Source organism: Budorcas taxicolor, chromosome 2 (assembly GCF_023091745.1).
Source record: "Budorcas taxicolor isolate Tak-1 chromosome 2, Takin1.1, whole genome shotgun sequence".
NCBI lineage: Eukaryota > Metazoa > Chordata > Mammalia > Artiodactyla > Bovidae > Budorcas > Budorcas taxicolor.
This window is the reverse complement of record NC_068911.1, coordinates 156466347-156707756: the sequence shown is the minus strand read 5'-3', so window position 1 is coordinate 156707756 and position 241410 is coordinate 156466347. Positions and strand designations below refer to the sequence as shown.

The following is a 241410-nucleotide window of genomic DNA, read 5'->3' as shown; positions in this document are numbered from 1 at the left end:
TCCAAGGATCTCTCAAGAGTCTTCTCCAACACCACAGTTCAAAAGCATCAATTCTTTGGCGCTCAGCTTTCTTCACAGTCCAACTCTCACATCCATACATGACCACTGGAAAAACCATACCCTTGACTAGACAGACTTGTTGGCAAGGTAATATCTATGCTTTTCAATATGCTATCTAGGTTGGTCATAACTTTACTTCCAAGGAGTAAGCGTCTTTTAATTTCATGGCTGCCGTCACCATCTGCAGTGATTTTGGAGCCCAGAAAAATAAAAGTCTGACACTGTTCCCACTGTTTCCCCATCTATTTCCCATGAAGTGATGGGACCAGATGCCATGATCTTAGTTTTCTGAATGTTGAGCTTTAATATATCTGTATATCCTCTGTTTTTCATTTGATCCTCTCAACTTACTCATCTTTAGCCCTTCCTCCTGTTGACCTAAAACATGTAGAATGCCAGGCATTTCTTCAGCAAAGATGGGTTTATTCAGGATAGGCAGAGAATTACAATTTGGGATATGCAACAATGGTGAGAGGAGTACTATCTACCCCCATGGCAAGAGAAGGAAATGCTTTTACAGAGGAGAACAGGAAGTTGAGAAGCTGTGATAAAAAGGGTTTCATGTCTTCCCACTGGCTGAGTCCTTGCCAGGAAAGAAAATTATTTTTCCTTGTTGGGCTCACGTCTTCACAGGTGTGAGAGCTCCCTCTTCTGGTCTCCAGTTTCTATTGCAGTTTCTATTCTTTTTTTTTAGATTTTATTCTTTATTATTATTATTATTATTATTTTACTTTACAATATTGTATTGGTTTTGCCTTACACTGACGTGAATCCGCCACGGGTGTACATGTGTTCCCCATCCTGAACCCCCCTCCCACCTCCCTCCCCATCCCATCCCTCTCGGTCATCCCAGTGCACCAGCCCCAAGCATCCTGTATCATGCATTGAACCTGGACTGGCGATTCGTTTCACATATGATAATATACATGTTTCAATGACATTCTCCCAAATCATCCCACCCTCGCCCTCTCCCACAGAGTCCAAAAGACTGTTCTATACATCTGTGTCTCTTTTGCTGTCTCGAATACAGGGTTATCATTACCATCTTTCTAAATTCCATGTATATGCGTTAGTATACTGTGTTGTTTTTCTTTCTGGCTTGCTTCACTCTGTGTAATAGGCTCCAGTTTAACTTTTTTATACTCATCAGTCAATACCCAGTTTTGCTCCTGGCTTACCCTTGTGCTTGTGCTTAGCTGCTTGGTCATATCTGACTCTTGTGACCCCATGGACTATAGGCCCTCCAGGCACCTCTGTCCATGGAGATTCTTCAGGCAAGAATACTGGAGTGGGTTGCCATGCCCTTGTCCGGGGGATCTTCCCAGCCCAGGGAGCTGACGTGTAAACAGGGAGGGCACCATGCTCCTTGAAAACTCCTTTCCCTTGCCCTTCCCTCAGCCCTTGCCCTATTGGTCTCTTCTATCCAGCTGTTTATAATTCCTGGATTTAGGGGGAAAGTTGATTGAATTATTTTTCTAAAATTCAGCTTTTATCTTTTGATACACTTAGTGGGTCTGAAGGCCTTGCCTTCAAAATGATAACATTTATGAAAACTTTGAAGGAAACTAGAATAAATTTAAAATATGGAGATTGCCACAAATATGACAGACCTGGGGTAAAAGATTATATTTGCTGTGCTGCTGTGATTTATAATAAAAAATATATATACAATATTTGTTCCTCATCCCAGCTTCTGGCACCAAACTCCCAAAACCCTTGGAATGTCTTAAATGAGGAGCTCAATAAAGGTGTCTTTTGTTATGTTAATATGTTAAGGTAACTGCAGCTCCCAAGGGTGGGGAATACCAACCATGTAATTCGGGGGCCCCATCCCCCAGCCTCTGGGGCTAGGGGGCTGGCTAGAGGTTCTATCAGTCTGATGGCCAATGATTTCACCAGTCATGCTTATGAAACCAGGTAGCTCAGCGGTAAAGACTCTGTCTGCCAGTGCAGGAGATGCGAGTTCAATCCCTGGGTCAGGAAGATGCCCTGGAGAAGGAAATGGCAGCCCACTCCAGCATTCTTGCCTGGGAAATCCCCTGGACAGAGGAGCCTGGTGGGCTCCAGTCCATGGGGTTGCCAAAAGTCAGACCCGAGTTAGCAACTAAACAGCAGCAGGTTATGACATGAAGTCTCTGTGAAAACCCAAGATGACGGCTTGCAGAGCTCCTGGATTGGTGAACTCAACAGTTGAGATACAGGGAGGGCACCATGCTCCTTGAAAACTCCTTGCCCTTGCCCTTCCCTCAGCCCTTGCCCTATTGGTCTCTTCTATCCAGCTGTCCCTGAGTTATGTCCTCTTATAAGAAACCAGTAATTTAGTAAATGAAATATTCCTCTGCATTCCGGGAGCTGCTCTGGCAAATTTATTGAACCCAAGGAGGGGTCATGGAAACCTCTCATTTATAGCCAGTGGGTCAAAGGCACAGATAACAACCTGGGCTTGCAATTGGCATGTCAAGTGGAGCAGTCTTATGAGCTCTTAATCTGTGGAATCTGATGCTCTCTTCAGGTGGGTAGTGTTGGAATTGAGTTGAATTGTAGGACCCGCAGCTGGTGTGGGGAAAACCCCCGCACAAGCTGGAATTGGGTGTCAGAATCTTTATTTGCTATGTGGATATTTCAGCAAACAATTCTTATGTGGATTAGATGTCACATTGAAGTTGGACAGGAGATTGGCTGCGATTTCCCTAAGGTCACAAAATGGTAAACTTACAGAAAAGCGGAGATCAGCAACCAGGAAACTCACTCCTTGGACACTTAATGAGATGGGGATTTCAATTCACCTGACACACGAGGGGGAAAAAGAGTGGGCACGGACCCAAGCCAGTTGAAAGCGCCGTATTGTCACCCTTTGAGTCTTCGTCCTGAAAAGGAAATGATGACAGATGACCTGAAAAAAAGTGCCAATCATCAGAGAACTTTACAAAAAGACACAAAGGAGTGGCTTTTGTCCCTGTAGCTCTTTGTTTTTCCGAAAATTAAAAGCTGAAGGACACCTGAGCTCCACACTAAAGGACCTAAAAAACTGAAGGAGGAAGGCTGGAGTTTGCTGGGAACAGGACAAGTAGATGTGATTGGTGGTGACTCCGTGGGAGAGGTGAGGTTTTTTGTAAACTGAAGGCCAATTGCTATGTCCTTGACATCCTGTGATGCAGAAAGACACTGTGTCCTACCAAGAGTCCACTTTGGACGGCCAAAGTGTGGACAACACCACTGGCTAAGCTCCATTTCTTTCAAGATTCCCCAACTGCACCTCTGACACTCACTGAAATCTTGAAGAAAAAAGGAGGCAGTTGTGATTTAAAGGAGGAATTTGCTAAATGAGAAACCACTACTCTACACAATACCAGGTACATCCTTGCTTGCAGATTAAATTACTGTATATGAGGTAGCAAAATGTAAACAAGTTTTTTAACTTCTTTATGCTGTACCTCTTTCATCTAAAGTTTGTAATCCCAGGTCTTCCCTGGTGGTCCATTGGTTAAGACTTTGTCTTCTAACGCAGGAGGTGCATTCCCTGATTGAGGAACTAAGACCCCATACGCCTTCTGGCGAAAAAAACAAAACATAATTATTGTAACAAGTTCAATAAAGAGTTTAAAGTGGTCCACATTAGAAAAAAGGTTTAATAAAAAATAACAAAAAACTTTAAATAAAGTTTATAATCTCAGCTGCAGAAGGTAAAGAGAAGACTGGAGGCCATCGTGCTTGTCCCTTGTAGACAAAAAGCAATCCCAGGATCAAAACCTGAGGGGCAGGTTGTCAGGAGCCCCACCTAATGGTGATCGTTGTTGTTAGTCTGAGGGTTGTGTTGTTTTGACTGCATTTGCCTCATTAACTGTATCGTCTGCTGATAAATATCTCTTACTGACATGTCTTGCTGTAGAAACGCTGATACCAATAGTTTATGTAAAGGAAGTGTCATCAGAAAGTCAGGTAGACCTTCCTCGTCTGACTAGAAATGTCCTTCTCCAGCTAACAATGTCCTCATTTCTCTTCTGCAAAACTCGTTAAAATAAAGTCACAGGTTCACTGTGCAATTTTACCGCACAACAGATAGGTTAAAAAGGTGTTCTATGAATAACCAAATAATGGGTTCCTCCTCAATTGAAGGGGAATAAACTAACGTATTCCATTTTCTCCGTCTCAGAAAATTTTCTTAAAACCCTTACTCTTTGGTCGTTAGTGAGAACTAACAGGCAGCCAGGTAATTGAACAACAGCCAATGAAGCCTGAGTGGGACGCACAGCTACCACTACTGCCAAGAAAGCTTGCTTCTTTCAGGAGCGTGTGCTTGCGGCCATGATTTTTGACTGCATGCATTTTTTTCTTGGAGAAATTGTCCTCAGTCTGCAAGATTCAGTTCAGTCTAGCAATCAGTCTTGGTATCCCAGAAAGAACTGCGGCTTGCAAATGCTCTGAGGAACAACAGAAGTTGTGAACCATGGCTCTAGGGTCTAGCGACCATGCTGGAGGGCTTCACCAACAGAGACGACTCAGGGATCTGCTGAAGGGAGGAGAAAAGGTGGGCTTAAAGATGCAGAGGTGCGCAGCATGCTGCCTGCTGGGCATGCTCAAGGGGCTGCTGCAGCTGGGGAAAGCTGTGAGCTGGACCCCACCTTTCCCCACCCCCATGAGAAGGATGGCCACATCTGGTTTTATTAAGTATCAAGATAGACAGTGTCTCTTGCCTCTGCAGTGCATTTTCTTTCATCAAAAAAAGAGGAGGAAAGAATAACAAGAAGGGGCCAAAAAAAGAAAAGAAAAAAAAAAGGTATTTTCGACATATTAACTATGACAGCCCTTAAATTTTCACTCTTCTAGAAAAGATAAAAAGAGCTCCAAACATTGGCTCTTTCATCAGAAGTGAATTGCTCATACATGAAATTCTTAACCTTACATCTCTGAGGGGAGAAAAGGCGAGCTCACAGGAGAGAGCTGTAGGTCTAGAAAAGTCATATTTCACTACAATTCTATGTAATCAATCTTTCCTGTTTGGGGAGAAAAGACTTTCCCATAATGTTACTTTGCATGCTACTAATACTTCACTGAGAAGTAGGGTTAGAGCACCATCTTGTGGCCAAAATCCCTAAAATGCTGAACACTAAAAAAATAGTCTCGTTTGTTTCATTCCTAACTAGGATAATAGTTTGGGGGGAGTTTTTTTGCTTTTTTAAAAAATTAAACTGTAGTTGATTTACAATGTTGTGTTAATTTCTGTTGTATAGCAAAGTGACTCAGTTATACATATACATACATTCCTTTCATATTCTTTTCCATTTTGGTTTATCCCAGTATATTGAGTATAGTTTGCAACAGTAGGACCTTGTTTATCGATTCGATATGTAATACAGAAGTTCCAGTCCATTCCTCTCCCATCCCCACTGGCAACCACAAGTTTGTTCTCTTTATCTGTGAGTTTTTTCTGTTTCATAATTACGTTCATTTGTGCCATATTTTGGATTCCACGTGTAAGTGATACCATATGGTATTTTTTTCTGACTTACTTCACTTCCTATAATGTATAGTTGCAAGGATATCTTTTACTAATATTTCACTTCCTTAAAACCATGATACTTTTGAGAATAATATGCCCTATTTTATATATGCACATAATAACATAACATGGACTACAGTAAAAAAGAGTAAGGCTTAGATAATTGAGTCTATAGACATCAATATTACACTTTTGGATAAGGAACTTTTCTGGGGCTGTGGAAACTGGAGGATGGGAGTGTCAGTTTCAAAGTAAATGAGTTCAACATCTTTCTTCTCCAGTACCAAGGTTGAGTCAGTGCTTTCATATGCCACCAACTTCCCACGGTTATAACAACTGTCTTCTCAACATGGTCTAAACATCAGTCAAAAAGGGGTCCTGGAATGGTCACTGAATGCTCTTGGGTACAGTCCTTTGGCAACACCCTCATACCCACATGGTCCTCTTGCCCGCACATCAAACTTCTGTAATACTTACTCTCATATAGCAAATTAAGTAGTCGTTCAAGTTGGTCCCAAGTCTCAAGCTGTTTCATGTGGAAGTGCGAGAGTGTATAAATTGTCTTCTATGTTCTACTTCACGGTATTTTAATTGGTGCTTTTTAAAGGTATCGGCTTCTCTGGTGTTTCAGATGGTAAAGAATCTGCCTGCAATGAAGGAGACCCAGGTTCAATCCCTGGGTTGGATGATCCCTTGGAGAAGCGATTGGCTACCCACTCCCAGTATTCTTGCCTGGAGAATTCCACGGACAGAGGAGCCTGGCAGGCTACAGTCCACGGGGTTGCAGAGTCAGACACGACTGAGCAACTAACACCACACTACAAAGTAGTTTTTATGAGCTAGAGAGCTGGACGTGTTCCACGTGTAACCCTAAAAGCATTCAAGGATCAGAAGTGTGAAAAACCTAAGGGTGAAGATAGTTCCCCTCCAAACTTGTAGAGTACAGTCCTGCAAACTGCCCTGAGCAGGAGAAATATATCCATAGAACTTGCAGAGAAGGGAAGGATTACTCAGTTTGCAACTGAGTTCTCCAAAGACTTTTGGAAAAAAATATTGAACTAAAATAAAATTAGAACATTGCTCTAGCACATGCTGGATGAGAAGTGGTCGGAAGACACTTACCATCTTTTGCTTCCCAGAAACTTTTTATATAGTATCTCTTTCCTCCTATGTTGTCAATGAGATGCTTGATGTGTTTACTTGTGGATGATACATTTAAGGGTAGCATTTCACTATTGGCTTTGGTCCTCCTTCCCTGTGCTGAATTATTAGGAGTTGGGAGTTACTCCCAAAAGAAAGGTGAGAGTTTACACTTAACCTAACCAATCCAGCCAACTAGGTAATTCGCAAACTCCTCTTCAAAAGCGTTCTCTGCGTTAGCTGTCATAGCTGTTAAGTCTTTTTTTACCTTGTTTAGTTGCCAAGTCGCATCCAACTCTTTGCGACCCCTAACGTCCACTGGGCTCCTCCATCCCTGGGGTTTTCCAGGCAAGAATACTGCAGTGGGTTGCCGTTTCCTTCTCCAGTAAGACCTCCTAGATGATATTAAGTCCACTTTGAAACTGCTTGCTTGAGACTGGTTAGGAGTTTCAAAGATTCTTCATCTTCCTTTACAAAAAGATTTCATGGCAAAAAGTGTTACCAGTTTAAACATTTTACCTCTTTTTTCTATTCTCAACTCCCACTTTTCTTAACTTCTGGGGAGTGACTGTTGGCAGACTGAAACTGAAAATTATTAGTTGCCAAAAAGTTGAAAAGAAATAAAGGGAATTTGCAGTAGGAGGACTACTAAATTGAACACAAAGGATTAAAGAATCAGAAAGACACACTCTTAAGATGTGTCTTCTACTGAATTAAATGTGTTACAATATTTAAGAGCTGTGCTTGGGACATGGTTGCTATGATTATGGAATACTAAATTGATAAATACATACTTTATTTTTCCATTGTTTTAATCTTTTATTTTAAAAGCATAAAATGTATATCCCTGCCACTCATTTTATAGAAATTAAATAGCTATGAAATTAACTTGCATACAGAATTTTAAACCAAGGCTTCTCTCACCATGGACCACAGGCTCTAAGAACACAGGCTCGGTAGTTGCCATCTAAGTTATCGTAAATGCCTGACTGTTATAATCAGCACCTTACATTTCTTACATAACTCTTATAACTATTTTAGCTAAAACTATACTAGAGAGACAGGGTTCACTATCTGGGTATATCAAATTAAGCTACAATGAAATACATGAAGAATAACTTTTTTAATTGGCATTACAGCAACTTCATGTAAAACATACATTCAAATTATGATACCTTAAAGTCAGAAGGAAATAAAGTACACTTAACTGTACAAGTTAAATACAATAATAAGGTCAAGAATTTGAGTTAAAATTTCTCAGGAAAATACCAAAAGATCAAAAGATTTTTGACAGAACAAAAATGAATAAAAAGAAAATAAAAGAAGTGACCTGATAAACACTTGTTCAATTTAAGGAACTCAGTATGAGGAACAAGACATATTTCTTTACAATTTAAAAAATGTCCAGCTTAGATCATCTTTTGACATTCGTTCGTCTTGCTGTTTTGCTCACAAGTTTCAGGCTGCACGTCTCTGGCTGGCTAGCTGGCGGCGATGGTCTTTTCTGCTCTCACAGGCTCTTTGGGCCTAGAGTAGTCCCAGGGCTGGCGATTCTCAGTGAACCCGTAGAGTTTCCTAAGTGCCACTCGAGCAGCTTCTTCTTCTGCAACCAGTACTGTCTCCCCAGGGCCTTCTGCAATCAGCTTCTTATCACTAGGTAAAAAACCCAACAATAGCCTGAAATTACATAGTGCATCATAAAACAAAGCACACAGATCAGGTTTCCCTGGTCTAATTTTGGCAGCAATATTCACCAAAACTATCAGAAATACTGTGCCTTTTCTTTTCTTTCTACCAGCAGTGTATGAACTGCTGATGAAGGATGCGTTTAAGGCTTGCCAATCTGACAAGCAAGAGCATCTCATTTTGCTTTGCACTTCAATTAAAACTAACGATGAAACATCTTACAACACCATCAATTTTCTCCTTTGCAATGTCTTCCACTGCTTGTATACCTCCGAAGTCCTACATCATATAAAATTAGAAAAATATTTACCTAAACCTTAAAAGTCAAGTGTAAATATTCACAGTTTACACTTAACACTTCTATCCACCGGAAATCAACCTGAGGCAGGTCGACTGTTATGAAAAAACCTAAAAGTTCTCAGCATGGACTGACTTATTTTGATGGACAACATTCAGTTTCTTTTCAGTTCTAGGCTCAATTGAAACTGTTACAAGTGTGGACTGGGGTTAAATCTCTATTATAAGTCAAATTGTTTTAGGAAATATTTAGATTAGCAGGATACTCCATGAGATTTCTATAGTAAAAGGTTGGTTAACAAAAGCTACTATTAGCAAACCACAGATTATCTACCTTCCCCTAAGGATGACCAGCAGGAAAGGAAGTAGTTAGTGACTAGATCACCAAGGGAATGAGGTTTTCAAAAAATCCTTTAATGCAATTAGAGGTTTATTAAAGAATTGTGAAAAATCAGTTTTCAAGACTTCTGATGAATATTATGAAGATTAAAATTTTACTAACCAGTATAAGCCAACAAAATACACAGGCAAAGCTGTGGTGCTTCCAGACTGCCTAGTGAGTCTAGATTCAGGAACTGAAATATTCCTTTTCTTCAGTTCTTGTACCAGTAGCCCCATGGGATTTATTATCTTCCACATCTCAAAGAGTTCTTTTCCCGTCATTTGAGTAATTAAGAAGTCCTGCATATAAAAACATAATTTATACATTAAAAAAAATTAGTATAAGGAAAATAAGAACCATAATTCAAAGTTCACTTTTAACAGAAATTTTAAAATTTAACACGATTAAGAGATATATGAGCTAGTATGTATTGGGTTGACCAAAAAAGTTCATTTGGGCTTTTCCATAAGATGTGACAGAATAACCTAAAGAAACTTTTTGGGCAACTCAATATAAAATAAAGTACAAGGGTATGTAGTACAGCAGAGGGAATATGCTCCTCAAGGTTTCTTCCTGGAATGACCTTCTTGAGGCAAATGTCACTTCTGTAAAACTTCCCTAACCCTGCTGGAATTAGTAGTCGCCTCCCCTGAGCTCCCTCTACACCTTACAATACGTGAGGGCACTGTCCACATTCCACTCTCTCTGCCTAGGAGCTGTGAGCAAAGACTGGATCCTATTAAACTCTGGTTCCAGTGTTTGGCACAGTGCCTGGCACACAGGAAACAATAAATATTAGGTGAGCAAATGAATGAAGAAAGACCATTCAAACCAGTCAGTTCCACTATGGAGAGTGGCTGTGCTCACACTGTACCACCAACACAGTTAGTTCTACTATGGGAGATGTCACAGTTCTCGACTGAGAAGGAAGATATTTGAATTATCTATCTCTATGAGGATCTATAATTGGAATTGTCAGCAGAAGCACTAAAATATGGTAAACAAGTATTTCCAAAACAGTCTCACGACTACCCTGTGAAAATTTCAAAATGGTGACCAAAAATTGTTTAGATAGTTCTAAGACTCTACATAAGCTATAGAGATTGGGAGAGAATGGACATCAAGGGAGGACTTTGTTAGAATTTATTTATAAAAAAATATTTAATTGCAGGGGAAAGAGGGGGCAGGCGACGCTTTCCTTTTCACCTCAGGCCTGCTGCTGCTGCTGCTGCTAAGTCACTTTAGTCGTGTCTGACTCTGTGCGACCCCATAGACGGCAGCCCACCAGGTTCTGCCGTCCTTGGGATTCTCCAGACAAGAACACTGGAGTGGGTTGCCATTTCCTTCTCCAAGGCATGAAAGTGAAAAGTGAATGAAATCACTCAGTCGCGACCCCATGGACTGCAGCCCACCAGGCTCCTCCGTCCATGGGATTTTCCAGGCAAGAGTACTGGAGTGGGGTGCCACTGCCTTCTCCTAGAGGGCTTCAAAGGGTCCCCTGGCCTCTGAATGAGGCAATGGACGTTCACTCAACTGGCAGTCAACAAACACTCCCGCTTAAGGCAACAGTGTGGCAGAAGCTACCTGCAGTAATGGGGCCAAAGTCCGCACCTGATGTCAGGGGTATAAAAATCCTTAAGACCTGAGGTGAGATTCACAGCAGGGATGTCATTTTGAAAGGAACCCTATCCAGAAAACTAGAAGCTGACAGCCAACAGCCACATGAAGATACATGGTTGTAAGGCTCCAGCTGGGAACAAAATGCTCACTAGTGTCTATTTTAAACAGTGAGCAGACTCAGAAAGCACTAAACCAGCTTTTGGCCATCAAGTCAAGTAAACACCTTCTGCTTTCCTTTCCTACTATTTCCCTCAGCTCCATCTCCAGAGGTGTCAGTTAAAAACCTGCTTCCATAAGACAGACAGACATAAGTCCTGGCTGGGAAGTTGGAAGGGAGACCTTAACTCTGAATGAAGTCTGATTGCTGGTTAAGGTAAGTATCCTTCTTGATCAAAATGATCAGATCAACTTAGTGTCAATACTAAATTACACAGATTCCAACAATAAGGGAAACTGGTTTAAAACATCTAATTTCAAAGGTCTGAATCAAGACTCTTTTTTTGTGACTTGCAGTGATTGCCTGGACTATCCATTATGTAAGAAAGACCAAAACTCATGTTCTCATCCAAAAGCAAAGAATAAAGCTTCTCCCAATTGACAACTTCTAAAAGGACAGTGGAGTTAAATCAAACCAATTACTTAAGTATTTTAATTACTTAAGTAATTCAGTACTTTAAGTACTTAAGTACTTTAAAATACTTAAGTATTTTAATTACTGGCTAACAAGGAATTTGGTGCACATAATGAAAGTTGCTCAGTTGTGTCTGACTGTTTGCAACCCCATGCACTGTATCCTGCCAGGTTCCTCTGTCCATGAGATTTTTCAGCCAAGAATACTGGAGTGGGTAGCCATGCTGATCCAGGGATTGAACCTGGGTCTCCTGCATTGCAGAGGGATTCTTTACTGTCTGAGCCACCAGCAAAAGCCCATAACAGGGACTCAGGAATAGAAGACTGTATCACCCGGAAGAGCAGAACAGCAGCTGGTACTTAAGCAAGGAGCTGCCAAGCCACACTAGGCCCTCCAGCAGTGTCCTTTGGACTCATTCACTCACTAAACATCTGAGCCTCTACTGTGCAGGCACTACCCTTGTCCCTTAGGATGTAAAGCTAAAAACATGGCTTGCAGTCCTGCCATGAGGTAAACACTAAATTTAATATTTAATTCACCTCTAATTATTTAAGAATATTTAAGATACTATCATAAAAATAATTAAGATACTGTCATAAAAAGCTTTTCTTTAGAAAAGGCAGAGGAACCAGAGATCAAATTGCCAACATCTGTTGGATCATTGAAAAAGCAAGGGAGTTCCAGAAAAACATCTACTTCTGCTTTATTGACTATGCCAAAGCCTTTGATTGTGTGGATCACAAGAAACTGGAAAATCCTTAAGGAGATGGGAATATCAGACCACCTGACCTGCCTCCTGAGAAATCTGTATGCAGGTAAGGAAGAAACAATTAGAACTGGACATGGAACAACAGACTGATTCCAAATAGGAAAAGGAGTATGTCAAGGCTGTATATTGTCACCCTGCTTATTTAATTTACATGCAGAGTACATCATTTGAAATGCTGGGCTGGATGAAGTACAAGCCAGAATCAAGATTGCAGGGAGAAATATCAATAACCTCAGATATGCAGATGACACCACCCTAATGCCAGAAAGCGAAGACGAACTAAAGAGCCTCTTGATGAAAGTGAAAGAGCAGAGTGAAAAAGTTGGCCTGAGGCTCAACATACAGAAAACTAGGATCATGGCATCTGGTTCCATCACTTCATGGCGAAGATGGGGAGACAGTGCAAACAGTGACAGACTATTTTTTTGGACTCCAAAATCACTGCAGATGGTGACTGCTGCCATGAAATTAAAAGATGCTTGCTCCTTGGAAGAAAAGATATGACCAACCTAGACAGCATATTAAAAAACAGTAATTTGCCAACAAAGGTCCATCTAGTTAAGGCTATGGTTTTTCTAGTAGTCATGTATGGATATGAGAGGTGGACTATAAAGAAAGCTGAGGACTGAAGAAGGATGCTTTTGAACTGTCGTGTTGGAGAAGACTCTTGAAGGTCCCTTGGACTGCAAGGAGATCCAACCAGTCCATCCTAGGAAATCAATCCTGAATATTCATTGGAAGGACTGAATGCTGAAGCTGAAACTCCAATACTTTGGCCACCTGATGCCAAGAACTGACTCCTTGGAAAAGACCTGATGCTGGGAAAAACTGAAGGCAGGAGGAGAACGGGATGACAGAGGATGAGATGGCTGGATGGCATCACCATCTCAATGGACATGAGTTTGAGTAAACTCCAGGAGTTGGTGATGGATAGGGAGGCCTGGCATGCTGCAGTCCATGGAGTCGCAAAGAGTCGGACACAACTGAGTGACTGAACTGAACTGATAAAAAGCTTTAGGTCTTTCTCAGTTTGGATCAGGAGAAAAATTCACATGTAACCTGCCAAGGTCATAGTGCAAAGAAGTAAAGTACAAAAAGAAATTTTTCTTTCTACCTCAAGCATGTTCCAGCACGTGCAGCTAACAATCACCTACCCTGATGAAGAGTGCAGTCCTCTCGGGTCCACTGCTCCGTAGCAGGGCTCCGATCACTGCAAAGAAGGTCTGCCGTAACACAGCTGGGGGGACAGGGAAGTCCGCACTCAATGTCAACTGCTCCACTGCCAAGTTTCTAGCCACGTGACACACAACTTCCTCACCAGTGAGATAGTCAACCAGACTTTTAACGCCTTCAGTGGGCAAGTCTGGGAAAGCGGCCGCAAAAAATTGCGTGAGGCATGTCTGTGAAAAAGATGTCCCTTGTTCAGATAGTTCTTGATTATCTTTGAGGTTCAGAAGAACAGCTTCCTTCTCTATTCCAAGTTTTTGGCGTTTGGCCTCCTCGCTTTTAATATAGCAGCTATTAACAAATGCAGTTTTGAGAAGATCTAATGAAAAAGTTTCCTGTAACCGAGGGCCAAATGCTTGTATTTCAGCATGGTAATCCCAATTGGGCTTCTCCGAACTGAAAATGTAAAACACAAGACAGTAAGAGATAATAAAGAGAACAAGATGTTGCTGTGATGCAAACATTTCTCATTGTGATACAATTTTAGTTAATTATATAAAGAAAATTTTAAAAGACTGAGCTTAATTCCAGAATCTGATTTTCTAAAAATTAAAACTTAAGTCAGATGATTACTTGTGGTCCTTTGCTGGATTAACTGTCCCTCTGAGTCAACTGCCACATCAAAGCAGTTCATCAACAGAGACTAAGACCTTATCCTCACTTTTAGGTTCTACTGTTATAACCATGGAACTATGCTTTATACTCACACATGAAACAGAAATTATAATTTCATATGTTCTAGTCATAAACACTAAGTATGTTATATTTATCTTGTATTTTATTGTTTTAAGATTTGGAAGCATTCATTGAAAATTAGCAATAAAATCTAGTATCAATTGCTAATTTTCAATGAATGCTTCCAAATCTTAAAACAATAAAATACAATATTGTAAGTAGGTTAAAACTTCACAATCATTCTCTATATCGACTAAAAGGTCTTTTAAAAACTAAAGACAATAAACCAAAAGTAAAACCCTCAAGTAAAAAAGGGCTGCAAAGCATAAAGATCTGGGTTGTAAGTCATTAAGATATATATAATCTATATAATATATAAAGTTTCTAACAACTATAAAAGCCTAAAATGACTAACCTCACTATAACCAAATGTAGATTAAGAAGGAACACTATTTTACTATTGTTTTTAGGAAAAAACTTAATATTCTGTGTTGAAAAAATATAGAACTATGAACATATATGTTCCTACCAAGTGTATAAACTACATCGGCTTTTTGGGGGGAAGGGCAATATTAAAATAGCTATCGATTTTCATACTAAATTTCCAAAGGAGCAATAACTTCAAAGCTATTCGGTGTTACATCGGTTGTAACAGCAACAGTAACTCAAACACCCGTCAAACGGAGCCATCAAAGAGCGAGGTGCATCTATTCGCACCACCACGACACAGGTCAAAGAAACATTATTAAAAAAAAAAAAATGCAAAACCTCACGTATAAGGGGATCTTTTCTGGAGTTATATGAAGATCTGAGGGTCTTCCTGCCAGACTTTCCTCTAGCAGAACAAGATTAATTATGGCAAAAACCTAAAGCCAAGCTGTTTTCCTTTTCCTCTGGACAGTGGACTTGTCATTGTGTACTTTTTTCCTTGCCCTATATTGCAATACTGTTTTGTGCTTTCCTCCCTCTTGTCCGTACCCAAGGAATTCTGAGGCAGCAATACAAAGCAGGGGCTAAAACACGCAAGCCCGGTATAGGTTACCCTCCAGCTGGCCTTATTTCTCACAAGTCTCAGTCTGCTGCTGCTGCTGCTAAGTCGCTTCAGTCGTGTCCGACTCTGTGCAACCCCACTGACGGCAGCCCACCGGGCTCCCCCATCCCTGGGATTCTCTAGGCAAAAATACTGGAGTGGGTTGCCATTTCCTTCTCCAATGCATGAAAGTGAAAAGTCAAAGTGAAGTCGCTCAGTCGTGTCCGACTGTTAGCGACCCCGTGGACTGCAGCCTACCAGGCTCCTCCGTCCATGAGATTTTCCAAGCAAGAGTACTGGAGTGGGGTGCCACTGCCTTCTCCTACAGGATTCCAAATGGGAGTTCCAAGAGCGTCGGGGGCAGCCATGCGCCCAGCTCCTCAGCAGTAATGCATGCCCTTTGCCTCCGCCACGCGTCCACGACCCGTGGGAGTCTCTATCGCACAACTAGGGTCAAGCCAGGAGTAAACGAGCGATGAGCATCCCTACCCGCCACCCGGCCGAAGCCGCGGGGGAGCGCTCCCCGGCTCCAGGACCGCCACCCCTATCCTCTTCCCCCGGTGGCTCCTACCGGCGCACCGGCGGCGGCGGGCACCGGAGCAGGCGCCACCGCTCTAACTCCTTCTGGAACCGGAAAGCGGCGCGGAATCCCTTCTTCACTCCCCGAACCGGCGGAGCGAGAGTGGGGCCGGCCGTGGCCAGGAGGCAATGGGGACCTCGCAGCAGCAGCTTCGTCAGGCCGGATGCCATTGCACCGGAGAAAGCAATGGAGGGCGGAAAAAGGAGAGCCGGAGCAGTGTCGCAGTAACACAGTTCCCCCGGAAACCAGGAGAGGCGGCGGCTGAGCCAGCGCCCGGTGGGTGGGGGCCAGTAGGGGTGTTTCAGGGGGCATGCGCAAAAGTTGGTTTTTGTTTTGTTTCGTTTTGTTTTGTTTATTTCCTTCAGTTAAGTCCAGTGGCTCAGTGGTGTCTGGCTCTTTGCCATCCAACCATCTCATCCTCTGTCGTCCTCTTCTCCTGCCTTCAGTCTTTCCCAGCATCAGGGTCTTTTCCAATGAGTCAGTTCTTTGCATCAGGTGGCCAAAGTATTGGAGCTTCAGTTTCAGCATCAGTAGTTCCAGTGAATATTCAGGGTTGATTTTTTTTGCAGGATTGACTAGTTGAATCTCCTTGCTGTCCAAGGGACTCTCAAGACTCTTCCAACACCACAGTTCAAAAGCATCAGTTCTTCAACGTTCAGTCTTCTTTCTGGTCCAACTCTCACATCCATACATGACTACTGAAAAAACTATAGCTTTGACTAGACGGACCTTTGTCGGCAAATTAACGTCTCTGCTTTTTAATATGTTGTCTAGTTGGTCATAGCTTTTCTTCCAAGGAGCAAGCGTCTTTTCACTTAATGGGTGTAGTCACTATCCACGGTGATTTTGGAGCCCAAGAAAAAGAAAATCTGCCCCTGTTTTCATTTTTTCCCCATCTGTTTGCCATGAAGTGATGGGACAGGATGCCATGATCTGTTATTTTAATGTTGAGGTTTTTTTTTTTTTTTTTTAATATGGAATGCTTCACGAATTTGCATATCATCCTTGTGCAGGGGCCGTGCTAACCTCTGTATCGTTCCAGTTTTAGCATGTGTGCTGACGCGAGCTGGAATGTTGAGTTTTAAGTGGTTTTTTTGCTCTCCTCTTTCAGTTTCATCAAGAGGTTCTTTAGTTCCTCTTCGCTTCCTGGCATTAGGGTGGTGTCATCTGCGTATCTGAGGTTATTGATATTTCTTCCCGCAATCTTGATTCTAGCTTGTGCTTCATCCAGCTTGGCATTTCAAATGATGTACTCTCCGTGGAAGTTAAATAAGCAGGGTGACAATATCCAGCCTTGACGTACTCCTTTCTCAATTTGGAACCAGACCGTTGTTCCATGTCCAGTTCTAACTGTTGCTTGTTGACGTGCGTACAGATTTCTCAGGAGGCAAGTCAGGTGGTCTGGTATTCCCATCTCTTTAAGAATTTTCCAAAGTTTTTTGTGATCCACACAGTCAAAGGCTTTAGTGTTATCAGTGAAGCAGAAGTAGATGTTTTTCTGGAATTCTCTTGCTTTTTCAATGATCCAACAGATGTTGGCACTTTGATCTCTGGTAATTTGACCTTTTTTTTTCCGACTTGGGCATTAATTACTCTTGGGTGTACAGAGCTTCGTGGGCTTTGGGATCCAGAAATTTCTGGAAGAAGTTGCTTCATCTTGTCAGTTGCTCTTGTTCCTTCTGTCCTAATTAAAGTAAGACAAGCTGTTTCATGTTTAAAGAAAACACTTAAATTCTCAAAAAGAAAATATTTCTTATCAAGGCGTAGTCTTAAAGAGTTCAAGACCATGAATCTAGCAGCTGTTTATAGACAAATATTTACCTGGCATGTCTCCAGAATCCTTCCTTTTAGGAGCCCTAGACTAAGAGATTATTGAATCCAAAATAAACATTTTTATTTAAAAACAATCTAAGTACAAACTGTTTTACAGCAAAAGGAGGAGGAGGATGGGAAAAATAGGTCAAAATGGGAACAGTGGATTTATGTCATTTTTTTTTCTTTATCTTTCACTCTTTAGCAATATCATCATATCGCTTTCTTTGTTGTTCAGTCACTCAATCGGATCCAACTCTTTGCCCCCTTATGGACTGCAGCACATCAGGCTTCCCAGTCCTTCACCATCTCCTGGAGTTTGCTAAAATCATGTCCATCGAGTAGGAAATGCCATCCAACCATCTCATCCTCTGTCGTCCCCTTCTCCTCCTGCCTTCGATCTTTCCCAGCATCAGGGTCTTTTTCAGTGAGTCGGTTCTTTACATAAGGTGGCCAAAGTATTGAAGCTTCAGTTTCAGCATCAGTCCTTCCAATGAATATTGCTTTCTTACCAAACTGTTAATTTATTTTTTAAACTTAATATTAAGTCACGAAAGAAGACTGTCTGAATCCTCAAGTTTTGAACTGCCTACAAAACATGTAGATATTGAAAGAGCACCTCTTTCTGTGATCTCTCTACTTGTTAATGGCATCCCCCATAGTCACCCAGGTTGGACTGCTATGTCTTCAGTTGTTCCTATTTCCATAAATACCCTCTTTTGTCCAGGTGGCAAGTCTTCTTTCAGTTTATTTCCATAGGAGCTACCTGATGGCTAGCCTACCGCTCTCCCAGGTTATTGTAGTCAGCCTCTACTGTAATTAATCTTCTTCTTTCCTTTCTTCCTGGACACATCTCACCTACATTCACCTCCCTGAAAACTGGTTCATAACAATGTACAGGAGGTGGTGACCAAAACCATCCCAAAGCATGCTATGACTTATCTCAAGAATCTCTAGTGTTAGGGTCTGGCAAAGATTCTCCTTGACCAAACTTCAGTCTGGCTTCTCTAAGCCCTCTTCTCAACAAGGCTTCCACCTCAGACTCCAGTCTGCCCTGTTGACAGGCCTGCATCACAGTTTTAGCAATAAAGTTAAGTCAGTTTAGAGAGGCTCCTCCAACCCAATGTCTGACAATCCTTGATATCGTATCAAATTCATAAACCTTACTATCTTCCAGTTATGTCTGATCACCCTTGCCTGCCTTTTGTAAGAATTTTGTCAACTTAGTTTAGGCAGAATCGCTTAGTACCCCTAATGTTTCCTCCTAGTACTTTTCTAGCCACTGACCTCTACCTTCTCCTTGGTTTTAAATCCCCACTTCAGTTCAGTTCAGTGTCTCAGTTATATCCAACTCTTTGCGACCCCATGGACTGCAGCAGGGCAGGTTTCCCTGTCCATCACCAATGCCTGGAGCTTGCTCAAAGTCATGTCCATTGCATCGGTGATGCCATCCAAGTATCTCAGCCTCTGTTCTCTTCTCTTCCTGCCTTCAACCTTTCCCAGCATCAGGGTCTTTTCCAAAGAGTCAGTTCTTCGCATCAGGTGGCCAAAGTATTGGAGCTTCAGCAGCAGTCCTTCCAATGTATATTCAGGACTGATTTCCTTTAGGATTGACTGGTTTGAACTCTTTGCAGTCCAAGGGACCCTCAAGAGTCTTATCCAACACCATAGTTCAAAAATCGCCACTTGTCCGTGCTGTATTGGAAACTGAGTCCAGTTCTATGCTCGTGTCTCTTTCCCCCTATTTTTAGGGGAATAGTTCCTAAATAGTTCCTAAATAGAATGTATTAACTACTGTACAGCTCTTTTTCTTTGACAGGTCATACAACTCAGTTCAGAGCTCTTAGCTTAACCTATCAAGAAGAAGAATCTGAATGGTTCATTCCCGTTTGTAAAAGGGTCATGTATGGATGTGAGAGTTGGACAGTGAAGAAAGCTGAGCGCCAAAGAATTGATGCTTTTGAACTGTGGTGTTGGAGAAGACTCTTGAGAGTCCCTTGGACTGCAAGATCAAACCAGTCAATCCTAAAGGAAATCAATCATGAATATTCATTGGAAAGACTGATGCTGAAGCTGAAGCTCCAATACTTTGGCCAGCTGATGCGAAGAGCTGCTGCGTTGGAAAAGACCCTGATGTTGAGAAAGATTGAAGGCAGGAGGAGAAGGGGATGACAAAGGATGAGATGGTTGGATGGCATCACCGACTGGATACATGAGTTTGAGCAATCTCCGGGAGTTGGTGATGGACAGGGAAGGCTGGCGTGTTGCAGTCCATGGGGTCGCAAAAGAGTCGTACAAGACTGAGCGACTGAACTGACTGAACCCAAAAAAGATTTTAGGATCGTGCTTGGTATATAGTCGCCACTCAATGAGTGCCTTTCAAAGATTCTAAATTGCATTCTTATTTTTCGCACTTTAACATGTTTGGAATGGAGGTGTGGTCCAAACAAAGGCTTCTTAGAATGAATACAGTATAGTATTGTTATTTTCGATAGGTTCTAGGTTAAGGGACAATTCTTCTTCACCGCCAACTGCTCAATCCATTCCTGGATCCATGAGTTTCCTTTTCGAACTTGGTAACCTCTCCCACTTCTCACGCGAACCCTTTACAGGCCTCTCCTGGCTACGTAATTTTTTAGCTGCGTGGCTTCCTCAGCCAATACGGTAAGCGGCGGAAGCACTCGAGAGCTTACGGCGGCGCGGCACCCACGCGGCCTAAGGAGCCGGAGCGAAACCCAACTGGTCCCCGCCCGCCCGCAGTCAGCTGATGGGCCGACCGTCGCGGAGACCGCCGCCGCCGCTCGAACATGGCGGCCGAGATTCACTCCAGGCCGCAGAGCAGCCGCCCGGTGCTGCTGAGCAAGATCGAGGGGCACCAGGACGCCGTCACGGCCGCACTGCTTATCCCCAAGGAGGACGGAGTGATCACGGCCAGCGAGGACAGGTAGTGCCGGCGGCTGGTGCGCGGCGGGGCCGGGGCGCGACGAGGGCGGCCCGGATTCCACCGGCGCCCGGGCGTGGGGCCGTGGGGGTCGCCAGCCTTGGCTCTCTCCGCGTGGGGGCGTCCACGGTTCCCGGGTCCCGCGGCCCGTCCTCCCCTGCCAGCCCGTCTTGGTCGCCGGGACCCCCTCCCTCGAGTTCCCGCCTGTGGGGTCCTCCAGTCTCGACCCGCCGCCGCGCCTCTCTGGTCCCAGACCCCAGTACGTGCTTCGCACCTCACCTGTCCCAACCCCCGGCCACTGCGCTCCCCCAGCCCGAGACCCTCGTCCCCGCCGCGCCCCTCCGGTCCGAGACCCCCCACGGTATGCTCTTCGAGCCCGGGACCCCCGCCCCCCTCAACTCTGCTTTGCCCAGAGCTGGAAGCGTCCTCTCCGCGGTCCGTTCCAAGCCGCCTTCTCTGGGAGCCAGGACTGGCCTCCGGTTCCCGCGGGACCGGGTGCCAGGGAACCCTTTCTTTCAACAAAACTCCCGGGCCTTCAGCACTCTTCTGCCCTACGCTGGGGTTTACACCTCTCTTTGGCGCTCACCACGTCTCCAGATCAGTTACTTTTCCACAGCTGTTAGAACCACCTGAATTGTTATTTACAAAACAATGTTTGTTTGTTTTTCTCTAAAAGTGACTCACTTAAGAAAAGACTAAGAATAATAAAAATACTTTTATTTTTAAAGAAATTTGATATTTCCACTGTTAATGGAAAACCAGTTATCCCTTGCCATAAAAAATTGATGTCGAAAATGTTCATCTCTGTGCACCTAAAGTCAGCTCTTGTCTTGTTAACAGGGCGTCTTACCCATCATACTTTGGGAAACACTGATCAGATGCGATTTTCTCATTCGCCCCAAGAGGAAACTGAGGTTCGTGGAAAGAAAGGCACAGAGATACTGGTGACGCCAGAAATGCACCCCAAGATTCCCCAGTCCAGCTCTCTGGTCTTTCCAGGGTTTTGTGATTGGTTGGGAGAAAGATTATTTGTGTTGTAACTTTAGCGTTTTGTAAACCCTTTAAAGTTTCAAAGGTTAGTGGCTCTACTGTGGGAATTTGGAGGAAAAGAGTGATGTTTTTGAGAGAAACTTTCCTTGCTGCAGTGAGTGTTCTTAAACGGTGGTATTGCAAAAGTGGAAAGTCTGAAAGAAGGAAGGTTCTGCTGTTTTGTTAAAGTGGGAGGCACAGTACAGCCTTTTGTCGTCTAGTTTTTGAAGTCGGTAGTTTTGAGGGCCTGTTACCATTGAGAAGAGGAAACCCGAAACCCCCAGCGCTTATTTGACCTTTGTGTTTTGCTTTTGAGTGAGTTTGTTGTGAGCAAGCAATTTAGAGTAACTGACCGCCAACGAGGTGGAGAGTGATTGGTTAAACCTGGATGTGGGTGTGTCACCAGGAAGGAGTGGGAGACAGCGGGGTGCCTGAGCCACGGGGAGAAATTGTTCTTGTTCAGTTGCTAAGTCTCATGTCCTTCTCAGGGAGAAGAGGGAACTGTTTAAAAAAAAAGACAAAAGACAGAATAATGATATTTGCATGATATGAACATAGATGGAGACATCAGTTTATAAAAGTTAGCTGTCTTTGTTTAGTAAAATATTTTAGTCATGACTCATGTGTGTTGGGTAAGTTGCTGAGTATTTGCGATTACTGGCCAGGAGCAGTGTTGATCAGTGTTTTATGGAAAGTGATTACTTAGCTGCTCTGGGACTGAAGTGTTCCGGGAGACACTTTCATGGGGGCACAGCAGGGTCCTGGCAGAGGACTGTATCAGGTAGGGGGTTGGGGCCTTGGGTTTCTAATTTGTGTTTCAGGCCCATGGAACTTTCTGGGAGGCACGACACTCGTTGAAGCAGGCTCTACACTTTAAGAGATTTATGAAAGCATATGGCTGTGAGGTTTTTTTGTTGTTGGATATGGTGGTTTGTTTTCACATTGTCATAAGTCTGTGTCATATTCTTCAGTCGTTTGTTTATTCACTCATTTATAGATTTAGAAATAATCTCCTTATTGAGTGCCAGGCTCTAGACAGAACAAGGAGCAAAAGTCACAGCACTTGCCCTTATATAACTTCTGATTCATGATTTTATGGCCCCCGCCCGACCTGATAGAACCAGCCGGGAAATAGAACACTGACCACCGTTTATCATCAAACAAGCATTTATTGGGCACTTACTGTGTGCCAGGCCTGTCTTAAATCTGTGGGTAGAAAACACGGACGCTGAAATTGATGTTCCCAAAGGGCTGGATGGTGTGTTGAAGAGATGGCCCTGTGCTCTCCCACTCCCTGGGTGCTGGGGAGATACAGGGGACGGAGGGTCCTTGGGTGACCGCTGGGTTTCAAGAACAGCCTCCTGGAAGAGATATCACTAGTGGAAGGAGTGGTCTCTGTGACCCTGGTCCAGGCAGAGGGAAATCGCAGGAGGGAATCGCAGGCGGTACAGAACCATGGTTATTTCTAGATGCCCAGAGCAGAAAGTGTACTGAGAGCTGGAAGGCCCAGTGTCCAGTTATAGAAGGATCTTCCTTGTGTGCCACTGGTAAGATTTGGACTTCAGTTTGCGAGCAGTGGGAGACCATCAAAGAGTTTAAAGCAAGCAAATGATACCGTCAGAATGTGTACTTGAAATCTTTCTTTATTTCAAAATATTTATGCATTTACTTGGCACGAGGGGATCTTAGTTGCATCGTGTGTGTGTTTGGTCAGTCTGCCATGTCCGAGCCTTTGTGATCCCATGGACTGTAGCTGCCTGGCCCCTTTGTCCCTGGGATTGTCCAGGTAAGAACATTAGAGTGGGTTATTTTCTCCTCCAAGGAATCTTCCCGACCTAGGGATCTAACCTGCATCTCTTGCTTCTCCTGCATTGGCAGGCGGATTCTTTACCACTGCACCACCTGGAAAGCCCCTGTGAGTTCTTTTTAGTTGCGGCATGTGGGATCTAGCTCCCTGACCGGGGATCCAACCCAGGCCCACTGTATTGGGAGTGTGGCATCTTAGCCACTGGACCACCAGGGAAGTCCCCCAGAATTTGTACTTTAAAAATAGCAATAGTTAACCTTTTAAAAGTCCCCTCCCTCTTTCAGTAGAGAATTGGACCAGTGTATGTGACTGTATCCAGTCCTCACATCTCCCCGTGAGATGGTTTCAATCACTTTCTCTTATCGACAGTTCCAAAATTCAAGGTATTGTAAAAGTCAGAGGTGTTTTTGTTTGTTTTTGTGAGTTAGGCCTGAAAACTCATTGGTGCTAAAACTTGACCTCCATAGATGAGAGTGTTTGTAATCTTTATTTATCCCATGTGGCATGAATATTCATTTGTTTTACTGCAGAGAGATCAATGCATTTTATTGTGGGTCCAGCTGGGAGTTTTATGGAACACGTAGTGTAGGTGTCCTATTGTAACGGACATTTGGCCATTTAGAAAACTGAGGTGTGAGGGGCACTGAAGTAACTATTAATTCCCAGGGTCACATTGCCAGTAAATGATGGGAATGAGATTTGAACCCAGGTCTGACTCTGAGGCCCTAGTTCTTTCTGCCGTGCACCTAGTCCTACACGTTTGGAGAACCTGAGTTGAGGCAGTGTCAGTGGTTGACGACTCCGGCAACAAGTATAAAATGCTGGGATTCTGCCTTTTGCCCTCCCCCCCGCCCCCTGGGGGAGGGTGCTCCTGGAATCTAGTGGGTAGAGGATGTTGAACATCCTGTAACACACAGGGCAGTCCCTCATGAAAAGGATTGTCCAGCTCCAAATGTCATTAATGCCGAGTTGGAGAAACCCTCGTCTAGGCTTAATGTACTTGTTTGTCTCATTTACCTAGATAGTGGTTCTCAGAGCTTGCATGTGCATCAGGGTCACATGGAGAGGGATCTTGTTAAAGCACAAACATCCTGGTTCAGTAAGTCTGGGCCTGGGCCCCAGAGTTTGCCTTTCTGTCAAGTTCCCAGTGATGTCCATGCTGATGCTGCTGGTCACACTTGGAGGGCCATTGTTTTACGCAAAAGAGAATTATTCATCGTGCTTGTCTGTGGAGAGGCACTGGGAAAGAATACTGTTTATACCTTGTCCTCTTTTTCTTTTTTGTCAGTTTATGGGATGTATTTGCCTGGAGCCATTTACATATACCCATCTTTTTCCTAGTAAAACTGAACTATATCTGGCAGTGCTAAGTACAGAGAATTCCCCCAAGGAGTAATAAACTAATATGGAGGATTCAGCTTAATTCCGTGGGACCTGGAGTCACTGCTAATGGTTTGGGCAGCAAGTTTAGGGGTCTGATCAGAAACCTTCAGGGATTACTGTGCCCTGAAGGGTTAACAGAGAATGGTGCTGCTCTTTCACATGCATTCACTTGTATTTTGTTGGGGCTTTCCAGGTGGCTCAGTGATAAAAGAATCTGCCTGCCAGTGCAGAACATGTGGGTTCAATCCCTGGGTCGGGAAGATCCCCTGAGGAGGAAATGACAGAGGAGCTCGGTGAGCTACAGTCCGTGGGGTGGAACGAGTTGGACACATCTGAATGACTAAGCACACACACACACAAATTCCTTTGTTTAAGCTTCATTCTTCATGAAACCTTAGTATTTTTAAATTTTAGTTTTCAGTTGCACGTTGGAACTAGAATATCTGAGCATGCAGCGTAGAAAAACGATACACTGGTAAAGGAAAAAAAAAGATATTCTTGAGTCAGTGGAGTATGACTGTCTTTCTAGTCAGGAAACTGTAAAAATAAAAGTAATAACCTCAGTGTTACATTTCAGAATTTAACTGTAGCAGTCATTTTCCTGGTCGGAGAAACAGAAAATGAGACTGTACTTTCAGGACAGAACTGAAATGTTGTGAGGCAACAGGAAATGATTCCCTGGACACGTTTGCTTTCTGAACTTCTTTGAGTTGCACCAAAAATTTAGACAGTTGGTTGAAAAGGATAGATAGCATTTTTTTAAAGGTAAAATCTTACTAAAAGTCTTACCAGTAAGTTAAGGCTATGGGCTAGCTATCTTCAGTTTTGAAAAACAGAGTTTGGAGAGATGCCTGCTGAAACTACTGTTTCAGGGGCCTAAAGGTCAAGGTTGATTTCTGCAAGAAATTGTTTTGTCTGGCCTAAGTCAAACAAAGAGATTGCGTATATTTTCAGATATTTTAGGATGTTGCACTTAAGCTGGTAAGCAGTAGAGATCACAGAAGACTAACTTTTAAAATATTTTTGGTAGCATTTTCCTTTTTTCCTCCCCCCCAATAAACATTTCCCCCCTAGTAAACATTAGCTGTTTATTTTTTTGTTTTCTTTTAGACATTTCTAAGCATATTAAGACGGTGTGAAGGAAAGCTGTATATTTAGTAGCTGTTACACAGAAACAATGCTAAATAAACAAGCAACTTGATTTTTAAGTGTTATCCTTGGGAGGAAACCTGGTGTAGCTGGAAGTTTTCAGTTTATACAGAAAACCAGAATGTTAACTGCTGTATTTTTGTTGTCTTGCAGTGCCTAAAAATAGACTTTCATTTGTGTTACAAAATAAAGTGAAGAAGTGAGATGTCAGAAGCCTGGGTAGGAAAGCATCTATTGCTGTGTCGTTAGGAGTGGATTTTCATTGTTAAGATCATTTTCTTTTATAGCATAGTTTAGAATAGATTCTGAATCTTGAATGCCTGAGTTTGAATCCTAGCCATATGACCTTGGGCAGGTTACTTTTGTCTCCCAGTGTTGTAGTTTTGTCATCTGTAAAATGGAGATAATAAAGGCTCCAGCCTCCTAATTGTGGGAATTAGATGAATTCACATGTAAAGCACTTTGAATGGTACCTGGCACAGAGAAGGCACTTCATGTGTGTTGGCTATTATTATTTTCATTCCCACTTACTTTGCACTTAATTGCTGTAATCTCATCAGAAGCTAAGCATGTCTTTGCTTACTGTGACTTCTGAGTACACATGTGCGTGCATGCTCACTTGTGTCTGACTCTCTGCTCCACTGTCCATGGGTTTCTCTAGGCAAGAATCCTCCAGTGGGTTGCCGTTTCCTGCTCCAGGGTATCTTCCTGACCCAAGGACCAAAGCCGCATCTCTGGAGTCTCCTGCATTGCAGGTGTATTCTTTACCACTGAGCCACATAGGAAGCCCCTGGTATATGTGTGTGTGTGTAAATAAAGTGAAATTTTTCCTGCCTGAATAGAATAGTTTCAGAGCAATAGATGCTTTCCTGCCCAGGCTTCCGACTTCTCACTTCTTCACTTTATTTTGTAACACAAATGAAAGAGTCTATTTTTAGGCACTGCGAGACAACAAAAATACAGCAGTTAACATTCTGGTTTTGTGTCTAAACTGAGAACTTCCACTTTGGGGGTCCCTTACAGACCTTATAACTGTCTTTGAGTCATGCCTTTTCAGCATTTCCATATTTGGTCGCTTACAAGTCATTTCAGTCACACGTTTTCACTTATAAAAGTCCTTGCCCTGCTTGCTGTGTAAGGGAGCCCCCTAACCACTGCCAGGTTCCTTGATTCATGAGGAGGACTGCCACTGTGTGGTCATCCTCACGGCCACGATGTATTTCAGTGGGAGGACAGGAAACAAAACGGGATGAAGGGAAAGGTGTGGGGTGAAGTCCAGAGGAAACCAGGCGTGAGCTTCCAGGAGTCCTGGCCCGGTACAGACTCTCAGATGTCCCACTCCCCCAGCCAGGAGCTATCCCACACGTGTGAAATACTCACACTGGCTACCTCCAAGCTGGTTAGAGGCTCAGGCTACCCAGGCTGTCACTGGGGGATGTTCCTGAAGGCAGCCTCTGCCTCACACGTGCCGAAATCCCAGACTCCCAGAAGGAAAGCAGGAGGTCAGTGGTCTCTCAAATGGTAGTTTGGTTTTTGTTTTATTTTTTTCCCATATTTATTTATTTGGCTGTGCCGGCCTTAGTTGCGGCATGCAAACTCTTGGTTGTGGGATGTGACATCTAGTTCCCTGACCAGGGATCAAACCCAGGCCCTCTGCATCGGGAGCTCAGAATCTTAACCCCTGGACCCCCAGGGAAGTTGCTCAAACGTTAGTTTGAGAAAATCCTCAGTAAATAAATCTGGAAGAAGCATGGACCAGAATTGCAAAACAGCCTCACTCTCTCCAACTGTTTTTCTTTTAAGTTCGTTTGCCCTTGTATTTCAAGACTTCAAGGCTGTGAAGAGTTTGAAACTTTTTTTTTAATTTGGAAGTTAATGTTTCATGGACCCTACCTGGACTGACTCTATCCTCTCCTCCTGCTCCTCAGAGGTTGTAATAGCTTTTACCCTCACACGGGCTCACAGGGTAAAATAGCTTTTACCCTTCTGGGTGGCACAGAGGTCACAGAAGATAATTTTGAGGCTGGCAGTGGAAACATAGCAACAGGAATGGTTCCTCAAGTCAGAAAGAAAACAGCTTCCCAGGTGGAAGACCCAGCCCCCCGGCTTGTAGAGCCATTATTCTAATTTAGGGGCTGGCGAAGGTGCACGTGTCCTTTGCCCCTGGGTAAAAGTCTGCCGGTGACAGAATCAGCAGTCTGACGGTCCCCATCGTCATGGACAGGATTCCTTCCCTAGACTGTAGAAGGGGATGGAAATTTAAATTTTCTAAGCCAATCTGATTTTCCTTTATTCAAAAAAGGCTAGTTTCCCTGCCTTTCAGTTTAGTAAATTCAGTAAAAATCTAGTGTTTTCCCCCTTTGTTATTCAAAGAGGAAGGCTGCTTTCTGCCATAGTAATAAATAGGGCAGAGTTCAAGAGGCTTGGCTGGAAGGAAACTGCTGTTTAAAGCAGATAGTACCATTAGGGCTTCCCTGGTGGCTGATTGTTGAGGAATCCAGCTGACAATACTGGAGACGTGAGTTGGATCCCTGGGTAGGGAAGATCTCTTGGAGGAGGAAATGGCAACCCATTCCAGTATTCTTGCCTGGGAAATCCTGTGGACAGAGGAGCCTAGTGGGCTACAGTCTGTAGGGTCACAAAAGAGTCAGACACAACTGAAGCCACTGAAACAACATTGTAACATATCCCTTCCTCCTTTCCCTTTTAGGCCAACATCTTAGTGTTGTATCAGTAGAAATTGCTCGGGCTATCAGAATTATGCATTTTTATCCGTAGCCCTGGAGATACTGTCAGACTAGGAAAACACGTCGTTTGACATAGGTAACACAAATGTTTGGTCATTTACCAAGGTATAAAATAGCATCAGCAATCCTAAGAGCGACTGGAAAATCAGATTTCCCCAAACTTACTATTTTTTCCAAGTTTAAAAGAAATCAGGCTTGGGGCTTAATTTGTAACACATGCTATATTCTGTATTCTTTTAAGCCAATTCAATGAATAAGCCCTGTATATCAGTTTACAATTTAAAGACGATTAAATTGCTTTAATTTAGCTATTTGGGGATGATTAGAGTGTTTCTTGGAGAGCTTTTTGAAAGAGCTGGTTTTAGAAATGCTGGTGTATCAGGCAAGGTAGAATTTGGCCTTGGGATTTTATAGAAACACCTATGTGCTATTTGAATCTCTTTATCAAAGTATGGGCATGATTTTCAAAGTAATCATACCAGAAAATAATATGTACTGAACCCAAATATATGTTCTCATTGGGCGATAGGTTTGAAAATGGTATTAATCGTGACTTGCACAAGGTGCCTCTGGGTTTGAGAGCCAGTGCTTTTCAGGAGGAAAATTATGCTTTAATCTGTCTTTTCTCTACTGTGTTATAGCATATGTAAATGAGATTTTATAAACTTGGTGATTTCCTAAAGTATGTTTTTAACTCGCTTTTGATCAGTTCTTTGACAGAGTGAAATCAAGGGGCTAGAAAAGATCAAAGGAACCTTTGTTCCTCATCAGGAGTATCTGTGAGCAGGTCACAGATTCATCTCCCTGGAATAGATGCTTCTTTCTTAAACCTGTTGATTTTAGTCTGGTTTTTATGTATCTACTGTAGTAAAGGAACATATAGAATTAGTCTTGACAGGATGAAAAATATTGAGTAATATTTAATTAAGAGTAATATGTTCATTTGTGCTTTTGCATAACTTCAATTTCTTGGAAATCAAGTTAGCATCTGAGCAAAGTGAGGATCCTAGAGCTCAGTTAAAAGTAAAGGTGGACTTAATGTGTTTACTGCTGCTGCTAAGTCACTTCAGTCGTGTCCCCATATACGGCAGCCCACCAGGCTCTGCCGTCCCTGGGATTCTCCAGGCAAGAACACCGGAGTGAATTGCCGTTTCCATACTCTGAAATTCTTGGCACTTGGTCAATGCCAAATGCTGTTTTTATTTCCATTTTTAAGGTCAGAGTCCTAATTATTCTTAAAGATGTGCTACTTGGAACAGGCGGCATTGTATCAGTTAGCTATTGCTGTGTTGCAGGCCATCGTGAAATTCAGAGGCTTAAAGCAAGAACTGTCATCATTGCTCATGAGCCTCTGAATCCCCTAGACAGTCCACCTGCTCACAGCCAGGCTTGCTTATACACGTGTTGGCCCTGCTTATTTCAGCCAGTCTCTTTCACAGGGCTTGCTGGCCACAGACTGGTAGAGGATGGCGTCACCTGACACTTGGAGCTCTCTTCCTTGTGGTCCATCCTCTAGCGGGTTAACCCCTCTTCTTCATGTAGCCTTTACTCAGGCCCAGTACAGAGCCGGCACTGCATTGCTGCAGCCACGTTCTTTGGGCCAAAGCAAGTCACAGGGCAGCCCATCTCCAAGGTTGGAGAAATAGTTTCCACCTCTTGTTGGGAAGAACTGCAAAGTCACATTGTAAAGCGCACACAAGCAGGGAGGGATAAGAATTGGGCTCCTTCTTGCAATTTACCACCCCAAGCACATAAATATCTTATTGGATACTATAGTTGATCTTAAGGTACTGAGAAATTTTGTTAGAATCACTGTTCCTGTTTAGCGCAGAAGTTGGTTTTTTTTTTTTTTTTTAACCAAGTGAGAGTTTTGAGGTTGAACCTAGACTTTTCCACATTCTGCATTTATTTGGATAAAAAAGGAGTTTAATGCTTCCTGTTCTCTTACTGTTGAGGAGTCAGTGCTTTGGAGGATAAAATGTAGAGTTTTCTGAATGCCCTTTAGAAAATTGTTCTGAGTATTAATTGCCATATGAAGCATCTTTACTTTGAATTATTTACTTTGGTATTGTCTTGAAATGTGAATTTTCATTACCTTCTGGCAGAATGAGTAGACAAGAGTCAGAAAATCTGCCAGTGCTGCTGATGGCTTGTTTGATTTGTAGGGCTTTCTCCCTCCTGGCTTCTGCTTCCCTAAGTATAAAACAGACGTCTTGGCTGGCATATTTGTCAGGAGGATGTGGCCAGCATGTACTCAACAGACCACAACTTTTCTAGACTCCCAATGCAGTAGCAGGCAGAAGGTGTTGTCTGTGCCACTGGAGTTCTTCACTGTGAACTTTTAAGAGTTGAGCACGTTTCTGCAGTTGTTCTTATTGTTGTTCAGTCGTCCAGTGGTGTCCGACTCTGTGTGACCCATGGACTGCAGCATGCCCGGCTTCCCTGTCCTTCACCATATCCCAGAGTTTGCTCAAACTCATGTCCATTGAGTCGGTGATGCCATCCAACCATCTCGTCCTCTGTGGTCCCCTTCTACTCCTTTCAGTCTTTGCCAGCATCAGAGTCTTTTCCAGTGAGTTAGCTCTTCGCATCAGGTGACCAAAGAATTGTAGCTTCAACTTCAGCATCAGTCCTTCCAATGAATATTCAGGGCTGATCTCCTTTAGGATGGGCTGGTTGGATCTCCTCGCAGTCCAAGGGACTCTCAAGAGTCTTCTCCAACACCACAGTTCAAAAGCATCAATTCTTCAGTGCTCAGTTTTCTTTATAGTCCAACTCTCATATCCATATGTGACTACTGGAAAAACCATAGCTTTGACTAGATGGACCTTTATTGGCAGAGTCATGTCTCTGCTATTTAATATACTCTCTAGGTTTGTCATAGCTTTTCTTCCAAGGAGCAAGCATCTTTTAATTTCATGGCTGCAGTCACCATCTGCAGTGATTTTGGAGCCCAGGAAAATAAAGTCTGTCACTGTTTCCACTGTGTCCCCATCTATTTGCCACGAAGTGAGGGGATTGGATGCCATGATCTTTTAGTTTTTTGAATGTTGAATTTTAAGCCAGCTTTTTCACTCTTCTCTTTTGCTTTCATCAAGAGGCTCTTGAGTTCTTCTTCACTTTCTGCCATAAGAGTGGTGTCATCTGCATATCTGAAGATATTAATATTTTTCCTGGCAATCTTGATTCCAGCTTGTGCTTCATCCAGCCTGGCATTTCGCATGATGTACTCTGCATATAAGTTAAACAAACAGGGTGACCGTATACAGCCTTGACATACTCCTTTCCCAATTTAGAACCAGTCCATTGTTCCATGTCCGGTTCTAACTGTGGCTTCTTGACCTGCATACAGATTTCTCAGGAGGCGGTTAAGGTGGTCTGGTATTCCCACCTCTTTGAGAGTTTTCCACAGTTTGTTGTGATCCACACAGTCAAAAGCTTTAGCATTGTCAGTGAAGCAGAAGTAGATGTTTTTCTGGAATTCTCTTGCTTTTGCTATGGTCCAACAGAAGCTGGAAATTTGTTCTCTGGTTTCTCTGCCTTTTCTAAATCCAGCTTGAACATCTGGAGGTTCTTGGTTCATGTACTATTGAAGCCTAGCTTGGAGAATTTTGAGCATTACTTTGCTGGCGTGTGAGATGAGTGCAATTGTGCAGTAGTTTGAACATTCTTTGGTGTTGTTTTTCTTTGGGATTGGAATGAAAACTGACCTTTTACAGTCCTGTGACCACTGCTGAGTTTTCCAAATTTGCTGGCATATTGAGTGCAACAGCATCATCTTTTACGACTTGAAATAGCTCAGCTGGAATTCCATCACCTTCACTAGCTTTGTTTGTAGTGATGCTTCATAAGGTCCACTTGACTTCAGATCCAGGATGTCTAGTTCCAGGTGAGTGATCACACCACCGTGGCTGTCTGGTTCATTAAGATATTTTTTGTATAGTTCTTCTGTGTATTCTTGTCACCTTTTCTTAATATCTTCTACCTCTGTTAGGCCCATACTGTTTCTGTCCTTTATTGTGCCCATCTTTGCATGAAATGTTCCCTTGTTATCTATAATTTTCTTGAAGAGATAGATCTCTAGTCTTTCCCATTCTATTGTTTTCCTCTGTTTCTTTGCACTGATCACTGAGGAAGGCTTTCTTACCTCTCTTTGCTATTCTTTGGAACTCTGCATTCAGATAGGTGTATCTTTCCTTTTCTCCTTTGCCTTTAGCTTTTCTTCTTTTCTCATTTATTTGTAAGGCCTCCTCATACAACCATTTTGCCTTTTTCTATTTTTTTTTCTTGGGGATGGTCACTGCCTTCTGTACAATGTCATGAACCTCCATGACAGGCACTCTGTGGGATCTCAACCCTTGAATCTATTTGTCACTTCTACTGTATAATCCTAAGGAATTTGATTTATGTCATTCCTGAATGGTTTAGTGGTTTTCCCTACTTCCTTCAGTTTAAGTCTGAATTTGGCAATAAGGAGTTCATGATCTGAGCCACAGTCAGCTCCCAGTCTTGTTTTTGCTGACTGTATAGAGCTTCTCCATCTTTGACTGCAAAGAATATAATCAGTCTGATTTCGGTATTGACCATCTGGTGATGTCCATGTGTAAAGTCGTCTCTTGTGTTGTTGGAGGAGAGTGTTTGCTATGACCAGTGCATTCTCTTGGCAAAACTGGATTAGCCTTTGTCCTGCTTAATTTTGTACTCCAAGGCCAAACTTGCCTGTTACTCTAGATATCTCTTGACTTCCTACTTTTGCATTCCAATCCCCTATGATGAAAGGGACATCTTTTTTTTTGATGTTTGTTCTAGAAGGTCTTGTAGGTCATTGTAGAATAGTTCAACTTCAGCTTCTTCGGCCTTAGTGGTTGGGGCATAGACTTGGATTACTGTGATATTGAATGCACAGAGGCACGGTTTACTGTCTTGTATTTTTCAGGCCAGTGAGTCCCTGCCTTTGGTGCCTTCTCTTTCCTGCCTTTCTGCCCCAGACTTCTCTTCTCAGACTTCTCAGCTCTGCCCCTGTTCAGAGATCCCAGGGAGTAACTGTTGCTCTCAAGGCCCCATCCACCCAACACCTCTCACCCTTGTGTCCTCACCCCTCTGTGCTGACTTCCATGGATACATCAGCTGGACTCCGACGGGCCACAGAGCCTCTTAGAGTCTGCCACACTGAAAAGAAAGTGGTTGCGTCCTGTTTGGAACTGCTTCTGATTCCCAGGCGGCTCAGTGGTAATCCTCCTGCCAGTGTAAGAGCTGCAGAAGATGCAGATTTGGTCCCTGGGTTGGGAAGATCCCCTGGAGGAGGAAATGGCTGCCCACTCCAGAATTCTTGCCTGGAGAATCCCATGGACAGAGCCTGGCGGGCCACAGTCCATGGGTTCACAGACAGTGACCACAGACACAGCTGAGCGAGTGAGCACGCGTGCACTGATTGTAGTGCCTGCAGCTGCCCAGAGCTTCCAGCTGATCCTGTTTCACTCCTCACCCTCTCTTGCTCTCAGTGGTGACAATTTGTTAAGCATACTTCCAGCGAGTGGACGGTTTTTACATTTAGAATTTGAGATAGCCACAGTTGAAAAATCAGACAAAATAAGTCCTATGTACCTCAAGGCTTATGAAAGTGTTAGTTGCTCAGCTGTTTCTGACTCTGTGCAACCCCATGGACTGTAGCCCACCAGGCTCCTCTGTCCATGGGATTCTCCAGGCAAAAATACTGGAGTGGGTTGCCATTTCCTTCTCCAGGGAATCGTCCTGACCCAGGGATCGAACCCAGGCATCCTCCAAGTAGATTCTTTGCCATCTGAGCCACCAGGGAGGCCCCAAGGCTTATGACGAAGTGTTTAATAGTTGGCGGCCCTGCTGAGCCTCCTGCTTCTCAGCTGCTTCACATCTTTTCTCTAGGGACCACCCCCCATCTTGCCCTCCTCAGAAGCCAAAATCCTAGTCTACCTCAAAGGCGTGTTCTCTTTCTGCCCCTCATCAGCCTTCTTGCCCTCTCTGCTCAGCCTGACTCAGCGTGGCTGTGGAATTTAGTCCCATCATCTTTTATTACGCTTAAAAAAATAAACATTTCTTCATGCTTCCGTGGTCATCATAACTCATTTTAGTGACTATATAGGCTATTGAATTAATGTCATTAACCTGTTTGATTATATGGCATTTTCCTTTTAAGTTTTACTCCTTTGAATAAGGCTCATATGAACTTTTAAAAATACATAGTTCTTTTCTTTTCATCTGTTAAAAAATTTCTGCAGAATCAGTTGCCAAGCCTGGAATTCCTAAATCAGTTTATTGTTTTTATCATCATCATCATTACTGTTATTATTACTAGGTAGGTAATATGCTTCTCACTAAATGGAACAGGATTCTTACCACAGAAGTAGTTCTAATGTACTGTGCTGACAAAAAATCATGAGAACCCTGGAAATGGGACGTTATTGTTGTTCTCAGTTATTCCTTGCTTAGCCCTGCTCAGCAGTTTCAGTCTGAATTACTTAAAATAAAGAAATATAATCCAGCTTTGGCATTTTCATTTTCCCAGAAATTAAATGAATGTAGATCCACTGGGGTGAACAGCAAGACAAATAAGATGATGATTTGATGTGGATACAGTGGGGCTATAGTCTTACAAAGAGACCTCTCTGTTTTCTTTCCATGAAAAACTCTGCAGCCCTACGTGAGTTCGTGCTTCTCGGACTAGGAGGGCAAAGGAGACTGATGGTAGAGCCCTCCACAGGATCAGCAGGAGTGTAAGGAAGTTTAAAAAGCACTTATGTAGTCTGTGGAAAAAATGACACATTTCCTTTCTAAGTACCTTTTGGAAAAGTTTCAGGCTATTGTTTTTAAAATAACCTAAACATAGAGCTTGGCAAAATGAACACGTTTCTAAATTTTTTTTTTTTTTTCCTGCATTGACACAGTTTTAGACTATCAAAGAAAATCCCCCTACTAGAAAAATGGGTAGAAGAAGCAGCAAGCAAAACATAAAATGAATTTAGGTGAATGGGTGTAAGTTGTCAAAACAGTGAAGGAAAAGGAAGCTGTTTTATCTTAGTGCAGAGCATGGCTTCCCTAGTGGCTCAGATGATAAAGAATCTGCCCACAATGCGGGAGGCCCAGGTTTGATCCCTGGAGAAGGAAATGGCAGCCCACTCTAGTATTCTTGCCTGGAAAATCCCATGGACAGTGGAGCCTGGCGGGCTACAGCCTGTGGGGTTGCAAAGAGTTGGACACGACTGATCGAGTAACACAGAGAGCATGGTTTAGACATTCATGAAGGTAGTTTTTGTAAAAATAAAGCCACCTGGTCTTGATACTTTGATACGGTTTATTGATATCATTCAGGAATTTTTAATAGTTTGTGCCTATAAAATGTTGCTAAACTGTGTTGTTGTGAATAGTGTGCGACCCCAGAGACGTCAGCCCACCAGGCTCCTCCGTCTCTGGGATTCTCTGGGATTCCAGGCAAGAACACTGGAGTGGGTTGCCACTTCCTTCTCCAATGCAGGAAAGTAAACATGAAGCCGCTCAGTTGTGTCCGACTCTCAGTGGACAATTGTTTCCAGTTTGCTTAATAGTAAATTTTTTTAGTCTGTGAAATTTGTTGATTTTTAAAAACAAAACAGCGCAACTTAAGCCTATTTTAATAATCGTTTTTTAAACCAATGAGACATCCTAAATACAAAACAAATTTCTGTATTACTTAATAGAAGTTATACAACTTTGCTTAATACATAGTTTCTTGAGAGTGCTGGAGGAGTTGAACTTAATATTGTTTAGATTTTATCTCAGAAGTGGGAGATTTTAATTTGTTACCCAAGGAAGTAAAGGAGTATGCCTCGAAAAAGAGAAAGAAGGAATTCTAGATAGAACATGTGAATACAGAAGTAGAGCCAGCTATCAAGGTCAGCTGCCTGATTTGAAACCTGATTCACAAGCAAGGATGGTCTTCTCTCAGCCTGAATGTGATAAACAATTTTTTCAGGTGAAACACCCCCAACAAATAGTAGAAGTCTTGCCAATTTTCTAGCGTGTCCTCTTGAGCTGGGTGCAGACCACATCGTAGTACTGATGTTTGTCCTCCAAAGGAAATACTACTGTGTTTCAAACTTCCTGGGCTCTAGGTAGGTCCCATTTTGACCTCGGGCCAGTTTGTCATTCTGAAGCTTCATGAAGTTAAAGCGTGATTTTTTCAGGTTAGATGATTGAATGGAAGAGGCAGGTGACTTTAAGGTTTTCTGCTCACAGCAGCTTCTCTGCTGTCTGAAATCATTCTTCTTTCAAGATGACACAGGGAAGAGCACGTCCCCTGAGGCCTCCACTGAACTACTGACGCGTTTGTGACTACAACTTTTGGGGTTGATTTTGGGGGTTTTAGAATATGTCCGCTTTCTGATCCTTAGACCCTTAAAACCACACAGATAGGGAGCTTGTTAACCGCTTTGAGTGAAGGAAGGTGCTGCCCGACACCCTCGTCTTTAGGTGCCTTGGCCTTTACTGTCCTGTTTGCAAGTGGAGTAGAATTCTTGAACAGGCCTTAATATAACTTTTAGAAATATTTACTTATTTATTTGGCTGCACTGGATCTTAGTTGTGGCCTGCAGGATCTTTAGTTGAGGCCTGTGAACTCTTAGCTGAGGTGTGTGAATTCTTCAGTTATGGCACATGGGATCTAGTTCCCCAACCAGAGATCGAACCCCAGGCCCCTTGCATTGGGAGCATGGAGTCATAGCCACCAGACCAGCAGGGAAGTCCCTCCTTGAGCAGATTTAATGCTTAGAGGAGAGTTGGCCTGTAACTTCTGTTTCATCCCCTGTGTTGAACATACATAATGGAATGTATCCATAAGCATTCTGTACTAAGTAACAAAATACTGTCAACAAAATGTGATATTGTGTTAGTAGTTCGTGTTAGTAGTTCAGGCCTAAGGATCATCATTATAAGTTTCTATTGATGATTTTAGGTGAGGGAAAGTGAAAGTCGCTCAGTTGTGTCTGACTCTTTGAGACCGCGTGCACTATATAGTCCATGGAATTCTCCAGGCAAGAATACTGGAGTGGGTAGCCTTTCCCTTCTCCAGGGGATCTTTGCAACCCAGATATCCAACCCAAGTATCCTGCATTGCGGGCAGATTCTTTACCAGCTGAGCCACCAAGGAAGCCCTTAGGTGTGGAAGGCCATGCCAATGCTACTCATCCTGCATTGTGCTGCCCAGGGGGACTACTGCCTGGAGAGAAAAGTCCTTGGCAGGGAGGTGCGGGATGAGGGCTTCGGGTGCAACCTGAGCTCGGTATTTTGGGTACCTGAGGATGACAGCTTGTTAGGATGCAGGGTCTGGGTGTGGGAATCACAAGCATGTCAGTTGAACCCCGGATTTGAGACCACCACTGGTGGTCTCTAAGCCCAGGGGCAATGGGTTGTGTGGCTCCTTGGGATTGTCGCCAGTAGTTGACATACCTGAGGTGTTCTGGAGGGTGGAGCCCACCACGTAACGTGGGAGGAGGCTGCACTGAGGCATGAGTGGTGAGGGTTGGATGTTGGTGGACGTGCCAAGAACAGAGGCAAGGTCCAGTGTCTTAGGCTGGAATTACTTCTTAAAAAATAAGCAGAAACCTGCAACACTATCACATCTAAAGAACAGTGTCTTTTAATATCAGATATCTAGTCAGTGTTCTTATTTGCAGCTGTTTCATGATAATATTGGAGAAGGCAATGGCACCCCACTCCAGGACTCTTGACTGGAAAATCCCATGGACCGAGGGGCCTGGTGGGCTGCAGTCCATGGGGTCGCGAAGAGTCGGACACGACTGAGCGACTTCATTTTCACTTTTCACTTTCATGCCTTGGAGAAGGAAATGGTAACCCATTCCAGTGTTCTTGCCTGGAGAATCCCAGGGACGGGGGAGCCTGGTGGGCTGCTGTCTATGGGGTCGCATAGAGTCAGACACGACTGAAGCGACTTAGTAGCAGCAGAAGCATGATAATATAGGCATGTATAGGTAACAGTTTGACCAAATGAGGGTCTAATAAGTCTCCACATGGTGACTACTTGATGTGTCTGTTACACCTCTGTAGTGGTAGGCTGGTCCTCCATCTCTGTGTTTCCCCCCTTTCAAATTATGTGTTGAAGAAACTAGGTCATTTGTCTACAGAGTTTCCTGCAGTCTTGCTTTTTTGCTGAGTAAACCCCAGTGGTGGTGGTTATTGTGTTCCTTTGCATTTCCTATAGACTGATAGTTGGATCTAGAGGTTTGACCAGATGTATTGTAAAATAAAGTTGGTATCATACTGCACTTATCAATTTTATATAGGGCCTTTTACTTTACATTATATCATGAACATTTTCCCATGCCGTATTTTTTTCTATTTCATAACTTCATTTAAATGGTTTCCAACTAGAAAGATCTATTCCATCAGTTCAGTTCAGTTGCTCAGTCCTGTCCGACTCTTTGCAACCCCACGGACTGCAGCATGCCAGGCTTCCCTGTCCATCACCAACTCCCGGAGTTTGCTCAAACTCATGTCCATCGAGTCAGTGATGCCATCCAACCATCACATCCTCTGTCATCCCCTTCTCTTCCTATTCTGTTCCTTCTGTTCATGGAAATGTCTTAACCTCTGAGATCTGTGGAAGAAGAAAACTAGATAACGGTGAACAGTAACCAGGAACCCACAAATAGTAACAGAGCGGTTTAAACATTACTTCAAAAAGTGTCGAATTTTGATTTAAGATGTTGAACTACAAACAGTAAAAAGTATAGGTCTGTTTACACATGCTTTAGTGTGATCTGTGTCTCGCTTTCCCTTTTAATTTTGGATGTGAACTTGAACTTCCTAGAACTTCTATCACAGTATAGGTACTCATGGAGGAGTCTGCCTGATTCTCGCTTTGTGAACCGTGTGACGTAGGAGCTCATTTGATGTCGCTTGAACAAAGAAACTGCGTGTCACCATGTCTTCATGGTTCCCATGCAGACGTGGTATATTAGTACCTGCTTGATTGCAAACGACGAAAGTCACTTGGGTTCGCTGAAGCTGCTGAGGGTGATTGTGGTGAGGATGCTGGGGCGTCTGCCTCACAGAACCCTCAGAACCCAGGAGGGGACTCAAGAGCAGCTGGCGTGAGGCCCCTCCACCTGAACTGTCTCCAGCTTTTCTTCATAGGTCAGCTTCATTCTTCCCCCTTTATTAACGTATAGAATTCTCCAGTCCCAACTGCAAAACGTGTGGCCAGAAACAGTCATTTCAACTCCCGGAGAGGTATGAGTCTCTTTCTCTCTCCTGGTTTCTGATTTCCCAGGGAAGGAACTGACTAATCTCTTCTCTGGTCTGACCAGTGGTGATCAGAGGTGGGATAATATAGAGGAAAATCCTGGATTCAACTTGGTCAAGATTCTGTTGTGACCACTCCACCGTGGCTGGAAGATGGGACGTGTTGTACGAATGGCAGTTCATACACTCGGGCCTGTCTCCAGGTCACATAAAATAGCATGATGCCCGCTGTGCTGCTCAGTCATCTTATTTATTTGGATGAATGAGGGTCAACATCTAGTCTGTCTTTATTACAGTCTAATCATTTACAGTAATAAATAAGCTGGGCAGATTCTGACACATGCATACACCCACATCACCACCTCTCTACAGCCTGACACGGCCCCAGGAAGTTCCCTTGTATCCCTTTGCTGTGTTCTGTCCTTTCTCAACCCCGGAAGCAGCCACTGTTGCAATTTTTATCCTCAGAGACCAGTCTTCCTTGTCTGGAACTTCAAACAGAATGGAAACAGAGCGTGTCAGCACTTAGCCTTAATGTGTGCTAGCTCAAGGTTGTAAGCAGTAATTCAGTGCTGGCCGTGAGCCAGAATCTCGTTGCTGCTGGAAATACAAGAGTGGCTGTGACCGAGCTGACAGTGAGGGACAAGAGAGAGCTAGGACTCCGGGCGAAGGCAGAGCATGGCTGTGCTGGGCAAGGCGGCCAGTGGCCCGCTCTGAAGGGGAGAGGCCTGGAGCTTCCAGGAGGCTTGGTGGAGTGCAGGAGAGGCATTCCTTACTGTTTTTCTGAGGGGATGAGCCAGAATAGTAAACCTGGGCTCTTTTGGTCCTGTATCCTCCGCCTGCCTCTGGGCAGGACTCCCTCATCTCCCGCGTGTGCTCTGGTGAAAGGAGAGGCCCAGCGACTGGTGTGGAAGGGTTTCCTCCCAAGGCCGAGATGGCTGGGAACTCTCGGTGAGTGAGCAGTGGCAACGGGCTCCACTCTGTATGCAGGCCTCTCCCAGTTCTCCAGAAACGTTTTCTTTCATTGACCTCAGCTACTCTCCTCATTTGGGTGGGATGGCCAAGGCACCGAGCTTGCACTTGGTTGCCAAGAGTCAGTAGTCCTCAGCGTTGTTTGTATATCGCTGTATAATAAGCACTTTCTGTGTTACTGATATTATTTAGAATCCTGACTCCTAGTTCTTGCGTAACTTACCATGTGTAGACATAACTGTAGGTAGCTATTGGGTTGGCCAAAAAGTTCATTTGTTTCTAAGTAAAAATGAAAGACATATTTTTCATTTTCACCAAGAAATTTATTGAACAGTGTAGTCAGTTAACCAAATGAACTTTTTGGCCTGGCTGCAGGGAAGCCTGGGTTTGCTCTAGTCCATGGGGTCACAAAGAGTCAGACATGACTGAGCGACTGAATAGCAGCAATAAATGTATAGAGCATGTGTGTGTGTAGATATGTACATGCTAGTATAATACACCATGTACTGTATGTGTGTGTGTGTACATGTACATGCTAGTATAATACACCATGTACTCTGTATGTGTGTGTGTCTGTAGACATGTACCTACTAGTATAATACACCATGTACTCTGTATGTGTGTGTATGTATACATGTACATACTAGTATAATACACCATGTACTCTATATGTGTGTATGTGTGTACATGTACATGCTCGTATAATACACCATGTACTCTATATGTGTGTACATGTACATTCTAGTATAATACACCATGTACTCTATGTGTGTGTGAATGTGTAGACATGTTCAGTTCAGTCGCTCAGTCGTGTCCGACTCTTTGTGACCCCATGAATCACAGCACGCCAGGCCTCCCCGTCCATCACCATCTCCTGGAGTTCACTCAGACTCATGTCCATCGAGTCTGTGATGCCATACAGCCATCTCATCCTTGGTCGTCCCCTTCTCCTCCTGCCCCCAATCCCTCCCACCATCAGAGTCTTTTCCAGTGAGTCAACTCTTCACATAAAGTGGCCAAAGTACTGGAGCTTCAGCTTTAGCATCATTCCTTCCAAAGAAATCCCAGGGCTGATCTCCTTCAGAATGGACTGGTTGGATCTCCTTGCAGTCCAAGGGACTCTCAAGAGTCTTCTCCAACACCACAGTTCAAAAGCATCAATTCTTTTGTGCTCAGCTTTCTTCATAGTCCAACTCTCACATCCATACATGACCACAGGAGAAACCATAGCCTTGACTAGACGGACCTTAGTCGGCAAAGTAATGTCTCTGCTTTTGAATATACTATCTAGATTGGTCATAACTTTTCTTCCAAGGAGTAAGTGTCTTTTAATTTCATGTCTGCAGTCACCATCTGCAGTGATTTTGGAGCCCCAAAAAATAAAGTCTGACTATGTTTCCCCATCTATTTCCCATGAAGTGATGGGACCAGATGCCATGATCTTCATTTTCTGAATGTTGAGCTTTTAAGTCAACTTTTTCGCTCTCCCCTTTCACTTTCCAAGAGGCTTTTTAGCTCCTCTTCACTTTCTGCCATAAGGGTGATGTCATCTGCATATCTGAGGTTATTGATATTTCTCCCGGCAATCTTGATTCCAGCTTGTGTTTCTTCCAGTCCAGCATTTCTCATGATGTACTCTGCATATAAGTTACATGTGTAGACATGTACGTACTAGTATAATACACCATGTACTCTGTGTGTGTGTATACATGTACATACTAGTATAATACACCATGTACTCTGTGTGTGTGTGTGTGTGTGTAATTTGTCCAACTGATACATGTTATAAGGTCAATGGGAAATAGTATTGAAAATAAATTTACTTGGGTGGCAAAGCGGATAAATTCATTAAAGACTACTCATTCTTTTCTTTTCTCTACAGGACTATCCGAGTATGGCTGAAAAGAGACAGCGGTCAGTACTGGCCCAGCATTTACCACACAATGGCCTGTGAGTAGCTGCACTGTTCCACCCAAGAAAAATGTCTTTGATGATTTAAATTTCAAAATGAGCTTGTTGTTACCTAATACCTACAGCATTCTGTGTTAAAATGCAGGAAAACTCCCCTTCTCTTGCATAAAGGAAGCTGAGTCAACTGGTTTAACTGAATCAACTTGAACAAAACTTGGGAAAAAAAAATAGGAAGAGGAAAGCTGCCCACCTCCCCCATTTTCCTTTGTCTTCATTTTGCCAACTTAACATTACTATTTTCTACTTGGTAAAGCTGATACTGACACTAAAACAGGATTCTGAACACTCCTTTGCCTCATGCCTGGGCTTTTATGCTACTTTTTCGTAAACTCTGGGTACCATTGAGAAACTTGGTCCAAGGCACGACACATCCTAAATGGAGATTTTTTTTTCCCGATAGTCAAACATGTTCTAAAAATAAACCCCAAATACAAAGCTTTTGTATTGAGATTTTAGAAGAGCCCTGAGATGTAGTGACATAAAATTGCAGTTAAATCCTGCCCTTCCTGCCGATCTAAGCGTTGCCTCCTTCTCTCCCACTTCTCCATCCTTTCTTGAAAAAAAGATGTGGCACCACCCAGGTCCAAGCTGGAATCAAGTCCTGCTGCCCCGGTGGCCACATGGAAGGCATCATAGCTGCTTATTTCCCGGTGGTTTCAGTCCTTAATGAGGAGATTTTCCTCGGTTAAGGTTTCAATGTTCAGAAGCCCTCCCCTGGGAAAAGACGCACGGTTCTGGGGCAGGCTTGATGGTCTGTTACTGAAGACCATTACGAAGTTCTCTAAAGAAGAGTGCTTGCTAGGGCCAAACTCTGTGGACACCGCAGCTCCGTGAAGAGTTACTGCAGGGGCTGTGGGGTGTATTACAAACGCAGAGTAGCCAGTTATTCAGCAGATTCTATTCCGTCAACTTGAGTCACCCTTCCAAGCACTGCCTGTCTTGCTAGCACGTTCTCATTTATTGCAGGGTAGCTGCAGGATTTCGATCCTATAAACATTTCCACAAAGGATTAGTAGTTTATCAGGATTTTCCTTTGTCCTACCTTTCACTAACAGCTTGGGCAGGCCGGTCACCTTCTCTGTCTTGATAACCGTTCAGTGAGAACAAGGTAGGCTTTTTGGAATACTGGTATAAAGCTAACTATTATAAAAGGACCCTTTTATATAATTATAAAATAGTTATAAAAAACTGTTACAAAAAGTAAAATTTCATTGTATGTATCTAGCCTAAGACTACCTGAAACCCTAATCGTGGTCTATTGTGCAGGCAGTAGTATCTTCTGTCCTGTGTCCACATTTATTTGTGAATGGGTCACCTTTGTTACTCAGTGTAGAACATGAAGTGGCCATTGTCTCAGTAAATGTCCTTACAGGCCCATTTAATAAATTTACTTTGGGATTTTGGGGAAGTGGGGCAAAGGTAGATGGAGCACCCTCATCCTCTGAGCCTACCTTTTACTCAACCAGAAAAAAAAAAGGCTTCTCTTAGATGAGTAACTCCTTACTTCCAGTGGTCCAGTGATGGGTCCGTAGCTGGAAATAGCCGCAGCAGCCCGGGGACCTCTACCAGTGCTGGGAGATGGTTTGCCATCCTTGTGGATGGTCTTATTAATGCTGTTGGCTATGACTCCTTCCTCCTCCCCCTTCCCTTACACTTCAGATTTTGCCCACAGCTCAGTCTTCCTTGAGACCTCAGCTGTGGAGTTCATGCTCTTTAGAACAAGGAGAGTCTAAGATGGATTTTTGTACTAATGCCCAGTATTTAGTACAGTGACCCCTTGGCTTGCATTTCCCCCAAATACTTAGTTCACTTTGTAACTGATTTCTCTCCTGGGACACCAGAACCTAGCAGCAGCAGCACACACTCTCTTCCTTGGCTTTTGAGTCTTGAGCACATGGCTTTGCTTTCTCCATTGCCATCCCTTGCTATCTTGGCTTAACTGTATCCTCCGGAAGTAGCTCCCAGAACTCTGTGGCTGGAAGGATCAGGAAAAAACAGGACAGAAAAGGCACAGCATCTGTGCCGTGGGTGACTGACACCTGCATGTTTGTATACATGCATGCAGCCTTTTGCTTCCAGATGGCTGGTTATTACCTTCAGCTAGAGCATTGTCTGCTGATGAAACTGCAGGAACACTGCCAGAAGAAAACACAATGAATGAATGTTGAGAAATTTGCTTGTCTGTTTTAGGGTGACTTTTAAAATTAAATTCAAAACACAAGAATAAAAGTGCTTTTAAAAACTACTGCAGATTCACCAGTTGACATTTTAGTGGTCATCCATGGATTTAAACTGTTCTCCATGATGAAACAGAGGAGATCAGTAAGCAAAACCTTAGAATATTGCTGTACGTGGACCAATTATGAATCATAACAATACCTCACGTAACAAAAATAACTTTCAGGATCTGCTTCAGCTGAAGAAAAATGTAACTGTCAGTTTCTATTTCCATTATGGGCTGCTGCTCAGATGCTCAGTCATGTCCAAGTCTTTGCAACCCCATGGATCATGGACTGTAGCCTGCCCGGTTCTTCTGTCTGTGGGACTCTCCAGGCAAGAATACTGGAGTGGGTTGCTGTTTCCTCCTCCAGTAGGTCTTCCCGACCCAGAGATCAAGCCTGTGTCTCTTATGTCTCCTACTTTGGCAGGTGGGTTCTTTACCACCAGCACCACCTGGAAAGCCCATCTACTATGAGTCCCGTGCATTTTTCTTGGTACTATTTTACCAAATCATCACAATAGGTGTTATAAGAAAGATGGTATTTTCATCATTTAGTAGACAAGGAAACTGAGGCCAGAGGTTGGAATTCCAGTCCATGTGCATCCAGCTCCAGAACTGGGCTGCTCACCACAGTATGGGGTGAGTCCACAGACTTCTACAAAGGACCAGACATAAATATTAGACTTTGTGGGCCAGACAGTCTCTGTGGCAACTTCTCAACTCTGCCATTGCAGAATCAAAAGCAGTCATAAAGAATACATAGATGAATGAGCCTGGCTGTATTCCAGAAAACCCTTCATTTTTAAAACTAGAGTTTAAAGCAAACGATTTTGTACTGCAATGACCTTTTTAAAAGGTTGCTGATTTGAAAGATGATTTGTGTTTTCCTTGTTTATAAAACTATGTTAACATTCACATTAAAAAAAAAGATTATCTTAAAAAAAAAGTTTATCTCACTAGAAGCTTCCCTTCTAGGAAAAAAGTCAGAGCATTTTTATATACTAAACAAATAAACCAGGAAGGCTTGCCTTTTTTTTTTAATGTGAAAAGTCTCTAACCGTATAAAATTACTCAGCACATTGTAACTTTTACACAAAGGAGAGGTTTTACATATTCATGGGCAGTTTGTTATAGGAGTGAGCATAGAAAGAATTAAAAAGAAGCTTAAAACTAGAATATTAAGATTTAGTAACAACTGAAAAGCAAGCAAAAATGATGACAGTGAATCTATAAAGTTGTCAAAGGGATTTGATTTGTTGAAGGTAATTTTGTGTGTGATTGTTAAAGAGCATTTTGTGTGACAATAGCATCTGCCTTTGGGCTTCCCCAGTGGCTCAGTGGTTAAGAACCTGCCTGCCAATGCAGGAGAAGCGGGTTTCATCCCTGGGTCGGGAGAAGGAAATGGCAACTCACTCCAGTATTCTTGCCTGGGAAATCCCATGGACAAAGGAGCCTGGTGGGCTACAATCCAGGAGGGTTGCAAGAATTGGACACGACTTAGTGACTAAAACAAACGAACATGTATCTTTGTGGTTATAATCCTTAAACATGATCATTCTTTGTAGTTTCAAACATCAATATGGTGGATAAGGGTGTGCAAACTTGTAGTCTATTCTAATTGTTAGCTGTGTAGACAATTTTAGTATCTACATTTCAATGAGATAGTTCTTGGAATGCAACTGAAATAGTCTTTTTCTATAGTCTGATCATGCAGCTAACTATGTTTCTGCCTTTGAGTACAATCCAGCATTTCTTCCAGTCTTCTTCCTTTGGTGGAGAATATCTGCCATGGTAGTTCAGTTCAGTTCAGTTCAGTTGCTCAGTCGTGTCTGACTTTTTGCAACCGCATGAATAGCAGCACGCCAGGCCTCCCTATCCATCACCATCTCCCGGAGTTCACTCAGACTCACGTCCATCGAGTCCGTGATGCCATCCAGCCATCTCATCCTCTGTCGTCCCCTTCTCCTCCTGCCCCCAATCCCTCCCAGCATCAAAGTATTTTCCAATGAGTCAACTCTTCTCATGAGGTGGCCAAAGTACTGGAGTTTCAGCTTTAGCATCATTCCTTCCAAAGAAATCCCAGGGCTGATCTCCTTCAGAATGGACTGGTTGGATCTCCTTGCAGTCCAAGGGACTCTCAAGAGGCTTCTCCAACACCACAGTTCAAAAGCATCAATTCTTTGGTGCTCAGCCTTCTTCACAGTCCAACTCACATCCATACATGACCACAGGAAAAACCATAGCCTTGACTAGACAGACCTTAGTCGGCAAAGTAATATCTCTGCTTTTGAATATGCTATCTAGGTTGGTCATAACTTTTCTTCCAAGGAGTAAGCATCTTTTAATTTCATGTCTGCAGTCACCATCTGCAGTGATTTTGGAGCCCCCCAAAATAAAGTCTGACTATGTTTCCCCATCTATTTCCCATGAAGTGATGGGACCGGATGCCATGATCTTCGTTTTCTGAATGTTGAGCTTTAAGCCAACTTTTTCACTCTCTTCTTTCACTTTCATCAAGAGGCTTTTTAGTTCCTCTTCACTTTCTGCCATAAGGGTGGTGTCATCTGCATATCTGAGGTGGTTGATATTTCTTCTGGCAATCTTGATTCCAGCTTGTGTTTCTTCCAGTCCAGCGTTTCTCATGATGTACTCTGCATATAAGTTAAATAAGCAGGGTGACAATATACAGCTTTGACGTACTCCTTTTCCTATTTGGAACCAGTCTGTTGTTCCATGTCCAGTTCTAACTGTTGCTTCCCGACCTGTATACAGGTTTCTCAAGAAGCAGGTCAGGTGGTCTGGTATTCCCATCTCTCTCAGAATTTTCCACAGTTTGTTGTGATCCCACAGTCTAAGGCTTTGGCATAGTCAATAAAGCAGAAATAGATGTTTTTCTGGAACTCTCTTGCTTTTTCCATGATCCTGTGGATGTCGGCAATTTGATCTCTGGTTCCTCTGCCTTTTCTAAAACCAGCTTGAACATGAGGAAGTTCACGGTTCATGTATTGCTGAAGCCTGGCTTGGAGAATTTTGAGCATTACTTTACTAGCATGTGAGATGAGTGCAATTGTGTGGTAGTTTGAGCATTCTTTGGCATTGCCTTTCTTTGGTAGTTAGAGAACTTTAAAACTGTTTTCAAGTGGTAACTTCATTTATAGGATTTTTCTCTTTTACTTTTTTATTAGATGTTTTATTTCAAAGTAAGGTCAAGTTTGTTTGTTTGTTTCCTGGCATTCATTTCTTTCCGTGGTCAATTAAAATTCTTAAGGCTGAAGTGTACCCAAATATTTCTTTTTCCAAGTGTTCCATTTTCTAAATCACTTTAATTTTGATTTTTAGCAGGAGGAAGTGATTTATTAGAGTTTCTCCTTTCTGAAACTCATTCTCTGGCCCACACTTTCTGGAAAAAGTTTAGGTTGAACCTGGGAGGTCGTGTCTATGGGAAGAGTCAGGCTGTCTCAGTCACATGGCATTGCTTTGGACAAAGAAACAAACTGGGATTGTATGAGTCACTGCAAAACAGAACTTTTTTTGACCATTGGGGAAAAACAACAGCAACAAATAATCCCAAAGCAGCCTCCCCAGTTTGCTCACATGCCTTGGAATGGGAATTGTGGTACTGGACACTTCTCTTTCCACAGATGCCCACTACTGTTTTGCCTGTGATGGGGAAGGGAGGAGGGGCAGGATGACCCACAGAGTTTGGGTGGCAGACAGCTTCTCTAAACACTGGTCCCCACACCTTTCCAGAAACAGGTAGAAATTTCAATCAGATGAAACTTCATGCTGACTCGCTTCACCCAAAGTCATAGAAGTAACTTGGAAGGTTATTAAAGTTAAAATTCGAAACTAAAACAGCAGAAAGAAATTTAAAAACATTTTAAAAAATGAAACATCTTTGCCCTCTTTTTTTTTTTAGCCTAAGTTGTATAGCTCTTTTTAATAATGTACCTTGAACGATGACTTAACGTGCTTAACTCTGCTCGTAACATGATCTTTGTCTTTCTGGCAGCTCCCTGCTCTGCTATGGCTTACCATCATGATAGTAGACGGATATTTGTGGGCCAGGATAATGGAGCTGTGATGGTAGGTAGCTTCCAGAATGTATTCATTGTATTGACCTCCCCATGTTCACCATTGGACAGTTTAAATAAAGTTAACAAAGAATGCCCAGTTGTTTGGCATTAGGAAATGTTTCATTCAGTACAGATGGTAGACCCAAAAATGGATTAATTCTAGAATTAACTAGCATTAATTAATAAATTAATAAACTCCAGATTTTCCTTGACTTATGATGAGGCTTTGTCCTGATAAACCCATTGTAAGTTGAAAACTATCGTAAGTTTAAAATATACTTAATCTACTGAATTAATTGCTTAATCTACTGAATTAATTAATCTACACCTAATCTACTGAATATCATAGCTTAGCCTCACCCACCTTAAACGTGCTCAGAACACTACCGTTGGATGAAGTCATCTAACACAAAGCCTATTTTATACTAAAGTATTGAATATCTCATGTAATTTATTGAATACTGTACTGAAAGTGAAAAACAGAATGGTTGTATGAGTCCAGAATGGTTGTAAGTGTGTCGATTGTTCACTGTCAGGACGCTGAGGAGGGGCTGTGGCTGCCCTTGTCCAGCATCACGAGAGAGGATCATACGGCTTATCACCCATCTGGGAAAAGATCAACATTCAAAAGTCAAAGTACAGTTTCTACTGAATGTGTATTGCTTTTACACCATTGTAAAACTGAAAAATCATAAGTTGAGCCATCCTAAGTCAGGGACCAGCTATAGCTCCATGGAGCTCTGATGATTGATGGCTGATTCTCAGGCTAACCCACAATGCACAGCCTTTGTACAGGAAACATGAGTCCCGTGGCAGCCCCAGTCCCTGAGCCCATGAAGAAGGAGACTGGGGCAAGGAGGACGTGGGGGAGATCATGCACGCACGTGCGTGCGTGCGTGTGTGTGTGTGTGACGGAGGAGGGAGGAGAAGAACAAGATCAGGGACTAGTCATTCAGCCAACACCTCGTGTAACTCTTTGAGGCAGTGCTTCTCAAACCATCTTTGGTGAAGGACCAGATATTTAAATTTTCAATTTATTAGAGATTGGTGTTTTTGGAAGTCTAATTGTATGTGTGTGTGTGTGTATATATTTCATTAAGATGTAATTCATATACCATAAAATTCACCAAAGCGTGCAATTCAGTGGTTTTATAGTATAGTCACAAGATTGAAAGTGAAAGTGTAGTCACTCCGCCTGCCGGGCTCCTCTGTTCATGGGATAACCCAGGCAAGAATACTGGAGTGGACTGCCATTCCCTTCTCCAGGGGATCTTCCCGACCCAGGGATTGAACTTGGATCTCCTTCATTACAGTCACATTCTTTCCTGTCAGAGCCAAGGTGTGTATGCATATATTTAATTGAGATATGCTTCATATACCATAAAATTCACCAGCTGAATATGTGCGGTTCAGTGGTTTTATAGTATAGTTTCAAGATCATACAACCGTTAATAGTCTAGATTATTTTTATCAGTGCCTCCCACCCCCCAAAATAAATCCCATAACCTTTAGGAGTCACTCTGCATTGTTCCTTCCTTCAGTTCCTAGCAGTCAGTAATATACTTTCTGAGTTCATTCTAAACATTTTATGTAAATAGAATCATAAAATGTATAACTTTATATTTGGCTTCTCTCACTCAGCATCATATTTTCAAGGTTCATCTACGTTGTAGCTTGAATTAATACTTCAGTCCTTTTTGTGGTGGAATAATATTCTGTTGTATGCCACACTTTGTTTACCCATTCGTTAGTTGATAGATAGTTGGATTATTTCTACCTTTTGGCTACTATGAATAATGTTGCTATGAACAGTCACATAAAAGTTTGTGTGTGAACCTGAGTTTTCCATTTTATTGGGTATACACATCTAGGAATGGAATTGTGGGTCATATGGTAACTCTGTATTTAATTTTTTACAGAACTGCCAAACTGTTTTCCAAAGTTACTATACCATTTTATATTCCTACCAGCAATCTATGAAGGTTCTAAATTTTTACATATTTACCAACGCTTATTATTTTCTGATTTTGTTGATTTCCTAGTCAGTGTGAAGTGGTATCTAGCTTATCTAGTTTGTTGGCATATCATTGTTGATAGCAGCCTTTTTTAGTCCTTTTTGTTTCTGTAAGATTAATAGTCCCCTTTTCATTCCTGAGTTTAGTAGTTTGAGTCATTTCTCTCTTTTTTTTCCACCAGTCTAGCTACATGTTTGTCAGTTTTGTTAGTTTTTTTCAAAGAACCAGTTTTCACTGATTCTCTGTTGATTTGTTTTCTATTATTTTTCTAGTCTCTGATAATGTGCATCAGCTCTTATTTTTTCTTTGGATTGCTTTGAGTTTAGTTTGCTTGATTACTATTTTGGATATTACATTATTGAGTGAGAAAATTTGGGAGGATCCCTGGTGGCTCAGATGGTAATCTGCCTGCAATACAGGAGACCCAGGTCTGATCCCTGGGTCGGGAAGATCCCCTGAAGAAGGGACTGGCAACCCACCCCAGTATTTTTGCCTGGAGAATTCTGTGGACAGAGGCTGTAGTCCATGGGGTCGCAAAGAGTCTAGCACGACTGGATGACTTTCACTTTTAACTTTATCCGCGTGAATGTCATGACGATATTAAATTGCTGGAAAGTTTTCTGAACACTTATTCCCTAATTTTCTGGTACTTTAATCAGGGCCAGTGGTCCACAGACCTCATTTTGAGTAGCACTGCTTTACAGAACTGGGAATGGTGACAGTAAAGTAAGATTTAGCTCGTGGGTTCCATCACGTGTAAAGTGAAGAACGCACACAGAGCAGTGAGAGCGCAGGCCGGCGCCCGCACCCACCTGGCCCGAGAGAGTGGCCTGGCCAGCCTGTAACTGCTAAGCCCTAGCGGGTGGCGGGGAGTTAACCAGGAGAGGAGGAGGAGGACTTGCAGACACAGAGGGCTGTGCCAGCGAAGACAGAGGTTTTCGAGGTCAGAGTGCGTGCAGAGAACAAGAATGAAGCGGCCTGGCAGCATGAACCACGTAAGACTGAAGAGGGGGCTGGAGCAGGTCAGAGAGCCGTGTGTTCAGGTTTTACTCAGCACTGGGTGTCCTGCAGAATGCTAACTAAGAAGGAAGTAGACATGGTCCCTGCTCCCAGGGCTCTTTAGGACCTGTAAGGACAGGTAATACAAAAGTAAGCATCGCGTTGCAGGTTGTGTTGAGCACTGTGGAGAAATGAATGGGAGTGGGAAGGAGAGCGTCCAGAGAGGTGTGTGGCCCCGCCCCCAGCAGACAGGATCTGCAGGAAGGAGGGCTTCTCCAAGGCTGTGACGTCCAGCCGAGGCCTGAAGGGCAGGCAGGAGACAGCCAGGCAGAGCAGGTTTTCCAGGAGCGAAGGTATGTGTGGAGGCACGAGGCAGGAGGTCTCTGTGTGTCTGAGGACTTGGAGGACATCCTCTTGGCTGGTTGGTGCTGAGTGACAGGGCAGCACTAGGGCTGATGGGACCCGGTGGGCTGAGGGCAGGTCATTCAAGGCCTTGTGGGTCCAGGTGAAGTTTTCAGTTTTGTAAACCTTTGGGAAGCTCTTCCAGGGTTTTCAGCAGAAAAAGGGGGTCATTTAATTTACAAAGATCCCCGTGGCTGCTCAGTGGAGCACGGAATGGAGGGCAACAAGAGTGGAGGTGGGAGGGAATTCCTGGTGGTCCAGTGGTTAGTATTCGGCCTTTTCATTGCTGAGGGCCCAGGTTCTTCCTTCTCTGGTCAGGGAGTTAAGATCCGGCAAAGCCATGCAGTGCAGCCAAAAAAAAAAACACACATGCTCTAACACCATATATAAAAATAAACTCAAAATGGACCAAAGACCTAAATATAAGTATAAGGCCAGACACTATAAAACTCTTAGAGGAAAATATAGGCAGAACATTCTTTGACACAAATTGCATTCAATATCTTCTGTGATCCACCTCCTAGAGTAAAGAAAATAAAAACAAAAATAAACACATGGGACCTAATTAAACTTAAAAGATTCTTAAGGCAAAGGAAACCATAAAACAAAAAGACAGCCCACAGAATGGGAGAAAATATTTGCAAATGAAGTGACTGACATGGGATTAATCTCCAAAATATACAAACACCTCATGCAACTCTATGTTGAAAAAAAAAAACCCAATCAGAAAATGGCCAGAAGATCTAAATAGATATTACTGCAAAGAAGACATACAGATGGCCAAGAGGCACATGAAAAGATGATCAACATCGAGAGAAATACATATCAAAACTACAATGAGATATCACCTCACAATGGCCATCATCAAAAAATCTATAAACAATAAATGCTGAAAGGGTATGGAGAAAAGGAAACCCTCCTACAGTGATAATGAGAATATAAATTTGTACAACCATTAATGGAAAACAGTATGGCAGTTCCTTAAAAAACTAAAAATAGAACTACCATGAGATCTAGCAATCCCACTCCGGGCAAATATCCAGAGAAAACTCTAATCTGAAAAGATAGATACACCCCAGTGTTCATTGCAGCACTGTTTACAATAGAAGCGACCTAACTGTCCATCGAAAGATGAATGGATAAAGAAGATGGAACATTACTCAGCCACAAAAAGAATGAAATAATGCCATTTGCAGCAACATGGATGGACCTAGAGACTATCATACTAAGTAAAGTAAACAGATGGAGAAAGACAGATGTATGATGGCGCTTACCTGTGCGTGGTAAAACATGGTACAGATGAATCCATTTACAAGACAGAAATAGAGTCACAGATGTGGAAAACAGTGTTGTTAGCAGAGGGGGAAGTAGAGGGGAGAAATAAATTGAGACATTGGGATTGATCATATACACACTTTTATATATAAAATAGGTAAATAATAATAGACTGAATAGCACAGGGAACTCTACTCGATACTCTGTAATGCCCTAAAATGGAAAGGAATCTAAAAAGAGTGGATTGTGTATGTGTGCCTGTTCGGCTCCGTTGTACAGCGCAGACTAATACATATTGTAAATCAATTATACGGCCACAAAAATTTTAAAAATGAAGGCGGAAATATCAGTTGTTGTCGCCGTCTGGGTGAGAAGGTTGTGGCAGTGATGATGGACAGAAGCAGATGTCTTGAGCTGCAGCTATGACAGGTTGGGTGCAGGGGTGGGGAGAGGAGCAAGTCAGGTGACGGCCGGGTTTTTGGTTTGAGTGTCTGGTGGATGGTGCCATCATTTATTGAGAAGAGATGGCTTAGGGGTGTGTGGGGAGAGGGCATTTAGAACAAAAGGACAGTGAGGAATCAGTGCTAACAGTTAAGATACGGGGAGACACCATTCATGGGTGATGCGAAATGGGCCAAGGGGTGGGAGGACCAGCCAGGACAGTGGTTGTGGTAGCTGGAGGGGCAGTAAGTTTCAGGTGGGGAAGAGAGAGGATGAGATCAAGACAGATCTCATCTTGGGGATGGCAGTTAGCAGCTGGTGGTTGCAGGGAGAGCCGTTTCCATGCAGTGGGGTGTTGCCCTGGGGTGCAGTGTGTTGAAGGGTGACTGGGGTGAGGAGCTAGAAAGCCTGAGTGTCGAGTGTGGGCTGATCTATAGAGAAGGTTTTGGCTGGAATGGGGCGGGGGGCGGGGGGCAAAGAAGTTTTAGCATTGTTAAGAGGGTTTTGTGTTCACTTGTTTGCTTTTTAAATTAGAAGAAGTCTTGAGTGTGTTTACCAGCCAGGAAGGAAGGAGCTAGGCTCTCTGCATAAGTTCACTGGACAGTAGACAGGTGGTGAGAACAGAGGGCGGGGTGCGGGATCTGCATGGTTGGGGTTGATGCTCACCAGTTTTTGGCTGCTGTAAATCCATTGTGTGATAATAAATGCCAGTGGTCTCGTTTTTCTCCCTCTGAAGATTTTTATCGGAATATGGTGATGTGCATACACATAATAAGAGGCCAGGAGTGCAGGCCTCAAATAGCATCTCCAGGAATGGCAGTGGCCATGGATTTATATCTCTAGGGACCCTTCTTGTGGCTCCTGGTTCAAGGGTACTCTACCGCCATTATAGTGAAGTCACTGATACGAAACTCTTAAACAGCTCTTCGGTGGAAAGGGGTGATTAAGTCCAGTTTAGCATTAGTTAGTATTGAACTGTTGATTTCCCATCAGAGATTGTGGTGGTGGTTTAGCCGCTGAGTTGTGTCTGACTCTTGTGACCCCATGGACTGTAGCCTGCCAGTCTCCTCTGTCCATGGGATTCTTCAGGCAAGAATACTGGAGTGGGTTGTCATTTCTTTCTCCAGGGGATCTTCCCGACCCAGGAATTGAACCTGGATCTCCTACCTTGTGGGCGTATTCTTTACTGACTGAGCTATGAGTCCCAACAGAGATTAGTATATATAAAATGCCGATACATTTTTGTACTTTGTAGAACCAAGATGAAGGACAAGAAATCAGTATTCCTTTGTGGGATTTTTTTCATCCTGAACAATCAACAATTCATAATGTCCATGTTATCTAGACAGTTAAGAGCTTACCAATTTAGCACTGATCAATAGAATTTTTAAGTAGTGCATTTTCTTTAGAGTTTTATCTTAATCCTATGCCTGAGGCTCATTTTTTTCATTAAAAAGCACATACTTTTAATTTTTTCCTAGTTATAAAGTATTACACAGTCCATAAAAACTTTGGAAGATAAAAAAGGAAAACCATCACAATCTTTAAATTTCTTTTCTTTGTGTATGTTTGTGTGTTAAATATATGTAATATGCCCCTTCTATTGCTTCAGATACCCAATGCCTTATTTTCACTGGTGCTGAGAACTCTGTTAGTAATGGGTCTTTGTATATCACTTTACTTGGATATATCATCTTGAGAAACTTAGTGACACCAAGAGAGCAAAATTAACAGGATGCCTCCTTTGCAATTAGAGGGGAAGGAAATGTAGAGCACTCGTTTGTAGAGTAGGAATTAGACCAAAATTCTGTGGTGGTCAGCAGCACTTTCGTTACTTGTCTGGTTCCAAAATAAATAGTGTTGCAAGGACAGGACCAAGAAGCAATTCTCTACTGTTCTTATGGCTGGTGATGGCCAATTTTAGATTTTACATCCTTTTGGAAGATAAGTTCCCATTGTTTTTAAAACTATAACTGTTCTCTTATTGCCTGTTTTTACTTTTAGGAATTCCACGTTTCTGAAGATTTTAATAAAATGAACTTTATCAAGACCTACCCAGGTAATTATAATACACACACTCATTTGCACACATACACACGTACATACACAAAAATAAACTAGAACACTATGTCCTATGATCAAAATTAGGTTTTCACATTAACTTTTTAAAACGTTGGTTACCCCAGTTACATGAGAGGCTGTTATCTCTTCAGAGTTATTTACACATCCTTTTCCTGCTTATTAACATTTGAAATGTTGTATACTGTTCCACTGGGTGCACGTGTCAGATTTAGTTTAACCATTCCTCTATTTTTGAAAATGTGTACTGCTCCCATTTTTTGATAACACATACTAAGATATATGAAGGTATGTACATAGGTATGTGTGTTTACATATATCTCTGTGTATTTTATATATATGTGTGTGTAAAAGTAATTTCATATATATATGTGTGTGTGTGTCCTTGATGGTTACTGACTCAGATCCTGTAACTCTTATTTCTTTAAGACAGATTACTAAAAGTACAATAACTGGGTCAAACATTAAAACTTTTTTTTAATACTCTAGATTTATTTTGCAAAACTCTTTCCAGCAATAGTGTAAATATTTTAATGAGTAGTGATTGAAAGTGCCTGTTCATTAAGTCTTCATTGCTCTTTTTAAATGCTTATTGCCAGTTTGATAGTCAAAATAGTTCTGTTTTAAAATTATTTAAACTTTATTTGATATTGGCCATTTGTTATGTTTTATGAATGTCTACATGACTACACCTGCATTCCCAGGGGGGTTGTAGTGTTTTTCTGGTTAATTTATAAGAAGCAGTCCCTCTGTTTTTCTGAAGCAGTCTGTACAGCTGAGAGTAAGGTCAGATGTGTTTCTGTCTAGCTTCTGACTTCATTCATCAGACTGGGCATTTATTAAACACCAGCTGTATGCAAGACCCTGCTCCACGTAGACAGGTCACTGCCCTGGTATGGCTTAAAATTGACCTGGAGATAGAAATATTCCAGAAGTTAGGTAATAGAATACTTCCTCATTCTCAGTTACTACTCTGGAATGTGGAACTTTACAAATGCTTTATCTTAGAAATAATGAAAAGTTAATTTCAGAAAATTTCAGTTGCCCTTTTCACAATGCCAGCGTTTTCTAAAGAGTCAAAGCACTAAAGGTACAGACAATAAAAACAAACCAGTTAAGAAAAGACGACTGCTTTCCATGAAACTCATTGATAGTTGTTTGAGGTTTTTTAAAATCTGTCCTCTGATATATTATTTGAATCCCTCTTGAGCATTATTCTTTTAAGGATCTGTAGCTTCTGATGGTCTCCTCCCTTGCAGGGAGGCAGAGGGCAGGGCCTCGGAAAGCCTGCCCATTAGATCATGGGTTGGGAGTCGGGCAGATTCTCTGCCGCCTGTTCAGAGTGCAGGCTCTCCAGGGTGGGCCTGTCCAGCCTGTGAGTCTGCAGCTGACCGGATGGAGAAGGGGAGCCCCAGTTCCCACCCACTGAGACTGGATTGCCCAGGTCGTGTTTCCTCTCTGTTCCCACAGCTCATCAGAACCGGGTGACAGCGATCATCTTCAGCCTGGCCACCGAGTGGGTGATCAGCACGGGCCACGACAAGTGTGTCAGTTGGATGTGCACCCGCAGCGGGAACATGCTCGGGAGGCACTTCTTCTCTTCCTGGGCCTCGTGTCTGCAGTATCCTTCCTGGTCTCAGGACTTAGCTCTGTATCTGATCCTCAACTGCTAATTGAGATCTAAAGGCTGAATGATTCCTACATATTTCACATAAAATTGAAGAATTTCTGTCTCTCCTTTCTTGGGTATAAAATTGGTTTATTAGGACTTGGTGGTTAAGACTTGGCCTCCCAATGCAGAGGATGTGGGTTCGATCGCTAGTCGAGGAACTAAAATCCCGCATGCCTCTTGGCCAAAAAGCCAAAACAGAAAACAGAAAAACTATGGTAACACATTCAGTAAGGACTTTAAAAGTGGTCCACATTAAAACAAACAAACGAAATTCTTTTAAAAATGGTTTATTAAAAGTAATAAATGAATTGCTGTTCTCTGCTGGGGTGTGCTATAGGTGTTTTAATACAGAAATCTCAGAAAATCTAAACCTTGTTAATACAGACCCCTCCCTTCACTCCTTTGCTTTTGGAAGTGAAAGAAGAGACTTTTTGTTGTGTAAAGAGGGAAAAAAAGGAATGAATCTTCTAGTAGTGGGTTATTTGCAGACCTGGCAAGAGAATACAAGAGTTTGCGACCCTGGAATTCATAAAAGGGCTACAAGGAGTTTTTTAGTTATCTTGTGTGTGTTTGAAGAGGGTTCATAATCTTTATATGACTCTCGAAGGTGCCTCTGGATCCCTCAAATGTTAAGAAATTGCCGCTCTGAAATTCTGCTGCTCTATTGGATTTGTTTCCTGTAGAGCGTGCTCTTGCATCAGGCTGCCTGTGGTAGCTGTGTATCTTAGTGCTGGCAAGGTAAAGGCTGTCAGCCACAGGCAAATGCCCCATGGTAATTTCTCTTTCCGTTTTGGACATCTGGTGTAGTGAAATTCTTTCTTCCATTGAGAGCCTTTATAAAAATGTTTGCTACAAATGAACGTATAGCCCGAGATACTTAAAATAGTACCATACACTTTAGAATCAAACAAGGGAAGACTACTCAGATATGTCATGTACCATATAGGCTTTCTGTTAATGTGTTTCGTATGGATTGATAGAAAATAGCACAGAATTGCGTCATTGTGGCCCAGCCTGTGGTCTTCCTTTTGATCCATGTTTTGGAATTAAAACAGTAATTATCTTGTGTTTAGATACCTGATTTGCCACAAACTGCTATGGCCATAGAGTAACTGAGTGTTAATGACAAGTTGTTACCAATAGTTAATCTATTTTTAAATTTTAAATTTACTACTGCCCCAAATGACTGCCTTTTGGATGGCTAAACTCTTCACAGCAATTTAAAGTAAACCATCCTCTTCACTTGAATCTAGGCCCCCCCAAAAGATGAGTTCACATCGTTTCCTCTCAGTTTTACATTATTTCCAGAGATAATTTCATAAAAGGCATTTTTCTTCCAGTTCTTTTTGACTGTTTTCATTATTAGCTTACATTTTAAAACTTTACTAAGATTACTTATTTTTATGTCTTTCTCTCTCTCTCTCAGTTCTTTTATCTTTTTTGTTGCTAATTCCTAGGATATCAGTTGAAATAATAACAGGTACCCAGTGAATGCTTATTGAATGAATGAATATTAATTTTCCTGATAATTCTAGCTTAAAGCATTTTTTCTTTGATGTTTCCATGCTGTATGATTTTCAGTGAAGTGTTTCTTTTCTCATAGTTTTAGGTTTGTGCTTACCCTTTACAGAATGTGCATTTTCTGCTTTGTAACTTTGAGATGGATTGTGTTATACGTCCTTGACTGCTTCTCCACAGATATGACTTTGATACTCAGTATGCGTTTGTTGGTGATTACTCTGGACAGATCACCCTGCTGAAACTTGAACAGAGCACCTGTTCAGTTATTACCACCCTTAAAGGACATGAAGGTAGGCTGTGTGATCACCGCTGTTTTTCACCTAATGTGTGTGCATCCGTGCATGCTCAGTTGCTTCAGTCATGTCCAACTCTTTGCAGCCCTGTGGACTGTAGCCCTCCAGGCTCCTCTGTCCATGGGGATTCACCAGGCAAGAATACTGGAGTGTGTTGCCATGCCCTCCTCCAGGGGATCTTCTTGATGCCGGGATCGAACCCGAGTCTCCTGTCTCCTGCATTGGGAGGTGGTTTCTTTACCACCAGCATCACCTGGGAAGCCCTTTTCACCTAATATGGGCATCCAAATCTAGTTCTGGGCTCTGTGGTTTCATGAATGATTAGCTCCCTAAGATCTTATCAGGTTTCAGTTTGACTGGCCAGATATGGAACTTCAGTCCCAGAAGATCTTATGAAAACTAAGTGAAGGCAAGGTATGGGGTTAGGTTTCATGATCCCTTCTAGATTTGTAATACTGGTATGACATTACTTTCTGTTCTGTTCCCCTTTTTTAATTAGTTTCAGAAGACCTTTTTAAAATTTTGTATAAATGGTAAGACTTTTGGAAGAAGATTGTTATTACTATTTTAAATTTGTCGCTTTCTGGGACACCAGACAAGACACAGTAGGTCAGTTAGTACAATTGGAAGTGTATGAGCTGGTTCTGTCTTTATTTGGGAAACATCCACTGGGGAGGGACTGAGGGAAAAGAAAGACTGGGTGGAATTCTGTTATTTCTGTAGCATAGTGAGTTGGCAGGGCTTCGCTGAAAGGTTTTAAAGCTCAGTTTACTGTATTTCATAACAGATTAGAAGCTTTGAGACCATCTGGTTCAGATTGAAGAAGTAGGAGTTTGTTGAAGGAATTAATGATGGATTGATTTATGAAAATAGTGTTTTTAAGTATAGCAAGTTTAAATGTCTTCTGTAGGTAATTTATTTAGATAAATCTGAGTCTGTGACCTTGTAGAGGAAAAGGGGAAAGGAAGGACAGTAAGTTTGAGTGGATAAATCTAAAGGCAGGAAAACACAGGCCCTCAGAAACCACTTTCTGTTTATGACTCATGGTCTCATGATTCCAGGCTCTTAAGTGTTCTCTGGGTTGCTCAGGACAGAATGAGTTCTGATAACTACTCAGCAGGGTTCATGTCGAAAGAGCTGGCTTGTCTGCTGTTAGGCTTTAGCTGAAAAACATGGGTCATAGGATCAAACAAGGCTAGGGTTTCTGCAGAATTGATCCCTGAAGCCAGTTTTGCACGGTACTTCTTTTTTCACTTTGGTTAAGCTTCTGTGAGAAACAAGTCTCTTGTGGTTTGCTTGTGAATATGGCTTTACCAGTTTTCTGTACACCCACCAAAAATACTGTTAGCTTGTGTGACTGGTTTCATAAGTTAATTAATTTTTCTAGGCAAGCAGCAGCTAATGGAACAGTGAAGAGATCTGTTGAAAGAGAAATCTGTAGAAGGAAAGATTTTTCCCAAGGGTATCAAATTTAGTAAGTTTAGTCAATATAGAATGTGAAACGTAGGATTTGGATTTTTACCTACATTCGCTGGCATAATCATGTGGTACAATTTCACTTTTTTTTTCCTTCCTCTAAGATGCTTAATTTCCTTAAGCAGAGGCATCTTGGAATAGGACACCCACAAGGTCCCAGAGACCTGGAATAATCTAGACTTTTAACTTAGAAAATCCCTGAAACCTTCACTGCCTTTGCTCTTTAGATACTGGTAGCTATTTTTATTTTTTTCCCTTCAAAAGCTTTTTCTGAACTAACCCTCATGTACAGCTATTTTATAGTTTTTTGGTATAGAGGAGGGAAATCTTCTTTTAAACACCTTTGTGTTGAGAGTAGTTTGATGTGCAACTACCGAAAATCCTCGTCTTGTAGCTTGGGGAGGGGCTGTGCTGTGCCTCCTCCGTGACTCATGATAAAGTGTCAGATGCCCTTTTATGCCACCAAGATCCATGTTTACATCCAGACTCAGCCGGTCCTGGTTCCGTCTTCTGTTGTCGGTTGTGTGTGTGCTGGTGGAGAGTCCCAGCTAACCTCCCTCTCTCACCCCTAGGGAGCATCGCCTGCCTCTGGTGGGACCCTATTCAACGGCTACTCTTCTCAGGAGCGTCCGACAACAGCGTCATCATGTGGGACATCGGGGGAAGGAAGGGCCGCACGCTCCTGCTCCAGGGCCACCAGTGCGTGACTGGAGGGGTGGAATCCGAGCTGGGGCGAGGCCGGGGGAGGCATGAGTACTCTGAGACCACTGTCTCCAAATGGCATCCTTTCAGCTGTCCAGGTGGTCAGGCTTTCTCCCACCTTTCTCTGCCAAGGTGTCACCCTAGTGAAATGTCTGCTTCAGGCAGACGTGGGTTAGAGACCACGGGTGGGAACTTTGACCTTGGATGATGGCTTGCGGTACAACACTTAAGCCGGTCTCATTAGCGGATTTCATTAAAGAATAATACCTGGATTGACCCAGTCCCGCTTCACCTAAGCTATGGCATTTAATGCTCAGGTTTTTGCCATCTAGTCTTGAAGAGGAACCCTTTCCTCCTCATTGGGTAGGCTTGTCTGTTGCTTGGCTACGAGCAGAGTCAAGTTGAAAAGCAGCCAAGGAGAGGAGAGCTTCTCCCCACAAATCTACAAGTCAGGAGGTTGTTTCCTAGGGTGTCCAGAGGAGGAGGCAGACAAGCATGCAGGAGCAGGGCAGATTCCCTTACCCCGTCAGTGTGTGTCTACGCGCGCGTGCACGTGTGTGCACCAGTAATCTCCATCGTGTTCAGTTGCTTGTTGTTATGGATTATGTAAGTAAGGGAGTTACACCTCCCTTAAGAGGTGAACACCTCTTGAGTTCTGAACACCTACTTGTTCAGAAACAATCTTGTGCACCTGGAAAGAAATTACAGTGGTTGGTCCAGAAAACTGTGGTCACCATCTCCTCTCTGACCTGCAGTTCTTAATGACAGATTTGAAAGTAGTAGCGTTTATTTCATAGTAACTGTTAATTCTGTATAATACATTATAGAATGCCTGGTAACGTATATACAGGGATCCAGATGACCATACCAAATAGTGATAAAATGCCAGTTGCTGATTCCAGCAAGGGGAGACACTGGAGCCTGCATGAAGACAGTGCGTGTGTTTCCCAGCTTGAGGCAGTGACTTCTGTGTGTTTGCAGTGACAGAGTGCAGGCTCTGTGTTACCTGCAGCTCACGAGGCAGCTGGTCTCCTGTTCCTCAGATGGTGGAATTGCAGTGTGGAACATGGACGTCAGCAGAGAGGAGGTAAGAGAGAGCAAGGCAGGGCTGACCCAGGGAGGCCCACAGCCTGCCTCTCGGTTTTCCACCCTTTGGTTGGAGATGCAGGCAGTCCCAGCTCCTCCCTGCTGCACCTACTGGTTGCTGTCTAACGCGGTCCTGTATGTCACTGTCACTGTGACCTCCACTCACTGGAGAGTTTCCACCGGGACAAGCAGTACACACGCTTGGAGCATTTAGGCTGATTTTCGCAGAGAAGTGCATGGAGAGGGTGCTGGAGACAGTCCAGCTCGTCCAGGGAATGGACGCAGGCAGGTGCTTCAAGGTGGTGCTCCACATCTTGGGGTGGGATCCCCAAGACACTCACCAGGGACATAGCTCATCTGGGAAAATATTTCCCCATTCTCTGCTTTTATTTTCCATGAGTTCTGTCCCACTGAGTCCGTGTCACTATAGTGTTCTTTTCCGGAGACCTGAGTTTAAGTGCCTTAATTGCCTTATCTCCGTTCCTTCTTCCATCAAGTGAAATAATTGAATAAGACGACTTCTAAGCTCTCTTCCAGTTATTTAGACAGACACTATAAACAATAATGCTGCAGTGAACATTTTTGACCTTGTCATTGTGTGATTGTTCAGTTATTTATTTCAGACAAAATTCTGAAAATAGACCCTTCGGGTCAAGGGTATGTACAGTCTTAAGGCTCTTTATAGATGTTGTCAGATGATTTCCAGGCAGGATTTCCATTCTCATCTTTATCAGCATAGGTATTATTTGTCTTTTCCAAGTAACATCTACCACCTGTGGTGTAGAGAGTGGTGTTGATTCCGAAGATTTTTTTGTGAGGGGGTTAGGGACTTACGGTTTAACCTCAGAAGCATTTACTGATTAGCTAAATGGTAGCCCTAAAGTCTGGAAACTTAGGCACATATACCTCGTAAATGATATTGTATTGTGGTGCATGTGGGCTTCCCAGGTGGCTTAGTGGTAAAGAATCTACCTGCCAATGCAGGAGACACAGGTTTGATCCCTGGGTCAGGAAGATCCCTTGGAGAAGGAAGTGGCACCCCACTCCAGTATTCTTGCCTGGAAAATCCCATGGACAGAGGAGCCTGGAGGGCTACAGTCTATGGGGTTGCACAGTTGAGCAGCTAATCAAAAACAACTCATACTCTGATATCACACGATGTGTTCCAAGTGCTGTCCTTTATACAGCGTGTAGGTCAGCTTGCTGCCCACTGCAGTGGATGCCAGGCGTGACTGCAGCATTCCCCACAAGCCCTGCACATGCTGCTTTGTGTCGCCTCTGATTACTTGTGAGTCTGATTCTCCCTGAATACAGTTGTATCTTTAGTATACCCTCGGGGACATAATCAGAGGGGTTCCGTCTATTAAAAAAAACAGCGACATTACTTTATAGGACATTACACTTCCAGACTTTATAATTACTGTGCTCTATGCGTAAAGATTCTTGCCTGCCAGAAACTTGCAATCTAGTGAAGGAAATAGATTCCCCTATAAATAATAAAATTTCATTCGTAATCTGGAGAAGTACTGATTGCTAGTTTTTTAGTGACCTTGTAAGACAAGTCAAATAGAGGAAATATTGATGGCATGTCTGCTGGTTAATTTCTCTTTGAATTTTCTAAAAAGCTTTTTGGTAAACTTGTTATGAAACATATGTAAAATTGACTCAGTATTGCAGAATGTGTAATACTGCCTTTGCAAAGGTTTATCTGAACTGAGCTATGTATTTGTCGTCTCCTAGTTTCATGCAACATCAGCAGCTAGTGTACTGCGCTGTTTCAGTCGCTCAGTTGTGTCCGAATCTTTGCAACCCCATGCACTGCAGTGCGCTAGGCCCTGTCTCCTAGCCTTGTTGCTCTTCAGTCTAATTCTGAGAGAGCAGGAACTCAGAGGGAGGATGGGGAGAGGATGTGTTCCCTGAGTCAGGAGGGAGGAGACCATCGGGGCCTGATGCTACTAGTGGCTCTTGTAAGGGTTTATTTACTTGGATTTCAATCCACTGTTCTCATCCTTGCTAAGTCCTTTAGAAGTGGAAAGTAGAAGCATGGTTCTTACTTCCAAGGTTATATGAGTGTGAGGTTATTTGTATCTCTAGGGAAAGAAGAGAGTCCCATCTTCTCTTTGGGGGTCACTCATTCAAGGTGCTTCCTGTGTGTGTGGGGGGGGGACTCTTTTCCTCTGAATCGCTTACAGACAGTTATCCCAAATCATGTGCACACTGGCTGGTAACACTGTCTCAGTGGTTGGCACTGTTGGTGGGAAAGAAAATTATGTCAAAATGATGCAATATTTTAGTACGACTTTTTGGTTTGGTGGTTGTTTTGTTTTTACCAACTGAGTAAATAATAAGTGCAAAAGTAAGCAGCCTCTGGTACATGAGATTCTGACCTTGCATTAGGGTTTTCTACAATTTGTAGGACTTCCTTGGGCACCAGCCAAGAGGATTAACCCCAGATTCTCTAGCCCCACAGTCCTTGCTGGGAATTTCTTTCTGAGTCACCTGGAAACACTGACTGGGGCATCTCCAACCCACAGTGGCTGTTGGCCACCACACAGGCAGGTTGGAAGCAGACAATCCCTGCCCGATTGTAATCAAAGGGACTCCTTTTTGGAAGGAGGCAAAAGACATAAATGAGCAAGTAGCCATATTAAATCCACATGAAGAAATTGTATTTGGAGCTAGCTGATTATAGAATGGAAAGTATTTTGTACATTAGTACAAAACAGATTATCAGTGCCCTGGGGTTCTTGTTAGTTACATCATCTTTGTCCAGGTTAGGCAGGTGGAACAAGATTTAGAAAAGAGAGTGCAACAGTCAGAATACTTGAATAATGTTCTCTTTTGCTCTTCTCAGCACAAAAGAAAACTTTTTCTCCTTAGAGAATGAGCATTCAGTAGGATGGTTCATGAGAGCTTATACCATAACCCTTAATCCTATTAAAAGAAACAAAGTTACAGTTATTTCTTATATTAAAATATGTTCCAAGAAGTCTATTTATTTATGAGTTTGTTTTTTTGTCCATTATCTGATTATTTTAAGCATATTTTTTCTTTCCTTGTGTCCCTGTCCCTTCCAGCTCAGCAAAATGATATTCTTCCCTAACCCTTAGACAGAATTATGCTCCCTGAGGGCAGGAATTCAGTCCCATTGGTTGTCATATTCCAGAAACATGTTTGGAGACCCTGTTGAAATGAAGAGGACCATGTCCAGAGGCTGTGTAGAGTACAGTGGACAAGCGCAAAGATGTGGGCCAGAGTCCGGCATCTCCCGGGAGCTCCGCCCATTGACCAGCCGTGGACAATCCACCTCAGTCTCTGAGCCACAGTTTCTTTGCCTGTAAAACTGAGAGAATGTTGTTCTGCATCTCCTAGGGTTGTGTTGAGAATGAAGCAAAATAAACCCTTTGGCACACTGGTGAAGTTATATGGCACTTGCTGTATACCAGGCACTGTGCAAAGCACTGCAAATATCAACGCATTTAATGCTCACAGCCTTACCCATTGTGTACTCATACTTGAATATCGCTGCCATGAAGACATTTTTGCACTGCTCCACATATGGGTGGTGTTGCAGGAGTTACACTGGCCTGTGTCACAAACTAAGACTAGACAGTGGCCCTGCTTTCCTTCCACTGCAATTAAACGTTCCCATGGTGTTGGCAGCAGGCACCATTGTGTCACGGGTTTTCCTTGAGGGGCGTTGTTCACAGGCAGGGTTCTCAAACCCCCTCCTCTCTTCCCTGATCACAGAAACGAGCAGTTCTGCATCGGGTAGTACCTTGTCATGTGGGTATGCATTTCCTCTTCACTCTTTCTGTCCTCCCTTCCCACTTCCACATTGCCCCAGCCAATTACAGAAGGCTCTTCTGTCTTAGCCTGCTTCATTCTGTTTGTGGGTCCCTTCTCCACCCCCACTCCAGGAAGAAAGACTTTTGTAATGGCTGTTTTATGTAGAAATACTCGTAATGCCATATCTAAAATAAGAAATAGGAAAGCCAAAGGTTTTGATGCAATAGGAAACAAAGAATTAGGGGCACTCACTCTTTAAACCACCTTATTGAATCTGTAAAGCTGACCATCTTCACTGAAGGTTTTTTAAGAGTCAGTGTAGTTTGATTTCTCTGGTTCTCCCATCATTGTCTCCTCTTATCAGATAAATTTTTCTTGAGTGTTAACTTTCACAATCAGGAAAAGATTATTCCTTACTTCATGATCTTTGGTATAATTTTAGAGTATTTTCTATTTTTATTGCATATATATGATGCCAAGTGATTGAGATCAAATATGCAAGGACAACTCTTAAGAGTTCATAATGCAAATTGAAGTCCTCCCTCCTGTCTGTAGGTTGAACAATCTAAAATTAAACAATCTTGAAAACATTGCAAAAATGGCAAAGATTACTCAAAACACAAACATAATATTGAATGACTATGGAAACAGTTAATACATAGAGAAGTTAAAACAAAAAAAAGAGAACCCCAGTGAGGTCTAGAACTGTTGTATTAATTTCTGAAAACTTGGTATAAATAAGCAGATGCTTTGATGTTGGGTCTGACTTTCTCTTCCCCCAGGCTCCTCAGTGGTTGGAAAGTGATTCTTGTCAGAAATGTGAGCAGCCCTTTTTCTGGAATATTAAGCAGATGTGGGACACGAAGACACTGGGGTTGAGACAGGTAAGTAGCTGGCATCTAGTTGTCACTGTGTTAATCACATGTTTTGTTATTTATATGATTAGTCTAACATTTTATTTGGAATTGCACTTTTCCCTATGAATGCTGTTAATTCCTACATTTGTGATATCACCATCATTGTGTAACAAATATGAGCAGATCTTTCCTGGGGTAATAGTGAGACTTAACTTTCCCAAAGTATGCCATCGCTCATCCTGCACTGGAAAAGCAGAGATGTCCAGAAAACCCCCAAAGCCTATTTGTAAAGGGATGAAAGAGCTCTGAGTTTAGGGCTGTTATTTGTTAAAGTTAGTATTTGTACCAGCCCAGCACAGTCAGAATGAACTTGGCCTCTAAGCCTTAAACTTTCACTAACAGACAAAAAGTAACAGATTAGCCCTCACTGGAATATTCTGACAGTAAGAATTTTAGCTTGTTCCATGTGAGTGTACGTGGAGCATTTCTGTTAAGCATGTTTCAAGTATGTACTGTTTTTTAATTTTGTAAATTAATTGAAGAAACATGTTCCAGATAGCCTATAGATTTCAAGGAAGCTCTTACCCTTAGGTATTCATGTAATACTAAAGTTCTACAAAAAGCATAGTTCTACAGCAGGCTTGAAGGTAGCCACTCACTCAGACTGAATGTGAATTTGTGCAGGTAAGTAAAAGTGGAATGCCAATTTTAATTGCTTTTCTTATGGGTTTTACCCTCTCTTAGGAATTGGTGGAAAGTTTGTGTATGTCAATAAACTTTTACTTATGAAGGTACTCTCCAGCAAGGTCAGATACAAGACTGCCAGTGTAGGAATTATTTTATCACTCGTGACATTCTAATGCTTAGAAACTGCAGCAATATTCTGTCTTTAGCCTCGTTCTCACAACACATGGCACACATGGCTGGTAGTAACTGGTGGGTGAAGTAGTCCGTACTTCAAAGGAAACATGGAGAATTAATTTTAATCTTGAGTTAACAGCTAATAGCAGAGCATGGAAAGGTATGGGTCACAAAATTTTAGTGGTTTAAAAATATATATACATCAAAAATACTGATATAGCTGGACTATTCTGGAATGTTCTTGAAGCTCATTTTCAGAATCATAATTTGAAAGAGTAAAAGAGCAAAACATGATTATGGATGTTTGTTTCTTAATGAGGGCAAATTACATTTAAAACTTTACTTCCATTTAAAACTTTTATTTGTCATAGAATTGTTTTTTCTTCCCAATGTCTCTAGCTATTTGGGTTCCTACATAAGCTTGAACTTGGTTTTAATGTCATTTTTTGTCATCTAAGCCAAAAATATGAATGAATAAAAATCAGTATTTCACCAATAACAAAGCAAGGATATTTGGAAATCTTTGAAAGTGTTGAAATCGCCTGCCTTTGGTGTGTTAATTGATACATTGAATTAGAGGTGATTATAATTCATGGAGAAGGGAATGGCAAACCACTCTAGCATCTTGCTTGGAGAATGCTATGGACAGAGGAGCCTGGCAGCCAATAGTCCATGGGGTCACAAAGAGTCAGACACGACTGAAGTGGCTTTGCAGTATCATTCAAGGCACATCATCCTCAATCCTATTCCCCCGCTCCGAAGGGAAACCATGTACCTTAAAACAAGAGGTTAACTCCCCCTTTCCCTCCTTCCTTCCGGAAGCATCACTGCCGGAAGTGTGGGCAGGCTGTCTGTGGCAAGTGCAGCAGCAAGCGCTCCAGCTACCCCGTCATGGGCTTCGAGTTCCAGGTCCGAGTCTGCGATTCCTGCTACGACTCCATCAAGGACGAGGAGTGAGTGTTCGCTTGTCTCTGTCTTACTGTGTGTTCATCTGCAGCGGGAGAGCCTGGGGAATGACGTGGATACACAGTCGACCCTTGCACAACAGTTAGGGTCCTGTCCTCCATGCAGTGGAAAATCTGGGTACAACTTAGAGTTGGGTGTAGCTGGGTATACCTTAGACCCTCTGGGTCTGACAGGGTATAAAAATCTGGATATAACTTAGACCTTCCTATCCACAGGTCTGCAGATCATTTAGCACTGTGATATTTACTAGTAAAAATAATCTGGATATAAGTGGACCAGTATAGTTTGAATCTGTGTTGTTCAGGGATCCACTGTATTGATCTTTTGTCTCTTGTAAACAGTTTCCAAGGAGAGGATTCTGCCCTGGCTTTGTGACTTAAGCCTCTCCCAAACACTTTGAGGAATGATTCTGCTCAGACCAGTCAGGCCATGAGTGGCCAGCCCTGAGCCTCCGAGCCACCAAGAGTGCTATGAGGGTCAAGGTTGTGTGCAAACTGGTGGGTGACTGAGCAGGCGCTCTACAGAGGCACCCCAGCTTCGACCTGTGCTCACATTCACGGATGATTTATTAGTGGAAAAACCCTGGAGACTCACATTCTCTCCCACATAAAGTCTAACCTGATGATCTGTGCTTAGATAACTGTGTACAAGACACACCTGTCCCCCATTCAGTCCTGAATCAGATCCATGAAGGCAGGACCAGCATTTTCTTTTGCTCCTTTTTTTAAAAAATGTATTTTATTGAAATGCAGTTGAGTTATTTTGGTGTGTTAATTTCAGCTATGCATGCTAAGTCACGAAGTCCTGTCTGGCTCTTTGTGACCCCATGGATCATAGCCCTCCAGTCTCCTCTGTCCATGGGATTTTCTAGGCAAGAATATTGGAGTGGGGTGCCATTTCCTTCTCCGCTTCTGCTCCTTTTTGAATCATCTTTGAAAGCAGTAGCCAGGCACACCTTGGTGGATGCCCAAGTAGGAAGGCTGGTGTGGCACCACCGCTGCTCTTGGTCAGTGAGCTGGTGATGTGGCTAGAGTGTGGGCTTCAGAGTAGAGTGAGGGTCAGCACCCCAGGGCAGCGCTGCCTCTCCTGCCTGGATTAGCGGGGAGCCTGTAGCCTGTGATCTTGTGCAGTGTAGTTCCTCTTTGTTAAAGGTTCTCGTTCTGATGTCTAGGAATGTACAAGCCTGTCCACTAAAAGAAAATCAAATATTTTGGGAATTTTGGAAAATCCTTTATAAAACTGCTTGTGGGACTCCCCTGGAGGTCCAGTGGTTAGACCTCTGTTCTCACCACCGAGGGTGCACGTTCAGTCCCTGGTTGAGTAACCAAGATCCCTGAGGTCGTACGGCACAACCAAAAACAAACAGAAAGACCAAAAACCCCCCCAGAAAACCAGTCCTGCAACTTAGGCTTTCTGTCATCCTTTAATTATAGTTGGTTTTCCAAACCATAGCCACATTTCGGGGAGCAAATTTTGACACTGTTACCGTAAATATTTCCTTTATGTTGCTAAGACGACTCATCCCTCAGCTCTAGAAACTGCCGGGTGAGTTTAAATGGCCTCTCTTCTCTCTGTTAGTCGGACATCTCTAGCAACCTTCCACGAAGGAAAACATAACATCTCCCACATGTCCATGGATGTTGCTAGGGGCCTGATGGTGACCTGCGGGACCGACCGTGTGGTGAAGGTAAGCTGCCTAATGGTCCCAGTTAGCACCTCCGTGCAGACTGCTCCACTGACATGCTGTGAGTGTATAAGACAGTTATGATGGACAAGCTCGCCTTCCTTTTGGATGAACTCCCCATGGCCAGGTGAAAGCCCTGGCTAACAAATTGCATGTTTGTGAGTTTCCATGCCCTTCCCAGCGGCTCAGTCCAGTGGGGTCTCCCTCCACTGTCTCAGTCTCTCCAAGTAAGCTGGTGAGGGCCTGCCACCCCTCTGTCACTGTCTGCCCTGAGCTGGCCCCAAGGTCTTCCCTCCCACTGCCTGGCCTTAGCTGACCTCTTTCTCTGGTCGCTCCTTCCCTGGCTAATGGTCCTTTATCCTGGATAGAATACTCCCCATTTATAAGAAATAACCATACTTTCCTTTGTTAAATCCCCGAGTGACTAGCACAGAAACGGAGTGTGAGCGCTTTATCCTGAGTGCCGTTCTTGAGTTATAAAACTGCCTTGCCTGCACATGTGCCCAGCCGCTCTGTTGCCTCTAGCGGTTTGTGACCCCGCGGACTGTAGCCCGCCAGGCTCCTCTGTGGAATCATCCCAGCTGGAATCCTGGAGTGGGGTGCCGTTTCCTCCTCCAGGGGATCCTCCCAAGCCAGGAACTGAGCCCATGTCTCCTGTGGTTCCTACTTTGGCAGGTCAATTCGTTTACCACTGAGCCACCTGAGAAGCCCTGTAAAACTGTCATAATTTGTTTCATAATTTTAAAAATGGGTTTTTTCCCAGTGAGCTCTTTATTCAGAATAAAAGTGAATCGTAGTGAAACATTATTATGATGTAATTCAGAGGTGTTGAGAGAAATACTGCTTATAAGCTTTTATTGTGTTTTAGCCAACCATATTGTCTTGTCACTGTGTAAATCTCCAGAGGGTTTTATAGGGAAAGAAGAGGATGAGTTGTGTGTCTTGACCTGTTGGCCAGTGTACCAGCTGTCTGTCCTCCTGTGGGACCACATGGCCGATGCCACCTCTCCAGCTCCCCCCCTTCTTCTCTTGCAGATTTGGGACATGACGCCTGTGGTGGGCTGCAGTCTGGCCACCGGCTTCTCTCCACACTGATGCAGGGGCCAGCGGGGTCTGAGTCTTCGCAGCGGCCACCTTCCCCTACACACGACGCTTCCCTCTAGCTCCACAGTCCCTGTCACGTGGATGAACAGCCAACCACTAAAATCAAATCAGCATTTTTATAAAGAACAAAACATGAACGTGTGTTTTTGGGCATTTGTGGAACTATCCGTGGGGACCAACATAGCAGGTCCCCGAGGAGTGGAGTCACTGCAGGGAGATGTCCTGCGAGCGGCGAGCTGACGGGCGCCGAGACGGTAATTTAGCGCACGAGAGTTTCAGAAGAAAAACACTGAATGAAAGAGTTAAAGCCTAAAAGTTTTCTTCAAGCAATTCCAAGTGCAAATACACTCCCCTCCCCCCAGATTTGCTGGGCCCACGGGGGCTCCCACGCATCTCTGCGATCAGAGCAGGGGTCCAGGGAGGAGGACTTGCGTTCTCTCTTGGGGGGGTACAGGGGTCTTAGGAACCCAGAGACCCTCCTCGTCCACTGGCGTCTGTGAGTATTCTCTACCCCTAGTCACTGACAAACCTCTTCATGGTACCTGTCCTCTCCAGGAGTGCCATGTCTGCACTTAGTGTGTGGCCCACTCCAGTTGTTTCTCGTCCCAGCCAGCGTGCCGTGGGTGGACCCTTACGGTTGTCACCAAGTGAGCTGTACAGTGTCTATACTAACCAAGGGAGTCCACATCCTTCCCTGTCCCCCAGATGTGCTCTGAGGACAAGACATCTCTATGGTGCTGTTAACACGGGACTCGCACAAGCCGCCTGACTTTTTCTCATTGCAATTAGGAATGACTAATGGAAAACCCAGCTACCAGCGTGACTGGGATGGGAAACGAGCAGTCCGCTCCGTGGAACAGCCCAGTCCTCCTGAAAGACACAGTCTATTTGCAGCCCAAGATGAGCCCCTGTAAATACCGTGACACTTCAGTAGACACCTCAGAAGAGAACTCCAAAGCTTTTTAAACTAGGTTGACTTTTAGTTACAACTTATTTCGTAGAAGGAAATCAGTAACCCAGAGCAGTGACTATTAACAAGGTCCTGCACAGGTATTCCTAACTTGTAAGTTACTCCCAGAGCAGTTAGCAAAATCTCTTGTTATCAAATGGCATTTTAATTTAAAAGTTTTTGGCCACTTAGTACCAGCATTGGGGAAGAGGTAGGAATGGGGAGACTGTCTTTTAATATTCAGATATTTATTTGTTTTTAACCGGCAGTACACATGTCTTGTTACTTTAGGGCTATTTTAAGGATAGATTTTAAAATAGATAGCAGCAGTATTTTTGTTAGTCTTACTAATGGATATAGAAAAATACTACTGCATTGCTTTTAGGGGATCAAACCAAGACAGCATCTTTCTATGTGACATAACTAAGGGACTTAATAGTTTTAAATAACAGTTGTTAATGAAAATGTGTTTTTAATAACAGTTTAAGACAGGCAATTAAACTAAGAGTTGTCACCATTAAGAGTTGTCTTAATGACCAGTGGCACAAATTAGGAAAGGAGGTCAGGTCATCATGTTCTAGAATGATCTGCAGTAGATGTCGACTTGCCTTCAGAAATAAGACTGAAGGGTTTTGTTGCTCCTTGTAATTTTTGTGTTATATCACCTGAAAAAGATGTTTTCTTTCAAAACTTGCCCTAGGCCCTTTGCAGAATGTGTGTTGCTGACATAATCCAGGAGAAAAATCGAGTGGTGGTACCTTGAACGGTAGTGTTGAATGTCAGCTTAGTTTAGTTAATGGTTTGGCTCATGCATACAAAGGTGCTATGCTGGGGATTCGCTGAAGTCCTGAAAGGAAAAGCAAATATGAACTATTCCTTGCCATGCTGAAGAGTGCTACACGATGGTTTTGCTTTCCTTCAGCCTCTGTAAAATGTGATTTTATGATGTCTGTGGTAGACTGAGCAGTTTTGCAGCTGTCAAGGGTATGCCATAGCTTTTTGACTTTTTTTTATTTTAAAAGATTCGTAATGAAAAACCTAATGTTTCACAGAGAGTGTAAGGCTGATACAGTGCCTCCTTAGGGGTTAAGCTAGCATAAGTCAAGAGGGAGAGGTCTGTGTCAGGAAGAATTGGAGCCAGGTATCCGGAAAAGGAAAGGAGAAAGTTTCAATATATTTTCTTTCCACCAGAGCTTACTACCATTTTTTGTTTTAAACACACATATGGTGTGCTTGCCTTGTCTCTGTCACACACAAGGTAGTAAATGGGGTAATATTTTTTATAGAGGTGGGTAAAAATTTTAGTGATTGGGCACATAGAGTATAGTTAGACCTCTGGTTATTGCCTTATTTTGACCACGTTACTCTTAAACGGGTCACTTACAATATATACTTCCTCAAATAATGGTTTACCAATTTTTCCATTCCTGAATACTCCTCAGAGTCCCACTTGGGGATCACGAAGAACAGAATGTTAAGAGAGGATCTTTCTGTTTAGATCTAGTATGCGTGGGGTCGCAGAGTTGGGCACGACTTAGCGGCTGAACAACAACAACAAAAGGTTCGTGATCAAGACTTGCCAGTTCTTCCTTCTGAACATGTTTTAAAATTGCTCTTTGTTAGTGGAAGTGGTAAGAATATACTCTCGTAGCATTAGATGGAAGCAGACTATTCATTCCATGGTAAATCTCTGTTTACTGTGTCTTAGTTCTGTCCTGCTGCCTAGAGGCCATAAACGGAACATACTGCTTTATACTTTAGAAGGTGGTGTCACTTTTTTCTCCCCCTTCAGCATTCAGTTTGTTAGTACCTACAGATTTAAACTGTGGAAACTGGCCTAAGTATGTAATAAAACCACAGTGGCTCAGATTCAAGGAGTTATTTTCTAAAATCAGTTTTCATTAATTATTTCCTACTTCATTCCTGGATCTGGTATCTCTTAAAATGTAAGAAACCGGTTACTATTAATGATAAACCATCTGCTCATTATAAATGTGAAGTTTAACAAATAAGTAATACATGCTGTATTTGTGTGTCTATTGCTTAATTGTTAATTGTGAGCAGATTATTGAATGCCTACTCTATTTTCTGCAGTTTACTACACAATAACTCTTTGAGTAAGTTGATGTTTAATTGTACAACAAATTTATATTAGAATACAATTTAAAGTGTTTTTCTCTCTAGACTTTTTTGACTAGGGAGGCAAAGGGCAATGTTGATTAGTACATTTTGTCTTGTACTACTAGCTACGTTTCTATAAGATAGGGTGCCCTGTGTGTCCCAGAGAGCTAGAAACCTTTGTTCTTTGCTCCTGTTTGTGGGTTCTGTTTTTGTGGGTTTTTTGAGAACATGCATACAATAAAATGTTCCTTGCTTGTTACCCTGTTGTTTAATTTAGCTTCTGTTCTGTTTGACGTGGACATAGTGCAGCAAGAGTAACTACCATGAGTTTAGTGCTGCCTGTGTGCTGGGTGCCCTGCCGACCTCATACTATTCAATCCTGGCAACACTTCTGCAAGGCACTGTTTTCTCCATTTTACAAATGAGAAAACCAAGTGGATCTTGTCTGTCCATCTGACTCAAAAGCACGTGCCGCCTTTATACTGCCTGCCTTAATGTGCTAGCGTGTAAGGAGGGTTTGGTATAAAGGGAAGTAGGTATGATCTGTCTTGAAGTTTGTGAGGCCCTGGAGTGAGATTGCTTAGGATACCCAGGCCCCCTGAGAGCACTGAGCCTCGTGGGGACAGCATGAGCCCTGCCCTGGGTCCCCTCGCAAACAGCTCAGTTTTATGAAGGAACACAGGATGATTCAGATCCGGGAGAACAGAGTGCTCGGCTTAACTGATTAGGAGTTGATTTAGAGATCAGAACAGCAGTTTATTGAGGGCTTTTTTTTTTTTTTTTTTTTAAGAACCAAAGCTTTATTTTCTCTCATCATCAGAATGTTTATTGGCAGTTCCCTGGTGGCTCAGTGGTTTGGAATCAGTGCTGTCCCTGGCAGGGGCCCTGGTTCCCTCCCTGTTCGGGGAGCTACGATCCCACAAAGTGTGCAGCGTGGCCAAAGAAAAAATAATAATAATATGTTTATTGCAATAAAAAAAGGAAAATAAAAAGATAATACTAAAAAAGTATTTAAAATTGTTTATTTTTAAAGAATATTTTAGTGCAACCATGCAGAGACACCACTGTTAAATTTATGCTGTATATCTTCCCAGTATTTTTGCCTTTTTTTTTTAATGCATGTGTACATATAGGACACATACTTATAGATCTATTGTTAATGGGTGCCTACCTTCTTGCCCCACCTGATGTATTGTGGAGAGTTTGCCCCATGCCCAAAGGTTGTGCCCCCTATTAGCCTCATCAGCTGCTGTAGAGTCAAAGTGGATGCTAGCTCTGTGCCCATGCACTGGGACTGTCAGCCTCCAACTCTGTGAAGGTAGGTAAGGCCACGTGACTTGCTTCAGCCCATGACGTGCAGTCATGAGCATTTAATTGCAGGTAAGAGGCTTAACCACCAGTTTCTTTGGGATACCAAGCCATCCCACGAAACCCAACGTGCCCTCGATCTGCAGTGGGTGTTACTAAATCTTCTGTTGTTTTAGTCTGCTGAGGTAAGGGTTTTCAGTTCAGTTGCTCAGTCGTGTCTGGCTCTTTGCGACCCCATGGACTGCAGCACGCCAGGCTTCCTTGTGCATCACCAACTCCCAGAGCTTGCTCAAACTCATGTCCATCGAGTCAGTGATACCATCCAACCATCTCATTCTCTGTCGTCCCCTTCTTCCACCTTCAGTCTTTCCCAGCATCAGGGTCTTTCCCAATGAGTCAGTTCTTCCCATCAGGTGACCAAAGTATTGGGGTTTCAGCTTCAGCATCAGTCCTTCCAGTGAATATTCAGGACCGATTGCCTTTAGAATTGACTGGTTTGCTCTGCTTGCAGTCCAAGGAACTCTCAAGATTGTCTACTCCAACACCACAGATATTTAGCTGCAGCATAATCTAGCCTGGATAACTATTCCATTATTCCATTATGTGATTAAACCATCCTTTATTTCACTGATCCCATTAGTTGAAGTTAGGTTATACATTTTTAGAATATTTAAATTTTCAATTTAAACATTTTAAAATACTAAGTTCAGTTCAGTTCAGTCGCTCAGTTGTGTCCGACTCTTTGCGACTCCATGAACTGCAGCACGCCAGGCCTCCCTGTCCACCAACTCCTGGAGTTCACTCAGATTCACGTCCATCGAGTCCGTGATGCCATCCAGCCATCACATCCTCAGTCGTCCTCTTCTCCTCCTGCCCCCAATCCCTCCCAGTGTCAGAGACTTCCAATGAGTCAACTCTTCTCATGAGGTGGCCAGAGTACTGGAGTTTCAGCTTTAGCATCATTCCTTCCAAAGAAATCCCAGGATTGATCTCCTTCAGAATAGACTGGTTGGATCTCCTTGCAGTCCAAGGGACTCTCAAGAGTCTTCAACACCACAGTTCAAAAGCATCAATTCTTCGGCACTCAGCCTTCTTCACAGTCCAACTCTCACATCCATACATGACCACAGGAAAAACCATAGCCTTGACTAGACTGACCTTAGTCGGCAAAGTAATGTCTCTGCTTTTGAATATGCTATCTAGGTTGGTCATAACTTTTCTTCCAAGGAGTAAGCGTCTTTTAATTTCACGGAGCCCAAAAAAATAAAGTCTGACACTGTTTCCCCATCTATTTCCCATGAAGTGATGGGACCGGATGCCATGATCTTCATTTTCTGAATGTTGAGCTTTAAGCCAACTTTTTCACTCTCCTCTTTTACTTTCATCAAGAGGCTTTTTAGTTCCTCTTCACTAAACTCGGCATGCTTATATATTCATATTTGCTCATTTTTCCAATTACTTTCTTAGGATGCATTCTTAGAAGGAGGAATTGCTAGGTCAAAGAATATCTGTTCTAAGTTTTTACTCTTAACTGCAAATATCCTCATACCATTGCCAATACTTGAATTGGTTCCTTTGCACAGGTGATAAACAGGCATAGCTTAGTGTCTTATCCATGAAATTCCAGTTTATTAATGTTTGAGTTTCTGTGGGACAGTCTAGATAGAATCCCAGTCACCCCAGGAAGGCCGCTCAGTGGACAGGATGCAGAGGAAGAAAGGTTGGTGGGTGACCTTGCTGCTGTCACGACGGCCTGATGTGCGTGTCTCCAAGGTTGCTGGAGGGTGAGCTGGTCTCTCTTTACTCGGAAAGTGGAAGCAGACCAACCAGTTCTTGTGTCCTGCCTTCCCTTTCAGGTGTTACCTGGCTTCCTTGTAAAAACATTCTCTGGAGGAGAGTGTAGGTACTTGAGATATAGCTTCCTTTCCCATCCACCAGTCTTTAGTTCCTAAGTTTCCTTGACGGCAGTATAATTAGATCTCTTTCTATATCCTTTCACCGCACATACAGACCATCCGTTAGGAAGCTTGTCCCGTATTGATACATACGATTTCCCATAAAAGTTGAGACCATGAGTCCTATCATTTGTAGCATAGAGATGGAGCCTGAGAGAAAATTTCCCGGGTCAAAGCCAAGTGGAAGAATGAAGAGTCAAGCGGCGGCCCATCTGACCTCAAACCCATGCTCCTCTTTCTAGTGCCCCATCTAGCTCTTTCTCTGAAGCACGTTTAAATCCTGAACTTGACATTCTGGAGAATGACAAAGTAATAGAAATGTTTTTATACCGTTAACAAGGGTCGTGTGGCATGTTTCCCTGAGATCGAGAGGGCCATTAGGACTTTATTCACCTCCCAGTCATGAATCAGCAGTGGCCCTAATAAGTGGCCTCTTTGGTGACATAATGCCAAAATTTCTTACAAGCCAGTCATTTCCCATATACTCTAAAGAACAGGGATCCTTAATCTATGCTTTATGATACTTAAGATACTCTGTTATTTTTACATCATTTCACAGTGGTTAAATTCCTTCTAGAAAGTAAATTTTATTTGTATCGCAAATAGATTAATGCATAATAAAGAATGTAGGCATGCCGCCAAATCAAAAGTTTGAAAGAACTTGGGAATCACTCTTCTAAAGTATGGCTGTTTAAGCCTATGACACTTGTAACATTTTTTAGATCTGCCCTCATAATGAGGATTATCATCTATTCCTGCAACATTTAAGAATGGCCAGTAGCCTATAGACTCTAGAAACAGTCAAACTCACCTAATAGAGTCTCATGTTACATTTACATGTTTCATGATTTTACTATTTCAGAATTCAGAGTGTCATTCCCTTATTAAATATGATAATTCTTTTGACAATATAATGGCAACCAAGTATTTCCGTAGCTGTAGGCTGTTCCCAGTTAACGCAGTGATACTAGAACTTGCATAATTTGTTGAATCACATAAAATCACACAATTTATTGAATTCAAGATAAGTCACAGAAAGGAAGATGATCTTCCAGCACTTGCAGGTTTATTTAAACTCTTTTTCTGTACCCACCACATACTTTAAATCATGACAGGAAAGTTGCCACGTGCATGGTGATGGCCTGCTAACGTGTGCACTGATTCCTGCCAGAGAGCCTCTGGAAGGCAGAGGCTAGCCTTTCTGTGTCGTCATTGCCCTTCATACCCGAGTTCCTTCCCATCCATTGAAAATGCCACATTAGGCTGAATGCGTTGGTTTTGTGTGCTCTTCCTTGAGCTGTTACCTAGAGTTAGAGGAACTAATTAGAGAGCAGCTTCTAAAATGAAGTAGAAACATCTGGTGGGCTTAACCCAGTGTGGCGTCAAAAGGGAACTTCCCAGTTGGCTTAGTGGTACAGAATCCATCTGCCAATGTGGGAGATGCAGGTTCGATCCCTGGGTCGGGAAGATCCCCAGGAGGAGGAAATGGCAACCCACTCCAGAGGAAAAAGCATATGGTCAAACAAATTTATTTCTGGATTTGCTTGCATAAAAATAATTTTTTGCTCAAGTGACTTGGGACTTTATTTCTACATTAATGTAATTTCCTGTTGTTTGTATTTTATTGACATTAAATTGTCTTTTGCTGCAGGAGTCTATCAGCTGTATCTGTCTAATGAGTCCCACGTTGCAAACGTGTGCTGAAATAACAGACAAGCTTGCAGACCCAAGCCTCAGTACAAGCCTAGTGGCTCTACCTTCAAAGTGCATATTCCCAGTACTGCCCCTTTTCACCATCCAGCTCCTATTACCATGGTTCAGTTCCCTGTCATCTGGATTGTGCCAGTGGCCTCCTATCCTATCCCCCAGCTCCTGCCCCTACCAGCCTTTTGTCAACATGCCTGTTAAAACACAACTCTGATCATGCCATTCTTGGACACAAAACCCTCAAAACTCCACCCCACCCATAGTAGGCACCCTAGTTGTAAATAGGCCAGTCATCACCTCCCTGACCTCTGTGCTGTCCTCGCTCACTCTGGTCTAGCCACACAGCTGTTGTGTTCATCTCTCTAACTGCTGTGGGGCAGAGAATTTGTGCAAACAGCATAGACCTCAGTGGGCAATCAATAATTAATGATGTGGGACTTCCCTGGTCCAGTGCTTACTTAAGACTGCTTCCACGTCAGGAAGCATGGGTTCCATCCCTGAGAACAAAGATTCATTGTGCAAGCCTTGTGCCACCACAGCCAAAAAAAATTCTAAACTAGCAATACTTTAAAAATAAATAAATACATGATGTTGCCTGTATGAGTACAGTTTGGATGCAGTACATAAATGACAAGGAACTTAGGTGAATTTTCTTAGGGAGTGAGTCGGTAGTGTGAAATTCCTGTTCCTCCACTACCATCATTCCTGCCCACCCTGTTCTACCTTCCAAGCTACTCAAACAGTTTCCAGAGGCCAGAAGGAGCAGTTAGAGAAAAGTGGGAAGATGTTACAGAGGCTAAGTACACAGGGGATATGAGACATTTCTAAAACATCAAACATTAGTTCCGGGTTTCTGATCATCATAAGACCTAATCAGATGTAACTTCACTCTGCAGCTTCATGCTTGAAGCTGTGTGTGATTTTAAAATATTTCTGCAAATGCTTAGACCTTCCTTCTGTTGAGCAGTGGGTCTTATGTACCCTCCTCTTCAATCTGGGCCAACCTTGGTGACTCACCAATAGAATGTGGCAGAAGTGACTCTGCAGTATCTGAGGCTAGATTAGAACATGCCCTGCAGCTTCCACCTGGTTTTTTGCGGGACACCAGGCACCTGAGACCAACAGGTGTTCTGGTCAGCCACCGAGCTTGAGCTCTTGCTGATGGCCAGCATTAACTGCCAGCCAAGTGCGTTTGCCTTCCTGGACGGCCAGCCCAGCTGAGCTCTCAGATGTCTGCAGATCCAGTTGCCAACTGCCATAGCAGGAGAAACACCCAGCTGAGGGCTGCCAAGATGAGCCCTTCCCGAAGTCCAGACCCACAAAACTGTCAACAAAATAAAATGCTTGTTTGAAGCTGCTAAGTTGTGGAGTGATTTATTTTATAGCAATAGAGTAACCTGAACAAGGAGCCATTAATTCCCCATCTGGGAACCAGAGGGCAGAGCAACCCCCATCACCAACCCTAGCAAGAAAAGTGGACCCAAGTCAATGTAGTATTGAGTTTTTTTGCATGAGTATTCTACAGGCCTATAGTTAATGGGTCATGATCCTCGTTATTTTTTTCTTCAGATTTCCTCCATTTTCCTACCCACCAAGCATCATCCGCCTATTTCCACTCCAAACTTTTCTTCAAGGTTTTTGTTTTGGCCACATTGAATTTGGTTTTGAATTAACACCCAGTCTGTACTAAGCATATTCAGATTTTATATGGGCCATATTTAAGAGTGCTCAATTTTCTCAGTGTTTTTGCCCATTATGAAAATGCAAGTTACGTACCAAGATTAGGGCATAGGGAGTTCTGAATTATGGAATTTCCAGTTTTCCAAGCACTGAAACATTGCTATGAGATGTGTATCATATATATTGTGTTTCTATTGACACAACACCATTCTTTGAAAAATGAATTTCTACCATGTATAGGTACTATTCTAGATCCTTGGGGCAAAACAAAAAAAGAACTAAACAAAGACTCTGCTCTTGTGGAGTCTACATTCTTGCAATGGGAGACAGACAATAAACCTAAAAGAGAGATGAATTATACAGCATACTTGGAAGGTGGGTTTCCCAGGTGTCTCACTGGTAAAGAATCAGCCTGTCGATACAGGAGAGGTGGGTTGGAGCTCTGAATTGGGAAGATCCCCTGAAGAAGGAAATGGCAAGGACAGAGGAGCCTGGCAGGCAACTGTCCGTGGGGTCTCAAAGAGTCAGACACGACTGAGCACACACCCATACGCGAACGTAATGGTGCTACAGAGAAAGGACAGAGCCGGTCGCTGCAAATGGAGTGTGCAGGTGAGGGGAAAGGGGCAATTTGTCAGAATGATCAGGGTGATATGTACTGAAAACATTCAAAGGAGATGTGGAAGATAGCTAAGTGGACATCAAAGATGGGGGTCCCAGGCAGGGAACACCGCTGGATCAGAGGTTCCTAGACAGGAGTGAGGTTGGTGTGTCAGGAAACAGCAAAGAGAGCAGAGTGGCTGCAGTGGTCTGAATGAAGGAGAGAGTTAGCAGAGATGGTGAGGGCTTCATGGGGGCTGGATCATGGAGGCCACTGCAAGGATGTTGGCTTTTGCTGAATGAGGTAGGAGCCATCTTAAGGTTTTGAGTATAGGAGCGATATGATCTGACTTATATTAGGGTCACCAGCCACTCTGCTGTTCTTCGCCTGTAGTGGCAAGAATGGGGAGTAATCTAGGCAAAAAGTGACAGTGGCTCAATCAGAAAAAGCTCCAAGGTTTGCCCTGAGCATTGGAAGGGGGAAGCTGACACATAGCTCAGAATTATGATCAGTTGTTGAGCTGGAGAGTAGATGCTGGGAGCCTTTATCTGAACCTCATACCACAAAAAACCCAGTGGATTTGGACCAGATGCTGAACTAATAATCCTTGTGCATTTTTGCTTGATTTCACACAACATTCATGAATGAGGATGAACCCTCATTTTACAGCAAAGGAAACTGAAGTTCCAAAAGGTTCAGAGACATTAAAAGTTCAGTGACCTTGCCCAACCTACTAAGAGGAGGAGCCAGAATTCAATTCCATTTCGACTCTACTGCCTGTTGATTCTGTGCACCCTGGTTGGGGCGAGGGGGAGCAGGGGGCTTTCCTCCACTAGGACCTTGTTGTTGTTGTTCAGTCGCTCAGTCGTGTCCAACTCTTTGTGACCCCATGGACTGCAGCACACCAGGTTTCCCTGTCCTTCACCATCTCCCGGAGCTTACTCAAACTCATGTCTACTGAGTTGGTGATGCCATCCAACCCCTTGTCCTCTGTTGTCCCCTTCTCCTGTCTTCAGTCTTTCCTAGCATCAGGGTCAGCATCAAGGTCTTTTTCTAGGACCTTAGTAGCTGGAATTTTCACTATTACTTTATCATAATATGTTGCTTAACTATGCAATTGTGTAGGACAAAATTATTGACTGAAAAGTATCACAGGGCTTCCCAGGTGATGCAGTGGTAAAGAAACTGCCTGCCAGTGCAGGAGATGTGGGTTGGATCTCTGGGTTGGGAAGATCCCCTAGGAGGAAATGGCAACCCACAGCAGTATTCTTGCCTGGAAAATCTCATGGACCTAGGAGCCTGTAGGAACTGTAGCACCTGTAGTCTGGCAGACTACAGCTCGCGGAGTCACAAAAGAGTCAGACACAAATTAGTGACAACAACAAAAAGTGTCACTGCCTTCTAAATCATTTTTCTAAACTGATATATTCTCCAGTATCCTTATACTTAAAAATTGACTTGATTTTCTCCATTCAACTTGAATGGCTTCTGTTCTTACTCTTTTATTATCTTGTATAGCTCGAAAACATTGCTGCCAAAGATTGTTGAAGTCAAGTTTCTTCGAGTCCTACCTATAGTTATCTAGTAATAAATACCTAGGTTTTCCAAGCATAGGAATATAAGTTACCTATAGTTTCTAGATCTTTGCTGTGCTGACTTTGGCACCATTTTATTTTTGACATCTGAATTCTCTATGATGCCAGATGATCTGTTAATTAGGAGTGCCTGAAAAACTACGTTTTTTCCTTACATCCTCATAGACTTCTATTCTATGGAGATATGCAATAGGAGGATATTGAAGAACAGTGGCAGGGCTGGCTGAGGAGTTACTGCTGCATAAATGCCCATGTCTGCTGGACTCTTGGGTTTCCCTGGTGGCTCAGACAGTAAAGAATCTTCCTGCAATGCGGGAAACCTGGGTTCGATCCTTGAGTTTGGAAGATCTAGAGGTGGGCATGACAACCTTCTTCAGTATTCTTGCCTGGAGAATCACCATGGACAAAGGAGACTGGCAAGCTGCAGTCCATGGGGTTGCAAACAGCTGGGCATGAATGAACAACTAAGAACAGCACAGCATGTACAAATACCTTCCTAGACTCTTAATAGGGTCACAGCCCCAAAAACCCACTATTTGGTGGGCATCTTTGTTCCCCAACCAGTGACTTTGGTTCTCCTTTACAGTTTTGCACACTGTGTTAAATTTATTCCCAAATTTCTTTTTTCTTTTCATTTTGTTGATTTGAAAGCTTCTCATTATATCCTCTAATTGGTAATGGTTATTGATTTTTTTTCTTATGAAATTATACCTAGCTTCTTGACTGATTTTTTTTAATTGAATGCTATTTTAAAAAATTTTGTGTTTCCACCTCTGTTCCCAAAAAAAACCTGTTAGTCTTCATAAAACCTGGACATCAGTGATATAAAATAACTTACTTGAAGAATTTTTCCTGCTACATTTCAACCCAGCTTGTAAAGGTAGATAAATGAAAATTAAGAAACATACGTTTCAATATAGTGTTCTCTCAAATCTTCATATTTAATTATGGTAAAAAAATGTCAAACTTTTAACCATTGTCTACAAATATTAAACAGATTATACTTACATGAATTTGAACCACTCAAAACTTACAAACATGTTTAACTGGAGTATAATTACAATGTTGTTTTAGTTTTTACTGTACAACAATGTTAATCAGCCTTATGTATACATATATCTCCTCTCTCTTGAGCTTCCCTCCCTCCTCCCCCATCCCACCCATCTAAGTGAGCTCCCTGCGCTATACAGCAGGTTCCACTAGCTATCTATTTTACACATGGTAGTGTGTATATGTAAATACTACTCTCTCAGTTCGTGCCTTCCTCTCCTTCCCACCCTATGTGGAGTCCGTTCCCTATGTCTGCATCTCTATTCCTGCCCTGCAAAATAGGTTCATCTGTACCATTTTTCTAGATTCCATATGTCAACTACAAATTGGCACCTACCAAGGAAGAGCAAAAGCAGAGACATTACTTTGCCGACTAAGGTCCGTCTAGTCAAGGCTATGGTTTTTCCTGTGGTCATGTATGGATGTGAGAGTTGGACTGTGAAGAAGGCTGAGCGCCAAAGAATTGATGCTTTTGAAGTGTGGTGTTGGAGAAGACTCTTGAGAGTCCCTTGGACTGCAAGGAGATCCAACCAGTCCATTCTGAAGGAGATCAGCCCTGGGATTTCTTTGGAAGGAATGGTTCTAAAGCTGAAACTCCAGTACTTTGGCCACCTCATGCGAAGAGTTGACTCATTGGAAAAGACTCTGATGGTGGGAGGGATTGGGGGCAGGAGGAGAAGGGGAGGTCAGAGGATGAGATGGCTGGATGGCATCACGGACTCGATGGATGTGAGTCTGAGTGAACTCTGGGAGTTGGTGATGGACAGAGAGGCCTGGCGTGCTGCGATTCATGGGGTCACAAAGAGTCGGACACGACTGAGCAACTGAACTGAACTGAACTGAACTGAACTGAAGGAAGAGCGTTTGCCTCTGAAGGGATGGAATCCTGTGCTGCTGTAGCTGCTGACCTTCAACACACGCAAAGGGCATTCAGGATGGGGAATGATGCACTCTGTGCTCCAGGAAAACTGGTGAAACAGGTCTTTAGATAGACATTTTCAGGAACTAATTTCATGATCCCAATCTTTTCATTTCCTCATATCTAGAAAAACACTGAATCCCTTCGTGATGACATCAGCTTCCTGTGACTAGTAGAATAAGATAAGTGCTTGATTTCGTGAACTCTCCCTTCACCGAAATCACATATATTGATCTTCCCCCACTATCTCTTTAGGGCAGTCTCTCAGCGCCATCTCCCAGGCTGCAGTTCTCATTTTGCCCCTGATAAGACTTAACATGCAATTCTCATGTTGGGCATCCTTTTCAGTCGACACGTATGCTTCAGGAAGGCAGACCCCTTCCAGGGCGCGAAAGTGGGCTCTTGTCTAACACTCGGAAATGAATTTTCCAAGGAGACATGTGCTGACAAAGCTAGAGATTTTATTGGGAAAGGGTACCAGGACGGAGAGCAGTAGGGTAAGGGAACCCAGGAGAGCTGCTCTGTGACATGGCTCTCAGTCTCGGGTTTTATGGTAATGGGATTAGTTTCCCAGTTGTCTTTAGCCAATCATTCTGACTCAGAGTCCTTCCTGGTGGTACACGCCTTGTTCAGCCAAGATGGCTGCCAGAGAGGAGGATTCTGGGAGGCGGTTGGACACGTGGTGTCACTTTTTGACCTTTCTTGAACTCTACCAGTTGGTGGTGGCTTATTAGTTCCGTATTCCTTATCAGGATCTCCTGTCGTAAAACAACTCATGCATATAGTTAACTATGGTGCCTGGCCAGGGTGGGCAGTTTCAGTCAGTATGCTTCCCCTAACACATATATGTGTTAATATATGATGTTTGTTTTTCTCTTTCTGACTTACTTCGCTCTGTATGACATACTCTAGGTTCACCATTCAAAACTTGAGCAACCTGTTGGGTAAAGGGTAGAGAGAAAACTCTATATATTTTTCAGATTGCCAAAAGGCAGTAGACAAAGACAGTTCCCCGCCCACCCCCCAATCTAAGGGTTTATGTGTTAAAATGTATTAATTAAAGATTGTGCACAATCAAGCACCTAATTGTGTTGAAAATGCAATTACACATTTAGGAGAATTCTCACTAGTTTCAAAGTTGTTTCTGTACTCCTATAATTATTTTAATTGTTCTTTAATCTCCTGATGTAAACTATTTATCTGTGTCCTAATGAATTCAGTGAAAGCTTCTAATGAAATGCAGAGTGTTGAATATTTCCACCTATTGCCTAAGCCTCAAAACTAAGTCATGGCAGGATTCAGAGGGGCATTTACATCTCAGAAAATAAGATACCATAGAATTTATTTCAGTGTTTGTGCTCAGTGTCTAGAAATCAAGTATCCAAAATGACATAAAAGGAAGTGTGTGTATTTTGAGTAAGTCTTAAAGCTTTGTTCCCTTTTTTAATTTTTCCCAGCATCACAGAGTTCAGGGTTAATTCAATGGAAAAAAATGTCCAATATATTATTCTATATACCTCTGGTGAAATGAAAGAATATTGGGTTATTACTTAGAGCCAACTGGTGCTTTCAACAAAGTCAAATTAAAAAGTAGAGCATTGAAGAACCCGTTTTTCAAAGAGGGTAAATATTGATTTATGTGTTTATTTATTTATTCATTTATTCAAATATCTTCTTCACATATATAGTTTCTGGCATCGTTTTAGGAAAACACTAGGAATATAGCAATGGATTTTATATCACACAATGACAGAATGAGAGAAATCATTAGCTGACGTTTTGGTTGTCCAGGGACTATTGATAATCTATCTGGATCTTAATTAAAATTACAGGGTCTTTGAGTGATACACAGAGTTTAACAAGAAGGAAAAGTCCATCTTCCAGGGAAGCTTCCATTAATTGGAGATGACTCCTTAGTTAGTATTAATACAGGAACACTGAATAGGATATGAAGATGGTTAGCAAAGGACTACTTAGATTGGTTAGTAAAAGAGCCCTACAGGATAAAAATATAGGTCTATATCTAGATATACAACTTTAATAAAGTCATTCTCTGGAAAAAAAGAGAAAACTGAGTAGGAAGTTGTGCAGAAGCTACTGCATACTAAGGATTTTTAAAACATGCATCAGTTCAGTTCAGTCACTCAGTCATGTCCAACAGTTTGGGACTCCATGGACTGCAGCATGTCGGGCCTCCCTGTCCATCACCAACTCCTGGAGCTTGCTCAAACTCACGCCCATCAAATAGGTGATGCCATCCAACCATCTCATCCTCTGCCATCCCCTTCTGTCTTCAATCTTGCGCAGCATCAGAGTCTTTTCCAATGAGTCAGCTCTTCACATCAGGTGGCCAAAGTATTGGAGTTTCAGCTTAAGCATCAGTCCTTCCAGTAAATATTCAGGACTGATTTCCTTTAGGATGGACTGGTTGGATCTCCTTGCTGTCCAAGAGACTCTTAAGAGCCTTCTCCCACACCACAATTCAAAAGCATGCATTCTTCAGTGCTCAGTTTTCTTTATGGTCCAACTCTCACATTCATACATGACTACTGGAAAAACCATAGCTTTGGCTAGACTACCTTTGTTGGCAAAATATTGTCTCTGCTTTTAAATATGCTGTCTAGGTTGGTCATAGGTTTTCTTCCAAGGAGCAAGCGTCTTTTAATTTCATGGCTGCAGTCACCATCTACAGTGATTTTGAAGCCCAAGAAAATAAAGTCTGTCACTGTTTCCATTGTTTCCCCATCAATTTGCCATGAAGTGATGGAACCAGCAGATGGTGATTGCAGCCATGAAATCAAAAGACGCTTACTCCTTTGAAAGAAAGTTATGACCAATCTAGACAGCATACCAAAAAGCAGAGAGATTACTTTGTCAACAAAGGTCCATCTAGTCAAGGCTATGGTTTTTCCAGTGGTCGTGTATGGATGTGAAAGTTGGACTATAAAGAAAGCTGAGCGCCGAAGAATTGATGCTTTTGAACTGTGGTGTTGGAGAAGACTCTTGAGAGTCCCTTGGACTGCAAGGAGATCCAACCAGTCTATCCAAAGGAGTTCTGGGTGTTCATTGGAAGGACTGATGCTGAAGCTGACTTTGGCCACCTAATGCGAAAAGCTGACTCACTGGAAAAGACCCTGATGCTGGGAAAGACTGAGGGCAAGAGGAGAAAGGGACAACAGAGGATGAGATGTTTAAATGGCATCACAGGCTCAATGCATACGAGTTTGAGCAAACTCCAGGAAATAGTGAAAACAGGGAAGCCTGTAGTACTGCAGTCCATGGGGTCTCAAAGAGTCTGTCACAGCTTAATGACTGAGCAACCAGCTATGCTAAAATTAAAAAAAAAAAAAACAAACAGTAAAGTAGGCATAGGATTGAATTGCATTTTGTTTTTGAATCCAGTGCTTGTGTTTTAGCATGGATGTGTGGGGGTGTGTGTGCTCAGTCGTGTCCAACTCTTTGCAACCCAATGAACTGTAACCTGCTAGTTCCTCTGTCCATGGAATCTTCCAGGCTAGACTACTGTAGTGGGTTGCCATTCCAGGGGATCTTCCCAGCCCAGGGATCAAACCCACATCTCTTGTGACTCATGCATTGGCAAGGAGATTCTTTACCACTGCGCCACCTTGGAAGACCTTTCAGTATGAGAACATTAGTCACTCAGTGGTGTCTGATTCTTTGCAACCTCATGGACTGTAGCCCACCAGGCTGTGGGGCTGGCCCAATTCTGACAACACATAACATTTCAGAACTCTGTGTTTTGTTATTTGTTGCTTTATTTGTTATTTGTTGCTTTTTTGTTGTTATTATTGCATGTGTGATTTTCTCTGTTGAATTTCTGGCAGTTCTTTAAAAATTTGAGTTTTCCTGGTGGTCCAGAGATGAGGACTCAGTATTTTCCTAGCAATGGCCCTGAGTTCGCTCCCTGGTCAAGGAACTAAGATCACAAAATCTGAGTGGTGTGGCCAAAAAAAAAAAAAAAAAATTCGAATCAGAACTTAACTAATTTCTCTATTGAAAACATATTTACTAGCTTGCGATTATTTATTTTATTTCTTTAGTTGTGCTGAGTCTTCGTTGAGGTTCAGGGGCTTAGTTGTCCAGCAGCATGAGGGATCTTAGTTCCAAGAAAGAAAGTGAAAGAAAGTGAAGTCACTCAGTCATGTCCGACTCTTTGTGACCCGATGGACTGTAGCCAACCAGGCTCCTCAATCCATGGAATTTTCCAGGCAAGAGTACTGGAGTGGGTCACCATTTCCTTCTCCAGGGGATCTTCCCAACCCAGGGATCGAACCCGGGTCTCCTGCACTACAGGCAGACTCTTTACTGTCTGAGACCAGGGATCAAACCCATGTCCCCTGCATTGGAAGGCAGATTCTCAGCCACTGTGCCACCAGGAAAGTCCCAGCACATGATTTTAAATTGTATTCATTTGAAACCCTGTCTGGATATATAGTTACATGTTTACACCACCTACTTTTTTTTTTTTTTTACCACCACACTGCTCCTTTATCTTCCAAATGGCCTGGCATTACTGCTTCTCTTGTGTGAGGTCCAGTTTTTGTTCGCCTGTTGTCCAGAGGAGATAGAGGAGGAAAATAATGGAAGAGGAAGGGTAGTGGTGCTTATTTTTTTTTAATCTTGGTGCTAAATTCTTCATTTGGGTTTTTTCATTTAACCCTTTTCAGAACTCTTTGTGGTAGGAACTATTTTTATTCCTATTTTGCAAATAAAGAAATGGTCCTTAAATACTGTTTTGTTTTGTTTTCCTACCCAAACGTTGATTCTGGCATCCTAGAGGAAGCCCAGGGGAAGTGCTAATAAGCACCTTCAAAGAGAGCATGGGGTAGAAAAAGCATGGACTTTGGTCCCAGACTTATCTGGGATTGAATTCCAGCACTGCTGTTCACTGGCTAGGTTAACCCTGGCAAGTTATGCAAACATCCTGGCCATTCATTGCTTTCATTACCTGTAGAATCAGTACAATAATATTGTATATGTAAAAGCATAAAGTTTTTGAAATAGCTAGCCTAGCATTCGTACTAGATACTAGTTTCTCTCTCCTCTTTCCCATCACTAGAAGTGATGGAGTTAAAGTGGAGCCTGAACCTGCTTTAGGGAGGCTGATGGGGGATAGAGGGGTATGTGAGACACATTCCCTGAGGCAAGGCTCACTTTAGGGTGGAGAGTTAAGGTGTGTGGCCTGATGGCATCCTGAATTCCTGGTTCACAGCCTAAAAAGAACATCGGGTGCTTTAACAAAATGCCTATAATGGGCAGGGCACGCAGGTGTTCCTTAGCCCAGGCCCAGGGGTACTTGTTATCAGTTAAAGAAAAATAAACATAAATCTGAGTGAGCAAGGCTGGGAATTATGGGTGAGGCTGCCTCTCCAAAGGTAGCCACGAGTTTTCTGTAGTCATGAAGGGAAAACACCTTACATGGGCCGGAAATTGACCTGCTGGCCAAGAAGCCCATAGAGGCCAGAAAGGAAAGGAAGGGGCTGGGAGAATCTGGAATCTAGGAACACTGCTCAGTGGGATCTTGAATCTTGAAGTGAGTTATGCATTTTGATTCAAACATTCACTCAACATTGATTCACTCAACATGTATTCATTAATGCAGCTCTGCAGCCACTCTGCAGAGCTGTGGGGGTTCAGAGTATTGGGGGGTGACCAAGACCATGGGTTGTGGAGCTGACTGCCTGGACTTGAGGTTCGCTTAGGAGCTGTGTGGTCTCAAACTGGTTATTTAACCTCTGGCTTAAGAGTTCTTTACCCATGTGGTGGGGACAGTAATTGCCTGCAGAGGCTCTTGTAGGGAAGGTGAAATGAGTTAAAATATGCAAAATGTTCTGAACATTGCCTGCCACATTCAATGCCTAGTAAACTTGAACTTTTCTGATGCACCAGCCTGGGCCAGAAGATTAGAAATTCGAAGAATAATAATGTATCTCAGAGGACTGCAAAACACTCAGAAGCCCCTCGTGCCCAGCAGATGGAATCTGGGAGTCCTTATCCAGGGAGAGAGGGTGTCAAGCAGGTCCTCCACCCAGTTCCCAGCCCTGCTTGATGAGACGGTGTTTGAAGAGTCCAATGTGCTTCCCATGGTTTCATGTCTGAGTCTTGCTTCCCTGGCTCCCGACTGGCCTTCTGTACTCAGGTCTTCTTTTTTGGGAACAGGGACCACAGTGTTCCCAAACACTGACAGCCAAGCTCGGGGAGTGCCAAATATTTGGACACGTTGCAGTGGGGACTCTTTCAGGCCTGGGAATTTGGGTGGAAGTTTTGAAAGTTATGAGTTGAACACAGCAAAGAAGAGCCTACAAGAGCACCGAATCCAATCGCCTAGCTCCTTCTTGACCCTGAGGCCGGGTGAAGCTCAGTGACTTAACCACCTAAGGCAAAGGCAAGACTAGAACCCAGATCTCCAGTCGTCATCACAGGCTCCTGAAAGTTTAGAGTTGAAATGGCCGCTGGATAGTACATGGACCAAATGTGCTATGTTTACCAATGGTAACACCACGTCTCATCAAGGCTGAAAGACAGCTCATTACTGACCCAACTTCTTTTTTTTTCCCTGCAGATCCATTTATTTTATTAATGTTTTTTATTGTAAAAGTCACATAATATAATACATACTATTTTAACCGTATTTACTATGCATTTCAGTGGCACGAAGTACATTCACATTGTTGTGAAACTCTCACCATCATCTATCTCCTGAACTTTTCACTTTCTGAACTGAAATTCTGTTCTCATTAAACACTGACTCCTCGCTTCCCACCCCATCCCCAGCCCTTGGCATCTACTAATGTTCTTTCTGACTCTATGAATTTGACTATTCTAGGTACCATCTATGGGCTTCCCAGGTGGCTCTGATAGTAAAGAATCTGCCTGCCAATACAGGATGTAAGAGGTGCGGCTTCAATCCCTGGGTTGGGAAAATCCCCTGGAGGAGAGCATGGCAATCCACTCCAGTATTCTTGCATGGAGAATCCCATAGATAGAGTAGCCTGACAGGCCACAGTCCAGAGGGTCACAAAGAGTTGGACATGACTGAAACAACTTAGAACGTATGCCAATGCAGGAGATGTAAGAGACACAGGTTTGATCCCTGGGTTGGGAAGTTCCCCTGGAAGAAGGCATGTCAGTCCATCCAGTATTCTTGCCTAGAGAATCCCATGGACAGAGGAGCCTGGTGGGCTATAGTCCATAGGGTTGCAAAGTGTCAGATACAACTGAAGCAACTTGGCAGGCATGCATGCAGGTAACTTATGTAAGTGGACTCAAACAGTACTTGTCTGCACCTAATTGGAATGCATTTTTAAGGCTAACTTCCTATTTCTTAGTGACACTGAATCTGAGCTGACTTTCTTGTTTATTAAGTTGTATTTGGAAATGTGGCAACTAATTACAGAAAAAAAATAAACTTCTTAAGAATGGCTCTGGTGCATAAAGGACATTTTTACACTTAACTCCTATAATTTTCTTTTTTTAAATGTGAAATGTCACTTATTTTTATTAATAAATAAATGGACTCTTTTCTCATATAGGTTATCACAGAATATTAGGTAGAGTTGCCTGGACTAGACAGTAGGCCCCCATCAGCCATCTGTCATATATAGTAGTGAAATTGTGTTCATTCCAAGCTCCTGATTTATTCTTTCTGTTTCTAATCAGGGGAAAACCAGGTTCATGCCAGTAGCTATTACTCAAAGTGAACACACGGGGTCTCTCCTGTCATATTTTGGCTGAAATCAGCTCACTCTTTTGGTCTTCTTTGAAAGCTATGCTAACACCTAACTCTCCTAAGACTGTTAGAATCTAGTCTTTAAATCCAGCAGAGACAGAAAAGATTCTTTATTCCTCTGAGAGCTTCATTTTACCAAAAATCAGTTCAGTTCAGTTCATTTAAATTGCTCAGTCGTGTCCGACTCTTTGCGACGCCATGAATAGCAGCACGCCAGGCCTCCCTGTCCATCACCAACTCCCAGAGTTCACCCAAACTCACGCCCATTGAGTTGGTGATGCCATCTAGCCATCTTATCCTCTGTCATCCCCTTCTCTTCCTGCCCCCAGTCCCTCCCAGCATCAGAGTCTTTTCCAATGAGTCAACTCTTCACATGAGATGGCCAAAGTATTGGAGTTTCAGCTTCAGCAACAGTCCTTCCAATGAACACCCAGGACTGATCTCCTTTAGGTTGGACTGGTTGGATCTCCTTGCAGTCCAAGGGACTCTCGAGAGTCTTCTCCAACACCACAGTTCAAAAGCATCAATTCTTCAGTGCTCAGCTTTCTTCACAGTCCAACTCTCACATCCATACATGACCACTGGAAAAACCATAGCCTTGACTAGACAGACCTTTGTTGGCAAAGTAATGTCTCTGCGTTTTAATATGCTGTCTAGGTTGGTCATAACTTTCCTTCCAAGGAGTAAACAAGCTCTGAGCTAATATGCATACTCCTCTTTTTGCCCAGAAATGTAGTTTAATGCAAGAGAACTATGTGGGCAAATGTTCAGTGATTACATATGGGAGTGATGGTAAATGTGGAAAACTCCCTATTCCAAGAAAAGTGATTTCCTGTGTTGCTTATGGGGGGCTCAGATAAGCAAATAACTCCACTGCTAAGGGCTGAGACAGGTGACACAATCAATAAAAGAATTCAGAGAGGGGAGACAGGAGTAGGGGACAAACATTCTATTCATGAATTTGTTAGTCATTGGAACTAATGAGGTGCCATTTTGTTTTAAATTTTTAAAAATTTTTGGTTGCCCTCTGCGGCAGGTAGGGTCTTAGTTCACCGACCAGAAATCGAACCCTGTCCCCTGCATTGGAAGCACGGAGTCTTAATCACTGGACTGCGGGGAGAAGTCTCTCCATTTGTCTCTTGTTGCTGTTCAGTTGCCAAGCCATGTCTGATTCTTTGCGACCCCATGGACTGCAGCATGCCTGGCCTCCCTGTGCCCCACCATCTCCCGGAGTTTGCTCAAGTTCATATCCATTGCACTGATGATGCCATCCAACCATCTCATCCTCTGTTGCCCTCTTCTCCTTCTGCCTTCAATCTTTCCCAGCATCAGGGTCTTTTCCAATGAGCTGACTCTTTACATCAGGTGGCCAAAGTATTGGAGTTTCAGCTTCAGTATCAGTCCTTCCAATGAGTATTCAGGGTCAATTTCTGTTAAGATTGACTGTTTTCATCTCCTTGCTTTCTGGGGGACTCTCAAGAGTCTTCTCCAGACCACAGCTCTAAAGTATCAATTCTTTGGCATTCTGCCTTCTTTATAGTCCAACTGTCTCAACCACATGTGACTGGAAAGACCATAACCTAAACTATACGCACTTGGTCAGCAAAGTGATCTCTTTGCTTTTTAACACATTGCCCAGGTTTGTCATAGCTTTCCTTCTGGCTGCAATCACCATCTGAAGTGATTTTAGAGCCCAAGAAGAGGGAAACTGTCACTGCTTCCACATTTTCCCTTTCAATAGAAAGCCATGAAGTGATGGGATTGAATGCCCATGATCTTAGCTTTTTTAACATTTAGTTTTAAGCTGGCATTTTTCACTCTCCTCCTTCACCTTTATCGATAGGTTCTTTAATTGCTGTTTGCTTTCTGCCATTAGAGTGGTATCATCTGCATATCTGAGGTTGTTGATATTTCTCCTGGTAATCTTGATTCCAGCTTGTAACTCATCCAGCCCAGCATTTCTCATGATGTGCTCTGCATATAAATTAAATAAACAGGGTGTCAGTAAACAGCCTTGTTGTACTCCTTTCTCAGTTCTGAACCAGTCAGTTGTTCCATACAAGGTTCTAACTATTGTTTCTTGACCCGCATACAGGTTGCTCAGGAGACAGGTAACATAGTCTGTTATCCCCATCTGTTTAAGAGTTTTCCGGTTTGTTATGATCCACACAGTCCAGCTCTTGGCCCGGGCACCCCTGACTAGGTCCCAGACCAACTGTTGCTTGCCCAAGGGCACCACAAACATGCTCATGAACGTCATGTTCAACTGCCAGCAAGCCAGATCGTGCCCCATTAGAGGCAGTACCTGCCTCCCCGCTTCGTGGGGTACACCATACAGCCAGACTCTATGCCCATCACCCCGGTGCCCCGTTCCTGGATGGGGTGCAGATGGGCTACTAGCAGATCCAGGCTCCTTTCCCTCACACTAACAGCAAACAGAAGATGTACCCAGTGGTGCCCGTTTAACACAGAGTGTGACCAGGGGCCTGGACCAGAAAGAGGCAATCGGGAGCTACGGGGTTGGGAAGGATTCAAGCCTGGAAGCCTGTACTCGTCGGTGTTGTTTATGGCACGGTTCTGTCGGATGGCTTCATTTTCACCCAAACTGTATGAAAACATCTTTCTCCAAATGAGTGTTTCTAGATATGTTTAGGGCTTCTCTGGTAACTCAGCTGGTAAAGAATCTGCCTGCAATGCAGGAGATACCGGTTTATTCCTGGGTTGGGAAGCTCCCCTGGAGAAGGGATAGGCTACCCTCTCCAGTATTCTTGGACTTTCCTGGTGGCTCAGATGATAAAGAATCTGCCTGCAATGTGGAAGACCTGGGTTCGATCCCTGGGTTGGGAAGATCCCCTGGAGGAAGGCAAGCCAACCCACTCTAGTATTCTTGCCTGGAGAATCCCCATGGACAGAGGAGCCTGGCGGGCTACAGTCCATGGGGCCACGAAGAGTTGGACACTACTGAGTGACTAAGCACACCACAACACACAAGTCAAAGGCTTTAGCATAGTCAATGAAATAGAGGTAGATGCTTTGCTGGAATTCCCTTGTTTCTCTATGATCCAGCGTGTTGGCAATTTGATCTCTGGTTCCTCTGTGTTTTCCAAACCTAGATTGGATTTCTGGAAGTTCTTGGTTCACATAGTGCTGTAGCCTAGAATGCAGAGTTTTGAGCATGACCTTAGGAGCATGGGAGATGAATGCGATTGTCCGGTGGTTTGAACATTCTTTAAATACTGCCCTTCTTGCGAATTGAGGTGAGGACTGACTTTTTCCAGTCCTGTGGCCACTGCTGGGTTTTCCAAATTTGCTCACCTATTGAGTGTAGCACTTTGATAGGGTCATCTTTTAGGATTTTATATAGCTCTGCTGGAATTCCATTGTCTCCACTAGCTTTATTGATAGCAGTGCTTCCTAAGGCCCATTTTGTTTAGAAAGGTAAAAGAAGTAAGGTTTTTAAAAAATAAAATTCTAGCTCTACTAGAGTCCTTAATGCCTGCCTCACTTGGGACCAAGATATTCTCCAACTGATTTTGGACACACGCAGCAGCAAATGTCAGTGAGCAGTAGCAGGGAGCATGATCTTAGTTTCCAGAGCCGGAATCCTAAACCATTAGACCACAGAGTCCAGCAGCTAGGGCCTGGATCCCTAGTCCATGCCTGCCTTGTCAAGAAAGAATTCAGGTGAGGAGGCAGAAGGTAAGGAGAAAAGGAAGAAGTATATTGGTAAAGTACATGCAGAAAGACCCACAGGCAAACTGAGAGAGAGAGTCACGCCTTTGGGAAGTTTAAATCTTTTATATTGTTCTGTCGCTAAATCATGTCCAACTCTGTGCAACCCCAAGGATTGAAACTCGCCAGGCTCCTCTGTCCTCCATTATCTCCCAGAGTTCGCTCAAATGCATGTCCATTGAGTTGGTGAGGCTATCTAACCATCTCATCCTTTGCAACCCCTTCTCTTTTTGCCTTCAGTCTTTCTCAGTATCAGGTTATTTTCCAATGAGTCAGCTCTTTGCATCAGGTGGTCAAAATATTAGAGCTTCAATTTCAGCAACAGTCCCTCCGATGAATACTCAGAGTTGATTTCTTTTAGGATGGACTGGTTTGATCTCCTTGCAGTCCAAGGGACTCTCAAGAGTTTTCTCCAACACCACAGTTTAAAAGCATCAATCCTTTGGCACTCAGCCTTCTTTATTTTCCAACTCTCACACCCGTACATGATCACTGGAAAACCATAGCTACATGGACCTTTGTTGGCAAAGTTTCTGCCTTTTAATATGCTGCCTAGGTTTGTCATAACTTTCCTTCCAAGAAGCAAGCATCTTTTAATTTCATGGCTGCAGTATATGGGGACAGTTTCTTGGGTCTTTGTCTTCCTTTAGGCCAATCATCTTGTTTTGTCCCCCTCTGTCTAATTTGTCTTAAGATCTTCTCCTGAGCAGAGCACTCACTCCTCAGCCAAGATGGATCTTGACAGGAAGGCTTCTGGGAGGAGCAAGCCTGGCATTATTCTGACTGTTGACCCCAAAGAGCCTTTCTAGCATGCGTAGTGTTTCCCTTGCCCCAAGAAGTGGGGGAAGGGAGAGTGGCAATCCCTTAATCCCTTACTCAAACAGGGTTTCACCCCTCTTTGTTCTTGCCTTGCCTGTTATCTTAAGGTGTTTACAAGAGACAAAGACTGTCTACCCTGTTTCTGTTGTCATTTCCATTTTGAGATGCAAACAGGAGTGCCGCGGCCAGCACAAGCAAGAGTTGCACCTGCACAGGGAGAGAACGGAGCGTCCCCGCTAAGAAAAATAAGAGATAGAGACAAAAGATGGGGTTGAGAGGATCAGACCACAAATGGCTGATGCCTTTCTTTATTAGGCTACAATATTTATAGGATAAAATACGTGACTTAAGACATGCACAGGATTATTTTTTAACCTCAGGATACAATCACCAGACCCTTACCATTGTGTACAGAGCACTATAAGATTATCTATCTTACATGTTGCAGAAACAAGACATCTTGGGGCTTTAAGGGCTATAAAAATTCTTGAGGGTGGCGGGACAGGGAGCTTAGGAACGTGCCTAAGGCTCTGCATATCTGCTGAGCAGCTCCCAAGACTTAACCCTTTACGGGCGGTCCCCCGCACAGGAGGCTGATGATAAACACCTTACCTGGAGCCCTCCTATCTCCCCTCTCAGGAAAAGCAAACAGGAGACTAGCTGTAAATATTCAGCCTGAAGCTCAGGTCTCAGTGTCCCATGAGACGCCAACAGGAGGCCAGTTGTAAAAGTGGAACCTGGCGGATCTCCTGCGCCACAAATGCTCTGCCCCGTGGTGTGCTCCAGCTCCACCTGCCTTCCTTCAGTCCCTCCAAGCACGCACCTGTTCTCTCCCTTCTCCTTTAGCTGGCAGGTCCCCTTTCAGCCCTCAGGTTAAATGTCTCTTCATCAGAGAGTCTCTCCCTTTATTCCCCTTCTAAGTAGATTCCCCATTACAGTGTTGTCTCTGATTTTATCCATCAGAGAACTTATCACAATTTCCAGTGACAGTGTTTTTGCTGGTATACTGGTTACTTTCCATTCTCCACTAGATTATGATACACTGGGATGCTGCATCATCCAATGGGGCTTATGCACCAAACTCAGTGCCTGGCACATAGTAGGGACAAAATACAGAATAGTGAAATTGGGCTTAGCAAAGAAAGGAATGGTGGCGTGTTGATGTGGTGCTTGTGAATAAGGAAGTGACTCTGGGGTCTTCACAAGCTGTGAGGTCTCTAATCATTTATGTTAGAAAGTGAGGGGTAGCTTCTGCCTTGCCTTTGGAGTGCTCTTGGGGAGAGCTTCCTATTAGGGAGCGTTCCAGACAGAAGTGAACTGAAAAATAATTGCCTTTGTGTGTGGATGCCAGGACAGAGGGCAAACTCAGAACTCCAAATTCTCTACTGGTCTTGGGGGACAGAAAGTCTGAGTGAGATCTTTGTTTTTGCCTAAGAAAAAAATCACAAATTTTACTATCAACAAGAACTGTTATTATTATTATTTTTTAATTTATTGGCTGCACTGCACAGCCTGTGGGATCTTAGCTTCTTGAACAAGGATCAAACCTGCTCTGCCTGCACTGGCAGCATGAAGTATTAGCCATTGGATGCTCAGTCATGTCTGACTCTTTGTGACCCCATGGACTTGTAGCCTGCTGGGCTCCTCTGTCCGTGAGGATTCTCCAGGATTGCCATGCCCACCTCCAGGAGATTTTCCCAACCTAGGGATGGAACTCAGGTCTCACGCATTGCAGGAGGATTTTTTACCATCTGAGCCACCAGGGAAGCCCAGGGAAGTCCCCAAAACAGTTAATTTTTTTGAAGCACCCTGATGCTGGGAAAGATTGAGGGCAGGAGGAGAAGGGGACGACAGAGGATGAGATGGTTGGATGGCATCACTGACTCAATGAACATGGGTTTGGGTAGACTCCAGCAGTTGGTGATGGACAGGGAGGCCTGGCATGCTGCGGTCCCTGGGGTTGCAAAGAGTCAGACACGACTGAGTGACTGAAATGAACTGAACTGAACTGAATTATGTACCAGGGGCTTCCCAGGTGGCTCAGTGGTAAAGAATTACCTGTCAATGCAGAAGACACAGGAGACTTGGGTTCAGTCCCTGGGACAGGAAGATCCCCTGGAGGAGGAAATGGCAATCCCACTCCAGTATTCTCTACCGTCTGAACCACCAGGGAAGCAGTCAGTCCTAAAGGAAATCAACCCTGAATATTCATTGGAAAGACTGCTGCTAAAGCTGAAGCACCAATACTTTGGCCACCTGATGTGATGAGCCAACTCTCTGGAAAAGACCGTGATTCTGGGAAAGAGGGCAGGAGGAGAAGAGGGCAACAGAGGGTGAGATGGTTAGATAACATCACTGACTGAATGGACATGAATTTGAGCAATTTCTTGGAGAGAGTGAAGGACAGGGAAGCCTGGTGTGCTGTAGTTCGTGGGGTCGCAAAGAGTCACAATTTAGTGACTGAACAACAACTAGTATTCTTGCCTGGAAAATTCCATGGACAGGTGAACCTGAGGTGCCAAAGTTCATGGGGTCCCTGAGAGTCGGACATGACTTAGTGATTGAAACAGCACCAACTATGTACCAGGCACCACACTAGATATTTTTTCAGATATGATTATTGTGCTTCATGGTCACAGCAAAACTGAACTGTATGTTGATGTTATATCTCCATTTACAGATGAGGAAACCCAGGCACAGAGAAGCTAGGTAATCAGTTCAAGGTGGCAGAGCTAGCGAGTGGTGAGACCAGGACTGAAATCAAAGCCTGTTCTAGAATCTGAGCCCTCACTCTAAGCCCTGGAACAGGGATCCTGAGTCTGCGTTTCTCTAGGCAGGGGGGAATTAGCATGGGCTCTCCTCACTTCTTCTGTGCCACCAAAATTTGGAGTTCAGTGGCTCTAGTGAGTGGGGCCAGAGTTCTCACAGCTTCCCACTGCAGGACCTTTCTCGTGGGTTTGAGTTCACCCTGCCCATCCTTGGGACTCTGACCCATGTCTAAGGTGGTGGCTGCATACCTCAGGCTGAAGAAGGGTATGAACAACGTGTGCAGGACTGGGAGGCCTCTTCAGAATTGTGGTTGATGGCTTCCCCAATGGTCCAGCGGTTAAGACTCTGAGTTTTCAACACAAGGGGTGCAGGTTCGACCCCTGGTTGGGGAACTAAGATCCCACGTGCCATGTGGCGTGGCAAAACAAAACACAGAATTGTCCTCTAACACAGTGGAAGGTTTGGAGTTGGGAATGAAGGGGACAAGACTAAAGGAAGGCTCAACTCTGGATAAAACACGTGCTGGGGGCTGAAAGATCACCTTAGTGGAAAGATGATGGACTTAGAAGCCACAGTTACCCAAATCTGAAGCGTGGATCTATCTGCACTTTATCACTGAGGTGATGTTAACAATTTTTCATCATTCTGAGCCTCAGTTTCCTCATGTACAAAGGAGAGATAACAACATACACAATATCTGGAGCAATCTCAGTACTTTTCAAATTGTGTGACCAGTGTGGAAACAAAATGAAACAAGTGTGACCAGAGGGGAAATGAGTAGCCAAAGCGGAAAAGCATGTGGTTTAAGAAAATAGATAAAGAAGGGACTGAGCCTGTGTAGAAAACCTCACCACTGAATGAATTCCGGCTAGTTGTTTGCTTCACCCAAGTCTTAAAATCTTAGATCAAAAGGGCAGTATGTTTGTATTAAGGACAAAATTAACAGCCATTATCTAGCACCTACTAACACTATTTTTAGAGTACTGACCCATAATAGAAAAAAGCCAAGGGACAGACAAGGGCCTAATTTCCAAAATGTACAAACAGTTCACACAAATCAACAAGAGCAGCAACAACAACAAAAACATCCCAATTAAGAAATGAGCAAAAGACTTGAATAGACATTTCTCCAAAGAAGACATACAGTTGGCCAATAGGCAGGTGAAAAGACGCTCAACTTTGCTAACTATTAGAGAAATATAAATAAGAACTACAATGAGGTATCACCTCACATCATTCAGAATGGTTATCACTAAAAACCTACAAATAATAAATGTTGGAGAAGGTATGGAGAAAAAGGAACCTTCCTATATCGTTGGTGGGGGTATAAATTGGTGCAGCCACTATGTAAAACAAAATCTAAATGTACAGTCCTGAAACCCCATTTCTGGGCATATATCTAGAGGAAACTCTTATTCAAAAAGATACATGTACCCCAGTGTTTATCGAAGCACTATTTACAATAGCCAAGACATGGAAGCAACCTACATGTTAATCAACAGATGAATGGATAAAGAAGATGTGGTATACATAAACAATGGAATACTACACAGCCATAAAAAAGAACGAAATAATGCCATTTGCAGCAACATGGATGGACTTAGAGATTATCATATGAAGCGAAGTAAGTCAGACAGAGACAAATATCACATGATATCACTTTTACGTGGAATCTAAAATGTGATACAAATGAACTTATTTGCAAAATGGAAATAGACTCACGAACATAGAAAACACACTATGAGAAAGCAGTGGAGGGATAAACTAGGAATTTGTAACGAACAGATACACACCAGTATATACAAAATAGTTAAACAACAAGGTCCTACTATATAGCACAGAGAACTACGTTCAATATCCTGTAACAAGCCATAATGGAAAAGAATATGAGAAACGTAAATTCCCTGGTGGTCCAGTGGTTAGGACTCTGTGCTTTTACTGCTGAAAGCCTGGGTTCAATCCCTGGTCAGGGAATAATATCCCACAAGCTGTGAGGCACTGCCAAAAATGAAAAAGAATACACACACACACACACACACATACACACACACAATGAATCACTTTGCTGTACACCAGAAACTAACACAACATTGTAAATAAATTATACTTCAATAAAAATGCAATTATAAACATATAACCATATCAATGGATAACTGTATTAGATAAGGCAATACATTTAAAGCCTTCCACTGAAATCACAGTAAGCAGTTAGTAAATGTTAATTACTATTATTAAAAAAAGCCAGCATGTAATTAAGTATTTTGATGTCATAACATTATAAGGACAGAAATTAGAAGGCAGAGAAACTGATCTCTTTCAACAAAGGAGTGAAAGCATTCTCTCACAAGTTCCTGAATGCAAGACAGTGAGCTGACATTTCCTTAAGTGACCATCTCCTCTACACATTAACATCACTGATCCTGAGCACTCTGGAGACCATGTGATCACCCAAGTTCTGCTTGTGTGTGCAGATTGTTACTCTGCTTATTGCTTGAGTTTTGTGTGAAAGTCAAGTGTGGCTTGCAGTGCTGGGGACAAGCTGGCTGAAGACACGGAGCTACCATGCCACCCCACTCAGCTCTCCCCATAGCTTTGAAATATGCTTAAAAAAACTTTTTTTTTTTCCTGTGAAACATGCTTTTAAGAAGGCACATCAGACTTTGGAAAAGGTGTTTTGATCAATGAGGAAATAAGAAAGCTTTTAAATAAAGTTAATGCTGGACTTCCCTGGTGGTACACTGGTTGAGGGGCTTCCCCATTGCTCAGCAATAAAGAATTGCCTGCAATGCAGGAGATGCAGGGAAGGAGACTTGGATTTGCTCCCTAGGTTGGGAAGATCCCCTGGAGGAGGGCGTGGCAACCTGCTCCAGTATTCTTGCCAGGAAAATCTCATGGACAGAGGAGCCTGGTGGGCTATGGTCCATGGGGTCACAAAGAGTTGAACACAACTAAAGTGATTGAGCATGCACGCACAGTGGTTGAGAGTCTGCCTGCAAGTGTAGGGGACATGAGTTTGATTCCCTGGTCTAGGAGGATTCTACATGCCCTGGGACAATTAAGCCCATGAGCAACAACTACTGCAGCCTGCATTCTAGAACCCGTGCTCCAGAACAAGAGAAGACACTGCAATGAGAAACCCAGGCAGCAACAAAGACTCAGCCCAGCCAGAAACGAAAAATAAATAAATAAATTTTAAAAAAGATAAAGTTAACACTAATTAAATTTACTACTACTAGTAGCAGCAACTGTAATTATTGAGTGTGGACTTTTAATCCTATGCTCAGTCACTCAGTTGTGTCCAGCTTTTTGCCACCCCATGGTCTATAGCCAGTGTCTTTAGTGAAAGTGAAAATCACTCATTCGTGTCTGATTTTTTGTGACTCAATGGACCATAGCCTGTCAGGTTCCTCTGTTCATGGAATTCTCCAGGCAAGAATACTGGAGTGGGTATGCATTCCCTTTGCTCCAGGGGATATTCCCAACCCAGGGATTGAACCCAGGTCTCCTGCATTGCAGATCGATTCTTTACCATCTGAGCCACCAGGGAATCCTAATTCCCTATGAATCCCTTTAGGAGGGACAATGATTAGCTCCATTTTGGAGATGAGGAAATAGAGTTGCAATGAGGTTTAGCATCTTGCCCAAATTCACCTGGTGGGTCAGAAGAGAGACCAGACCTGCACTTAGGGCATCTGATTGATGATCAGATGATCACATGGTCTCCAGAGTGCTCAGGATCAGTGATGTTAATGTGTAGAGGAGATGGTCACTTAAGGAAATGTCAGCTCACTGTCTTGCATTCAGGAACTTGTGAGAGAATGCTTTCACTCCTTTGTTGAAAGAGATCTGGTTCTCTGCCTTCTAATTTCTGTCCTTATAATGTTATGCCATCAAAACACTTAGGGCATCTCCTCTGTAAGACAATCCTAGCACATTTCCCTGGGCGATGTTAACTCTCCACTCTTTCCTTGTCCCTGCTCACTTGAGGACTACGTGATTCTGACTCTTCATCACTCTTCCCACTCCCTGCCTTGGATTTTGAAATCATTGGCTTTGAGGTTCAATCCCTTGCCAAACATATACATGGATCTAATGACTCTGTAGGCATACTCATCCTACACATGACCACAGGATTACCTGGGGAGTTAGACTAAATCCTACAAAACCAAAGGTTGTTGCTATCAGGAACATCACGACTAAGGATTCTCCGGTTGATATGAAATTTAAATATCAACCATGGAGTCCAGTATATTTCACAGGAGACTGGCAATGATGATGAGCTTCCCTGTTAGGTCAGATGGTAAAGAATCCACCTGCAATGCAGGAGACCTGGTTTCAATCCCTGGGTCTGGAAGATCCTCTGAAGGGAATGGCAACCAAATCCAATATTCCTGCCTGGAGAATTCCATGGACAGAGGAGCCTGGTGAGCTACAATCCATGGGGTTGCAAAGATTCGGACATGACTGAGTGACTAACACTTTCACTTGGCAGTGATGACACCACTGTGGCAGTAAGCTTCAGGGAAGGCCCCTCCTCCCCAGTTATAAGTCTGGACCCAAACATCATATCTATGCCTTAGGCAACTCATCAGTATCACCACTGGATATCGTGAGTGGCCACAAGAGCTTCCTGGAGCATGACAATTGTTTGAGTATTCAGAATTCCAAAGCAGGGTGGGAATAAGTAAGGAGAAAATGGTGGCATGACTCAGACAGAATTGCAGTGCTGTTGTCAGGAATAATGCCAGTGCTTTGAAACCAAGGCAAATCTCTGGACATGACTGGAGGATCAAAGGCCAGCTCTCAAGGAACTGTTTCAAAGGTTCTTGAGCTTAGTTGGCATCAATTACACTGATACATTCTGCACTTTTAATGGTAATTGTAACTGCTAGCCAATGTCAAGTTGTATCCACATTCTATTTTCTTTTCTCCTTCAGTGAAGCAGTGATAACCATCAGCCTACTTTAGTTGAAGTATCTTGTATTTGACCAGATTAACAAGATGAGAAACCCAGGAACTACTCCTCCCATTCCATTTATTTTTACTTGAGTTAGCCTTTAACCAAATTACCATTATGATCAGAAAAAAAGAATAACCTTATTCATTTCCTGACAAATCTTCTTTGATGACATTAGTAAGTCATTATTCACAGACTCCAAAGATTACTTTTAAGAATTCAATAGCCATCAGGAAGCATTTTGCTTAATCACACACACACACAAATGCATACTTTGTACCTTTTTTCTTTTCTAAAGACAATCTGGAAGTTACAGTGTGATAAAGAAACATTTAAATTGTATTTATCAATATATATTAATATATCATTTGGTTAAGTACCATTAAACCTCTAAGGCAGAGATGCAGGTAACCACAGGGATATTTGCCTCATTCTTTAATGATTTCACATTCTCAGGGATTTGCAATGTCTGCACGAATCCTTCAGTATGTCAAGATGGGATGTTAGAGAAGCCCACTCTTAGTGATATGCACGTACCTATGCTTTTAAAGCCCATTTGTGGTCTCTAGAGAAAATAGATGTAATTAACTTATGGAGGGACCAATAGGGCTTGGCAGTCCAGGACATTCCTTGAAGAGGGAGCAGCCTACTCAAAGTACCCCCACCAAGAACTTGTAGTGAACCTACAGCGTCTGACTTGCTGGTTTTCCCATCTTCCTCAAGGATCTGTCCCAACCTCACCACAGCGCTGGCTCTGGAGTTTACACCCTCTTTCATAAATCCTTACTGCATGAAAAACATGTTGGAAACACACTTATACAGAGATGGAAACAACTTGAAAGTTTGTGTACTGCTTTCTAACTAAATAATAAAAGACATTACCTGAAGGAACTGCTTGTGGAAATTTTGTTTTCATTGGAATATGTGTGTGTGTGTGTGTGTGTGTGTATGCACATGTGTGTTAATTCACATGCATGTCAGTAAATTAAATCACATTCACACACTGAATTTCTTGGCCAAGTTACTAGTTTCTCTTCAGATCTCAAAAAGGACACTTATGGTCCTACTTGATTTGGCATCTAGTTTGAACAACTCCTTCTGGCAGCATGTCCTTATGCCTTGCAGCCAAATACCTTTTTAAGTTTATGTCTTTCAAGGACAGCTTTGTTTCAGCCACATGCTGCTAGCCTTTTCCACTGCACCCCCTCCTTGCCTCTGCTATAAAAACATCAATAGATTCTTGTTGTCTAAAACTGAAACAGGAATTATTTGACTGACATTGTGCTGTGCTGTGCTTAGTCGTGTCTGACTCTTTGCAACCCCATGGACTGTAGCTTGCCAGGCTCCTCTGTCGTGGGTATTCTCCAGGCAAGAACGCTGGAGTGGGTTGCCATGCCCTCCTCCATGAGATCTTGCCAACCAAGGGATCGAATCCAGGTCTCCTGCATTGCAGACAGATTCTTTACCAGCTGAGCTACCAGGGAAGCCCTTGACTGATGTTAGTGCCCTTCAAAAGTTGGTGCAAAACCACACTAGTGGCTTTGAAACACTATCTTAACTCACGTGACATCTCAGCTAAACTTGGAAGTGAGCGTGAAGATGAGAGAGGTCCAGACACTGACTTGGGTAAGTTAATGCTGTTTGCTCAGTAGTGTCTGACTGTTTGTGATCCCATGGACTGTAGCCTGCCAAGCTCCTCCGTCCATGGGATTCTCCAGGCAAGAATATTGGAGTGGGTTGCCATTCCCTTCAGGGGATCTTCCTGACTCAGGGATTGAAACTGTGTCTCTTAACTCTCCTGTACTGGCAGGTGAGTTCTTTACCACTAGCATCACCTGGGAAGCCCCAACCTTGTTTAAACTGAACTTTTATTTATCTATTTATTTATTTTAGACTGCTTGGGATCTTGGTTGCTGCAAGTAGGCTTTCTCTAGTTGTGGGGAATGGGGGCTACTCTGTAGTTGTGATGTGTGAAAGTTTTTCATTGCAGTGGCTTCTCTTATTGCAGAACAGGGGCTCTAGAGTGAGAGCTTCAATGGTTGTGGCGCAACGGGTTAGTGGCCCTTCAGCACATGGGATCTTCTTGGATCAGGACTGTGTTCGCCACATTGACAGGTGGATTCTTAACCACTGGACCACCAGGAAAGTTCTGAAATTTATTCTTAATTCAAGAGTTACCTGGGTTGTGTTTTACTGGTGGGAATGTAGATCAGTATAAACTGGAACACTCTTTCTTGATGGATATATAGACAGAGGCTTCAAAACGATTATTCTTTCGAACAGTAGTTTGAATTTTATGAATTTATCCTGATGTAACCAGAAACTTGAAGAAAAAATTTATGTACAAGGTTTCCATTGTAATATTCATAACATAAGAAGTGGAAACAATCTCAGTATTTAGTTATAAGGACTTAGATTTCTAGAATTTCATGATGGGTTTCTTATAAAGGACTAGAACATGAATAGCTCAAGAATGGCCTATTAAGTATTATGTATTTTTCATTATTATTTTTTTTTTGGCCCTGTCTTGTGGCATGTAGGATCTAAGTTCCCAGACCAGGGATCCAACCCACGCTCCCTGCAGCAGAAAGGCAGAGTCCTAATCGCTAGACCAGCAGAGAATTCCCTGTGCATGTGTGTGTCTAACTAGAAATTGATATTGAGAGATTCTCACAAAATAATATTACATAAAAATGTATTACCAAGCTTCCTGGTTGAAGCGTGTATCATCTCTCACTTGAAACATTGTAAAAACCACTTTAGTCTCTGAATCCTCTCGTCTGCCCTGCATTCAGCTGTCCAAACCACAGCAAATCAGGTGTTAGTGAACATCTTTAAACCACAGTTTTGGCCCTTCTCTACTTGCAAGCTGTCAATGGCTTCTCACTTCTGGATCTCATATGTTGCATCTTTGAGCCCCCCTCCAAGGCCCTGAGTGTACTCAAGCTTCCTGTCCAGTGCTCTGAAGCTCCATCGGCCCCAGGCCTCTGTGCCCACTGTTTCTCCCCTTCAGCTCTTTCCTCACACTGGCTCCTGCTCCAGGCCTCAGGCCTCATCTTATGCCTCCCTTCCTCAGAGAAACCTTACCTGACCCATTTATGCCCTGAACCATCTTACCCAGCCAAACCGCGACAACCAAACTGGTTCAGGTAACTGCAAAATTCAGGCCTGATCTAGGACTCAAAAAGTGTCATGAAGACCTGATTATCTTCTTGTCTCCTGGCCCCCATTTCTTTGGTGATGGCTTCAAAGAGATGTGCACTGTTCATGGTGCTAAGATGGCTGCAATGGCTCCAGCTTCCTCCTTTAACTTCAAACCTAGTAGGAAGAGTGGATATACTTCTCCAAGAGGATTCCAGTTAATACCCCAGAATTCAGTCTTGATGGCTTGGGTTACTCAACTCCAAGCATATACCTGTTTCAGGACCAACTACTGTCTCTGCTGGGGAACAACACTTTGATCTGCCAGGATGCTGTCAGGCCATGTGCTACTCCTGAAGTGAAGAGTTATGTGTATGTTGGGTCTCCAAACCCAAACTGGGATTTCAGGCAGCAGGCAGAATGGATCCTGGAGAAGAAAGCAAATGTCTGTCAGGATTTCTGACATGTTTGCAGAGCACTCTTTCTTTTTGATAATTATGTACTAATGCATGTTATTTAAAAAATTGTCTTCCCTGTAGCACTGCATATTCATCTTGAGAGGGACCATTCATATCCTTCCTCCTGCCTCACTGTTCTATGCCCAAGGGCCAACACAGTTCTTGGCACAAAGCAGATGCTCAATTAACATTTGTTCAGTAACTGTTACCCTCACCCCCCAAAAAAGCCCCAAACAAGAAAACAATATAAAACAGTACATATGGTAGGATTCCCGTTTTTGTTTTAAAAACTAAATTTTGCTCTTGTCCTCTATGCCTGTAAAATACAAATCTGAAAGAAAATACACCAACTATAACCGTGGTTATTTCTTTTTTAAAAAAAATTAATTAATTAATGCATTTTACATTTGGCTGTGCTGGGTCATTGTTGCTCAAGGGCTTTCTCTAGTTGCAGTGAGCAGTGGCTATTCTCTAGTTGCAAATTTCTCATTGCAGTGGCTTTTCTCGTTGGAGAGCACAAGTGTGTAGACTTCAGTAGTTGTGGCATGCAGGCTTAGTTGCCCTGCTGCAGGTGGGATCTTCCTGGACCAGGGATCGAACCCGTGTCTCCCGCATTAGCAGGCGTATCCTTAATCACTGAATCACCAGGGAAGTTTCAACAGTGTTTATTTCTTGATGGTAAGATTAGGAATGAGGCTTTAAAATAACACTCTCCTATATTTTCCAAACCTACAGGGAACTTATATTATTTTTTAACTGAAAACGTTTTGAAAATATTCTTTAGAGATACATTGGATAAGGTTCTTTTATTTGCAATAAAACTGTCCAGTTTTGAAAAGAAAAGAAGTTTTCTGAAAACATAAGGCCTCAGACCACCAGTTTCCCCATAACAAGGTGAATTCCTAGACAATTCAGAGGGGATTACTGGGGATGTCGATTGCTTAAGACACTAATAGGAACACAATGAAGAACAGTGGGGCTTTAGTCAAATGCATGCTGCCATGGAGGAATTGCATAGGCTGGCTTTGAAGCTGGCTTCTTCTTTGTTCCTTCTATATTGTGAAACTTGTAGCTTGAATTTTCTCAATTTCCAGACAGTCAGTATTCTGGTTTATGGACTATCAGTGTTTTACTTTATTATCATGTCCCTGATTTGTAATGCCACCCCCTTCCCCTTCTGTGGTGGCTTTTGTATTCTCTGTTCTTTCTGTTAATGTGCAGTTATAGAGTCATCTGAGAAGTGAAACTCACAAATCGAGTTGACCTAATACCAGGGCTTTGTGCACAGAATTACACGAATCAGCTCACAGACGACCTGATCTGAATCATGTGTCACATACCATGCTTTCTGGCTTCTGCTTATGATAGCAGATTTAGAATCAAAGGCACTTTCAGGACCATCTCCCCAGTAGAGCATCTTGATTTACAGGGCCTCTGGGTACTCCCTGGGGTTGGCCTTCTTAATAGTAGACCTGCTGTGAAGGTCAAAAGGGAGCAAAGATGGGCTAGGGAAGTCAAGACTCAAAAATGCATGCTATTCCACTATGACCCATGGGTGTTCTGAATAAACTTTCTTTATTCCCCAGTGTGTGTCCTGCGTGGTTCTACCAGGTGTGAGGCTTCAGCGGGAATCAACTGGAACCTCAATGTCTTGATTCCAGGCTCATTTCTGCCTCTGATTAGTTGTCTGTGCTTGCTTTGGTCTCAATGCCTCTGAGATTCAGGCTCTCATCTGTACAGTGGGCAAAGAACTCCTTCTTTTGCAGGCTGTTTGAGGGCCAGATAAGACCACTTAAGTAAAGTATCCAGCACCAAGAGTGATTTAGGGTGTGATGTGGGAATCTGGAGGGAAGAATATTAGTGAGCAAAAGCCCAGGAGAGCATCCTCTGCCCCTCTCAGCAAGGTCATGTGGGAAGACAAAGGATGCCCTTATTCTCAAACCAAACTTTTCTAGTCTGGGCCACATAGTGAGGGAATTTTCTTCTGCTTTTCTCTTTTACTTAACTGTCATGACAAGAGCATCAAGATTTCTTTAGGCCTCACCTTTAGCATTCCCATCTCTCTCCAATGGCAACAATATCCTTAAAGCAGAAGCTTTGCAGAATGGGCAAGGTGAATGGGGCAGGGGTGAGCCCTGAAGTCAGATAGCAAGCAGGAGGCACAAAGTTTAGACTGAAGCCCAAAATGCCCAAGATAGGAAGAAAATGAACCTTGGGGGTAGAATTTGCTTAGAAAACAGCTTTTCTAAATTTACAGTAAATTGCAGATCCTCTGTCAGGAGGCAAACTCATCCCATAGCCTGGGGTTTAATTATTTCCTAAATAATCCTCTTCTAGAGTACTCTGGGCAGATGCCACCACACCAGGGGTGGAAGCCGTCAAGACAAGGAGGCAGTGAGCTTGTTGAGAATTTCTAGGTTTGAAACTGCAATTATCTTGGAAGTTTTCGTAAACGAGTTGCCTTAAGGTAGGAAAGACCCATTGCCTCTTGCTCACCTTTTGACCTCCTCTCACTTAACTCCGGCCACAGAGGTTTTCTTTGAAAACCTTTCTTTCTTTTCTTCAGGGCACTGACATCTCACCTCCACATCTCATGTCACCTCCCTGGGGGAAGCCTTCCCAGGTGCCCCAGCTAAATAACTGTAGCTTCCCCTGTTCCTGTCCAGCAACCTTTACTCATCTTCTTGGTCATGTTCTCACCTACTTAGTATTCATTACTTTGTAATGATTTATTTACTTGTTTATTATTTGTTGAGGCAAAAAGAGATTACAAGCTTCCGAAGAAGGTATCTTGCTGGTTCCCAGCTGGATCCCCCAGGCTCCTTGTGTAGGGCTCTGATTAATGTGGCTTGCTGTTTTTCAGTTGCTAAGCCACGTCCGACTCTTTGCAACCCCATGGACTGCAGCACACCCAGCTTCCCTGTCCTTACTACCTCCTGGAGTTTGCTCAAACTCATGTTCACTAAGATGGTGACGCCATCCAACCATCTCATCCTCTGTTGCCCCTCCTCTTCCTGCCCTGAATCTTTCCCAGCATCAGGGTCTTTTCCAATGACTTGGCTCTTCACATCAGATGGCTAAAGTATTGGAGCTTCAGCTTCGGCATGAGTTCTTCATGAATATTCAGAGTTGATTTCCTGTAGGGTAGACTGTTTGATCTCCTTGCTGTCCAAGAGATTCTCAAGAGTCTTCTCCAGCACCGCAGTTTGAAAGCATCAATTCTTCAGTGCTCAGCCTTCTTTAAGGTCCAACTCTCATATCCCTATTGGACTGCTGGAAAAATCATAGGTTTGATTGTGGGACTTTTGTTGGCAAAACAATGTCTCTGCTTTTTAATATGATGTCTAGGTTTGTCATAGCTTTTCTTCCAAGGAGCAAGCGCATGGGGTATATGGAGTTTATATCTCCAGGTCACCTGGGCTGGATCACACCGTGCAAGGCAGATCTGAGGATATTCACCAGTTTTGATTTCCAGAAACCACTCAGGCAAAGGTTCTTAACCTTTTCAGGGTCACAGATCTCTTTAGGTATTTGCTAAAACCAATCGACTCAATCAAAAGAACATGAAAATGCACTCAAAAACACTACGTATAACTTAGGGTTTGGAGACTTCTAAAGTCCCAGGTGGAAACTCAAGGCTTAAGAAAAACCAAGGAGAGAAGAAGAAAGATTAGGAAGTCCACGCCAGAGTCTTAGGAGAGAGTTCTTAAAATCGGGTCTGCTTAAAATGACCTATGTTCTTGGATTGTATATACACACACACACATATGAAGAAATAAAAAACAACTCGGCGTCAAGAGATCGCTTCTGGTTCCGGCTCTACTAAATGCTCCCTCCCTTACTTCGTTCAGGAGAAGACAACCAGTGACACTTCCTGCCGCAAGTGTCTGGGGAAATCTCTTAGCCAGGTCTAATCAACGTTTGCGGAATGAATGAAATCACATTCACGGCGCGGGTGAATCAGCAAAGTAGCTCCTTTCGCGCTCTCCGCGCAGGGCTCCTCAGTGCGGAACCCGCGGAGCTCTCGGTGCTCCGCGCACCGCAGATCAGGCCGGAGGCCGAGGTCTGCGCGCAGGTGTATTCGCACCTAGGGCCGCCCGCGCGGCGCGGGGCGGGGCGGAGCCAGCTGAGGCGGGGCGGGGCCGTCGGGGGCGGGGCGGGGCAGGAGGAGGGAGCGGAAAGAAGGGAGTCGGGAAACGGAGGAGAGGGGAGGAGAAAGGAGGGTGAGAAGAGATGAGGAAAGGGGAAGAGCGGGAGGAGGGCGAGCAGGAGGGGGAAGGAGGGAGGTGCGGGGGCTGGGGGGAGGAAGTGCGGTAGGGAGGAGCGGGAGGAGCGGCCGGAGCGGGAGGGGAGGCAGGGCAGCGGCGCGGGGCGGAGTCTGCAAACTTTCGCTTCGAGAGCATTGTGGGAAGCAGCCATGGTCTGATGCCGGCGCCTCACCTGTCAGCCGCGCCGGCTCCAGCGCTCGCGTCTCGCCCTCGCGTCCCCCGCGCTCGTCCCTCGCCGGCCGGGGACGGCGGCGGCCCGGCCACCATGGTGAGTGCGGGCCCCGGCGGGTGAGCGCGGACCCCGGCGGGTGTGTGCGGGCGCCCTGCCCAAGCACCTGCCGCGCTGGGCCGGGCGCGCGGCCGGTAGGGGAGCAGCCCGGTCGCGCCCCGCGGTCCCCCACCCCGCCATCCCGACCCCGGCCCGGGACACCAGGGACCCCAGCTCGGGCCCCTCGCGGCCACGGGGCGCCGCGGCTCCATTCATTCGACCGTTTTTGCTGAGCGCTTAGTCTGTGCCAGGCGCGGTGCCAGGCGGGAGACGTCGTGGGGACCCGGTGGAGCCCTGGCTGTTGGCGGCTTATCTTCTAGGAGGAGGATGTGGAAGGAGGGAGATGAGTAATAGACCAGTAAAATCGAAATAACTTCCGAGAGTAAGTGCTCTGAAGTCTCAAGTACAACCGGATGCAGGGATGGAGAGGCAGCTATAAAACAGGGGCAAGAAGCGAAGGCCTCCCGGAGGAGGTGACGTCTGAGCTGCTGGAAGTCCTAGGGGGCAGTGCAGGTAGTGGGAGCAGAGGCAAGAAGCGAAGGCCTCCCGGAGGAGGTGACGTCTGAGCTGCTGGAAGTCCTAGGGGGCAGTGCAGGTAGTGGGAGCAGAGAGAGCAAAGGCTAGAGAGGAGGAACCGTTGCTTCTAGTGGGACAGGTTGACAGGTACCAGATAAGACTTCCTCATATGCCCAGTTAAGGGGTTTGGATTTTATTCCATCCGAGTGGAGGGGGACCAGTCTGCAGTGATCCAGTTGAGAGATCCTGGTTGCAGTTGATGGAAGCAATAGCTTCAAGCGCCTCTCTCGTTCTTGCCTTCTGTTCAGGGCAGTTGTTTTTGTTTTGTTTTGTTTTTTTTGAGTATGCAGTGGCCTGAACAGCACCGAGTTCCACTTCCCCAGGTGAGCTCACTTCCCAAATCAAAGGAGGAACAAAAGTGACCCGCACTCTGCACTTGAGTACTCGCTGCAGGTGGAGCAGGAAGGCCCCGAGGGTTACAAAAGTTGATGGACAAGGAGGGCAGCGGAGTGCTGAGCTCCTGTTCCAGAAGATCACAGATGGTGGTTCCTAGGTTTGGCTGCATAGACTGGAGGCACCATTGTTGTTTGTTGAGGGTTCCTTGTAAATACCGCATGGTGCAAAAAGGAACCTGTAAATAATGGAGCAACTCTCCTGGCTTGCTCAGGTTTCTCAAGGAACACAGTGACATATGTGCAGCACACTGCACCGTTTGCCTCATGAAGAATGGAATGAGGCCCTGGAGTTTGTGAGTTGCAAAAATCTTCCATCCAGAAAGCTGGTACAAGTTCTGGACAACACTTGCAGTGGAGTTTTATTTTTTCTTGCTGGTGTCAATGATGAGTTGATCAAAAATGTGCAGTTTCCCTTGTTTCTCATCAGACCTTGCCCAATGGGAGATATTGATGTTTTTGAGTGCTTGTGATAACCAACTCTATCTTCTACCTTCATGATCTCAGTTAGTTCGTGCAACAAGCAACCAAATGAAAGTATTATGCTCTTTGCATTTTACCTGCTCTGACCTGTCCCAGCAACATGTCCTTGGATCGTGCCTTGACCTCTCTATGCCAGTTTGCTCATTTATAAAGTAGGGATAATAACTGATCCTAACTCATAAGGCAGTGGTTCTCAAAGTTTGGTCTGGGTACACTTAGGAGTCCCCAAGGTTTTTTAGAAGTCCAGAAGGCCAAAACTCTTTTCATAAGAACACAAAGGTATTATTTACCCTTTACACGTTCATTCCTACCTGAGTATACATGATGTTTTCTCAAGGTTAACCTGACCTGGGAGAGTGCAGCAGAGTGAAGGCAAAAGCACAAGGCCAGTCCAGCTGTCTTCTATTGAGCCAGACTTTAAGGAAATTTGCCAAAATGTAAAACAATGCCATTCTTCTCATTTTTTTCCTTTGGAAAATATTGTTACTGTTCATTAAAGAGCTTCTGTTAATGTGTAATAGGTTGATTATAGTTTTTAAGTGAATTAATAAATGCATGGGGTTGCAAACAGTCGGACACAACTGAGCGACTGAAGTGAAGTGTAAGAAGTATCTAAATTTTTTCTGTACTTAAATTCGCAATACAGTAAACATCAATAGAACTTACATAAACAAAAAGTCTTTGGGGCTGAAGTTTTAAAAATATATATACATGTTTTGCTTTGTTGTTTCATTTAATTAATACCTTATTTTTATTATTTGGGGCTGAGTTTTTAAGAGTGAAGAGAGTCCCAGGCAAGTTCTGTGCATGAATGCAAGTGAAAGCTGGTAGACCAGCTTTGCCCATTGTAAGTGCTCAGTGACTGTCACTTCCTATCTTTTATTACTGTCACGTGGCAGAGAAGCATAAGTGGCCCTCCCCATTGCCCAGCATCTCTAGGCTTTTTAGTGAGGATCGCTTTGTGACTCCTTGTTTTTCTTCTGCTTCGTTCCTGACTCTTGCTGCTAGGAGACTAGAAGATGCCCACAGCATCCCACTGGTACCTACACACAGAAAATGGTCCTTGGTTCCACGGGGCCAGTGATCTAGATTTCAAGTGCAGAAATTTCATACACTTTGCATCTAGGGGCAGTGCTTATAGCTGGGTAGTTCTGTTTGCATCACCTTTGTACTTTTGCACCCTGCCTTTGTTTTAGAAATCTCTACCTTGGGAAATAAAGCTAGGGTTGTTGTGTTTTCAGAGATCCCCACTGGCTGTGAGACCACTGCACTGAAACACTTAACTGGGGAGAATTTACTATTGCATGGTTGCCAGTGTTGATGGAAGAAGGAGGATTTTAAAACTTTGCTCCTTTATGTATTTGTTTTCCCTTGGACAGAGGAGCCTGGTGGGCTACAGTCCATGGGGTCAGAAAGAGTTGGACATGACTTAGACCACCACTGTCACCAAGCAGATATCAGTGATGATTTACAGGGTAAAGTTTGAAAGGCTTTCAGTTCAGTTCAGTTCAGTCGCTCAGTCGTGTCTGACTCTTTGTGACCCCATGAATCACAGCATGCCAGGCCTCCCTGTCCATCATCAACTCCCGGAGTTCACTCAGAGTTGTGTCCATCGAGTCAGTGATGCCATCCAGCCATCTCATCCTCAGTCATCCCCTTCTCCTCCTGCCCCCAATCCCTCCAGCATCAAAGTCTTCTCCAATGAGTCAACTCTTCACATGAGGTGGCCAAAATACTGGGGTTTCAGCTTTAGCATCATTCCTTCCAAATAAATCCCAGGGTTGATCTCCTTCAGAATGGACTGGTTGGATCTTCTTGCAGTCCAAGGGACTCTCAAGAGTCTTCTCCAACACTACAGTTCAAAAGCATCAATTCTTCAGCGCTCAGCCTTCTTCACAGTCCAACTCTCACATCCATACATGACTACTGGAAAAACCATAGCCTTGACTAGACGGACCTTAGTCGGCAAAGTAATGTCTCTGCTTTTGAATATGCTATCTAGGTTGGTCATAACTTTTCTTCCAAGGAGTAAGCGTCTTTTAATTTCATGGCTGCAGTCACCATCTGCAGTGATTTTGGCGCCCAAAAAAATAAAGTCTGACACTGTTTCCACTGTTTCCCCATCTATTTCCCATGGAGTGATGGGACTGGATGCCATGATCTTAGTTTTCTGAATGTTGAGCTTTAAGCCAACTTTTTCACTCTCCTCTTTTACTTTCATCAAGAGGCTTTTTAGTTCCTCTTCACTTTCTGCCATAAGGGTGGTGTCATCTGCCTATCTGAGGTGATTGATATTTCTCCCGGCAATCTTGATTCCAGCTTGTGTTTCTTCCAGCTTAGCGTTTCTCATGATGTACTCTGCATATAAGTTAAATAAGCAGGGTGACAATATACAGGCTTGATGTACTCCTTTTCCTATTTGGAACCAGTCTGTTGTTCCATGTCCAGTTCTAACTGTTGCTTCCTGGCCTGCATACAGATTTCTCAAGAGGCTTTGGGAACACCCTTAATAAAAATGCATGTGGACTTTGTTTCATGTAGTAATCATGCTTCTGAAAAGTTGAGGTGACTTTTAACATCACATTGTGAGCAAAATTGGGAAATTACCCATTGAAAGAATCTCAGGTGGTGACCCTTTTTGAAACATCAGTAAACACCTTCTGGTGTTGCAAGTCCAGTTCTCATAATATATGTTATTTATCTAAAGTAAAATAGACTTATGTTAAAAAAAGTCAAAGATTTTTTTATGTGATTTTACATTTGACTTGAGAGAGAGACCTTCCCAAACTGAACTGTAAAGTTATTCCTTTATCAGAATTCATGCTTGAATCAGCATAAGTTCTTCCTTTTCTTAAATAGGGTAATTCCAAACTTCTATGTGCATCATAATCTCATTGTATTACAGAGAAATGGGAACAGTGAAAAGGAGTTGCCAAGAATAAGGGTGGAGATATCTAACTCTGAACCTGGAAACCCTGCTGTGAGTCCTCCTCCCCACCCGATGTGTCATTTTGATTGTCTCAGGATTAAATAAATTGTAACTAGCATGTATTGTTGTTTTGTTTGGTGGTACATATATACAATGGAATATTTCTCAGCCACTAAAAGGAATGAAATTACATCATTTGTATGTGAATGGACCCATGGCATATACATTCCATGGAATTCTCCAGGCCAGAATACTGGAGTGGCTAGCCTTTCCCTTCTCCAGGAGATCTTCCCAACCCAAGGACTGAACCCAGGTCTCCTGCATTGCAGGCAGATTCTTTATCAGCTAAGCCATAAGGGAAGCCCAGAAATACTGGAGTGGGTAGCCTGTCCCTTCTCCAGGGGATCTTCCCAACCCAGGAATTGAACCAAGGTCTCCTGCATTGCAGGCGGATTCCCTCAACTGACCGATGAGGGAAGCCATAGCTTTACGACACTGTAAAGCAACTATCAGTTTGGTTCAGTTGCTCAGTCGTATCCTACTCTTTGTGACCCTGTGGACTGCAGCACGCCAGGCTTCAGCCTGTCCATCACCAACTCCCAGAGCTTGCTCAAACTCATTTCCATCGAGTTGGCGATGCCATCCAATCATCTCATCCTCTGGCATCCCCTTCTCCTCCTGCCTTCAGTCTTTCCCAGCATCAGGGTCTTTTCTAAGGAGTCAGTTCTTTGCATCAGGTGGCCAAAGTATCAGGCCATCAGTCCTTCCTGTGAATATTCAGGACTGATTTCCTTTAGGAGGGACTGGTTGGATCTCCTTGCAGTCCAAGGGACTCTCAAGAGTCTTCTCCAACACCACAGTTCAAAAGCATAAATTCTTCAGTGCTCAGCTTTCTTTATGGTCCAACTCTCACATCCATACATGACTACTGGAAAAACTATAGCTTTGACTAGACAGACCTTTGTCAGCAAAGTAATGTCTGCTTTTTAATATACTCGGTAGATTTATCATAGCTTTTCTTCCAAGGAGCAAGCGTCTTCTAATTTCATGGCTGCAGTCACCATCTGCAGTGATTTTGGAGCCCAAGAAAACCGGCAATCTTGATTCCAGCTTGTGCTTCCTCCAGCCTGGCATTTCTCAAGATGTACTCTGCATAGAAGTTAAATAAGCAGGGTGACAATATACTACCTTGATGTACTCCTTTCTTGATTTGGAACCAATCTGTTGTTCCATGTCCGGTTCTAACTGTTGCTTCTTGACCTGCATACAGATTTCTCAGGAGGCAGATCAGGTGGTTTTGTTTTCCCATCTCTTGAAGAATTTTCTGCAGTATGTTGTGATCCACACAGTCAAAGGTTTTGGTGTAGTCAATAAAGCAAAAGTAGATGTTTTTCTGATATTCTCTTGCTTTTTCTATGATCCAATGGATGTTGGCAATTTGGTCTCTGGTTCCTCTGCCTTTTCTAAATCCAGCTTGAATACCTGGAAGTTCAGGGTTCATATACTTTTGAAGCCTGGCTTGGAGAATTTTGAGCATTACTTTGCCAGCATGTTAGATGAGTGCAATTGTGTGGTAGTTTGAGCATTCTTTGGCATTGCCTTTCTTTGGGATTGGAGTGAAAACTGACCTTTTCCAGTCCTGTGGCCACTGCTGAGTTTTCCAAATTTGTTGGCATATTGAGTGCAGCACTTTCACAGCATCATCTTTTAGGATTTGTAATAGCTTAACTGGAATTCCATCACCTCCAGTAGCTTTGTCTGTAGTGATGCTTCCTAAGGCTCAGTTGACTTCACATTCTAGGATGTCTGGCTCTAGGTGAATGATCACACCATTGTGGTTATCTGGGTATGAAAATCTTTTTTGTGTAGTTCTTCTGTGTATTCTTGCCATCTCTTCTTAATATCTTCTGCTTCTGCTAGATCCATACAAAAAAAAAGAAAAAAAAAAGTTTTTTACATCTAAAGAAAATTCCAGTTTGAGGGTGAGAAAGCCTCTTAACAGTAATGACCCCGCTCCTCTGAGGTGTGATCTGACTGCTGGCGAGTACCTACTGTGGGTAGAGGGCTTGGGAATAGACACTCTGTGATGTTCTGTTCTCCCAAGAGGGTTCATCTACAATAGGCCCTTCTCATGTGTCTCCCAGCAACACCAATGAGACTTGTATTTACACCTCACTGGGATTGTTCCTTCTGAATTCCCATGACTGGTTTTGTGACAAATACTGTCAACAGCTTACAATTTTTGTGTGGTATTTTATTTAAAACAGCGGGAAGGAAATGGTCAGCTGATTGTGTATCTGCCGCAAATACACAGCTGTTTTTAACATCTGTCCTTTCAGGTTCCATGAATTATTTTATTACAGATGAAGACATAATGGATAAAAGAACCCCTAATACAAGTAAAGAAACCTCCTGTGGAAACGACCCTGGCGGTCCAGTGGTTATAACCCTGTGCTTCCAGTGCTGGGGAAAGAGGTTCAATATCTGGTTGGGTAACTAAGATCCTACATGGAAATAAAAAAAAAGAAACCTCTTGAGTCCTCAAAGATTAGCATTCCTTGACATCTCTATAAATCATTCCTTCAATTTTATTTTCTTGTTACTATACAGAGATTTTCCCAGTGAGTTAAGGCTTCACTGAGGATCCTTCTTTCCTGGAGTCTGTCTTTGCGTCTCTTACAGTCTCCCTTTCTGGTGTATCTAGTTTTACTCTGATGGAATTCTTTGCCCAGGAGAAATTCCCTTTCCACAGTGTGAAGCCCCCAAGTCCTGTGATGTTACAGAATACACACAGAGATCAGAGGCAGACACCCCTAAAATCCTCTCTGAAGTGTACTGAGCTGTCTTGCCAGCATTCTGAGTAGCTAGAGAAAATGAACTTATTGCTAACATGGGATAACTTAAGAATTTTAACAGTGGAAAGGGGGTACTGAAAATTGTTTCGATTAGAAATGAAATGTGGCTGACCATTATGAGGAAGCTGGCCTTCAAAAAATCTCCCACAAAGTCCAAAGTCTGAAAACTTCCCAATAGGAAGAACTGGGTTCTGAAATAGCTCTCTCTAAATGGCTTCTGGAAACTGCCTGGGGAAAAAGAATGTGACCACTCATTAGTCCTTCAGTGTGATGGAGCATAGACCTATGTTATGTTCAGTCGAGAACACAGGTGTGTGGGATTCTGTGTTTTATGTCCTTGTTGTATCTTCTCTAGCAGGGCTTCTGGGCTGCTAAGAAATGTGGGTGTGTGGCAAGGTTCAGTGGCCAGTGAGATGCTCCAGGAGTCTTCCTTCCATGTTGGGCCTATTAAGGAGGAGGAACTAAGGTCACATGTGGTCTGCAAACTGTGGTTCATCTGCCCTTTGTATAACCACCCTTGTCAAGGGGAGACTTCTGGAGATAAAAACAACCCATCCAGCTCATTGTAGATTAAAAGATTTTTTTTTTTTTTTTTGCATTAAAACATCAATCTATTTGGGTCCAAAATACAAAATTCACATAAACTTTAAAAATAAAACCCTAAGAAATAGCTTGTTTCTGACTAGTTTGTTGTGTTCAGTCACTAAGTCATGTAGGACTCCTTACAACTTCATGAACTGCAGCTTGCTAGGCTACCCTGTCCTTCACTATCTCCCGGAGTTTGCTCAGACTCCTGTCTGCTGAGTAGATGGTGTTGTCTAAGGATTTCATTCTCTGCTTCCCCCTTCTCCTCCTCCCCCCAGTCTTTCCCACAATCAGGATCTTTTCCAATGATGAGTCAGCTCTTTGCATCAGGTGGCCAGAGTATTGACGCTTCAGTTGCTTAAGGCTAACCCTCCAGGTCTCACACACCTACCTGCCTTTTTCTGCTATTACAGTTATTTGGGAAGAGAAATTTGAGACAGTGTTCTAAGGCAGATGTCTGAAACATCTTTTCTGTAAAGGGCCAGATTGTAAATATTTCAGGCTTTCTGGGCCCTACAGTCTCTGTCCCATTACCCAGCCCTTCTGTTGCAGAGTGAAGGCAGCCACGGACAAGAGGCAAATGGCTGTGGTTGTGTTTTAATAAAGCTTTACTTACCAAAGCAGGTGGGAAAGCCAGAATTGGCCTGCAGGCTGTGGTTTGATCTGTAGACTCATGTCCTACTTCAGGTTCCATTAATTCACTCATGTGTGTAGTTTTTTCCCTTTCTGGGGCCGCACTGCAAGAGGTGAAGAACTTCCCCAACCAGGGATTGAACTCGTGTACTCTGCCTTGGAAGCACAGAGTCTTAACTACTGGACCACCAGGGAAGTTCATTCATGTGTATATTTGACAAATATATTGAACACCTGCCCTACGACAAGCAATGTTTCAGGCAGGACTAGCTATGTAATTTGTGGTGCGTGTGTGCGTGCCAAGTCACTCAGTCTTGTCTGACTCTTTGTGGCCCTTTGGACTGTAGCCCACCAGATTCCTCTGTCCTTGGGGATTCTCCATGCTAGAATACTGGAGTGGGTTGCCATGCTCTCCGCCAAGGGATCTTCCTGACCCAGGGATCGAACCTGCATCTCATGTCTCCTGCATTGGCAGGCAGTTTCTTTACCATTGGCGCCACTTGGGAAGCCCATAATTTGTGGCACTCAGTGCAAATTGAAAATGGGGGAGCCCTTGTTCAGAATTTATTGGGAATTTCAAGATGATGTCTGCAGAGTGTTAAATCAAGGATTATGCCTTTGTGAACCTATGGCCCCAGTGTCCACAGAAACCAGCCCTGGATCTGGGCCGCAGAAATTGTATTAAATAACCCGGAAACTCTCGTGGAGGCCACTTTCTGGGTGGGGTGGTGGTGAGGGGAGTTCTGTGAGCTTTTTTAATATGTATTTTGTATCAAGCACACAGAAGAGAATTATACTCCCAAAGCATTTGTTAGTCGTCATCTCACTTTTACTTTGTGAAAGTTGTAGGTGTTTCCCAGGCAGGTGGTGCAGGGCCCCTAGCAGTGTTGGTTTTGGTGGCTCTGTCACATCCTGCCACCCTGTCCCTTCTTGTCCTGAGGTGGTGGGGCCGTTCGCCCAGCTGCCTCACACTGCGCTTGGTCACTTCCTGTACACATTCCGACTGGATGGAGAGTTCACAGCCGTATCTGTGCCCCCGCATCTGCCATAGGTTAAATCCTTAGGTTGGTGCTTCTGCTGCTGACATCACGCTTGCGTGTGCGTGGAGCCCTGGGCGCAGGAGGCCATGTCTTCTCTAGCCCTCCCAGTTCTGCCTGATTGTCACGTGTAGTGTCGCCTGTCAGCTTAGATCCTATACATTATTTCCCTATTTGTGTAAAATCAGGACACACACAATCCTCCATAAAACAGAAAACTTACAGAAGAGTATGCTAGAGATACTGATTGTTTTGGGGAAGAACTTTAAGCATCTGGTGTTTAAAAAGATTCACTTTTTATTGTGTTCTTTAGATCCTTCAGATTTTTTATATTTGAATGTAATACCTTTTAAATTATATGAAATATGACTTCAAATATATTTCCATTTATATTACTTCTTCAGCAAAACTCTATTTTTCTCTGTGTTTTATAACTTCTTAAGCTTGAGTGTGTCTGGAATTGGGATGGAAGCAGAATAGATTTCCTTAAAATACACACACATGGACATACATGCATATACACACACATGTGTGCACACCCACAGACACTTTGTTCTTTTCTCTTTAAGTTGGGCTCTTGGCCAGGCTTCCAGGACCACTCTTTTTACCTTGCTTTTGAAGGATAATTGAGAATAGCTGAGGGGAAAAAAATGTGATCCAGCTTTCTCACTGAAATGACTCTGAAAGCTTCTGGTAATAAGATAAAACAATATTTCCAGTCACTTCAGCAGACGGAAGCATTAAAGCACAGAGATGTTTGTCTGATGGTCTTGGCTTGGCCTTGGTGGAATGTTCTAGCAAGATTGAGAAGTCCTGTCTCTGAAAGAGTCAGGAAGGATTAGTCAAGGCTGGAACCAGATTCAGATGATCACGGGATAGTTCAGCCCCCAGTTTTAGTGTCTGCTGCCCACTCACAGCTTCCCTTGGCTTCCTTAAAAAATATCAGGGCAGCAACTTTTCCTTATGCAGGTGATGCTACTAGAGGCCTGAAATAGATAAGTGTTTAAGTGTCAGAACTTCCTTGGGCTTATATGAATGTTGAGCTACACATTCCCGTGGGGGTGACCTGCATACAGCGTTTCAGGAAGGCTGTCTGCATTCAAGTCTGAAGGCAGGTATGGGACACAGGTGTGATGTGGTTGGAGGAGAATGTGCTGAGGCACTTGGCCCTGGGCCCCTGTGTGCAGGCTTCATAATCTGGGTTGCTGTGCTCTTTGCTGTCATAACTAGGCCCATTTCCTGAATTTCCCTAAAGACTGAATGAGCCAGTCCAATCCTGGCACACATTCCATCAGTGGTAAGCAGGATATTTTTAAGAGAAATAGGAAAAAGCTAAGGAAACACTTAAAACTAGGTTGCAGAGACTGGGGAGGTGAGAGAAGGTGAGGGCTGTGCATGTGTGCATGCTCAGTCGCTTCAGTCATGTCCGACTCTTTGCACCCCTGTGGACAGTAGCCTGCCCAGGCTCTTCTGTCCGTGGGATTCTCCAGGCAAGAATGCTGGCTACTGGAGTGGGTTGCCATACCCTCCTCCAGGGGATCTTCCTGACCAGGGATTGGACTTGTGTCTGTTATGTCTCCTGCATTGTCAGGCAGGTTCTTTACCACTAGAGCCATCTGGGAGCCCTTGAAGGTAAGAGTTATTGTACAATGATATCGTATTAAAAAATGTGATTCTAAACTCAGTGTATGTGTCTGAAATAAGTACTTGCCCTCAGTTTCTTTATAAGAAGACAAGTTCTCAATTCTAAGTGCCCTTGAGTATGAATCCTACCTTTATAAGTCTGTTTGGCCTCAAGATTTTGATACTTTAAGAATTCAGAAAATCTAGCCTGTGTTGACAATCTTTGCCAAAACTAAAGGGAAAGAGGGAGGCTTGACTGCATAACAAGGCAGGTCTGTCTCTCAGATTGAACCCGAACTTTCAAAGAATGTGATGGTTGTACCATCTCTTAAATTTTGTTCACAACTGTCCGCATGGTTGTCAAGGTAGAGAGGCCCTGGGAACAGACTTTTAGTGAGTGTTCAGTAGGCTGCAGTAGAGAGAAAAAAGAAGGTCCTTAATAAACGTCTAAGTGGTCATCACCACGCAGGGCGCTGAGTTCAGCATGGTGATAGCCTTCCGAACAAACTTGTTGCTGACCACAAAAAAATTCGCATTAAGAAAGATCAAATAAGCATCACTGTGAAATATGAATAGGGTCCCAAGTTGTTAATGTGTCATTCAACTTCAAAGTCATACTGAAAATTGCTTGGATGTTCTCCTCCCTGTTTCTAGGATCTTTTTTCTCCTTGAATGATTTGAAACAGAACCAAAGGCCAGTCTGCCTCTCCGAGAGACTCTAGGAGAGAACCTAATTAGGAACATATTGACTGTAAGACAAAATTTAACTACTGGCAGGTATTGTTGATAGGCCCTAAGTTGATTACTCTGTCCAGAGGAAATGATAAGTGGGCAAAGAATACATGAATCACTTTTCAGAGTTTTTTTTTTTTTCTTCTTCGTCTGTTAATCCTTGTGTTCTTAACTGGGGAGGTTATTAGAAAAGAAAACTCCTCCAATATCTCTTTCTTGATTCCAAGGAACTTGTGGTGTTGGGAAGAAATTTCTCGCATGCATAGCAAACCTAGATGAGTATGGGAGTATATAATTAAGCTCTGAAGTATGTCATTCAGATTACATAATTGCTGTAGGAATTCTGTGGAGGAGGACAAGGGAGGGGCTCTTGGGAGAGACAGACGTCGGGCTGAGGCTGGAAAAGCAGGTGACCCTGCCATTAGCTTTTCAGGAAGACTGTGCATATCTGGTACATATGTGAGTGGGAAAGGGTTAATAAGGAGACAACACAGAAAGGTAGTATTAGGAAATTGAAGTCCTGGAGGAGGGCTTGCTGAAGGTCTGCCACAACAAACTGGTTTCTTATTGATTGTCCCATCTCTAACTCTGCCCTCTAGTCACCCCTGCTAAGAAATTCTTTATCCAGTATTATCAGAATGACATTTCTTACGTAGGGACTTTCCGGAAAATGAAAACGGATGAACTTTTTATTTTAGAGTTAAAAAATAGTAGTATCTTCCTTAAATATTTAGGGAAATTGGTTAAAAGTAGCTTGAGGCTTGTCCAGAGTCAGGAGGAACCTCACCTCACTTAACTACATGGTTTTGTAGGTAGAAAAGTTATGACCAACCTAGATAGCATATTCAAAAGCAGAGACATTACTTTGCCGACTAAGGTCCAGCTAGTCAAGGCTATGGTTTTTTCAGTAGTCATGTATGGATGTGAGAGTTGGACTGTGAAGAAGGCTGAACGCCGAAGAATTGATGCTTTTGAACTGTGGTGTTGGAGAAGACTCTTGGGAGCCCCTTGGACTGCAAGGAGATCCAACCAGTCCATTCTGAAGGAGATCAGCCCTGGGATTTCTTTGGAGGGAATGATGCTAAAGCTGAAACTCCAGTACTTTGGCCACCTCATGCGAAGAGTTGACTCATTGGAAAGGACTCTGATGCTGGAGGGATTGAGGGCAGGAGGAGAAGGGGACGACAGAGGATGAGATGGCTGGATGGCATCACGGACTCGATGGACGTGAGTCTGAGTGAACTCTGGGAGATCGTGATGGACAGGGAGGCCTGGCGTGCTGCAATTCATGGGGTCACAAAGAGTCGGACACGACTGAGTGACTGAACTGAACTGAACTGCCTTCTTAGCAGCCAAGAAAGAAACAATGTTACTGAAGTTGCAAATGTGTTGCAAGGGATGTGTGTGTGTGTGTGTGTGTGTGTGTATGTATTAATATTTTGTCTCTGAATGAGCTAGTTTCCTTGTGTATCTCTAAGAAACCATCTGCTGTTACCTTTCTCTATCACTTTAATGAATGTTTTGAAAATGAAAGCTTATTTTTTTAAACTTTTTATTTTGTATTGGAGTATAGCCTATGAACTATGTTGTAATAGTTTCAGATGAACAGAGAAGGGACTCAGCCATACATATACATGTATCCATTCTCCCCCAAACTCCCCTTCCATCCAAGCTGCCCCATAACTTTGATTAGAGTTCCATGTACTATATGGTAGGTCCTTGTTAGTTATCCATTTTAAATATAGCAGCATGTATTTGTCAATCCTAAACTCCCTAACTATCCCTCCCCCCTCCACCCCACAACCATAAGTTTGCTCTCTAAGTCTGTGAGTCTCTTTCTGTTTTGTAAGTTCATTTGTATCATTTATTGTTAGAAAGGGTTATCATACAATATTTCTCCTCCTCTGACTTACTTCACTCAGTATGGCAATCTCTAGGGCCATCCATATTGCTGCAAATGGTATTATTTCATGCTTTTTTAATGGCTGAGTAATATTCCATTGTATATATGTATCACATTTTCTTTTCATGGAAGCATTAGGCAAACATCACTAGGAAGACAGGAGAGCATGGTATTGCGAAGGACCATTGGACTGGAAGATAAGGGACTTGGGTCCTGTATCCAGCCTTGCCGGTAACCATGACCTTTATTTACCAGATTACCTAACTCTCTGGAACCAGTTCTCAGCTGTTACATGAGGTGAGCGTGGGCCTGAGAAAGAATCTTAAAAATCCTTTCTGGCTCTCACAGTTTGTATCAGCTACAAGAAAATTGTTTGTCTCCCCAAACCCAGTATACATTATTTTCTGCATGTGTCAGATTCAGAAGCAAGGCTGGCCTTATTCTAAATCATCGATCCATATGTTCTTGTGTTGCTGATGATCAGGATCTGGGCTTGTCTTAAGTGCAGTCTGCAGGTGGGGTTGTCATGCACCATGAAGGTGCAGCACCTGTACCAACCGAGTTCATGTCACTGTATATGGAGTCATTGCACTGCTGGCCCATCAGTTTATGTGTGTGTTTTAGGTACAGGAGTAAGTACAGTTTGGGCTTCAGTCAAGTCAAGTGTGAAAGAAACACAGCATTATTATTTTGCTATAGGTACATATTTCCTGAATACCAACTGTGTGCTATACTCGGAATTGGAGATGATTAAGAGAGAAGAGACAGAGATGATTATGCTTCTGATTCCACAGGGAGGGAAAATGTATAACTAAAGCAAGTTGCATGCTACCCTGAAGTATGGATTTCTTTTGAAAATAGAGATGTAGTCGGGAAAGGACAAAGTACATGGGGAAGTGTAAATTTTATGGGAGATTCTGAAAAGGTGTTATAGGCTTGGTTTGGTGAAGAGTGTATTTCAGGCATAGGGGAGGAAGGAGGAGCTGGGGTGTGAGATGGATCCTAATAAGATGTGTTTCAGGTCCTGCAAGCAGATGATTGGTGTGGCTGCCTGTGGGACTGGGTTTGGGGCACACACATGCACACACACTGAAACCTCCTAGAAACCTAGTCCCTTAGAAAAAGTGGAGGCATTTGGTGGAGGACGTTTTATGACGGAGAAGATTTGCTTCCTGTCGTTTGTCAGGAGGACAATCCAGAAAGGTCTGGATCTTTTGTTGTTGTTGTTCAGAAAGAGTTTAAAGTGAAGTTTAAAGTTTTATGTTCATTTTCTTTCATCTGAGGTAAGTTGAACAACCACGCCCATATCTCAGAAAAACTTGAATCAATCTTTTGTAATTTTTTTCACTTCCTCTTTATTGAGATGAACCTCCTGATCATGAGCTTGGTTGTTGGAGCAATGCCAAAACGCTGTAAAAAATGTTTTTGAAATATAACTGACATATAAGATTAGTTTTAGGTCTATAGCATAATGATTCAGTATATGTATAAATTGTGAAATGATCACTGCAATAAGTCTAGTTAACATCTGTGGTCATTGCTTAAGGAAAAACTATAATCATTATATTTTTAGCAAATATTTATAACAAATGCTTCCATAATATACTTCCAACTTAGAATTATATTCTGTGCTAGAGTCTTGGGTATGGAAGCTAAAAATTGAGCCTTGAAAGAGTGACCAAAAAAGAAAAAAGACACAAATTCTATTTAATTAACTGTGAAATAATATAATCACAAATGGAAAAGAACTTTTCTTTACAAAGCATCTTTTTTCTTTCCAACTTTTTTGAGATATAATAGACCAAAGCACCTTGGGGTGGTATTTTTTTTTTGTAGCATCCTTGAAAGATCTATAATTAAACATCAGTTTTATCACCAACTGCCATATTTATTTATGGGTGCCAGAGACTTTATAGTTTATTCTGTAGTTATAAATTGCTAAAATTAGATTAGATTTCTGAATTTGAAATAACTACTTAAAATTTTGGGCAAGGGAAAGAAATGAGAAAATAGAGTCTACTTTTCTTTCATTGCCTATTTCTCTACCAGGTGATGTAAAGAATGGTTATTTTTTGCAAAAATGATCCCCAAATATCTTTTGCATCCTGCCCTAAAAAAATTTCATGCTGTTTGGTAGATTTAATGAAAAAAGAAACAAGTGTTCAAAATTGAAGATGTTAAGTCTATCTTCAGCCCTCTCTGCACGTGACTAATTGCTCTGACCCTAAGATGGACCAGGCCAGCCCTGGGTGTGGTGTGGTGTTCCCTGAGCTGTGTAGGGAGCTGGAAGCCACCAGGTAAAGAACAGGTGTACTCTAGCAGTGCATATTTATTTATTAATACTGCCCACCCTTACTCATATCACATTATAAGAATAGAAAAAGGCCCTAAATATAATGAGATTTGAGCAGAAGGCCAGATTCATTATCATTGTAATTAGCCCTGAAATTACTCTGTTGGCAATTAAAATAGATGTAAACTATTTCCCTGTGACTGACTCTGTGACCATTAAATAATGTTTTCAAAGCAGCTGATGGTTTTTAGAGTTTTATGGGATAAGAATCCTTTCTGCTGCTGCTAAGTCGCTTCAGTCGTGTCCGACTCTGTGCGACCCCATAGACGGCAGCCCACCAGGCTCCCCTGTCCCTGGGATTCTCCAAGCAAGAATACTGGAGTGGGTTGACATTTCCTTCTCCAGAAGAATCCTTTCAAAAATCTGCTAAAATTTCTGGACTCTTTCCTTAGAGCAATGCTCATAAATTCAAAATATATTTTTAGGAAGTCTACCAATACCCCTTTCTTTTCCAGATTATTCCTAGACATCGGGCATTTCTTGTCAAGCTATAGAGTTCTATGTGAATTCAATACCTAGCCCTGCCATCTATAGCTTGATCACTCCAGGAAAGTCTTCTATGTGTCAGCAATGTAATTTATTATTATGATTATTATTATTGTCTTCAATGTTGGTACATCACCTTGGTATGTGAATTAGTGCATATAAACATGCCCAGCATTTTGCCTGCCATGCAGTGTGCCATTTTTACCGATAAATAAAATTGTCATGTAGAATACTGCATTCATATTAGTTGGTCAGGAGGTTCACGTCTCCTTGGAGGAAAGACTCCCAGGTAGGTTAGAAGATGATCAGAAGATTCTGTGGGGATCTTAGGACCAGAGTAGCAGGAGTTGGAGCACCAGGGCCAGTGTCTCCAGTGTCATCTGACTCATAGCTCTTGCATCTGTCTCCCCTTTAGGTACAGAAGTCAGCAGCAGACACTCAAAGAGGCCAGATGGAAATGTGTTTACAAATTCTTCCAAGTTGTCTTCTTTTTTTGAGGCCTGTAAACAGGTGCGGCTGTGAAGACAGCCTTCTTCAGGCAGGCTACTGTAGAGTAGATCTTGGAGCCACGTTCTAGTTGTCATTCCAACCATCTCGTCCTCTGACTGTGCCACAGTTGTGTTGACTGGAACATGTCTTCTGCCGAGGAGTAATCACGCTGCCTATGGGCTATTTTAGTTGCCAAGTTGGGGGATTGCGTGTAGGCATTTGTGAGCAGTCTGCAGTACTGTTGATTCTAGTGTCATGCGTCTATTTAGCAGACTCCAAAGACTTGTGCAGTGTAACAGCGGTCCTATCTCCACTGTGTATATGTAGGTTGCCTTCAACTGTGTGGATGATGGGAAGAGCTGAGGCTCTACAGTCAGGTCTGTGTTGGAACCCCTGTTGTTTACTATCCTTACAGCTCAGTCGTTAACGTAGGTATTACGGCACGTCTATCCATGGCCTTAAATGAACACTCACTGTCTTTTCACTGCTGGTGATTATCTTGATTGTGATGGCTTGTGGCTGCTCACATTTCCTGCTTCTCTTAGCAACGCTACGTGTTCATGCCTGGCTTTGCCCAAAAAAGGGCCATTGGATCTGTTGATTTGCTTCTGACAAATGACCAGCTGAAGTAGTTTTTTCAAATGTGTGAGAATGGAAAAAAAAAGCATCCACTCTCTGTCATGGAGATTTATCATAGAATATATTACTTACAGGGCTTCCCAGGAAGCACTAGTGTTAAAGAACTGCCTACCAATGCAGGGACACGAAAGACGCAGGTTTGATCCCTGGGTTGGGAAGATCCCCTGGAGGAGGGCACGGCAACCTTCTCTGGTATTCTTACCTGCAGAATCCCATGGACAGAGGAGTCTGGCGAGCTGCAGTCCATAGGGTCGCAAAGAATCTGACACTACTGAGGCGACTTAGCACGCATGTACACATATTACTTATATTCCTAATTTAACTGATTAACCTAGCTCATGACAAAGTTCATTGTGGTGGTATTATGTTCTGTGGAACGTGGAGTAATGTATAGATAAGAATGGTTTGTGTACTTGGGTTATTTGCTGGGAATTTTGAGCATTTTAGAGTTTAGTTGACAGGGACCCACTGCCTTAGTTCTTCTCACAAGGTTCAAATGGTAGGTTAGTTCTATAATATATGCGACATTCATCTTAGGTTCATTTCTACCTCAGTCCTTAGGAATCTGAAGTTAGTTCATAAACCAGGTGGGAAAGTGATTGTTATCTGTGAGTCAAACCCTAAAGAATCATTACTTGAAGCTGTCTAAAATTTAACCCAGTCTCTCTGTTTCCTTTGGATTATACCCAAAATCAACCTGGGATGGTTTCTCCAAGAATTAGTTCCTTCAGACTCTTCCTGTCAAAGACAATGTGTCCTACCCTGGAGGCCATGGCTGGAATTTACCAACCAAGGAGAAGCAATGACTGTTGCAATGCAAGAGTCTCATAAGTTTTGCAGAACTCACGGTTCTAGAAAACCATAGATTCTGGTTTATAGAACATTGACACTGACTTTCAGAATCAATGGTATTGTTCTAACTCTGTGTATCCTATTGGTAGAATGAATTAAAAGTACAAAAATCCGAGTCAAAAACAAAATCTTATTCTTTCAAAATAAAGATCAGGTCTTTGTTATTATTGTCAGCCTGATATCTCCTCTACCGCCTTAGGACCCTTATAATTTTTCCGTTTAGTGTACGAGCCTCGTTTTGATTGAAGTATAACTACATTTGAAATACGAAACTATGTATTTTGCAAATGGAGGCTGTTTCCATGATCAGTGAGAATTTTGCTTGTAATATTTGGTAGGGTCATTGGAAAACCAGAGGGTTGCCACGCCCTCCTCCAGGGGATCTTCCTGACCCAGGGATTGAACCTGCATCTCCTGCATTGCAAGTGGATTCTTTACCACTGAGCCACCTGGGCTTCCCCCAGTATTTCGTAGTGTCATTGGAAAATCAGCCCTGGCCACATGCCCCCGATTATTGTGGCCTGGAGAGAGGCCAGGGATGGTTTAAATGTTACTCTACAAGTAGATTCAGTTTCAGAATTAGGTGATGTCTGAGAAGCAGAAAGCCCAGCCTTTTGTTATTTTTGCCTCTTTGTTAGCAGACTCAGTTCTGATGGGTGTGGTCTCTGCTCCTAGGCTGTGAACTAAACGGTGCAGAACAGAAAACGAGTCACAGGGAACAGCTGCTTCCCATTGTTAATGGATGAAACAAGGAACAGAGTGTGAGACGCTGAGTGATGCCAACCGTATACACTGTGGTCTCGTTTCTGATTTTTCTCTGACTTGCTCAGCACAGTCTTGCTCACGATGAGAGTCACAAAGGGTCAGAGCCTGGGGGGCGGAGAGGGCATGAAGCCCAGGCCACTTCCATATTCTAACGCCACTGGCATGTGACAAAATGAAGAAGTGTCCAAACAAGGCTGTAAATATTGTGGCACTCTTTCAAGCCTTATGTTTAACAAGATAATACATGCAGTTTTCATAAAATGCTGTGCACTTTCATTGTGCCATTTGCAAAGTATTTTAAGAATTTGTAAAAATATATTGATTCACTATGTATGCCAGGATCTTGAACTGGTAGTGGGACACAGGCTTATAGCCATACAAAGAATGTCTCTGTCTTTCAGCCTCACTGGGGTTTTTCTGTGACAGCCTGGGTGATGCACGATTCTAAATTTGAGATGCTTTGTGGGTGTGAGGCCTGCCCCTTCCTTCTTACCCCTTTCACTCACTGGAGCTTCCTCTGAGTCTGAGGCTGATTTGTCTATCTTTGCATCCAACAAATCAGCACTCGAAGTATCCATATTTTGGAAAATGGCTTGTAGGAATGATGCAGGGGCTTTGTCAGAGTGGGCTTAGCCAGGCTGTGTCCTCCAAACAAGGCTATAGAAGGTAAAAATATTCAGAGTCAGGGATTTGCTGCCAGTCTGCTGGCTTCCAAGCCCAAGACTGTCACCTGTATCTATGTGAGCTTGGACAAGTTTCTTAACCTCTCTGTCTCTCAGTTACCCCAACTTAACAAGTAGAAAATACCTATCTCCTGTGTTCATTGTGGGAATTAAATGATGTAAAATACTTAGCACAGGGCATGACTGGCAGCAATGATATTCCAAAGTATGCAAAATGGTAATAAATTCCTATTTGTTGTATTACCCATTTTTCTTCCCAAGACTTTAGTTTATTTGTTCTCTTGCTCTTGGGCTCAGGCAGGTGATGAAGGCCCATGAATATACCGTGTGGAGATGCTGTGCTCCATCTCTAGGCATCAATTTGAAAAAACAGGTTTTGGAAGTCATAGAAAAGTCACTCAAGTAAAGCTTCATGGAGTTCTCTGAAGCCTTCAGACTCTCTTTGACCAGAGTTATTCAGATTTTGCTTTTTTACTCTGTAATTAACTTTTATTTAGATTCAGGGTTTCCATGTTTAAGAAAAATCTCTCAGGGCAAGGGAACCAAAATTTACTACACCTCCCTCACAGCAGATAAGCAATGGCTCACACATCGACATGCATAAATGGGGAGGACTTTGGCCAATGAATGTGGTATCTGTGTTACTCTAATATTTGGTTTCTGAGAAATACGTAAAAAACGCTTTTGACTGCTGATTTGAGAATCATTCTCTGTATCCCATTATTTTAAAGAATGTGTGGTTATCTTTGTCTTGTGTGATAAATGTCTAGTGTCAGATGTTTAGAGGTGAAAAATGCCTTAGAAGTTATTGCAGGTCCAGCACCCCAGAGATGCTGGTCAACTTGCAAGTCATATAGAACTGGTTTTTGGCCAAAATCTGGACTCGTAACCACATGGTAGGCCACAATGCCATATTTCTTTTCCTAAGGTTGTTATTTTACTGCTGCTGCTGCTTCTAACTCACTTATTTTACTAGGTCAGTAGTAAATAGGCAGCGAATAAAGAGGTCTTAGGCTACTTATACACAGGAGACATGGGTTTGATGCCTGGGTTGGGAAGATCTCTTGGAGGAGAAAATGGCAACCCACTCTAGTAGTCTTGTCTGAAAAATTCCATGGACAGAGGAGCCTGGTGGGCTACAGTCCATGGGGTGCTAAGAGTTGGACATGATTTAGTGTCTGAGCACACACACATACAGCTTTATGACACCTTAAAACTACTAGATCATATATTCTTAATTTCTACAGCTTATGTTCAAGGGACCCCAAGACATAAACATGATTCTCACATTCCAAATAACCATTAAACTGAAAAGCCCCAGCATTTATAATTGTATATAGATGGAAGTGTTTTTGGATGAAGCCAAAAACAGCTCTAGAGGAAGGTGGACAAAGAGCTTGAATAGACATTTCTCCAAAGAAGATATACAAATGACCAATAAGCACACTATCACAGTGCTCACAATCACAGTTCATTCAGTTCAGTTCAGTTGCTCAGTCGTGTCCTACTCTCTGCGACCCCATGAATCACAGCACACCAGGCCTCCCTGTCCATCACCAACTCCCAGAGTTCACTCAAACTCACGTCCATTGAGTCAGTGATGCCATCCAGCCATCTCATCCTCTGTGGTCCCTTTCTCCTCCTGCCCCCAATCCCTCCCAGCATCACAGTCTTTTCCAATGAGTCAACTCTTCACATGAGGTGGCCAAAGTACTGGAGTTTCAGCTTTAGCATCATTCTTTTCAAAGAACACGCAGGTCTGATCTCCTTTAGAATGGACTGGTTGGATCTCCTTGCATTCCAAGGGACTCTCAAGAGTCTTCTTCAACACCACAGTTCAAAAGCATCAATTCTTCAGTGCTCAGCTTTCTTCACAGTCCAACTCTCACATCCATACATGACCACAGGAAAAACCATAGCCTTGACTAGATGGACTTTGTTGGCAAAGTAATGTCTCTGCTTTTCAATATGCTGTCTAGGTTGGTCATAACTTTCCTTCCAAACAATTCATTAGGGAAACGCAAATCCAAAGCCCAATGAGATAGTATTCAATACCCATTAAAATGGCTGTTTTTGTTTAATCCAATGACAGATTTTTTCTTATTAAATAGATAGAATCAATGAACAAGTGAAATTGCAGACAATGTAATCCCCAAGGATTTACCAATCAGGAGGCTACGAGAGCATTCATCCACATCAGATGGGCAATGAAAATTTCTGAACTTGCTGCTCTGTTTTAAAGGAACTTCAAAGGCCAACAAAGTTACACAGAAGTTTCTAAAGTTTGCTAAAGGGAGAGTTAGCAGAAGAGGTGGAGTCTCGAAAAAGATAAAAGTGAGAATGGCTCCTATTTTTTTTTTTTTTTAAATCAGAAAATAAGTATTGGTGAAGATGTGGATAAATTGGAACTCTTGTGTACTGCTTGGAGAAATGTAAAAGAGTGTGGCTGCTATGAAAATAGTATGACAGTTCCTCAAAATATCAAACACAGAATTACCATATTATTAACCAATTCTGTTTCTGAGTGTGTACCCCAAAGAATTGAAAGCAGAAACTTGAAGAGATATTTGTATACTCTCTTCATAACAACATTATTCACAAATAGTCCAAAGGGAAAAGCAACCCAGGTGTCCATCTGTGGATGAATGGATAAGATGGACTATTTATATGCAGTGGAATATTATTCAGACTTAAAAAGGAAGGAAATTCTGACATGTTTCAACATGGGTGGACCTTGAAGTAAAATAAGCCAGTCACAAAAATTATAATACTGTGTAATTTCATTTTTAAGAAATATCTAGAGTAGTCAAATCCATAGAGACATAAAGTAGAATGGTGTTTGCCAGGGGTTAGGGAAAGAAAGAGTGAGGGGTTATTGTTTAATGAGTACAGGTTTCCTTTGCGGAAGATGAAAAAAATTCTAGAGCTGCATGGTGGTGATGGTCCCGCAACATTATGGGTGCCTTTAATAATACTAAATTGTTCACTGAAAAATGGTTACAATGACAATTTTACATGTAGTTTTTTTACATAAAAGTTTTAAAAAACCTTAGCAATGGATCCAAAATTTAAACCACAGTAAAAAGATAATGTACTTCTGGAAAGAATATTGCAGTTAATGGGTCTGTAAGGGAGGAATCTTAAAGGTTTTAGGATTTAATTATCAGGAGTTTGTACCCATCACTAAGGATTTGTTGAATGTTTCTGTAAAGTATGTATATATATATTTTTAATTCAGGACCACATCTTTGCATTTAGGCAAGTAGACATTACATTATATGATATGCTGTTTCAAGAAAGGAAAAAAAAATACTACTTCTTTGGGTCAGGTGCAAACTTAAGAGTAGAGCATTTAAAAAATTAAAAAAGAGAGAAGGGATTGGGGTGAGGTCAGGTATCATTTATTTTTCCCTCTGTAATAAATTAAGCTATTTAATCTAAATTTTCACTACCCCAGCTGCATTTTGCTTTGGTCAAAAGACAGCTGTGTTTGGGGTCAAGATCCCCAGGCTATAAACCGCTTAACAGCTTTGTGACTTTGGGCTGAGGCATTTTCTGTAAAACTGACTATCTATTAGATTCTGTCCAAATTTCTATCCTGCTTTAGCCTTTTGTGAACTCTCCTGTCTATTGCTTTGGGATTTTTAATGCATACACAGATTTTAAAAATATTTCTCTTTGCTCATGATCCATATAGATCTTTTCTAATTTCTAAAAAATAAAATTCCTCCATGGTTCATTTTGAATGAACTATAGGAAATGCAGTATGTCAAGGCTGTATATTGTCACCCTGCTTATTTAACTTATATGCAGAGTACATCATGAGAAACGCTGGGCTAGAAGAAGCACAAGCTGGAATCAAGATGGCCAGGAGAAATATCAATAACCTCAGATATGTAGATGACACCCTTATGGCAGAAAGCGAAGAAGAACTAAAGAGCCTCTTGATGAAAGTGAAAGAGGAGTGAAAAAGTTGGCTTAAAGCTCAACATTCAGAAAACTAAGATCATGGCATCTGGTCCCATCACTTCATGGGAAATAGATGGTGAAACAGTGGAAACAGTGGCAGACTTTATTTTTGGCGGCTTCAAAATCACTGCGGATGGTGATTGCAGCCATGAAATTAAAAGACGCTATTCCTTAGAAGGAAAGTTATGACCAACCTAGACAGCATATTAAAAAGCAGAGACATTACTTTGTCAACAAAGGTCCATCTAGTCAAGGCTGTGGTTTTTCCTGTGCTCATGTATGGATGTGAGAGTTGGACTGTGAAGAAAGCTGAGCCCCGAAGAATTGATGCTTTTGAACTGCGGTGTTGAAGAAGACTCTTGAGAGTCCCTTGGACTGCAGGGAGATCCAACCAGTCCATCCTAAAGGAAATCAGTCCTGGGTGTTCATTGGAAGGACTGATGCTAAAGCTGAAACTCCAATACTTTGGCCACCTCATGTGAAGAGTTGACTCATTGGAAAAGACTGTGATGCTGGGAGGGATTGGGGGCAGGAGAAGGGGACGACAGAAGATGACATGGCTGGATGGCATCACTGACTCAATGGACATGAGTCTGAGTGAACTCCGGGAGTTGGTGATGGACAGGCAGGCCTGGCGTGCTGCGATTCATGGGGTCGCAAAGAGTCGGACACGACTGAGTGACTGAACTGAACTGAACTGATAGGAAACCCTGTGGACTCAGTTATTAGCCCTGACTTGAGAAAGGCCATGGTTGAAGAAGAAAAGGTCTCTTGATTTTAGAAGGTGTTCTGTTACATCATTCTCAGTATTATTGATAGAAGCATTATTGGGAAAGCTGTTATGAAGCCCTTGTTGCTAGAGTTGATGAAGTCAGTTATTCACTCATTCTAGAGTTCTGTACCTAGTGGACATTGCTGCTGTTCTGTGACTTGAAGGACACATGGAAGAAATCCTAAGGAGCTCAGAAAGGGATGGATGATGACAAAGGCTTGGATCCTCATACTGAATTTAGTGGCTTGTAAATTAAAACTTAAGTTCTTCCAGGGAAACAAAAAAGTAAGATGGCTACCTCTAGTAATGGCTTTAAGAAAATCCTTAAATTTCATCCTCACCTACAGCTTCAAGGGTCCTTAGGTAGAGGCTTGTTCTCTGCTTTTATACCTTGGTAATTCTCACAATCTTAAGTGCTCAGCCCAGTCTACTTTTGTGTTGTCAAGACATTTCTTTTGGCCATTATTTTGTTTTCTGATTATTCATTATCTCTTTTTTATTTTCTGGGAGCAGGGGTAATGTTGAATGTGTTGGAAGAACAGATATTAGGTAGCCAATCGGAAAGTTAAATGTTCATTTCTTTATTTGAAATTCAACTAAATGTTAAGTCCCCATGGCAGTTACTTTATGATTGTTAGCCTTACCAATAAATGGGCCAAGGGAGATATTTTCTTGACTTTGCTGTGATGGATCATTACATCTTTTTTTTTCCTTTCTTTTTATAATGACATTTACAGGAAGGAAAATTCATAGTGTTTTCACGTTGCTTTTAGTGTATTGTCCTAGAATTATGTATCATAGATTGACACCAAATGTATTTGTGTGCTTTATTTCCAGAAAAGGTTAATCCCACAGGCAAAATCTGCTATTAAAATGTGGCACAGAAATGGATTTAGACATAATTCAAAACCCATCAGTATTCTAAATGTTAATCTTCTAAATTCTTACAGTTTCATTGTAAGTTAATTAGGTAATTACATTTTATGTGTTATGTTTTCTTTTTTTGTATTATGGAACTACTATTAAGTAAATCTGTGCTTTGGCTTCACACAAGAATTGATTTGCCAAGAACTTCATCCATTCATTCAGACGGTATTTCTTGAGGACCTCAGTTCAGTTCAGTCACTCAGTCATGTCCGATTCTTTGCAACCCAATGGACTGCAGCATGCCAGGTTTCCCTGTCTATCACCAACTCCCGGAGTTTACTCAAACTCATGTCCATTGAGTTGGTGATGCCATCCAACCATTATATCCTCTGTCGTCCCCTTTTCCTCTTGCCTTCAATCTTTCCCAGCATCAGGGTCTTTTCCAATGAGTCAGTTCTTCCCATCAGGTGCACAAAGTATTGGAGTTTCAGCTTCAGCATCAGTCCTGCCAATGAATATTCAGGACTGATCTCCTTTAGGATGGACTGGTTGGATCTCCTTGCAGTCCAAGGGACTCTCATGAGTCTTCTCCAGCACCACAGTTCAAAAGCATCAGTTCTTTGGAGCTCATCTTCCTTTATAGCCCAACTCTCACATCCATACATGGCTACTGGAAAAACCATAGCCTTGACTAGATGGAACTTTGTTAGCAAAGTAATGTCTCTGCTTTTTAATATGATGTCTAGGTTGGTCGTAGTTTTTCTTCTAAGGAGCAAGTGTCTTCTAATTTCATGACTGCAATCACCATCTGCAGTGATTTTGGAGCCCCCCCAAAATAAAGTCTGCCACTGTTTCCATTGTTTCCCCATCTATTTCCCATGAAGTGATGGGACCAGATGCCATGATCTTAGTTTTCTGAATGTTGAGTTTTAAGGCAGCTTTTTCATTCTCCTCTTTTAGTTTCATCAAGAGGCTCTTTAGTTGTTCTTCACTTTCTGCCTTAAGGGTCGTATGGCATATCTCAGATATGTGCATATCTGAGATTATTGATATTTCTCCCAGCAATCTTGAGGACCTACTATGTGCTATTCCAGAACCTACTATGTACTATTCCAGAACCTTCTGGTGTTGAGAGAGCTACTATATTCTATATTTTCCTAGGAATAACTTACATTTTTTAAAATATTGACTAATACATAATTATTATAGAAAAATTATATATAAATTATTATAGAAAATGTAGAAATGTAAAGAAGGAAATAAAAACTACCTGAAATTATGCGTTTGGAGAATCATTGCAATGTTTTTATACTATTCCTTTTTTCTTCAAATATTATAAAAAGTAAACATGAGCAATATTTCAGCATATATATATAAATATTTGCATTTATTTTGAGTACTGAAAGTATAAAGTTAACTTTCAAAAGTAAGAAAAGTAAAAGGGAGAATCAAATTATATAAAATGAGATACAGTAAAATGATATAAAAACAGCTGAGTGATATAAAATGGTATAAGAATAATCAGTTAATATGAAAATAAACATATGGAAAAAGAATTCTTCATTTATATGAAAAACTGAAATATGACTATGAATTTTACAAGATATGCATTTTGCCTTTACTGGTGTGGTTACCAGGGGATTCTTTGGGTTATTTGGGTTTGGCACTGTCAGTAGTGAAAGCATTCGCTCAGTTGGAACCTGTCTGGTTTCTTTTTAACTTGGCAGGCATACCTACTAGAGTGCTATGCAGTTTTTTTAGTGTTTATACTCAAATCTGTCTTTATTTTTGTTTCTTTAGAACTTAAAAGTTTGACATTCTTTCTCTGTCTCTCATTTGATAAAATCTCTACTTAGTACAGAACCAACTTGCCTGGAACACTGGATTTTATACTTGATCAGTCAGTGTTAGAAATGGAGATTTCTGGTCTATTCGGAGTAGTGAAGGCACAGAAAGTATTCAAGTTTAATCTCAGATTCATCATAGTTTGTAAAAATATAATAAATTATGTGTACTACTTGGGGAAAACAAAGCAAAAAAGGACACAAAAATTCTGTGAGGTGTCAAAACTAAATAGGTTGAGGTATAGCTGTGAGAAACCAAAATACATTTTCGTAGAAATATAAGAGGTTAGATGTGGTTCTGAATGACAGTGAGGTATTATCCTATACTTGTTAAAGTAATTTGGAATGGTATTGGATATACATCTAAAAGTATCTAGTGAATCACTTACCAAGCAGAGTGAATTCTGAGACTAATTTTGTCTTGACACCAGAAATCTAGCACTATATATTGTTAATATAAAGGTACAATATTCAGAACTGTTTTGGAAGACTGTCCACCAACATAATGGTAAAACTGTAATGGTCACTATTTCCTACTTCCTATGCCCCACTGATGGGTTTTAAGGCTTCTGTTCAACACTGGCTTTTTCTTTGCTGGCCATCAGAGGTCTTTCTGCACTTGTTTCTCCAGGAATGTTTTCTCACAGGCTTGTTTTCCTTGGCTTATTGTTGTACATGTATGAGCTTAAATCCTGAATAATTTCAGCTCTCAGTTTAAGGTGGTTTTCAACTAACTAGAAACCGGAGTGCTCATTCCCTACAGCACTGCTGCAAAATAAAGTCTTCTGATTCAGTATTCAAGATGGACATACAAGCACAATTTTCAGATTTTACCATTAATATCCTTCCTTTCGAAACTCGCCTTCTTGTCATTTCCTTCAGAAGATTCTAGTCTTTTCCAGCTTCCCCTAGTTGAGAATTAGTGACCTGGAAAACTGGAGGAAAAATGATTATGGTACTGGCAAGCAGGCACGCTCACTTGAAAGTACATTGTGGAGATAATTAGTGGTTCCATCTCTGTGTTGACAGCATAGATCTGCAGCCACTAATTTGGATGTGTGCACCCACTAATTTGGATTTGGGATGTGTGCCTAGCCACTGGCTACTCTGTCATGCCAGAGTCATGGGTGGGACCTAAATTAGGAGCATGATCTAGGCATCATTTGGGAGATTCTCTGCATCTAGCTTTACCTGGCTTGCATCACACATTGTTCTTTTGTTAAAGGGCCATTATCCAGCCTATGGAAAAGGGAAGATGCAGGGTAGGTTGGGAAAAAAATTCAACATTCTACTTGAGTTTGAAGAGACATCCTTACACTACACATTTGTGCAGTCCATTCCACCTTTCAAAGGTCAGGAAAATTTTGCTCATTCTTAAGTTATTTTTTGGATATTAATTTTCACACCAAAGATAATCAGTGACCTGCCGTCCTGGGCTTTTAAGAACAATTTTCCTTGAGTCTATTCTATTACCTTTACCCTCATGCTTAGGTGCCACGCTTTTAGGATAGAACTCATTAATTATTGTATGAAGTAAAAGCATTTACATATGGAATTCTGTGCAGTAACATTTAGTGACACTATAAAGTTGCACCACAGTCTGTAATTTTTGCATGCCATTTTGCCTTCTCTTGATCTTCTTGGATGTAAATTAAAAAGCATAACTGGTTGCATTTAGCTATGAATAAAGGTTTAACCTTCTGAAAGAGGAAGACTGATAAATGAATTTATGACCTGTTCAAAGATAGAAGATCTTGGAGTTTGGGTAGATTGTCTTCACTGAGAACTAGTGGTTTACAAAGAGAAAAAACTTGACCGCTGATGGATGTGTTTGTTTGCATTTGACAATATCATTGCAGTTTAAAGTTACTCTAAATGGGATTCAAGCAGTCGTAGAAAATGATTGGTCTGAACTATCAACTGATACAGAAATTTTAACTGATGGAAATGTTTAGACTTTAACAAAATTAAGTAGATCGCAATAATTGGAAAACTATGTTACTTCGATTCAAGCTTATACTGGTTTATATAGCCAAGGATATAGATGCTTATTTATTGCAATTTCATCTATAAAAATGCTTAGTTGTTCAAATATATTTTCTGGATTATGTAGTGTGCAGAAAGATTTTTTTGTTTTGTTGTTTTTGAGAACTGTGATGGCAGAGAGGACTCAAAACTTCAGAAAAAAATGCTTCTTACCTAAACTATTGATGGTACTCAACAGTTTACCTGACACTGAGGTTCAAAGAATAAAATAGTTTGCCTTTGTTGCATTTGAGATTAGTGTGGTTTTGGGCTAAAATTGTGTAAGTGGTACTGTTTTTTAACTAGTTTGCATTTGCCTAAGAATGTAATTTGTAATTTTAGAAATTGCTTTTAAAAAATAGGATTCATTAACGGGAATCAAAAATGCAAAAGACCATTAGTAATTTTTACATTGTGTTTTATGAGAAAATACTTTTATTTATATTAAAAACTTTGAAATGGTTAAAACAACCTAGAAAATAAATCACTATTTTTTTTACATGTTAATGTTAATTGAGTTACAGCCTGGATGGGAGAGGAGGGTGTGGATACATGTATATATATGGCTGAGTCCCTTCACTGTTCACCTGAAATTATCACGGCATTGTTAATCAGCTATACCCAATACAAAATAAAAATTTCCAAGAAAAAAATTAATTGGGACCCTCTGTATAAGCATCTGGGCTTCCCTGATAGCTCAGTTGGTAAAGAGTCCTCTTGGAATGCAGGAGACCCCAGTTCAATTCCTGGGTCAGGAAGATCCTCTAGAGAGGGATAGGCTACTCACTCTGGTAATCTTGGGCTTCCCTTGTGACTCAGCTGGTAAACAGTCTGCCTGCAATGCGGGAGACCTGGGTTTGATCCCTGGGCTGAGAAGATCCCCTGGAGAAGGGAAAGGCCAGTATTCTGGCCTGGGGAATTCCATGGACTATACAGTCCATGGGATCACAAAGAGTCAGACACAACTGAGTGACTTTCACCCACTCGTATATAAGCATCACTGATTACATGGTTTATTATTGGGATGTGGTTCATTATTGTAAAATTCCGAGATACTTCCAATCCACATAGTACTATTTTTTTTTTCCTGAGTTATTTTGCAATGCTCTTCTAAAGTGAATCCAAAATTTTAAAAGAAATAGATAAGCAGTACAAGGGATGTAACTAATGCTATCTTGCTGTCCAACTTGGACAGCATGCTAGGCTTCCCTGTCCTTCACCTACTCCTGGAGTTTCCTCAAACTCATGTCCACTGAGTTGTTGATGCCATCCAACCATTTCATTCTCTGTCACTCTTTTATCCTCCTGCCCTGAATCTTTCCCAGCCTCAGGGTCTTTTCCAACGAGTCAGCCCTTCACATCAGGTGGCCAAAAGTATTAGAGCTTTAGCTTCAGCATCAGTCCTTCCAATGAATATTTGGGGTTGATTTCCTTTAGGATTGACTGGTTTGGTCTCCTCATAGTCTAGGGGGCCCTCAAGAGTCTTCTCCAACATCACTGTTGAAAAGCATCAATTTTTTAGTGCTCAGCCTTTATGGTCCAGCTCTCACTACTGGAAAAACCATAGCTTTGACTATACGGACCTTTGTTGGCAAAGTGATGTCTCTGCTTTTTAATATACTGTCTAGGTTTGTCATAGCTTTTCTAGATATTCAGGAAATACTTGCTGAATGAATACATGGAAAAAGGAGAGAAAGGAAGAAAAGTAAAATTCTATGTATTTTCAGTAAGAAAACAAGCCCAGCAGGCACAGCTGTACCTTCTTCCTCTCCTTTTTTGACATTCTTCTCTCTACCTCTTACCCTATTTCTGTTAGAAACAGGAACTTCCTTGCCAATACAGGCACTGTTTTAGTTATCACCTCAAAGGAAATAATGGCCTTTTCTCTCAGTAATGTTGTAGACCCTTGATAGAGCTCTAAGGGAGTTTTTTCCAAGTTCAAGTTCCTCACTGCTCCCCATTTATATGAGAAGTGATAAGGGCCCATGTTTGATCTAACCTAACTGCATAGATGGGTGCAGATGATCTTTTTCTGCTAGCGAGAAGCCTCCAGTGTAATAAACTTCTCTTAATGCTTTCTTCATCTACTCTGATGTCACTGCTGTGATATGTTTAGTAGTAGTGAGTGACTCAGAGTGATTCAGTGCTAAAGGCATTATTATCTTCAGTTGAATGTTTCTCTTATTTTAATTTCTATAAGCGCAGGCCTTTTGACCTTACCTGCTGATTCAAAAAATTGTTCCAGAAAAAAAAGTAGCTTCCCAGGTGGCTCTAGTGGTAAAGCATTTGCCTGCCAGTGTGAGATGAAAGAGGCAGGAGTTCGATCCCTGGGTTGGGAAGATCCCCTGGAGTAGGAAGTGCAACCCCTCCAGTATTCTTGCCAGGAAAATTCCACAGACAGAGGAGCCTGGTGAGCTGCAGTCCATAGGACTGCAGAGAGTCAGACAGGACTGGGCACAAACACACAGACACAAGGAAAAAAAATTTGTTACAGAAGCTTTTGGTGTCAGATAGGGCGGGGAGAGCTTCAGGGTCTACCTTCTAGTTACACAGATGGTCGATATCATATTGACTTCAAAAGTGGGCAGAGCCAGCCTCACTGGTGCCAGTGTCTGTATCTTTGCTGTCTTCTCACAGGCTGATGTTGCAGAGAAATTTAAAAAGTGGGTATCAGAGATATAATATGTATCCACATAATAGAGGCAAAGAGGGATACAGAGAGAGACTCAAGAAAGAAATATGTCTGTATTATATAGATACCATCTTAAAAAATAATAAAACTACTGTAAAAATCTTTATACCAATAAATTTTTTTACTTAAAAAAAAAGTGGGCTCTAGAATGAAAACCCAACTTTGGAACCTTCCTGCTGCTTAACCCGGAGCGAGGTACATAACTCTGTTGGACCTTAGTTTCCTTATCAATCGAGTGAGGGTAACAATAGTATCTATATCTTACAGTTTTAATGAAGGCTAAATGAGGGGATGTGATGTGCTTAGTGTGGTGTTGGCACGTTTTTCAACACGTTGGTCATTATAAGTGGGTCTCTGGCATTAGCATAAGATTTGACTGTCATTTTTACATAAGTGAAAAAAAAAAGTAGTAGTTTTAGCTTTGCTGGATAAAAGTGGTTTTAAGGTGCCAAGTGCAAAGAACCTTGGGCTGAGGAGGTGGTTTTTTAACTCTGCTCTTTCTTACCTATGCGACTGAGGGTCCAGTCACTGGCAATCTGTGTTAAAATGAGATTTGTACCAAATCACCTCTGTTATCCTTCCTGATGTTACTACATTACTTCCTAATGCCATTTTGTGAGTCTAGGAATGAGTGGTGTTTCATCTTAAATACCTCACTGGAATAGACACTGAATAAATATTTGCTAAGCTGATTGGAATCTGCTGACTTTATCTCTGGAATATAGACAACTTGGTTTTATGATTTTGAATTGTAACCAACATGGAAAACAATGATGGTGATTTTGAGATTTTTTTTTTTTTTTTTAAATACATAAAATTAAAAGCCAGAGACAAGTTTTGTACTACGGCTATTGGTAGAAAGTACCACACACTGAGTGTCTTAAATGATAGAAATGGATAGTTTCAGTTTTGGAGGCTGAAAGTACAAAGTCAAGGTTTCAGTAGGGCTGGTTGCTCCTGGGGATTCTGAGACACTGGGGCTTCTCTCCCAGCTCCCGCTGCTTTGCTGCCGAGCCTCTGTGTTCTTGGCCTCTGCTGCATCGCCTCACTCTCTGCCTTTGTCTTCACACAGTGTTCTTTCCACAAGCACGTCTTGTCCGAATTTCCCTTTATTATTTTTATATTTTGGCCGTGTGGTGTGGTATGTGGGATCTTAGCTTCCTGACCAGGGATCAAACCCATTGCGGTGGAAGCGCAGAGCCTTAAGCACTTTACTGTCGTGGAAGTCCCCAAATTTCCCTTTTTTTGTAATGAAACCTATCATATTGATAGGTTAGGGGCCCACCCTGCTCTCGTATGATCTTACCTTACTATTACATCTTCAGTGACCAAGGTCCCATTCTGTGGTACTGGAGTTAGGACTTCAGCATATGAATCTTAGGGTGAGGCAAATCCAGCCCCTCACAGGCTGCTTGTCCTATCCTTTTCATATGACTATCCATCTCTCCATCCTCCTTTCCTTTTAAACAGTATTGTGCGATGCAGGTGGGTGGATAACAATTTTATTTATTTATTTCTAACACCCAAACTATTTTGTTTTGGGGTATAGCTGATTAACAATGTTGTGATAGTTTCAGGTGAACAGCAAAGGGACTCAGCCACACATATACATGTATCCATTCTCCCTCAAACTCCCCTCCCATCCAGGCTGCCACAAAACATTGAGCAGAGTTCCATATACTATACAATAGGTCCTTGTTGGTTATCTGTTTTAAATATAGCAGTGTGTACATGACCTTCCCAAAGTCCTTAACTATCCTTTCCCCCCAGCAACCGTAAGTTCCTTTTCTAAGTCATAACAGACAATTTTAGGAGCATCTTTAAAGCTTTACATAAATGACTGCTAGCTAATTCTTAGCAGTTGAACTTTTACTATGTTGATTACTCATGGCTTTTTTTTTCATCTTATTTCCTTCTTTTTTTTTTTCTCTTACCATTCCTCTTACTCTCCTCTTCCTCTTTCCTCCTCACCCAATTCACCTAATTTTCCTCTTTCACTGAACATTTCACTTGTTATAAATAGATAGTTCCACCACCAGATGGTGTGCAAGAATTGAGGAAGAATTTGAAACACACTGGCCAGTGTTGCAGCTTTTCAACATTTTATCTCAGGAAGAAGGTTGACATAATAAGCCAAAAATGAGGTTGTGCAGACTTTGCTTCTCTATATACACTTTTGCTCTTCCTGTATTTGTAGAAACAGAAACCTGAGCTAGAAATCTTGAGGGCAAAAATGTTTAGAAATTTGGTGAGTAAGAATTCATAGGTCACTGATCTGAGAATAGTTTCAACAATAATATTAGGCTGAAAGGTGGAAGCCCAGCTTTGAGGTCCAAGGTCTACTTCCTCAAACAGATTCCGAAACCACAAAAAAGGGGGAAATCAGTTGAGTGCCATGGGCTTCCCAGGTGGCTCAGTGGTAACAAACCTGCCTGCCAGTGCAGGAGCCGCAGGAGACTCAGGTTTGATCCCTGGATTGGGAAGATCCCCTGGAGAAGGAAATGGCAACCCATTCCAGTGTTCTTGCCTGGGAAATGCTATGGACAGAGGAGCGTGGTGGGCTACAGTCCATGGGGTTACAAAGACTAGGATATGACTGAGTGACTGAGCATTCACGTTGAGTGCAATAAAGCTATAAATGGCGTTCGTGAAATGAGGGGTTTCAACTGTCACCTAATTCAGCAGTTTCAAATGAGGCCTGCAGCCCAAATGCAGCTCATGACCACAGCCACTCACAATGTGCTTTGTTTGACTTACACAGCGTTTTGTTGTCATTATCCCTATTAATTGCCAATATTAAAATAATCCCAGTATTTCACATAATCATCCAGGTTTCAGGCTTCTTTTGGGGGGAAAAAAAAAATTGAAGACCTGGCAATACTGGCTGAATGTTTTTCTTGGCAAAATCTTACTATGGCTGAGTTGAAGCTGTCCCTTCAGTTGGAACTTGTGATTTCCAGTTTGACTTTGTGTCTTCATTCTCCTGTTGAATTACACTGAACCTTTACCCTTGTTGAAAATGTTGCCTGTCTCTGCCCAGCCCATGAAAGGTATTTGGATACCTGACCCAGCTCTCCTGTTTCTTAGATGAAGAGATGAGACCCAGAGAGGGGAGCTGGCAGCTGATTCAGTGCCATACCTGTCCTCGATTTCTCCCATGAAAGAGAAACTGGTGGTTAAAGAATGAGTGTGACCCACCAGAGACAAGTGATGTGGTTCAAGCAAAGAGTCAGGAGGGAAGGTGAGAGCGTGACTTGCTCTTACTCAACTATAGAAAAAGAAACTGTAGCCACAGGCACACACACATGTGAAAAAATGAGGAACCCCAAAGTAAACACCTTACAGGGAACTTGGAGAGAATTCATAAATACATGATCAGAACACCACTGGTTAGGTATCAAAAGGAAGAAAGGAACTCTAAAGAACTTACTTACACATTTGGGCTGTCTATGGAAGAAATTCATTGTTTAAGCATTAGGAAGGCGATTGATGAGACTGGGTGATTGAGAAGGCAAGATAGCAAGTTATCCATTAATTAATATTATCCAAAGAAACAGCAGACTGCCTTTCTGGGTACCTATGGAATGACTGTCACAGGCACTTTCCATCAGAACATGGGAAAAGTGATGGAGGAGATGTGGAATGATTCCAAAGGCAGAAGTGGGGAGTTTTTTGCTTGCCTCAGTGAAGATAAATGGGACAGTAAGTGGGTGGGGCTGACTCCCCATGATTCCTTAGCCATAGCAAGTGTCTACTGAGAGCTTACTCTGTGCTAACCTCCTCACTAAAAGATAGTATCCTCTAGCATTACTGACGTCATTTACTGTTGTCATCCCTGGTTCATAGATGAAGACACTGAGAAACGGAGAGATCAGGTAACTTTTACAAATGATGGAACCAGGATGCAAATACAAACTCTCAAGCTGCCTATCACCAGAATCTTCCCACTTAACAACCCACCTGCTCTACTGCCCCTGGCCCTGGCCAAGGTTGTGACCTGGCCTAGTGATAAATACCCCTCATGTCCTGAATCTAACTTGAGTTGTGTTGTTGAGTTGCTAAGTCGTGTCTGACTCTTTGTGATCCCGTGGACTGAGGCACACCAAGCTTCCCTGTCCCTCTCTATCTCCCAGAGTTTGCTCAAACTCATGTCCACTGACTCAGTGATGCCATCCCACCATCCCATCCTCTGTCACCCCCTTTTCCCCTTGCCCTCAGTCTTTCCCAGCATCAGGGTCTTTTCCAGTGAGTCAGCTTCCACATCAGGTGGCCAAAGTAGTGGAGCTTCAGCTTCAGTATCAGTCCTTCCCATGAATATTCAGGGTTGATCTTCTTTAGGATTGACCAGTTTGATATCTTGCTGTTCAAGGGACTCTCAAGAGTCTCCTCTGGCACCACAGTTCAAAAGCACCAATGTTTTGGTGCTCAGCCTTCTTTGTGGTCCAGCTCTCACATCTGTACATTACTACTGGATGTGAGAGTTGGCCTAGAGGTAAGTGTGGGCTTCTCTGGTGGCTCAGTGGCAAAGAATCCACCTGCCAATGCAATGCAGAAGACATGACTTTGACCCCTGGGTCAGGAAGATCCCCTAAAAGAAAATGAAAAACCCACTCCAGTATTCTTCCCTGGAAAATCCCAGAGGACGGAGGAGCTGCAGCGTACCATGGGGTCACAAAGAGTCAGACGTGACTGAGTGACTAAGCACGTACACACCGTGGTAAACACAGCACGTCCTGGATCAAGTCTGAAACAACGGTTGAGGTAACACAATTTTGACTAGATGGCATATAATGAGTTTCATAAAACTATAAAATGTAAATTTCCAGGGAATTCCCTGGTGGTCCAGTGGTTATGATTTGGTACTTTCATGGATAGGGGGGCTTTGATTCCTGGTCAGGTAGCTAAGATCTTGCAAGTTCTGTGACATGGCCCAGACAAAGAAACAAACCACTTCCAGCATGCAACTAGTTGGTTTCAAAGGGTCACTAAGTTAGAAAACTGGCCAGTTGTCAATGAACCTTTGTCCTAAAAACATGGGTAACTGACTTCTGGGAAACTTTGGTCTGACACATCTTCTTATTTCTACTTGGAGTGTGCTGGTAAAATAAAGGTAGATTAGTTCAGTTGCTCAGTCTTGTCTGACTCTTTGCGACCAGCCTCCCTGTCCATCACCAACTCCCAGAGTTTACTCAAACTTATGTCCATCGAGTTGGTGATGCCATCCAGCCATCTCATCCTCTGTCATCCCCTCCTCCTCCCACCTTCAATCTTTCCCAGCATCAGGGTCTTTTCAAATGAGTCAGCTCTTCCCATCAGATGGCCAGAGTATTGGAGTTTCAGCTTCAACATCAATCCTTCCAATGAATATTCAAGACTGATTTCCTTTAGGATGGACTGGTGGGATCTCCTTGCAGGCAAAGAACTCTCAAGAGTCTTCTCCAACACCACAGTTCAAAGGCATCAGTTCTTCAATGTTCAGCTTTCTTTATAGTCCAGCTCTCACATCCATACATGACTACTGGAAAAACCATAGCCTTGACTAGACGGACCTTTGTTGACCAAGTAATACCTCTGCTTTTTAATATGCTGTCTAGGTTGGTCATAACTTTCCTTTCAAGGAGTAAGCGTCTTTTAATTTCATGGCTGCAGTCACCATCTGCAGTGATTTTGGAGCCCCCCCCAAAATAAAGTCTGCCACTGTTTCCATTGTTTCCCCATCTATTTGCCATGACCAGTGATGGGACCAGATGCCATGATCTTAGTTTTCTGAATGTTGAGTTTTAAGCCAACTTTTTCACTCTCCTCTTTCACTTTCATCAAAAGGCTCTTTAGTTCTTCACTTTCTGCCTAAGAGTGTGTCATCTGCATATCTGAGGTTATTGATATTTCTCCCAGCAATCTTGATTCCAGCTTGTGCTTCATCCAACCAAGGTAGATCACTGGTAATTTGCTTTACCTTTTTACCAAGAAGTCAGCTTGGTTTGTGGAAGAGAGAACTGGGGCTCAATGAGAAAGTGAGTAAATGAGGCTGATGAAGAAGCAGTGGATAGTCTGTCTTTCTGTTTTCTGGAAACTCCTTTGATAGACCAAAGGGAGATGCCTGAGAGGCAGCAGTCCTAGGGGGTCGGTCTTGTCGTATTTAGAGAAGGCTTAGAGGAAGGAAATTGGGCTAGTTGTTTTGTTTTAATTTATTTGGCCTCGTCAGGTCTTAGTTGCGGCATGCAGAATCTTCTTTGTCTCACGTGGGATCTTACGTTGTGGCTCATGGACTCTCTAGTTGTGGCGTGCAGGCTCCAGAGCATGGCTCAGTAGTTGCACTCGGGTTTAGTTACTCCATGGCAGGTGGGATCTTAGTTCCCTGACTAGAGATTGAACCCATGTCTATTGCGGCAGAAGGCAGATTCTCAACCACTGGCCACCAGGAAAGCCCCCAGGCATATCGTTAAAGGGATCATTCTTACTTGCAGATATGAAGTGGGGCCCTGAAGAAAAGAGTGCCCAGACCAGTCATGTGTAACATTTATGTAATTGACCTAGCAGAGAGAACAGAGCAAGTGGAGCTCTTGGTGTATTAGTTCAGTCACTCAGTCGTGTCTGACTCTTTGCGACCCCATGAATCGCAGCACGCCAGGCCTTCCTGTCCATCACCAACTCCCGGAGTTCACTCAGATTCACGTCCATCGAGTCAGTGATGCCATCCAGCCATCTCATCCTCTGTCGTCCCCTTCTCCTCCTGCCCCCAATCCTTCCCAGCATCAAAGTATTTTCCAGTGAGTCAACTCTTCGCATGAGGTGGCCAAGGTACTGGAGTTTCAGCTTTAGCATCATTCCTTCCAAAGAAATCCCAGGGCTGATCTCCTTCAGAATGGACTGGTTGGATCTCCTTGCAGTGTATAAATGCTATTAAACTCTTCTGGCCAGAGAACTATTAAATTGGTCAGGATAAGTGGCCAGAAGATTGGGCAAAAAACAAGCAATAGTTGACTTTACTGAATCTGGAGAAATATAATCCTAGTTTCAAGCTCATGACGCTCAACAAAACCCCAAACCATAGTGTTCTCCAACCCTCACAGAAAACTCAGTTCCCTACTCAGACTATTAAGACAGAGCTAGTTGCCATTTCGCAAAATTCAACAGTTCCACCTGTATTTACTGAGTCCTTGTTATGAGCAAAATGTGGAGTTAAACATCATTCAGGAAGCAAAATGCAAAATGGTAAGAGAACTGAGAAACCGATAATATGAAAAGAAGCTTCAGAGGAGAACATCTTTGCTCCGCAGGGAAAAGCTTGGGGTGGGGTGTGTGTGTGTATAGGGAATTGTTAGTACATGAAGAATAGCACAGAACCTCCAAAAAATTTCATCTGTCCTCTCTTTTTAAAAATTATATTAGAAGGACTTCTTTGGTGGTTCAGTGGTTAGGAATCCACCTTCAAATGCAGGGGATGTGGGTTCGATCCCTGGTCCTGGAAGACTGCGCGTGCTGTGGAGCAACTAAGCCCATGTATCACAGCTAGAGAGCCTGTGAGCCACTGCAGCTAAGACCCAGGGCAAGCCCCAAATAAATAAATATAAAAATATGTTAAAGAGTTGTATTTGGAAGAGTAGAATTCTGGTCAAATGTTATGTGCTTGAAGTAAAATCAGGACATAAAATATATTATTCCATCTGGAAGCTAGTAAACTAATGGCACTCTTACTCATGAGGTTGAAAAATAAAACTGCATCAGATAAAATCAAGTGAGAGCTCATAAATGATAGTTTAGAACAGCTAATGTATTTATGGATTTTTCCCTTCAAGCTTAGAGTTTAATATTGGGAGAGGGGAAGATATCTCAGAATATGTTTTTAATGTCACTGTTAAATATAGGTAATCTACCATCCCTTATTTATTCATTTTTAATTCCATTAAAAATTTTAAATATAAATAATACATGTTCATACTTTAAAACATCTTCTTGATGATGAAGTAAGATTGTGGACTTGATCCAGAGGTGAATAGTAAGGGGAAGCCACAGCATTTCCTTTTAACTCAGTTCAGTTTTCTTAGCAAGACTGAGCAGTTTTAAATCCTTTGCGTGCATGCATACCTCATCAGTGATTGTACATACCTTGCCCACTCCTAGAAACAGCTGTGCTCACCTCTTCCTGCTTTGTGCCTTGACTAAGGCTATTACCCTAAATTTCTGAAGCACAGCCAAGAGAATTACATTCCTTATTTGTCATTGTAAATTACCTTTATTGTGTGTACATTTTTACTGTAATTGAGACATTTTTTTGTGTGTGACTAGTTAATTTTGCAGGATGTGCCATATCATTGAATGGAACTAAAGTCTGTGACAGTGGACATAGCTGCTGGACCATTCCATCTTACGTGTAAAAAAGTCTGGAATTATGATTTTAAAACCATATAACATGTGGTTATAATTTTCTTAGCATTTTCTTTGTAAAGAACTAAAATATAAACTAGTTGGTGTATAATAAAAAGTAATGAAATTCTGGAAAGAGGAAAAAAAAAAAAAATAAAACATCTTCTTGGGTACATCTACTTTATAATGAAACACAGCAACTCTTCTTCTTTACTATGTTCTTCTCCTAGAGGCAATTAGTTTCAATAATTGCAGCCTTTCCTTTGGTGACAGTCCACTCCAGTATTCTTGCCTGGAAAACTCCATGGACAGAGGAGCCTGGTATAGTCCATGGGGTCACAAAGAGACACGACTGAGCAACCAAGCACTTTGGGTATTTCCATCTATATTTCTAAATAATATGCTTATGCTGGCAGTTTCCTACTCATAATTCTTTACATTATCTCCTGACTAATGGTAACTGAGCATGTACTTCTCTTCTACTCACACACATACTTCCTCATTTCTCTTTTTCCCAAAGTAGTTTTAAGAACTAAGATTATGATTTCTTGCTTGTATCATTTCTTTTTCTGAAGTTGGTAAGTATTTTTTCCACTGTCAGGTTTTCTATATAGCTATCATTATTTTTCCCCCCAGTCATCTGACAGATCTTTCAGATGACTATCAGTATTTTTTTCCAACTATAAAAAGGAATGAAATGATCTATAAATTCTATCACTCCCTTCCCCACCTCTTCCTCCAGCCTCCACCACTTCCGTCCGAAATGGTTGCTTTCTTGATCTGGTCGTTTTGGTCTTTCCTTTCACCACCATTTTGGTTTGGGTTCCCTGTACTCTAGGTTCTCGTTATTCAGTTGCCCAATCATGTCCGACTCTTTCTGACCTCATGGACTGCAGCACTCCAGGCTTCCCTGTCCCTCACCATCTCCCGGAGTTTGCCCAAGTTCATGTCCATTGCATCAGTGATGCCATTCAGCCGTCTCATCCTCTGATGCCTGCAAGAATATTGGAGTGTGTTGCCATGCCCTATTCCAGGGGATCTTCCCGACTCAAGGATCAAACCTGTGTCTCTTCTGGGTCCTGCATTGGCAGGCAGGCTCTTTACCACTGTGCCACCTGGGAAGCCCATATTCTAGGTAACCATATCTAACTCTCTCCTACACTTTGCTGAGAGACATCTTCCAGTGGCTTCCTAAGGAAGATATTTGTTGTTGTTGAGTTGCTCAGTTGTGTTTGACTCTTTTGCAACTCCATGGACTGTAGCCTGCCAGGTTCCTCTGTCCATGGGGTTTCCCCGGAAAAGATACTGTTAGTGAGTCGCCATTTCCTTCTCCAGGGGATCGTCCCTACCCAAGGATGGAAACTGTGTCTCCTGCATTGGTAGGCAGATTTCTTTACCACTGAGCCACCAGGGAAGCTGGATGCAAATTTCTTCTTTATTTTTGTCTTCATTTTTAGTCTATGCAAGGGTGAAAATTCAAAGGTCTCTTCCCCTCTTTCACTGAGTTGATAATTTGCTTGGGTGTAGACATCTAGTCTTCCAAAAGCTGCAGGTGAGGAGTCCTATGCTCTTTTGATTGCTGATCTGTTGAGTGTGAACTTTTTGTCCTTCTGGAATCTCTTAAGCTATTCTCCTTATCATAAGAGTTCTTTCATGCAATGTCCTTTTAAAATTCTTTGTGCTGGGAACATGATGAGCCTATCTAATATGACATCTCATCTTGTTAGACCTAGGACATTTTTTGAATTCTTTCTTTGAGATTTTCTCCCGTTATCTCTGTCTTAGCTCTCTGAATTTTGCACCTTCTGGGTTGACTCCTCAATAGTTTTATCTTTTCCTCTAATTTTCCTTTTGTTTTTCTGTTTGTTCTCATTTCTCGGAGAGTCCTTTGGCTTTATTTTGGTTATTGTACTTTTTCATTCACGAGAGTTTTTTTCTTGTCTCTTTTTCCCTCCATAGAACCCTGCTTTTGTTTTATTGATGGAGGAACTCCATCTTCTTTGAACTCTCTGAGCATACTCATGTTTGTGTGTGTGTGTGTGTGTGTAACAGTTTGTCCTGCTCCGTGCTTTCTTACTGTAGCCACTACTTACTTTTTTTTTTTTTTTCCTATTTGTTCTTTTCAGTCTCTTTCTTTGACATTAAAGACTATTCTCAGATGTCAGGTAATCCTTGGCCTCTACTCATATTTAAAAGTGGGTGCTGAGATGCTAATAGACAGTTCTGGCAGCCCAGGAGGCTCTGTTGTTAGTACCTAGAGATCTTTTCTCTGCAGTTTAGTGTCTTCAGGGAGGAATCATTCAATTTCCTAATTAATAGATGAGCTTTTTTATATCACAGAGTTTGGTGGTAGAGGCAAGGAACATGTTTCTCACTTGGTGAAGATGCATATGTAGCTTTGCAGCTCTGAATTAGGTTTAAGATCCAGGAGGGTTGCAGATGTCTGTAAATATTTCTTTTTGAGGATGTGGATTACTTGTGTAAGTCCCCTGAGAGGTAACGTAAGCCTTAAGTAAAGAAATATGTGTGTGTGTGTGCGTGTGTGTGTGTGTGTGTGTGTGTGCATGCGCATGCTCAGTTGTATCCAACTCTTCGTGACCCCATGGAGCCTGCCAGACTCTTCTGTCTGTGGAGTTTTCCAGGCAAGAATTCTGGAGTGGAGGATCTTCCTGACCCAGGAATTGAACCTGCATTTTCTCCACTGGCAGGCAGATTCTTGACCACTCGGCCACCTGGGAAGAAATATGGCTTTGCACACATTTGAGCTTCTCAGGTTGGGTAAGCCAAGCTGTGTTGGCATTGCCAGCTGCTTGCTTCCCGTTACTGACTGGGGGCCAGAGGAAGCTGAGCCAAGAGATGCCCCAGCTGCCTGGACTCCACTTAATTTCTGTACCCCTGAGTAAAGCAGCTGGCAACTTACTGTGGAGTGTGTGTGTGTGCACTGTGTGTGTACACATGCATGAGTGTTCTCACTTAACTGTAATCCCCCAGGAGTGCCATAGGTGGTCCATGCCAGCCACTCTGTAGGCAGACCTTTAGCCAGTGTCCCTGTTTTTAGAACTTTGGGGGGCCGTGGTACCCCCGAGTGCGGCTCTCAGGCTTTCTCTGGTTTCCTCTTTGGAATCTACCTCTTAAGCTACAATTTTCCTTATTTTGCCAAGTTAGTTATCAGTCTTCTGTCTCCTTCCATCTTCCAAAGAATTGTTGAAATCTCTTGGCTGCTATCACATCCCCTGCCATTCTCCTGGCCCTTGAGGGTTAGGGCATTAAAGAAATGTTACTGTTGTCATTTTAGTGGTGTTTCGGGAGAGAAGAGGTAAGGCTTCCCTGGTAGCTCAGTCTGTAAAAAATCCACCTGCGGTGCAAGAGACCCAGGTTTGATCCCTTTGTTGGGAAGATCCTCTGGAGAAGGAAATGGCTACCCACTCCAGTATTCTTGCCTGGAGAATCCCATGGATAGAGGAGGCTGCTGGGATATGGTCCATGGGGTCACAAGAGTTAGACATGACTTAGTGAGTAAACCACCAACCACCACCAGAGAACGTAAAGGCCTGTGGTTTAATTAAATATGTTTACCTTTTTTAAATTTTTTTTGACTCTTTGTCTTGATTAAAAGCTGTTCAATGTAAAGAAGATAAAGAAGTTTTATGTTCTAGGTTCATGGTGCACATAGTAGGTACTCAGTAAATATGCATTGAGTGAATAAATAATCTGTACTTTAAGGTCTCTGAAATACAGTTAATTTTGCTGCCAATGTGATTATTTCCTCTCGGATCATCTCAGGTTAACCTTGAATGAGGGAGGGAGATCTTGATGAAGCCAGATGCCTACCAGAGGCCAGAGCAGTTAAGAAGTCAGCCTTGCTCATCATACTGCATTGGATTTAGGGTTATTTGTGGAGTTGGCATTTAAGTCGACTCTGTGTATATTAGGAAGAAAACACTTTCCAATTGCCTTTCTTTCTTTCAAACTCTTTAAGCTAATGCTAATCAAAAATGGTATTTGATAAATCTCTTGAAACATATTATCCAAATATGCTTTGAATGACTAAGCAGATAAATTGGATAACATTAATTGCTAGAGGCAGTGAACTCCTGAGAGTCATTGCAGTTCATGCCACCAGTTTTCTCATGCTACGTTGTTCAGTTTGAGATGTAACAGACACCAGACAGCACAACACAAGCTGCTTCTTCCTCAGAGCAGAACCTGAGAGAATGAAATCTTTCAACACTGTCTCAATCAACGCAATGATTGGCTAAACTTGAATCTATTTGTTGCTTCTTTTGAATCTGAAACACATTTTTATATTTAAAATGACTTCATGACCGTGGGTATTATGTTCTTGATCATCGTTTCTCTTTGAATTCATTGTTAGAATGAAAAAGAGTTCTTTGTTTATTTTCTACCTTGTTGATCCATTTAAGAAGGCAAGCACTTGATCTTGAGAGAAGGTTGTAAGAGAACTGGAAAGTAATCCACAATTAAACTCAGCAAAAATTCCAGCTTCTCACTGGAACTTTGGGCATTGATCTGAGCTCTTTAAATTAAAAGTGACATTTATCTGTGAAGTAGTCCTGGAGGAATTGTAACTCACAGTTTTGAAATCTGGTAATAGAACCAATAAGAAGACATGAAACCAGGTAATTTCTTCTGGAAGGAAAAGACTCCAGATACACTTTAAAGCCTGTCTTCAAATATGTGGAGAATTACTTATTATTTCAAGGATAGTGATATATTGTCTTTTAATATGCTCTGTGGATAAAATCAGGGAAAATCGGTTTAAATTGTAACAGAAGAGATTTAGGTTGCATGGGAAGAAGAAAATGTTCTGACAGAAAATGCAAAGTCAACACCCAGAAACTATGTGAATTTCATTTCTCTAGCAAAGATCTGACCATTCACTTGAAATAGGACTGAATAGTCTTATCTACTGGTGATAATCCAAAGCTGAACCTTGTTCTCAAGATCCTGAGGTTTTATTATTCTATTCCCATCCAATTTTGTACTTTTAGAATGTCACTTTTATGATGATCTCTTCTTAGAAGTTAAAAATATCTTTCTTTCAATATGGTTCTTAGAAAGTGGTAGTAGTTTCATTATTGAATTATCTGTACCTGCACTGATAGTGAAATGGGTGTTTAAGAAAATGCTATGTTCTAACTAGATGCTTAAAATTCCAGACTGAGAGTGATTTTTCTTAAAATGGCTAGATGAGCAGGACTTTATAACTTGCTTTCTATTCATTTTCTATGTCTTGGTTTTTCAAGACCTTGTTATAAGGTCTTTTTTTTTTTTTCCTAAGAAAGAATATAACTAATTAAGAAGACCTCAAATTCTATAAGTTGAGGGTAGGGGATACCCTGAGGAAAGAGCCTGGTTTCTTTTGATCTTCAGAATCTCCACCTGCTGAGTTTGTACGATATATGACATATGCTGTGCCATTCAGAGCTAAATCTCTTTAATAAAAAGGGTTGAATACTTTTAAAGTTTGAGAATTTTAATTATTTTTGTTCCTAGTATATATCATTCCCTCCATGAGGCAATTAGCCTCAATAATGAATTTTATTTTGTAAAAAACAAAACTACAAAATAAATTATGATTCTGGAATTGATCTTTTCCTACTGTAGACTGAGAAAACTTAATCTCTTATAAAACAAAGATCAGATCATCTGAAAATTTCTGAAAAACTAATCTTTGATACCCCCCAGGTTCCACAGTAAGTTTCTACATATCACAGTGTCTTCTATTCATTTAAAACTTTTAAAATTCACTGAAATGGGAACATGCATTTCAAATACACATTTTGAAACTTAATTGAAAATAAAATCAGGCTTCTCCCTAGTGTGGTTAACACTATCTAAATCGTTAAATATTTATTGTGATGCCAAAGGTAATTCGATTCTACATGTCTCAGTCAAGTAATCCTAAAAGAACTTACATTTGAGACTTAGTTTGATCTTTGAGAAAGGTGCCAAGACCACCCAATGGAGAAAGGACAGTTTCTTTAATAAATGGTTAGGAAAACTAACATCCACATACAGAAGAATGAAATTGGACCCTTATCTCACTTCACATACAACAACCAACTTAGAATGGATTAAAGTCTTAAATGTAAGGCCTGAAACTGTTAAACTGTAAAACTATTAGAAGAAAACATACAGAAAATAGTTCTTGACATTGACATTGGTTTGGCCAATGGTATTTTGGATATGACTCTAAAGGCATAGGCAATAGAAGCAAAAATAGACAAATGGGATTGCATCAAACTCTGCGCAAAGCCTCTGCACAGCAAATGAGACAACAGAGTAGAAAGACAACTTATGGAATGGGAGAAAATCTTTATAAATCATACATCTGTTAAGAGGTTAATACCCCAAATCTGTAAGGAATTCAAACAAGTCAATAGCAAGGAACAAATAACCCGATTAAAAAATGGGCAAAGAAACTGAAGAGACATACTTCCAAAGAAGACATATAGATGTCCAACAGGTATATGAAAAGATGCTCAATATCACTAATCATTAGGGAAATGTCAGTCAAAAGAACAATGAGATAGCACCTTATACCTGTTAGAATGGCTTTTATCAAAATGACAAGAGATGAGAAGTGTTGGTGAGGGTGTGAAGAAAAGGGAGCCCTTGCACACAACTGGTGGGAATGTCTATTGGTACAGCCATCATGAAAAATAGTATGGAGGTCCCTCAAAAATCTAAAAGTAACACTACCATATGATAATACTTCCAGGTATAGTTCTAAGGGAAATGCCACATCTGGGTATGTTTGCAATAGAAGGGCGATCAGTGTCTCAAAGAGGTAACTGCACCCCCATGTTCATTGCAGCATTATTGACAGTAGCCCAAATATGGAATCAACCTGTGTCTGTTGTCAGATGAATGGGTAAAGAAAGTATGGTGTGTGTGTATGCATACATACATACATATACATACAATGGAATATTATTCTGCCTTGCAAAAGAAGAAAATCCTGTAATTTGTAACAACATGGATGAACCTAGAAGACATCATGTTAAGTGAAATAAGCCAGGCACAGAAAGACAGATACTGCATGGGATTACTTATATGTGGAATCTGGAAACATCAAACTCATAGAAGCAGAGAGTAGAACAGTAGTTGCCAGGACTGGGGAGGTGGGAGAAATGGAGAGATGATATATCCCTATAATGAGTTTGTGACTCATAAAATGAATTAAGAGAAACTCTCTCTCTCCTGTAGTATAAATAAGCTGTTTGCACTGTATACATTTCTTTGTTCTTTTTGAGTTAAATGTCATTTCCAGATGGGATAGTTTTCATGCTGGTAAGTATTTTCCCTCTTTTCCAACTTATAATCCTTTGAAAACCCTGCTGCTTAACTTTAATACCTATGGTAGAATGATTTATCTGACCAAATTCCGTTTGTTTTCTGTCCTTTATTTGTTCTAGATACATTTCATATTGCTCTTCAGTCGACAAGGGAAATTACGGCTGCAGAAATGGTACACTACTCTCCCTGACAAGGAAAGGAAAAAGATCACGCGCGAAATTGTTCAGATTATTCTCTCCCGAGGTCAGAGAACAAGCAGTTTTGTTGACTGGAAGGAGCTAAAACTTGTTTATAAAAGGTGTGAGTAACTTTTTGAGAACTGAATTTCTCACTACTGTTTGGTTTGTTTAATCCTAAGCATTTTAGATTGCAGCACCAATTCCATCATTTACTGTAACCTTTGAAGGCTTAAGCCCAAATGTTTGTACCAGTAGACTAAACAGAAGAGAACTCTCATTTATTGAATGGTTTTCCATGTACCAGGATGGATTCTAGATACTTATTTAAGATAATTTACATGTTGATAATGTATGCATACATTCAAGAAATATCTTATGGGCATCTATTATATTTCCAACCCTGTTCCAATGACTGTAGATGCAGTAGTGAACAAGATAGAGCATTCCTGGTCTCTTGGAACGTATTCACCTATTAAGTAAACAAAACAGTTTCAGTTAGTAACATGCTATAGAAAAAAAGGTTAATGTGGTAGAAAGATGAGAAGCTCTTTGTTAGTCACATTTGCAGATGAGGAAACTGAAGTTACAGAGAATTTAAGTAATTAATCTAGTTAATCCCCAGTTGCAATAATTGACTGGTAACTGGTGGAAAAATCCAGATTTTTTTTTCTGACTTTAAAGCCTTTATATCTTCTCATTGCTGCACCTGGTTGCCATGGCATGACCCTACTAGAAAGGGACCTCAATTTCTAGATGAGGAAACTGAGGCCCCGAGAGGTAAAGTTATTTGCCTATAAAGACCCAGATAACTGATGCCTAAGCCAGGATCAGAACATAACTGATCTGACCCTGCATCTAACAACATACTGCAACTTTCAGAAGCAAAATGCACATTAGAAGAGCTCTCACAAGGGATGTTTACAAAATCAGAAGGGGAAAGACAAGGGTAACATTGAAGGCTATATTTAATGGAATAAATTACCAGGAAGTGCCTGGGCAAAGCTTTTTCTGCTGGGCCCTGTGTCAAAGCTTTTCATACGAGCATCATGAGAGATGTAAGCGAAGGCACCTTACAGTAATAAGCATCCCAGGGATGGAAAGGCAAAAGGGAAAATACTTGCTTCTCTCTGCCTGCTGGTTTCTACAACTTTGGGTTCAGTTTGGATTTAAACTATTACATGAAGAATAGACTTCAGCAGTTCTCTCAACAGCTACTGTTTACAGCTCCTGGATTAACAACAGTGAACACGGCAGACTCAGTACTTGCCTTTGGGAAGCCCACTGATCCAGTGGGGGAGAGATAGGCCATGAAATACAGAGTGAATGGTTCTAGACACTCTTTGGGGGAAGGGGAGGCACAGCAATGCATGGCAGGGGCATCCAGGGGAGTCAAAGAGGACAGAGATTTCCTGAAGGCAAGGACATCCACGCTCAGAGCTCCAGGAGAAGTAGAAGAGAGCCCCATGAATGGGGAGGGGAGAAGTATTCTAGGCAGAAGAAACACGCATGGGAGGGAGGACCTGACAAGCTGAGGACGGGATATACTGTGGTACAGTGTGAAGTGAGAGGATGGGCACTGTGGGCCCCTGGGCCCCGTGGTCAGGGGTTTGGACTTTAGACAGGACAAATCACCTTCCAAAGAAGCATGAACAGCCCCCGATTAAAGGACTCTGTCCCCTGATCACAGCACCTCAAGGTACAGTTTTGTTGAGGATCTTTCACATAATGAACAGAAATGACCCAGTCACCACTATGTTTTTTTCTGTATGCTGCTTTACATTTTGGGAGGATATTGAATGTGGTGAATGATGTTTCCCTCTTGAATGTGAACAGGGAGACTGCCTGGAGAGGAGGAGGTAACTGCATATTCATAGAAAAAAACAATCGTCAGGTTGTGTAATGTGTCATCCTATTTTACGTTATCTTTTTTTTTTTTTCCTTTTTAAGGTATGCTAGTTTATATTTTTGCTGTGCAGTAGAAAATCAGGACAATGAGCTCTTGACCCTAGAGATTGTGCATCGGTATGTGGAGTTGCTGGACAAATACTTTGGAAATGTAAGTGGTGTCCTGGTGTTTAGAATGAGCTGGTCTCCACCCCAACGTTGACTTCAGTTCTAAGTCTGTCATCACGTTTCTTCTGTCTCTCTGTCAAGTCTAAGGTATGAACTGTGCTTGTGCTGAGGACCAGAACAGAAGGCTTTCCCTACTTCCCGTAACTCTTAGTAAATGGAAGATCCAAAGCTTATCAGAAGCAGGTGGCTTGTGTATCTCTAGGCCCGAGCCACAACTAGACACCTTGCTTCCATGAACTAGAATTTACTTGTGAAGGATTCCTTAATATTTTGTCCCTTCATCTCCATGGACTGTCTTCTCTTTTCTATTATGACTTTTTAATCCCCTCGCTGGTTTCTTTTTTGAGGGTGCTTCCCTGGTGGCTCAGACAGTAAAGAATCTGCCTGCGTTGTGGGAGACCTGGATTCAATCCCTGAGTCGGGAAGATCTTCTGGAGAAGGGAGTGGCAACCCACTCCAGTATTCTTGCTTAGAGAATGCCATGGACAGAGGAGCCTGGGGCCTGGTGTGCTACAGTTCATGGGGTCACAAAGAGTTGGGCACGATACACACTCTGGTTTCTGTTACTAAACACCCAAGTGTTTTTTATTTTATTTGTATGTAAGACAAATAAAGAAAGAAGACCAAAATCCTTTCCCTTCACGTTGCTATCCAGCCTCCATGCATTTACCTCCTAGTAACATACTCTGAGCCACTTCCCTGGTGGCTCAGACGGTAAAGTGTCTGTCTACAATGAGGGAGACCAGGGTTCAATCCCTGGTTTGGGAAGATCCCCTGGAGAAGGAAATGGCCATCCACTCCAGTACTATTGCCTGGAAAATCCCATGGACAAAGGAGCTTGGTAGGCTACATTCCATGGGGTCGCAAAGAGTCGGACACAACTGAGCGACTTCACTTTAACATACTCTCAGAGCTGCCCTTATGCCAGAACTTGTTTGCTTTGTGGCAGCTTATGGCTTGACTTCACTTTTACTCCTCCAAGGAAATCTTAATGGTCAACACCAGTGATGATTCCTTACTCTTCACCTGCCTTCACGTCTCTGCAGCCCTGCACTCTTGCTCATCACAACCCTGTCTTTAAATCAGCTCCTCTCTATCTCACCCTGACCCTGAGTTCTGCTGACTCTCAACCCCAACTTGATATCTTCCCTAGCTCCCTCCCTCCTCCTGCCTTTGAAATGCCCTCTTGGCTGTTTTTCCTCTCCTGTGTGTTTACTAGACTTTCTCTTCTGGAAACCTATCACCAGATGACTCTTCCTCACTTTGCTGTTGACGGTCTTCACTGGGCTTATTCGTGGTCATCTCAGCCTTAATGTGACAAGCACTAAAATCATCTTCTGAAAACCTCTTCAGTCTTGTGATTAGAATTATTATGTCCCAGGATCTTTCAGTGCAAAAGGACAGTGTTTCTTACATCTTTCTCCACCCTTTACTAAAGTCTCCCTCCGTCTATTCAAATTGGACTGAAACTCATCTCCTTGTTTCACTCTCACTGGTATTACAGTTTTGCTTTATTTTTTTTTTTTTCTTAAAACCTCCTCTCTGCCCCTGTCTGTTTCTGGGCTCATCTCTGCTTCCCTTTTCTGGCCTGTTCATTATCACCATCCTTCCAAGGCACAGATCTCAGATGACATGCCTGCTCAGTCACTCTCCTCCAGCTTTAATGGATAAAATTCAAAGTTCTTAGCCCTGCATTTTCTTGTTCTACACATCGGTCCCAGACCCCACTTCTCTAACCTTCTTACTTTTCTGTCTTTTTATCTGTGCATATCCAGTGCTCCAGCAACATGGAACAGCCTTATATTATCCTCAACTTGTACAGCATTTGCCTGACACCAGATTGCAAGTGTCTAGAGATCATGACCAGGGACTTACGTGTTTCTTTTTTCCGACACTTGGAACCAGCTCTGGGCCAAGTTACAGCAAATGTTCCAGAAACTTTTTATTTAGTTCACAGTCCAAAGAAATGAATTAGTAGACTAGGAAAATGTGTCCTTCTCAGTAATACTCTCTTCCCTACTCCCTTGTTCACTGAAGATTTTTAAGTACTGTTGGGAGAATTTGCTTCCATAAGAGTTTTCTGTAGTGTATTCTATATAACAGAATGAGCAGCATTAGAGGTACTGGTTAAGGTTTTATAAGATTTGCTGCAACAGTTTTCACAAAGATGAGTACTTGGAAGGTTTCCGGATTAATCTGCCCGCCCTCCCTTCCTTTCTGTCTTTGATTCTTCCTTTTTTTATTTTTTCCTTTATAAATGATGTTATAAGACCCAAATATTGCTTCAGAAATTTCAGTTTGTTGGTCAGTGTTTAGAAGTGATAAGACAGACCATTTTTCTTTTGCTCTCTCCTGGTTCACCAAGTTTATTTTCATTTTTTAGAGATATTTCCAAGTATGTAATGGCATGTTTTCAAACTTGAGTTTATTTAATTTTATGCTTTCAGTTATTCAAATGAATTCTGACATTGCAGTACTTTCTTTTGAAATAAACTGCTGATTTGGCCTTTTGCAGAAGAATTCTCCTGAGGCTCAGACTTTCCCATAACCTGCCTTCTCCCCCTCATTTCTGCACTGTGGTATGACCTGTTGTGTTTTCTTAGATATATCCAACAGTGATAATGTGAATTGGGATTGAATTTTGATCTCAATCTTATTTGACCAAATATCAGATGTTTCAGAACACATTGCTTTCTCAAGGGAATTTGAATAACCTTCGCTTATTCTAAACCCAGTTAAAGGATAAGCAGACTCAGAATGCATTCCAATTTCTCCGACATTAATTTTTCATCCTATTTTGGCATACCTTTAGAAGCCCTGTCTCTGTCATGGACCAAAATTTAATGCACTAAAAAAATTCAATGAATCTTTCATCAAGCTAAGAGCAGCTAAGAGCAGCTTAAGGCTCTGTGCCCAGTAGGTGTTTGGTTTTTATTAATTAACTGTGATGAGTAAACCCAGCAATACTGAGTCTCATGACATCATCTCAGGTATAATATATTTCTCTTTGGTCTTCTTTCCTCTGTGTTAGTACTGAAGGTTTCCTTGAGTTTTACCCTTACACTCTCAGAAAAATACCTGTACTGAGCTTTTCATAACCCTAGAAAATATTACCTTCCTGTGACAGATGAATCAAAATCTCAGGCTACTTATTTAAGTTATGTATTTTTTTTTCTTTTAGCACTTTTCAATTCCCAAGAGATTTATAGGGATTAACTAGTTAATCTTTTGGTCTTCCTTAAGTAGCACGAAGCCCAATTTATAGAAGCTAAGAGGCAATGCCTCTTAGGGTCAGGAGATAAGGGTCAGATTGAGGATTTAGACACCTGCCAATTTCCCATCACAGGCTGCCACATGAAATTTTATTGATGGTGTGGATGTTGCTGTCCCAGAGAGGTTTGATCTTGATTTAGGGAGTTTTCCTGTTGTGAGCAGAGGGATGCTGTGTGTCCTCCTGGACCCTGGTATCAGCTGGCTGTCTCGCCAGACCCATGATTTGGCTCATCATTGATTCAAAGATAAGAAGAATGACGCGCACAAAGTTTAATAGAAATATTTACTTTGCTAAAGCTCACGGGGGCTACTGTGAGGATCAGAGATGTAGTGTAATTAACAATACTTTGTGAACTGTCGGTTGCTATGTACTCTATACTTTGGATTATTGTTTTATATGTACTTGCTGTTTGTAGCTTGAACTTTTTGTATTTTCTTTAGAACAGAATTCAGTAAGGGAAGGTCCTAAAAGGATTTAATTATTGAAATGCCGGAGATACTCTCCCTACAGTGTGTGTTCTGCTATAATAGACGTCCCTCAAGCCAAATTACAGGAAAATCGTAGTCAAGCACAAGGCTAAGGGATCAAAGATAACATTAAATGACCACTGCTTCTTCTTTTTATAAGCTTTCCTCCAGAATACAGAGACATGAAAAAAAATGAGAAAAGATAAGGAAAGGGGCTCATGTGTTTATTAACACGGAACCCATGTGCTTTTGCATAAAATGGAGGGTACTTATTTGAGCATCAAAGGTGTATATCTGATATAGTGGGGCAGCACCCTGAAGGTAGAATTAGAAGTAATGTTTGAGTAATTAGATAGTAGCTGAAAAAATATGCATTAGATCTTAAGTTCTCGTCTTACTTTCAGGTACAATAACCTTTGGGGTTAGAGTCAAAGAATTTCAAATAGTATTTTGGAATTGCTGTATACGAGTCTTGCTCATTTGCAGCATTCTTTCTAAGGCCAATAGAACTTGTGCAGCACACTGCAAGTTCCCTTATGAGCTGGAACTAGTAACTGTATAATCAAAGTGTGCACGTGTGTGTGTATGTGGGTGTTGTGAGTATCTGGCTTTGCCTGTCACCTGACCTTATCCCATCCTTTGCAACTTGATGCACTAAATTAATTGCCTTGTGTCTGCTGGTGAGGCCAATGGCCTTGGGGATACTTGCTGCTCGGAGAGTGGAGAGTGGGGTATGAGATGGTCCCAGAGGACTTGCATTTGTATCTGTCAAGTTCACTTCACAGGATTCTGGTTGCTGGTTTCTCCTAATGAGGTTCCTGTCTGTCCTCGACTCCTGGTCTACACCTGCCTTGAACTCTGGGGTTCCCCAGCTCTTGCTACTGTAACTTCTGACCTCCCGCCTCTTCTGACCTCTGGTAACTGCTTACTTCTTGTACCTTCTTTGATGTGCATGAATGTCTAATCTATGACGCTTTCTTCCTGTTTATCTATATTGTTTAAAATTGCAATTTTTTATGTATCCTTCTAGATGTATACAGTTTTTTAAGTAAAAAAAATGGGATTGCATTATGCATATTATTCTGCAACTTTCTGTTGTTCTTCTTACTAGCCTGTCTTAGAAACTATTTCCATGCCTATCCATGGAAATCTACTTTACTCTTTCCAACTTAAACATATAATTTCCTTGGCATATAATACAATACCAAGTAGGGGTAGACCATACTTTATTTAAGCAATTCCATTATGGCTGTACTTTGAGTTGTTTTCAACTGATATTACAAATGATGCTGCCGTTATCCTTGTTGTTAATACATATTATTGTATGTTAGTTTAGGTATAGCCCAGGAATAAATTCTTTTATTGGGTCAAAGAATTATTGGGTCAAAGGATTTGTACATTTTAAATTAATGGATACTACAATTTGAGCCTTCAAAATGGCTTGTAAAGTTTACAAATTCCACCAACAGTGAGTCTGAGTTTATTTATCCATACACTTAACAGCAATGTGTATTCTCTCTTCATAATAGTCAGATGGTCATTAATTCAGTTTGCATTTTTCTGGTAACTAGTGAGGCTATATATGTCATTGGATGTGTATTGGCCTTTTCCATTTCTTGTCTTGTCTATTGATTGCTTCTTGACAGCCTTTTTTTTGATTTTGTTATGCTGTGGTATTTATTTTGGGGATCTTCAAGAATTCTTTCTATATCTTGGGCTTTCCTTGTGGCTCAGCTGGTAAAGAATCTGCCTACAAGGCGGGAAACCTGGGTTTGATCCCTGGGTTGGGAAGATCCCCTGGAGAAGGGAAAGGCTACCCACTCCAGTATTCTGGTCTGGAGAATTCCGTGGACTGTACAGTCCATGGGGTCGCAAAGAGTCGGACACGACTGAGCAACTTTCACTTCACTTTCTGTATCTTGGATAGTATACTTCCCTTTCTATTACATATGTTGCAGATATTATCCCCAGTCCAGTGCTCTACTTTTAACCTATACTCTGATCTTTCCACATTTTTGCCTGAGAAACTTGGTTCCATTGTCATTCAGATTCCTGGAGTGAAAGTGTTCTAGAAATAAAAGAATGGGTTTATAAGCTGAAAACATGTACTTTTGTAATGCCATCTCTTTTTTGATGGTTGTTCTCAAGAGGAAACCATAATGGTCTGGGGAAATCCTAGGTTATAGTATTATGTCTCAGTGAACAGATTCTCATTTTAAACTATACATATATGCATATATGTATGTTTGTGTATATGTGTTGCAAGACAGAGAGAGGGAAAGAGACGAAGAGTCAGACCCTGTAGGGAGAGGGAACTTAGATGTGTGTGTTACACACACGCAGCTGTTGCTTTCTTTTTCCTTTTTCTTTTGTTGGGCCACACCATGTGGCATGTGGGATTGTCCCCGACCAAAGATGGAACCTGGCCCCTGTACTGGGAGCGTGGAGTCTTAACCACTGGACCAGAGAAGTGCCACACTTTATGAATTGATGATGTTTTCTAACGAATGAAGAGACCGTAATGCTTGCAGATTAGTTAGGTTAGTTTATCTGAGTTGGCCATATATTATAGTGAGTTTGTACTCATTTGTGCTTATGCTTCTAGGTTCAGTTGGAGAGTCTGCAAGTTTATTGACCTGAAGCATAAATATATAGAGCAATTTGTTAAAATATTGACATCCATTTTATGTAAAGTCATAAAAATCAGAGGACTGTAGATCTGGTAAGCCATTAGTCCCCAGCAGCATAAAAGCAAGGCCTGTATGTGGCTGATTCATTCATTCATGCTGCAGACATTTATTGTATCCTACTATGTGCCAGGTTCCAGAGACACAAGGATGACTAAGGCAAGATCTATGCCTGAGCTCACAGGACAAGGGGAAGTGACTGATAAGTAAGCGTATACTCAGTCACACAAGATGTAAGAGAGAACATATAGGAAGTGATGCAAGATCTCAAAGGGAGAAATGAGGATTTGGGGGCATCATTTTGCTCATAACTTTTGAATTTGTCCTTGGAAAATGAGCTTGATTTTGTCAGCAGAATAAAGGCAAGGACATTTAGAGAATGTTCCAGGAATTCCTGGAATGTGCAAAGAGCAAAGGCAGGAAAGAACGGGGTGAGTTTGTAGAATGCGTAGCTGTAGCATGGGGCGGGTGCCAGCACAGGAAGCCAGCGAGCAAGCCCCAGGCTGGGCTGGAGAGATTCCTATACACCATGCTGAGCAATTCAGACTGTCTTGGACAGAAGACCTCACACAGGAAAGGAGCCAGATGAGCACGTTAGCGAGACATTAGTGGTCGTTGGCCTCTTGTGGGCACAGACACCACCGAGAAGGTCACTCCTTCTAGGACGTGCTCTATTGTGTCCTAAGCATGAGATGTTGCAGGTGTGAGCAACAGCAGTGAAAATAGGCAAGAATGGAAGGGTTATGGGCTTATGTACAAGATGGAATCCATAGGAGCTGGTGATCAAATTGAGAGGGATGAGACCAAGGGAGGGAGAAAAGGGAGAGAGAGGAGGAATGGAATAAATGAGATTGAGCTTCTAGATAGAGGTTGCAGCTACTAAGCAAAGTAGGGACTAAAGGGAAAGGAATATGCTTGACTTCAGTTTGGGATTTGCCGGGGTCCAGCCCCAGTGGATCCAGGGAATTCGAAGGGTGGATGGCGTTGGTGTGAGAAAAACTTGTTTATTGATTGATATAAGATTAGATTAGGAAGAAATAGTGTAGTAGGAGAATTAAGTAGAGGAAGAGGGCTGATTAACTTGGGTTACGTGGAAAACCAATAAAGTTCCAGACAAGGAGCTTGCACCGTCTTCATTAGGCCGCCGACGCCCGTTTGAATATCAGAGAGTGCCCCGCCTTGGGCTGTCTCTCTTACAGATCTTAAAAGCCGGGACAAGTAAGTAGACATAGTGAGCCTCCACCTTCCAAGGGATCAGCTTGAAATTAGAGTAAAGAGGAGACACGGGGGAAACCAGTCCAGCGACTGGCTCTCCTTCTATTGTCGTTCAAGGCCTTTTATACTTTTGATTATACATAGAGATCAATGGGTAATACAAAATTATGTAGCGTTAGCAGCCCAGACTCTTTCTGTATATCATTTTGTATACAAAAGGTCTCAGGTGATTTACATCATCTTCTGGCCAAGAGGCTTGTTAACACTTTTTGGCTCTCTTCCTTAATGAATGTTAATTTCGTTTCCCCTGAAGTGGTTTTCTTTAATCTGCATCTCCTTAAAGCATTAAAGTTACATCTCTATAGAACAAAGGCGCAGTGGGTTATAACAAAGAAGGTACTTAACTCAAAGATCTAATGTTGCTAATACCAGGTCTACTACTTGTTTTTCTATATACCAACTATATCTAAGAATAAAGGATATGAAAATTTAGCAGCAAGCATTGGCTCAACAAATGAAGCCTTTAATCAGTCCTATTCTAAAGATTTTGACTCCTCGGAAGCCCCTACATTCCTAGGATGTTTTAAGCTTCCCGTGCCTCCTGCGGTCAGGAGGCCTCAATCAATCACACGCGCAGCTGTACGAGTCCTGCAGGCAGGCTAGAAAGCCATCGGAGGGGTTTTTGGATTGAAACACTCTTTCAAATGCAGAAGACTAAAGCCCTGAATTGACTTTTTCCAGAGAATGTCAGAAGAGTGGAAAAGCAGAGCACAAAAGCCGGCAGATTTTTGTTGGGGTACATGCTTAGGAATTTCCAGAGGGGCCCCTGAAGTCTGAGCACGCCTTGCGTATGTCAGCTTCCTTCCTCATGACCTTGTCACGGGCGGGATTCCTCACACTGGCTCCCGGCAGGGATTCAAAGACTTGGATGGAGGAATATGGAGGGAGAGATGTCTGGTTAGTGGGTGAAGGTACTGGATGAGCACTGCTGAGAGAGATCAGGCCCAGGCATCTCAGTTTGCTAAGTCATCTGCATGCAAGACCCAGCTGCAGAGAGTCAATGAGGTCATCCAGGAGAATGTATGTGTTGCAAAGAGGCTCTCTTGAGAAGCATCAGTCTTTAAGAGGAAAGCGGGTCCCTAGGATGTGAGCATCCTGCTGCAGAGATTTTTTTGCTTTGTCTGTTGGTGTGTCTCAAGCGTTTCGTAAATACTTTTTAAATGAATGCAAGGTTCAGGGAGAGATAAACCATCCAAGGAGCCTGGAAAGAATCCTCAGAGATGGAGGAGGAAAGCAGGCATTGAGTCGTATTGCCAGCATCAGGCAGCCATCAAGAGAAGATTTTCAAGAAGGGGACTGGCGAAGTGTATCAAGTGCTGTTGAGCAGTGAAGGTGAGAGAGGCCTGAAAGCTTTCAGTGAGCAGACATTCTGGAGGGTATGGAAAGGAAGAGTTGAGGACTATGTGGGAAGGGAAACGGTAGGGATGGGGCCTCGCTGGCTGGCTGGTGGAAGCAATAGAAATGAGCCTTATTTGGATTATGGGTCTTGCTACTTGCTGCTGCTGCTGCTAAGTCGCTTCAGTCGTGTCCAACTCTGTGCGACCCCATAGACAGCAACCCTGGATTGCAATCCCCCGTCCCTGGGATTCTCCAGGCAAGAACACTGGAGTGGGTTGCCATGTCCTTCTCCAATGCATGAAAGTGAAAAGTGAAAGTAAAGTTGCTCAGTCATGTCCAACTCTTTATGACCCCATGGACTGCAGCCCACCAGGCTCCTCTGTCCATGGGATTTTCCAGGCAAGAGTACTGGAGTGGGGTGCCATTGCCTTCTCCGGCTACTTGCTACATGTAACCAAATCTATCAGCCTCTGCATTGGTCTGTGACAGTGGCAGTGGTTCTCCACGTGTGGTCCCCACACCAGGGTCATTAGCCTCACTTGGGAACCCATTAGACGTTCAGCCTCTCAGGCTTTAACCTACTGAATAGGAAACTCCAGAGGTGGGGCCCAGTAGTGTGTGTTGCAGTGAGCGTTCCTCACACTCTGAAGTTTGAGAACCACTTTTTTGAGACATAGTTTTGGGAAAAATTAGCACAATTGAGCTAATTTGCCTCTGAAGAATGAGCTTCTGAGAGTTCTAAAGCCAGGAGCCAAATTTACAGACCAGTGATCAGGAGCAGCAAAGCTGCCCTTGTGCCTGAAGTCAGCGAGGACTCAGCTTTTATCTGTGCTGATGGAAGGGTGAACTGGGCAGCTCCCCACCTCTACTGAGCCTCAAATTTCTTGTTGTGACATTAAACAGTATTATCTGTGGACATGCTCTGCTTTAATAGAATGTGGTTTTACTTTTTTTTCAGGGCTCAGATTCCCCTAGTTCTGCTTTTCTGGCCTTAAAAATACCATCTGATGTTTTTATCTTTGGTGTGCCACATGGGTGTCACTGTTGCAAAGCTTGAATCCCTGGCACGTGTTTCCCCTGATACTGTGGCAAGTTTATCAACACATTTGCTTTTGTCTTACCAGGTCTGTGAGCTAGATATTATCTTTAATTTTGAAAAGGCTTATTTTATCCTGGATGAGTTTATCATCGGTGGAGAGATTCAGGAAACATCCAAGAAATCTGCTGTCAAAGCCATTGAGGATTCCGATATGTTACAGGAGGTCAGTACACATTTTCTCATGCCCTGGGAAAAGATGGTGGTGGTGGTGATGTATTAGCTGACACTTACTGTTTACTTTGTGCTGGGTATAGTTTCTAAGTAAGTTACATGTATTAACTTATTTAAGTATCACTGCAACTCTAAGAGGTATATTGTTACCCACTTTTTTTTTTTTTTTTTTGCTCTACCACAGCTTGTGGGATCTTAGTTCCCTGAGCAGGCATCAAAATGTATGTACTCAGCAGTGAGAGCACAGAGTTCTAACCGTTGGACCACCAGGAAATTCTCTAGCCTCATTTTAAAGATGAATAAACTGAGACACAGAGAAGTTTAATGACTGCTCAGTTTCACAGAGCTAGTAATCACGGAATAGAGATTTGAACCCAGGCACTCGGGCTCCAGAGTCTTTGCTTTTCATGTTTGACCTTATCAGTGACGATCCCTCCCTCTCAAAAAGGTATAAAATACTTGGTGCTGTTCTTTTCAAGAATAATTTTATGGAGGGTATAAAAAGATTTGCATTAAAATACCCGCCTTATGAATAGAATAAATCGTTATTCTATTTGCCAAGGTTACTAGAGCTTTATTACTGCAAGTGGCATTTATCATTTTAATTAAAATTTCCTACCTTCCTGGAGAGGCTGTGTGTGTGTTCCTATTTGCATAAATAAATTGGGAATTCTGTAGCTTGCTGTCAAGGAATAAATGGGCCCTGAAGCATCCATTTGGTCATGCTCCTGACTCTGTGATAGTTATATAAAATACTATGGGGCTTTTCTTATAGATCCAGTCCGGATTTACATCATCCCTAATAAGGGAACTTACCTACATTAGCCCACAGTCACTATGAGAAAGAGCGCTTCACCCACTGACCTTTGCCCTCCCAAATGAGATGATCTGCCTAACCCCTGACCCAGCACACCTTTGAGGGCCTGGGTTCCATGCCTGCTCTGCCACCTCTAGGTTCTTCTTCTCACAGCATCGTTGAGTCTTTCTGTCTTTCTGTTTCCATGACAGCAGGTCACAACATCTCAGAGCATTACGAAGTATCTTTTAAAAATTGGCAGTAAAGCCATTCTTGCTGCTGTTTGGAAATAAGAGCTTGCTTGAGTTAGTAAAACAACATTAGGAATGACTTCCAAGTAATGGTTTTGGCACATCTTTGAGCTGATGACTTGCTCCTGCCCATCCAGGAAACCAGTCCTCAGGTGAATGGATACTGAGAAAGATACAGGGTACCCCTGAGCCTCTGTGCTTGCCTATTAGGAAGCTGCTGCATTTATCTCTAGATGTGTTATCACCTCAAAAAATGCATTTAAACTTTCTGATGTTCATCTGGCTTTCCCCAAATGCCACAGGAAGGGAATTCTGCAAGGTACTTGAGAAATCACTGGTTTGGAAATTCCACAGAACAACCTTTCTAAAAATATGCCAGGGAGTTATTTATAATTCTATCCTCAAGGCCCTTACTGTGGAATCACCTTATAGGAGAAACAGGCATTTAACAGGGTCTTTGGAACTTCAGTAATTAAAGCCGCTTGAATTAGGGCCAAGACACCCCTAGGTTATTTTGTTTTCCCTCCTTAGGAAATAGAGTTTTAAAGAGCTTGCAGGTTGCATGGTGCTTCTTGTTCCAGTTAAATCTGGGAAGCAGGGAATGTCTGCTATTTCAAGAGAGAAACCCTTCACAGTGAAACATTGATTGGTCTTTCATATCCCTGGTTATTGAGTGGAAGGTCTTGATAGGTAGGTCTCAGGGGTCCCCCCATTTAGCCAGCTTGTCCCCATAGTGAGCAGGCAGTATCACGACTGTCCTCTAAAACTCTCAATGAATTAGCAACACCTGCCAAATAGAAACAGAGTCACCAGTGTTCTCTTGGGATCTGGTACTTCAGCTAAGTCCATGAACATTTGAGCAGCTGCTTGAAAAATTGACTTTGTATGTATGGTTTGTTTTGTGTATCTGGTCAGAGCTGCTGAGCGTGAATAGACACACGTAATATAATTGGGTAAAGAGAAAAAATTATTGCTTTATTTTTTCCCTGTCTTTTGGACCTAAGCATGATTTGTACTTGCTGATGTTTAACAGAGGCCTTTGTAATATTCCTTTTACTTTTAGTACAACCGAACATCTCAAAGTAGGCCCTGGACTTTTCCCTGACCCCTACCCAATAAAAGTTTTTTAGAATAAAAAGACTGTTTCTATGTTTTTAGTGAAAAAATGCGTAGTCTTAAAGCTCTAAATTCTCGAAGCTTATTCTGAGTGTACTGGGGCTAAGTGAAGTCGCTCAGTTGTGTCCGACTCTTTGCGACCCCATGGACTGTAGCCTGCCAGGCTCCTCTGTCCATGGGATTTTCCAGGCAATGGTACTGGAGTGGATTGCCATTTCCTTCTCCTAGACATTGAAAATATGGAATGAAAGAAGAGTTTAACTGGTTGGGATGACTTTAAGAGGTACCTTATTTTGAAGGTACCTGTGGACACTGGTACAAAATGATTAGAAGAAAAAGGATACTCTGAAAGGAAGAAGATGATATTGTTGTTCAGTCACTAAGTTGTATCTGACTGTACCCTTATGGACTGTAGCATGCCAGGCACCTCTGTCTTCCACTCTCTGCCAGAGTTTGTTCAAATTCATATCGATTGAGTCAGTGATGCTATCAGACCATTTCATCCTCTGCCACTCGCTTCTTCTTTTGCCTTCAGTCTCTCCCAGCATCAGGGTCTTTTCCAATGAGTTGGCTCTTTGTATCGGGTGGCCAAACTGTTGGAGCTTCAGTTTCAGCATCAGTCCTTCAGTGAGTATTCAGGGTTCATTTCCTTTAGGATTGACTGGTGTGATCTCCTTGCTATTCAAGGTGCTCTCAAAAGTCTTCTCCAGCACCATAATTCGAAAGCATCGATTATTTGGTGCTCAGCCTTCTTTATGGTTCATCTCTCACCTCCGTACATGACTAATGGAAAAACCACAGATTTAACTATACGGACCTTTGTCAGCAAAGTGATGCCTCTGCTTTTTAATACACTGATCCTCAAATACAGAGGTTGGTGCTCTTGGGATTACCAGTGGGCGTGACAAACATGTTCTGAGCACAGCATTAGAAAACAAATAAAGAAGGGAGTGTCAAATGGTACCTCATTAGGTCAAACAATGAGATACCATGTATGTGTAGGTTGGGATTCATGAGAACTGACTAGGTATAACCCAACACTGTCTCCCTGAAAAGCACAAACACATTAGGCAGCTAAACCAAACCATAATACAATAAAATGTAGCATTCCTGGTGCTGAATGCCCAAGATGCACTGCTGTGCTGGGTAGATAGCAGGAGTCCCATGATGCCCTAGTCCTTGTGAAAGGCCAGGGCAGAGCTCTTTAAGCTTGTGGGGCCTAAAAGTCTATTCCAACTTTTAAAGGGACAAGCTCCAGAAAATACCAACCACATATGTCATTGGCTCGTGTAACTTGAGTAGCAGCCAAGCTCAAGTTCTGAAAGGGCAGCCAGTCTTTAGCAGATTGATTCCCTCAGTGGTGTGAATCAGTGCCAGTAACAAGAGAGCAATGAATTGTGAGGCTAGTGAAGTGACAACTCCAAGGCCTTTCCTGGGCCAGGCCCTTTCCAAGGCTGCAAGCTCCTGTGGTCAAATTTGCAAAGGTAAGGTATCTCAGCTGCAGTGACTTTGTGGCCATCTAATGAATATGTAAGCTATTATAGAAGTGTGTCAGGCATTTAATTGATGAAACCCATATGCTATTGTTCTGGATTTTGTGACTTTTAAAAACTTTTTAGAAAATTTATAATCTACTCTCACTTTTTCTCATTCTAATTAAACTTTATACCCAACTCTGTATTTGTAATTTTGTATACTTTTTTATTTTTATTTATTTTTAATATTTATGTATTTAACTAATTAATTTATTTTAATTGGAGGACAATTACTTTGCATATTGTGGTGGTTTTCACAATACATTGACGTAAATCAGCCACAGGTGCACATGTGTGCCTCATCCTGAACCCCCCTCCCACGTCCCTCCCCACCCCATACCTCTGGGTTGTCCCTGGGGCTTTGAGTGCCCTGCTTCATGCATCAAACTTTCACTGGTTATCTGTTTTACATATGGTAATATACATGTTTTAATGCTAATCTCTCAAATCATCTCACCCTCACCTTCTCCCACAGAGCCCCAAAGTCTGTTCTTTACATCTGTGTCTCTCCTAATATTTATTTTTATTTGTTTGTTTATCTTCCTGTGCGGGAGTGTTAGTTGCAGCATGTGGGATTTAGTTACTTGACCAGGGATTGAGTCCAGGCCCCCTACATTGGGAGCACAGACTCTTAGTCACTGGACCACCAAAGTGCCTGTATACCTAGTTAAATGGTATAAACTCTAGGTACCGAGAGACAGTCATGGGCTCCTGGCCAATGTGATAGCCTGTTTAAAGACATGGACAATATCTTGGACTTCCCTTTTGGTCTAGTGGTTAAGACTACATGCTCCCAATGCATGGGGCATGAGTTTGATCCCTGGTTGGGGATCTAAGACCCCCCAAGTCACACAAGGCGTAGCCCCCCTCCCCCCCAAAAAAAGATATGGGCAATAGCTATAAGAGGAGATACAGGGCAGAGGTCTTAAGGTGTGGGTTTGCTCATCCAGGAGGTGTAAGAGCTTTGTAAGAAAGTGTGGATGATGACGCATAAGTATTTTCAGCAGAGGAGGACTGGAATTCTAAATAGAGCTGGTGGAAACAAGAAACCTGATTTCTAACCCTAGTATCCTCTGAACAATCTTGCTTAGCCATGGTCTGGTCTGTTCGGCCCTTGCTGGTGGATGTCTTCACTGGCAGGTGCATGTGAATCACGTCCCCTGGAGTTCAAGCTGAAGAACAGGTTGAACATTACTGATTGTACATTTTTTACACAGAAGCAGAAGGGGTATTACCTAAAGCTGGCCCCTTGAGTTCTCTGACTGATTCAACTCAAAGACCACTGTGTTGCATAAGTATATGTTTATAACAGGGACAGAGTGGAAGAGGAAGCCCATCCATCATGCATAATAAAGGGTTTGCAACATCAATGTAATTTTTAACTCTGCCTGTAACTGTCAATCCATTTAAACATTTCTTTTTTTAAGTACTGGGAAAGAATTATGGTCTTGTGGCATGTTAGCAAACTTGGTAAGTGATGAGGAGGATGAAGAAACATAATTTGTATACTTTGGAGGAAAGCCTTTTCAAAATACATGGAAGAAATTTAAAGTATTATGGTCTGTTTATCCTTTATGTCTTGGCAATAAAATATTCTGTAACTGTAATGATACATATGGCTTCCCTAGTGGCTCAGCAGTAAAGAATCTTCCTGCAATGCAGAAGATGCAGCAGGAGCCGTGGGTTCAATCCCTTGGTCAGAAAGATCCCCTGGAGAAAGAAATGGCAACCCACTCCAGTATTCTTGCCTGGGAAATCTCATGGACAGAGGAGCCTGGCTGGCTATAGTCCATGGGTTCGCAAAGACTCAGATATGACTTAGCGACTAAACAACAATGATATGTATGTCATACAAATACCATTCAGATTTCTCTAATACCTGTTCCTGGAAGTGGTCCTCATGGTCATTTTAGCAGGTACATTTTTCTGAAGTCAACAGTGATAGCTTGGTAGCTGTTGCTTAAGCATTTCTCTTATCAGGCATTGATTTTACAGTCAAACTTAGCTTTTCATCTGTTGAAAGTTATTTAATTCCAGCCATAAGGATGTGTATATAAATTACACTCAAACTTTGAACCACCTTTCTTGATTAGAATGCAAATATTTATGACCATATACACTTCCCAAAACTTTTTGGAAATTACCTGGCCATCCAGTGGTAAGACTCTGTGCTTTCACTGCTGTGGACTTGGGTTCAGTTCCTGGTAATGGAAGTAAGATCCTACAAAATGTGAGGCATGGCCAAAAAAAAAAAAAAAAAAAAAACACACCACACCCCAAAACCCCCACAAACAAACAAACAAAAGCTTCTTTTCACCAGTGGCATAATAAATGAGTAGAAGAATGAAGAAATTTTCAAAATTTTCAGTCTCCTGAAGGATGTGGTTTAAGGGGAAATCATTTTAATCTATTGTTCTCTTTCAGACAATGGAAGAATACATGAACAAGCCTACCTTTTAACCATACATCTACTTGAAAACTACAAGTGCTACGTGTTATGAACCTGTAAATAAGCAGTGCCTTGAATTTAGTTAGATGACAGGGCTTCTGGCACCATGCCAAAAATAGCTTAAAAGGGATTTTTTTTCACTAGCAAAAATTAAAGTTGTTTGATATATTTATCATTATTCATATCTGTATTATACTGTATATGACTGCTTGGATGTTAAAAAAACTGCTTCATAGTTCAATAGACCAAGTGTTTGCAGTGTTTTAACTCCATGTCATATTTTTGAGCGAATTTAAATAAATTTGTTGCAGTGTGTTTTGTTGCCTTTGATCCTCTTCTGACAGGATGGAAACTGTATTATAATCCATGATTTTGAGTGTAAAGTATATCTTGTAATACTTTTTCTAAATGTTTAGCTTTTTAAATTGTGTAGTGATTCACATGTTAATAGTTCAGAGTTCATACATGATGTTAGACATTTTTAATACACGTAATGCTGTCATTTCAATCCAGATACAGAGTATCTGATTTTGATGTCCTGAAGTCATTAATTTTTCAGGGCTGGAATTAAGGAAAACAACCAAAGATAGTATAGGACTTAAGTGCTTTTGTTATTGTTATTTTAAATTTTATTTTATTTTTAATTGGGAGATAATGACTGGACTTATATGTTTTGATGCCTTAGAAGCTGCTATCTAGGCAAGGTTTTAATTTTACCTTTTAATTGAATATGAGGGGCATTCCAATAAGGTTGTGTTTTCTACAAGCTGTGTGTATTTATTAAGATTTTGATACATCTGAAAATAGTGTCTATAATGTCCCTTATCATAAATAGTGTAATAAAGATTAATAACAGCAGCAATAATAGTTATTAATACTGCTATTTTAATTATCTTTTATGTTACAAGTACCCTTAGTTGCTTGAGATATTTTTGTTTCCAATATGTTTTCATGTATATCTAATATATTTGAAGACTTACTGTTTATTAGGGTTGCTTGGAACATTGAATATTATTGTTGCCTGAATAGTATGTGCCTTTCTCCTTTTTCTTTCCTCATCTCCCGAAGGAAATGTTTGCTGCTGCCTATTATTATTGTGACTATGTCGCACTCATGCTTCCTGAAATGAAAGTTCTATATAACCAGGTAGTAAAAGTGATCAGACCCTCCAGGGAGAACTAACTTCTACTGTTCTGTCTTGGTGCCCTGTTTTGATGTCTTACCTGTGCATTTTCAGCATGTATTTGAGGTCAAATATCATGTTGCAGTGGTTAGGGATCCTTTAGTGTTCTTCCTAAGAGAATAGTGTGCTTGCTGTTGGAGAATCCAACATGAGAGAAAAATGTCCTCTTTAACTGATCTTGCCAGACACACTTAGGGAAAAATGGCTGGAGAAGTGTGGAAGAACATGAGTAAAAATTGAGCAACTCCAAAATAGAACCATCATAAAAAAGAAATAACTCAGATTAGTCTATGAAGTAATTATGAGACTTTTAATATCTAATATTTCCTCAGCTTAATCGTGTATTTACAAGTAGGGCATCAGATTGAAGGTTGTCATTTTTATCACTTTGTTTACTGTAGATCTTTAATTTTTTGCTTTAGCTTTTTTTTTTTTTAATACGGCAGAGCTCTTTAAGAATTATTTTATTAAGGTAAACTTTATGTAATTATCTAAGTGTTTCTGGTTCTTTTGAAGTTCACGACTTTTGGATGAAGGTATTGATTGAACCTCACTCAAATGTAACACATATACTGGAGAATTCTATATTAGACACTGTCTGACTGTAGATGGGACTCCTCAAACTTCATGTCTGCAGCACACACAGAAAATGAACATAACGATATGGCACTCTGGGATAAATCCGAGGGATCCTGGGTACGTCTTACATGGACCTTGGTGAAAATAATCATGTTTTCTTTATATCATTTAATGTAATAAAACTGCTAAGGGAAAGGAAAAATAATAAAAGCTAAACTTGTATAAAACTTCCAAATAAAATTTTTTTAAGTTTCTTAATGAGGAATTTGAGTGTGGTTTTATGAATATATATTTTTAAAAATCAGATTTTCTGTCTGAAATTGCTATTCATAATTTCTAGTGAAGTCCTTATAACCTCTTCATTTTCTATGTAATCATCACCAAGGAGAAACTTCATAAGCAGGTGACAGCAAATGAGAGAAGAGAATTCATTGTTTTGCACCCAGTGGCTTTTTTCTCACGATTCACCTACATTTTGATAATTTGATCTTTTTATGTGTGGTAAATCATTCTTTAAACTACTAACTCCTTTTCTTTTATTAACAAATGTAAAGTTGACATTTCTTATGACCAGTCAAGTGAATTTTTAATTCAAACTTTTTCCCATATCAAGTCTTCTAAAATAATAAAAAGCTTTTCCCTCAAACATACATACATGTTGTTCTTCTACATCTAATAATTCATCTTTAGGATTTGTATTACAATATCCATGAAACATCACTCATGACCTCTGTTTAGCTTTACTTTTTTGTTTTAATTAATCAATAAACTTTATTGGTAAAAGTTTAAAATTCTTTTCCACATGGTCCCTGCAATTTTACATTAAGTTCATTAGATCCTCTGGAATGTAAGTAAGCAAGCCAATTATTTGCAAAGGGAGGGTCAATAAATTTTTTTCAATCCTTATTTTAACTCTTGAGAAATCCTGACCTTCAACAATGTTCTGTGGTATTCAACGGTGATAATCTATTTTGTCACATACAGCTAAAACTGGAAAGAACTGTAATAACCAGGGCCGAATTAGATTCACTTTTTGATAGTACTACTTGATAATGGAATTCAAGCCAGCTATTTAATATGGAATTCAAATGTACTTTTACTTTTGATCAGTCCTTTGTGAATAAACTCACATATTGACTGAATCCAACTGAGTAAATCTCCTTGCATCTGTGTAGTCAGTGCATAACTTACATTGTGTTTCCATCATAATTTACTTGTTTCAAAGTGTTAATTTATTATTACTTTTTCACTTCCACTTTGATTTGCTACTTTACAGAATAAATAATGTAAGCATATCTCTTAGAGCTTAATAGCACAGTTCCTAATAACAGTAGATTAATATGAGGTGATATGTTTATGATGTAACTATCTTCTAGATTAGACAAAGTTGTTTTCATGTCTTTGGCATGTCCTCTGTAACCAACAGTATTATTCAAAAGTGGTCATTTTTCCTCATTCCTTTGGAGAATATTGAGTGTTTCCATGGAGGTTGTCTGCAATTCTGTGAGTTAATGTGGGCTTTTGCAGTTGTTAGCATGACCTTAAACCTAGCTTTATGAGCTACACCTGAGATCATTAATTTTGGAAAGAACTGTGCTTCTTATTTTATTCTTGAGCATATTTAAAATGTGAATCTTGTATAGAGTGGATGTTTAGTAGAAAGATGCCAGCATGTTTACTTGATAATAATTTGCAGTAAAGAAGACATTTAAGCTGAAGAAGAACTATGGGAGCTCTCAGTTGCAAGTGTAAGATAATTCTCATATTGCTTTATTAGTGATTTAAACTCCTTTATGCAGTTTTATGGAGGGAGAGAAATCTGTTGAATTTATGGAGCCTCCAGATTTAAAAAGCATTTTTACTCTCTTGTGGAAAAATATCTGTGAAATTTGAGACTATATAAATGTGAAGGAAAATAATGGACTTATAAGAGGTTTCAGTTCAGTTCAGTTCAGTTCAGTCGCTCAGTCGTGTCCGACTCTTTGCGACCCCATGAATCGCAGCATGCCAGGCCTCCCTGTCCATCACCAACTCCCGGAGTTTACCCAGCCTCGAGTCCATCGAGTCCGTGATGCCATCCTGCCATCTCATCCTCAGTCGTCCCCTTCTCCTCCTGCCCCCAATCCCTCCCAGCATCAAAGTCTTTTCCAGTGAGTCAACTCTTTGCATGAGGTGGCCAAAGTACTGGAGTTTCAGCTTTAGTATCATTCCTTCCAAAGAAATCCCAGGGCTGATCTCCTTCAGAATGGACTGGTTGGATCTCCTTGCAGTCCAAGGGACTCTCAAGAGTCTTCTCCAACACCACAGTTCAAAAGCATCAATTCTTCGGCACTCAGCCTTCTTCACAGTCCAACTCTCACATCCATACATGACTACTGGAAAAACCATAGCCTTGAGTAGATGGACCTTAGTCGGCAAAGTAATGTCTCTGCTTTTGAATATGCTATCTAGGTTGGTCATAACTTTTCTTCCAAGGAGTAAGCGTCTTTTAATTTCATGGCTGCTGTCACCATCTGCAGTGATTTTGGAGCCCAAAAATATAAAGTCTGACACTGTTTCCACTGTTTCCCCATCTATTTCCCATGAAGTGGTGGGACCAGATGCCATGATCTTCGTTTTCTGAATGTTGAGCTTTAAGCCAACTTTTTCACTCTCCTCTTTCACTTTCATCAAGAGGCTTTTTAGCTCCTCTTCACTTTCTGCCATAAGGGTGGTGTCATCTGCATATCTGAGGTGATTGATATTTCTCCCAGCAATCTTGATTCCAGCTTGTGTTTCTTCCAGTCCAGCGTTTCTCATGATGTATTCTGCATAGAAGTTAAATAAGCAGGGTGACAATATACAGCCTTGACGTACTTATTTTCCTATTTGGAACCAGTCTGTTTTTCCATGTCCAGTTCTAACTGTTGCTTCCTGGCCTGCATACAGATTTCTCAAGAGGCAGGTCAGGTGGTCTGGTATTCCCATCTCTTGAAGAATTTTCCACAGTTTCTTGTGATCCACACAGTCAAAGGCTTTGGCATAGTCAATAAAGCAGAAATAGACGTTTTTCTGGAACTCTCGTGCTTTTTCCATGATCCAGCAAGAGGTTTATGATCAAAAATTAAGTTTAAAAAATAATTTTGGCTATTATACTTTTAAGAATGACACAAAAATAAATTTTGGGGAAGGAGGTGGGAGGGGGTTCAGGATGGGGAACACGTGTACACCTGTGGCAGATTCATGTTGATGTATGGCAAAACCAATACAATATTGTAAAGTAATTAGCCTCCAATTAAATTAAATTAAAAAAATTATAAAAATGTAATTTTGAAAATGATTGCAGTCAATATTGGAAGCAATAAAATATTAATTTCCATTTAATAAACTAAAAATGTCTTGAAGTATAAATATTACTTTCACTTATGTGTGTATGTGTGTTGGTTGCTCAGTTTGTCCAACTCTTTGTGACCCTATGGACTGTAGCTCTCCAGGCTTCCCTGTCCATGGAATTCTCCAGGCAAAAATACTGGAGTGGGTTGCCATTCCCTTCTCCAGGGGGTCTTCATGACCCAGGGATTGAACCCAGGTCTCCCACATTGTGGGCAAATTTTTTATCATCTGACCCACCAAGGAAGCCTTATGTAGGATAAAATAATTTTGGAGAATCTGTACATGATGATTATATTTTCATGTTTTTAAAAATAAGCAGTTTTATTTCTTGAATTGTATTTTTAATGATCTTTTACTGAGTCAGTTTAGCTAATTATAATATTTAAAGCTAAAAGTGAAACAATGGATATGCAAGTGAATAAACAAAGGCACATAAGAAAAATAAAATTGGTTATGTTCTACTTAAAATATCTAATCTTATATGATGATAATGGTAAAGACAATGTGTACATACTTCCTCTATTAGTTGAATACTTCATTAAAAATGTAAGAGCAGACAGCAAATTAAGTTGCAAGAAAATTTAAATTTTTACCTACATGCAAAGAAGCTCAAGAATGACAAATCATAAACTAAGAATCAGACTCATTTAGGGAGTGTTACCTGTGCTTATATTTTATTTATACCCTCTCTGCTCTCTGTGCTTTCTGTATTCAAAATCTTACAAGCATAATTACTGAATTTTTGAGGCAGCCATCCAAATGCTATTCAAATATAAGTTAAACTCTTATGAACTTTTGAATTGATGGAAATAATTGCTTATTCTTTCTAAAACTTCTGTACATGATTTTCATCTATCAGTCTCTCCGGGCACACAAGTGGTCCATCGCTCACTGCTAAGGATGTTCTGAGCCATAAGAATAAGTGTCTTGATTATGTTTAGAGCATCAAAATGGACTAGGAATTGGGAGCTTTCATACCCATTCTGAATGTACCACTGACAAGGTTCATGAACTTGCTCTTTGAAATGGATGGAATGTCAGAATTAGATGGGATCGTTTAACTGAGCTAGTAGTCTAAACCATTCACTATGCAGAAGAGGAAAGAATTATCATTACATTGACATTTATGCTTTGATCAGGTCCCAGTGCTAGTCATTTGCTTAATTAAACCTTGTCTTGATCAAAGATCTTAAATTTCATGAAAGTATTTGATGAGTTTGTTTCCTGGTATGAATTAAAAGCCTAATGACATTCAAGCATGTTTTTCACCCTTTTAAATGATACAAGTGAAGTATATTGAGTGCACTTTAGATAAAGGGTGCCATTATGGGAGCAGAAAGAAGGGCAACTCTTGGAATACAGATAAAGAGTGAATCACCAAGGTTGTGTTGTTGAATTTTGGAGGTGGAATATCTTATGTGTTTTAGGGGAAAGAAGAGAACAGAAGTGCAATACATTTTGTGGCTAATGTGAATAAAAGAGATTAATAATCTAGAAAAATCACTGAATTATGTGACATTTCCTGCTTTCAGTTAAAGTTCGTCATTTCAACCTTTTTTATAGCTAACTATGAAATAAAAGGAGAAGGCGATGGCACCCAATTCCAGTACTCTTGCCTGGAAAATCCCATGCACAGAGGAGCCTGGTGGGCTGCAGTCCATGGGGTTGCTAAGAGTTGGACACAACTGAGCGACTTCACCTTCACTTTTCACTTCCATGCACTGGAGAAGGAAATGGCAACCCACTCCAGTGTTCTTGCCTGGAGAATCCCAGGGATGGGGGAGCCTGATGGGCTGCTGTCTATAGGGTCACACAGAGTTGGACACGACTGAAGCGACTTAGCAGCAGCAGCATGAAATAAAGCCTTCCATTTGGTTCTGAGTCAAGGACCAGTGCTGGATGAAATCAAAACACTGCTTGGAAAATATGGTAGAGACGAGATGTTCATTTACCAAATCATTTCATGTTTCCTCCTGGGCTTACTGCTAGACTTCACTTCCCACCCTTCTTGAAGTTTGATTTATCCATAATGGAATCATAACCAGTGGCATGTGGGTCCAAGTAACATATGCCCAAGTGCAGGTCTGGCTATTGAAACACTCCCACGTGTAACTCCATTCTCTCATCCTTCCCGGTTTATAGCTGAAGGAAAATATGCCAGAATCCAGAGAAGGCAAAGCCATGAGGTGGAAGGAACCTAAGAAAGTTTTGTTGGGAAAGCCAACCACACAGGAACAGTCACACTGGACTGTTACGTGTGATGGAAATAAACTTCTCTGATGTTAAGTCCCTGAACTCTTAAGGCTTGTTTATTATAGCAGTGAGCCGACCCTGATACATGGAACACTTGTGGGCTACCATCAGCAGGGTCAGGATTTGTATAATCAAGGTTATCTTCAGAGAGTGGAAAAGTATAGCACCTTTTAGAGTTACACACACAATTAATTATGTAGAAGAAGTAATGAGATAATAAATCTGATCTGGAGAGTAGTCTGCCAAGAAGTAGAAACATAGCATTACCATCCACTCAACATGTCAGCTTTGCAAGTTGGGGGCCACAGGCTACCCTGAGCCTGCATACAAATTTTGTTTGGCCCTCACTGTATAATGGAATCAATTGTGTGATTTTGTACAAAAATCAGATTTCCCTTTTTTTTGCTTTGCTTTGCTTGGAAAGTTGTAAGAACTGGCCACGCAGGGAGGGCCTGCATGTCTGCATTCAGGAATCAGCAGAAGGTGGGGGCAGTGCACTGCAGACTTTGGCAGCTCCCACTGTTATACCCGCCTAACCTCACTGATGGCACATGGGCTTGCTGCCCTGTACTAAATGTTTACCCTGCTTCAGTGGTTACTGATGCAACTTCTTACTCTGACTTTTAAGACCTTCCATGATCTGACTTCCAAGTCGCGCATCCCACCCTTCCACAGGTTGATGTGTTACTCTTCTTGGCTGTTGCTTGTTCTGCTTTTTCCTTTTACTGGAAATGTTATTTACTCCATCTCCCTATGTTGGAGCTCTGTTCTTTAGTACCCAGCTCAAGTGTCACTTTCATGACTCCTCTATTATTCCAGCCTGCCTTCCTCCTCTGAAAATTAGAAGATGAAATTAAAAGATGCTTGCTCCTTGGAAGAAAAGCCGTGACAAACCTAGACAGCATATTAAAAAGCAGAGATATCAGTTTACTGACAAAGGTGCATGTAGTCAAAGCTATGGTCTTTCTAGTGGTCATATATGGATGTGAGAGTTGGACCAGAAAGAAAGCTGAGCGCCAAAGAATTGATGCTTTTGAACTGTGGTGTTGGAGAAGACTCTTGAGAGTCCCTTGGACAGCAAGGAGATCCAACCATTTAATCCTAAAGGAAATCAGTCCTGAATATTCATTGGAAGGACTGATGCTGAAGCTGAAGCTCCAATACTTTGGCCACCTGATGTGAAGAACTAAGTCACTGGAAAAGACCCTGATGCTGGAAAGATTGAAGGTAGGAGGAGAAGGGGATGACAGAGGATGAGATAGTTGGATGGCATCACCAGCTCGATGGACATGAGTTTGAGTAAACTCCGGGAGTTGGTGATGGACAGGAAGGCCTCGTGTGCTGCAGTCCATGGGGTCTCAAATAGCCGGACATGACTGAGCAACTGAACTTCCTCCTCTAAAACCCCTTTGTTTTATAATTGTGCCTCCCAGGGTACTTATCATTTTTAGTATAATAGTATAAATATTTGTAGACCGGACCTATCACTTGCAGCTATGAACAGTCCTTGAGATCTGGGTGTATGTGTGTTTATGTGTGTGTGAAAGAGAGACAGAGAAGATTGCTTTTCTGAATCTCCTAAAGGGCCTATTAAAGACTTACAGTCACTGACACAATTTCTCATACAGGTATCCCTCACTTTTCAAACGTTTGCTTTACACCACTTAGCTTTTACAAAAGACCTTTATTAGTTTCTGTTGTTGATATCAAAAATGAATCTGAAGAGGATTTTCAATTTTACAAAAATAGGCAAAAAACAAAAATAGGATACTGTGTGTGTTTCGTGGGGAGCTGCTTCCCAGGTGGCACTAGTGGTAAAAAAAAACCTGCCTGCCAATGCAGGAGACTTAAAAAAGACTCTGATTCGATCCCTGGTTTGGGAAGCTCCCCGGAGGAGGGCACAGCAACCCACTCCAGTATGCCTCTCTGGAGAATCCCTTGGACGGAAGAGCCTGGCAAGCTACAGTCCATAGGGTTGCAGAGTCAGACACGACTGAAGTGACTTAGCACACAGGCATACATGTGTGTTTCCTGGGAAGCTGCTACAGAGGCAGCAGGCACGCTGAGCAGGAGAGTGGTGCCACAGAGCTCCTTCTGCGGAGCTACACCCAGCATCTCAGCATCAAGCTGCCATAGCTTTGAACTGTGTGTATAAGTACCTGTGCTTTATCTCCATTTATTTGTGCATCTGTGAGCAACATGTGTCCCGAGGTAACTGCTTCTCTGCATTTACGCCATTATGGCTTACAAAAACTTTCACAAGACACCCTGCTTTTGCATAATGGAGGAAACCTATAGTTATCAAACTAGAACCTGAAACCTCCCCCTTTAAGAAAGTATATTTTTCAGCAGTTCCCTGGTGGTCCAGTGGTTAGGACTCAGCGTTTTCACTATCATGAGCCCCAGTTTGATCCTGGTTGGGGAAATAAGGTTCCACAAGCTACACAGTATGGGCAAAAAATAAAATAAAAAAAGTTTTTTTTAACACTTCCAGATGGAAATGTTTTTGAAGCATCTTAAGAGAATCATTAGGCCAGCAAGCAGTCTGCTCATTTCTAGAGTATGTCACCAGAATAGTTCATTTTTCATCAAGAGAGTTTATACTGTCTCTTGTGTTGTCTTGGTACAGTTCATTACAATTCTTGATACTATTCAGAAATAGCATTAAATTACTTTATTTCTGAAGCACAGTAGGGTCCCGAAACTTCAGGTGACACTTCTGTTTCCACTTTGTCTGCAGATGGGTACCCAGAATGCTTATCAGTGCCTGTTGTTATTGTTGTTCAGCTGCTAAGTCGTGTCTGACTCTTTGCGATCCCGTGGACTACAGCATGCCAGACTTCCTTATCCTTCACTATCTCTAGGAGTTTGGTCAAATTCATGTCCATTGAGTTGGTGATGCTGTCTAACCATCTCATCCTCTGCTACCCCCTTCTTTGGCCTCCAGTCTTTCCCAGCATCAGGGTCTTTTCCAATGAGTCATCTCTTTTCATCAGGTGACCAAATTATTGAAACTTCAGCTTCAGCATCAGTCCTTCCAATGACTATTCAGGGTTGATTTCCTTTAGGATTGACTGGTTTGACCTCCTTGCTGTCCAGGGGAATCTCAAGAGTCTGCTCAAGTGTTTGAGAGTATCAGTTCTTTGGTGTTCAGCCTTCTTTATGGCCCTGACACACAGTAAAATATCAATAAATGTTTGCTAGATGAAATTGGATGACAATAAGCTAAATTCAATATGGCAACTAATTGGCTGCCGTTGTCCCTGTGATAATAGTAAAGTGACCAGGGTTAAAACTGAGTACTTGGTGGTGGTGCCATAATGGTATGTTTAATTTCTTGGGAAAGAGGAAACAAGGAAAGAACACAAGTGATTTGGGACCAGAAGTTAACCTATTACACTTTCAAGTCAGTCTTAATTCAATACCTTTTGTGTGAGTGACTGAACTTCTTTATATTGACGTCATTCATCTGAGTTGTAAACCCATTGTCAGCTCTTACCAGCAACGTGAGAGAATCTAATGGTTTATAGATGTGGTTGTACAAAGAACAGCCTCCTAAAATATATATATTCAACTTCTGTCCAAAGATATGCACTTTTTGTGTTTTTAATTGTGTCACATAGACTATGTATGACTCTGCTATGTAATTATTACAGAGGTTGGCTTTTTTGTTAGAATAGAACTTCCCTTTCTGATTTTTTTTCTAACTTCTGGAATAGAAAATAGTGATATGCTGGTGCCCCTCCATCCTTTAGCTTTCCTTTGCCCTCTGCTACAAAAAATGAGTTGACTAGATTTTTAGATACCATGTGAGATCTGTACTGATGTGAAAACAAAGTTATGAGGACACATAACGGAAATGGAAAAACACCTTCCAAAGAAGCTTGCTGAGGCAGAAGGTGGTATTTGCTTTGGGAATGATAGCTACCAATAAATTATATTTCACAGTAGACTTAGCTAAGACATAACTCATAAGGGACCAGAAAGGCAATTTATTTTAAAAATTTAGGACAGATGAGTAGGGAAGGAAGTAAAGACAGCATAAAAGAGAATAGGATATTTCATGATGGTAACTGTAAAGGTTGTCCATTTATTGATTTTTTCATCTCATGCTCCTGTTAATAAATTGAAAAGTAGTAAAATAAGAATTAGAATGAGCATAAATTGTAAAGGAAGTCTGAGAGCCAAACAGGATCATCTTTTATGAGTGCCATGACGTAAAAAGGTTGGGAAACTGCCATAAACTACCCAGTAAAAATAAGCCTTACAAACTTGACCTTACAGAGAGGACTTAGAAAAGTAACCTTATTGGTATGACAGTCTGGAAACCCCCAATGCTTGAAGCTCTTCAGTCTCTAATATATGTGCCTGACCCTTAACCTGAATACCCTAGGAAGCTCTTTCCTGCCTTGAGAGCATCCTGCTCACTGTTGACCTGGCAATTCTCGGTCACCATCTGGGCCCCAGTTCAGGTGTCAGCTCCTGTGAAACTGCCTGCATTGTCCCTCCCCAGCATTAACGGATGGCATCAGATGATACAGGGACAGAGAACACTGTGGCTCAGAGATACGTGACCACACATCGACAAAAGGGTACATCTACTTCAAGACTGTGAGTGTCTTCAGGGCAGATACAGCTACTTGCTCTTTATTCCATAAGTAAATGCATTTGAACTTCCTCCAGTGCGGGAGACCCGGGTTTGATCCCTGGGTCGGGAAGATCCCCTGGAGAAGGAAATGGCAATCCACTCCAGTATTCTTGCCCAGAGAATCCCGTGGACAGAGAAGCCTAGTAGGTTACAGTCCACGGGGTCACAAAGAGTCGGACACGACTGAGCGACTTCACCTTACCTTACCTTACCTGCAGGTGGAAGTTAAGGTTAAGATTAAAACTCTGTTCAGGGGGTTCCCACTGAATCCATGAGGATTTAGGCTCCTACTGTTCCCCTTTTTTAAAAATAATTTTTTATTAAAAGATTTCTAAAAATGTATTTATTTGACTGCAACAGTGTTAACTGTGGCATGCAGAATCTGCATTGTGGCGTGTGGAATCTAGCTCCCTGACGAGGGAACCTAGGCCCCCTGCACTGCGAGCACAGTCTTAACTGCTGGACCACCAGCAAAGTCCCCCTAGTTTCCCATTTTATTCCTTAATGTTGGAGATAAATTCTTTTGAAAAGATCTTTCTTTTTCTCACGACTTGTACAGAAAGGGTCAACTCAGCAGGTCTGCGTTGCTCAAACCCTGCACCTTCTTAAAAAAAGCTCACCTCCAGAGCTGGCTGGCTCTAGGGAGAAAACCTCTGAGCCTTTGGAATGTTCTGCCTGATAAGAGTGTTTTTCATGCCTAAGGGCTGGGCTATGCAACTACAGCATGACAGTTTATCCAGACAATGGGAGTGATGGTAAACACCTGTCTTTTTTGAACACTGGGGCTCACATACCCTTTCTATTTATTTTTTTATTTTTATTTATTTAGTTTTGGTCGCACTGAGTCTTCATTGCTGTGTATGGGCTTTCTCTAGTTGCAGGGAGCGCGGGCTACTCTTCATTTCAGTGGCCTCGCTTGTTGCAGAGCGCCGGCTCTAGGTGTACAGGTTTCAGTAGCTGCAGCACACAGGCTCAGTAGCTGCGGTGCATAGGCTTAGTTGTTCTGTGGCACATGGAATCTTCCTGGACCAGGCATCGAACCCGTGTCCCCTGCATTGGTAGGTGGATTTTTATCCAGTGTGCCATCAGGGAAGTCCTACAAGCCTGTCTTTTTACTTTAGGTTGGGGAACATCCCTGACTGACAGCACTTAGCATGTGTTGTGCCCATCTTTGCTGGGAGAATTAAGGGTATTCCCATGTGACATCATCAAGTGGGACACATAGGCTGCACCTGGTTTCTCCCGGACTTTGCCCCACATGCCTCTTCCCTTTGCTGAGTTTGTTTCCTGTCCTTTTAGAGCCATAAACTCTGTCACTCTCACAGCTTCTGATCCTTCGGAGTCCTAGTGAAGCATCCACCCTGAGGGTGGTCTTGGGGACCTCAGAGAACAGGCCTATTCAGATGGTATGACTTAGGAGTATAGTCAAAGCTATAGTTTTTCCAGTAATCACGTATGGATGTGAGAGTTGAACCATAATGAAAGCTGAGTGCCAAAGAATTGATGCTTTTGAACTATGGTGTTGGAGAAGACTCTTGAGAGTCCCTTAGACTGCAAGGAGATCCAACCATTTAATCCTAAAGGAAATCAGTCCTGAATATTCATTGGAAGGACTGATGCTGAAGCTGCTGCTGCTGCTAAGTCACTTCGGTCGTGTCTGACTCTGTGCGACCCCATAGACGGCAGCCCACCAGGCTCCTCCATCCCTGGGATTCTCCAGGCAAGAACGCTGGAGTGGGTTGCCATGTCCTTCTCCAATGCATGAAAGTGAAGAGTGAAAGTGAAGTCGCTCAGTCGTGTCTGACTCCCAGTGACCCCATGGTCTGCAGCCCACCAGGCTCCTCCACCCATGGGATTTTCCAGGCAAGAACACCGGAGTGGGTCGCCATTGCTAAAGCTCCAATACTTTGGCCACCTGATGCGAAGAACTGACTCACTGGAAAAGACCCAAGGAGAAGGGGCAACAGAGGATGAGGTGGTTGGATGGCATCGCTGACTCAATGGATATGAGTCTGAGCAAACTCCGGGAGGTAGTGAAGGACAGGGAAGCCTGGCCTGTGGCAGTCCCTGCGGTCACAAAGAGTTGTACTAGATTGAGTGACTGAACTGAACTGATTGAAAACAAATCATTATGGAAATCAGGAAGGGGAGAGTCTAGGAAGGTGTTTTGGCGATGGAGAGGAGGTGGGGTCGTTCCTCTTTGCTGGGATTACATGATCAGAGCCAGAGCTGACATGGCTGGGGAAAAACTCTCAGCTCTGTTTTTCCTTCTTTTTAAAATTGTTATTTATTTGTTTGTTATATTTGGCTGCACTGGGTCTTTGTTGTGCGAGGACTTTCTCCGTTTGTAGCAAGCAGGGGCTACTCTCTAGTTGTGGTGCATGGACTTCTTGTTGTGGTGGCTTCATAGTGGAGCACAGGCTCTAGATAGCATGGGCTTCAATAGCTGGGGCTCGCAGGCTTAGCTGCCCTGAGGTGTGTGGAATCTTCCTGGAGCAGGGCTCGAACCTGTGACCCCTGCATTGGCAGGCAGATTCTTAACCACTGTACCACCAGGGAAGTCCAGTTCTGTTTCTTCTGACATTAAAAGTATCTCCATGTTCCCAGGGATGAGATAAGCAAAAGGTAAGTACATATAAAACAGACAATTTGGCTGACTTGGAGTTCTAACTCTGCCTGCGGAAGCTTGTCTATCAGCCTTGCTGGGACTGGTGCCTCAGGGGAATCAGGAAAGGCAGACCTGCATGGGACCAAGGGGAGGGTCCCTTTCTCAGCTTTAAGGCCAGATTAATCTCTTTACATAGTCCACTTTCTAAACTCTTGACATTAGCACCTAGAATCTCTGAGTTGATCAATAAGGTACCTAAGGTCTCATTTGGATGTGGAACTTTGGGATTCAGATCCTGATGCTGTTACCTGCCAGCTGTGTGACTTTGATAGGTATGTTACACCAGCCTCAGCATACATCTATGCTCAGGACAGGGTGTGGAACCCCAAAAGTGCTCCATCAATGCTGGTCTTGCTTTTTCTTCTGGATTATCATTAGGGAGGAAATAGATGGGCCCCAGGCTGAGCAGCTGAAATATGTCCCCTGTGGACAGAGACTCTAAGATGAAGACAATGGCAAGAACAAAGAGGAACTGAGTCCTGCCCAGGTAAGAGATAAAGAGATCACATATTTCTCATTTTCAAAGTCAAGGAAACCTTCCTATGTACATGTGTTCAGAAAATGTCCCTGCAGGCCAAGAAGGGAAGGAGTGCCACCCATAATATGTGGTATCAACCTATCCATAGTCCTCTATGCTGGAATCCAATCCATCTTGCACACATACGCAGGGAAGGACCCTGAATTATACCAAGTATGGATTCAGAACCAGGCAAAGCAAGATGGTTGGCCAGAGGGAAACCAGAAGACATGTCCCATATAAGTGATTTAAATTACCACAAGGGCAGGACTCTGTCTGAACCCATCCATATGAATCTATCCACCTGAGCTGTTTTTCCTCCTGATAAACACCTTACTTGTTTCACTACCTTCTGTCTCTGTTGAAATTCATTTATACATAGCAGACAAGCCAGGGCCTTGTCACCAGCCATTGGCTTGAGCTTGTTGTCTAGTGGTTAAGTCCAGTGCCACAGCCTGGCTTCAATCTCTGGTCAGGGAGCTGAGATCCTACTTCACGCTTCTGACAGTTGAGGGCCCCAAGATCAGTGGAAACAGTGAGAGACTTTATTTTTGGGGGCTCCAAAATCACTGCAGATGGTGACTGCAGCCATGAAATTAAAAGACGCTTGCTCCTTGGAAGAAAAGCTATGACCAATCTAGACAGCATATTAAAAAGCAGAGACATTACTTTGCCAACAAAGTCCATCAAAGCTATGGTTTTTCCATTAGTCATGTATGTGAGAGTTGGACTATAAAGAAAGCTGAATGCCGAAGAATGGATGCTTTTGAATTGTGGTGTTGGAGAAGACTCTTGAGAGTTCCTTAGACTGGAAGGAGATCCAACCAGTCAATTTTAAAGGAAATTAGTCCTGAATATTCACTGGAAGGACTGATGCTGAAGCTGAAGCTCCAGTGCTGATGCAAACTGACTCATTGGAATAGAACCTGATGTTGGGAAAGATTGAAGGCAGGAAGAGAAGGGGATGACAGAGGATGAGATGGTTGGATGGCATTACCGACTCGATGGACATGAATTTGAGTAAGCTCCAGGAGTTGGAGATGGACAGGGAAGCCTGGTGTGCTGCAGTCCATGGGGTCACAAAGAGTCAGACACGACTGAGAGATGGAACTGAACTGAGATTAATCTGATAAACAGCAGACAGGCTGTCCCAACTGTGATGTTGGGGGAGAAGGTTTATTTTGCCTAAATAGCTTCAAGAAGAAAACTAGAGCATCCTGTAAGTTGATTGCAGAAATTACCCTTGAATACAGGGCTTCCTGGCTCAGTGGCAATGAACCCACCTGCCAATGCAGGAGATGCAAGATACACAGGTGAGTCAGGAAGATCCCCTGGAGGAGGGCATGCAACCCACTCCAGTAATCTTGCCTGGAGAATCCCATGGACAGAGGAGCCTGGTGGGCTGCAGTCCTTGGGGTTGCAAAGAGTCAGGTACAGTTGAGTGACTGAGCACACACAAACACACACACCAGTTCTTACTCATTGAATTCAAGGAAGAGGGTTCCTTTAAGGCAGACGTGGTGGTCTTTCTCCTCCCCTTTTCCCCACAGGGTCCTTTCTGAACTCCTGACTGCTGTTGTGATGGAGGCTGCAGGCCTGCCGCTGGCCAGGATGAATTTCTTGCTTCACTGGATAAAGCAAGCGTGAGATTAATATCACCCCTGAGGCCAAGAGGATAAATTTGACTCAAGATGAACTTTAATCCTAGGCAAACTCTAGATTTAAAACGGTCTCTTCCTTTGACATATTCTGGATAATTCTCAAATGAAAAGCTAATTTTTACACAGCTTCAAAAGGCCACGGACTAGTCATGGAATGTAACATCCTCAGTGCACTGAGGGTCTGATATGACATGGCACCTTCTGTGATTTGGCTAGGTTGCCTCTCCACAATACAGTTAAAAGGATGGCAGAAGGAGGAATTTTATTTCTCTGGGGCCATGGGCTCCACTTCCAAACTCTTAAAAGTTGTAGCAAAATGGAAATGATAAGAATTTCTGGCAAAATTTCTTTAATGAAAATATAAGTGATATTTAGCAAAAAACCCCAAACTGAGAATAATGCCCAATGTTGGACAGCATGGGCAAACAGTACATGCTGCTGGAGAAGCATTTGTTAGTGCATGTAAATGGCATTATAATGACCCTATCCTTTGGTCGAGGAATTCTGAGAATGTAATGCAGGGTTGACCAGGGACTAAATTCAGTCTGAGGACCGTTTTTGTATAACCACCCAGTTAAGGATGGATGTACACGTTTAAAAAATTATTAAAAGAGGAAAGAGGAGAAAAAGGAGGAGGAAGACTGCATGCCCCACCAAGCCTAAAATTTTTGCTATCTGAACCTTCCACAGTAAATTTGGCTACTCCTAAAAATATGAAATATCAAAATGAGCAAAGATAATCATGGCAGTAGTTTTGCAGTAGTTCAAAAGATTAGGACCAATCTAAATGCTCAGGATAGGGGAATGGTTATGCTTTAATAGCGATTAAGTATTTGTTGTAGTTGTCGTTCAGTTGATGAGTCATGTTGACTTTTTTCGACTCCATGGACTGCAGCACACCAGGTGTCCCTGTCCATCACCATCTCCTGGAGCTTGCTCACACTCATGTCCATTGAGTCGGTGATGCCATCTAACCATCTCACCCTCTGTCACCCCCTTCTCCTCATGCCCTCAAATCTTTCCCAGCATCAGGGTCTTTTCCAATGAGTTGGCTGTTTGCATCAGGTGGGCAAAGTATTGAGTTATTAAATATTAATATTAAAGATTAAACATTGGGCTGTCAAGTATTGGGGTTGGCCAAAAAATTCGTTTGGGGTTTCTATCCCATCTTATGGAAAAATCCAAACGAACTTTTTGACTAACACAATAATTCACGTGGGTATATTTTATGACCACTAAAGTGATGGCTAGTGAGGGTTACGGGTCTGTGATTGTGAATTTTGTCCATCTTTTCAACAAAATTGCGTGGCTCACAGACCTCTTTCCACTCTTCAGTGCTCAGAGCAGATGTTGGATAAACTGCATATTTAAAAAACTGATGATGAAATTAAGGAAGGGACCCTGGCAGTTCAGGACACTCTGTGCTTCTTTGTCTTTTAAGGAAGCTTCTCCTTTTCCTGGCTGCCTGCAGGACCCCTTTCTCCACACTCTGCAGAGTATGCTGTGGGTGGGTGGGATTCTTATGCTCCTTAATTGATTTATGTCATTTTGAAAACTAATGCTGTAAGGCATGTCACACATACCTCATTTCTTGTGACTTTTGTGGTTATTTCTGTAAAAGTCTAGCTTCAGAGCCTCGCCCGGGAATATAATCATGGTTATATTTCTGTTTTGTTGAAAAACATCAGATATAGTCTACATTGTTTGCCCTTTTTCAGGGAAGGAGACAATGTTGACTGTTTCAGTTTCTCCAAGGAAGAATTGGAGAGTGAATTTTTAACCCAGCTTCTGTGCCAGTGATATCTTTGGGACTGAGCAAAGCACAGATAAGTTACCACCCCTATGTTATCCTAAACCCTGCCATGTTCCCTGGTGCCTGTAAAATAATGTCCAAATCCTCTGTCATGCCTGAGGTCTTGTCCCAGTCTCTCCACTTCAGTGATTGCAGTAATCACTTTCATGTAACCTAACATGTGATGCTGTTGCTAAGTCATGTGACTCTTTGCCATCCCCTGGACTGTAGCCTGCCAGGCTCCTCTGTCCATGGGATTTCCTAGGCAAGAATCCTGGAGTGGGTTGCCATTTCCTTCTCCAGGGGATCTTCCCAACCCAGGGGCTGAACCTGCATCTCCTTCACTGGCAGGTACAGGCAGGAGGATTTTTTTTTTTACTGCTGAGCCACCAGAGAAATCCAACATGTGTGACAGCCTCTGGTTTTCTTCTGCAATTTTGCAAGTATGGTGTATATAAATACCTATATGTCATCTCCTTTGTTGACCACTCCAGTTAAGCTCCAATCTCTCTCTCTCCCCCTTAACATTTTCTTTCTTATATCCCTGTCTTTATTATAATTGAAAAGGTTTTAAATAAGTTTAAGATAGACTTATTTTCAGCAAGTGACTTTCCCAGTAGATAGTGAATTTCAGAGTTGAAGATGGAACCCACATCTTGGAACAGATTCCTAGTTCAGTGCTGAAGTTAGACCAGAATTCCTTATTCAATGTCATGTTTAGACTAGAGTTCCTTATTCAAGGTCATAATTAAATATTTAATATGAATTTGGATCTCAGCTCTGCTGCTTATTCTCAGTGGGACCTTGGATCTCAATTTTTTTCATCAGTAGAACAGAGGAGGAGAAAAATCCCTCTTTTCATTTAAGATTGTTGTGGGAATTGAATGAAGTAAAGCTTCTAGGAGATTTAGAAAGACCTCAGTAACTGTCAGCTAACCCTGATAGCTCAGTTGGTAAAGAATCGGCCTGCAATGCAGGAGACCCTGGTTCGATTCCTGGATCAGGAAGATCCACTGGAGAAGGGATAGGCTGCCGACTCCAGTATTCTTGGTCTTGGGCTTCCCTTGTGGCTCAGCTGGTAAAGAATCTGCCTGCAGTGCAGGAGACCTGGGTTTGATCCCTGGGTGGGGAAGATCCCCTGGAGAAGGGAAAGGCTACCCACTCCAGTATTCTGGCCTGGAGAATTCCATGGACTCTATAGTCCATGGGGTTGCAAACAGACACGACTGAGTGACTTTCACTTCACTTAAACCCAGTTACTTCCCCTGTGGCACTAGTGGTAAAGAACCCACCTGCTAATGCAGGAGGTGCAAGAGATGCAGGTTTGATTCCTGGATCCAGAAGATCCCCTGGAGGAGGGCATGACAACCCACTTCAGTGTTCTTGCCTGGAGAATTCCACGGAGAGAGGAGTCTGGCAGGGTACAGTCCATAGGGTCACAAAGAGTGGGACATGACGGAAGTGACTTCGCGTAAACTCAGTTACAGGTACTTGAATGAGTGGAATTGAGCTATTGTGACAGACCCTCTTCTGAGACATCCACACCACAGTCAGAAAGTAAATTGATCCAGGATGCTAGTGAGTGGGTAGATGCTAAATGCATCGAAGAACTCTGCCAAAGAAACAGCTGAGTGAAAGGCCAAATTCCTGGCTCGGTATATTTAAAAATGGATTCCTGTCTATTCTTGGTTTGGACAAGAATGCACTCAGAACGGAAAGGAAGTTTGACCATGAAAAGGAGCCAAGGGAAGGCTGTGCTTTTGTCTCTCACGTGCTTCCAAGCCTGCACAGGGCCCTCTGTGGACTTGTGACTGAGGGGAGAGAATCATGGTGGGTTCAAGCGAAACCTGGCAGCCCTGAGAAACATACCATTCACCGAGGGGCTCATCTCCAGCTCCTCTCTACACAGTCCTGCTTGGAGCTCCTTGGCTCCTGCTTTCTCCAAGGGGCCTCTCCATGTTCCCTGCTCTAGCAGAGGTACCCTGCCATGGTGTTGAGTGACCCATTTCTGTTCTGTTGGCAAATCCATGCAAACATCCCAGTCATCTAAGCAGTTCTTGGCCCTAAGAGGCCCTGCCTCAGCCCAGATAGGATGTGCCCAGCTGAAGATCTGGTGAGGGACACAGAGCCACAACCCCACAGTCAAGAAGTTTGCCTTGAGCCAAGCCTGAGCTTTTCTCCCTCTCTGTTGACCTGTGCTCAACCTTTACTCTATATTCTCTCTTCTCTGTTGTGCCCTAGCTTTAAATATATATATATTTATTTTTGACTGCCCTGGGTCTTTGTTGCTTTGCATAGGTTTTCTCTAGTTGCAATGATCAGGGGCTGCTGTTTAGTTGCAGTGTGCAGGCTTCTCATTGTGGGGGCTTGTCTGTTGCAAAGCACAGGCTCTAGATGTATGGGCTTCAGTAGCTGCAGCATGCAGGCTCAGGAGTTGTGGTACATGGTTTTAGTTGCCCCATGATATGTGGAATCTTCCCAAAGCAGGGATTAAATCTATCCCTTGCACTGGCAGGCAGATTCTTAACCTATGAACCACCAGAGAAGTCCTTGCTGTCCCCTAGCTTTGGGGCTCTTGGAGGTGGGATGTCCACCTCTGATCTCGGGCTCTGTGTTTGCATTCTCTCAGTCATGTGTGGCTCCAGAGCCATCCTGGTAGTTGACCTCCTGGACTTGACCTCAGAGTCCTCTGAATAATTCCCCTGACAGCCTGAGGCTGAGATTGGACTTCGCCACAGCCACTTCCTGGGCTTAATTCTTCTGCCACATGTGGGATTTTCCTGGACCAGGGATGCACTGGCCTGCAAGGCTGGGGGATTCGTTGTTGTTGGTTTTTTTTTTTTTTTTTTTTCATTTTCACTGAGAACTTCATTGAAGTTTTGTTCCACTACCTTCTGCCATTTTTTCAGGCAACTTCATAATTCTGTCTTCCCAAAACTTTCTATCTTTTCAAACAAAGAACTCTTCTAGGTGATTTTTACAGTTTTCCAGGGAAGGCAGGCAGATTCTTAACCACTGGACCACCAGCGAAGTTCAAGAGAATGCTCTACTGGAGTGGATAGCCGTTCCCTTCTCCGGGGGAATCTTCCCAACCCAGGAATCGAACCCAGATCTCCCGCATTGCAGGTGGATTCTTTACCATTGGAGCCACCAGGGAAGCCCCAGAGGGAAGGCAGGCAGATTCTTAACCACTGGACCACAAGGGAAGTCCAAGAGCATGCTTAGCTTCTAAAGAAACCGCAAGATTGTCTTCCAGACATCACTGCATTCCCACCAGCAGTGAATGAGAGTTTCTGTTGCTCCACACCTTTGCCAGCAGTTTGGACTGTCAGTGATTGACTCCATTGTAAAGAGGAAGTTGAGACTCAGGCGAAGTAGTTGCACAGAGATTATAGAGACAGGGTTTAATCCCTGACCCAGAGTCTGCTGGGTGTGGACTCAGTGTGCCTACTGGCAGTCTGGGGTGAGGAACACACCCCTTGTGAGGAACAATGTCACCTCTCAGGACAACTGTCCAGAAGGGCTAAGAAAGAAACCCCCTCTCTGTTGCTGTGGGGCTGACCGGGGAGTCTAGCCTTCATAATCTACCCCTATACTTTGCTCATCCCTCTCCCTCAATTCCAGCCCACCTCTAAGATCTGTCAGGTGTCTCTTCCAAAGATTTAAAAAAATTCAGACTATTTTTGTCACCTCTGCCTTTACTACCATAGTTCAAGCCACCAGAGATTTAAAAAACAAATTATATAATTTTTAAAGGTTACTTTCCATGTACAGTTAATACAAAATGTTGACTGTAGTCCCCATGTTGTACAACACATCCTTGGGCCTATCTTACACCCAACAGTCTGTACCTCCCCCTCCCCAACGCCTTCCTTCCCTGCCCCCCTGATAACCACTCGTTTATTCTCTGGATCTGTGAGTCTGTCCAGCCACCAAAATTTATTGCCAGGTTATCATAAAGGTCCTTTAGCTGATCACTTCCATTCTTTCTTTACTACAGTTCATCCTGTAACAATAAGAGTGATGTTTCAGAAATAATAGACACATCATGGCATTTCTGTTCTCAAAAGCCCCCAAGAGCTTCCCGTCACATGTTAAGTCAAGTTCAGATACTTTTCTTCGTCTGCAGGAATCTGGCTCCTGCCCGCACCTCTGCTTTCAGGCCACGCTCCCCTTCGGTTTCTGGGGGCCACGCAGGTTCCACTCCCGATTTGTGATGGAGCCCAGCCAAGATCAGCAGAGTCATCCAGCTAAGCCCCTGGACATGTGGGAAGCACAAGTTCAGTGCTGCAGTCCACAGAGGTTTCATACTTGCTTTTTATAGGCACCATTTGGCTATAAAGAGCCAATTATCTGTTATTGTATTACAACACAGGGATTAGAGCCAATATTTTATAAAAACTATAAATAGAGTATAACCTTTAAATAGTGTGAATCACTATACTATGTACCTGTAACTTACATAATATTGTGATCAATTATACTTCAATTTAAAAAAGAGAATGTAAAAAAAATGAGTCCATTGTCTGGCTTCTTCACTTTACTGATTTGTACTTGAATGTCTCCTAAAGTGGCTGTTCCTGACTTTCCATTTCTTTCTTTTTTATTGCAGTTTTTAAACAAAATAGATTTTGTTTTATTTGTCTTATTATTTTCTATGTCTTCAGAAATTCTATTTCCTTACTTTGCTTTGGTTTCTTCTAGTAGTTATCGGTATCTAAAGTGATAGCATATATTCATTATCTACTTATTTACTGTCAGTCTCCCTCGATAAACTACCTGAGAACAGGGCTTTTGTCTTATTCATTACTGTATCCCCAAGGTCTATAATAGTGCTTGTATAGATAAGAGGCTCAATAAACTTAGCTTTTAATTTTTAAAGGTTTATTTATTTCACTTTTGACAATCTTTGTTGTGGTGTGCAGGCTCTCTCTTGTGGCAAGCAGGGGCTACTTTTCTAGTTGAGATGCATTGGCTTCTCATTGCAGCGGCTTCTGTTGCAGAGCATCAGCTCTAGAGTGTGGGCTCAATAGTTATGGTTCACGGGCTTAGTTGCTCTATGGAATATGGGATCTTTGTGGACTAGGGATCAAACAGGTGTCCCCTGCATTGCAAGGTGGATTCTTAATCACTGGATCACCAGGGAAGCGCTTGATAAATATTTGTTGAATAAAGGACTGATATTAAATTCTTTCCCTCTCAACCTTCAGGGGGCCTTCTCTGATTCCGCCTACTCAATGGTGATATGTACTCAGACCTGGTACTTCTTCTGTCTCCAGAATTTCCCTGGCTTAGCACTTCCATGCTGCTTGTCTCTTTATCCGTATTCATCTCTAGACAATACGTTTCTGGAGACCAGGGGCTCAGTGCTGCTTGTTCTTTCATCCCTAGGCTTTAGCACAAAGTCTTTGAATATTGCACTGGGTGCTAAATATTTTCTGAAGTTATGAGTCTCAGCACACAGCCCGTGCTGGGATGAATAAATTTATCTATTGTGCTAAGGGAAGAAGCAAATAGAAAGAAAAATACCCCAAAGAGGAGAATAACATTTTCTTATGCTCACTGTTTTCTTTGTATAGGATTTATTTTATGAAAATTGAAAAATTTACTTTTAGTTGACTGAACTGTCTACCCACAGATGATTTAAAATTGTCCCTGAAGAGGGAATGACGCAGAAAAACAAGAATAACTGGTGTTGATGTGTGAATTATACCCTTCAAAGACACTTAGCAGCCTGCGTTATCAGTTACACCAGGCTCCTCTTCCTTATTGTATTTATGACGTGAACTTGGATTCAGAAGACTAAATATAGCTTCAGGAGCCCCGGGCACTTCATAGGAGACATTGCCAAGAGTTTATCTCATGGTTTCTTTCCATCTAGCTCCCATTTGAGCCTGTCCCTTTTAATCTGGTTTAACTGGATAAACCAGGAACAAGAAATGTTTTGTTACAGATAAACTTATTTAAGGTTAAAGAGTACCTCCACCTGTGACTCACAGTGCAGAACATACTCAAAGCTGGTTTTGTTTGTTTTTGTCACCCTTCTCCTGCCCTTTCTTCCTTTTCCCGTTCCTTCTCTCCCTCTCTTTCTCTCTCTTCTTTCATTCTTCCTCTTCCCCTCTCCTTTCTTCCTCCCTCCCTCTGCCCTTTCCCTCCATCCTTCCCTCCCTCCCTCTCTTCTTCCCACCTTCTTTTTCTTCCCTCCCTCCCTCTCTCTTTTTCTCCCTTCTCTTTTTCTTACCTGCCTTCCTCCTCCTCCTTCATGGAATACTGAAGCCTCACTAAAAGAGCAGAAATATACCCACAATGGTCATTAGATCACTTGACAGGGAGATTGCTAACTCACTGAGGCCCATGCTGAAGTCAGTCCCTATTCCAAAGGACGACTTGTAAAAGCAAGTCCGTGCTGCCTTGGAAGAGTCCAAAGCTTTTATTTAGTTTGGGGAAAAGGTCCAAGGTCATGGTGTGAAAATGTGATCTATCCTGTTGTTTTCTAAGGAGAAAGACCACAATGAATTATAGACATGAGTAGCTAATAGAGTCATGAATTATTCATACTTGTGCACAATTACCACTTTTTTAACACAAGACTGAGAATGTGTGTGCTTAGTTGCTCAGTTGTGTCCGACTGTTTGGAATACTTCAGACTGTGGCCCCCACCAGGATCCTCTGTCCACAGGATTTTTTAGGCCAGACTGAGTATATGGGTAACTAAAGGAGTTGAAATGAAACTCTCATCCTTCTTAGTTATATCTGGCTGGGAGAGCAGATGACAGAATCCATTGAGATGGTTAGCATAGTGCCTACTACCCAGGGAGTGCTCAGTGGATGCTAGCTGCAATTATTTTGTTGTTGTTGTTATTGCTACTATTTACTGAGTTCTTGGTATATGCTAGATACTATTCTAGAAGCTTTGTATTCATGCACTTAATTCTTACAACAATCTTACTAAGTATATATTCTTATCATTTCCATTTTCCATTTAAGGAAATGGAGAGAGAGCAAAAGATCACACTGGTAGGTAAGTGGTGAAGCCAGACTATGATCATCACAAATATCATCACAACCGTTGCTACTTATACCTGGCTTTGGGTACTATATATGAAGGAGGATTCTTGCATAGCTATTACACAAGATAGGCCTTTTATTTGAGAGGATTTTAACACAAGATTTGTTCAAACTATAAAGCAAGTATAAATTTATTACAGAGACCTTGGAAAAGAAAAAATTAATTAAAAAAAAAGAAAATGAATCCTGCTTGTTATCCTATTCTAACAAGAAGACCTGGATTATACTCCTATTTCTGGCTTCAAGCCAATTCCAAAATAACTTATTTACACCATTCTCAAGGATCTTTTCTATAAATGGTAGCTTTCTTCTTATATAAAGTACTCCCACATCACTTATTATTTTACAACATCATACCACTTAATGATTGCATTACAGTTTATCTGTGTACATTTATTTCTACTAGACTGCCTCTTCCAGGAAAAAAACAAAACAACATTCCTTGAGGGCAGCCCTCTTGTCTCATCATCTTTTCATCCTTTGTTCAGTGTCTGATACATAGTAGGTACTCAGCAAATATTATTACTGAGTGATTTAAACACACACACACACACAGAATCACAAGGATATACTCTAACTTGTCCTTTAAGCCTTTCACAAAAAAACCTCAAAGACTTATAAAATGCAGAGATGTTGATCATCCTGCTATTCCAAAGAAGAACACACTAGTCTACAACATTGATGACACTGCGCCCACTGGACTTAGATAAGCTGGAATTACCAACTAGCTTAGCCACCTTCAGTTCAGTTCACTTGCTCAGTTGTGTCTAACTCTTTATGATCTCATGGACTCCAGCACACCAGGCTTCCCTGTCCATTACCAACTCCTGGAGCTTTCTTAAACTCATGTCCACCCAGTTGGTGATGTCTTCCAACCATCTCATCCTCTGTCGTCCCGTTCTCCTCCTGCCTTCAATCTTTCCCAGCAACAGGGTCTTTTCCAGTGAGTCAGTTCTTCGCATCAAGTGGCCAAAATATTGGAGCTTTAGCTTCAGCATCAGTCCTTCCAAAGAACACCCAGGACTGACCTCCTTTAGGATGGACTGGTTGGATCTCCTTGCAGTCCAAGGGACTCTCAAGAGTCTTCTCCAACACCACAGTTCAAAAGCATCAATTCTTTGGCACTCAGCTTTCTTTATAGTCCAACTCTCACATCCACATATGACTACTGGAAAAACCATAGCTTTGACTAGACAGAACTTTGTTGGCAAAGTAATGTCTCTGCTTTTTATATGCTGTCTAGGTTGGTCATAGCTTTTCTTTCAAGGAACAAGCATCTTTTAATTTCATGGCTGCAGTCACCACTTGCAGTGGCTTTGGAACCCAAGAAAATAAAGTCAGTCACTGTTTCCACCGTTTCCCCATCTATTTGCCATGAAATGATGGGACTGGATGCCATAATCTTAGTTTTCTGAATGTTGAGTTTTAAGCCAGGTTTTTCGTGCTCCTCTTTCACTTTCATCAAGAGGCTCTTTAGCTCTTCTTCACTTTCTGCCACAAGGGTGGTGTCATCTGCATATCTGAGGTCAGTGATATTTCTCCCAGAAATCTTGATTCCAGCTTGTGCTTCCTCCAGCCCAGCGTTTCTCATGATATTCTCTGCATATAAGTTAAATAAGCAAGGTGACGATATACAGCCTTGACGTACTCCTTTTCCAATTTAGAAACAGTCCCTTGTTCCATGTCCGGATCTAACTGTTGCTTCTTGACCTGCATACAGATTTCTCAGAAGGCAGGTCAGGTGGTCTGTTATCAGCCACCTTACTAAGACACATGTGAGCCAGTGAGTGGGAAAGAACTCTAATTTCTGGTATCAATAATAATAATAACAGTTGGGATTCAGCCATTAAAACAGATATCAGTCATTTTATTTATTTATTTTTTTAAATGAACTGTTGTATTTATTTATTTTTTTTTAAAGTTTTTTATTTTTTTAATTTTAAAATCTTTAATTCTTACATGTGTTCCCAAACATGAACCCCCCTCCCACCTCCCTCCCCATAACATCTCTGTGGGTCATCCCCATGCACCAGCCCCAAGCATGCTGTATCCTGCGTCAGACATAGACTGGCGATTCAATTCTTACATGATAGTATACATGATAGAATGCCATTCTCCCATATCATCCCACCCTCTCCCTCTCCCTCTGAGTCCAAAAGTCCGTTATACACAGCTGCGTCTTTTTTTCCTGTCTTGCACACAGGGTCGTCATTGCCATCTTTCTAAATTCCATATATATATGTTAGTATACTGTATTGGTGTTTTTCTTTCTGGCTTACTTCACTCTGTATAATCGGCTCCAGTTTCATCCATCTCGTCAGAACTGGATATCAGTCATTTTAGCAGAGAAAATGTAATATGAAGAATTGTTCAAACAGGACGGAAGGTTGAAAAGGCTAAAACGGAATCCTGAAGTGTTCCAGAGGAAGTTGGCACTCTTAGCAAACAGAGGAAAGATGCTGGAGTTATTGGAACCTAAAATCTTGAAAGAGAAATGAATAATCCAGAGCCTTGCCTGAGTCTCTGACAAGTTTTAGGACTTGGACAGGGGCCCTGCAGAGTTACTGACATTCAGACCTTCCTCTGAAAGAAAGAAGAGAGAAATAACAATAGGAAGCATTGTTGTACAGAAAATGAGGTTTAATACAAGGGTGTTGGAACACCAGGTCATACTTACCATGTTGAGAAATTTATTCAGCTTACTATATTTTAGGAATGGGATGAAGAAGTAAATGTATGAGATGAGATAACATTCAAGAAGATGTAGGATATATTTCAAGCAGATATAGCTCACTTTTATTCCACGATAGAATCAATGTTGGCAGAGATGCAATGCCTACAGAAAACAAGCAGAAAGTCAATAGAAATACAGTCACTGGTTCCTGGAGCTGAGAGGCAGCAGTTCTCAAGAAGTAAAGAGAAATGTGACATTCAGTTCAGTTCAGTTCAGTTCAGTTCAGTTGCTCAGTCATGTCTGACTCTTTGCGACCCCATGAATCGCAGCACGCCAGGCCTCCCTGTCCATCACCAACTCCCGGAGTTCACTCAGACTCACATCCATTGAGTCAGTGATGCCATCCAGGCATCTCATCCTCTGTCGTCCCCTTCTCCTCCTGCCCCCACTTCCAGCATCAAAGTCTTTTCCAATGAGTCAACTCTTTGCATGAGGTGGCCAAAGTACTGTAGTTTCAGCTTAAATCTTGAGATTTTAGATATATATATATTTGACTGTATCAGGTCTTAGTTGCAGATGTGGGATCTTTGTTGTGGCGCTCAGGTTTCTCGCAAGTTGTGGTGTGAGTGTGGGTTCAGTAGATGTGGCATGAGGGCTTAGTTGCCCTGAGGCATGTAGGATCTTAGTTCCCTGACCAGGGATTAAAACCAAGTCCCCTGCATTGCAAGGTAAATTCTTAACCACTGAACTACAAGGCAAGTCCTAAACCTTGAGATTTTTATTACACTATCACATACTGAGTTCTACAGAGTTAAAACCAAAGTGCCATATGACGCCTACACTTACCCCTACTTCATTTTGAGCCTGCTTCTCCCCTAAAGATCCCCTGGAGGAGGATATGGCAACCCACTCTAGTATTGTTGCCTGGAGAATTGCATGGACAGAGGAGCCTGGTTTTGCAGAGTCAGACAAGGACTGAGCAACTAACACTTCTCCCCTAAAACTCTCCAGTATAATAACCATGAACCACCTGCCTTTATCTGATCTCTAATAATCATGTATGATGCTTCTTTTTTTCTCTCAGTTCAGTTCAGTTCAGTTGCCCAGTCATGTCCAACTCTCTGTGACCCCATGAATCGCAGCACGTCAGGCCTCCCTGTCTATCACCAACTCCCTGAGTTCACTCAAACCCACGTCCATTGAGTCAGTGATGCCATCCAGCCATCTCATCCTCGGTCATCCCCTTCTCCTCCTGCCCCCAATCTCTCCCAGCATCAGGGTCTTTTCCAATGAGTCAATTCTTCACATGAGATGGCCAAGGTACTGGAGTTTCAGCTTTAGCATCATTCTTTCCAAAGAACACCCAGGACTGATCTCCTTTATAATGGACTGGTTGGATCTCCTTGCAGTCCAAGGGACTCTCAAGAGTCTTCTCCAACACCACAGTTCAAAAGCATCAATTCTTTTCTGCTGCTGCTGCTGCTGCTGCTAAGTCACTTCAGTCGTGTCCAACTCTGTGCGACCCCATAGATGGCAGCCCAATAGGCTCCCCTGTCCCTAGGATCCTCCAGGCAAGAATACTGGAGTGGGTCAATTCTTCTCTAGTAGATGTCAAATGTTTGGATCTCTTTAGGGTGAGCTTCTGGAGCTGCTTCAGTTTCTTGATACAAACCCAAACTTGGGGCATTACAGACTGAATATGGAATACAAAGGGTTAGAGGCTAACACGTGGATGTTCCCCAGGAGTCCAGAAGGCAGAATATCAATGAGAGAGAAAATAACAATACCCAGCACAGAAATGACCCCTCTCAATGCAAAGAAATAGAGGAAAACAACAGAATGGGAAAGACTAGAGATCTCTTAAAGAAAATTAGAAATACCAAGGGAACATTTCATGCAAAGATGGGCTCAATAAAGGACAGAAATGGTATGGACCCAACAGAAGCAGAAGATATTAAGAAGAGGTGGCAAGAATACATGGAAGAACTGCACAAAAAAGATCTTCACGACTCAGATAATCATGATGATGTGATCACTAATCTAGAGCCAGACATCTTGGAATGTGAAGTCAAGTGGGCCCTAGAAAGCATCACTATGAACAAAGCTAGTGGAGGTGATGGAATTCCAGTTGAGCTGTTTCAAATCCTGAAAGATGATGCTGTGAAAGTGCTGCACTCAATATGCCAGCAAGTTTGGAAAACTCAGCAGTGGCCACAGGACTGGAAAAGGTCAGTTTTCATTCCAATCCCAAAGAAAGGCAATGCCAAAGAATGCTCAAACTACCGCACAATTGCACTCATCTCACATGCTAGTAAAGTAATGCTCAAAATTCTCCAAGCCAGGCTTCAGCAATATGTGAACCGTGAACTTCCTGATGTTCAAGCTGGTTTTAGGAAAGGCAGAGGAATCAGAGATCAAATTGCCAACATCCACTGGATCATGGAAAAAGCAAGAGAGTTCCAGAAAAACATCTATTTCTGCTTTATTGACTATGCCAAAGCCTTTCACTGTGTGGATCACAAGAAACTGTGGACAATTCTGAAAGAGATGGGAATACCAGACCACCTAACCTGCCTCTTGAGAAATCTGTATGCAGGCCAGGAAGCAACAGTTAGAATTGGACATGGAACAACAGACTGGTTCCAAATAGGCAAAGGAGTACATCAAGGTTGTATATTGTCACCCTGCTTATTTAACTTATATGCGTAGTACATCATGAGAAATGCTGGACTGGAAGAAACACAAGCTGGAATCCAGATTGCCAGGAGAAATATCAATAACCTCAGATATGCAGATGACACCACCCTTATGGCAGAAAGTGATGAGGAGCTAAAACGCCTCTTGATGAAAGTGAAAGAGGAGAGCAAAAAAGTTGGCTTAAAACTCAACATTCAGAAAACGAAGATCATGGCATCTGGTCCCATCACTTCATGGGAAATAGATGGGGAAACAGTAGAAACATTGTCAGACTTGTTTTTGGGGGCTCCAAAATCACTGCAGATGGTGACTGCAGCCATGAAATTAAAAGACACTTACTCCTTGGAAGAAAAGTTATGACCAACCTTGATAGTATATTCAAAAGCAGAGACATTACTTTGCTGACTAAGGTCTGTCTAGTCAAGGCTATGGTTTTTCCTGTGGTCATGTATGGATGTGAGAGTAGGACTGTGAAGAAGGCTGAGTGCCAAAGAATTGATGCTTTTGAAGTGTGGTGTTGGAGAGGACTCTTGAGAGTCTCTTGAAATGCAAGGAAATCCAACCAGTCCATTCTGAAGGAGATCAACCCTGGATTTCTTTGGAAGGAATGATGCTAAAGCTGAAGCTCCAGTACCTTGGCCACCTCATGCGAAGAGTTGACTCATTGGAAAAGACTCTGATGCTGGGAGGGATTGGGGGCAGGAGGAGAAGGGGATGACCGAGGATGAGATGGCTGGATGGCATCATGGACTCGATGGACATGAGTCTGAGTGAACTCCGGGAGATGGTGATGGACAGGGAGGCCTGGTGTGCTGTGATTTATGGGGTTGTAAAGAGTCGGACACGACAGAGCGACTTAACTGAACTGAACTGAACTGAAAGAGAGGCAAGGGAAAGGCAGAGAGTTTTGAGATAACATGAAGTTGTAGAATTCAGAAGATACAGACTTACGTCAAGTTTAGACAAAGGAGTCAGAGGATAAGACTTGGTCGTGGAATATATTCATTGGAAAGACTGATGCTTAAGCTAAAGCTCCAATAGTTTGGCCAACTAATGGGAACAGCTGACTCATTGGAAAAGATTCTGATGCTGGGAAAGTTTAAAGGCAAAAGGAGAAGGGGACGGCAGAGGAAGAGATTTTTGGATAGCATTACCAACTCAATGGACATGAATCTGACCAAACTCTGGGAGACAGTGAAGGACAAAGGAGCCTGGCATGATGCAGTCCATGGGATTGCCAAGAGGTGGGCATGACTTAGTGACTGAACAACAACAATGGTGGCTCTAGGCATTTCCCAAAGATCAGGGTTCCAATTTCAAGAGACAAAATGTTATCCTTCTAGAAGGAAAAGGCAATTTATCAGCTTTCTGAAGCCTGTTAAGAATATCTCTGTTTAACTCCTATCCAACATTCATCAGGCATCTACTTTTTGTTCTAACTGGCTTTCCTTAGCAGACTTATACTCTAGGAAGTGCCTGCTACTAGTGTCATGGTTCATAGGCTAGGTCCTTCTCTCGTGATGTCAACAATTGGTTTTCTGTTACTAATCGGTCCTGTGGACATTTGGATGATGATGTCACACTGAGGCCTAAGCTGGGGCAGGATTTATCATCAAATTAATTAGGACTAGTCTCTCATATCAATAGCATATATGCGGATATATTAAGGGGTCCCCAGAGTCCTTCTTACCCTGAATTATCTTTATTACCCACCTACTATAATACCTGAAATGCTATTAGGTTTATGCCATTTCACTTTCGTTTCAGAGGTTACCATCAGGTAAATATCACACAATCTCAGAAGTTCTTATTGGGTGAATCTTTAGTGCAAAGCATTGTGGTGATGGATGCTCTGAGCAAAAGAACAAAAGAAAAACTAAGATGATGATAAAGTAAACTTATCTCTCTCAAGATCCACAGAGAAAACTGTAAGATACAATGAAAAGTTAACATTATATAAAAAATGCTTAAAGGTGTGATAAGGACCTTTATGAAATAAAAATTCAGAGAATTAAGTGATCAGGGGGTGCTGGAACAAACAGACATATGACTTGAATTGAGACTTCAGAGGAAGGCCAAGTTACCCACTAGATGTCATCAACAATTTAGGTTTAACTGATACCCAGTTTAATTAGACATCCAGTTTCCCTGGAAAGAAGGAAAAGATTTAGAATAGATTAGATGAAATAGATCAGATGACCCAGGAGATTAAACAGTAAAGCAAGCCTGGGCGGAAGGCCCCAGGACTGATGCCAAAGGGGGCTGAACTGTGACATGGCCCAAAATTTCCAAGGTCACATTTGTTTAACTTCTCTGACTCTTGTCAGAGCTTTGTTGAACTCTGACCCAGAGGTTACTCAGTGCACTTGAACCTCTGAATGAGTAAGTAGTGGAATGGCCCTATGCATAACCTGGTAAAGTCCTTGGCAATCATAAAGAAAAAGGTACCCTGGAACTGATCACTTTTAACATGTAAGAGAAAGTTGCTCAGTCGTGTCCGACTCTTTTGCTAACCTCCAGGCCAGAATACTGGAGTGAGTAGCCTTTCCCTTCTTCAGGGGATCTTCCCAACCCAGGGAATGAACCCAGGTCTCTCACATTGCAGGCAGATTCTTTACTAACTGAGCCACAAGGGAAGCCCAAGAATACTGGAGTGAGAAGCCTACCCCTTCTCCAGTGGATCTTCCCGACACAGAAATCGAACCAGTGTCTCCTGCATTGCAGGCAGATTCTTTACCAACTGAGCTATCAGGGAAGCCCTTTAACATGTAAGTAAATGATTATTTACTGCATGTGTGTGTCCCTCCCACATTTATATGTTGATGCCCTAACCCTTAATGTAATGGTGTTTGGAGAGGGGCCTTTAAAAGGTCCATTAGGCTTAGATGAGGTCATGATGGTGAACCCCCTGTGATGGGACTGGTGTCCTTATAAAAAGAGGAAGAGACCAGAGCTCCCTCTTTCTCTCTCTCTTTCTATCATGGGAGGGTATAGCAAGAGGCAGCCATCTGCAAACCAGGAAGAGGGTCATGGTCAGATCCCAAATCTGCCAGCACTTTGATCTTGGATTTTCCAGCTTCCAGAACTGTGAGAAATAAATGCCTGTTGTTTAAGCCACCAGGTTGGTAGTATTTGATATAGCAGCCTGAGCTAAGATGCAAATCAATACAAAACATGGTACAAAAGGGATTGCATTCTTTTAGCATTTCCCAAAGAGGAAAACAAAACAAAACAAAACTCACAACAAAGCTTGGCTATCACTTGACAGGAGGAAAAACTGCTTTTGGTTTTCCAGTCACCTTGACAATGAAATTGGAGTTTTCACAGCTTCCACTTTGGGTTGAAATTATCACCGTCAGGCAGGGAAGGAGGAAGCCGTCATGACCCGCACAGACTCAGGGGGGCATCTGGGTCATTCAGCCCAGGCCATTACCACTTTCTTCCGATTCCTCTGAAAGGAAAAGAGGCTTTGACGTCAGGGGCGCATGAGTCATCCTTCCTCTTAGGGACTCTGGCTGAGATTCACAGGCCGCCTTTGCAGGAGCTGTTCTCTTAGTCATTCACAAAAAAGCATGCTGGAAAAGCTGAAGGGAAATGCTTGGATGAACAAGTGATTAAATTTCTATTTTCAAAGCAAAGAGCACACTTGCTTGCTCACAAAAGCAGTCTCATCCACTACCACGTGCCCTAAGGGCACAGTAAATACTTGTCGACTGACTGACAAAAGCATCTGCTGGGTTCTTGTAAATCCTGGTGTTGAAACTGAATTTTCAGATATGATTTTGTGGTTGGAGTACAGAGGTTTGTGCTTATTTACTCCTTAGAGCCATGGAATGTCACTCAGATTCAGAGGGTTTACATCAGGAAGTTAGTAACATCCCTGGCTTTTCTATCATGAGCATTCTGAAAGGAAAAGGAATAAGGACTTTTCAGGAGCTTTATCTTCAGGCTACATTCAATGAGAGGAAAAATGAACTGTGTTCTAAGAATTATTCTTTGTTTTGCTCCAAAGCCGTCATCAGTCTTTCAACCTATTTGAGAACATGTTAGGGCATAGAATAAAAATATCTTCTTACTTGCCAGCACTGTAGAGGGCGATGTTCGATACAGGATACAGGAGGCTTGGGGCTGGTGCACAGGGATGATCCAGAGAGATGATATAGGGTGGGAGGTGGGAGGGGGGTTCAGGATTGGGAACTCATGTACACCCATGGTTGATTCATGTCAATGTATGGCAAAACCAATACAGTATTGTAAAGCAAAATAAAGTAAAAATAAAAATTAAAAAAAAAAAGAATGAACAAAAGGAAAGAGTGTTATTCCTAGATTCCTCCAGCCTGAGATAGGATGTATCATTATTACTTTGCTCCCATTTAACTGGTAGGTAATCTGAGACCCAGAAAGGGATGATGAATTAGCCAATGATGCCTAGGAACTGCGGTCTAAGACTTCTTCTCTTCTTTATTCTCTTGGGAGATCTCCATGCTTTTACTTTTTTTTTTTTTTAATATGTATTTATTTATTGGGATGCATGGGTCTTAGTTATAGCATGAGGGATCTTTTCTTGTGGCTTGGGCTCAGTAGTTTTGGCACAAGGGGATCTTAGAACCCTGACCAGGGATTAAGCACACATTCTCTGCATTGCAAGGTGAATTCTTAACCACCAGACCACCAGGGAAGTCCCTCCATGGCTTTAAATACCTTACATGTCAATGATGATCACATTTCTTTCTCTAGCCCTAGGGTCAAACTGCATATACAACTTTGTGCTTTACATCTTTCCACAAAGACCTCATAGGTATTTCAGACTTCATATTCAAAATTAAACTCATGGCTTTCCCCTGAGACTTGATCTTTTCTTGTCTCCCTTTGAGGAACCACCATTTGTAGTTATTTAAGCCAAAAAGTCTAGGAATCACCTTTGATTCCCCAGTCCTCATTCTCTACATCCAATTCATAGGTTCAGTTCGGTTCAGTCTCTCAGTCGTGTCTGACTCTTTGCGACTCCATGGACTGCAGCATGCCAGGCCTCCCTGTCCATCACCAACTCCAGGAGTTTACTCAAACTCACGTCCATCGAGTCGGTGATGCCATCCAACCACCTCATCATAAGTAAGACTTTAAATTTCTACCTCTGTCCCTATCCCTCCATGTCCAGTGTCAGCATTCTAGTTTAAATTCTGATCTCTCCTTACTGGGTTGACAGCATTAGCTCTGAACTGGTTTCTCTTCTTTGTCTCTTGACTTCTATAATCTATTCTCCAATATGAAAGCTATTGTGAAACTCTGAAAGTATTAATGAGAGCTCATTCTGATTCTCATTTTAAAATGTCTACTGGTTCTGCATTAATTTTCAGGTGATGTATTTCAGGTGACACCCTCCCATCGTGGCAGGAGGGTCTTACATAATCTGGTTTATCTCACTTCTCTTTCTCCTCTTGCTCTGGCCTCCTTTGTTGTGGCATTGAGTCGCTAAGTCATGTCCAACTCTGTGAATTAATGGACTACAGCATGCCAGGCTTCTTTGTCCCCCACTATCTTCTGAAGTTTGCTCAAATTTATGTCCATTAAGTCAGTGATGCAATCTAACCATCACATCCTCTGCCTTTTTCCTTTTGCTTTCAATCTTTCCTAGCATCAGGGTCTTTTCCAATGAGTCAGTTCTCTGCATCAGGTGGCCAAAGTATTGGAGTTTCAGCTTTAGCATCAGTCGTTCCAATGAATATTTAGGGTCGATTTCCTTCAGGACTGACTGGTTTAATCTCCTTGCTGTCCACAGGATTCTCAAGAGTCTTATCCAGAACCACAGTTTGAAAGCATCAAAAGCATTGAAATCACTCAGACTTCTTTATGATCCGACTCTCATATCTGTACATGACTACTGGGAAAACCATTTGTTGTTCAGTCACTCAGTTGTGTCCTACTCTTTTCAACCCCATAGACTGCAGCATGCCAGACTTCCTTGTCCTTCACTATCTCCTGGTTAGTTCAGTTGTTAGTTCAGTCGCTCAGTTGTGTCCGACTCTTTACCCCAAGAATCGCAGCATGCCAGGCCTCCCTGTCCATCACCAACTCCCGGAGTTCACTCAGACTCACGTCCATCGAGTCAGTGATGCCATCCAGCCATCTCATCCTATGTTGTCCCCTTCTCCTCCTGCCCCCAATCCCTCCCAGCATCAGAGTCTTTTCCAATGAGTCAACTCTTTGCATGAGGTGGCCAAAGTACTGGAGTTTCAGCATCAGTCCTTTCAATGAACACCCAGGACTGATCTCCTTCAGAATGGACTGGTTGTATCTCCTTGCAGTCCAAGGGACTCTCAAGAGTCTTCTCCAACACCACAGTTCAAAAGCATCAATTCTTTGGTGCTCAGCTTTCTTCACAGTCCAACTCTCACATCTATACATGACCACTGGAAAAACCATAGCCTTGACTAGATGGACCTTTGTTGGCAAAGTAATGTCTCTGCTTTTGAATATGCTATCTAGGTTGGTCATAACTTTTCTTCCAAGGAGTAAGCATCTTTTAATTTCATGGCTGAAGTCACCATCTGCAGTGATTTTGGAGCCCCCCCAAAAATAAACAGTGTATAAACAGTGTCAGACTTTCTCCTGGAATTTGCTCAAATTCATGTCCTTTGAGTCGATGATACCTGATACCATCCAACCATCTCATCCTCTATCACCCCTTTCTCCTCCTGCTTCCAATCTTTCCTAGCATCAGGGGTTTTTCCAATGAGTCACTTCTTTACATCAGGTGGCCAAGAACTGGAGCTTTGGCTTCAGTATCAGTCCTTTCAAAGAATATTTAGTGTGGATTTCCTTTAGGATTGATTGGCTTGATCTCCTTGCTGTCGAGGGAATTCTGTAGCACCACAGTTTGAAAGCATCAATTCTTAGGTGTTCAGCCTTCTTTATTGTCCAACTCTCACATATGTATATGACTACTGGAAAAATCATAGCTTTGACTAGACAGACCTTTCTCAGCAAAGTGATATCTCTCCTTTTTAATATCCTGTCTAGGATTGTCATAGCTTTTCTTCCAAGGAGCAAGTGACTTTTAATTTCATGGCTGCAGTCACCATCTGCAGTGATTTGGGAGCCCAAGAAAATAAAATCTGTCACTGTTTCCACTTTTTCCCCATGTTTGCTATGAAGTGATGGCATCAGATGCATAATCTGAGTTTTTTGAATGTTGAGCTTTAAACCAGCTTTTTCACTCTCCTCTTTCACCTTCATTAAGAGTCTCTTTAGTTCCTCTTCACTTTCTGCCATTAGGGTGATGTCATCTGCATATCTGAGGTTATTGGTAATTCTCCTGGCAATCTTGATTCCACCTTGTGAGTCATCCAGGCTGGCATTTCATATGAGGTTCTCTGCATGTAAGTTAAATAAGCAGGGTGACAATATACAGCCTTGGCATACTCCTTTCCCAATTTGGAATCAGTCCACTGATCCATGTCCAGTTCTAACTGTTGCTTCTTGACCTGCCTACAGATTTCTCAGGAGGCAGGTAGGGTGGTCTGGTATTCCCATCTCTTTAAGAATTTTCCACAGTTTGCTGTGGACCGCACAGTTAAAGGGTTTATTTAGCATAGTCAGTGAAACAGAAGTAGATTCTGGCCTCCTTTAGCTCCTCCCATATACCAGTCTTGCCCTACCTTAAGACAGTTGTGTTTGCTATTTTCCGCACTGGAATTCTTTTCTTTACTTTTTCACAGAGCTATCTCTTTTCCATCTTTTAAGTATCAGTTCTAAGGCCCCTCCCTCGGGAAGTTATCTCTGAATACTCTTTCTAAAGCAGGGTTCCCCTGTCCACCCTTAATCCTTATTCACCACATTATTTGGTTTAATCCCTTTGCAAGACTAACCACAAATGGCAATTATCAAGCTTATTTATTTACTTGTTTATTGAATTTCCATGGTCTCCCTGCCTCTTTCTAAGTAAGTTGTAAACTCTAGGTAAGCAAGTGCCTTGTCTGTCTTCAAAGAGACAAATGGAGCCCTCACATCTTAGAGATAGAGTTCTTGCATTCCTAAGTCTAGCTTTGCCACTTGCTAGGAGAAAATGTTTAAACTCTTTGTCCTCTGTTACTAAAATTATGGCTGCAAAAGTACTAATACTTGCCTCAAAAATTTTTCTGAAGAACTCACCGTTCTTAAGACAGCCTTTCCCAAGGGTATGTCCTCAGCAAGTTTTAGCTGTCATTATTATCAATCTCATACTTACTTAACATGTATTTGCTAAATGACCAATACATTAATTTTATGCATTCAGGGAAGACTTCTGCTATGTTACAGAGCATAATTTATTTAAAAAAATATTTACTTATTTATTTGGCTGTGCCATGTCTTAGTTGCAGCATGTGGGATCTAGCTGCCTAACCAGGAATAGAATCCAGGCCCCTTGCATTGGGAGTGTGGAGTCTTAGCCACTGGACCACCAGGGAAGTTCCTAGAACATAATTTAGAATACATATCAAAAGGGGTTCCTGTCTGGGGACTGAGAGTACAGTATGTCATCCTCGGAAGGTGTTGAGAAGCTGGCTGGGAGAGCTGTAGCTGTGGAGAGAGGTGGGAGGTGGTGTGTTGAAATGGAATAGGATAATAATAGAAGCTCAAGTTTATTTAGCACTTACTCTGTGCTAAGTACTGTCACTCATATTTCTATTTTTTTCCCCTAAAAATGACTGATGAATTACTGTGAAGTTACATTATGAAGCACTTCTTTTTAATTTCTATTTTTTGGCTATGCCACAGACAATGTGAGACCTTAGTTACCCAATCAGGAATTGAACCCACACGCCCTGCATTGGAAGCATGGATTCTTAATCATTGGCCCACCAGGGAAGTCATGAGAGGCACTTTTTGTGGCTCAAACCAAACTTCCTCAGATGACAGAAGCTGTGGACCGTCCATTTTTCTGCCTGAATACTCCTCTTATCCTCTACCCCATGCCTTGGTTTTATCCATCTTGAACTCTCAACCCCAGGGCCTCATCGGACCCAGATGGAATGCTCCAGATCTCCCTGTAATATGTACCCATCATGCCACCTACCTTTCCTTTCTTATATTCTTCCTTGCTGTTGTTCAGTCATTCATTTGTGTCCTACTATTTGTGACCCCACGGACTGCAGCACGCCAGGCTTCCCTGTCCTTCACTGTCTCCCAGAGCTTGCTCAAACTCATGTCCATTGAATGATGCCATCCAACCATCTTGTATAGCTAACATTAATTTACATGATTGTTTAATTAATCTTCCTGACTCTATTCTCTGCTTTGTGGGGTGAGGTCTCTGTCTTGTTTTTCTCACCACTTTATCTCCAGAGCGCGATACCCAGAGGTGTATCCTTACCTCCTCCCCATGCTTGGCGTGCAGGAAATACTGAATAAGTGAGAGGGTATCCATACCACAGCAGAATGAACCTCATCCTTAAAACTGACTGTGATTCTTCTTTGAAGACTGAAAAATGCAAAAGCCAGTTTTATTTAAATTGCATTTTTGTGCTTATCAGGTCCCATGCTTCTCATTTCCTTCCCAACTGAATTTAAGCTGAGATAATGATGAAAAACAAAATTTGTCTTCAGCTCTAAGGGAAAAGAGAAGTCACAGAAAGAAAGATATTTAAGAGAGATAGCAGTGGGAAGTGAAAGATCAAACCAGGGCACTTTGTAGCATCTTTAAGCTTTTATTCTATTGAGAATATTTAAGAAAAAAAAAAGAGAAATAATTATATCTTCCTCTTTGCAACTAAAAAGTCACAATCTGACTCATACAGTTATCTGTACATTCATTATATTTTATCTAGAAGAAATACTTGATTTTCTTTAAAATTTTAAATGGCAGTAAGAGAGGTCAAAGAGTCAGACATGGCTGCGTGACAGAGCACACACATACAATGAGAGGTCGTGGGGACAGCATGACATGTATGAATGAAAAAAAGATCACCAGTCCCATTAACAGTATTTCTGAAGAGTTTGGCTCAACAGCAACAACCACAACAAAAGGAAATTCAAAAGAAAAGAATCATCAAATAGCAATGTTTTTTTATTATCACTTGATGACGAAGGTCACTTAGTATTCTCTTATTTCCATTAAAATAAGGATAACTCGAATTCATTAAGAATCATAAAAATGATTTTGATCATTCATGCCAGTGATTTTCACTAGGGCTGATGAAATTCAGAGAAAAAACCCAGTATCACTGGATGATAGTATTGTCAAATATGGCAAAAATAGGGAAATGAGCAAAAGAAGCTTGTTTACTCACCTAAGTAAGTGATGGTTTATAAGGAGAAATACTTCTGATTGAAGAGATCATGTGGTACCTCTAGCAGAAGTTCAAAAGAAAACATGACATGTTTGGATTCAAATACAGTTCGTAGTAAGACATGGATCAAGTCTGATCATGAACAGATATATTTCAAACATAAAGCCAAATCTCTTGTTTGGAATTTGAATTTTTACTAACCTTTAACAAATTAATATTTTAAGCAGCAGTAAGATTTTCAGAAGGGCATATGAAAATTATATTTGTCATTGGGATTATATGTAAGAACAATAAACTGAAATTACATTATTGATGTGAGGGTTGGGCCATGAAAAAGGTTGAGTTCCAAAAAATTGATGTTTTTAAATTATGCTGCTGGAGAAGAATCTTGCGAACCCCTTGTACTGCAAGGAGATCAAACTAAAGGAAATCAACCCTGAATATTCATTGGAAGGACTGATAATGAAGCTGAAGCTCCAATACTTTGGCTACCTGATACAAAGAGCTAAGTCATTGGAAAAGACCCCAATGCTGGGAAAGATTGAAGGCAAAAGGAGAAGAGGGTGGCAGAGGATGAGATGGTTAGATAGCATCACCAACTCAATGAACATCATGAATTTGAGCAAACACCAGGAGCTAGTGGAGGACAGAGGAGCCTGGAGTGCTGCAGTCTATGGGGTTGCCCACAGTCAGACACAACTTAGCGACTGAACAGCAATAACAATTAGAATTCACCCTTTAGTTATTCAAAAGTTTTTTTGTTCTTTTTATCTATTTTAATTTATGCAAGCAATTTAGAAATGTATCCTTCTGAACTCTATATTAATGAGTCAGTTTTGGAAAGCTATTTTCCTGCATAATTATCCATTTCACCTAGTTTTCCAAATGTATTTGTATAGAGGTCTGCAAATTAATCTTATTTTAAAAGTTCTTATATTTCAATGATTATTTCCCCCAATGCATTAATTTTGTATATTTGTATTTTCCTCCCAATTAAGTTAGTGCTTTACTTAATTTGTTAATGTTTAAAGAAACTGATATCTTGTTTTACTAATTACATATACTGTTTTTCTGTTACCTCCTTCATTAATTTCTATTTTTATATTTATTATTTCTTTCTTTGTGTTATATTTTGGTTTATTTTGTTGCTGTGATGGTGGTTGATTTTTTTTTTTTTTTTTTACTTTTATGAGTTGGGAATTTAGCTTAAATTTTTTTTTGTATTGATAAAATATTTAAGGTTTCAAATTTTCCTCAATTAACAGCTTTAAATATATACCACAGATTCTGAATTGTATTGTTTCAACCAATTATAAAGATTGATTTAGACAATGAGTCTTCTTTTGGCTTTGCTTGCCTATATTTTTGGCTCTATATCAAAATCTCTTAAGCACTCAATTTTACTATTGTAATTCTTTAATTATGTGGGTTATAGTATTGATTTCATTATACAGATATAAAGAGCTTAATAGATTTTTAGAGATTTTATGAATGATAAGTAGGCCTAATTGATTATCTCTTAGAGAGTAATAAATACCTGAGTCAAAAATAATGCAATAACTTTTAGAAGTTCTGTTATTTTGATTGTGTGGCTCCTTGTATTTAATAGCTATTTGATAGAAGAGTATTTTTCAGTTGAAAGCTTTTAAAACCACATTTTTATTTTGAAATGATTTTACATTTATAGAACCATTGCAAATATAATACAGAGTTCCCATATAGTCTTCAACCAGTTTGCCTGTTGTTAATATCTTATATTATTGTGGTACATCTGTCAAAACTAAGAACCAACATTGGTACACTATGCTGTGAACTCTGAGGGGCTTCCTTATGACTCAGATAGTAAAGAATCCGCCTGCAATTCAGGAGACCTGGGTTTAATCCCTGGGTTGGGAAGATCCTTGGAGAAGTGAATGGCTACCCACTCTAGTATTCTTGCCTACAGAATTCCATGGACAGAGGAACCTGTTGGGCTACAGTCTTTGGCGTCACGAAAATTTGGACTTGACTGAAAACTGAGAAACAATATTGGTATATTATGCTGTGAACTATACTCCAGACTTTATCTGGATTTTTCAGTTTTCCCATTAATGTTCTCTTTCTGTTCCAAGATCCAATCCAGGGTATCACACTGCATTTAGAGGTCATACCTGCTTAGTCTCCTCAGATCTGCAACAGTTAAATTGTAGCTTTCAAATTTCCAGGAGGAAGGGCCTTTTTAGATTTTTAAGAAATACATTATTAATATTTTTTGTTTTATTGCATTGTCATCTGAGTTATTTTTTTGTCTTAAGCAATTTATTATTATTTTCCTTGTGACCTAATACTTGATCACTTTTGTAAATACACTATGTGTCCCTGGGAAGAAAACGTGTTTTCTATTGTCAGGGTTAATGTTCAGTATGGGTCCATAAAAGCTATCTTATTAAATATGTTATTTAGGTCTTCTATATATTTATTGTCATCATGATTTATCTTCTACTGAGAGTGGAAGTCTCCTATTATTAGTATGTTTCTATTTCTCTTTGCATTCCCTATGGTTCTGCTTAATAAAGATTAATAAATGTAGTTCGTACCTCAACGTATTGATACTCAGCAGTCTAATATTTTTTGTGGATTTTAAAACTTGGTATTCATACAGACCTTTTGTCTTTAATGAATTTTGGCTTGAATTCTGTTTGAGACATCAAAATCTGAAGACTTGCTTTCTTACTATTTCCATATTCCTAGGATGTTTTTGCCCATTTCATTTTAAACCTCTGAGTTACTTTATTTTAGGTGTGTCTCTTGAATGCATCATGAAGTTAGGTCTTGCTCTGTGAGTATAATAGAGATTTATTTCTTTTAATAGGTGTTAAGATCATTCACATTTATTGATAGAGTTTTTGTGTTTTGTTTTAACTTTTCCAATTATTTTATATTGTTTTCTGTGTTTATTTATGTGATGTGTTTTTAAAAATTTATCATTTGATTTTTCTAATACTTTTGTAGTTATCTTTTGGAAAGACCTAGATTTTTATGTTTTATTATTTAATCTTCACTCTCTGGTTTGAGAGGTTTTATTTTTTTAAGATTTTATTTTGATATGTACCATTTAAAAAAAAGCCTTTATTGAATTTGTTACAATATTGTTTCTGTTTTATGTTATTCTTTGGGGAGGGGCATTTGAGGCCTGTAGGATCTTAGTTCTCCAACCAGGGACTGAACGCACAACCCTTGCATTGAAAGGAGAGGTCTTAACTACTCAACCACTATTGAAGTCCCCTGGTTTGGGAGTTTTTAATGGTATCCTTTGACATCCAGGCTTCCCTTGTGGCTCAGCTGGTAAAGAATCTCCTTGCAATGCTGGAGACCTGGGTTTGACCTCTGAGTTGACAAGATCCCCTGGAGAAGCGAAAGGCTACCCACTCCAGTATTCTAGCCTGGAGAATTCCCTGTACTGTATAGTTAGTTCACGGGGTAGCAAAAAGTTGGGCATGACTGAATGACTTTCACTTTGACATCCAGGAGTTTCCCTGGTGGTTTAGATGATAAAGAATCTGCCTGCAGTGCAGGAGACTCCAGTTTGATCCCTGGGTCAGGAAGATCCCCTGGAAAAGGGAATGGCAACCCACTCCAGTATCCTTGCATGGAGAATTCCATGGATGGAGGAGGCTTGCGGGCTACAGTCCATGGGCTGCAAAGAGTTGGACATGACTGAGTGAGTAACACTTTTGTTTTCACTTTGACACGCATTGATTTGATGCCCATTTTCACCAGTGAACTCACTCTGCCTTCCTCACCGATTAGTGGTCATGTGAGTTATTTCAGTTTCTTGGCAGTTATGAATAAAGCTACTATAAACAACAAAAAAGTGCTGTCCAAGTAAAGATGGCAGAGCAGTTATCACTTTTCACTGACCGCATCCAGCCTTTCTGCTAAACTTGTCCAGACTGAATATGCTTTGGCTGCTGTAGCTGGAGAAATCCCTTCAGTGAAAACTATAGCTGCAGATGGTGTGGTATCAGCAACTGAGAAGAAACAGAAATCCATTCTGTAGGATGAGTGACAAGAGCACAGTGTGGAAACAACGACCAAACACTGAGGTCTGACGTGCGGTGGCATGAGCTCACATCTCAGAGTGCTGGTGCAGAGCTGGGAAACCAGCTCAGCAGCACTATCTTGCTTCCCGAGAACCCACTGTCACAACTGTGCTGGTACAGAGCATAACTTCTGTGATTCAAGGATACACTTAGTCAGGTGGTGTTCCTTCACTCGGAGGGTTTTCTTTTTTTTTTTGGTTGGAATGATGAGGGACAATCATATTTATTTCAGTCACATCCATCTAGGCCTTACTTTGCCTGGAAAGTCACATCAATGGGAAAGAACTATGTGACTGGGAAAACTTCTCCTTAAGAAAAGACGTAACCAGGATCTGGAACTTGAAGAAGCCACCCATACAGCCAAATTAACCCTAAAGGAAAGCTTGGAAGGGCAGAGGAGAGAAGATTATGTAGCAGCAGGAATCTGCAGTGAAGCCAGGCTTCCGAGTCTCACACCCCCTAAAGTGAAGAATTAGTTGGCTGCCATAGCATCAGAATAAAGTGACTGAAAAATCCAGAATTTCAGATGAGCTATCTACTGAAACATATTTAAAGTATACTTTGTTTTTCCAACTTGTTGCATATTTATTTCTACGTAATTCAGCGGACTGATATTTTTAAGATGACACAAATCATAATTGTTAAATTAGAAAAGTGCCCCACGCCCTTTTATACCTCTGTTTTTCCCTCTATGATCTTCCCACTGGTTGGAGAATATGTCGGCCATAGTATGTGAATCAAAATTCAGCTCTGAAAGCAACTCATTTATGAATTTTTCCTGGAGCTCCCCAGACTGGGTTGCATGCCCCTCTTATACTCAGTCCTGTAGCACATTTGAAGCCTTCCAGGTGGCTCAATGAGTAAAGAATACGCCTGCCAATGCAGGAGACACAGGAGACTCGAGTTCAATCCCTGGGTTGGGAAGATCCCCTGGAGGAGGGTATGACAACCCACTCCAGGATTGTTGCCTGGAGAATCCCATGGATAGAGGAGCCTGGCAGGCTACAGTCCATGGGGACACAAGAGCCGAACATGACTGAAGCAACAGAGCACATGCATAATTAATCTAAATCACAAATTACTTTCCAGCTTTGTCTCTCACTATGGTCCGTCCTACATTTATAGGTAGGTTTGCACAGTGAATAAGAGAGAGGGCTCTGATATAAATTGTTAGCATTAAAATTCTGGTTCTACTATTTGTAATTATGCAACCTTGGGCAATTTCCTAACTCTGAGTCTCTTCCTTTGTAAGCAACATGGAGATTTTAATATCACTCAACTCTAGATAAAATCAGCTATCATGATAATGAAGTAATTTGCTTAGTAAGTTGTCCCACACCAATTAGGCATGCTGTACATATTAGGTGTAATGTTATTACCATGCTAGAGGCTTCCCTGGTGGCTCAGTAGGAAAGAATCTACCTGCCAATCCAAGATAGGCAAGAAACTCTGGTTCGATCATGGGTAGGGAAGATCCCCTAGAGGAAGAAATGGCAACTCACTCTGGTCTTCTTGCCTGGAACATCCCATGGATAGAGGATCCCGGCAGGCTACAACCCATGGATTGCGAGAGCTGGACATGACTGAATGACTGTGCATGCACATATCTCATGCTGGACTTTGCTTGTTTTTCCTAAAGTCTGATTGAAGCCTGAAAGCTGCCGTAGAAGAACTTTCTACCATGTTAAAAGTTCAACCTAGAATAAAGTCAACAGGAAGAAAGAAGTCAAGATATGTATAGTGGCATAGAAAAGAAGGCAGTAGACTCAAGCAGTGAAAAAATATCTAGAATGGGTTAGCACTCAGAGGGATAAGCCTTATTCTAATGGCAGGGAAAAGATCAATCCGGTCAGAGAAGACATTTGCATCAACATAGGAGTGGTATCTGGAGAATCTCAGGGACAGAAGAGACTAGTGGGCTGCCATCTATGGGGTTGCACAGAGTTGGACACGACTGAAGCGACTTAGCAGCAGCAGCAGCAAGAGTGATATAGATGAGCATATTGCCTGAAGATCTATTTCAAGTTTATCCTTAAAGAGGCTTTAGATTAGACTATATTGAGATTTATTTTAAGGAACTAAAAATACTCAGAATTTATTTTATTTCATAAACCCAATTATAGATATTATATATTATATGAATTTTATGTTTCAATTAAGGGAAAAAAGGTGATTCACGTATTTTGATGAATTTTCTTTCTCCTTGTGCCAAGCATTTGTGAAATAAAATGGTAGGATGGGATAATTACTAAGACAGTCTATAGTCTTTTAATATGACCTCTACCTCTGACATTCTATGACATTTTTGAAAATTCTGTTTTCCTAAGAAGATTTCTATGATAGAGAAGGGATTGTAATATGGCAACAATCTTCTTAATGTGCATCCCTCAGTGGAGGGTCATTTAGAGTTTAATAGGATTAAATTGGCTGACATGTTCAATTTTAGAAGGGATCTCTGTTCTTGTGCCAGCCAATATGGATCTTGACAGGCTAAAAGCTCAGATCCTGCCAGCTTCACTCAGGAGTGTGGCCCCTTAAGCTGTGACTCAGGCTGAAAGCTGCCTGCTGATGCTGGTGGCTGAGATGATGAGTAGAAGATTGGGTGAAATGTTCTATCCCAGGACTCTCATAGGGAGCAATCTTCCTTGTTCTCCAGGCTATTCCAGCCCAGTCTCTGGGCCCTTGTGAATCAGATAATCAGATTTAAAGGGGAACAGAGTTCCTCCACCACAGACCTCATGCACACTCGAAAAGGAATTTCAGATAAAAGAAAGTTCATGTCAAAATGCAATGTAAAGTTTTCTATTGTGGAGGCAGCCTTGACAGCCCCATAAATGCCTTTCCCTCTCCAACTCTTTCTGTATCTTCAGGATCACACAGGAATAGTATTCTGGGACTTCCCCAGTAGTCCAGTGGTTAGGAATCTGCCTGCCAATGCAAGGGACATGGGTTTGATCCCTGGTCTTGCAAAATCCCACAGGTCGCAGAGTAACTAAGACTGTGTGCCACAACTGCTGAAGCCCACATGTTCTAGAGCCTGAGAGCCGAAACTAGAGAAAGCCCACACTCAGCAATGAAGACCTAGAGCAGCAAAAAAAAAAAAAAGCAGTAGTTTCTACTGGTGGTACTGGTGTTTTCAATAGCAGCCTGGTCTTATTTATTTGCGCCAGGTCTTAGGCATGTGGGATCTTTGCATGGCATGTGAACTCTCAGTTGTAGTATGTGGGATCTTGTTTCCAAACCAGGGATGGAACCCATGCCCCCTGTATTGGGAGCACAGAGTCTTAGCTACTGGACCATCAGGAAAGTCCTCATAAGATAACTTTAATGCTGAAATACAGATGCTGAGGTGTTGGTAGAGCATCCAGAACAAATATCTAGCTGGCAAATGCAAAAAATATGGAAAATATTTTTTGTTGTTGTTTGCTTGCCTTTAGAAACTATGAAAAGATTCTGAATATGATTTTGATGACTCTATTTTACATATTTTTGCTCAAGATTTTAAATAGCGTTGACATATAATCTCATTCTTTTATCCAACAGTATTTGAATGCACTTTAAGCTTCAGTTCAGTCACACAGTCATGTCCAAATTTTGCGACCCCATGGACTGCAGAATTCCAGGCTTCCCTGTCCATCAACAACTCCCGGAGCTTGCTCAAACTCATGTCCACTGAGTCTGTGATGCCGTCCAACCATCTCATCCACTGTCATCCCCTTTTCCTCCTGCCTTCAATCTTTCCCAGCATCAGGGTCTTTTTCAATGAATCAGTTTTTCACATCAGGTGGCCAAAGTATTGGAGTTTCAGCTTCAGCATCAATCCTTCCAATGAACACCTAGGACTGATATCCTTTAGGATTGACTGGTCTGATACTGCAGTCCAAGGGACTCTCAAGAGTCTTCTCCAAAACCACAGTTCAAAAGCATCAGTTCTTCATTGCTCAGCTTTCATTATAGTTCAATTCTCCCCTTTCATACATGACTACTGGAAAAGCCATATCTTTGACTAGATGGACCTTTGCTGGTAAAGTAATGTCTGTTTTTTAACAAGCTATCTAGGTTGGTCATAGCTTTTTTCCAAGGAGCACACCTCTTTTAATTTCATGGCTGCAGTCACCATCTGCAGTGATTTTGGAGCCCAAGAAAATAAAGTCTGTCACTGTTTCCCCATCTATTTGCCATGAAGTGATGGGATCAGAGGGCATGATCTTAATTTTTTGAATGTTGAGTTTCAAGCCAGCTTTTTCACTCTCCTCTTTCAGTTTCATCAAGAGGCTCTTTAGCTCCTCTTTGCTTTCTGACATAGAGGTGGTGTCATTTGCATATCTGATATTACTGATATTTCTCCCTGCAATCTTGATTCCAGCTTTTGCTTCATTCAGCCCAGGGTTTCTCATGATGTACTCTGCATATAAGATAAATAAGCAAGGTGACAATATACAGCCTTGATGTACTCCTTTCCCAATTTGGAACCAGTCCATTGTTCCATGTCTGGTTCTAACTGTTGCTTCTTGACTTGAATATGATTTCTCAGGATACAGGTATTCCCATTTCTTTAAGAATTTTCCAGTTTGTTGTGATACACACACTTTAAGCTTAGCTTTTAAATTATGCTTCTTTTTTGGAAGTGTTTAACATTATAATTTTTTTCAGGAAACTTTATTGGGGTTTCCCAGGTGGCTCATTGGTAAAGAATCTATCTGCCAACAGAGGAGACATGGGTTCAGTCTATGGGTGGGGAAGACCCCCTGGAGGAGGAAAGGGCAACCGATTCCAGTAGTCTTGCCTGGGGAATCCCTTGGACAGAGGAGCCTGGTGGGCTGCAGTCCATGGGGTCGCAAAAGAGTCAGATAGGACTTAGCGACTAAACAACAACTACATAAACTTTGTTTTCTCTAAGAATTTTACCCATATATGAACATGTTTCGATCTTACTTAATGAAGAAACACCTGCCCTGAAACCTAGGAGTTCTAACTACACAGGAGTGTGTTCGTTATTTATTGTCTCATTGATTCACAATGCAAAAATCTCTCTAAATGATAGTCCATTAGGAAAATGTCTCCCTTTCAAAAGAGATGTTCTGAGAATAATCCTATTAGGCTAGAAGCTTGCTAAGCTTATTAACTCTAGATACATTTCTCTACAAAGGGGAGGAAAAAATGCAAATAAAATGAATGTGACAAGTAAATGTTGATAGAAAACATGTATTTAATTTCAGAAAATAATAACTATGTTATTTCCAAATGTCAGTTTCATGCCAGGAACAATTTGATGATCTTTCAAAATCTAAGCTTGATAACATTTAGATTTAGAATGAAAAATTCAGTCTGTCTTCAAATATTTGGAGGAATGTGATTCTTTAAAGAGCCATCTGTGTGTGCTTGCTAAGTTGCTTCAGTTGTGTCTGACTCTTTGTGACCTCTGTCCATGGATTCTCTAGGCATGAATACCTGGAAAGTGGGTTGCCATGCCCTCCTCCATTAAAGAGCCGCATGTATCTTTAAATTTAAGAGAAAAATAATCATTTATATATTTACACGTATTTCTCAATTTTAATGCACTTTATTACTTCCTGAAGATTTAGGTTTTCATTCTGTTCAGCCTGAAGACCTTTCTTTAGCATTTTTGGCAGTGCATGTCGGCAGGTCAAGAAATCTTAGTTTTTTCCTGTCTGAAAATGTCTTTGATCTTTATTTTTGAGGAATGATTTTGCTGGAGATAAAATTTTGCATTGACTATTTAAAAAAATATTTCAGCACTGTAAAGAGCATTGTTTCTGATGAGAAGTCAGTGATTCTTGTTCCTTCGTGTGCCGTGTATTACTATTCTTTGTCTACTGTTAAGATTTTCTCTTTGGTTTTCACCAGCTTGACTATGATGGGTCTAGGAATAGTTCTTTTTGAATTAATTCTGCTTAGTGTTTACTGTAAATTTATTACTTTTACCAAATTTGAAAAGAAAAAGCATTATTTTTTCAGAAATTTTTTCTACATTATATTTACCCTCCACTCATTCTGAGGCTCCCAATTATACGTATAGTAGACCATTTGATATTGTTCCACAAGTCCCTGATGCTCTGCTTCTTTTGTTATTTTCTTATTTTTCTTTTAAAATTAATTAATTAATTTTAATTGGAGGATAATTACTTTAGAATATTGTGATTTTTTTTCCATACATCGACCTGAATCAGCCAGCCATGGGTGTACATGTGTTCCGCCATCCTGAACCCGCCTCCCACCTTCCTCCCCACCCCATCCCTCTGGGTTGTCCCAGAGCACCAGCTTTGAGTTCCCTGCTCCATCATCGAACTTGCACTGGTCATCTGTTTTGCATATGGCAGTATACCTGTTTCAATGCTATTCCCTCACATCCTCTTTTCTATTCATCTCTTCTTAAAAATTTTTTTAAAGAGTTTTTTTGATGTGGACCATTTTTAAAGTGACCATTTTTGCTGAATTTTTTACAATATTGCTTCTGTTTTACGATGTGTTTTTTTTGCCATGAGATATGTGGGATCTTAGCTCCCCAACCAGGGATCGAACCTGTACCCCCTGCATTAGAAGGCAGATTCTTAACCACTAGACCTCCATGGAAATCCCTCTGCTTTAGGGTATCACTTTCATTGATCTGGTTTTAAGCTGGCTGATCTTTCCTCTGTCATCTCTACTCTGATGCTAAACCCATTTGATAACACTTTAATTTCAGATATAGCATGTTCCAGGTGGGGAGATTATATTTGATTCCTTGTTATAGTTTTTGCTTTTCTGCTGAGATGCCCTAATATTCACACACTGTGAGAATATTTTCCCTTACATCCTTGGGCATAATCATAATATCCGCTTTAAAAATCTTAATCTGCTAATGTCAACATCTGGATCCTCTCAGGACTGGTCTCTATTATCTTTTCTCTTGAGAATGGGCCATGTTTTTCTATTTCTTTGTATGTTGAGCAATTTTGTATTGTATCCCGAACCTTGTGAAAAATGTGTTATAGAAATTCTTGGTTCTATTATGTTCCTTTGAAGAATATTGATTAAAAAAAAAATCAGGCTGGTAACTTGGCTAAACTGAATTGGAAATTTTTGTCTCTCCTGCAGTAGGTGTCAGCTCAAATTTCAATTCAGTTCTTTAATCCTTGAGACTTGCATCCTTTAGAAAGTTACAAAAACTGTAATTTTACCCAGTGCCATTCTCTCTCTCTCTCTGCCCAGAGTTTGTGGTTATTATTATGATTATTATTTTGTGGTTATTATTTACTGGAGGGTTGGTCTGAGAGGAGCTCCTCAACCATACTAAAAGTAGAATACACCACCTCTTTTCCCATTCTCCAGAAAACGGAATGACTGCGATAAATCCATTGATTTGAGCACTCTTGTTCTTCTCTCATCTATTATTTCCTTTTCCTTTTCACGTTGCTTTTCTGAAAATAGAGAGTGATCTGTCTCACACACATGAAGGATAAGATGTTTCAATAGATGACAAACTAAAAGACGACTTTTAGTTTTTGTTTCCTTCACATTGTTAAACTACAAGGAATTTACCTGTATCTCTGGGCAGGTAACACCTCAAGCTGTAGTGCATTGAGAATGTTATATATAAAAATGCAGTGCAAGTTGCATTGCAGAGATTATTTGAAATCAGCTGCTTTTCTTTGTGCTGGGAAGGCTAATATTTTATCTTTGACTAGAAATCTAGAGGTGATGAATAAAATAAAATGAATTTATTAAAAATGTTACATTAACTATATTATATTAATCACAATTATCAGCACTTGTTTAGATGAACATATACCCCAACATAGTTCTTGGAAAAGGGGTATATGATTCAATAAATTTGAAAAAAATTATTTGTACAATAGAAATGTGTATTTATTGCCACTCACAAATTCTAAATTCACCAAGATTGGCAGAAATAAGACTCTCCTCTCCTGGCACTGAGTTAACATGATTAACTCTTTCTTAGATGGTTAAGAAAGTACATCAAGATATTTCCTCATCTTCCTTTCTCTTTCTACATCTTCTGCCTAGATAATTTCATTCATTTCTATGGCTTAAGTGCTGTCTATGAGCTGAATACTCCCAAATTTATGTTGAAACCTCTTCTCCAAGTACATTCAACAGCCTACCTGAAAGTTCTACTTTGATGTTTTATGTATATTTCAAAATCAGTATTCCAACCTAGAATTTTAATTCTACCCACATCCAAAAGTATAATCCTACTTATTATTTCATTAAATGGCATCATCGTTTACTTATGCTAAGAAGTTTTGGAGTCATCTTTGACTCATCTGTTATATTAGTGAGTCCTATTTGCTTGGTTCCCTTGCCAAAATATACCTTGAACCCATCTACTAGGTCAAGATTTTGCTATCAGTTAAATATGATGGAAAAATGTTTATCATGTTATTCTCTGAGAACTAAAGTCTTATGGATTATTCTAATGCCTAAAGTTTGCTGTTTAATATTTTTCATTTTCTCATTGTTGTTCAGTAGCTCAGTTGTATCTGACTCTTTGTGACCCCATGGACTGCAACATGCCAGGCTTCCTGGTCCTTCACCATCTCCCAGAGTTTGCTCAAATTCATGTCCATTGAATTTGTGATGCTATCCAATCATCTAGTCCTCTGTCATCACCTTCTCCTCTTGCCTTCAGCCTTTCCCAGGATCAGGGTCTTTTCCAATCAGTCAGCTCTTCCCATCATGTGGCCAAGGTATTGAAGCTTTAGATTCAGCATCGGCCCTTCTAATGAATATTCAGGGCTGATTTCATTTAGGATTGACTGGTTTGATTTCCTTGCTGTCCAAGGGACTCTTAAGATTCTTCTCCAGCACCAGAGTTTGAAGGCATCAATTCTTTGGTGCTCAGCCTTTTTTATTGTCCAACTCTCATATCCATACATAACTACTGGAAAAACAATAGCTTTGACTCTATGGACCTTTTAGGCAAAGTAATGTTTTCCCTTTTTAATATGCTGTCTAAGTTTGTCAGCGCTTTCCTTCCAAGGAGCAAGTGTCTTTTAATTTCATGGCTTCAGTGATCAAAGTCACCTATGATAATTTAGAACAGGGATCAGAAATTATGTCTATGGACCATATTTGGCCTACCACATATTTTTTGTAAAGTTTTATTGGAACAGAAGATAAAGGCAAAGGAGAAAAAGAAAGATATACCCATCTGAATGCAGAGTTCCAAAGACTAGCAAGGAGAGGTAAGAAAGCCTTTCTCAGCGATCAATGCAAAGAAATGGAGGAAAACAACAGAATGGGAAAGACTAGAGATCTCTTCAAGAAAATTAGAGACACCAAGGGAACATTTCATGCATGCTGCTGCTGCTGCTAAGTTGCTTCAGTCGTGTCCGACTCTGTGCGACCCTATAGACAGCAGCTGACCAGGCTCTGCCATCCCTGGCATTCTCCAGGCAAGAACACTGGAGTGGGGTGCCATTTTCTTCTCCAATGCATGAAAGTGAAAAGTGAAAGTGAAGTCACTGAGTCGTGTCCAACTCTCAGCGACCCCATGGACTGCAGCCTACTAGGCTCCTCCATCCATGGGATTTTCCAGGCAAGAGTACTGGAGTGGGGTGCCATAGATGGGCTCAATAAAGGACAGAAATGGTATGGACCTAACAGAAGCAGAAGATATTAAGAAGAGGTGGCAAGAATACACAGAAGAACTGTACAAAAAAGATCTTCACGACCCAGATAAGCATGATGGTGTGATCACTCACACTCACCGAGAGCCAGACATCCTGGAATATGAAGTCAACTGGGCCTTAGGAAGCATCACTACAAACAAAGCTAGTAGGGGTGATGGAATTCCAGTTGAGCTAGCTCAAATCCTGAAAGATGGTGCTGTGAAAGTGCTGCCCTCAATATGCCAGCAAACTTGGAAAACTCAGCAGTGGCCACAAGACTGGAAAAGGTCAGTTTTCATTCCAATCCCTAAGAAAGGCAATGCCAAAGAATGCTCAAACTACTGCACAATTGAACACATCTCACACGCTAGCAAAAAAAAAAAAAAAAAAAAGCTCAAAATTCTCCAAGCCAGGCTTCAAAAGTATGTGAACTGAGAACTTCCAGATGTTCAAGCTGGATTTAGAAAAGGCAAAGGAACAAGGGATCAAATTGCCAACATCTGCTGGATCATCAAAAAAGCAGAGAGTTCCAGAAAAAGATCTATTTCTGCTTTATTGAATATGCCAAAGCCTTTAACTGTGTGGATCACAACAAACTGTGGAAAATTCTTCAAGAGATTGCAATACCAGACCACCTCACCTGCCTCCTGAGACATCTGTGTGCAGGACAGAAAACAACACTTAGAAGTGGACATGGAACAAATTGGGAAAGGAGTACATCATGGCTGTGTATTGTCACCCTGCTTATTTAACTTATGTGCAGAGTACATCATGCGAAGTGCTGGGCTGGAGGAAGCACAAGCTGGAATCAAGATTGCTGGGAGAAATATCAATAACCTCAGATATGCAGATGACACCACCCTAATGGCAGAAAGTGAAGAACTAAAGAGCCTCTTGATGAAAGTGAAAGAGGAGAGTGAAAAAGCTGGCTTAAAGCTCAACATTCAGAAAACTAAGATCATGGCATTTGGTCCCATCATTTCATGGCGAATAGATGGGGAAACAGTGGAAACAGTGGCAGACTTTATTTTCTTGGGCTCCAAAATCACTGCAGATGGTGACTGCAGCCATGAAATTAAAAGATGCCTGCTCCTTGGAAGAAAAGCTATGACAAACCTAGGCAGCATATTAAAAAGCAGACATTACTTGGCTGAGAAAGGTCCATCTAGTCAAAGCTATGGTGTTTCCAGTAGTCATGTATGGATATGAGTGTAGACCATAAAGAAAGCTGAGTGCTGAAGAATTGAGCTTTTGCTCTTGAGGGTCCCTTGGACTGCAAGGAGATCCAACCAGTCCATCCTAAAGGAAATAAGACCTGAATATTTATTGGAGGGACTGATGCTGAGACTGAAGCTCTAATACTCTGGCCACTTGATGTGAAGAACTGATTCACATGAAAAGACCCTGATGCTGGGAAAGATTGAAGGCAGGAGGAGAAGGGGATGACAGAGGATGAGATGGTTGGATGTCATCACTAACTTGATGGAAATGAGTTTGAGTAAGCTCTGGCAATTGATGATGGACAGGGAAGCCTGAGTGCTTCAGTCCATGGGGTTGCAAAAAGTCAGACACGACTGAGTGACTGAACTGAACTGAACTGATTGGAACATAGCATGCTCCATTCTTTTAAATACAGCCTATGGCTGTTTTTGTCTTATAACAGCAGAGTAGTTGTGACAGAGGCTTTAAGACCCATTAAAATTATGGTGTTTACTGTCTGATCTCTTATATAAAATGCCAATGTGCCAATTCCTGATTTAAATTTTTGAGTCTTTGGGTATTATCATTTTTTTGACACTTTGGATAGCCATAGCAATCTTGATAAAGAGGAACAAAGCTGGAGGCATCACATTTCCTCATTTCAAAATATATTAAAAACTATGGTAATTAAAACAGTATGGTACCAGGATTAAAAACAGACACTAAGTCAATGGAACAGAATAGAGAGCCAAGAAAAATAAACCCACATATGTAGTCAACTAATCTTTGACAAGAGCTCTAAGAACACATGATGGGAAATGGATAGTCTCTACAATAAATTGTGTTGGTAAACTGGACAGCCGTATGCTAAAGAACAAAACTAGACCCCTACCCTATACCACTCACAAAAATTAACTCATAATAAATTAAAGACTTAAATGTAAGACTGAAACCATAAAAATTCCAGAAAACATAGAGATAAATCTTCTTGTCACAGACAACAGAAACAAAGTTAAACAAGCAAGACATCATCAAATGTAAGAGTCTGCACAGCAAAGGAAACAATCAAAAAAGTTTAAGGACAGCTTATAAAATAGGAGAAAATATTTGCAAATATACATCTCTTAAGGGGTTAATATACAAAATGTATAAGGCAGTCAAACAACTCAATAGCGAAACAAACAAACAAAACCCCAAATAATCCACATTGGCAAATAACCTGGGTAGACATTTCTCAAAAGAAGATATACAAATGTCCAACAGGTACATTAGAAGGTGTTCAACCTTATAATCACTGCTGCTGCTGCTGCTAAGTTGCTTCAGTCATGTCCGACTCTGTGCAACCCCATAGACGGCAGCCCACCAGGCTCCCTGATCCCTGGGATTCTCCAGGCGAGAACACTGGAGTGGGTTGCCATTTCCTTCTCCAATGCATGAAAGTGAAAAGTGAAAGTGAAGTCCCTCGGTCGTGTCCGACTCTTAGCGACCTCATGGACTGCAGCCCACCAGGCTCCTCCATCCATGGGATTTTCCAGGCAAGAGTACTGGACTGGGTTGCCATTGCCTCACTAGGGAAATACAATCAGAACCACAGTGAGATATCACCTTACACCTTAGGTTAGGATGTGTGTGCTGTGTGCTCAGTTGCGTAGTCATCTCCAACACTTTGTGACTCCATGGACTGTAGCCTGCCAGGTTCTGTCCATGGGGTCTACCAGGCAAAGATACTGGAACAGGTTGCCGTTTCCTATTCCGGTGGATCTTCCCAAACCAGGGATCAAACCTGTGCCTCTTGTGCCTTCTGCACTGGCAGGTGAATTCTTTACAACTGTACCATCTTGGAAGCCTACCTCTTAGGATGGCCGCTGTTGAAAAACAAGAAATAACAAGTGTTGATGAGGAGAAAAGGGAAAACCCTTGTGCACTGTTGGTGAGAATGTAAATTGGTACAACAATAACAGAAAACTACAGTTTCCTCAAAAGATAAAAAAATATAATAACTGTAAGATCCAGCAAACCCACTAACGAGTTTATATCCGAAGAAAACAAGCACTTCAATGTTTGTTGAAGAATTATTCACATAGCCAAGATATGAAGAAACCTCCATGTCTTGACAGATGAATGGATAAAGAAATGTGGTTAAATATATATATAGGGAAATACTATTTAGCCAGAAAAAAGGCAAATCTGCCATTTGTGACAACATGTATAAACCTAGAGAATATTATAACTGAAATAAACCAGAAAGAGAAAGAAAAATACTGTCATGATCATATTCATATGTGGAATCTTAAAGGAAAAGAGATCAAGCTTATAAAGTAGAATAGAAGGATGATTGTCAGAGGTAGGGGAAGGAAGTGGGCAGATGTTGGTCAAGGGTACAGACTTCCAGTTATGAATAAATTTTGGAAACCTAATGTAAGCATGGTGACTATAGTTAATAACACCATACTGTATACTTGAAATTTGAAGAATTTTTGTAGATCTTTAACATTCTCACCACACACACACACACACACACACACACACATCCACAGAGTGTAGCTTTGTGTGGTGATGGATATGTTAATTAACTTGATTATGGTTATCAACATATAATACAGTTTATCAGTTCCTCAAGTTGTACACTCTATGTGCAATTCTATTTGTCAGTTATACTTCAATAAAACTGAAAAAAAGGAAAATATGTTCTCATTATCTTCAGGATCTCACTTTGCTTTCAAAAGAGATGTTTATTCATTATGAATATAAACCCATGTGTTTGGATGGATAGAAAAGAATCAAATACAATGGAAATTTAAAGATTGTCTTTCCCTTTAATGAAAAATTAGGCATTTTGTATGTTACTGGATAAGCTGTGAAACATTTTGTAGACCCTGAGGTTGTGAATTTTATGAGGCAGCGGTGAGAAGTTGCCATGACTGGCTTTTTGAAATAGTTAATTTAACTTCTTTTAAATACATTTGAATTTTTGTGCCCCAGAGGATGAAAGCATAGATTATTTAATTGTGTTTATGAGTTTGCTATAATTTGAATAAATTCCATGATCAATGCAGATGTTTACTTGGAAAGAAAGAAAATAAAACCAAGATCTCCCTTGGTTTTTGAGAGTCTATTTCATTACAAAGTTGGGTCGAAAGTTACAGGATCAAGAAATGTATGTTGTGTTGAAAAATCAATATATTAACAGTAGTAATAGTGTTCAGGAAGTTTACAAACTGAGTGTCATATTGGATGATTTTGGTGAGGAAACTCAAACAGCTACATATTCCATCTTATGACTCATTTCCTCTAGTTAATCACTGAGTCATAGCTCTTCTTTGTTCATCATATCCACACAAAAGGCTTTAAGACGAACTCCCAAGTACCTTATGTTCTTTTTAACTAGGTAGGAAGGTATCTAAGTACATCTCCATTTTCTTTCAAATATATAATAAGTGACTCATGGGCAGCACCATGAGTTATCATTAAACAATGACTGGATGGTTCAGGCTCTTTCTCCTCACTTTCCTTTCCTGGACACTTGTCCTCCTTTAAACTTCCTCCTTCACATTCCTTTTTCTGCCTCTAACACAACCCAAGGTAACTAACTTTGTAGGTAGAATTATTTGAAATTTTCCCATAATTAAGATCAAGTTTGAAAACTGAGTCAAAATCTCTTTCAGTTGTTACTTTCTTCAAGTCGCCAGACAATTATCCCACCCTTTCCTGGATTTAGTTTCTGTACTAAAAAATTTCCTCTTCTGTCATGTCTCAATGTCCCCTAGCAGCAAGAATGGCTACTGCTTTTTTTTTTTTTCCCCCAGCTATGACATGCAGCATGTAGGATCTTCCCCAGCCAAGAGAGTGAACTTGTAGCCCCTGCATTGAGAGCACAGTCTTAGCCACTGGAACACCAGGAAAGTCCCAAGGACCAGGTAATGAGATGGGATGACAAAGCCATCTAAGAAGACATGGTGGCTGGATTAAAACACAGAGTCAGGAGTCTGAGAGGTAAATGTCTTGAATTCATTCTTGTATTGTAATCAGAATAATAAAGGCAATAGCTTGATGCCTGTGTGCAGAATGAGTCAACCTCCATTTCCTATGTTAGAGAAAAGGAAACCTTGGAGAAAATTTGGTTGAATGACCAGGAAAGAGTAGGAACAATGTGTGCAAGATTTTATGGAATTGAGAGACTTCAACATGTGCAAAGAATAGATTGTATAGATTCAGATCAGTTCAGTCGCTCAGTCGTGTCCAACTCTTTGTGACCCCATAAACTGTAGCATGCCAGGCTTCCCT

General features: G+C 42.0%; 3 protein-coding genes and 2 pseudogenes across 3 annotated transcripts; 3 read left to right on the top strand and 2 right to left on the bottom strand.

Moving 5' to 3' along the window:
• Nucleotides 1-7804: 7804 nt before the first annotated feature.
• MRPL44 (mitochondrial ribosomal protein L44) lies at nt 7805-15776 on the bottom strand. Its single transcript, XM_052635532.1, has 4 exons — nt 15589-15776; nt 13240-13708; nt 9186-9364; nt 7805-8353 (listed from the first exon to the last, which is right to left on the bottom strand). The coding sequence occupies exons 1-4, from the start codon at nt 15765-15767 to the stop codon at nt 8182-8184; spliced, it is 999 nt and encodes a 332-aa protein (XP_052491492.1). The 5' UTR covers nt 15768-15776; the 3' UTR covers nt 7805-8181.
• Nucleotides 15777-16565: 789 nt separating this feature from the next.
• On the bottom strand, nt 16566-16660 carry LOC128044013 (uncharacterized; annotated as a pseudogene).
• Nucleotides 16661-20193: 3533 nt separating this feature from the next.
• On the top strand, nt 20194-76068 carry WDFY1 (WD repeat and FYVE domain containing 1). Its single transcript, XM_052655786.1, has 12 exons — nt 20194-20353; nt 42591-42658; nt 48913-48986; nt 56113-56167; nt 57658-57808; nt 59558-59670; nt 61722-61848; nt 62833-62938; nt 67509-67610; nt 69267-69397; nt 70989-71097; nt 72130-76068. Exons 1-12 carry the CDS (start codon nt 20217-20219, stop codon nt 72187-72189), a joined length of 1233 nt encoding a protein of 410 aa, XP_052511746.1. The 5' UTR covers nt 20194-20216; the 3' UTR covers nt 72190-76068.
• A 38052-nt stretch (nt 76069-114120) lies between these two features.
• AP1S3 (adaptor related protein complex 1 subunit sigma 3) lies at nt 114121-180895 on the top strand. Its single transcript, XM_052635791.1, has 5 exons — nt 114121-114245; nt 162239-162417; nt 164246-164354; nt 174537-174674; nt 180805-180895. Exons 1-5 carry the CDS (start codon nt 114135-114137, stop codon nt 180838-180840), a joined length of 573 nt encoding a protein of 190 aa, XP_052491751.1. The 5' UTR covers nt 114121-114134; the 3' UTR covers nt 180841-180895.
• A 20059-nt stretch (nt 180896-200954) lies between these two features.
• On the top strand, nt 200955-226791 carry LOC128061113 (proteasome subunit alpha type-2-like; annotated as a pseudogene).
• Nucleotides 226792-241410: the final 14619 nt, after the last annotated feature.

Excerpts from the sequence above, each read along its gene's own strand:
- MRPL44 (XM_052635532.1), bottom strand. The coding sequence starts at position 15,767 with ATGGCATCCGGCCTGACGAAGCTGCTGCTGCGAGGTCCCCATTGCCTC. Across the intron at positions 13,709-15,588 it reads CCGCCGCCGCCGGTGCGCCG|TTCGGAGAAGCCCAATTGGG; the intron begins GTAGGAGCCACC and ends TTACATTTTCAG. Across the intron at positions 9,365-13,239 it reads GGACTGCACTCTTCATCAGG|GACTTCTTAATTACTCAAAT; the intron begins GTAGGTGATTGT and ends TTTTATATGCAG.
- WDFY1 (XM_052655786.1), top strand. The coding sequence starts at position 20,217 with ATGGCGGCCGAGATTCACTCCAGGCCGCAGAGCAGCCGCCCGGTGCTG. Across the intron at positions 20,354-42,590 it reads ATCACGGCCAGCGAGGACAG|GACTATCCGAGTATGGCTGA; the intron begins GTAGTGCCGGCG and ends TTTTCTCTACAG. Across the intron at positions 67,611-69,266 it reads AGACACTGGGGTTGAGACAG|CATCACTGCCGGAAGTGTGG; the intron begins GTAAGTAGCTGG and ends TCCTTCCGGAAG.
- AP1S3 (XM_052635791.1), top strand. The coding sequence starts at position 114,135 with ATGCCGGCGCCTCACCTGTCAGCCGCGCCGGCTCCAGCGCTCGCGTCT. Across the intron at positions 114,246-162,238 it reads GCGGCGGCCCGGCCACCATG|ATACATTTCATATTGCTCTT; the intron begins GTGAGTGCGGGC and ends TATTTGTTCTAG. Across the intron at positions 164,355-174,536 it reads TGGACAAATACTTTGGAAAT|GTCTGTGAGCTAGATATTAT; the intron begins GTAAGTGGTGTC and ends TTGTCTTACCAG.